The sequence below is a fragment of the Anabas testudineus genome, chromosome 22 (assembly GCF_900324465.2).
Source record: "Anabas testudineus chromosome 22, fAnaTes1.2, whole genome shotgun sequence".
Classification (NCBI taxonomy): domain Eukaryota; kingdom Metazoa; phylum Chordata; class Actinopteri; order Anabantiformes; family Anabantidae; genus Anabas; species Anabas testudineus.
Genome location: NC_046630.1, coordinates 18,593,971 through 18,882,328, shown reverse-complemented (window position 1 = coordinate 18,882,328; position 288,358 = coordinate 18,593,971). Strand labels below are relative to the sequence as shown.

The 288,358-nt window shown below is 40.8% G+C and overlaps 12 protein-coding genes across 19 annotated transcripts; 7 read left to right on the top strand and 5 right to left on the bottom strand.

Moving 5' to 3' along the window:
- Window positions 1–17,523: 17,523 nt before the first annotated feature.
- tdgf1 (teratocarcinoma-derived growth factor 1) lies at window positions 17,524–21,152 on the bottom strand. Its single transcript, XM_026340195.1, has 6 exons — window positions 21,130–21,152; window positions 20,713–20,768; window positions 20,080–20,274; window positions 19,010–19,124; window positions 18,525–18,634; window positions 17,524–17,896 (listed from the first exon to the last, which is right to left on the bottom strand). Exons 1-6 carry the CDS (start codon window positions 21,150–21,152, stop codon window positions 17,790–17,792), a joined length of 606 nt encoding a protein of 201 aa, XP_026195980.1. The 3' UTR covers window positions 17,524–17,789.
- A 26,131-nt stretch (window positions 21,153–47,283) lies between these two features.
- dnajc25 (DnaJ (Hsp40) homolog, subfamily C, member 25) lies at window positions 47,284–51,830 on the top strand. Its single transcript, XM_026340486.1, has 5 exons — window positions 47,284–47,699; window positions 48,550–48,702; window positions 48,912–49,282; window positions 49,418–49,517; window positions 51,001–51,830. The coding sequence occupies exons 1-5, from the start codon at window positions 47,352–47,354 to the stop codon at window positions 51,121–51,123; spliced, it is 1,095 nt and encodes a 364-aa protein (XP_026196271.1). The 5' UTR covers window positions 47,284–47,351; the 3' UTR covers window positions 51,124–51,830.
- A 1,369-nt stretch (window positions 51,831–53,199) lies between these two features.
- On the bottom strand, window positions 53,200–63,815 carry LOC113148590 (spindlin-1). Its single transcript, XM_026340332.1, has 8 exons — window positions 63,684–63,815; window positions 58,449–58,548; window positions 57,802–57,908; window positions 57,560–57,608; window positions 57,299–57,434; window positions 56,991–57,108; window positions 56,637–56,870; window positions 53,200–56,238 (listed from the first exon to the last, which is right to left on the bottom strand). Exons 3-8 carry the CDS (start codon window positions 57,839–57,841, stop codon window positions 56,039–56,041), a joined length of 777 nt encoding a protein of 258 aa, XP_026196117.1. The 5' UTR covers window positions 57,842–57,908; window positions 58,449–58,548; window positions 63,684–63,815; the 3' UTR covers window positions 53,200–56,038.
- A 3,232-nt stretch (window positions 63,816–67,047) lies between these two features.
- On the bottom strand, window positions 67,048–75,400 carry zmp:0000001301 (acyl-CoA-binding domain-containing protein 6). The gene is made up of 19 exons (XM_026340213.1): window positions 75,263–75,400; window positions 74,709–74,781; window positions 74,510–74,579; window positions 74,302–74,344; window positions 73,774–73,852; window positions 73,590–73,678; window positions 73,311–73,457; window positions 73,113–73,164; window positions 72,869–72,969; window positions 70,966–71,051; window positions 69,411–69,492; window positions 69,226–69,311; window positions 69,036–69,123; window positions 68,868–68,916; window positions 68,577–68,667; window positions 68,083–68,183; window positions 67,776–67,860; window positions 67,459–67,563; window positions 67,048–67,175 (listed from the first exon to the last, which is right to left on the bottom strand). The coding sequence occupies exons 2-19, from the start codon at window positions 74,768–74,770 to the stop codon at window positions 67,071–67,073; spliced, it is 1,521 nt and encodes a 506-aa protein (XP_026195998.1). The 5' UTR covers window positions 74,771–74,781; window positions 75,263–75,400; the 3' UTR covers window positions 67,048–67,070.
- Window positions 75,401–77,756: 2,356 nt separating this feature from the next.
- Window positions 77,757–91,655, top strand: LOC113148200 (hippocampus abundant transcript 1 protein). The gene is made up of 12 exons (XM_026339785.1): window positions 77,757–78,036; window positions 82,284–82,382; window positions 82,928–82,990; window positions 83,196–83,323; window positions 83,731–83,845; window positions 85,299–85,517; window positions 85,905–86,018; window positions 86,845–86,916; window positions 87,238–87,350; window positions 89,278–89,375; window positions 90,568–90,731; window positions 90,842–91,655. Exons 1-12 carry the CDS (start codon window positions 77,962–77,964, stop codon window positions 91,112–91,114), a joined length of 1,533 nt encoding a protein of 510 aa, XP_026195570.1. The 5' UTR covers window positions 77,757–77,961; the 3' UTR covers window positions 91,115–91,655.
- A 4,029-nt stretch (window positions 91,656–95,684) lies between these two features.
- On the top strand, window positions 95,685–101,894 carry LOC113148754. Its single transcript, XM_026340539.1, has 7 exons — window positions 95,685–95,781; window positions 96,534–96,653; window positions 96,742–97,110; window positions 97,274–97,387; window positions 98,162–98,725; window positions 98,963–99,079; window positions 99,330–101,894. The coding sequence occupies exons 1-7, from the start codon at window positions 95,685–95,687 to the stop codon at window positions 99,932–99,934; spliced, it is 1,986 nt and encodes a 661-aa protein (XP_026196324.1). The 3' UTR covers window positions 99,935–101,894.
- Window positions 101,895–102,896: 1,002 nt separating this feature from the next.
- shroom3 (shroom family member 3) lies at window positions 102,897–143,845 on the top strand. 3 transcript variants are annotated; one of them, XM_026339091.1, is made up of 26 exons: window positions 102,897–103,431; window positions 109,846–110,000; window positions 120,915–121,112; window positions 126,697–126,822; window positions 128,529–128,744; window positions 128,917–129,230; window positions 129,322–129,568; window positions 129,835–129,890; window positions 130,113–130,584; window positions 131,261–131,518; window positions 131,986–132,424; window positions 132,543–132,676; window positions 132,823–132,972; window positions 133,566–134,041; window positions 134,301–134,528; window positions 134,634–134,844; window positions 134,991–135,303; window positions 136,253–136,329; window positions 137,602–137,693; window positions 137,803–138,568; window positions 138,676–138,901; window positions 139,704–139,831; window positions 141,020–141,086; window positions 141,255–141,420; window positions 141,518–141,639; window positions 142,089–143,845. In XM_026339091.1, exons 1-26 carry the CDS (start codon window positions 103,309–103,311, stop codon window positions 142,491–142,493), a joined length of 6,165 nt encoding a protein of 2,054 aa, XP_026194876.1. In that variant the 5' UTR covers window positions 102,897–103,308; the 3' UTR covers window positions 142,494–143,845. The 3 variants fall into 3 exon arrangements, with proteins under 3 accessions (XP_026194876.1, XP_026194877.1, XP_026194878.1); XM_026339092.1 differs by lacking the exons at window positions 102,897–103,431; window positions 109,846–110,000 and adding an exon at window positions 112,874–113,013; XM_026339093.1 differs by lacking the exons at window positions 102,897–103,431; window positions 109,846–110,000; window positions 120,915–121,112 and adding an exon at window positions 124,242–124,770.
- Window positions 143,846–146,195: 2,350 nt separating this feature from the next.
- LOC113148563 lies at window positions 146,196–152,234 on the top strand. Its single transcript, XM_026340297.1, has 5 exons — window positions 146,196–148,520; window positions 148,846–149,010; window positions 149,398–149,804; window positions 149,911–150,098; window positions 150,462–152,234. The coding sequence occupies exons 1-5, from the start codon at window positions 147,299–147,301 to the stop codon at window positions 150,913–150,915; spliced, it is 2,436 nt and encodes an 811-aa protein (XP_026196082.1). The 5' UTR covers window positions 146,196–147,298; the 3' UTR covers window positions 150,916–152,234.
- Window positions 152,235–154,463: 2,229 nt separating this feature from the next.
- Window positions 154,464–166,654, bottom strand: ccni (cyclin I). Its single transcript, XM_026339647.1, has 10 exons — window positions 166,432–166,654; window positions 165,423–165,582; window positions 160,555–160,689; window positions 159,429–159,503; window positions 159,192–159,332; window positions 158,247–158,375; window positions 158,026–158,127; window positions 157,074–157,239; window positions 156,581–156,813; window positions 154,464–156,354 (listed from the first exon to the last, which is right to left on the bottom strand). The coding sequence occupies exons 2-10, from the start codon at window positions 165,534–165,536 to the stop codon at window positions 156,118–156,120; spliced, it is 1,332 nt and encodes a 443-aa protein (XP_026195432.1). The 5' UTR covers window positions 165,537–165,582; window positions 166,432–166,654; the 3' UTR covers window positions 154,464–156,117.
- A 1,401-nt stretch (window positions 166,655–168,055) lies between these two features.
- On the top strand, window positions 168,056–174,204 carry ccng2 (cyclin G2). Of its 2 annotated transcripts, none has more exons than XM_026340197.1 (8): window positions 168,056–168,162; window positions 169,419–169,576; window positions 169,704–169,841; window positions 169,971–170,221; window positions 170,714–170,792; window positions 170,930–171,028; window positions 171,899–172,098; window positions 173,097–174,204. In XM_026340197.1, the coding sequence occupies exons 2-8, from the start codon at window positions 169,472–169,474 to the stop codon at window positions 173,227–173,229; spliced, it is 1,005 nt and encodes a 334-aa protein (XP_026195982.1). In that variant the 5' UTR covers window positions 168,056–168,162; window positions 169,419–169,471; the 3' UTR covers window positions 173,230–174,204. The 2 variants fall into 2 exon arrangements, with proteins under 2 accessions (XP_026195982.1, XP_026195983.1); XM_026340198.1 differs by lacking the exon at window positions 168,056–168,162 and adding an exon at window positions 168,337–169,124.
- An 842-nt stretch (window positions 174,205–175,046) lies between these two features.
- taf1c (TATA-box binding protein associated factor, RNA polymerase I subunit C) lies at window positions 175,047–183,431 on the bottom strand. Of its 3 annotated transcripts, XR_003297429.1 has the most exons (16): window positions 182,993–183,431; window positions 182,730–182,841; window positions 182,530–182,579; window positions 182,278–182,373; window positions 181,848–181,915; window positions 181,488–181,735; window positions 180,685–180,816; window positions 180,470–180,587; window positions 180,267–180,338; window positions 180,029–180,164; window positions 179,195–179,323; window positions 178,818–179,016; window positions 178,542–178,679; window positions 176,677–178,073; window positions 175,617–176,164; window positions 175,047–175,497 (listed from the first exon to the last, which is right to left on the bottom strand). XR_003297429.1 is itself a non-coding variant. In XM_026339985.1 (15 exons), exons 1-15 carry the CDS (start codon window positions 183,107–183,109, stop codon window positions 175,898–175,900), a joined length of 3,279 nt encoding a protein of 1,092 aa, XP_026195770.1. In that variant the 5' UTR covers window positions 183,110–183,431; the 3' UTR covers window positions 175,047–175,897. The 3 variants fall into 3 exon arrangements, 2 of the variants coding, with proteins under 2 accessions (XP_026195770.1, XP_026195771.1); XM_026339985.1 differs by having other exon boundaries at window positions 175,047–176,164; XM_026339986.1 differs by lacking the exons at window positions 182,530–182,579; window positions 182,730–182,841; window positions 182,993–183,431 and having other exon boundaries at window positions 175,047–176,164; window positions 181,819–181,915; window positions 182,278–182,354.
- A 409-nt stretch (window positions 183,432–183,840) lies between these two features.
- Window positions 183,841–267,049, top strand: LOC113147849 (WD repeat-containing protein 7). 3 transcript variants are annotated; one of them, XM_026339115.1, is made up of 31 exons: window positions 183,841–184,007; window positions 184,817–184,988; window positions 185,104–185,210; window positions 185,610–185,688; window positions 185,966–186,140; window positions 186,366–186,427; window positions 186,669–186,788; window positions 186,888–187,033; window positions 187,180–187,282; window positions 189,565–189,684; window positions 193,531–193,678; window positions 194,493–194,608; window positions 194,938–195,070; window positions 196,688–196,908; window positions 197,898–198,093; window positions 201,077–201,291; window positions 207,204–207,437; window positions 207,561–207,854; window positions 208,075–208,271; window positions 212,620–212,717; window positions 220,891–221,009; window positions 221,271–221,394; window positions 227,647–227,760; window positions 242,085–242,312; window positions 248,583–248,769; window positions 255,649–255,766; window positions 256,152–256,301; window positions 256,415–256,497; window positions 256,703–256,802; window positions 262,467–262,571; window positions 263,900–267,049. In XM_026339115.1, the coding sequence occupies exons 2-31, from the start codon at window positions 184,830–184,832 to the stop codon at window positions 264,101–264,103; spliced, it is 4,455 nt and encodes a 1,484-aa protein (XP_026194900.1). In that variant the 5' UTR covers window positions 183,841–184,007; window positions 184,817–184,829; the 3' UTR covers window positions 264,104–267,049. The 3 variants fall into 3 exon arrangements, with proteins under 3 accessions (XP_026194900.1, XP_026194899.1, XP_026194901.1); XM_026339114.1 differs by having other exon boundaries at window positions 186,366–186,442; XM_026339116.1 differs by lacking the exon at window positions 189,565–189,684 and having other exon boundaries at window positions 186,366–186,442.
- Window positions 267,050–288,358: the final 21,309 nt, after the last annotated feature.

Genomic DNA, 288,358 nt, shown 5'->3' with positions numbered 1-288,358 from the left:
TGAGCTTTCATACTGGTCAGGTTCTGCCGTCATTATCTGCTCAAGCTGACAAACAGCTTATTGCTGTCCGTCATGTGGTCTTCAGTTAACATGTCTTACACCATGTCAACAGAACAGCCAGGTTTATGATCGACTGGAATACATTGAAAAATAAATTCGACTGTATGTGTAAAACCTTGGATTCTTCGAGGAGGCAGTGGTGGGAAAAGTGTGTGTTGACACAATAATCTGAATGATTCAACACAAGGCTACAGGCCTTAAATTCTGACCTCTGATCAAGCAGAAACACTTCAGATGTCACATGAGCTCCATTTGAAGCATAGAGCTTGACAATTTGTCACGTGAGCTGTAGCATGGGCAGAGCAGCAGCAGCAGCATGTATTAGCTCATAGAAGAAGCAGATACTTCATACTGCATATACTGATATCCAGCATTGATTAAAAAAATCGTTTTTCTTCAGTGCATGAGCCAAAGTTCATCTTTACGTGTCTAGGTTTGACGTCTTTAAGGGCTTTGACACACAAGGCTGACACTCCTGTGGCCTGTGGCCATCTGTGAGTGTTAGGCACCCTAGTTTGGTTTTGGAGTCACACAGTGTACCTTGTACCTTGTCTTTTTCTCTGTCATCGCCTGTGTTCTTTGTTTAATCCCGCATATTTCCTTCTCGCCTTCATTAATCTATTGATATTGTACATAGAAACGATCCCATAAACTGTCCAGCTGTGACTGCTCCGCAGCTCTGTTGTGGACGGCGTTGGGATTTTAAGCACTGACAGCGTGCTGGATGGGAAATTTGGGGGATTTAGGGTCACTGCTGAGCACTTCAACCAAATGAGCTTTACTGTGTGAGAGCTTTAGTGTGTGAACAGGCTCCATAATGAGCTGTTGAGAGCTTCAGTCCTGAAAATCACAGAGCAAACACAGTCATCATGGAGGGGAGTCTGTCTGTTACACTCGGTACGGAGACAGATTACAGCAGATAATGTGAAGTACCAGCGGCTCCAGTCACAGCAGCTCTCCAAGTCTGAATACCGGGCTGGGCTGGACGCATGGCTCTCTGCTGCCTCCTACTGAACAACACTAGCACTGTTACTGCCGCCACCTTCAGCCCTCAGATCACCAAGTCTTCACTGCTGTCTTAGTTTATTATCAGACACAGATCTGCAGGTAGACTGTAGGTTTCAGAAGACATCATCCATAAACCAATAGCACAAGGGAATCTATGACTGACTGACTGAGTAGCCAATCATTTCATAGCAAAATGGAGAATACTCCTTCGTCAGGCTACCATGAATGCAACTTATTGTGAGAGACTTTTAGTCATTCTTTTAAAAATTAGGTACTAAGTAGAAGGGAGGTGAATAGCAGTCGTTTGAATCCAGACACTAAGTCATTAATATATATAATATTATTTGTATAATGTTAGCCATTTACAGTTTCACATTGAGGCAGATTGTTGACTTTAAAATTTTGGTATTAAAATATTATTTGGAATTGAAAACCAAACGTGAGACAGTAAACTGAACAAAGAAACAGTGGCATCAAAACAATGAAACACATTTGATTGGCACTAGGGAAAGGTTCAGTACTACAAGGCTGAAGTCATTACCTCAGTCCCTTTCTATTTTTTTAAATTCAGATATTTTTGATTAACGATCTTAATGTCCGTCTTTATTCAACCGTTTCTTTTCAGAGTTTCTATTTCTCTCTCATCACTTTTGGCGTGGGAGGGGTTTTTCGTGGGAGGGGCTAAGGAGAAGGACGATTTGCATGACACACATGCTAAAAACAAGACTCAAGACTTATTTTGAGACAAACGTTTTCCATGGTTTTCAGCCTGTGCAGTGAAGCCAAAAGTTGCTGTAGTTGACTCCATGTTAGGAGTGACAGGCAAAAGGAGTAGTAGTTGTTGTCTGGAGATGCATTTTAAAATGTTACGGTATGTTCAGTCTGTCAGATGAATGTCACAAACCACACATGCATTCATAAGTGTTTCTATAGTACTACTGGATAAAATGGATGCACTGACCTTTGATATTTGTTGCTATAGAGAATCGTAGTACTGAAGCTCCATTTCTCCTACTTTTTGTTATTCGCCACACACACTTAGGTAACTCAGAATGAACACTCCGAGTTGATTGCTGTTCTGTAGCTGAAAGTTTCCCAGCTCGGTGATGGTGAAATCTGAGTTCACAGTGAGGTCCAAAGTGTCTGGAACAAGGCCCAGGGCTCTCTGCCAGCAGGACACATCAGCACCATCATCACTGCTGTCATCTACTTCTAATCAAGGAACATTTTGCTCTGTGTCACTTGCTTTGTTTTTTCACCATCAGCAGCTGTGACTCAGGTTGTTCTTCGTATCCACGGTGAGGTGTGAGCGTTCATATTCAGCAGGTCACGTCTCACCTCATCTGTTCAGCACCATGTCCTGCGAGTGACACCACTCAATGTAGGTTTCTTCTGTTCAGAATGTACCTTTCATTGATGAGGTCATAACTTTAAACTACTGATGTTGTCAAATACCACCTTAATTTCCTGAATTTCCACTATTTCTCCTATTTTATTGTGAGTTGCTGCTCTCTGCTGGTAGAAAGAACTCCAGCATCTTTTTTATGATAGCTTTTCTATGTTGTTCGAGCTGTTAACAATCATCCAGAAAACATATTGTACTTTTATCTTTAGGATGTTGTTTCAGCTGTCATGAATATGATTCCTTATGAAGTTTGTTGATCTATAGCCGATCTGGGGCTGATGTCTGTATGTTTCCAAAGAATATTTGTTATAGAAGAGGCTCCACTGTAATACCACAGCCTGTTCTCATTCCTATAAGATATTGACACTTTGGCATCTGGCGCTGATGCAAAAAAAATTGCATCAGTATGAAAGACACTGGAATGTCAATACACTACAAAAATTACCTAGGCATGTCAATATTTGACACCTAGACTGATAACGTACTATATTAAGCCAACATGTACAGAGAGGGGAAGAAGTACCTGGATGAGGACTTTGCCATTGGAGACAGAAGTCCTAGTCCACTGAGACGCATTGTGTGTTGTAAAAATGAGCACAACTCTAACAGGGGTTGTTTTACCTTTATTCCATGAACCTTCAAAAACTGAACTCCTCAGGTCGTGGGTTTCTGTCTGTACCAGCATCCCAGTTGAAAACTAAGGGGGTCAGAACCTTTTCTATGAGGGCAGGGATCATACCTAATTCTCATGATCAGAGCACTTCAATGTGAGGATGTGATAATTCATTAATTTTATTCATTTAAATCAGTTACATCTATCTGAAACACACTGAGTTAAAGTATTTACGTCCTTTACAAACATTTCCTGCACTCAGTTCCTTGTTTATCAGATGAATCCCGATCCCATCTCCTGACTCCACTTCATTCATCGTTTGCTGATATCTCATCCTAAGCTACAAAACTGGGTTATCACTGAAGTCTGGACTGTCAAGCTTCTGTACCAACATGTCATAGGTAGACATATTAATGTTGGGAATCACGTTTGAAAGTAAAAAAATCAGTACAGAGGTGTTACTGGTATAGCCAGGCACCTCAGAATAATCACTGTGCATGTTTCTTACCTTCATAAGAGCCAAGTTGGCCCGGACCTCTAAAGCTAGTTACCAGCTACAAGACACCGTAGAGCATGTTAGTCTGATTACCAGGTGTGTGTTTGACGCATGGCTGGCTGGTAAAATGTGTAAATGGCTTTGGGAGGGAGCCGCAGTAGCCAAGGTGGTAAATGGCAGTTTTGGAGTATTGCTGAGCAGATTTTTTGGTGTGTGGGTGGTTCCGTTACAAATAGATGATCACCAACCTGCGTACACCCTGTTTCTCCAAACACACACGCACACACACACACACACACACACACACTCACACACACACCTACACACTGCAAACAGACACTCTCTGCCAAAACAAATTGGCCTCTTTTAATGTTTTAATATTTTCGTTGAAATCATCGCAAATCAATATTTACAATTTTATTGTCAATTACATTCTATGGAGTAACTGAGTATTAGAATGATAACAAAGCAATGGGACTAAGTAGGAATGAAAGGCAATAAATAGTAAACATTTTACTTGTAATTGAACTTGTGTATATTTAGTCTTAGTGGATTTATTTCATATTGAATCTTTTCATTTTGTTATTTTCACTGGAAGACATATAACATTTTAAATTGGTGGAGGACTTAGTTTTTGTAACCTTCTCTAGGTTGATCTGCTGGTTTCAGAATCAAACTTCCCAAGACTCTGCTGAGCTTTCTGAGCTCGTCGGATCCTCTCCTCGAAGAAACTCTGCTGGTGCTGATTCCTTTGATTCAACCTGGACACCCACTGCTCCCTTAGCCTAGAGAGAGACGGAGAGAGGGTAAAGAAATTAGTAGGTGTTCACAACAGTAATGCACTACAAGTTGGGTTCCTTTAATATGTAATGTACCAGTAGTGACACTGACCATAGCCAAATAAAAAACTAGTCATAAAAACAGAAAAGATGAAAACATGTTAGTGGCCTTCACCTGTAAGACCATTCCTGTTTTGGGGGACGTCTCATTGTTGCCCCTCTAGTTCACCTGTTAAGTTCATTTACACCAAAGCAGCTGAAACTGATTAATGACCTCTGTTACTTAACTGACCAGATCAAAATCCCAGAAGTTTAACTGACCTGATGCTATACTCCTACTGATCAAAAACTGTTCCTTTAATTTTTTGACCAGTATATTTGAGTGTGTGTTTCAAAAGTATATTGAACCTGTAGGATTATCAGTTTATTTCACAACAAACATTTGTTTTAGTGGAATGCCAATCAGGTTTGATTCTCAGAGGTCCTGCCTTATTTAAAGAAGAGAAATCGGGGTGTTTATCATAACAGTAGTCCATAGTCTGGACAAATCATTGCAAATCATTGGCTGAGCAGAGTTTTACAAGTATATTCTACTGGGAAATATTAAGATATGAGAAACAGAAAGCAGCTCTTGGCAAGTCGATGTCCAAAGAATGGTAAAAGCATAAGTAATGCAATGTTTTGAATGCCCAAGTTAAAGTCCTGACCTTAATCCCATAGAAATGCGGTGGAAGAACCTGAAGCAGGGAGTTCGTGTGAGAAAGACAGAACCCTGATTTGAAGCTTTTCTGTAAAACGGAATGGACAAAAATTCTTGGGCTAAAGTTGATGTGCAGAGATGATAACCACACAACACACACAAGTCCAAGTCATGCCTGTAAAACGGGGCGTTATACAAGTTACTAAAGTCACAGGTTCACATATCATGGCTGCATACAAATATTTATTATCATAGTAAGTGGTAGGTCTGAAAATGACTTGACAGGCCCTCTCAAAATAAAGTGGCTCAACGTGAGTCTGTGGTAGCCAGGAAAAAACAATGTCAGACTGCCGGTTTTGCCCAGAATATGTAAAAAAAAAAAAAGGAGGGAGTACACCTCTAGCATACTTGGTGTGTGTCCACGTGCACTAAAAAGTCATATGTGCAAAAAAATGACCAAAAAGTGGATTTTACATAATGTGTACACTTTAATTGGATTCCCTTTATCTAGTGAACTTGCGATTCAGAACCACCGTGAATGTATAGCTCTATACTGAGGAGGTCCTTTCTGAAAAAAAAATATAAATATATAAAAGCTAAAAACAGCTCCTTCCAAAATACTCTCTGCACATCCCTTCCTCTAGCTTTTATAAGTAGGTAATCATTTTCACTTTAGACCAGTTCTTGCAGATAAATGATGCCTTTTTAATACAAAAATAAATAATGCTTCTTGGAATTAACAAAAGTCAAATCTCTTTTTAAGTATATAATAATTTAGTTCAGAAAACACCACATACATAGTTTGGAAGGCCGAGATGAGCCAAGGTTTTGTCAGAACCCTGACACTATAAGTCCTGGTCTTAAATGAATTGTGCAAACATCCAGTGAAATCTGATCTGCAGGCGTCCCTGTCAGGGGTAATTGTGTTATGGAAAAAAGAGAAACAGAGAGTGTGGTTGTGTGTGTGTGTGTGTGTGTGTGTATGAGGTTGTGTTAGCAGTGACGGGATTAATATTGTTGTGTCTGTGTTAGCAAACATGTGTCTGTCAGCACAGTCCATCATGAGTCTCTTAATCTGCAGCTTTAAACTTGTCCCTCCTCAAATATGAGGACTGATCTCCAGGATTCAAACGTATAGCTGAGCGGCCTCTAATCAACATTCTCAGGCTACTATGTGATGACAGACGGACGAGCTGCAAACATAAGCAGGGAATTTTCTAAACTAATCAACTTGGGGCGAAACTAAGGGCGGTAATAAAGTCTATTTTTAATGCTGGTTTCCTTTCTGAGCCTGCTGGACCCACAGTTCATTCATCTTAATAAACTCATGTTTGTCCAAACTTTGCTCAAAGACATTTTAATGGAAATCCCCAAAGATAAGACACCAAATACAAATGTCAGGCAGAGCTTAGGGGAAATGTGTCTATGTGAAAAATTTCCTTTTGATGGAATAGTGAAGCAGTAAAAAAATTTTATGGCTTTGAATATTTCATTTGGTGCAAACATCATTCAGCATGATACAGAATACATGCATGATATGAGACAGAGTGGAGACATTTTTCTTCTTTCTTTTCTAAAGGCATTAAAATCAACTATTATAATGCGACTTGCAAGGTGACAACCAACTCGAGACTTAAGGTATGGTGGTAATTTTCATGTTAGGCTGCTCACTATAGGGCATTTACTTACTATACAGCCTTCACCTTCACCTGCTTTACTTGCAAAACAGCAAAAAGTAATGTCAGAAAGCCAACAAGCGAGGCTAACTGCCTTACCTCAGAATATGCTTTTCACTATCCAGTGATTTCAAACACAAGACAGGGCAACAACACAGAGCAATAATGCAAAGATGGCCACGGAAATGACTCCAACATGAAACAGCACAAAGCATCAGACGCTAGATTATCTGTATTCCTGTGTGAACTGTGTTTATTGGTTGAACCACCTTTGGCAGCAATAACCGTCATTAAGCAAGTTCTTCCTGAAGCTGTAGATTAGACCTGCGCAACATCCAGGAGACATTTTGGACCATTCTTCCTCACAGAACTACTTCAGCTCAGACACATTCAGCTTGTGGAAAGCCACTCTTACATTATACTGTTGGATACCTCGATAAACTTGGGAATTCATTTTCTCCTCCACAATGGCACGTGGACATAGAGGCCCCAGACCATGGGGATGGGATGATGTTTTCATGTTGGTTCCTGGTTTATCTTTTCACAACATTTATTTAATAAGAAAAGCAGAAAATTGAGAAAAGTGCAAATTCTTGGGGGTGCCTAAACATACCTACAATAAAGTTAAATAATGCAACTCAGCAAACCCTCACTACAGTTCAAAGGGTGTGGTAAAGCAATGCAGGCCTTCCTGCCACCCTTTGGGCGGAAGAGTACCCATTTAGCCCCAAATGAATTCTTAAAGTTTACTCAAAACAATAACTGTTGCAGCAACTAACACTTATCCATAGAATAATACCAACATGAATGATTTGTATTTATGAGCTACAGCACAAGCAAGACGTCTTGGATAGGACTGTTGGATCGGATTGGATTACCTTATCGTGACTTTTGTTGTCAACTCAGATTGTTTTACATTAGGACTGAACAATGCTGATAAAGAAGATGACATGTCCTGCCTTCTCCACTGGAAACCACAGCTTTGAACAAGCAACACCTGCTGTAACTAAGTGTAAATGTGGTCCCAGATGTCTAAGATCTAATGAAAAAGACTTCAAGATGTCAACACCTGCTGCTCTGTGAGAAATTACAAACACACAGCAGCAGGTTTGAATATTTCAAATGACAGAGTTAATCGTTCAGCGGCTGACCGTGCCAGAGCACTGCTCCTCGTGCGGGTCTCCTCTTCGTCCATGTGCTTGCCGTGCTGAATGATCCACTGCTCCCAGAACGACTTCAGCTTCTGTTTATCGTGAATCCGAGCTGCGTTCATCACCTGGCGACAGGAAACAGACAGCAGTCAGAGTGGAGATCCCGTTAATAAATAATCTTTAATATTAATGTAATAATATCTGATGTGTCAGTGGCTAAACCTCTCTCGGCAACTTACTGCTCCTCTTCAGCTTGTTGGACTTTTTTCTTTTTCTTCTTCCTTTTTTATCTTGTTCTTTTTTGCTTCTCTGTCTCCTCTTATTCTACTGTTTTATGTCTCTTATCAGTGATTCTTCATTATTCCATCTTTTTGTTTTCATCTCGTTTAATGTCCTCTTCTCTGAATTTCACCTTTCTTTTATTTATCCTCTTCTAACTCCTCCCCTACTCTCCCCCTTTCTGTCTCATGCTTTCTCTATGGTCATTCTCCTGTCTCCTGTTTTCCTCTTTTCTCTTCTTTTCTTCTGTCGTTCTTTACTGTTCACTTCTTTTTCTCCTGCTCCTCATCGCTCTTGTCTCTTTCATTTTCCTCTACAACAAGTTTTCCTCTTCTCCTTTGTCTTACTATAATACTAATTTCAACGTTTTCCAGAGGGAACATTCACACTTATAGTATTAGATATTATAGAGTGGATTATTTATTATTTATTAGTTATTATCCCTGAGATAATTGGTGTCTCTCTACTAGGAAAGGTTGGCAGTTGAGCAGATTTGTTCTTTCAAAAAAATCTAGATCTATGAAATCTACATGATCTAATTCTAAATCTAATTTTAAAGAATGTCCCTTGAGGACACAAAGAGTGACGACATTTTGACACATACACACACACACACACACACACACACACACACCACAGCACATAAAGACACAGATGTCACTTGGCTTAACCAAATGGCACCAGGATCTTAACTACAGCTTTTGTCTTTACACTCCCAGTGCACCGCTGCCTGTGTGTGCATGTTTCAAGACAATGCTGCTATTATTATTATTATTATTATTATTATTATTATTATTATTATTATTATTATTATTATCATTGTTGTATTAGTAGTAGTAGTAGTAGTAGTAATACTAATATATACCTACATATGCAGTATAAAGCTACAGCTTCAGTGGTATTCAACCCTCCTCTCTGCATTTGTCACATGTTTTCAGTGACATCCCATCTGGGAAAGAATGTTTGTGTATGCCTGATCCTCCTTTGGCAATATTTAGCAGAGGGACATTTTGATCATGTGGTTGGTGGTGACCAAAAAAAAGAAAATGTGGCACCCTGGGATGGGCCATAAACCTCTTAAATCACTCTTGCTGGAAGAGAATGGTGAAATGTGATATCAGTGTAAGTGTAAGTCCCACAGTGCTCAGTGTTTTAAGGCTTAATTAATTTGTTTAGTCTAATTTTATTTCAGTCTCTCATCTCACAATAAGTATAGACATTATAAACAACATAACCATTAAAACATGTATTAACAAACAAAATCATGACAACAACTGAAGCATTTAATTGTGACTGGAAAAGTCATGGCCAGAAGCAGTGATTACAGCATGTAGGCCCAGTTTACACTCTTATCTTCTTAGACTAGTCTTTAAATGAGAACATAACATCTAAAAATGAAGCAAAAAAATTGTATCAAGGCACAGGTGTGGGGGAGGGTACAGAAACATTTCTGCAGCATTGGAGGTCCCAATGAGCACAGTGGCCTCCATCATTTGTAAATGGAAGAAGTCTGGAACCACCAGGACTTTCCCTAGAGCAGGCTGCCGGCCAAACTGAGCAATCGAGAGAGCAGCACCTTTATTCAATTCAATTCAATTAAATTTTATTTGTATAGCGTTTTTTACAATTGATGTTGTCGCAAAGCAGCTTTACACAACCAAAGAACAGTACATGAACAGTGTATGTGTGTGAATCATGAAAATCAGATTCTCCCTGATGAGCAAGCCGAGGGCGACGGTGGCAAGGAAAAACTCCCTGAGAAGGCAACAGGAAGAAACCTTGAGAGGAACCAGACTCAACAGGGAACCCATCCTCATATGGGTGATTACATGCTATGTAGGCAGCAGTCCAGTATAACAGTTAATGTCTTTAAGTTAATGTGGAGTCCAGTTAGTTAATTGCAGGCAGACTTGTTCCATTCCTGGACTATCGAGCATTGAGTCAAGACCTCCTAGAAACAGCTTCCAACGTCCGCCGAGGCCAAGACCGACTTAATGGTAGTGTGTGACCAACTCCAGTCACCACACGCATCCCAGAAGTTGGGCATCAGGACGAGTCAGACAGGTCCAGAGGGCAAAGGGTGGAACGATGTCCCTCAATCAGGGAGATGTCCAAGAATAGGATGGTCAGTTTCTCTGTGGAGAGAGGAGAACGTTCTAGAAGAACAACCATCTCTGCAGCACTCCACCATCAGGCCTGTGTGGTAGACTGACCAGACGAAAACCACTCCTCAGTAAAAGTTTGCCAAAAGGCACCTGAAGGACTCTCAGACCATGAGAAACAAAATGTGTTGGTCTGAGGAAACAAAGATTAAACTCTTTGCCCAGCGTCATGTCTAAATGAAACCAGGTACCGTTCAGCACCTGGCCAATACCACCCCTACAGTGAAGCAGGGTGGTAGCACCATCATCCCCCAGGCACTGCAAAGAAGAATGAGAGAAACTCCCCAAAAATAGTTGTTTTAAGCTTGTAGCATCATACTCAAAAAGACTTGAGGCTGTAATTGGTGCTAAAGGTGTTTCAACAAAGTAATGAGCAAATGCTGTGAATACTTATATACCCTCTTAAGACCCGAGCTCTAATTTGATATGAATCTTTTATTTCTCTTTGCTATTTAGGTTTATTGATAAGTATATAAACTAAGCATCACCTTTTCACAAACAGATTTAGAAAAGACATAATTTGCCTACAACAACAAATTCTAACACATTCAAAACATTTTGCATTAAAAACTAGTAATGCCCTTTTCTTTACACACCTATTTGTGAAAGGCTGTGTAACAGCTGCGATCAGCTAGAACACACAAGAACCCAAAATGTGATGTACATGCATGTGTACACCAGGTCTTAAGAGGATACATGTGATTGTTTTTGTTTTTTATTTTTAATAAATGTCATCAGTGGCATTTTCTTTGAGGAAAATAACTAAATGAATTCATTTTGGAATAAGGCTGTGACAGAACACAATGAGAACAAATTTAAGCAATGTGTGTGCTGTCTGGAATCACTGTATATGACTTATATTATTATATGAAATAACATAGTATGGTCTTAATGTTTATTGAGTGCTTAGTAAAGTTTATTGTCATTTTTAGGTTGACCATGACAATTCAACACAATAAGATAAATACGATAGCCAGAAAAAGCAGCGTTTTAAAAAACCTTTCATGGTTTTGCGTATTTTATGACAAATAATGCAGAAAAGCAGGAAATTCCAAAAGGTACACATACTTATTTTTGCCGCTGTACAGGTTTTCATAATGTGATGCATCTCTTGATTTATATAAAATTGCTAGTGTCTTGTAAATTGTTGTTTCTAAAACTCAGTCAATATCAACATTACAGATTTTATATTTTGTTTCCCTTTCCGTTACCATTCGACTTCAAAGAAGTACTAAGTTCGATTTTCATCTGCCTCCCTGTAGTACTAATGTGTGTCTTTCATTTTTTTCTAGACCAAAACTAATTTGTATCATTTGCAAAAAATAACAACTATTTGCTAATTAATAACATTAAAAATATCATTAATATGAAGAAATTACATGTTTTGGTCCAATCACTGATCCCTGAAGGACTCAACAGGTGTTCTAAAAGTAATCTTACCTCAACATTATCCAGCCACAATGGTCCTTGTTATTTGCAAGGATGCTGTTTGTAATTAGCAATTTATGTAACTGCAGACTCAGAGGATATAGGGCATCCACAATAGCTCTGTTTATTTCTGGTTGACTTCCTTCGAGATCAGAAGTGCACAAACATTTTACTTCTTTATTTGTGTTTTTGTCTTTGTTGTCTTCATCTACATCTTATAACTGAGCTCTGTGACTTACAAACAAGACCAGACTGACTGATGATCTGACCCAAGGACCCCTCCTCATTCGTTAGATCTCATTACTTTCTTATGTACAAATATTTCATAATCGAGGCTTGTAATAGTGAGCTTATTTTTGTTTCCCACATTTTGATTTGTAGGCTGCATGAACAGGTGTTTTGTGGAGAACTGATGCAGCTGGATAGTGTAGTGGTAAGACTGAGCTTTCCCTGCCTTTGCCTTGTACCTTGTATCTCACTTGTAAGTCGCTTTGGACAAAAGTGTCTGTCAAATGACTAAAGGTAAATGTAATGCTATAATCTTCATACAGTGACGTTTTTCATGAATCCACAACTAATCTCTACAGCATATGTAGAAACTTAGTTCCTTGTGTTTGTGGCCAAAACACTGGTCATCTCTGATGATTAAAAAATTGGATCAAATGTATCTTTCCAGATTGTGTCATACGTGTCCACATGTATTAGCCTCAATTACAAGTGCAGCACATTGCGGCTGTTAACAAAATCCCTCAACAGGTGAGTCAGATGGAAGGCATCACAAAACTTTGATATCACATCACACTTGCATACACACCAGTGACTTTTATTCAAATCCATCCAAACAGCTGATCAGCACGACAGAGAAAACTCCCCTGCTGGAATTAGAACAGCTGACAGTAGCTCATCGGGGTGTGTGTGTGTGTGTGTGTGTGTGTGTGTGTGTGTGTGTGTGTGTGTGTGTGTGTGTGTGTGTTCTGCTTTGGGCATGTGAAAGCTGAGAAGAGAAGTAACCTTAATGCAGGAGGTTTGAATTAATTGTTTTTACACTGACAACACCAGTATTACGCTTTATCTTAATTTCACTTCAACCTCTGGTTGTTTTAGATTTTTAAGAATAAATCATGTTCATGGTATATTTAGAGAACATGCCAAACTGAATTGACAAGACTTGGTTGTTTTTGCCTTGTAAACAACAAAGGCCAAGTGGCCAGTTATCACTGTCTGACCTCTGGGTTAGCATGTAGAGAATATTTTACATCAACTACTGTAAGCATTAATTTACACATGAAAAGATTTAACCACCACTTCCTCTGTGACAGTGCTCCGAGGCATAGTTTTCATCTAAATCATCTTAAACCTCCATACAGTTTATTTTATTTTGGTAATCCAGTTACATTTAGAGGAGAGGTCTCACTAGGTCCAGTTTATTTTTGTCCATTTACAAATGCCCAAGAGCAAACACACACACACACACAAGAAGCAGTGTTCATACACAGATACAAAGTTTACTTTAGAGAAAGATGTGTTAGTAAACTGGGCCTAGTGAGACCTGTGTGTGTGTGTGTGTGTGTGTGTGTGTGTGTGTGTGTGTGTGTGTGTGTGTGTGTGTGTGTGAGCATTTCACTGTTCACTGGTGCCGTTAATTTCTCAAGGTGATTCCTTGCAAAAAATCTGGGATCCAACACTAATAAGGACCCAAAAATGTTCCTGCTTCTTTAAGAGTGGGTGAAGATTCTGTCGTCCAGGTGAAGTTATGTGGACGTTGAGTGATGGCAACTGGACTTTCTTCTTCTCAAGTCGAACAATTTCACTACTGAAGTAGCTTATTCGGTCTGAAGATGTCTTGTGAAGATTTGAATATATAATTTTTCAATATATGAACATGTAACTGCAATCATGCTACACCTATCATAAGATTAATTTTACACTTTCATATATCAATGTTTGGAACAGGGTATCTGTAGTTTTTGTTGGATATTGTATGACCTCGACCTCTGCTGGTGACCTCTGGGCTGATCTTGAATACTAATAATACTGACCAAACAAAATATAAAGTTTTAATTGCATAATTTTTATAATTACCCTGCTTAAAATAAAACACTTTGAGAAGCTTCATTTGTACCTGCCCAGCTTTTTGGTGTTTCGGTATACAGCCTGTAGATGTCACTGCAGAGCTACTAACAGCTGCACTGCTGAAGAAGTTCAATATGAACAAAGATCACAGATATACAAGAAAACAGGCAATAACTAAGGCATTTATTTTATATAGCGAACTGGTTTGTTATTATATTTAAAAACAACATACCTGAAGGATTCCATGAATGAGTCTGTATTTTCAGCACTGCCTGGTTCAGTTCCTCTTTCTGATTCTCATTTATCATCTTCATCCATCACATTTTTTTCCTATTTGTTTAATTTTTTAGTCTTCTAATACCGAAATGGACAAAATTGGATGTTCAATATGATTTAGACCAGGACTTGTGTGTTTTGGTTCATTATCCTGTTAGAGGACCATGCTCTGCGACTGAGACCAAGATTTGACACTAGGCAGCACGTTTTGCTCCAGAATGCCTTGATAGTGTTGAGGTTTCATTGTACCTGCACAGATTCAAGACACACTGTGTCAGATGCAGCAAAGCAGCCCCAGAACATAACAAAACCTCCTTCATGGTTTATGGTAGGTACAGTGTTCTTTCTTTGTAAGCTTCATTTCTGCGTCTGCTGATGTGACTTGTCAAAAAGTTCTAGTTTTGTCTCATCTGTCCTTGACCTTGGATTTCACCTCTAATCTCTATGGAAGTTATTCTGGGTTCTTTTGTTAACATTTGTATTTTCTATCTCTTCAATTTTTTATCAATTTTCCTCTTATGGCCACATCATGGGAGGTTGGCTACAGTCCTGTGGATCATAAACTTCTGAATGTTGACATCGACTGTTTTACTGAACTGCCTGCTGCCTTACACACAGTTGGAACGCTCAATTCCTGCTTTCTGTTATCACCCATATGAGGATGGGTTCCCTGTTGAGTCTGGTTCCTCTCAGTGTTTCTACCTGTTGCCTTCTCAGGGAGTTTTTCTTTGCCACCGTCGCCCTCGGCTTGCTCATCAAGGACAATCTGATTATTATGATTCATACACATTCACTGTTCATGTACTGTTCTTTGGTTGTGTAAAGCTGCTTGTCATGTTTGTCTTTTTTATTTCTAATCTCCTGAGACAACTCTCTCTTTAGTTTTCTGTGGTCCATGTTCAGTGTGGTACACGCCATGATATCCAACAGCACAGTGACTTTTCACCCTTTAAATAAACAGACTGACTGATTACAGGTTTGAAGACACCTGTGAAGCTAATTACAGGACACATGTTAGTTTAACATGTCCCTGTGGTCAAAATAATCTTTTCTGGGGGTTCAGGCACCATTGTGAGTTTTTCTTTCTTTAACGAACACTTTGTCGATGTTTGTTTTAGCCCTAAACAGCAGAATTATTTGTAAAATAGTATATAATTCAACAAGACAGTAGCTCTTTGACACAGATTGTTTGTAGGACATGCAGAAATGGGTTTGCTCTTGTACTTTGTTGCTTTTGTAAGAACCAATGACAGGGAATATTTTTAACAATGTGGGCAAAGACTTAAAAGTACTGCTTGGTGTTACGTTATGCCCTTAATGAAATTGAAGTACGTAAGTAACAACACATAAACATATGTATGTGAGTTAGTGGGAGATATCTGCAGCGTGTTCTCTCTGATTGCCGCTATCAGCAAGTGAAGTTATTTGAGGGACCAAGAAAGATAAGGAACAAGTTTCCTCCTCATTATATTTGTCTGTCTGACATTTAGTTGTTTCCATTGATCTCTCTGTGTGTTTGTATGAACAGTTGTGTTGTGATGCATGTAAGAGGAAATCACTAAAATCACCAGAAGACATAGCAATGTGGGACAAAATAATTTAACATTCAACCGTTCATTCACATTTCGGTTAATCCCTTTAAATCTGCTCTGATCTCCTGCTGTTCAGACTCCTGAAGCCCGTCCGTCTCCACCTGCAGTCTTCTTGAATCCCTTTAACTTCTCCAGGAGACAGACAAACACTGTGTTCAGGGTGCAGTAGACATTATGACAGGGAGTTTTAAATCATTTCTTCGTGGGCTGCAAAAAAAAGAACAGCAGGAACCATTTCACGATCTCCAATCAGAACACCCAAATTAAACAAGTTGTTGGCCTATGCACGGTTGGCAGGATAACAAAGGAGAGATTACAGTCTGATTACTGAGGAGAGAAGCTAAGAACCCCCCTCTGCTTCTTGACTAAAGCCCTGATTTCCATTCATCGGCCCCTGCATCTCCTCTTCTTCCACTTCATTTCTTGTGCAGCACTCCTGTTTAGCTCTGTAGCTTTGATTAACCAAAAAACCGAGACTGACCTAATGCAGCCACAGTAGCTAGACATTTTACTAAGTACCATGCTTTAGTAAAGGTTTAAGAACTCTACATGAGCACTGAACAGAGCGCTAAAGGGAAAAGATCATTTAAAAACATAAGTAAATCAAATACAGCACATCATTAAAACTTAGTGGTTACCAGTTTGAATTCCATATAACAAAACAATGCGTAGTTGAGGCCTTTGTTGCAGTTCAGATGTCAGAGACGTTCCCTATCTTAACTTTTAACATGCTTTCATTCAAAGGAAAGGTCTGCTTTATTACTAGTTGGGCCTGTCTTTTATGAGTTCACCCATTAATTCAGCTTATCAGATTCCGTTTTTGTATTTTGTAATTTTGTAATGAGTCAGAAATGTCCTTTCAATAATAATTAACCATTTTAAGTGTCAGTTATTTCATTATTATTCTCTTCTGCTTGTTAAATGTAAACAGTGGGTTCCAGCAGGCAGCAGGCTGACACACTGCAGGACAACAGCTGATGTGTTTGTTCAAGATAAGAGAGAAGCTGATAATCAATTCAAGCCTCATCAATAAACTCTAGAGATAAGAGACATGGAGAGAACAGCTCCCACTGCAAATACCTACAGATAACAGAGAGAGAGAGAGAGAGAGTTTGAAAGCGAAGCCTATTTTCATATCCAGGACTTTACTTTCTGTCAGATTTGTCTTCACAATGACAACACGTTTCTCAAGAGAGAAAAATCACTTCATAAAACACAAAACTGGTGCAACAGTACAATAAATCTTTAATAAAACACATACTGCATACATGGTTATATTCAAAGACATCAGCTCACAGTTCGTGCAAACAGACAGAAGATGCAAAGTTTATAAAAACATGAAATCTGTATCTTCTTTTACAAAGAGAAAAACTGCTGACATATAGCTACAGATCCTCAAATTACAAAAAATATTTTTCATAAAAATCTTATGTACAGCTTCCTTCACACAAACACACACACACACACACATGTGACAACACTGACACACAGACTACCTTCCACTGGAAGAAAAATGTTTAAGAGATGAAAAACACAGTTTGGACGAGGACAATTTCAAAGCTGGGTTTGCTTTTAAAGTCACTGTTAATCCAATGATTCAGTTTTTTTAACGACACTCTCCCTGTCTTTATCTTAAACTTAGATATTGGTATTATGTTTGAATCTGTTATACGTTGTTTGTATTTTGTTAATTAAATTCAACACTCTCTAATTTCTTCTTTTAAAATATTGCTAAAATGTTCAAATTTGCTGAATAATGATAAAATAATTTACAGTATTTCATTTCTTCTAGTTGGAAAAATGTCTGGAATGGATTTAAATTTGGTTTAATGATCACAACAGTCAAGGTTTGGTTTGAATTTGCCTCTAAAACATTAATCAAAGCAGCATGACTTCACTCATAAGGAACAATTTCTGAATTTTTAGTTGCAACCATACTTCACTCGTCCTGTACTGTGATATTTGGACAAAATGCAATAAATAGTTAAAAGCTTTTTAAAGCTGAGATCTGGGGAAACCAGCTGGAGACATCTCGAGAGTCCACAGATCAGTGTTTCACATACATGGTGTTCCTGTCCAGTTCTTCAACCATCAGAGAAAGAAGAGCAGAGGAACCAGCAGCATCGTATAAAGGAAGCAGTCAGTCTGAACCTTCCTGACAGCTGATGAACGATACCAACGCACCTCCTCCGAGTCATCTGGAAAGCAAAGAAAGATGGACCAGTTACTGAATGACACTCATTATCGTGCACTCTCCATTGCAAGTTTTTTCCCTGTAGCTAATTGTGATACATATTGACTCACATCCATTGCTCATGGTTAGGTATCTTTACTATGCAAGCGATCTTTAACTTGCTTTGGCTGATGTGATTCATTTTATAGATGTTGTGGGGGAGTGAAGGGCTGTGAGAACGTTTAGCATTGTGGAATGAAGGCCTTGAACTGCAAATGAATATGCAGGGCTTGTGGGGGACCTTCACAAACAGTGGGAGTTTACTGTGAACACCCCGGTGAATGTTTTGAGGATAAAAGTGTGAACGACTGGGTTTTTGAATGTCTGGCTGCCGGGCGTCGACGGCTCATCCACACCTCAGTTGACAAAGGCTGCCTGCATCAGAACAACACCTTAGCTGGTGAATGGCCACCATGGAAAAGTACCAGCTCACACAGAAGCATCTAATTTACAAAATACCTCGCTCAAAACTACATTGCCACAGATCAAAGTCTATCCAACCCTAAACATAGACCTTTAGACAGCATCATGTCACTGCAAAATGTCTACAAACAGGACCCGACCACGTGTTTTATGTGCAAAACGTGTCTTACCGCAGTCTTTATGGAAGACATGAGGAAAGCAGTGCAGGATGCCATAACCACAGCGACAGTAGGAGCAGCCTTTCTGAACCCATTCACCGTGTGGGATCATACCACAGGTCCTGTAGAGAGACAGTAAAGATGCAGATTACAGACCAGGAAAAACCCACACGATACCAGTAGGAGTACAGTTTGACAGACTGATACTGTTTATAACAACATGGAAATGGACAAAGAACTTGTGTTTTGACCTTTACTCTTACATTTCTAGACACGGAACAGCATTATCTATTTAAATATTAATTTCTGGGAGAATGAAGTCGCTCTAATTGCATCACTATAGTTGGAATTTGCTCACAGGGCAATTTGAGTCTCAAGAAAATCAACAACCATCTAAACTGATATGAACTAAAAGAACGGTCAACAACCACTTTACTAGCTGGATGGATATCTGCAGACCACTGAGCAGCACTGGGTGCTGTTAACCAGTTGTTTACCTGATGCGCTGGTCGTATTCACAGCTCCGTCCTGTGAAGAACGGAGGACACGCACAGAAACTGCCTAGGATGCAGGTTCCCCCGTTTTTACAGCAGCTACGGCTCTGCTCAGCTCCTATGTGAAAAAACAAGAAGACTTGTTGAGAAACTGCCACAAATATATCTCTACTGATCCAATCCTTTTCTCTCACACAGTTACAGTCGCCCTGTGTTTGAGTGTGTATGCCTGCAAAGTAGATTAGAACTGGATCTGCAGTGGTTTTCATTTATTGATCACAGGTCCCTGTGAGAAAATACGAGGGCCCCAGTAGGGTCCTCAGCTTCTGTCTCCCTGTATCTGTATCTGTGCGATACAAGCCAGAGTCTCCATCTGGCAGCACATTCCTGTCATCCTCTGCTTCACATCAGCACACAAACACCGAGAGTCAGAACAAACATCTGAAAATAACAGAAAAACACTAAAGCTACTCTGACGGTGACCTGAAACATTCACAGGGTCTGAGATCTCTCACGGCTTGTCAAGGTCTTTGTTTTAGCCATTTGTTTCTCTAAGTGACAGAAAACTGGAGACAAAACTTTTAATGAGACCAACAATTTACAGTTTGCTTTTTTAACAATTCCCCCCACATCATATGCACATCAGTGTCACCCCTTCTCTGTTTTTTTATTTAATCTCAATTTTACAATCTCATTATCATATTATTTTAGAAACACTGGGATCTTGATTCCAAGCAGCCACACACACACTGATTTTCAACTTTTCTTCATGTTCTATTCTTTCCTCATCTGTTTTTTTTTTTTTTTTTTTGCCCAAAACTAGGTCACATCGAACAAATTTTGCATGTTTCACACGTATGTAGCTTATTTGCCAAATGTCTATAAACAGGTGGGTTATTGTATTGTATTGTCTGGTTTTCAGCACTTTGATGCTTTGGGATTGTGAGTGACAGGAAGAAAATTTTGATGTGAGATTGGTTTTTATTTGCAGTGTACAACCTATTTGTATTTGTTTGGTGGTAAATCTGGGCTCACAGCCTCCATCCGTACAGTAGTACAAAGTGCACACTTACTGCCTGTGAGGCCGATGAAGGGCAGGACGGCACTGGCGTCACGGTGTTTATGGTCTGCGCTGTTTGCTGAGCTCACCTGGGTAAACTGACCCAGGAAGTCCTTGGAGGGCTGCTGGGATTTCATCACAGAGGAAGAAGAAGAAGAAGAGGAGGAGGAGGAGGTTTGGTCTCTGTTGCATTCAGCTCCCTCACAACCTGAAAAATAAAAAAGCAGCAACGTCAGATGTGTGATGACGCATGTCACACAGAGTGTAAAAGAGAAGTTGAGTGGAGAAAGTTGGGAAGCTGGTGGACAAGTCGTGAATAAAGCAGCTTGTCAAAGGAGCAAACTGGTTTTATATGTTTCTCCTACATTTCTATGTCTACACAGTACAGAACACAAATAACTACTGCGATGAATCACATAATGAAACCAGCCACAGATAAATGTAAAGAACAGCAGGTTTTTATAATTCAAAGTGTTACAGAAATACTTTGATAATGTTGTAGCTGGAAACAGAACAATTCCTTAAATTCATTTGGTACAGATATTTTTAGTAAACAAACACCAAAGCTAAGTCGGACAACAGCAAATTATCAAGATATACAAATACAAATAAGATTTATAACATATATAAAATATCAAACACTGACCTGAAGCAGGCAGAGCAGCAGCGAGGTGAAGACAGATGACTGCACAGAGAGCGAGTCTGCAGACAAGAAACTCATGTTAACATGTTAATAACAACACTAAAAAACTAAATATCCTAAATATCCATACAAGAAACTCTGTTAACATGTGAAATAACAACACTAAAAAATAAATATCCTAAATATCCACACAAGAAACTCTGTTAACATGTGAAATAACAACAATAAAAAATAAATATCCTAAATATCCACACAAGAAACTCTGTTAACATGTGAAATAACAACACTAAAAAACTAAATATCCTAAATATCCACACAAGAACCTCTGTTAACATGTGAAATAACAACACTAAACCAGTATTCCTTCAATAAATCTCCTACATATCCACACACTCGGTCGGATTTCCTCTCCGGACTCACCTGAGCAGCTGAGTCCAACTCATTTTGCCGAAAGATTTAAAAAAAAAAAAACAAATAAAAAACACTTTCTTCAAAGTCTCAACTCACAAGTAAAAAATTAAATATAACAATAATAAAAATAAAAAAAAGCCCTTTAAAATCCCTCAAACGCAGTAAGAAGTAGATCCCGACTGATGTGGTTCCTGTTCAAGCTGCGCTCAGAGGACTTTGGGTCCGTGTCAGTGTTCAGCTGCTGCTGCTGCTGCTGCTGCTGCTGCTCCCCAGGTAAACTCTCCTCCACATGGGGGGGGGGTCCCGGAAACCCCGCTCCGTTTCCGTCTGTCTGCAGCGTTCAGGTGCAAGAAACCCAATTACGCAATGAGCGGCTGGAGGAGTGAGCTCATTAAAAAGACTTTAAAAAACCAGACACGACAAACTTTATTAAACTGATGTTATCATGAATTTATACTATAAGTAAACTCATTTATAGGTAAAGGATGAAGAAATGTAACATTCAACAACACGACTCTCTCTCTCTCTCTCTCTCTCTCTCTCAGTCCCCCCCCCACACACACATACTCATGTATATTCAAACTCACCCATCCTGTTCTGCCTTCACATGTTAATGAACCCGCTGCTCACAGAAATCCACATCCCACCAGCTCCTTCTCTTTCTCCTCACACACACACACACACATAAGAAACTTCTTCTGTTGCTCTTATTGCTGTTGTCGTCACACCTTGCAGATTGAGACAGTCATTGGTACGTGGTGCTTATACACAGTATGTGTATTTTCTGGACATTCTGGTCTGGGGATTGACTGGGCCAGTCTAAAACCCTCCACCTGGTCCTTCTGAAGTCTGGAGAGTGTTTGGATCATTGTCCTTCTGCATGATGAAGCTCCTTCCAGTTAGTTTTTACATCATCAATAAAGATGAGGGAGTCTGTGTCTTCACTGTGCTTCACAGCTCATTGCATGAGCAGATCCTTTCCTCCCTCACACCTTACATCACTTTGGTCTCAACATAACTTTTGCAGCACACAAAGACCTGTCGACCACAAGGTTTAATACTTTTGTTCACTTATCTGATATAAAAGGTGTCTGTTATTTGATGTATTGTCTTTTATGTGTCGCCTTCAGTGTACAGAAACTACAATTGAATTTGTCTTGTCATTCCCATAAAGGTGTGAATGGTAAATAAAAGAGCACTCATTACCTCTAACAAGATGTGCAATTAGATTATATAGAATTAGAATATATATAAAAACATAAGTCAGGTTGTCATGCTAAAAAAAAAACTGTCCTCAGTCTCATCAAAGTTTCTACTTTCCTCCATTTTACTACTTATTATTTGGTTTAATGTTGAGCCGCCTGTTTTATGCGAGTGAGAAACTAGTCCATAAGATGTAAAACAACAGCATTCTTCTTTTTTGAGGTTAATTTCTATCCTTGAGGTAAAAGCAGGACTCAAGCCCTCCCGGGCCCCACATAAAGATCTGTTAATCTCTCTGTGCTTTGACCACAGAGGGACAATCAGAGGTGGAAATGGCTATTTTGTAATGCTGTGCAGCATCACAATGCAGTCTGATCTCATGCTAATACACAGCAGGAGAGTGAGCAGCAGGAGGGGGAAAACCTGATCTGGACACAACAGGAAATCTGCAAGTGAAAGCTCTCGGGCTGCTGCAAGACTCAGAGGGGAAGAGGAAGACACACCTACTGCATATGAAGTGAAGTGCAACCTTATTATATGGTGATGGAAAGACACTCAGTGGTGGTCGAGGCCATGACTTCATATAAATGACCACATTTAGGGTCAATCTAAAACATTTAAAACAGAGCTAACTGAAATTTTAATTCCCACTGATGATAGTATACGAACAATACATCAAACTGTGGTTTTACAACATCTCTTAATCTAAAGATGTACCTTTACATTTAAGGTTTAAGAGTATTAAATGTTAGATTGTTTGGTGGTTTTGTGGTTTAAAATGTTAAGATGTGTGTTTGTGTTTAGGGAAATAGAGGCTTATCTAAAATGCTTCATGCAATTGTAAAGTAATTAATGTAAACACATGCAAGTGGTTGTGTTTTCACTCTTTATTAAGAAAAGAAAAGAAAAGAAAAGAAAAGAAAAGAAAAGAAAAGAAAAGAAAAGAAAAGGTGTTTTTGTGCATTGAGGCCTCACATACTGTAGCTGCAGGCTGCGGTGGGTTAATGACTGTGTGTCGCCCTCTGGTGGTTGATTTACAAGGTACGTTTAAAATAAAACAGCGTGGAAAGGTTGAAGGGCCAGTTGCTGGATTTTAACTGGGTTGTTAGAAGTGCACAAACCCCACACTCAAGTTGAAGTAAGTTTAGTTTCAAATGTATAAATCCTAGATCCTCACATCATGGCACTCATAAATAGAAATTCAGCACAGTGTGATGTCAACTTCACATTCTCTGTTGCAAATCAGAATTACTATCTGCACATCTCTGCCAACCAAACACCTGGCAGTTTACATGCATGCCTGATGTTCAAATGAGTTCATCCATGAGTCTATTTGGATTTTTATGTCTAATGTAAGTACTAAAAACTAAGAACATTTAAATAAAATGGACATGAAAGAAAATACAATACAACCAGTCATTTAGAGCCACATGAGTACAAGCCAATAGAAATGATTTTCATTCATCGTAAGAGCCTTTTATTATACACAGTGTGTTCTTGACTAGAAGGGCACTTAGCGAATCCTGCAGGACACTTCACCAGTGAAGGACACTCATTATGGTGTCTTGGTTTCTCACACATTTTTTTTTTTTTTTTTTTTTTTTTTTTTGCTGTTCTGGCCCTCTTGTTTGTGTCTCTGTTCCACTTTCTCTTATCATCTGAAGAAAGGTGAAGCGGGAAGGAAACGTCTGCCAGTTCCCGCTGCTTCTTTGCCAGTTTGTGAAGAGGTTTTCCACAAAGCATCACAGTCGGTCCTGCTAGTTTTTCCCTCTGTCTCTTGTTTGAGCCTGCTGCCTCTTGTCTCTTCTGTTGGTTGGCTCGTTGAAACTACAATGTTACTGCTCCCTGTGACTCCAGGGGTCACCTCTGCCTGGTATTTAACCAAATCTCTGACAATGTCTAGAGTCTATCTATAAGGATTTGAAGCGCTAAACACTCCTCATCATTTGGCTCTGTACATCACCACAGTTGATGTCAAACAAATGTGTAGTGTAGACTGTCAGCTTTGATTTAAGGATCAATTTCACTTGGTGTTGGCTTGAGGTGTACAAACCAAATGTACATAACTTGCTGACCCCCCCAGTCTACAGCTCCACTAACTGATACAACACATTAATTAACACAACTTTTTTTACCACATTTTTAAACTGAGAAACTATTCTTTACCATTTACAAAAGAAGATAAAGAGGTGAAATGCTACAGGAAGACTTGTTGGAACACAATGTTTTCATACTTTTTTATTGTGTTATGTGTTATGTTGGCATAATAGTCACCAAGGTGTCTGTGTAGAGCTTTAAAAACTGCTCTCACAAACTTGGACAGACAATCAAACAGGTTGGAAAATAGCAAATTAGTAAATCATTTGACCAACTACAACCTGAAGATTTCTTTCAATTCTGTCCAATCGTCCGACTGCTTATGTTACCTGAGCTGGTTGTTTTTAGCTTTGACTGTGACGCCACAATTTAAAATGTCAGCATCTTGAGCCAAGTGTAGACTGCAAGAGTCTCAAAATCGAAGAGTTCCTGTGCTGCTCAAACCACAAGCCACAATCAAAGACGTTCCCTGTCAAGTGTGTATGATGAAAAAAAATCATAACCACAATGTGTTGGTGTTAGAAAATATGTGTAATAAAATGATTTAGTCTGGAGCAGCTGGATAGCGTGTTGGTAAGATCGTTGCCTTGTACCTTGTAAGTGGCTTTGGATAAAAGCATCTGCTAAATGACTAAATGTAAATGTGTTCATCTTTAGTCTTTTCATAGTATTTCATAGTATTATACTGTATGTTTTAAGATGCTAAAACTTAATTGTAGTTAAACTTACTTGCGTACAGTAGGTTGTGACAAAATGACTCATGATTTTATTCTACAAGATTTTACTGTCTACAAAAACACAATGATTCAACGAACACGATTCAAAAATAGTTTTATTGATTAAAACTAAATGTTTTTTTTTTGACAGGAATCACACAGTGGCAAGAAAAAGTATGTGAACCTTTTGGAATTTTTATGGTTTTCCTTATCTAAGTCAAGCGTATTAACAAATAACATGTCCTCCACCATACTTCACAGTTGAGATGATATGCAGTGACCTTTTCATGCCAGACGTAGTGTTGTGTGTTCTTTCCAAATAGTTCAATATAGTTTCATCAGTCCACCACAACATTTTACCAATACTGCTGTGGAGTGTCTTTGGCAAACTTCAAGCATTCAGCAATGTTCTATTTAGTAAGCAGCAGCTGGCTAACAACCATTTTCAATGATGCCTTCAATTCTTTGGATAATGAGTTTGTGGTGCTCTTGGGGTCATACTGACTAGCCATTCTTTTTCACCTCGCTCTATGAGGCTTTTATGGTTGTTCTCTGTGAAGTCTAGAGATCAGAACTCTTTTGTGTAATTACTTTATGAACATTGTATTTCGTAATCCCAATACGTTTTCTTGCCACCATATGTGCAACATCAAAAGAAAAACATCACTAGCAAAGCTGAATAAGACAATTGGAGCAGTTGTGTAACAAAAACAAAGCAGCACCTGCAAAAGCGTTGCTGCAATATATTTTGAAAAATATAAATACATTTATTAATATAATAATTAATAACAAAACATTTAAGTAGCAATGTAGGCTACTTAGTTAGGCTGTCATGAGGAAAAAGACAGGTTAGAACCTGGATACTAACCAAGCCTAACCCTAACAAGGACCTGGTAGACAGTGTACCTCCGTCTCACTAATCAGAGAAGATTAAGTTGTACTGTGTATTGTTGCTTTGAAATCAGGGTTTAAATTTTAAATAGCAAGAGCACAGTGGCTGAATGCATTAAAGCTACAATGTGCAACTCAAGATAGTAGCATCATACTCATAATCAATCCACTCTGCTCTGGCCAGCCCTCCCTCTACCTGCTCTGCTACACTTACCATTCAGGCTTTAGTCAATATGAAATTATCCTAACTGAGAATATGCTTTAACGTTTTCTAATCAAACCGAAATAATTGAACTTCTCTAATGTTTTCAATGGGTGAGCTTCGCTTAAAAAACTTTTGGGAGTGAGTATCTCTTCACTTCTTGTAGTGCTACACAATCAGTCTGCTTTAACAGCAGCTCTTCACAATACAAAATAAATTGCATACGTTATCTTTTAGTTGCTGAAGCTAATGGAACACTAACAAGCATGTAACTTCACATCATATCATGACTTCTGCTCTCAGTAAAAAAGCCTAAAATCCAAAAGTTCAGTAGAAAACAAGAAGGAAACAGGAAGAACCTGACTAGTCACAGCTCACTTTGGTACTTTGACATAGTTTTTTAGGCTTTCTGCTGGGGACACATTCGTGACACTCCAAGCCAACACTAGAGAGCAAGCAACTGGGACAGACTGTTGCATTGCCTCATGTTGCCTTCATCCAACATCTAGGCCAAAAAAGTGGCCTAGAATTAACCCTCCATTCCAGCAGGTGGCGATAGTCTGTATTTATCATTTATCATCAAAGGAAAGCAGAAGAAGACCTAGGACTGCAGATATACAACCCATAATCAAAGCACTTTCATACTCTCACTAACCACAGATGGTTTATAGCTACTTCTATTCCAGAATTAGTCTAATCTGAAGTGTAATTTATGTCCTCATGCAGTGATGAACAACCAATCAGAGTGCTCGCTCTCTCTCTCTCTCTGGTGGATAACAATGTGGATGCTGCAAAGGTTTTCACCAGTGATGCCTACTGATGATTTGGTGTGCCCTGACCCTAAAGCATTCAGTAAGCTCTGTGTTGAGGTTTGATATCCAGCCTTTTTAACTTTCCAGCAGTCTTCTCTGCTGTTTATGCCTGAAAGGTTCAACTTTCTTCCTCATTCTCGTCATATTCCTCTTCTTCTCCCTCTTTCTCAGCATTTCCTTGCTTCACTGCAGTCTTCATCTCCCAGCTGAGAGCCCATTCACTCCTTGGCATACCGTCGTCTTCATGCATCAACTGCTTGTACCTCTGACAGCGGTGCTCAGTGGAGAAACACGTCACCTCGTCTACGTCTGGCTTCTTCCAGCGGCAAATTCTCCACGACTCTTTCCAAGGCCACCAGTCCTCCTCTCCTTCCTCATCCCCGTCATCGCCTTCATTCTCTTCTCTTCCTCTGTGAGCTACTGCCACCATCCATGATTTATTCCAGGAGGAGAAGGTGGCGTTTAGTTTATGGAACTGCAGATGGAGGGGGACGTTTGGTTTGCATTTGACTTGTTTCTGCAATTTCTTCCTCTTTTCTACCTTGTTGTCCTCTGCAGCCACTTTCTTATGGCTGTCCTCCACCTTCACGCCTTCTTCATCTTCATCTTCCTCTTTTTTCAGTATTTCGTGGTCTATGTCTATTTTGCTGGTGTCTTCATCGTCATCCTCATCCATTTTTTCTTCATTTCCATCCTGCTCACCATCTGTTTCCGAAACATCATCGTTCACTTCTATGTCTAATTCCTCTTCCTCCTCCTCTTCTGCTTCCTCCTCTTCTTTTTGTATTTGTTTGTTTCTTTCCTCTGAAGGTACATCCTCCTCTTCGTCTTCGTGCTCACTGTAATCCTCCTCATCTTTCACCTCCTCCTCTTCTACTTCATTGTCCTCATCATTCTCATTGACTTCATCTTCTTCCTCCTCCTTGTTGTCCTCCTCCTCCTCCTCCTCCTCCTCCTCTTCAAGTTTGTGTAATTTTTTATCCTTCTCCCCACTACTGACTTCTTCCACATCTTCTTCCTCCTCATCTACTCCTTCATCCTCCTCCTCCTTATCCTCTTCATCTTCTTCATCGATCTTGTTAATTTCTTTGCCATCTATTCTATGTACTTCCTCATGTCCCTCTCCCTTATCTGCCTCATTTTTCTCAACCTCCTCCCCCTCCTCCTCCTCTTCCTCCTCCTCCTCATCATCAACTCCTTCATCTTTCTCCTCCTCATTTACTTCCTCGTTCTCTACATTGTCAACTCTTTCATCCTCATGCTCCTCTGTGTCATTCATTATTTGCTCTTCTTCTTCTCCATCTTCTTCTTCTTCGTCGTGTTCTTTTTCTTTTGCTCCTTCTTCTTCTTCCTCTACCTCTTGTTCTTGTTCTTGTTGTTGTTGTTGTTGTTGTTGTTGTTCTTCTTCTTCTTCTTCTTCTTCTTCTTCTTCTTCTTCTTCTTCTTCTTCTTCTCCATCTTCTTCTTCTTCTTCGTGTTCTTTTTCTTTTGCTCCTTCTTCTTCTTCCTCTTGTTCTTGTTCTTGTTCTTGTTCTTGTTCTTGTTCTTGTTCTTCTTCTTCTTCTTCTTCTTCTTCTTCTTCTTCTTCTTCTTCCTGCAGTTCATCCTGCTCTGATTTGACACATACTTTAGGAGTACTCCATGCCTCAGTCCATTCGGTGACATCTATGATTTTGTCATCTAGATGGGATGTTAGCAGGAGGCTCAAAGTTTTACGTCTCCTCATTGCCATGTCACTGTGCTGATGATGAGACTTCAATGAAGCCTTGCACCACCTGTGGATACAGTTGTAGTTGTATAGTTTAGGATCGTGTTGATGAACAGTAAACAATTAAAGCAGAAAAGGAGTAGAAACTGGGCCTGAGCCAACAACTGCATTTACTAATGAGCCATTAGATGCAGGGAAACACAAAGAAAAAAGTAAAGTAAGTTTGTGATGGTTGGTCTCTATGGTATCATATCAAAAAATTGATCACTACAGCCTTAGTTTGCCAATTCTTCAACACTTTGCATAATGTAAGTTACCAGGAAAGGTAAAAACAGCAACTTACGCAAATCAAAAGTCATGTTAAGTCCTAGCAGTGTGAATAACAAGCAGAGTAGAACACAACCACAGAACTAGACATCCACATTTTTTCTGTTGTGTCTTTCTCTGGATCCTGCAATTCCACATACCTCAGCATTTAAAACATGTCATAACAGAAAATGCATTACGTCCATGGCAATAAGGATAGGAGGCACAGCAACGCCTCACCTGATCTGCTGCCTGTATCCCCAGCTGGAGGACCAGTTCTGCTGGCGTTCTTCATCCTCCTCTAAAGGGGCTGCAGCAAGCAGCCAGGAGTTGCTCCAACTGGGCAGGAACACGTCGTTTATTGCCACCATCACTGTGATGCTGCCACTGGAGAAGGCGGCATTTTTTTGTCCCAACAGTTTCCATGAATTATCCCAGCCTGAAGGCTCATCCTGTTTGACGATCACAACATTTATTAACTTTAATAGCAGTAATGGAATTTACTTTTGTAAACAAGCAAAGAGTATTTTTTTTTTATCATGTTGATCCACACCTGCTCCTCCAGCAGCTGTAATCTGTCAAACTTGTTGCTGAGGTTTTGTTGGTAATCAGGCCAAATACGATCCCACATTTGTTTCTGTTGCCTGTACGCAAAGTTCATAAACTTCCAGGTACGAGCCCAGACAGGAAGAGTATATTGCTCTATTTCAGCTCCTGAAATCACTTTTCTTTGAAACAAAACCTCCCACTGGAATGGTTTCCCTTCATACGGCTCCAGCTGGGCAGGACTCGTCACCTGGACAATAGTTTAAAAATTAAAAAATCATCAATGCATGCCAACATTATAGTAATCTCTATAATTTCTTTGTGGTTTGGTCATTAAAACAGTAAATGAAAAGTCAGATGTTGTGGTTTGTACAGGCTACAGCTTTTTTTCTTCACTCAGAAATCAACATAAAACCTTCCTACTCCTGACTGGATCAGTGCTGTACCTGTTTCTATTGAAGGACTGTGTCCTCTACTGTTCTGCACTGAGCTATTACTTTTCAGATGTACAGAATTTTGCAATTATTTAAATGTACATAGAAAATCACATTTTGAAAAAGCTAAATATCAAAGCTGAAAACACATGGCTTTGGAAGGACATACTCAATAATTATACTTACTGCCATGTTTGCGTGTCTCTTCTGTCTTGTCTAACCAACACATTTATCCTTGCTGACAGCTACAGATACTCAGGAGGTTCCAACGTTTTGCCCAAAACATGCTGAATCAAACTGATGTTTTGGTCTTTAGTATGTTTTACCATGAAGCTATGAGCGTGTATCTGTATTAGTACCTGTTTCCAAGAGTTACTCCATTTGTCATGACGAAATGTCAACTCAGCCTCTGATCCGTACACCTTTGCTTTGTACTTCCTGTTATCAGTCAACTTTATGGTTGTGAATCCTGAGATTTGGGTTTTCAACTCTTTCGCCTTCAGGTAAAGATACTTTGGAGGTTTTAGGCTCATCCAGGACTCTTTCCAGCATAATCGGATCACATCCACCTCTACTTTGCGTTTTGGCCTGTGAGGTTTGGAAGAAGCTGTCTTCCTGGCAGAGGGTGGAGGAGGGGGAGGCTCAGCTTTGGGTTTGGGAGGAGGAGGGACAATTTTGAATTTAATTTTTGGCTTGTTGTTTTCTTCAGCTGTTCTGCTGGTCAGTTTACTAAAGTCAGACATCTCATTTTTCATCTTGTCTCCATTGGAAACAAGCGACCAATGATAAGTCCACTTTGAGAAAAGGCTGCAAATATAAAAACAACAACACAATAAGCAGACATATAATCAATCCATGTGGTGCTGCATTGCTGAAATGAAAAGTAAACTTACACTTTGAGGGAACTCTTTTCTCTCCATTCAGCCTCCTGTTTGCACTGGTCTGCCATGCTCTGTGCTCTCTTCTCCCATTGGTCTCTCAGTGGCCCATTACTGAATGACCTCTGCTCCTGTTTTTTTGACAACATCTTGTTGCCTAAGAGATGCACACAAACAAATAATGAACTATGGAAACAGAATCAAATCAAAGTAATAACCAAAATCAAAGCATTTCTCTAGTATAACTTTAATTTCTCTGTCTTTGCCAATGAATGGTGTGATAACATCCAAAGCAGGTGTTTCTGACTACAGGTTAGTCAGACGTTGACTTAATTTTACTACAGTGTAAAAAGTCATCACACATAATTTTATTATTATGAATTATGAATCATTGGTGTATTCTGACAATTTTGTATTTTATTGTACTGTATTTGAATTGTCTCAGTCAGTACATACCTGGCAGATTTAAAAAAACATAACACATACAGAATTAAACATGCAGATTTTAATTCACCACCAGTGCCTTGTTAGACAGAATGACTCAAGAATGACTCAACCAGCTGAGACGTCCGTCTGGTGTCACACTATAATTAAACACCACTCAGCAGCATGCTTGAAGCATTAACAACAACAGGAACACCACTGCAAGAGTGAAGATGGAGTCATCAGTACAGAGTACAGTGTTTTCTTTGTAAGGTTTATTTTTTTAATCATCAATACCTGCCCACACTGTTGAGCTATTGATCAAAATGACAAATAAAATAATGACAATAATAATATGAGGAGTAGGAGGCTAGGAGCACTTCCTGAGATACCATATTATTGCAAACATATAGATATAGATATTGAACAGAGCATGTGCTAAATGCCATGTCCAAAATTCCCAAAAAATAAAAATCTAGGTTGTGCTGGGAGACTGAAGCCCAAAGTTATTTCCAAAACACTCTGAGCTGTCTCCACTGGCTTCCACAGTGAATCAAGCTGACAGAGGCATCAAACCATTGTTTCCATAAAGAACAAATACTGTGCATCTTTATTCTGAAAACATTATTATAAGGTTGTAAGTGTGGTCTGCTGTGGATTCAGCAGTGAAATTAATGGACTATATCCTGCATGAAGAAACTGAAAACATCCTTTGATATACCACTGATGAAGACCAGATTGGAAGAAAGTATTACACAGTATTAGTAATGTGGTGAACAAATTATTATTATTATGACAAAATAACATGCCTTTCTGTAGCTTCTAACTATGGAAAACTCTTGTAGATTCATAATTACAAATAATATTCAGTAACAACAAATATATTTTGTGTGGTTATTCCACATGTATAAAAGTGTGCTCTGTTGTCAGGATAAAAAGCAAACATGGGCGTTGTTGATATCATTAACCAGATGAAATATTACCAGGAGTGGGTAACAGGAGTCTGGCTCGCACACGCACGCATGCACACACACACACACACACACACACACACACAGTAAAACACTGACTGTGATGGGTTGTCTTTCTGCAATAGGTTTTAAAGTCAAATGGAAACAAATCCAACATTTATTAGTCTTCGCTTTTTTTTTATTTTATTTTTTTTTGTGAAGAGGTCACAGGTCACATACTTTACTCCCTGTCTGGTGGATGTGGTATGATGGACTCTGAGTCTTAGCACTGTCTGGGTTGATGAATGAGGCTGACTTAACCGAATGATGATGACTTAAAATTAGGAAATGAGCTCAGGCCTCTTCCACCTCCTCCCTGCAAAATTGGGTCTTAGAGAAATCCCCAATGAAAACCGCTGAGCCAGAAATAACAGTAACCTCTATATGTGAACTGTTTCTTATGACCATGGATATGCAACTCTGACTTGTCCTCCAGAAATATCAAATTTTGCAGTTCAATAGCCATGGTCTCGAAATCTGTGGAATGTCCCAACTGAGTCATATTTAATCATTGATATATAAATTGCAGTGCACTCAAATCAAAAGCCATTTTATAAGATAATAAACTTTATTTTATTAATAATAAAAATGTGCAATGTAAGTCATGCCAAATGTGTATTCAGATATGAAATACCAATAAAAACATCTATAACAGTTCGCAACACAGATAGTCATATTCAAAAGATAATGAGCAACCCGGTTGGTCCCGGTACAGAATTATAGTGTAGTAGTAGTAGGTACTGCAGTAGCATCCTCAATCAACTGAACTGAATCCAGTCAGCTGCATTTCACTTGCAAAAGGTGAAACACCCCCAAAACAGGAGTTCCAGATTTCAAGCAGCTGATCACCAACAAACCAGGTCAGTGAATGACTGAATGACTGCCTGATGGTGTATTGGTGTATTACTTCGCTCGCCTCTTTTGCCTCTCTGACCGAGGACGATGCACCCACCATCCTACCACCTGCTCTCTAAATCCCATCCCCTCTACTCTCCTTCAAACGACTGCACCCACACTTATCCCAGCCATTACAAAAATCATTGACACCTTTGCCATCTCATTTAAGCAGGCCCAGAACTGGGGTAAAGGTATGTATATAACATGGACATGGACAGATATGTATATAAACATAACTAGACACCTACAGAAACCAAAGCTATTCAGTTGTAGTTTAATTTTGCATGGCTAAAGGATTTAAATTAGTGTTATGTTATCATTCTGTGAATAAAACAATTATGATAAGTTATGATTTAAAAATGAATATGGATCAATCCAGGTTAGCACAGCCTGTAATGTGAGAGAGGGGCCTCCAGTCTTACAGTCTTTAACCCCCCCTCCCATCTCTCTTATGTAATCATTCATAATCACTTTTGCTTTTGGGCAAGTTTCAAATAACAGGTGTGGGTTTTGCTTTGTTCATAAACTGGAATAAACTTTAAAGAGCAGCCAGTTAATTAGCAAACATTATTTTGCTAATTATTTTCACCTTGCTGTTAGAGCAATATAAATTAAAACTGGGTAAATAAAATCTTGTTACTAGTTATTTATGCCTGTCTACAGCCCAAATGACCATCTTACATAGATAAAGAGCCACAAAAATGTAAACACACATCCGTCATAACATGCCATTTTATGTCAATAGGTGCAGATGTTTGGACTCAGACCACCTCTAAAAACATCTAAGGCTGCCATGCACCAGATGTCACGTGACCCTGGTCTCAAACTCAAAGCCAGTCTTCACTTCATTCAAAACTTCTTAAATCCGTTTTAAATATGACACAAACTATTTACAGTTACATTCGATTTAGGGCATCCATAAATCTGATCTGACTTACCTGATGTCTTTCTGTCTCACTCGTAAGCTGTTTACATCCCCCACTGCATCCAGTATAAGTAGACGTTGAACTGATTTACAGCACAACAGCACAATGTTTCTGTCTGTGGTCTGTTCGTCTTCAGCCTTTACAGTAGTTATGTTATTACCTGTCTGTCTCACAGTTTGTCTAAAGTCTTATGCTCAGTTCGCCCTGTATGTCTGCTCTGTGGTGAGAAGTTACTCTCTTTGCTATTTTTACATTACACGATAACAGATTCAGAGCTGCAGCACTATATTTAGTGTCTGAGTGAGGCAATGCCAAACACAAGGAAAGCAGCCAGCAGCATGCAAATCACTGTCTGAGTTATGGAGGAGACAGAAGGGGCTTAGTTTCCATAAAAAAGGACAAAGTAGTCGTCGTTCTCTCTCTGGGAAGTCAATCTTTACTGCAGCAACACAAACAAACAAGACAGCTATAAGTTTGTCTGAGGAAATCAGAAACCATGTGTACTAAGCAAGGTGGTTCTGAGTGCTAAAACACAGCAATGACATGCTGTGTTTCAGCTTTACACTCTTACTGCTTGGCAACCGACCAAGTGGAAAGTGGAAACACTTCTGGATATAGAATTGCATGCATCCAGGGTTCTTGCAGTAAAGGTCATGTCCTTATGTCATAAAACAGGTGACATAACACATGTTACACCAAAACAGTTAGTCTTTGTTTCCTGTAAGGTTGTGTGTATCCACCTGACACAGAATACATGTTTGTGCTATTGTGACTAAAGGGGTTTAAACCCACTAAGTGGAAGTGGCTTTTTCAGTCTGGTTGTCCAGACAGAGTGATCCAAACAAAACAAACCCAGGCAGACCTCCTAATAAGACAACACTATGCTATTAAACATAAATTACTGGCAAACTGCCATGATCCAAACCAGACTAAAATCTTTCCCTAACCTGAACCAAGTGCTGGGGGTGTCTAGACATAGCCTTAAAAATGTTGTAGTAACTACAGACATCTCATGGTCTGTGAAGAGATTCTGCCGCTGTCGGTCTCCTTCCCAACCTCCTGCTCCTCCTCCCGATGTTCGACACAACCCATGGCTGGCACCTCGGGCCTCACCTGGCCGTCTGCCGGGGCCTTTGCAGTCGCTCCCTTCAGCCCTCATTTCCCTGCCAGATTGTGATGTTTCAACTCCTTAGAAACCACTCTCCAGCAATAGTTCCTGACCTGGCTGCATTGCTGAACCTGACCTGACCTGACCTGACCTGACCTGACCTGACCTGACCTCTCCTCACCTGACCTCACCTCACCTCACCTCACCTCACCTCACCTGACCTCACCTGACCTCACCTGACCTCACCTGACCTCACCTGACCTTGCCTTTGCCGTATCCCTGGATTTCTAAGTCTGCTTATATCTCTGGCTCTGACCCTGATCTGACTCTGCTTTTTGGATTGTGGACTGTGGGTACCCTGGCCTTGCTGGTCCCCTCTGACTCTGATCTCTGATTTTGGACTCTATACTCTGGTTGCCTTCTTGGACTTTTGATATTGACCTGTTTTTGTACCTGACCTCTGTCTTTTGAACACAGTCTGTAGTTCCTTTGTTTCCGGTCGCCTATTTGGTTTAGTGTACGTCTGCCCTGGACCTTTTTATCCCCTCTCCCTTATTCTGTCTATATTTGATCATCCATCAGTGGTTGCTCCTGTTATTTGGTTTCTTTGGTTGGTCGCTTTTCTTTATTTAGTGTTCACCGCACTACATTTCCCAGAATTATCCAGTTCGTCCCTTTTGGCACAGATAAGCCCCCATCCTGAAGGGGAATATGCACTTTGATAAATCAGTCTCACTGACTTCCTTTCTAGGAACGACCTCTTCGATGTCAACCAGTCTGACTGTAAGAATGGTCACTCCACAGAACCAGCACTCCTGAAGGTTGCTGAATTCCTGTGGGCAGCAAAATTGTAGCTGGGCCTTCTGTCTGAATCTTCTTTGATCTATCTGCAGTTTTTGATACAGTTAACCACCAGATCCTCCTGTCTGCACTCTCTGATTTAGGCACCAATGGTACAGCTCTTGCTTGGCTGAATTCTTACTTGTCTGGGTGGATCTTCAAGGTATCTTGGCAGAGGCATCACTGCATGTCTTTCTATAATCTTTGCTCAGATGAGCGAAACGCACCTTCAACTCAACCTCACCAAGACAGAAGTTCTCATCTTCCCAGCCAGACCTTCAATACAACATAACAACAGCATCAACATAGGGGTTGTCCTCCCATTAAGTCTTCGTGAAACCTGCTCTGCCAGCGAATGACATTTTATACTCCCCTCACCTCTCCTCACCTTAAAAGATTCTAGGCTAAACCTTTCAGCTCAGTGGTCCCACAATGGTGGAACAAGCTAACCACCTCTGGATGCACAGCAGCCCAAAAATCAGCTGAAAACAAAACTATTCTGCAACTTTCTCTGCACTTAAATCTAAAAAATGTAATAAATAATCTTGCACTTTCACCTCATGAAACGGAGACAGTTCTTTTTATAGCACCTTAATATTTTCCGTACCATCCACTGATGGAATAACCTGGTCATTCAGTATATTCAGGTAATCAGCTGCCCTCATTGTTTGAGTACATAATGTTGCTGAACCTAGACCTGACCAACTGCAGCAACCCCAGATCTGAAATGCAGCACAACTCAGCAGAATTAACTTCTCAGTTAATGTGTTCCTAGTCAGTCCATGTGACTTCCATATTTACACCTTTGCTCGGCGATGAAACCTGACTGACACAACTACAGGTGTAAACAGGGTTAAATGTGACTGAACTTTCTAGATACATACTAAATCAGGAGGACTGTTGCTGCTGCTCTTTGAGAGTCATTTTTCTGTGAGGTCACCAAGCAGCAGGAGAACCCTCTACCTGTAACACGATACTCAGATCATCCTGCTGATGTTGACAGCACTCAGCAGCAGGTCGACTCAGGCTGTGGATCAGGCGGGTCTCAAACACACTTTACTGCTATTTTTACACCAAGAACTCAGAGTGAAATTGCAGGATTGTGCCCCGAGACCATGTTTACATCTTTAGGTTCTTTTTTGTAACAAAAATGTGTTATTTAGGATATTAGGAGTACATATCTCCAGAATATAAAAGATATTTGTTTGGTGGACTGCTGCCATCTCAGCAGGTGGAATCCTTGGGCTAAACCTGGTTCTAGAAGCACTGTTTTTTGCCCTTTTTACTGATGTCCTCAATTATAATTATTATAATAATGTAACCAAACTATAGGTTTATGTTTTAACCATAAATTCTACTGCTAGGAGAGAAGTCAGTTAGGGGTTTGAATCAAGGCTGTAGCAAAATAAAAATGTCATTGTTGTTAAAATGACGTGTTGCCATAGCTTGACTTCTTTCCAGTGTGATTGCACTGACAGCCTCTTTCTATATCCAGTATTTATCCTTGTGCATGTTTGCTGATGTACAGAAACATTGCTGACATTGCATGTTAAGTTGTGACATTTCTGACCTACAATGTGCTTTGAATGCATAATGGTTAGTCAGTCCTCCACCTGATAGATTGGCATGAAATTATTTATTCCTTCATTTAAACTAATTTGATACAATACAGTACATGTTGTAGCAGAATAATACATACATCTCAACAAATTCCCTTTAAGCATTAAGCAACAGTGGAGAGGAAAATCTTTGCTTTAATGGAAGAAGCCTCCTGTAGAACCAGACTCAGGATGGGCGGCCAACTGCCTCAGTCAACTGAAACACCTAACATCTAACTGATGGATAGGATTTAATACCTGTACTATAATGTACTATTAATTCTGACTGGACACATTCATGCAGGTTACACATGTACAAGTGGTCACATAATTGCTTTGAAATTACTTTTTCAAGGTTTTCGAAAATAAAAAGCAGTTTAGATATCAGTCCATAATGAAATGAGTCAGCTGAAATGTCTGGGTCAACGGTAGTTTTTTTATACATACCAGCCGTTGCTCTTCTTTTCTCTCTCTCCCTTTTCAGTCCACTTTTCTCCTGTTCTTGTTCCTCTATAACAACCTTACATCCATCAACATACTTATCCTCCTGTCCCAATTCCTTCTCATCATCTTTCCCCCATCCTTTTGTCTTACACTATTTGTTTCTTCTCTCTATCGCTCGCTATCCAGAGTCACATGTAGCTTCCAGTGTAATTAGATCTGAATCCAACTTGGATTTCTCTGTAATGACGAAGCAGAAATTGAGAGCAGAGTAACTCATTAATGCAGTGTGTCTGTCAGCACTGAACCAGCTGGTTCAACAGAAACCAGACTTAATCCTTCATATGAATTGTATTGCATATTTCAAATTAACTATTTATACTGTGCCTGATTAATGATTGTGTTGATATGTTGCCATTTAGCAGGTGTCTACACCTGACCACAACCTGTTTTTCTTACCCAGTATAGCTAAACAATGCTGCACATCATCACCCTCATCATCACCATAGAAAGCAAGTAGAGGTTTGTAATTGCAAGGATTTTTATTCTATTGGCATCATGATATTTGAGCTTTGCTTTCCTCCCACAGGCTCAAATATCATGTGGGAGGTACAAATATGTTTTGCTACATAAATCAAGCTGACACAGTCTGAATACATGGGTAAAAGTAAATAAAAAATACTTTATGACAGTGTTTGATAAACACACAGCTTGATTTTATTTTATTGAAATTGAGAGGACTCAATATACATGTACACCTGAAGCTCTACGTTGCTTTAGTGTGTTCACCCATACAGAGACTGATTAGGTGGTAGTAGCTGGGCTCTGGCAAAACTGTAGCTGTGTTTGTTGTGTTGAGGTAGGTAATGTACATGCTTTGACAGTACAAATACAGTTAGACCCCAAATTATAAGCCCCTTTGATGGAACCAAACAAAATTCTAAATCCTAAGTTGGAAATGACCGTAAACATTAATGTTAAAAGTTGAATTGCTCCTAAAAGAACAAAGACAAATTAAGTCCGGAGGCCAGTTGAGCAACATCTTGGCAGAGATCTGGAGATTCTTGTTGATGATGCTACATTCAGCTGTTCAGCTGTGTGAACTCCTTGGAATCAGCAGTATAACCTTCCCCCTTAAGGTGGGTAAAAATACTTCTTACCATGAATTTTAAAGTTGCCCTAATCTTTATGCTCTTGTCATTTGAGTTTTTTCTTATTTATTTATTTATTTTTTAGTTCGTTTGTTTTGGAGGGAGCAGCAATGTTAAGTTTAATGTGCACAACTTGTTTCTGCTTCCCCCAAGTGGCAAAAAGCACGTCACTCAGATGCAGCACATAGATTCAGGGAAGTAAAACTTGAGTACTGTGCCTGTACACTCTGTATGTTTCCTGGGTACTGTCTGTTTGTTGATACATTTAGGGTGTTTACCGTTGAAAAGGCTTTTTGTTAATTTGATGTTAAATATGTACATATAGCCCCAGTCAAATTTTTGGACACAGTCATCCATTTATATTCAGCCATGACTTGTCATTGACGTTGTATCTTCTCTCTCACATAATTGTGCTTCTTCCTCTTTGTCTCTCTCTTCGTACCTTTCTGCAGGTATCCCCTCTGAGCTCTGTATGTTACCAGTTTGCAGTTACTGGTCCTACCAACCTGCCAATGGTTTCTGTTTTCTTTTTTCTCACCCCAACCAGTCAAAGCAGGCTTATGACTAGCAACTGATATGTAATTGTATAAGGGACTCTGTGTGCTTTTCCACAGCAATATTAACAATTCATCAAATTATGAGGATATCATCAAGTACCCTTTTTAAATCTGGACATCCTTCATGATACCAACTAATACCAAAGACAGAGAATTTTGAAAATCTATGAAGAATGACCTTTGGTGCAAAAGATCACAATAAACAAAACTATCTTGCTTGTTGTTAAGACAGAAACAGGAAAGCCTACTATGGTTAATGCTCAACTATACCATAGGTGTGAAATGGGAGGACAAAGTCTAGTTTTAGTGTGTGGATGAGGACAAGGCAGATTAATCAGGCTTTCACACATCAGACGTGATAATGTAATCTGATGAAATCTTTGACTTCAAGGAAAAAAACTGTGCCCTACTCTCTGACCATCATAGATACTCCTCAATATAAAAACACCATGGGGATTGAAAGTGATCCATCTATCACTCGCAAATTATATAAATAGCTTATGTCAGAAAGAGGAGTTCAGGAAATCATTGTAGTGGGTCTGGTGTTGTCAACAGAGAACGAAAGACTGACTGACCAAAGTCATTTATATTGTTCATTGATTAATGGGAGAAATGTTTATGATTCAATGTCATACATATTCTGTTCCATGAAAAGAGGTATTAGTATCTCTGGGCAGAGAGGCTCAGGGTGGGTGGCCAGCTGCCTTGAGCAGTTGTGTAAGTACCCGGTCAAACATGGAACAAAAATAAACAACACACCGAGCAGGTTGGTGAAGAATTTTGTGAAGAAAACCAACCAATTTATTCAAATTGTATCTATAGTACGTTACTGGATCATAGATATTGAATACAACAAGAACAGAGATATGGAGGGAGACTGAACTGTACCTGTAATGTTCTCTACAACACATTTTTATTTTATTTTTTTCAACTATTTGTCATTAGTGATGGAAATCTTTAATTATGAGTTGAAACATTTCTGCTAAAATTACAGCATGTGTTTGTCATCGATTTTACAGTTTTTACTTTTTTTGTCATGTTTGCCAAAAAACTAAGCAAACAGAAGTCCACAACAAAAATTCTCCATCCTGTCCACTTCTTCTGTGATAGTTTTTCTTTTTTATTGTTGGAAAACAAATGCTTCCTTGTTTTGATCTTCTTTGGTATAATTAGCCCGGGGTCCATGGGTTCCCTGATTGGCTTGTGTCTTTCATCTGGGCACCATCCCCTTGCAGGAACTCATGAGAGTTTCTCCAAAGCCTTAAGGTTGTGGGGTTGTTGCTAAAGTTGGTGTTGATTTTGTTTTGTATGATCTTTTCTACTGACCACAAAACTGTATAGCAACATGGGTTAGGAGAGGACTCCAACCACGGTTTCTCTATGTTGGGCACAGGGTTGGCAAGTCTAAATGACTTTCCCCACTTAGGTTTATGCTCATTGTCAGAGGTATGTTTCTGCTGAGTAGTGCTCCTTATGTTATTCGCCAGCATTACTGAAGATACGTATTGATTCAGTTGATGGTTCAGAAGTGACTGACATTTCCATGAAGCACTCCACTTATTCTCAGGGTATCTTTCTCTGGTCATCTGTTTATCATGAAAATTACTAATTTTATCTTTGCTTTCAAGGGTTTGATCTCCATTAACTCATTCACCCAGTTCTCTGCAGACACCTGTTCAGTACAGTCCCAGATGGACCAATGCGAGCACTGCCAGGATTTCCTCCATTGGTTAAGGAGAGGTTTGTCATGGTGGAGCTGGGTTTCCCACTCTGAGGGAGTTGGCTTTATGTCTTTCTCTGACTTTCTAATCAGTGTCAGACCAGGCCTCACACTTCTCTCCGTCTTCATTCTATGTTTCAGAGTTTTCCAGGAATCCCCCCATTCTGAGAAGGAAGACATATTTACCACGTTTTTCAGATGAAGCAGCTCAGATTGGGTGAATTCTCTCTCTGAGTTATAAATTACATTATGTTTCACTTGCTTATCTGCTTTCTCAGATGTCAAATAATGCTCAATTATATTTTCCTTCACTTTCCATGTCTCTATCTCTTGCGGCAGGGCATTTAGGACTTTCTCTATTTCTTCAGATGGCCCAGAAATATTTTTAGCAACCAGCCATGACTTGCTCCAGTCAGCGAGATCCTTAAAGTTTTCGTGGAACTGTAAGTGTACATCTCTGTACCTCTTGTCATGACACTCAACCATGATTTTGTGGAGATGTGACTCTCTCTTCTGGCTGCTATGAACATGGGTATCATTGTCAATTTGCCTCAGAGAGGGTGCAGATTTCTCGTGGTTGCTTGAGACCACTACAGCTGTTTTCCATGAGTTGGCCCACTCTGAGCTGTGAGATTTCTGAACTGGAGGCAACTTAGATTTGTTGCGTCCATGGTGGTTTACAAGCCGCCAACATTCCTCCCACCTGGAGCTTACATCCATGTTTTTATCTTGCTTATTAGACTTATTCAGCAAACTATCACTTGGAACAGCAAAATGTTTCTGGTGACTTTCTGGTTTGGTAGATCGCCACGACTCACTCCACTCTGAAAAGCACGTTTCATTGTGGTGCTGTGTTTCCACCAACAAAGTAAAAAATCCGCATTGAGGGATTTTATCTCCATTAATGGAAGGCTCATCCTCTTTCTTAATGTTTTTGTCTGATTTTCTCCAGGACATCTGCCAGTCCTTAGTGTGAAGACTCAGTTCAGCCTCTTGAGATTTTATCACTCTGCAGTCAGGTTTTTTCCAGAGATGAAGGCTTTGAGGATCCCTCATATTAGGCCCATTGGGGTAAGACATGCCTTTTTCATTGCAGAGTTGCTGGGTAGCAAACATCCAGCTCTGGCCCCACCTTGATCTAACTGGGGTGCCCTCTGCTGGTGGCAAAGATTTGTTGTATTGCCAAGACTTCCCCCACACTATAGGAGAAAGTTGAGTCTCGCTGATGAACATGAGTAACTGTAGTCTCTTCTTCTCCTTCCCCTTTTTGTGTTTGTAGCTTGGGGTTTGAGTGGAGAAGCTATTGGTCTGCTCTCCTCGTCTGCTGAGCAGAGCAGAATCTGCACCGCGAGTAAGAGTAGGTGTAGGTAGAACCTGGGTATGTTTGCTCTTCCATATGTTGTTGTTTTCTGTCTGAGGTACAGCTGGTTGAATTTCCCCTTCTACCCCTTTGTAGTTTCCCAGTTTTCCAGCCAAACGATTTGCCCAGTCCTGATTTATACTGTAGAAACAAATATAAAAGAAAAAGTACATATGTAAGATATATGTAAAGTCTTTAATGGTTCCCTAAAGTTAGATCTTGGAACAGCTTTTCTCTCCTGAAGTGATTATCATGTCAAGTATTGAATTATTATTGATGTTGGTAATGTGGATTGGCTGAAAAGGCCATCTTAAGTTGACTGTTCACCTGGCAAAAAAAGATTATAAAGAAGTCCTTTTGTTTTTTTATGTTGTCAAAAGATAACAAATCCACCAAGTATCTATACTGAATTGGCATGAATTATAAAAGCACCAAATCAACTGTATATAACAAGATTTTAAATACATTTACTGTATGTTGACTGTGTGGTACTCCATCTGCTCTGCATGATTTTATGAGTTTTCACTGGCATGTTTTTCACTAGAACTCTTTTCACTTTTTCTACTTCTTTTCTGACTTACATTTACATGTTTAATGTTTGATTGTGTGTGCATGTGATTGTTCATATTTAGTTGTATGGCGACACTCTGTGGTGGGTGACTTGATGTTACAAAATGACACAGTGATACTCCAAAATGATCCTTGATAGTGTTTTTAAAAACTACTACAAACTATTTTGGTCTACTGCTATGTTGGTTATATTGGATAATATTACGGTAAAAGTATTTCTCTTACTTGGATGTAATTTTACTTTACTGTAAGTAAAGTATTTATCTCAGTATTTAATTGCTATTTGAGTAAATGTATAAACTGCTCATTGAAATATACAGTCACAGAATATATATAGAATATATGTATGTGACTGTAATTTATTTTGAAATTTGGTCGATCATAAATAAGGCTTTTAGTTTTAGTGAATTAAAAAAACAAATTACAGATTGAAATGAAATGAATGAAAAAATGTTGGTGTGCATGTACTAGAACATAAATTAATGTAAATAAAACACAAAAGAGTGAGTAGCTGATACTTTCCAGTATGTTTAAAATGTCCATCCTAAAGATTACAGCTTGACATGTGCACTGACCTCCATATGTGTATATATATGTATTTTCTTTCTTTCAAATTCTTTACAGTAACTCAACCCCGAGCTGGCTTCATGCTTCATTTCATGTTTAGTGTTGACTCTAAAAACTCTATTCATGTCACTTTGGTTAGGTATTCATTACTGTTAAATCTGTTAAGCTTTCAAAGTTGCTCCAAAGGTCATGACATAGAAGCCATCCTAGTGCATGTGTTACTGTCTCAGCTCTGGTTTCACAGTTAATTGCTAACCTCTCAGGGTGCTGACAAATTTCCAAACAGGATGCCTTCATTTGCACCTCCTTGAATATAAGAATCTTATTTGTTAGCAGTATGAAGTGATCCCAGAGATCTCACTGTTTATCTATGAAGGTTAATTAACTTATTCTAAATTAGTTTGAACCTGGTATTCCTTTTCTTTGCAGCAGCAATCCCAGTTCCTCCATCTTCTTCCCAGTATGCTGTTGTTAGTATACTTAATGTACCTACCATTTGCTGTAGCATCCACACTTTATTCTTCTTCTGTTCTCCAGTCATTTGTTTTATTCTAACCTGCCTTTTATGACCCATTTGGATCAGTAAACTTTGGTTTTACCTTACCTGTACTGACCATGAGTTCTGCTTTTGAGTACAAAATGTACACTTACATCTAGCTAAAACTAATCCACTTTATGGTAACAGTACTCAACAGATCCTACTTTCATAAAGGTGACATTATTCAGTTTGTTGAAACTGTTTTGAACAGGTGTTGATTCATCATTCATTCAGTCATTTTAGAAGTTTCTGTCAGCTTACAGACATAGAGTCGATGAAAATGTCAGTATAAATAAAAATACAATTTGACGGCTGATATGGCTGAGCAGTTCAAAAACAAAACATTACAAACTTCACGAAGTTGAGATTTGTAACTGAAATCAGAGTTGAATTGAGTGAATATTCGTTTCCCTCAAACAAACAGTAGGAGAAATTCTGAAATTCTGTGGTGTAACAAATGGCATTAGTTTGCACACACACAGTTAAATTAATGTACGATTAGTTTGAGCGACATGACAGTTGAAAGAGATCTGGGTTCATCTGGAACATACAAGGTGAAAGGTCAGTGTGAATATCGTTTCAATATCATGCTCATTAAGAAAATCTAAATATCAAGTATATGTAACATTCTAACAGTGCTTCTGAAGATCTGCAGTCAAAGAACTACTGAATAAAACTATGAATTAATTAGAAGATAATGATAAAAAGGGGTGATAAAAAGACAAAAACAGTCCTTACTCTGGCAGGGCGCTCTTCTCCATCTGCTCCTGCTCCAGCTGCATCTTCTGTCTTACTTATCACTCTGATCTCCCATATGTTCTTCATGATGGAGGCATCGCAGCCGATCACCTCAGGGTTCTTCTCACTAGACATCTTCAAATTGCGTCAAAGCTCCTATACACCAACAAAGATTTGTAAAACCTCACGAATTATAACTCCATTCGTATTTTATTTTTTTCTGACTTTAAATGCAAATAAGTTGTGACCTGTGCACTGAGAGAGAGGTGGCGAACCTTACAGTAGCGATGTTCTGAGACACGGCAGACAGATACTTTGACTGAGAGTCATGAAGCTGCTGGGAAATGTTTGAGGGGCTACCTTAACTAAAAATATAACTCTAACACAGACACGCACACACTTGATGATTTACTGTCTTCTTTACATTATACAGGCCTTCCTGAAAAATAGACACGCGGGCATCAACCAGTGACTGCCAGTCGGAAAGCTGAAAGGTTCCCTGCAGGGTTTTAAACTGTGGTAATGAGTGTACACACAAACTTACACACATAAAGACAAGCATGCACACGTGTATTCACACAAGTGACATGATGTACAGTCCCATGTGTGTGTAATCTACAGATGTCAGTAATGTGCCAGGATATGCTTGGTGTTTATATTACACTGCTGCCCCTGTACCCACCCCCTGGATTTTAGGTGTGACTCCTCCAACATCTGTAAAACAAAAAAAAAAACAATGGCAGTGGAGAAACTAGGAACTAACTATTTATTTAGTCAGAGATATACAGAAACACGGTGTCTGCTGTAATTTACAGAGAAATGCTCGAGCTTTATTGTGCAGCAAGACAGTCATTAGATGGGAAATTGGAAGATCTTAGACCAAGTTAATCACGAGCATTTCACCTGCTGAAGAGGAGATAAAAGGGAGATGCCCTTGCCACACACACACACACACACACACACTTGCCAAGTGAGGACTTCCAGACTAGCAGGTTACCCATGGGGACACCACTTTTCTAAATATAATAAGGGCATTATAAAGGCACTTTAACTAAATAACTATTTTTTAGATCCTAAAAATCTACTTTCTTACCAAAGTTTGTCAAATTTACAAAGCTCACTTATCAGTATCCAAATATCATTTGTGAAATGGTGATGTTTATTTTACCTTCTCTTTCAGTTTTTGGAGGAGTCTCCTGCATCATTTAATATAATAATGAATGATCGACTGATTTATTGAAGTACAGCTCCAAGAGACTTATCTGAATGTATGTTAATAGCACTTGAAAAAAGCAGTGAGTGAGATAAAAAACATTCTCTAAATAAAAAGTAGTGACAGTACAGGTCTTAATAAATTCAATAGCACAGATACACATAGCGTTTGATTATAAATCTATATTGAACAGACAGGCTAAAGGCAAAGATTTGTTTAAAAATAAATCATGCAACAAAAATAAATAAATTATAAAGTATGACAGATGACTTGGGACTGATCAGCTGTGTAATAACAGATGATTGAGTTGAACCATTTCTGTTTTCTAATATTCTTCATAATGTCCTGCTCTGTCTTATCTAGTTTAAAAACATGTCTAGAAAGTTCATCACTTGCTTTCTTCTCTTTTCTCTAAGTAAATAAGACTTATCATTATCATTATTATCATTGTTATTATTATTATTATTATTATTATTATTATTATTGTTATTATTATTATTATTACTCTTATCAATCACATGAAGGTAAATTGATGGGGAAACCAGGTTAAATCTGTGTGAGTAGTATTACAACAATTGTTTTTATTCATAAAAAGGACAAACTATATTTTTTCCAGCCGATCTAGAAATGAAATAAAACAAAACGTGTTTCCTCTTCACTGCTGTCACAGACGATCTTTGATGCCGCGTCATCCTTCCGTCCTGGCGCATCCTGATGATGTAGGCAGCGTGCGCCCGGACAGCCTGGGCTCCGGAGTTGGCAGCAGCAGGCGCACAGGGACATGGCTTCGTGCACGGAGCGGAGCTACGACGGGGGCGGAGGTTTCGCCGGGTGTCTGCGGACGGTGAAGCCTTGGTGGCGGATCGCAGTGCTCCTGTTCTCCCTCTCCTCGCTGCCGGCGGTCACGGCGCTTGTGGAGGGCCTGTACTGCGGCACGGACGTCTGCTATGATGTGCTCGGCGTCACCCGGGAGGCCTCCAAGGCGGAGATCGCCCGGGCTTACCGGCAGCTGGCCCGCCTGTATCACCCGGACCGGTTCAGGGCCGGAGAGCCCGGCTTGGAGGGAGAGACCCAGGAGTCCGCACAGAAGAAGTTCTTGCTCGTCGCCACCGCCTACGAGACGTTAAAGGTCGGTCTGAGTCTGTAGAGGTTCTCAGTCCTGCAGCCACATATGTCCACGTTCATTCACAGAGTACTTTAACAGCACCCAGGTCTAATGCACGTTATCCTGGACAAGTACGAGTTGACGTTTACCTCTAAGTTCATGTTATTTATGTAAACCACTTGTATTTGTACTGTCCTGCCCTGTGATGCTGTCTCTATGAATGTTAAAACTAATACAAAAGGTGTGTTTGCAGTACTGTTACCACAGTCTGCACAGCAAAGTACTTTATATCCCTGTAGCCACTGGAGTCCCAGGGGCCCTGCCTCACCTCTTAACACTGTAAATCCAGGAACAAGTTCATTCTGATATGATGCCGGACCAGTTTAAGAGTAAAACAGTAATTAAAATCTAATGACCAGTCACCGGGTGTTTGAAATTTAAGTGCAGCCTGATTATCTCCATAACGTGACACGATAGATCAGGAAACACTGTGGCAACAATACCTTCATCCCTTCATCGCTGCATATTTAATGACGTTACTGCTGAGTCAAGTTTAGTGTTGTAAACTGTTTTTAATAGAAAGTAGCTGAAACCTACATCACCACCACGCCACTTGTGTAAAAATGTACTGTTGAAATTATATTGAACACAAACCATGTCATGAAATCACACTATCACACTTTTCTTGCCGGTGATTAGTCAACTGAACATGCCGCTGCACTGCCCCATTTGTCACTACATGTGTTGCTAGTTGCTTTTCAAAAACATTCCAGTCCAGTCCACTGAAAACTGAGTCGACATGAGCGTGACCACAAGAGCTTAATAACAGACACTACAAATAAGAATTGAAGTAATGTATCCATGCCATGTGCAGGACGAGGACACTCGGCGGGACTACGACTATATGCTGGACCATCCTGAGGAGTACTACCAGCACTACTACGCCTACTACCGGCGACGGCTCACTCCCAAAGTGGACGTAAGGATCGTCATCCTGGTCACAATCTGTGCCATCTCCATTTTCCAGGTACAACTGCGACTGTCTCTCTGCGCTCTATGGATCAGTCTACCACAGCAGTCTAACTTGAATTTCATGTTTCTAATTACATTGTAAATTTATGGAAACATTATCAACATTGTTCAACGGCCACAAGAGCATTAGTCATATTTATCATCGTGCAACATGCAAATGTTGACTTAAAACTGTTAACTCAACTCTCCCTGTCTGCATCCCAGTATTACAGCTGGCACAGCAGCTACAACGAGGCCATCAACTACCTAGTCACAGTCCCCAAGTACCGAATCCAGGCCACGGAGATCGCCAAGCAGCAGGGCCTCCTCAACCGCACCAAGGAGAAGGGAAAGAACCGGCGCTCTAAAGAGGAGATCCGGGAGCAGGAGGAGGAAGTCATCCGTGACATCATCAAAAACAAGATAGATATCAAAGGAGGCTACCAGAAGCCCAACCTGTCAGACATTCTGCTGTGTCAGATCGTGCTCTTCCCATACTACCTGACCAACTACGTGGCGTGGTACGTCTCCTGGGTTTATCGCTTCACCATCTGCAGGGAGGAGTACGGCGACGAGGAGAAGCTCTACATGATCAGGTCAGTTCTTGTGCAGAGTTGAACCTGGATGCTGAGCTACCATGAACTACCTGAGTGAGATTAATGCAGGCTCCTCTATGTTTCTCACCTTAGTGTGTCACAGCACTTTTTATTTGATCTCTTTTCTCTCATCAGGAGGCACATGAAGATGTCCCAGTCTCAGTTTGACAGTGTGGATGAAAACACCAGACAGTCCTTCCTGGACAAAAAGCTCTGGATCAAAGAAAACTATGAGGTTTGTGACATAGAGTTTTCCATCTATGCCTGTTTATTTTCTTTTTTCCACATATGCCTTGGAGAATAGCACCTATTAACAAAAGGCTGGCAGATAAATTTTTGTTTCAGAATTTTATTTGAAACTACATAACTGCTCCATAAGGGTTTTTTTTCCATTGAAATGATCTGATGGGTCATTTCATACTTTCAGTAATTGTGTGTGTTTGCATGTCCTTTAAGATAAATTGCCCTTGGCTAAGGCTTAAACAATTCCACAAGAAAGTCAAATAGTTTAATTAGAAAAAAATCATCAATACTGATTCTGTGCCTGGTAGCCTTATTTAATCCACAGATTTATATGAAGTCCAACATGTTTCTCACCGATGGTTATTAGTGTTGTACAATGACAAAGAGAGAAAATAGTGAGGATCAAGAAATGGAAAGCTACAGAAAGTTTGAGGACCTCAGCAGAAAAGCTTCCACAGAGTAATCACACAAGAAACACGTAGCCTATGAAAATGTCATATCATGTATGGGCACAAGCTAAATTTGACTAAATGATGGCAGATAGGGGCCGAGATGAGGACGAGTGTGAAAAGAGAAAAGGGCAAATTCTGGTCAGTGTTGACTCTTGTTCCCACCTTCCTGTCCACTCGTTTTTGCCTCCTCCAAACGCCACGAAGGCTGTAGAGTCTGAAGTTATGTCTGAGCTGCGTTCTGAAAGTAAAGTTGCACACCTCAAAGGTATCCTTTATGTATAGTAGTAGTATTTTCGTTTTAGAAAATGTTTTCATATATATATATATATATATATATATATATATATATATATATATATATATATATATATATATATATATATATATATATATATATATATATATATATATATATATATATATATATATATATATATATATTACTGTCAATGGCTGCAGCACTAATCTCAAAATAGATTTAGAGTTTATCAGGTGTCACTTATTTTGTTATGCAGCACATCTGTTTCACTTGTACTTTTGGCATTTCCCTTCAATCACTGATGAATTCCCATCATTCAAACTTAATTCTTCATGCAGGTAGTAAAAGTCTCAAGCAGCTCAGTGGCGATAGTCCCTTTTTTTTCTTGCTGGACTGTAAAAGATGTGGAAAATTCAAATAACAGTAGCTTGACAACAATAAAATGGTCACAAATTCTCAGATGCAGCTCCTGGCTGCAAAACCTGCAGTTCCCTTGATGTCACAAGGTTACCGTGGATGCATGCATGACACAAGAGCAGGTTGGAAGGAAGTCATACATACACCTTACTAGCTGCACTGTGCTTCTATAACTTGTGATAAAGTCTGTGAAGAACTTGCTCATCTCGTACAAGCCTTTTTTTTTTTTCTTTAACAAGCCTTGAAGGTACTAATATGCTATAGGAAACCTTAGTCTGACTGTTTGCAGTGCAGGTCTAGGGATGCAGTTGTAAACTGTATAATGTCATCCCATGTTTGTTTTTCAGATGTACAGAAAAGAGCAAGAGGAAGAGATGAAGATAAAAATGGCAACTGACCCAAGAATGAAAAGATACCGGCGCTGGATGAAGAACGAGGGTCCGGGCAGGCTGACCTTCATTGATGACTGACTGCTGCTCGCTCGGTCTGTAACGTGTATACCTGCCTCAGTGCCAACACAAACGGACACCACACGCCGTGCTGTGTGGAGAGATACCAGGATAGAATAATAAACTATGCCAGTTTATATAGTGAGAGTTATTTTCATAGACAAAAAGCCTCGAACAGAGGATGACAAAGTGAAATAAACTATGAGCTGGGGCTTTTTTTTTTTTCTTTGTCTTTTTACCCAGATTAATTTTTAATGAACGCCAATGACTGATTTCAATTTTTGGTGAAATTAATGAGTTTTTGTGCCTGTGAAATATTCGATGGCTGGTAAGGCGGTTTCCAGTCTGATCCCTCAACAGCCAAACAGTATCGTCAAAGTGTCCTTGGATAAGGTGTCACAGCGCTACCTGCTCACTCTGTGTACTGCTCCACTAAAGCTGAAATGTACAATGATGAATGCAAAGTATTTATAAAGCAGTCATTTCTACTATATTTCAAAATAATGAACAGATCCTTTGTTTACTTTCTTTCTCAGAGCCAGACAATGAATGGCTAAAGTTCGACTATCTACGGTGTATTTTAGAATAGCTTAAAACAAAGACTTGAAGTAGGGAATCAGAGTAAGATAATAAACCTTCCAACAGTTTCAAAGCTGCAAAGGTATCCAACCTGTCGTCTGACTCTGGGAAAGATGACACAGTATGTTCTTTCTGATGGTAAAAAAAAAGGAAAAAAGCAATGGTGTGAAGCTTTCTTAAAAAAAAGCAGAAGCAAAAAGATGAACACAGATATCAAGATGTTTGTGTCTTATTGTGTAATTGGAAGCCAAAGTCACAGCTGCAGCTATCTGTAAATTGTGCAACAGCAGATGTTTGTCACCCAGGGATTGTGGTTTCTGCTCTTTCTCATCAGAAGGTGAGGTTCAGGTGACCGTTAACTGTTTACTGCATTTTAAAGACCCTGGTTTTACATAATTATTTATTATTTCACATTTCTTTTTGTTGTGTTCTTTTGTTGAGGTAGCATTAAAGACGTAGTGTAAATGTAATTAGGATGTCAGTTATTATCAATTATCAATTTGCGATTGCACATGCTGGATCTCAAAGTTATCGTTGCCTTAAAGGCCTCGGTACGAGTCAAAAAGATTTGATACACCGTGATTTAAACCGTGATGTCCGGAGTTGTAAAGTGTTTATACTGCAGCTGTTTGTTTCATCGTGCTGCTCTTTCATACAGCCCCAGCGAAATCAAGACCACTTTGCCCATTCACCAGGTAAACTGGGGCAGCAAGGGTTTCCTCAGACTGATGAGGCTTGATCAGAGTGAAACATTTCGATGTAACTGAGAAGTCTAGTTGCCGTGACTCAACTTCCAGATAAGCCGCATGACTGATAAGCTTCAGTGTCAGTTGGCCAATAGAAACGTGGCTGTACCTCGTTTATAACACAACATGAATTAATTCCTCTATATAAGGCCAACATTTTGTGACTGTACAATAATGACATGATAATAAAAACTGGAAGTAGTCTTGAAGGTCAGTTGAGTACAGTTGAAGTCATTTATCTAGCACAAATAAAATCTAGCTCTAGATTCTCTGATAAGAGGATCTGCTATTATTCAGTTGTTGGTGTAACGTTAAACATTTCATTCATTTTGGACTGTTAGTCAGATAAGACCAGCCTTTTGAGCTTTTCCACAGATACTGATGAATACTTTCTTGTTATAGTGCAGTTTGGTGGAAAGTTTTTAACCTATTTCAACAATGAGGTAAATGCTTTCTTAGTTTACACTGATTGAGGTAGTTGTACTCTATTTCCACATTACGGTACTTTTACTCCACTACATTTTCCATTTGAATTTTTGCAGATAATATCAGCTAATAAATGATGCTATAATAATATGGATTAGGCAGCAGTTGTTTTCATTTTATCCAGTTTCATCTTCTGTGTAATAGAAGACGTGCAGCTGTATGTTGCTCAAGGGCACTTGAGCAAATCAGCAAACGCCCTCTTCTGTCTGCTGACACCATCAGAACAGCCTCAGATGTCAAATGCCTTAAAGGAACCGTGGTGGGAAAGAAAACAAAGTACACAATGTCAAGTCTTCCAGTAACAATAAAAATTATTAACATACATTTTAAAACATACAAAAACAAACAATACAAGGCAGAAGGATGGTAGAAGGCCTGTGTCATTCCAACATTAACAATAATAATCTGTTTACAGTATAAGAGCAAAATGAACTGACTGGATTGGACATAACCTTTGCTGTGAGTAACATCTTCGTAACGATGCATTATCTTCATTAGCTAATTAAAATAGTGCTCACTGAGATGATCACAACCATATTTCTCTTTAATGAAAAACAAAACAGATACACAAAGTGCAGAAACCCACAGATTTCTGGCGATGCCTTTTCTTTTTTACATTTTTTTTTTTTTTTTTTTTAATAAGAGGTGCAATCTGCCTCGGCAACTAACTACGTCACAGGAAGCACACAGACTGAAGGTTTTAAATACACAAGTGTATTCTGCATCAATTCAGCTGCGCCATCTGATTGGTTGAAGACCAATTCCCCCTATAATTTCTGGCTCAACAGAAATTATGCATGTTCTTTTTCTTGTTTTGTTTTTTTTTTTTTTTTTTTAGTAAAGACGCACCAGTATCTGTTGTATTAAAATGTCCAACCACTAGAACATATCCCTTAATAAACCAGTCAACTGTCCAGGTGCTGTCATGTTTGATGCTCTTTCCCTTTTATAAAGGCCATTTAAGAATACTTTTCTAAAAAGGTAGCTGGCTGACAGAACACTGAAAGTAGCAACTGTCTTATGGAGGACAGTTACCGGCAAGTAAAAACAGCATGGTAACTAACTTTACAGTATATTCAAATTGCAAACTTGGATCAAATAATTACCCTCAAAACTACAAGTGCAATCAGTACAGGACACACGTTTATGAAAAGCCTTCAGTCTCGAGGAAATTTAAGCCTTCACTGATTGTTCATTTCTTCATGTATGAAACACGACCGACCCTGTCCTCTTACTACATCTGACAGAAACTTTTCCTGGATCAGTCAGTGAATCTTAAATCCACACGACAGCAAGTCCGTTATCTTTTCATCCGGATGTAATTGCAAACTGGGGCGCTTGTTTCCGTGATCATGGCGACCAAGACACAGAAGTGAATGGGAATCGCAGGCTTCCAAAAAAATGTCTCCACTGCCTTCCGAACTGAAAACTGTAGCGATACGGGTTTGTTTTTCTTATCACTTCTAGTGATATTAAAAGTCCAGCTCACTCATAAACTTTTTTCGGAAATAGAGAGTTCTTCTTACCTTCCTCCAAGGTTTAAGGTGCATTAAACCAGCTACTTAAATCCTTTTGTTTTCAAGACATTTAGAATCCATCACTGTGTTCAAAGTTTCAATGGAGGGAGAGGGAAACCAAGGAACCGCAGATCTGGGCTGTAATAAACTATTTAAGAGTAAAACAAACTGCCAAGGACAGAAAGGGTTTTGGCCAAGTTTCAGTTTTGTTCTCCATGATGTTTTCCTCTGTCCATGGTGACTCTTTAATGTCTTTAACATCAAACATCTTCACACCAGGAAGGGGTTTTGGCAAAGATGAAAAAAAAAAACGTTTAACTGTGTAGACGCTCTTCATTAATGCTCAGTTGAAGTTATTGAAATGGAGCCTGTGTAAGTGAAACTCTATGAACAACAAGCACAACAGAATCCTGCAGTTGAATCAAAGGGGAAACGTTTGTTTTGGATATATTTCCAACGGTTGGTTTTAGAGCTCACCCTCTGAGATGACGTGGTAGGAATAGCAGTGAGTGACTGAGCAATCTGTAAAATGCATGGATTCACTAAACTAGGGCGGGAGTCTCCTGAGCTTTTTAATTAGTCAAATTTCTTAAAACTAGGAGATAGTAAGTCAAAGCGCAGACTTGAGTATCTACTATACTATGTACTCTCTCAGATCTCATAAGGTGGACTTATAATTAGTATTTTTATTCTTTTCATTTCTGTCATCTGTTTGTTTTTCTTCAGAAATGGGCCTCCATACCTTTGTTACAGCTGCCTTTACTGGATGTGACAGCTGAGGACTGAAGGAGTCATCCATGACACTACTATTTGTTCCTGTCTTACAGAACCATTAAAACAGCCTTCACTACAATTGCTACTGTTTGTTTATCTCATGAATCCACTTCCCACAACCAGCTCCAGACTTTACTTCTCCGAAGGGACTCTGCTTTTTATCTATTTGTTTGCTGATTTGGGAAAGATGATAAGAAGTCCTCAGGGGCCCTGAGTCTGGCTTCCATGCTGCCAGCAACTCCAGGAATCTTCCAGGACTCCAGTGACCATCCTCATCTTGTTTCCTTGTTCTTTTAGCTCAGAAGCATCAGCTCACTGCAAAAATGTTCACTTACAGTTTTGCTAGGGGGTGATCTTGAATTAGTAGGCCCACATATTACTAAGACCAAGGTCTTCCTCTCTAACCAGCACATTAACTGAATCAGAATGATTCCTGAAGCGACCACAATAGGGTGTTTGAGAGACCTTTGTCTCACTTCAACAGAAAGTTTCACCCTTTCAAACTGTTTCTAGGTTAAAACTGAATTTTTGGACTTTTTTTTTTTTTTCAGAAATGTCTCACGGGTCTTCAGAAAGTTCAGAATCATCTAACAGTAATGGGAAATTTCATTTTAGATAAAGAGGGTCACAGATGATAGACTTGAACTTCCCCAGGTCCATTCTCCAGAAGTATCCGTCCTGTGTTCTTCCACTGCAAAAAATCTTTTGTAGTTTTTTTTAATTAAGCCTTCGATGGTCTGAGACACAAGCGCTGGATCAAATGCTTCAGATGTTTCAACACGTGTTGCATTTAGTTCCTGTTTCGGGGGATGGGTTCAGGACGTCCACAGAGTTTTACGAAGTTTTGACCAGATCATAGACGTAAATGAGGAAGTCGTCGTCAAACTTGATGAAGTAGACGGAGGGTTTGGCCTCCACCTGGTGGATGACCATGCCCGTTCGTTTGCCACCGTCCTCTTTGGCATACTCAACCTGTTTACCCACCAGGCTGTCCACCACCTCGCCAGGTTCCCTCTCTGCTGGCACACTGTCATCTATGGAGAGACAGGAGATGTTTGCACTAATTAATATTAACAAGTCCGCAAATCAACTGACAACTAAAATGGGAGTAACATTTTTGTTATTAATTGAAAATCAAGAACTGAAAGCTTTATTCAGAGACTTCACTGTGGCCAAGTGTGTCAGATTAAATCCTCATTGTATTTACTGTATGTAGTCCAGCTAACTAAACAACTTAAAGCAGCACTTACTGTAAACGACTAGAATGAAACTCTTTGGGAAAAACACCAAATACTGTGTCTGGCTGTGTCAGGTTAGTGAAGAAAATCTGTTCAAGAGTCCAAGTGACCCGAGATTTTCCTTTGATTGGCCTAGATGTTTTGTGAAAACACCTGAAGAGGTACATTCATGTAAAAATAATAACTTCACTCACTGGAGTCGGGCATGATGCGGAGGTCCCCTTCTTTATAGTCATCCAGCAGCTGGTACATATAGAGGACGGGGTCTTTCTCATAGGTGATATAGAACCATGTGGTCATGATGGGGGCCCGTGCCAGCACCATCCCCCTCCACTCTTCTTTCGGGCCGTCCTCCGTCTCAAACATATGCTCCACCGCTTTACCTATCATGGTGTCTGCCAGGTTGACATCTGTCAGGCGTGATTTCGCTACAGGGATGATAAATCAAGACAAAAGTCACTTTCCAGACAGAAGAATTAAACATTAGCATCTAACAAAAATGCCACGTGTTGACACGTTATTACTAATAAATATGTCTCCACTCTTACCCAGTCTGTCAGGGAGAACCTCCAGCCCCTGAACCCTCTCGTCTTTATGAAGCTCCAGACCATAAACACAGTCGAAACCATCATACTTTATTAGATAGAGAGACGGATTCACTGGAACCTAGATAAAGCAGAAACAATATGAAGAAAGGAATATGAAATATATGCGTCTATAACACAACTTCTGTGTCTGACTGAACTAATCCTGACGACTCACGGTGTTCCTTTTTATCTACAGTGCCTGTTTTGCTGTGTTGTTAAAAGTTTTTTTTTTTTTTTTTCTATCTTTGAATCCATCATTCAGTCATTACCTGGTCGAGCACTGTTCCTTTCCAGACCACGTGGCCTCCTCCTTCCTTCCACACATGCTGGATCCTGCAGCCGACGATGTTGCGTCGAGGCTGCGACAAAACTTTGGTGGCTGGACCCAGACTACTCTTGTGTTTCCTTCATGGAGAGATTAAAAACAACACAGTCAACATCTGCTCTGAGGGTTGCGTCAGTTCTTTGTACTTTTGTATATTTTAAAAAGCCGTAAAGAATTGAACAAGCTGTAAAGCATCTTCACTTACTTATGAGGATTCTTTTTCTTCATCATATTTGCAGAAACACCTGCATGCCCTGGGGTAGAAAAATGAATCACAGCACATTTATCAAATCCACTACAAATGACTTATTTCTACCAAAAATACTGAGGTGGTGTGTTCCAGCTGTGTGTGTGTGTGTGTGTGTGTGTGTGTGTGTGTGTGTGTGTGTGTGTGTGTGTGTGTGTGTGTGTGTGTGTGTGTGTGTGTGTGTTGGCTGTGCAGCTGACCTGTATCAGCTGTGTCTCTGTGTCCCGGAGTGCTCTTCATTCATCTGGAGGCAGGGAGGCAGCCAGGCTGCCTGGCCACACAGCTTCAACACAAAATCTGTCCAGAGCTGAAACAACGTCGGGAGAAAAAGAGAACAGAGAGAATAACAAGATAACTACCAACGCCAAACGCCAGCTGAAAATCTGTCCATGACTTCATACGCCATCATCTGATCTTCTATAGCCTTTGCTGACATCTACGTTTGACAAACAGGAATGACCTCGCCAAAAGACCTTATGGAGCATCATGTCGATCAAAGTGAGGGTTTTCTGCTCTAATAATGTCACATGTTAAGAACACTTTGTTCACTACAGACAAAAAGTATTCTCACTCTATACGAAGAAATATATTCCTAGACGTATATTTAGAAATTACTGTATCTCTCTTTCATCTCACTGCAAATCCATAGCACAGTGTATCATGTTTTGCCGAATTTAATAAGCTAAAGTTGCCAAAAAACTTAAATACAATGAAAAAAATGATTTTATATAACAATCACCTTAACTGTGTACTAAAGTATAAATTTTAATCTAAGGGCTGTGTTGTGGTAGCTTTTTACTCTCCACCGCTGATGAACATCAGTAACAAATTAGTTGACAGGTTTTACCCAGGCTCCAGTATTCAGGAGTGGTGACGGGAGGTTCAGCACTTCTCTGGGGTTTTCAGGAGTCAGGCTTCACGTCACCAAGACAAAACCAGGCTCTAACCTGCAACATGATAACACGAATAAAAGAGTCACAGTTAAGTTAGTTTGACTGTAGCTTTCAGTGTCTCGACTAAAATAAAAAGATGCAACATTGAAAGCTCTGGAAAATCCAGTATTTCCAGAAGGACTGGGGGTGAGTTTCTTAGTTGTAAACAGCAGGGGGCGACATGCCAACTATCAGACACATTGACTCTGCACTGACAGTGAAGGCGTCACTCAAAGGTGATGATTTTTTTTTTATTCTGCAGCTTCTCTAACGTTTTTTTTTTCCAATTTGCCCTGAACTCTGTCTGCAGGCTGCATTTCTGAACAGCAGAATTCAGACTCTGTGTGCTTTATTCATCCCAAACCTAGTTAATGGTTAATACCATGTTCATGTGCACTTCAGACATACTTCCTCACTGCATATGAAGCTCCACTGTGTTAAAAAAGATTCTGTGCTCTGTATGTATACACTATTCAATGTTAATTCATTACTATTTTTATAATAGTTAAATAGTGTTTTTTCATCAGATGCTCTAGGTGTTTATTACTTCTGTCACCTAACAACGATATCCCACATCATCACTGTGTGCCCACAGGCACTGCTTTCTTTGACTGAAGGTAAAATGTGAGCATCCTACAGCATCACCAAACTCTACCTTGTATATCATGGTAAAAAAAAAGTGAAACAAAATGTGGATTAATGGAGTAACAGAGCAGTGTCACGTCAGTCTGCAGCAGATCAGCCTTCAAAAGCTCATGTCCTGAACATGAGACTTCAATTATTGATCAGTGGAGCCTGTGAAAAGGCCTGCAGTGTATTATTTATCTGCAGGCAGGGTGTTGTGTGACGCCTCTGAAGGCCTAGCCCGCCGTGTCTCCTCGAGTTCTCCAACCCTAAAACCCTTTGAAGCAGTTGCTAATATAAAGGCAAAGCAAGAAAATGACAAGTTAAAAGTCCTAAACAAGTTTGTGGGAAAACTCTGCTATAAATCCAGTATTCTGTTGACACATCATACCAGACATAGTGTACCCAGTCCTTAGCGAGCCAAAACTTCTAAACCCAAATGGATGGTAGTTCAGCAGCCAAATTCCAAAAGTTGAGAGTTCACATGGCTAATGCACCAAAGCTGACTGGAAATGCATGGACGCAGATGACAGAGTCAGAATAATAAAAATAACTTTTTATAATAACCTTACAAAAATAACAATATTTTCTTGTCTGGTTCAGGACAAGTAGAAAAACTGTCTAAACCAAAACAATATCAGACCTAATATGTCCCTGCCTACAATGACCACAAAAAGCTCTAATCTCTTTTTGGATCTTTATAAAGCCTGAGTAGATTTTTGAGATGGAGGCTATGTAGCAGCCATTCCCTGGAAATTTCCAAGAAGGACATGTATTAACAGGTTAATGCAGACCAAAAAGAAGTCATTGCAACATCTGTAGTACTACGTTTACTTTCTAGTCCTGCTACATGCTCCAAATGCTCAGTGCAGGGTCTGCGACTCCGACACTCTCTTGCTCACCACTGGTTACCTGCAGAGGAAAATAACCTTCCAGAAACACTCGAGACATTTTCGCAGTGTTTGGCTGCAGCTGGAGGTGATTTCCTTCCCGTTGCCACGAGCAACACACTATTAGTCATCTGCTGTCAGGAGGGGCCGAGCAGTTGCTGGACAGGAACGACTCAGTGTTGTTCTGTCCAGCACCTCACGTCAGCGTATTCCGACCTGAGAGGTGGAGCCCAGCCTCAAACAGGCAGCGAAAGTTGATTGATTCTTTGCACACACACACACACACACACACACACACACACACCCTCTAATGTACACATGTGCTGTAATTGTCCTGCACTGAATAAATGGCTCCTACACCAAAACATCTGGATTTCATCAAGTTGCAGCACTGCCCCAACAGTAAAGGCCTCAGCTCTGTGAACCAGTACAACACAGCTAAAAGGTTTCGAAAGACTAACTCTAGTACTGTGATGCTGCATCTCCCAGAAGGTTTCTTCATTTAAAGAAGGTCAACTATTGACTAGATCATGACGGCCCATCTGAAAGTATCACTTCAGAGGTTTAATTCTGTCTGTCAATTATTTTTCAAAATGACAGGTTCGAGTGCTCAGCTCCATGAAAACCAGAAATGATTCAACATTAAGCAAAGTCAAACAATCTCTAGTCCCTAGCACCTAGTCAGGTGCTGTTAAATTACTACAAACATTGGGTTAAACTGAAGCTTCAACAATTTAAAAACACCCCAACCCCTTATAGTTGTATTAATGATGATAATATCATAATCCAATCTCCCACATGCCCTCTGGCAAACTAGCTGAGATTTATAATGAGCTTTCCACTGTCTGCTGTAGGCACATTTACATATGTGCCATATACCTTCTACTTCTTAATGATGGCTTTCACTGTGCTCCAAGGGATGTTCAGTGACTTGGAAATGTTCTGGTATCCATTTCCCAAACTGATGCTTTTCAATAACCTTTTCCCTGATGGCCTTGGAGAGTTCTTTTTCTTCATGCTGTAGTTTTTGAACACAATCCTGATTCACCAGTAATTGGATGTTCCGCATAATTGGAGCTTTAATTCCACATGCAGGAGTATTTATACTATAATCCTTGAAACACGTTCATTGCACTTGGGTGATGTCCATTTAACGAACTGTGGGACATCAGAAACCAGCTGACTGCACCAGTGATGAACTTCAAATGAGGATGAATATTTATGTAATCACTTTTTTTTTATAAATTTAGATGAGTTTGTAGAGATCAGATCTCACTTTACCATGAAATCATCTTTTGATGATCACGTTGACGTGGTCAAGATACTGTAGTGAAGAACTACTGCAACGTGAATTACCTCATCAGTATTTATATCAGTTATTTGTTGTCATTCCACCCTGGACTTTTTTTTTCATCCGTCTTACATATTCTGTGTATATATTGAGTTTTTCGGTATTGATGATATTCTGTACTTGTGTTGGTGCGGATCTTCTCTGGTTGTGGTTCCTTTTCTTTTTGTCTGAGTTGAGAGCAACTGTAACAAGACTAAACAATTTCCCTCTGGAATAGATAATAATAAAGAAATAAATAAAGTCTTTTGAATCTTGGATCTCATCATGCACCAGTATAGTGGCAACAAGGAAGAACTTATACCCAATCAGAGCTGACTATGTGAGTTACAGACCTCTTCTATAATGCACGTATCCAAACCGTTCTTGAACCAACCAATCTTTTGCAATAGTTACGTTCCAGAGCTGCACACAAAACACAAAACATGTATCCAATATCCATGTTACAAGTTAAGCTTTAAATAAGCTTCATTAGCTAGTAACCACGCGTCTTATAACTTAGAATGCAATTATGCTGAACTAAACAGGGGAGGGGACGACTCCTAGGGGACTGATGCAACTGGCAGAGCGACAGTCACGTGACTGCAAATGAGACTACCCATAGAAACAAGCCCGGAAACAAATTAGCATTTTAGCACTTCCAGTTCCCTCGTCCATAATTCAGCAGGGCTTTGAAATAAAGCCTATGATGAACATCAGATCCAGAGGTTTCCATTTTATTCTACTGAATCTTAGTGGTTGCGGAGTTGAAATCATGCAGTCATGGTTTGTATTTGGCCTAACATAAGATTTTTAATATATACTTCAATAATCTGCATTCATTCTTGTGGACAGAGCACCAAAGGTTGTTTCAGTGTCCAAGGACACCTCAACATGTGGGCAGGAGGAACCGCGAGTCCAACCACTCACCCTGTAGTTCCTGTGTGATGCTAACTTCCAGGTTCACTTACAAAGAAGTGATCCCTACAGCCCTCTGTACTTAATGATACTGCTACTGAAGAAATCCTATTGATGCCTTTGTTGGTCCTCCATAAAAGACCCTCACTTGACATATGTCAGAGGTCAATGAAGACTACAGGTAGGGATTGGTAACAACAGTGCCGACCTATGATCTATGAGAAAGCGATGACGTGATGGCAAATCAAGCACTCTCATGTCTGATCTGAGGAACGACTGAGCCAACGTCTGCCAAAGCTCTTAATTAAAAAACAAAACATCCGTTGTTTGTTGAGTTATCACAAATGTTTTTTTTTTCAATGCTGTGTTCACCAAAAAGAAAGTTCCCTTCATTTCCATTATACCATGACTGAAGGGGAAAAAAAAAAAAAAAAACATCTGCACTGAAAGATGTGGGATAGAATGATTTTATTGTGATTAGGTTGAACACAGCCTTTAAAGAAAAGGAATGTTCAACAGTGTGTGTTTGGGGAGGGGAAAGATGTGCTGCAGATTACAGAAAGAAAATGACAACACATACACACAGAAACACACTTTTACTATTCTAATTGATCAGGAGGAGGTTTGCTCTCAAATCAGCCTCCCACAACGCCGACATAAATCTTACAGCTACACTTCCTTTTTTATTATTACTTTTACACACACACACACACACATATATATATATATATATATATATATAGATGTAGTAATTAGAACATGCATCAGTGCCAGGCTGTGCCAAACCAGACTCTGTGTTAAAAACAAAGGTTTTTACTGCTTCCACTCTTTGACAGCCACGTTTCTTTTGTTTCCTTCCCTTTTCCTCTCTTGTCATTGAATTGGATTTCTAGTTTGATCACCTAGCGTCCTAGGTAGATTTAAAACAAAACAAAACAAACAATAATAAGTATACAGTCATCATCTGCACTGACAAACGACCAAGCAGGTTCTGCAGGGCCAGCGTCAGCCATGTTGCTCGCTTCTTTTTGTTTTTTCTTTTCTTTTTTTTTTTTAAACTCACTATTATTTACAGCCCCTGGTCAGGTAGAAAGGGGGCGGGTAGGAGCCTCCGACAAGCGGACAACAGAGGGACTGTCCGGCAGCATTTCTGCGGAAAAGGCAGCCACACGCCAGACAGAAAGGCAGCAGCAGCAGACTGGGTTAGAGCTCCGGCTGTCTGCCGCTGCTGCTGCTGCCGCTGCTTCCCCCGCCCCTCCCCCGCCAGACCAGCCGTCGGCGGGAGAACGCAACTGACAAAACGAGCGCTCAGTGTGTTGCTTTTGGCTGTTTACCTGCGGGCGGGCTAGCTAGCTAGCTAACGCACAGGTGCATGTTCGATTCTGTCTTACCGTTGTTATTTTTATAAAGTGCAGGTCGTAGGGGGCTGCGGCGGGTTTTCTCGCCTCCTGCTGTCTGTCCACAGAGCCCGTTTCGACTTCACAGGAACCAGCAGAGGCTCCACAGCCATCTCACCGCGGAGAGTCAAGCTAAACACAACGAAGCCTAGGATGTCCGGTCAAGCTTTTCACAGTAAAGGCGCGGCTCACGGACAACGCGTTAAGAAATGTCACAAATGAACTTGAACAGCTTATTGCAGCAACATAACAGAGGCAGCTGGGTTGGGCTCATGCGTCTGTCTGTCTGTCTTTAAAGTTGCATTTGAAATCAGAAAGGTTTTCTAAACATTAACACATGAGAAGATGAATCTTGAACTGATTTGTCCAGAGAGCTGCAGTGAAACACTACACTTTTACTTTTACATTCTATTCCATTCTGAATGTGCAAGTGTACATTTGATGCTTCCCAGTTTCATCTCCTGTTTTTCCAGCAAAACTGAATGAAATTATATTATAACATATTTGAGTAACAACAAAAAATGATAAATGAATTGTTGGCTTAGTCTCACTCTCTTTCCCGCCCTTTCCCCTTGTTTCATTTTTTGTTATGTACACACTTTTTTATATATACTTACCTTATTATGCTTTTTTTTCAGGTATTTTCATTTTAATAATGAAAATTGTATTTTAGGGTCTGTATCAGCACTCTTTCAAATGTATGATTTCATTCAATTTTCTAAAACGAGTATATACACGTCTGTACACGCTGAGCGCAAATGGGTTTTATAGCACAGAGAAAAAGAAATTCTGAGAAATAATAAATAGGTAAACAGTCAGAGAGAAGTGGACTTTTATTTTTCTTTCTCACCCTACTTCCGGTCTCATTGCGGTGAGCGTGACGCTCTTCACTTTCTCTCCCCGCCCCTGCCTCTCTCTGCCAAATAGTGCAACCGGGAGGAAATACAAGGACACGGACTGGCGCATTACGCTGTTTTTCTTTGCCTAATAGTGATCTGTCCTGCTGTTGAATGCGACAGCGCAGGAGACAGAGACAGACAGAGACAGAGACAGAGACAGACAGAGACAGAGACAGACAGAGACAGACAGAGACAGAGACAGACAGAGACAGAGACAGACAGAGACAGACAGAGACAGAGACAGAGACAGACAGACAGAGACAGAGACAGACAGGCTGATGAACGGTCAAACAGAGACACAGACATCAGGGACAATCAGACACATGTAGCAGTTATAATAATAAAGTGAGTTAAAATGTGTGCGTCTGGCAGCTGTTAAAGCATCATTGATGTTTCATTTGTCCTGTCAGATCCAGAGTTTATTGTGTCTTCATATCCTGGTGGCCTGATCTAAACAACATCATAACATTTGTTCTGTTCACTTTGATGCATTTTGGTGAACATGTCCGTCACTTGTGTGTGTGTGTGTGTTTGTTTCAATAAACTTGCAAGAACAGCAAAGCGAAGGTCAGACTACCTCTAGTCCAGCTCTGGAAATTATTACATGAATATTACAAGATGGTCTGGCCGCAGATGTCCTCTGCGATCGTCCCCTCTCAGATGTTAGGCTGGGCAGTGAAGGCTGAAGTCTGAAGCAGGAAAATGTGGCTGTTTCAATGTTTACGGAAACAATGATGGGTGGTGGGTCAATAAAGAAAAAAAAATATCTTGGCATATTCAGCCATATACTTTTAAAGAAGAAAGAATACAGTGGCAAGAAAAAGGATGTGGAATTTCATGGTTTTCTGCATTCATTTGTCATAAAATGTGATCTGATCTTCATGTAAATTAAGAGTATTAACACATATAAAGTGCATAAAATAATAATAACAAGAAGAAGAAGAACCATTAAAACATTGTAGTGCTAATGGAAAGATTATGTGAACACTTGGAATTAATAACATTAACTTTAATAACACACTTTTTGTTGCCATTGTATGTGATAGAGTCCACAGTTAACAGTTGTTGTAATAGGTAATAGGCCGAGCTGGATGTTGATTGTGCTTTTCTAGTGAATACAATAAATGGAAAAAGTGCTATTTCAAGGACAGAAAAGAAAACTTGAAGTGCCCTGTAGGGTGCACTGTATGAGAGAAAAACACTTAAAAGTCAGTGTATGAAATTATTATTATTATCCATTATTAAAGGATGTAGCTGTATTTTCAAAGCAAAGATGGATAACAGGCAAATTTTATCCCAAAGGAGCAGGATTAACAAAACACTGATTTGTGACCTTAAGGCAAAGTTTGATCATTGAGGTGTACTTTACCTTTTATCTATATTCTGAATCAGATTTCAAATGCTAAACTTAATCAGGCATGTAGCCTTCTTACCAAACATGTTGTTCTGCGAATTGACTCTTACTGAATGAATCAGGTGCCCGAAAAAGAAAGAAACCACTGGTGCAGTGAGCAACGTGCCTCCTGGAGGAGAGTGTTGAAAGGCCGTTTGCTGTACAGTGCGCTCACATACTGTATATGATGTACATTACAGAGGCGTCGTACTCTGCTTGCAGTACTGCTGCTCCAAATGAAAGCGGCAGCGTCGCCCGCAGCAGCTGTGCAGTTGTTCACGGTTCACTGGTTTGTTTTAGGACACCATCAAACTGATGTTGTGCTGTTGATGACCTTCAGCTGGAATCTGCTTTCACAAACAGACAAAGCCTGTTTTCTCTTTTTCCTCAAGAGAGTTCTGTGATCAGGAGACAACTTGTCATGTTCCAACTGTGTTTATCTCAGTTTACACAGGACTGAATGATATTTAACACAATATGATTCACATTATAATTTATTTAAAGTGATGTGGTCACACCACCTGGAGCAGAAAAAGCCAATTATCCATTATTTCTTATTTCAGCTTTCAAGTTCCCATATTACTTTTAGCTATTTTATATTCAACGGCATCCTGTATATTTTATGTAGGTTATTAAATATTATTAATAACTAATTAAGAAATCATTATCCATCCATTTTCTTAACTGCCTTTACTAGCAAAAGGCGGGGTACACCCTGGACATGTCGCTAGTCCATCACAGGGCAGACATCCAGAGAGAGACAACCTTTCACACTCACATTCACACCTATGGGCAATTTAGAGTCACCAGTTAACCTAACATGCATGTCTCTGGAGGTGAGAGGAAGCCAGAGTACCTGAAGAGAACCCATGCAGACACCTGGAGAACATGCAAACTCCACTCAGAAAGGCACCCTGGTGAGAAGCCACCGTGCCGCCCAAGAAATGATTATGTTCTGTTATATTATAACCAATTATTGCACGCTCAGCAACACATGATTAAGATTCATTTTTTAATGTCTGTACTGAAACCGAGTTTACATAAAGATACATAATTAAAGAGCCATCCATCATCCGTCTGTCTGTCTGCTCACATTCCTTTAAACTGCTGCATGATGGAGAGAAGATGTTCACTGCGTTTCTGGATGCTGCTCTGCTCGTCCTTGAGTCGCTCCTGCTCCTGCAACACCTCCTCCTGAGGGGACAGACAGATGGAGAGACAAACAGTGACGCACTGATGCCATGTGCCGTGACTTTCACTGTTCACTTTAACCAGACAGACAAAATAAACTTCATCACACTGAAGATGAAGACAGATGTCTTGTTAAGGAAATCCCAGACTGTCAGCTGTTAAACAAGTATGGTAGAACCATGTATGTGTGTGTGTGTGTGTGTGTGTGTGTGTGTGTGTGTGTGTGTGTGTGTGTGTGTGTGTGTGTGTGTGTGTGTGTGTGTGGGTGTGTGTGTGTGTTTCCTACTCTGAGTCTGCAGAGTTCCCTCCTCTCTCTGTCGTTCTCCTCAGCTCTGGCTCGGAGCCATGCTTCATTCTGAGAGCGATGTCGGTCCAGCATCTCCTGCAGCTCCTGACACACACGTGTCTCAAAGATTATTATGTGTTTTAGTTAACAAGGCCAACAGTTCACACTGTGTCATTTCAACTCATTACCATGATCATGTTTAAACATGAGTTTAGAGAATAAACTAGACTACAGAACAGTCGGTGAAGAGACTGTTTTACATGAACTCGATTCCAGTCAGTGATTTAAGGTTATATTGGATGGAAGCAGTGATGGACCTGTTGCTGCTGTTGTCTGTGGGCCTCGTGAGCTGCTTTCTCTCTTTGCAGAGCATCAGCTGCCTTAGACAAGTCAGACTTCTCTCTGGAGGAACAAGCCAGTATGAGTTCAGCTGTTACAGTACTGCCATGATGAGGCTAATGGAGGTTTTTACTGCAGCCTCCGTCAGTTAGTGTTTGTTTCAGTGGGGTTTGAATTGTATTTATTTATTCTTTTTTGATTATTGTCTTGCTGCCTCTTGTTGTGTGGCTTCTTCTTCCATGCCAGGATATAAAACCAACTAAATACCAGAAAACAAACATGTACCGATCCAGTTTGTGGAACTCCTGGTCCAGCAGGTCAAAGGCTGTCTGGATCATTTTCATGGCCTGGTCTCGAACTGTACTGAAGTCTCTGTGGGCAAACACCTGCAGGAGGAAGCAAGTACACATATTTTACTAAAGTTAAAATGACTCTTGGTGGACAGCAGCCATATTCAGCTCGTCACGTGTAAACACTAAGCACAGACAGTTTACTTGTTACCCACAACAGTGGTGCTGCTTTAAATAAAGCATTACTGTTAAAATGTGGTTCTTCCACCACATAATCACTCAGTACTACAGAAATTATTATTAAAAATAATAATTATTAATATTAAAACCTTTTTGTCTTGGCCTTAGTTGATTTGTCTTGTTATTAGTTTGCCTGGCAAGGATCTGTTTTTTGCCTTTACTAATGTCAGTGTCAGTACAATCATTAGTTTATTAGTCATACAATAGCCTCTCACTCTTTCCTTTTGTGTGTGTGTGTATTGTTGTCACCTTTCCATTAGCGGCTGGGTTCCTGGATTGAGAGGGTGGAGCAGACTCACTCAGCTCATAGCGGACGTTAGGAACCTTTGTGGGGGTGAAGCTGTTGACAGTCAAAACCAGAATGAAACCCGAGGGCTAAAACTGAGAGATGAGACTCAAACAGAGCATGACAAAAGAATGATACCACACACACACAAAAACACACACACACACACACACACACACACACACACACACACACACACACACACACAACATAAGGATGAGATAGAAATGCAGGTGTGCACAGCAGCTGCTGACCTGTGGCTGATTCCCTGGAGACCAAGCTCTGACAGTATCTCCTTCATGACTGTGGAGAACAGGCGACATGTTTGTTTTTTTATTTTTCTCACGGCGACTTCTGTTACTTTGAGATAGAGCTGCAGTAAATCAATGCAGCGTCTAGGCCTTGTTATATGGAGATAATACCTGGTTGTCTCTCTGAGGGATTGATGAGTTTCATCACCTTCAGGTCATTAAACTCCTGCTCCTCGTTCTTTCCTCCAAATACATACAGCTGTTGAGACAACAAACACACAAAAGGTATATCTGATAAGATATGACAATAATAAACATAATCATACACATGTAATGTCAAACTGATGTGTAGCACACTGACATGACTACGGAGGATGAAGGCAGCGTGTCCATGGCGACGAGCCGGAGGAATCCCGACGTACAGCGGAACCTTCCACTTCATCTTAGCTGGAGAAACACCGTGTGAAACATCTGAAGACTAGAACCCACGTCTTTGAGTTTATACAGGATAGTTCATCGGCAGTGAATTGACTGTGCCTCGCTCACCAATGCTGAGTTTGTGGATTTCGTTGGATGATGTCACTGTGCCGTCCTCACTGGTGCTTCTGCCACCAAACAAGTAGATATCCTCAATGGGATTTAATAACAGGGGAATTAGAAACAGTCAGTATAATGCTGGATTTTTACACTGCAGTGTAAATGAATAAAAAAAAAGTTATACACTCTAATATTACGTTGAAGGGCCTTTAGTTATGATTATAGCATTCATTCACCGTGACATCATTTCAATAAGCTTCTGCAATGTCACAACATTTATTTTTGTCCAGAGTTGCATTAATGTTTCACCAAGATCTTGTATTGATGATGGGAGAGTCGGACTGCTATACAAAGTCTTCTCCAGCACTCTGTGGTGGACAATCTATGTGTGAAAATGATGTGTCCTGCTCCCTGAACCACTCTTTCACAATTTGAGCCTGATGAATACTGGTATTGTCATCTTGGGATGTGCCCGTGACATCAGGGAGGAAAAAATCCACTGATGGAATAACCTGGTCATAGGTTAACTTATTATCTTTTCCACGACCACAGGATGTGTCTTCCGACATGGTTGTTTAAGAAATGAGAAGCTACTCACTGCATCAGTTAGAGTTAAATAACTTGTTGCCAGCTGTTATATAATATTGTTTAAATATTTTTTTAAATTCATCTATGAATCATTAATGAACTATTATTTAATGATAGTAATGACGTTTACTTAAAACAGCAAACTAAGGAATGTTCAGGATATTCAAAACATCTACACCAAAGAAATAATCCATACTACACATGTTATTTTACTAGAGTTAACATTAAACAAAACAACATTTAAAATGTAGAAGAGTACAAATATTTAATAATAACATTTATTAAATAATAAATGAATAATGTCCTCGTTATAGGTGTAAATATCGGCCTATATGTAGCTCCAAGAGCATAGAGTTTGCATATGAACAGTGGGAAGTTGTCCATACCCCAAAGTTGAAATACTAGCTATACTAAATATTGATAATAGCATCAATATGATCAATAAATCCCCCCCCCCCCTCCACCCCAATAAGTTTAGCTAGTATCGTTGTTTAAGTGCTAAAACTGAACTCTACCTCTTCAGAGAGCGCTTGTTTTTGAAACCCTGCAACCCTGCTTCAGGACCATTGGATCCTGTTACCATGGTAAATATCCATCAACCATCCACTGGACAAATGCACCCTTCGTGCTGACACTAACGCAGGAGCTGCAGGAGCTGCTGTTATGGGGGAGAGAGTCAGTAAGGGATCATGTGTCCTTATCTGTCCTTATTATCTGTGCTGACACGCGTTTCCAGTCTATCGCAGGGCTGACAAAATACCCCTTCACACCTGTGGGGAATTTAGAGGCTTCAATTAACCTAATCTACAAGTCTTTGACTGTAGGAAACCTGAGTACATGAAGGAAACCCAAGCAGGAACAGGGAGAACATGCAAACTCTACACAGAAAGGATGCAGCTAGCCGGAGTGAAACATGGGTTGAGAGGCAATATTACTGCACTACCGCGTGTGTGTGTGTGTGTGTGTGTGTGTATACTTTATCATGGTGGGCAGTCAAAGTTTGTCTGCTACAGGCTGCTGGTGATTCTCCTTTCACATCCCATTTATGCCACATCAGGTTTTCTAAAAAAAAAATGCAAACACAAAGATCAGGGATCTCTGAGCAGCGTCTTAAACACCTTTCTTTTCATTCTTGTTGATACCGTTCCATCTTGCTTACACACGCCTCTTCACGTCTTTTCCACACTCTCCGTTGCTCTGAACTGTTGACTCTAAGTACTTAAGGTCCTGCACCTTCTTTACCTCTGCTCCCTGTAATCTCACCGTTCCACTTAGTTCCCTTTCATTCACACACATCTATTCTGTCTTGCTGCAGCTGACCTTCATTCCTCTGCTTTCCACAGCACACCTCCACCTCTCAAGATTTTCCTCCACCTGCTCCCTGCTCTTACTACAGATTGCATTGTCATCTGCAAACACTACACTACTCCAACACACTTCTCTGCCACTCCAGACTTTCTCATACAATACCACAGCTCCATCCAGTCATACTCTTTCTCTGGCTCTGTGAAGACATAATGCAACTCCCTTTTTCCATCTCTGTACTTCTCCAACAGCATCCTCAGAGCAGATCCTGCATCTGTTGTACTTTTTCTAGACATGAAACCATATCTGTGCTCACAAATGCTCCCTTCTGCCCTCAGCCTAGCTTCCACACTCTTTCCAACCATTATTGGCTCTCACTTTTCCTAGTTGCTGTAAGCTCTCACTCTCGTTCTTAAGAGCACCACACGTCTCCTTTTAAACAAACCAGTCATAAATTGCTGCCAGCTCTAGACACTTCCAACTGCACAGGTACTGTTCGACAACGTTCTTAGCAAACCCTCTACGGTCCCCACACACAGCTGAGTTTCCATCACCCCCAGCCTGTCCCCCCCTCCCAGAACTACACTCGATTTGTCTTTTGAACTTCCACCACTTCGTCCTCTGCTCCGTCTTGGTCCTCTTCATCTTTCTCACCACCATAGTCATTTCCACACCACCATCCTGTGTGGCGGGCTACACTCTTCCATACCAATACTTCACAGTCCTGTGATCTCTTCCGATTACAACGTGTGAAGATGTGGTCCACCTGAGTGATTTTTTCTCTGCTCCTATGTCCCCTATGTTCCTGTGTTCACTAACAGCCGTTTCCATCCTTTTTGCGAAGTCTACCACCATCTGTCCTTCTGCGTTCCTGTCCTGAAGACCAAACCTACCTGTCACAATCTCATCACCTCTGTTCCCTTTACCAACATGTCCATCCTCACCTCTGAGGATGCTCTGCATTATATCATCTACCTCACTCCAGAATTTCTTCTTTTCTTCTAACTCACATCCTACCAGTGGGACATTACCACTAACAACATTAAACTTCACACTTTCAATTTCCAGTTTGACCCTATCAGATAATCTCTTCCCCTCTAAAGCATTCCCGATAGACTCCTCTTTCAGAATAACTCCTACTCTCATTTCTCTTCCCATCCACACCATGATAAAACAACTTGAACCCTGAGACCTACACTTTTGCCTTTCCTCTTCCCTCCTATCTTTCTTCGACCAACAAGCAGCCCAGTTTCCACTGGCACCTTGTAGGTCAACAGCACTGGTGGCAGTCGTTGGTAACCCGAACCGTGACCGATCCGGTATGGAAGTCGTGCTGATTTGCATGTTTGGTTTGGCAAATGCCCTTCCTGACACAACCCTCTGCATTTGTCCAGACTTTGGACTGGAACAAGATGACACTGGATTGTGCCACCTTGTGGTTGCATTGAAATCCAGCTATTAAAAATGATATATTGTGTACATGTACACCTAAGTTATGTTGTTACATTGTGTCTATACACTAAGGTTAGATGAATAAACATTTCCCTTCAGGGAAAGTTGGAATCAGTGTTCACCTGTGTGGAGGACATAGAGGTCTTTACAGAAGTCTCCACCTTCTCCATAACCTCCAAACATGAACACTTGATCACCAATGAGTGCAAAACTCTGGTCACACCTACACACTCATGCAGCGCACAAGAAACACACACAGTCACAATGAACACACAAACTAAGATTTACCAAGTCAGTACTAACAAGCTGCAGATGTAAGACATTTAATGTAAAACTTATAGTATTCAGTTGAATAAAGTGTCTCACAGGGCAGGAGGCAGAGATCCACTAGTCTTAACTGGTGTCCAGATCAGAGACACTGAAACACAGGAGAGAAGAAGTCAGAGCTTTAGGGGAAAATACAGAAATTATTCAAACCAACACAACTGTCTTTGAAAGCTGATGAGTGAAGAAAGGAAACACGCAAATCAATACTAGTGTTTGGGGCATTTTTATTTTTTGGACCTGTGTTGAAGACCATGAGGTCATCAGTTGGACTCCCTCCCAGTAGACCTCCATACACATAGATGTTGTCGCCTATAGCAACAGAGCTGTGTCTGATGGTTCTCAGGGCCACACCCCCGATTTCTAAGCAATCCCATTTCAAAGTCACTGTTCAAAATGAAAAGGCAATCAAAGCATCATCTGAACCCTGGTTGCCGTTAGCAGCACATAAAAAGCAAAAGCACAAAGAGAGGTGGAAGCTATTTCTCTTTTCCTCCAGCTTTTGGGTCACATCCTCACCTATATCAAAGCTATAGACTCCCGGGAGACACTCGGTGGTGTCCGGGCTGGAGACGCCCCCAAAGAGATACAACTTGCCTTTCACAACACTGAAGAAGAAACAAGGCAAAGACATCACAGTCAAAAATACATTATTATCTTAATTATTATCTAAGTGTTTAAATCAGTCTGTGCTGTATTTTACCAGAGAGTGTGTCCTTCTCTGGCCGAGGGAACTTCTCCACTCTGAGGAATCTCCTCCCACATCACATCATCAGGAGAAACTGGAAACAGTGTAAGCGCATCTGATCAAACTTTCAGTGAAGCTGCCGATGCTAGTAAATGTGACTTATATATAAAAATAAATTAATATACAGCAGCGAGTCAAGTCAAGAGTATTAACAAATATAATGTGCCTGAAATAATAACATAAAAGAAATTCTGATCTTTCATGTCTTTATTGAGAACAACCATAAAAACCTCATAGTGATACGTGTGCAAGCTCACGGCTAAAAGCAATTAAATTGACTGAATGTAGAGGATGTAGAAGAATATAGAAGATTATTGTTTCAAACTAATTTCCTTTTTTAATGTACCTTGTTTTTGTTGTTTATATTACAACTAGATTAGCAGTTGTTTACCATGTACTTTAAATATTTACAAGATAAAAAGCATCATGTTTCAGCACCTTTGGGACTCCATACCCCACAACATAGCCCTCTCTACTTAGTACCTGTTAGCATGTAGAAGTCGTCAAAGTAAACAGGTTTGTCCTCCTGAATAGAAAATAAAAAGTTATAATCTAGATTTCACATGTCAGTCGAGTTTTATTATGCAGCTTCACATTCATGTGTGTATGAGTGGAGTTAGATGCTATTTGATAGTAAAATGTCCATCAATAAAAAAGACTTTTAAAAGTAGAGGGCAGTTAAAATCACCACTTGGTTGATGCTGGAGGCTCCTCCAAACAGAAAGGCAACGTTTCCTGCCACAGCTAAAGAGTGGCCGAACCTGTGAACCAATAGGACACATTCAAATACACAAACTCACATCTCAACATTATAGTACTTACGGTAGAATGGGATTCTTTTAGTACACTGAAGTTTTTTTTTTTTAGCTCACAGTAATAATGTGACCCACCTGGGAGTCGGAGCTTGTCCTCTAATTTCCTTCTCCAGCCAGTGACCGCTCGCTAACGCCATCCTCACATCCGCTGTCACCCACACACATACCAGCGTTACTGTACCATCTGAATTGTTCCAGACTCTGAGTCATAGGAGTAGCCACCAACACCACAGGGGAGGTTTTATTTTTGGTCCCCTCTGTTGGTTTGTCTTGTAGTCATCAGAGTATTCACACAAGTATTATTTTAGATAAGAGGTAAATGTACTGATTTGAGGTGAGGATAAAGCCTTTGTGTCTACCACAGTCAAACAAGTAAAAAATGTGCCTTCCTAATTTCATCATCTTCATCATTTTCATCATTTACTGCCACTCAATGCTGGCACATATCAAATCCTGAGTGTGAGCCTGAAAGACACCCTTTCTCCTCTAGGTGGCAATAAAGCGTGATGAACCAAAGTGGTCCTGTTAATGCAGACAAATACTGTACATTTCTATAGATAACTGTGGTCCAGTATTCACTCTGCATCTTTTACCTTTATATAAACAAACATCAGCACAGTGGAACCTACCTGTTGCAGTTTGTGTGCGCCTGCGTGTCGACTTCTTGGTTTTGTTAAAGCTGCACTAATCCACTGATGACTCATCTCAAGCTTGCAGTTCAACAGCTGTGCTCTCAGCTGCATCTCAGCTTACAGGTAAGCCTTCCTCTGCAGGTATACTGTTGCCTAGCAACACCTCCAAACACACTGACCAAAGCAGGTCGCCACAGGACAGAGTGAGAACACTGTATGTGTGGAGTATTTGTTCTCTGCTGATCTAAATTACAGTACAGTAACATGTAGTGGTTTAAATAGGATTATAATAAGGCCCTGGTTTTCCCAGTAGTGCAAGGTTATTATACTTTGGTATAATATAGTGACTTTTCAACTTGAGTATTTCCATTTTCTTCTATGTACTCTCTTCTTATTAATCCTAAATTCCCAATCCAGCAGCATGTAAAATAATTCAAACCCTAACTTTCTAATTCTAAGATTTCAGAATGAAATAATGAAAAGTGACATCTAATGAATAAAACTTTGTTCTATTCATGATGGGTGTTCATCATTCAATATGGATTATTATTACTTGATAATTTGTCAACTGTAGATAATCATTGATGTATCTTGATGTAATCAGGTCATTTTTTTATTGCAATAATTAAGAGTCTTATTTATTAGATGTGATGTTTCATTCCTTCAGTCTGACATTAAAGAGGCTTCCATAAGCATGTATTCTGCGAGGGTACTTTTACTTTTGGTAAAGTAAAACTGATTGATCTGTAGCCTACAGAGATCCATGACAAGAGCAAATCAAATTAAAGGAGTATTTCACCTAACATTGTAAGACTCCTGATGGGCAGGTTTTGAGAAGGTTCAAAGACACAGGTCTGCTATGTTATTTGATGCGTTTTTCTTTAATGAGTGTTAAAAAACCAAATGAAAGAGCAGCATCCTTAGTGAAATAAATTAGGCCTCATGATGTATGAGCTCACTCATCTTCAGAAACAGCTCCCACTTCTACTGACTCTGTCTCACATCTTATCTTATGTGATTTGTTTCTTCAAATATGATCAGGGCTCATTTCTGCCTCATTGTAAAGTCTGCCAGTGTAGACTGTTGTTGGGTATTATCATCATGAGGAAGAAGCAGAAAAGAATTCATAATCACCATAAGAAATAAAAATGAAAGATGCTTCATACACTGTGTCCCGATTCGTCCTGTGATTCTCTGCTGATTGATGATATAAGGCGGGTGGTCACGTTTCCCACCGTCACCATCATGTTTTATTCACACACACACACACACACACACACACACACACACACACGATCACGACCACAGCCACCGACACGTGATTTTTCCGCCTGTTCACCGGCGCTCGCCACTGTCAAACTAACCGGAAATCAGCTTGGTTTTCAAAATAAAAACTATGTTAAGCGTAAGCACCATTTAAATAGTCGTGAATAAGAGATTATAAATCACGCGTTTATGGGGGAGGGCATGTGTAAGTGTGTGGGGTGTCGTAATTTCAAAAGTAAAGTAAAATATTGTTTGCAAATTCCTGAACACGATGTTCCCTTAACGAGTTTTATTAGCAATAGCTTCCGGTCTGGTTGTCATTGTTTCTTTAACTTGACATAGCCAGTCTCTTCTCTTGGCCAAGAGATATTGTCACAGACTCAGTCGTGTCACTTCATTACTTTATCAGTCCTGGGTTATTTTTATTTTAGTTTGCGAAACCAAACGTCTGCTTTCTGCACCGTTCAGACAAAGACCGAACCGGACCGTATTGTCTACGTCAAGTTCTGTCAGTGAGACAGGACATGGAGCACGTCAACTTTCAAAATAAATGTCCCATTAAATAAACCGTATAAACCATGCTCTTGTAATGCATATTAATTAACATCACGGTGCACCTAAATTGAAAAGTGAATAAACTTTTAAGGTACTAGGTCTGTGGTACCTTACCACTTTAATCTGTACAGTAATCATGTGAAAAGTCTACTATGATCTGTTCATGTGGGCCACAAGCACAGTATGCTTCATTTGTTTATTAGGCTAAGTAGTTTGGAATTTAAAGGTAAGTTATGTCTTTTTGCATCAAGCATTAAATCTCTTACTATCAAGTGGCCTAATTTAGAATGATAGTGTGCTTTCACAGGTCAATTAATAACTGATTAATTATAAAATGATTAAAGTAGGCCTATTCTAAGTGACTTTTCTCTCATAGCATAAAAGATTGGTGTTGTGGGACCCGTATCTGTTTTCTGCAAACCCCAAAGGTGTTGTAGCTGCAGCATATTCAGATAAAATGCACAGTTTCACTGTAGAAACCAACTCAAAAGGTTGATTTTTAAATAAGGATCATCAATAAAAAGAAAGCATGACAGTTCCAGTCATATTTAGCAGCATATATTCTCTATTAGATGAATCTATGTTATATTATTGAAAGTAGTGCTTGGTGAAAGTGCGCACTTGTTTTGAAAAGAAGCCAGACCGGAAGTGTTCTCCTGGTTCCGTCGGACTTGACCGTGTCTCCTCTCCTCAGCTGCGAACCTCCGAGCCGACCTGACCGGACGTGCTGGACTGAATCCCGCCGCTTAAATTTCGTTATTATCTTGTAGTTTAGCCTCTTCGGGGCTAAAGAAGGAGACATCCTGGAAGCACCCGGAGAACCGCGGATATCCACGCGGCATGGATGCTTCGTGACCCGCGGCAAGTGTGAGGAGATGGCGGCGGAGCCCCCGGCGAGCAGCGGCCGGGTGGTTCTGGTCAAGAAGATCATCATGAAGGACGGAGCAGCGGTGGGTGCACGTCCCGCCATTTTACTGGCCTTTTAATGTGTTGTGTTCAACCTGTTGTTTGTCCTGCATGAAGCCAGGAGATTTAACGACATTCAAATGTGGTACATTCAGCGTGAACGCAGTTAAACCACACACAGTTTAGTTAGTAGACTAAATATCTAAGGTTTAGCTTGATGTGAAACATGTGAGGAGCTGATGACATAACAGCTCCCTTAAAGACGTGACGTCAGCGGCGCCTTTAAAACGGACAGTTCTGTTATTCTCAGTAATATCAAGTAAAAGAAACACAGCAAGGACGACAAACTGCTCCTATTAGCACTAAATGTCCCCTGTTTATTATTTCGAGCAGGTTTGAATGCTTTTGAGCACGACACTGTAGTGAAGTACAAATGCAAAAATGTTCCAGATGGAGGATAAAAAAAAGAAAAAAAAGAAAAATGAAGGAACAAAAGCAGATCAGGTCCAAAATGGCTCGTTGTGTGGACAGAGGAGTGCAGAGCAGCTTTTAGAGAGGCTCACAGGCTGCTGCTGCTGCTGCTGCTGCTGATGATGATGATGATGCTGATGTGGTCTGGATGGATCCATTATCTGTTACATAACAGCTCTCTGCCAGACATCCACCGAGGGCAGGAGGAGACTGCAGATTGAACGCTCCACAGCCTCCATGGCTCTGTCAGCGTCCATTTTAACATCCTGCATGAAAACATTTTTCAGACATGTGCACCATTTTAAGACCACTAGAACAACAGCATATCTGGTTATTACTCTCTAACAGGAATATAATCCATTATTCAATATATCACACGTGAGCTGTCACATAGATTACAATGGTCTAGTAGGGTTATAGTGTGGTTTTTCTATTCTTTTATATCATTGCAAACTCTATAGTTTTGGGATTTGGACTGCACCAAGACATTTGAGCAAATAATGGTTTGGCTTTTTTTATATATATATATATATATATATAATTTCTGACATTTTATAGACAACAATGAATGTGTTAATTGAAAGAAAAAAATCATCACTGTCCCACAAACAGTATAAAACACCAAAGGAGGTGGATAAGATTTATTTTTTTACAAAGATGTAAGTACAAAAAAGCATAACTAAATTCAACAGTCTTCTCGGATTCTTAATATATTCAGGTAGAGTTGAAACAATCAGTTGCTCACTTGTTTAACTAAATATTAATCTGCCACAATTTTAATAATTTAGGGATCATTTATGTCAAATTATCAATGAAAAATGCCAGACATTTCCTGCCTCCAACCTTTGCTCTGTGAAATTGTGCTCTTAGATTTGGTTTCTGTGATAGTAAAATGGCTTTGTGTTGGTATTTTATATAATCATTTATATGAATGCAAGGCTTTCAGTTCATTTCCATTTTTGTTTAGAGTTATGAAATCTCAGATTGTTTTTCTCTGACTTAATTAGCTTTTTAGGCCTGAGGCATGTCAGCAGTTGTCTTCAGGAAATGTCAGCCAACGCCAGTTGCTGCAGCTTTAAAATACTATGACTCGTCATATCGAACAGGGCCCGTAGAGGCCAAGATGAGATCTGGAAGATCAAGAAAAATATTAGAAATACTGTCTAGGAAGGCATCAAAACACCAGCTCGGTGCACTTTTCCACCGTGAAATGATGAATTGAATAGTCTACAGAAGTAAACTCTGTTTCCTCACCACAAACCCCAATGTCTGACGTGTGCAACAAAACATCTACACAAGCCTGATGCATTTAAAAAGAAGTGCTGGGGACTGCTGAAGTTTAAAATTTTGGCCATATTTACCAAAGGGATGTTTGGAGAAAGAACAGAGCGTCACTTCATAAATAAAAAGGACACCTTAGCCAGCTGTTAAGAATGGGGGTTGATCTTTTCTGTGGCAAGTTGTGGCAAAAGAAATGTTAGAAGGGTGGAGGAAAAAATGGATTTCACAACATAAGATCAAATTCTGGAATTGTAGACATCACACCATCTGTGAAAAAAATGTGAAAAATAAAGCTGTCAAGAGGATGGACTCTACATCAAGGTAATAATGCTAAACATGCCTCAGAATCTACCACTGACTACAGGCACAATCTGAAGCCTTTGGAAAACCTAACTGGATATGAGTACATTTTTAGAAGAAAGTTCAGAAGATAACTATTGTCAGTAGAATACATTCTGTGGTTACTATCGATCTCTGGTCAAAATATCATGGATATCCATCCAATAGTTGTTGAGATACTTTAATCGAGATAAAGGTAGTCAGCCAACCAAGTTAAAATATCATCCATAATACTACACTTCTTCTGTGGTTTGGACTACTGTAGTGGTTCCATAGATAAAATGGTCTACATCTTGTGTCCAGAACCACAAGCATGCAGAACAGCAGAGATGAAAAGGAAATGAATTGTGACCTCTTTGGCTTTTGATATAAGGCATCCATTTTGTGAAGTGTCCAGTGACAGTAGAGTCTAGGCCATCCTTGTTTTAAAAAGCCCTCAACCCCAACAACAAAATAAAAATAGAGGATTGAACCAAACTGTAGCTAAAGAAAATAGAAGTCTGAACTAAACTGTGGATTTGGAGGACCATTACATCCCTAATTAAAACCAATCAACACAGTTTCCTAAAGAAGATGAGTCCAGATGCCCTGGTTAGTCCTACAAACAGTAGAAAACTGAATGATATTTAAGACAATAATATAAAAGAAAGAAAAGAAGAAACATTGGAGGTGCTGTAACCAAAGAGCTATGTTTGTTTTTTCTGCTGTTTAACCAGTTGACTTTTTTTTACCATTTTAGGTGAATAAAATTCTGCAGCAGTAGAGCAAAGAATAACAAATGTATCAGCGACTCAACAAAACTGATCAGCTCTCCCATAATATCACACAAACTCCCATCCATTGACATTAAAAATATTAGTCAAGAAGAGCAGCAGAGAATGGCTTTTTATCTAAGTTCTGTAAATCTGTGTTAGTAGAACATGTTATTATTCAAAGTAATACTAGAAATAATTCATTATTCTTGTAAAATCCTATTTATCCATGTCAGTAGGCTGAGAATCTTGTTGTGCTTTATTTCAATAGTCACTTTACTTTGGTCAGCCAAAATGCCCATCTGTGTTAGAAAAGAGTTCATTTCATAATCTGCTCTTTTATGGACAGTTAGCCTGCTTGTGCATAATGAAATGATGTAATCATGCAAAGGCAAAGACTAGAACCTGTATATTTTTATATTCATTTGTTTGGTTATGATGACTTAAATTAAAATCTTTTAGTTTGAAATGTGTTTAATGCAAATTGAGGATATTTATGTTACTTTTTTGCAACGTGGGTTCTCTGACATTGAAATCTGTTACATAGCAGGTCAAAATTGCAGTTCCTAGTAATTACTAGAAGAACTTTGTGATTATACTTTTTTTTTCTCATAAACAATACACACAAGGTTTGAGTCGTTTTCACATTGGTCAGCACTGATCGACCGTCTAGCAGTGTCAGGGTTCATACTTCATGACAAAAGAAAAAAGTTTTGAGTTGACACAGTCGGCTACTTAGGATAGAGTTACTTTGAGAAACTTCCAGTGTGTTTGAGCAAGCATCACAATGTTTTTATTTGTTTGCAGGAACGCAAAATCTGTGGTGTAAAAGAGTGTGAAGAAGACTCGTTACTGTTCCTGTCATTCGCCTTTATGTGACAGCTTTTATTGTAACTGTGTCCTCAACCTGTGGTGATGGCTCAAATATTTCGATAAATACAGTGTGTACCAGGTAGGTTGACAAGTGATGACCAACTCATGCTGTTGTCTCTCCCGCGATCTCGTGACATCATTACATAGACGTGGATTTCACTGGTTAAACCTTAACTTCTGACTACGAAATTTTGGAAGAGACAACTTTTTTTTTTTACATGGAATTACATTTCAGAAACACAAGGACTTTGCTTGGTTTTGTGCAAATATCTTGTAAGTAACTTTGTGTGGAAATACTTTTAGTAAAGACCCGCAAAATCTTACATGTCAGAGCCCACCATCAGGAACAGTTTTAAAGATACTTAGTGCTTTCAACTGCATCGCCACAAGTTAAAAACGTAACACTTGAAATTAAAGGAGCACTCCAGTGATTTTGTATTGTAGTAGTATTGAACCAGCAAGGAACAAATCTGCAGCAGAGACATGGACTCCTTGAGTGTCTAGAAGAGAACAATCTGCAAAATCAACCTTATTAAAATCTAATAGTAATGATCAAATGTGTGTATGTGTTTCAGCCCCAGCAGGGCATCGGCAGACCCAGTGTGTATCACGCAGTTGTGGTGATCTTCCTGGAGTTCTTCGCCTGGGGTTTACTCACCACACCAATGCTTACTGTGAGTAGCACTGTATGGTGGGGGTCTCATGTTTGTGTCACATACAGAGTAATGCAGACTAGGTATCCACCATGTCTTAGTCAACCCATGTGAAGAAGGCTGCACAATAAGATTCAATAGAAATTTAAGGTTGGTCATGTCATGCAAGCTGAGTCATTATAGAGAATTAGTGTAGCATGTCAGCTTTAGTTTTAGACTCAGAATCAACAAAAGGGTCAAGGGACCACAGAAAACAGCAGTTGAGGGCACAAGAATTATTTCCCTGGTAAAGAAAAACCAATGTTGTCTACATCAAGTATCTGCAGAAGGTAGGTGTCTGCATCAAAGTCAACAATCTGCAAAGCAGTCAAGTACTGAAAACAGGTGCTAAATATTTGGTCAGATTTTAGTTTAGGTGATTTAGGTGCTGTTCGTGGGGGGTGGTACCACGGTTGCTTTGGATCCATTTTGAATGTGTGAATGTTTTAGATAGTGATATACAAAAGTTTGCTTTGGTGAATGCAAAAGTCACTTTTATTAATGTTAGTGTTGTGACTTTTTTGTAGGTTTTAAATGAAACATTTCCACAGCACACCTTCCTGATGAACGGACTCATTCAGGGTGTGAAGGTAATAAACTTATTCTAGCATTATTAAATGAGTATTGCAAGCTGAGCCATATTAAGCCTGACTACAACACAGTGTTTTAAAGATGAATTAAAAAGTAATGGTAGTAGAAATACAACTTGTTGCTACACTTTTTGCTCACTGTTGCAGATACTTTCATTAGATTAGCAAGGATCGTTTGTCACTAACTCTGCCTCTTCCGATCAAGGGTCTGCTGTCATTCATGTCTGCTCCGCTGATTGGTGCATTGTCGGATGTGTGGGGCAGGCGCACCTTCCTGCTGGTCACCGTCTTCTTTACCTGTGCTCCAATCCCTCTGATGAGACTCAGCCCTTGGTATGACTCACTGTTACATGTTGCTACAACATCAGTTAATACAGGCACTGAGGAAATGAAACCTGAAAAAAACTGAATGATATGTTTGGAGTGATTCTAATATTCCTCATATTAGTTTATGAACTTAACATGAATACATAAAACAATTAGCTCAGGTTTTCCATTGTTCTGTTATACAGTAATTATTATGCACTAATGGGTCAATAATAAGCCAAATGATCAATATTTAGGAGAATATATATATATATATATAAGAAAAAATAATATATTATTTTAATATATTAAAATTATATATTCAGAAAAATTAATCCATAGTTGAAGCTGCGAGTTAGAGTAGTTTCTTTTTTTTTTCTTATCTGAAGGTGAGAAACCGTTGAAAGTTTTTCTTTCGTGTGCTCATTCTGCAGGTGGTACTTCGCCATGATCTCCATGTCTGGAGCTTTCTCTGTCACCTTCTCTGTCATCTTCGCCTATGTTGCCGATGTGACAGATGAAAGAGAGAGGAGTACAGCCTATGGTCTGGTAAGTACTCTTCTTGGACAATGTTGTCTCTAAATTTAAAGAAAACATTTCAATCTTAATATACTGAATACTGATTTAGTTTTGCTAGTGATCTCCGGTGTCATGTGTGTGCATGAGAAGAACTGGAAGGGTGAATACTCTCTTGAGGGCATCTGTAAAGCCTCTAAAAGGACTCACAGGCAATGACATAAAAGTCACAATGATCTCATATATCAGACAGATGAGTTGATGGTGGTGTTGAATGACTGACACTGACTCTGTGTCCTCAGAGAAACCAACACGTCAGCTTGATCAGAGAACAGACATAAACTCAGAACTGGAAAATATCTAAGAGACGAGCAGCTTCATGTTTAGTTCCTTCCAAAATGATAGCACTTAAGAAGCACTTAAAAACTGTAGTCCACGAGTCCACAAGAAATATTCCCTGAGATAAAAGTTTATACTTTATTTATTCTTTGTTGAGGTTTAACTTATCTATCCCAAGTTGACAGTACAGAGGAATATTCTATCAGCTGTCAAATACCAATCACCATTATATTTCTTTGTCCAAACACTGATTGGTGATTGGCAGATCCTTCCTGTAGCCAGTGTACTTTTCCCCTTTGAGAACAAACATCACCTTCTTTTTTCTGCTTAGAATTGTCAGTTATTCTTACATTTATTCTGTAATGTCACTTAAATGCATTTGTACATTCATTCATCTTAAGGTGCTCTGCAAAAACACCTAAGACTTTTTATGGTAAGGAAAACTGTGCTTGCTGCCATTTTTCTGTTTGTTTGAATCATTATAATAACATGCATTTAGTCTTTATACAGGACACTTTGGAAATATTGGTTATGTTTGACTCCTTTTCGAGTTTTCTACCTTGCCCAGCTCTTTCACCTCAGTAAGTCCGTCTGAGTTTGTTTCACAGTCTGAAACAAAGTCAGTAAAGACTTCTGAAGGAAGAAGTTATCACATAAAAGCTAAAAGATGAGCAATACAATGTTGACTGAATAGAAGTTTGGCTTTAGCTTGATGATTTATGTTTAGCACACAGCTCCTATATTTGAACAAGCTTTGGTTTGGCACCACCAGGCCTGGTCTTTTAACCCAGTAACAGCTAGCAAGCAAATGTTGGTATGCTAATGCATGAAACTAAGATGGTGGTTGTGGTTTTATTGGTGCATTACACCTGCTCATTAGCCTTGTCATACCCTGTTAGCATGCTAATGTTCGCTGTTCATAAGAACAGCCTTACAGGGCTGCTAGCATGGCTGTAGACTTGACTCTAAATTTAGCCTTTTTAGTGACAGCTACACCTGCACTGCTCTGGGTGATTTGATCAACTGGTTTACTGGTTTCATGATATTTAGTGGAACATATCAACTACAGAGAAAGAGCTGGCTCTTGAAGGAAGCTTTTCTTTCTCTCACTTTGTCTCTTGCTCCTCTCACTTTTGCTCCTCTCCAGGTGTCGGCTACTTTTGCAGCCAGCCTGGTGACGAGTCCTGCCATCGGGGCATTCTTGTCAGTCTGGTATGGGGACAACCTGGTGGTTCTGGTGGCCACACTGATTGCTCTGGCCGACATTTGCTTCATCCTGTTGGCTGTGCCTGAATCTCTGCCTGACAAGATGAGGCTCAACACCTGGGGGGCACCCATATCCTGGGAGCAGGCCGATCCCTTTTCTGTCAGTAACAAATGGCATATAGCATAATATCTAACTTATAGCAGACTGATTTGTTTTGTTTTGTAGTTGCATGATCTTTTTCTGAGATGATTTGATTCTCTTCTCAGTTTTTGGATACAGTATGTAGAGTGGAGACATGGGCGAAGGCACCTCAGTGTTCCTCAACACAGTAACATTATTTAAATAATTTAACAAAGCTGTAGGATTAAAATATGGAAGCTCTTCACTGTCATGCTAGCAATATAAAATTGTATAGTGGATATGTGTCAGATGCATTTCACAGCACACAGTCACTTTGACTCCCAAGTGTTCATTTAAGGCTAACTGATCATCTGACAACGCTGTTGTTGTATTTCCTGTCTCTCTGTCTGTCTCTCTTTCCTTCAGTCTCTGAGGAAGGTGGGTCAGGACTCCGCAGTCTTACTGATCTGTGTCACTGTGTTCCTGTCTTACCTGCCGGAGGCCGGACAGTACTCCAGCTTCTTCCTCTACCTGAGACAGTGTGTGTTGATCCGCCAGTGGTCCTACACTAGCGTATAGTATACTAACACATGTTGCTACTGTATCTTTCTAAGTATCAGATTTTGCCATCTCAAGCTGACTTCGCACATCAGTTCACTATATTCCGACTAACTGATTGGAGTCCACCTGTGGGAAATTCAGTTTTTCTGTATTCTTTGGAAAGTCACGTGCCTGTCTATAAAAGGTCCCACAGTCAACAGTGTATGTCAGAGCACTTTGTATGCTCTTTGTCCATGCATTGCCATGGTGGATTGTAGTATTGCCATGCGTGCACTTATTTCAGAGAGAAGAATTTCAGAATTGAATGAACTGACTCTAATGAGCTACTCGGGAACTGAAAAAAATTTCTCAGAATGCTGTGTTAAGTTCAGACTTTGTTTGTTGTTTTGATCTTTGTGCTACAGGCCCATGATCCTTAGCTCAACCACAAAACAGCTTTGCTTAGACATGTGATATCGCATAACAAGTACGATGTACTGATAACATAAAACAAAAAACATTTGACTACTGAGGACAAAGCTGACCTACAGATCATATGCCTCAAATCACTTGGACACCTGTATACTTCAGCATTGGAAAGCGCTCAGGTAGTTAGCTAAACACAAATCAGCAAACTGTTTCTAAGCTGTCCTTACTAAATCTTTTGTAGTAACTGGTCAAGTAATGTCTCACAATGCCCAACTGTTTTCCATTGGTTTTGCTCTAATTATTGCTCCAAACTAAAAGCTAATCTGACTGTCGGGCTAAGAACAAAATAACAATAACTAAATAGAATTAAAATAATTTCTGTCTTTCATTTTTCTAGATCATCCATTTCTCCTCCACAACCATTGCTGTTTTTATTGGCGCAGTGGGCATTCTGTCCATTGTAGCACAGGTAACACGAGCACAAATACAAAGTATTTTGTATTTATGTACGCATAAGCTCAGATACACTTGTAATTTCAAGTGCCATTAAATCTGTTTACATTTTGCCTGTTTGCCAGCCACATTACAGACATTACATGTCTTTAGACATCACTTACTACAAGCACTATTGTAGTCTTTCTGAAGCTGTTAGTTGTTTGAGATGCATACACATAGACATCAAAGTGTACAGTTAAACAGTTAAATTGGAACAACACAATTATACTCACACTAGTGCTACTGTAACTTTTACTTAATAATAAAAAAGTGTTTCCTCCATTTCTTTTCTCAGACTCTCTTCCTCACTCTCCTTATGAGGACTCTGGGTACTAAAAACACTGTTCTATTGGGTTTGGGCTTTCAAATCCTTCAGCTGGCCTGGTATGGCCTTGGATCAGAGCCATGGTGAGATCTATGTGTTTCCTATGTGATTCTTTATTATTATCATAACAAAAAAAATGGGTTACAGCCACATTTCCCATAATTACTGTTGCTACAACTTTACGTTTTTATTGACTCATGTTTATGAATGGTAGAGTAGTTCTGTGGTTAACAGATCAAGAGCCTTTTATTTAATTACTATGAGTGAATACCCCACTTCTGATATTTTAGGATTGTTGACTTTAAAGTTGTGGCTACTAAAGAGACTAAATGAGACTACAGAGGTTGTCAGGAATACTAAACATCATCACAGTGAACACTGAGATTGAGCTACTCACTAGTCCACCTTAACTGCTTTGTCGCCTACAAAAATATGTCATCCCTAGAGCACTCTATAACAGTCTTAATGAGTCCATTTAATGAGCTTATTTAGGTCAAGTGAGAAACAAAACCACCCCGGAGGATACATTTGTGATGCTTTAATCAACTTTCCTCAGACTGAAAAAGCTTCTGTATTATCCGCACTATAAGGCGCACCTAAAAGCCTTCAATTTTCTCAAAAGCCGACAGTGCGCCTTATAATCCTGTGCGCCTTATATATGGATCAATATTGAGCCGCAACAGGTCTCGCAACTACGGTAAGCAGCCGCCCACTCCATTTTCCCTCATAGAAGAAGTGTGTGGTGCATGCTGGGATATAGGACTGCGCGAAGCGTGCCGTTTCATTTCCATTTGTGTGTTTGTGCAAAGACCCCAAAATGGCTCCGATTAAAAGACACTCTTACGACGCAGAGTTTAAACTAGAGGCAATCAGTCACGCAGTAGAACACGGTAATAGACCAGCAGGGAGAGAATTTAAAATTACATTACTACACTTTTTTCTATCTTTTCTTTATGTAACTGAAAGAAACAGAAAGAAACTAAATTAACAAATAATACACATTGTTACACATTTGGTATGTTACGCTCGCACACACTAGCTTGACTTGAAGGAAGCTAATTACAATAACACGCACACGTAATTTCTCACATGTAACAGGTAACAACTAACATACTTCTAATACAATAAACACGTTAATACTTACAAAGACAAATGCTTTCCAAGGCACAAACATATAAATCACACTCAGTATAAACATGAACCAGTTCGTTTTACTGTGGAAACTAAACTAGCTTAATTTACAGACGGAGAAAATACGTCAAAGCTGTTCTATTGAACAGAGAGTGGAAAGAGCGCTCACTCTGCAACTAATTATACTAACAAAGATCAACTAATATACACAACTCTCACTCTGACAAATTTTAAGAACAATACTATAATACAAAAACTTATTGTTATTCATTTATCACTTGAACTGAAAGGCATGACACGGCCAGAGCACATCATCAACATCATTTTGGGAGTGAACGGAGTTGTCAGAACGCTGGTTTGTAATCTATTAATAAAGTTTGACCAACCTATCTGTTTTGTTTACATTCCCTTTAGCGCAGCTCCATCTAATGTTGCATAACGTAACCCCAGCCTCTACTGTAGTGTCTATTCTATGCGCCTTATAATGAGGTGCGCCTTATAGTGCGGAAAATACGGTACTTGGATGAGAAGTGAAATGTTGCCATGACTCAACTTCCAGATAACCAAAATCTTAAAACAAAGTTATTATCTGCTGTAGCTAATGAGCTACCTAGCAAATTTAGCTAAAACGTCTCTGGAACACTTCTAATTTTTCTAGCTCACTTGGATTAAAAAGTGAACCATAAATGGATCTCAAAGGGGTTCTTAATGACTATTGATATGACTGAATAATCCCTCAGAAGAGGGAGGTTTCAAACAGTCAGTTGCTGTTCAGCTTTTTCATCAATTTATGTGTTTATTTGATTGATCAGTACAATAAATACAAAATGAATACATGCTTAATTAAATGTGTGTGTGCGTGTGTGTGTGCGTTCACAGGATGATGTGGGCAGCTGGTGCTGTAGCTGCAATGTCCTCCATCACCTTCCCCGCTGTCTCTGCACTGGTTTCACAGTGTGCTGATTCTGATAAACAAGGTGATAAAGATATTCCCCCTTCTCATGTCCTCTCTTCTCTGTTTCAGGAAATCAATGCATCTTACGGTAGGGAGGGTTCACCTGCTTTGCTGAGCACTCATGTTTAAGATTAATGTTTAACAGTTTAATTAATCTTAACGATTTAGGTTTCAGACATATTGGGAAAATTTGAAAACTCCACACAGAAAGGCACCTGGCTTATTCTAGATTCAAACCAAGGTCCTTCTTACTGTGAGGTGACAGTGTTAACCACTACAGCACTGTCTGCCTCTTACTGACATACAGTATAATCTTATACAATGCAATTTATAGCATTAGCCTTACAGTGTAACATAGCAATACTATTAAAACTCACCTAAGTCAAATAGTTTGACAGAGCAGATCAAGTAAAAATAAAATCAGTGTTTAAATAGTGCCAGTGTTTAAATAGTGCCAGTTCCCAAACGTAGACACAGTTCTGTGCCCAAAATGTTTTTTTTTTTTTTTCTCCATCTCTGTGTGCAGCTGGTGCTACTGGTGCTATGGGCTACAGGCACTGTCCCTATTGTCTATATTGTTAAAGGAGACAGTAAAGTCTGATTTGAATGAATAACTTTGTATAGTATGGTTGTGAGATACACCATATATACCACATCTATGTATGCACTGTGTATGTCTAGAGGCTCAGCTGTGATCAGTTAACAGTCTGATCAGTCTCACCAGACAAACTGAAATTGGTGAAGCTGTCTTTGAGACCAGATCTGCTGTTCTGTTCTTACAAGTGTAGACAAGATGGGCAGGGATTGATTGACCTTCACTGTCATGTCACAGTGTTTTGCATCCAGGCTGTTCAAGGTTGCATTTTTAGGTGCACTGATGGATTGTGTTAAGTACTCCTTAGTACATGTAGCTATATTCATTAGGGCTTATGAAGAGAAATGAAGAAATGAAGTTCAGGAGTTACTCACTCTGGGTTTCTGACAAAAAGAAAACTAATTCATATTCAGGGAATAGATGTACAACATATGAAGACAAGTAGAAGCAATGAGCCTTGGTTGGTTTCTTCATTCTGCTTTGTGTTTTATGTTATTTTTAATTCAATTGTGAACATTAGACCAGTGAAGGACTGCTTAAAGCTCTCCTACGATACTGTATTAGCACAAGCAGTAGTCACTTCATCAGCAGTTACATGACATGTCACCTCCACTTGCAGGTGTGGTTCAGGGGATGATCACAGGGATCCGAGGTCTGTGTAATGGTCTTGGTCCAGCTCTCTATGGATTTATCTTCTTCCTCTTCAATGTCGAGCTCGACACCATGGAGCCCATCCAGAGTGATTACAACATTGACCCTCTGCCTCTGCACAGTCCCACTGAGGTACTGTTGTCTTCTTAAACATGTATTCATGTTAACATGATCTGTAAAGCATCAGTGCTGCTGTTTTTTCTACCTTTTCATCATAAAATCTCTTTTTCTGTCTTTGTTAGCGAGCACTCATCCCCGGCCCACCCTTCCTTTTGGGTGCATGTACCGTGGTCGTCGCCTTCCTCGTTGCTCTCTTCATTCCAGAGAAACCCTCGTGTTCGTCCTCTTCCTCCCAGCTATCCCTTAATGACAAGCCCCTCCCAGACAGCAAAGAGTCAATGTCTTCGCTGGCTGGCGTCCACATCAATACACCCCTCCCCGGCAGCGATGAGGAGAGCCCTCCCGCCCCCAACGATGAGGACTTTGAGCCTCTGTTGCATGACAGTATTGTTTGATGGACCACAGAGGGCAGGACTAACACCATGGTTTGATTGATTGATGTTTTGCAACAGAGACAAATAACCAGTAACACATTTTCTTTGCCACAGGGCGGGACTAAGTGTACTTTTTTTCTCAGAAGACTGTGATTGACAGTGAGACGCTCCAACAGCATTGTTTCTTTGCCATGAGGCGGGACAAACCTATTGCTTCACCGACCAGGAGCAGAGACAGTAACATCTTGTTTGTTTAATTAGGGGGCCCAGGAGCAAAGAGTTGCCAAATAAGAAGATGTCTTTGTTTGATTGGACAGAAGAGACACAGAGAAGTTCACATCAGACAGGGACACCACAGTTAAAATAGAAACCATCGTTGGATTGAAAAGTAGAAGGGAGCCACTGTTTTTTAACAGGTTGGGTGAGTCCAGTTTTGGAATAAGCCCACATAAAGAAAAGGATGATAGAGGATCTTGTGGAAGGACTATTGATCTGATTGTTTTTGTGGTTAACAACAAAAGGTCTTTTACCTTCAGCTGTATCATTAAAAGCTGTATTTCAATGTTGTGTTTTCTTTCTTATTCGTTATTGTACAGAGAAAACATGTCTGCAACATATTTACAGCAGCCAAAAGATCCCTTTTTTTTAAGGGGACACTTTCGTCACGTTTTTTCTTTTTGACAGGTAACAAGGTTTTTATGTTTTTTATGTGTACAGTATCTTACCTGCTACGAGCTATCGATGCTAACAGTATGAATGTGAAGAGCTGAGAGATGATTTAACCACCTGAAATTCAATGTTTAAAAGTTTCCTCTTGAATTTCAAATGTTATTCATAACAAGGAATTATGAAATCACTGGATTGTTTTTATTAAGAATTACACGTGTTTGTCACTACCTCAGATAAGCATGTTTTTCAATTACACTCGACATTTGTTTATTCATATTCTGTCACTTTTCTTTTATTTCTATATCAGAGTCACTTTATAAAAGTGCTGCTGGCTGCTGGCAGTGGGAAAACCTCAGAGCTTCAACTTTAACAGCAACTCTATGTGTGCTCAGATTACTTTCTTTTTTTTCATTTCAGTAAAAAGTGTTCCTTCAGCCCAAAGTGTTGAAGGTACAGATGTAAGCTTTGCAAGTTAAATACCTCCAGCAAAGCACCTCTCCAGCGGGTGCAAATCCACCAATAGCTGGTATTGTAGAACATTTATTTCCGATTTATCTCAGGATTACAGTTCACGTGTATCCAGTTGGTGGTGATTGGACAACAGGTGACACTATCACATATTTGAATATTTAATCGTAGTATTTAGTTTCAGGTCACCGTTGCAGTGGTGGATCTAGAAAATTCTAGGGTAGATGGGTTTAGCAGGTAATTTAGTTTTATTCTACTATTGACCATGATGGCAGCTCACATTCTGAAACACACATACAATACTAAAACCAGTCGCCCATGGGTGAAGGCCTTTATTTAGATGTTTAAAACATTTTAAAATTCTGTCAATCCATTTCCTCTTTATCTCCTGCGGTCTTGTTTGTTTCAGTGATTTGAACAGTTAATGGACACATTTGTCATTTTATTTTCAATCACAGCTTCAGTAACTGAACAAACAGAGTGGGGTTGGTTGGGATGCCTCCCTCTAGATCCACCCTTGCACCTTTGGATACTGAACATGACATCAAGTTTTCTACTGCACACCAGATTTTCCACAACAAATTAGTTCTTAGCTCAGTAGCACATTGTGTAAATATCTCATACTGTTATTATGCCAAAGCTGGAGAAGATCTGACTTTTTAAAAAAGATTTATATAATAAATGTTCTTTCTATAGTGTCATGCTGTGATCTAATGCCTCACCAAAATGGAAGGCACTAGTTGACAGTGTGACACTCTGCTCCGAAGCAACAATGCTTGTGGCTCTGTTTGCCCAGCGTCAGTGTGCCTTTGATTTCAAGTCACACCAGGTGTTTTAGAGCCTAGCACACTCTGTTACAAGTCTAACTGTTCCCTCAACTGTGAGCTCAGTTTGTAATTTGTGTGCTAAGGAGATCTTGTTACCTACAGTCATTCACTGTAGGATTTCCTAAACGGACTCTGAGGTTGCCTGGACAGTTACTTGTCTCCATTTCTGCAGATTTGAGCTTTTTCCCTAACAGCAGTGAATTAACTTATACTTGAAGCATCCAGCAAAAATTTTACGAGAGCTTTAGAGATGATTTAGAAACTAATGTTAAAGAATTAAGAAGTATATAACTGACACAGTGTATATAGGTATTTGCTCTATGACCTTAACATGTAAATGTATATGTGAATGACATTATGGTTTGTATATAATGTAAGTGGAGTGTGGGGGTGGTTTGTTTATCGTGGTTGATTGTGGTTTTCCTAACACAGCCTGGGTTGGGGGCCAGTTCCCCCTGTGCAGCTATTACATAAGAACAACAATCATCTTAGTTTTTCATGTTTATTCAGATTAGACTTCCTCATTTTCTCTTCTTTGCCCCTGACTATGTTTACATGCACAATGGTATCTTACTCTGTATTTGTTTTATTTGGCTTAAACAAAAAGAGCCCACTCATTGATTTAGTTTAATTTCATTTCATTTTATTTTTGACGTTACCAAGTATCAGTGTATTTGGAACTCATCCAAAACCCATTGAAAACCAAGATGAGTGATATTTCAGGCTTATGTTGCCAGGATGTGATGTTTAGATGAGCAAATAATATAGGATACTAGTGTGTATGTGAAAATCCAAATGTAACCTCACAGTTAGCTCAGAAGCTGGAAAACTGACTCAGCAGTGTAAATATTGTACATGGACTGGTTGTCTGTACATGGAGATTCACTGTAAATACTTTGTCTGTTGTCTTGTCTGGAAGTGTACCAGCCGGTTGTTGACTATTAGGAATTAAAGCAGAACAACACTTGGAAGCATCTGCAGCAGGTGCGCTCTTTTTTTCTTTTTCTGGTGGTTGTTTCATGCTTGTGTCTTACCAAGAGTAAGATGAAACATCTCTACTTCAACTCCACAATCTGAACTATGATATGTAACATTAGTTCTAAACTAAAGCTTCTGTGACACATACCCACTGAATAGTGAGACAAAGTGAGGCTCACTCTATTGACCAATCAAAGAATGGCAATTATTTATGCTGCCCTGATAACTTTGGTGAATTTTTACTTACCATAATTTTCTTGCGACGGACACCTGAAGGGATTGGTATGAAGGTATGAATACAGTCATATGTAAATTTAAGTTCATTTAAATGAACAGTTAGTTTTACAATTCAATACAACTCAGCGAGATGGAGACAGTTAACGGAGGATCTAACCAGCACTGCTGAGGCTGATTGAGACAAACTGTAGCTGGGATTACGACTGGGATGGAGCTGGTGATTGTGACTGTAGCAGTGTCTGTGCTCCAGTTGTTGTTATTGTCTTTGCTTAGTGTAAATAGACAATATATGAACCACTCAACAGAGTTAATCAGAGTGAAAGGTTAAAGCATATAGCTGGAGCTGATCCCGGTTGTGTCTGGATGAAAGAAGTGTACAGACTGCAGGTCACTGTAGCACTCAGATCTGAAATGGTCCTGTGGATTGTGACTACAGACGTGTCTGTGCTTCAGTTGTTTTGTTTCTGATTGTACCTGCTAGTTAATGATGGTTAAACATCTATATGCCGAGTGGCCGAGCACCCATGTATCCTATTGGAGCTCTTTTAAAAGGAGCGGTTAGCAATAAATGCATCTGGTGAAATGTCATGTTATGTATAATATGCATAATACATGTTCTCCCCTATTATATCCATTGTTGTGTAACGGTAGCGACAGTGTATTATCTTACACATAACCTGACTGGACTTACTGTTTGGATCATACGGATTCATAAGTCTGATCTGTAGACATAGTCCAGTCTAATTAGGGATCTACAAAATTGCAGCAACCTCTCCATACTGTACCAGGTTTTCACACTGTGACAGCTGGGATCAGCTCCAGCATCCCCCGTTACTGACAGTATACTTCTGCGTAACAGTGTATTCATTCATACATAACCAGACTGGACATACTACAGCTCTGTAATAAGATGGACACAGTTAATGGAGCCTATAAACAGCTGATGATGGTTAAACACTATTTAAATGGTGGAGTTATAGCCAGAGCTGCAGCTCACCTGCAGTTACAGTGAACTGTCCGATCCCAGCTGTTCAAGGATGGAAGGTGGTGTACTGAACAGTGTACTGTCATATTCTCCATCTCTCTGAGTTACAGTGGTACACAGCTGATGGTGAACCCAGCCAGCTGGGATCTACTGCAGGATACAGGCTCTACTATCAGAATAAATTGATACGGACCAGAGATAACGCAAAAGTAACTCCAGAAACAAAAATCCCTGCGCCGACCCTAAGGGAGCTCCGTAGCATTACACTGATTTACAATTAAAAGTGAAATTGTGTGTGGTTGTTGACATGTGGGCAACAACAGCCGACAGTGACCTCTACTGGGCAATGTGTCAATGTTCGATGATCGTCCAATCACAGGCTCGGTTCGGTGTCATGTGACCTGGCAGCCGCGTAACGAAGGACCGAATGGCAACAACAAATATGGAGGCGTCATCGCTCAGCCTCTCACCGGAGAGATACTGGACCGAAGACAAAGAGAGGACACTCATAGCGTTTTTCTCCAGTAGGTCAAAATACACAACAACAACTTTCATTCCACTAGTAAACTGACTTAAAAGTTGCTGTTTCCGTCAGTGTGTTCTCGGAAGGTGCAACATTTGCCGGCAACCGTTGCTCGACGAGAGCGACGACTGTTAGCATGAGTGCAATACAGACAAATAACAGCAATGGCGACTAGCAACTACAGTCAAGTTAGCTGCTGTTCTTCTACAATACGTCAGCGTTGATTTGACAGTAGGTTTTGACATTTTTTTATCGCTAAGTTACTCTGTAAGCTGCCTAATGTGAAACATTAGGATGCAAACTAACGTTATAGGTAATTTAACGCCATTTCGAAACAGTAAAAACTGACACAAGGTGGAGTTTGAGTGAGTTGTGGTCAGACCTCGTTAGCTTGTCAACGTCAACTTTATCTTGTAGCTTACTTTTTAACTTTAAAGATTAGTCAGCCCAGAAATGACTAGCACCGTGTACACCTGACCACAGCAGCTCAGTGAAGTCCAGAGCACCTGAGCTCAGTCACAAATGACTGTCATCAACCAAACCAGCACGACCAACATAACAGCAATATCACTGAGCCACTCAGTACACATGTACTGTACACCTTGTATTTAAAATATACATTACACAGTATTTCTAACTAGTTGTAGTCCGGTGCTCACAGGTAATATTTGGTATTAACATGTGGTTAGACCAGTTCATAGCTTAGCTTCCAGTCAGAAAAACAATCTTGAATGTTGCTGTTTTCTTCTTCAGAGCACACTTGTCTGTGGAACCACAAGTCAGAGAGTTACAAGAACCGACAACTGCGATGGAAAACTCTGGAACACCTGAGGATCCTTCTGTCAGCTCACCCCCCACCTGTGCCTTTCACTGGTAAGACTGCAGGCAATAATTCAAAGCTCTATTTCATGCTGGAGGGGGGGGTGGATCTAATCATACACTGTTCTGTTATTCTTTCTAGTGGAAGACATTAAGAATAAGTTCAAGAACCTTCGTACCACATTTCAACGTCAGTACAAAATGGTTAAGACGAGGAAAGTGTGCAGATCGGATGATGCGTTTGTGCCACAGTGGAAGCACTACGAGCAGCTGATGTTTCTGCGTGGCTGCTGGGATCACGATGTCTGTGTCGATGAGATGCCGCTGTCACCGCCTCCTGTTCCACAGGAAGAGCCACAGTCTGTCCATACCTTCCAAGAAATCACCTCTTTCCTCCCTAGCTTATCTACCTCTTCCACCTCTTCTCCGTCCTCTTGTGTCCCATCCAACACGATGGTTAAATGTTTCTGGACTGAAGACAGAGAGCGTGTCCTGATAGCTTTCTACTCTGGTAAACAACAACATTGACTGCAGTTTCTAAACTGATACTTATTATGATACTTATTATTGAAGAGGAATTGGTATAGAAAAACAAACCTGTGGATTATTTAGATTCTTACAGTGACAGTGTTGCATAGTTGATGGGAGTTGTTGTTTTTTGTTGCTGAGCACAGAGCACAGCTGTCTATGGAACAAGAAGTCTGAAAACCACAACAACCGCCAGCTCAGACTGAGGCTGCTGGAATCCCTGAGGAACCAGCTGTCCGACCACACAGTGTCTTTCTCAGGTAAATATCATGCAGGCATTACATCCAAGTATGACATCAAGAATTGATGTTTTCCTTTTCTATGTTGGACCACCATCATTTTTGCATGTAAACAACTCTTGCAAGGCGGCGTCTGTTTGCCTGTAGATCAAAACTTAAACCTGTGCTCACCATATGTGAACGTCCACAGAAGTACTACATACAGGCAGGTATTAAGACAGTGACACAGTTTATGCAACTGTGATGTATTGGAAATGTGTTTTAGGAGTAGAATGTTAACTTTCATTGGCTACTGTTGTGAAAAGGAAAGAATTCAATACTAAAAAAGTATTTTGTGAGTCTCTGTATTTCTGAGCTCGCCAGTCCAATTTATAACAATGTAGTAAATAGCTGATTTGACCATATGTCTCTCTGTGGAATTTGCTTTGTTTTCTTAGCCAAGTTGTTGTTTGCTTCACTGGTAATAACAGTTCTTTGGTGGTCAGCAACAACAAACTCCAGAAACAAATGCAACAAATCCTCTCTAAAGCTTACATCTGCTCATTTATAAATGACCTACCCGACAAACATACCCAGTCACGGATCAACTGAGCATTAAATTGTCTAAATATTTTTTGTGTCGGTATGTATAAAATGATTGTATTACCTGCATGGTTTATCTAATATTTCAGACAAAATCTTGTCTAAGCTCCTAAACTGCAGAGTTAGTGAGGTTTTGTCATTGACAGACATTATACATTGTCTGAGTTGTTGTGAAATGGTCATATGTAACACGACTCCTCTGTTTGTTTGTAGTTGAAGACATAAAGTGCAAGTTCAAGAACCTTCGGACAGTTTTTAATCGTGAATGTAAGGCGGTGCAGGCCAGCAGGGCCTCTGACAAACTATACGTATCCAAATGGAAACACTACCAGCAGCTGCTCTTCCTCTGCGAGTCCTGTGATGAAGACGATAGCACAGATGACCTACAGATACCAATGCCACAGGAAGACAAGGATCTACAACATGGAGACCAAACGTCTTCCTCCACACTCAGTAGCTTCTCCTCCAGCTCCACCCAAGCCAATAGCAACAAGTTCAGTGCATCTGCTCACACCAGGTCCAGTCAGAGTGATGTCAAAACCAGTTCCACATACTCCTCTGTGTCTGCAGATGATGCTAAACTAGCAGGCAAAGCAGCTCCCTCCACATTCCCAGCTTCTCCATCTCCTTCACCTCCAGACACCAAAACTCGTGTAAACCCCTCCTCTCTAAAGTTCCCTGCATCCGGTCCAGTTCAGGCAGACAGCAGAGCGACCACAGACTCCCGCTGCCACTGGAGTGATGGCAAAGTTCAGCAGCTCATATCATTTTACTCCAGTAGGTGGCCTAATTATTCAGATTCAAGTCTATTTGAGCAGACCAGGGTTTTTAGGAGTTTCTCCTAAATTGCAGCTACTTTCATGATGTTTATGAATAAGGCCTAAAATCAGCCAACGAGTGAGAATCTGGGAGCTGTTTGTTAAGTGTATGGTGTTATGTTAATAACGTAAAGTAACATCAGAGGAATATTAGAGGAGAAGGATTCTAATTGGATTTTATGTGATCTTTTTCCAGATCACAGCTGTCTGTGGAACCACAAGTCAGAGAGCTACAGAAACCGTCTGCTGAGACAGAGCCTGTTGGAGACACTGAGCAGCCTCCTGTCTGACCGTGAACCAGTCCCATTCACAGGTAATGAGGATGATGGTGCTGGTGTTTTTGTGTTGCTGTGACAAGAGAACATTGATGTATTTCACATTCATTTAGTGATGTATTACTAGAGCAATTAAACTAGGCAGTGTCTGACGAACTTATGGAGACATTTTATCATCAGAAAAATACATCTTTCAAATTGATTTCAAAAAAATATTTCTTTACACCATTTGTGCAAAGTAGTTTTCTCTGTCGATACTCACACGTTCTGTTATTGGTCATCTTTCAGTGGAAGACATTAAGACAAAATTCAGGAACTTGCGAACCATCTTCCAGCGTGAGCACAAGGCAGTCAGCTCAAACAAAACATGCGGTTCAGAGGATTTTTACCTCCCCAAGTGGAAACACTACCGTGAACTGATGTTCCTCTGCGAGTCATGCGATGAGGACGAGCAACCTGAAGACCTCCACTTCCACGAACCGCAGGAGTCTGGCCTCCTTCACCTGCATAGCCCCCCACCACTACAGTACCTCACCACTAATCACACTGCTACAAAACTGAACATCACATCAGAGAACCTCAAAGCTCCACCTTCTCCTACTCCCCCAGACTCCCAGCACTCCTCTCCCTGTTCCTCCCCGTCTCCCTCCACATCCTCCTCTCACACCGACAGCAGAGTGTCGAGACGCAAGCGACCAAGCCGTCGGGCACCACCCACCAACAGCGAAATGCTGGATTTTATGAGGACATTCGGTCAAAGGGAAACTGCGTCACCACATGCTGGGTTCCTGAAGTATGTGGAGGAGTGTCTGAATGAGACCCCACCGGACAAAGTGAAGAAACTGAAGAAGATGATAATTGAGACTATCCATAATATGTCAGAGGAAGCTTAGTTTGACACTGCTTTCTCATTCTCAGTCATAGGCCACTGACACTCCACTAGGGGTTGTCATCATTTGTTATTGTCAAGTCGCATGAAGAGTCTCAGCACTTACTAAATTCCCTGCCCTGTCTATAGCTGGGCTTCCATCCGTTTTTCTATGTGTGCATTTTCAACTTGCACATATAAAGGTAATGAATAGAATTTTTTTTAAAGTTGGTGTATAGATGAATGCAAAATGTATCAATACACGAGATTCAGCATATGTATCATGTGTACAGGACTCCCTCCATTTAATACGTGAAACAAATCCATTGAACAAATTGTACGTTGTTTTCCTGGTGGCTTCTACTCCTGTGACGCCAACTAACAGGACCACATATTACTTTTGAACCAGTTTCTCACATTCTCTAAGCAGTAGGGGATGGACGTAGTTTGTTCTACATTTGCAATGGTAATGTAACTTGTGGCTGAGACGGTGGCAACCTGGTTGATCATTTACGTCATGAACCAGTATTTAACACTTTTATCCTTTGATGGCACTGAAAAGTCAGGGAATCACCAAAGTCATATTTCATCCTGGACCATGATGGAGCTTACAGTAGTGTGGGTAAAACCACAATGCATTTTCACCTAAAGACAACATAAAAGAGTAAACAGTTGAACAAACATTTTTCACATGCACCTTTTTATTTATTGTAGTTTTTATATTTCTGAGAGAAGGATTTCATTAGCACCAAAACAGTTTAGGATGTGCTGAAAGACACTGGGACTAGGACCGAAGTGATCACACAGTGTGTGTGTGTGTGTGTGTAAAAACACAGTCAAACTTGCTATTTGAATGTGCTTCATTATTTAAGATGTCATGATGAAAATGACCAGTCCTGAAATTTGAAGTGCTTTAATTTAAATGCTGCGTTGTAAGGCTGAAATGTTGTTTTATTAGTGATTTGCTGAGGTGTTATTTTAGCTTTCATGTCTTTATCAGCTAAAAAAAGTATTTAAAAGTTTTTTTTATACCTATAATTCATAAAGGTAATCTTAAAGTAACAATCTATGCACGCAAAGAGTTTTGAAAATGTAAAAATTCTGTTCACATTTAGTGGTCAATATGTAGGTTTTTAAAGCAATAATGGTTCTTTTTTTTTTTTAGCGCTAGCTGTGATTGACAGGGTTTTAAACATGGTTTTTTGAATTGCACATTTCTGTACAAATTATTTATACCGTTTTGGTGTTTGCACATGTTTGTTAGCATTTGACTCAGTGCCTTATGAGAATGTCTTCACACTAAATGTGTGTCCTCTCAGCTTTGGAATATATGGATTAAATATATAACTGTACTGAAGAGCATTTTATTTCTGCAAAGCTTAAATTTGATTTTCATATTTTTGAAATCAACTTCACCCTGCTTTTCCTAAATATCCCCATTTTATTAAATTATTACAAACATTGGAATCTTAAGAGCAACTCTAGACCGACCCGTGATGAACTAAACACCTTCTAGCACATTTTGGTTGGCAAAACAAAAGGTCCCCTCTCCACCACAGTAAAATTCTGTACCGCTGATTGTAACTCACTGATCTTCCTGTAGGTGGCAGTCTTTGACTGTCTCCTCAGCACAGGCCTTCAAATGCAGCTCAGCATGACCAGCCTCCTACTCTCACATGATTCTTTGAACGACTTTACCTTTAAATCCTGAAGGCTCGACAGCCTCCATCTTCTGTTTGACCTTTGACCTTCACACTGAGCTTTACGTGTAAAATGCCCCAGTGTCTGAAGTTTCCTGGTGTTTGATGAAGTTCTTTGTGTGTCACCTGAACCCTTTTCACTGAGAAACCTTCTCTTTTCTTAATAATGGCCCTGTGACCCCTGTTAGCTGATACACTTGATGGTCCGTACGTTAAACCACATTCTTCAGGAGCAGCACACCCAGCTCGCTGCTGTCAGTGTGAGGTTCGATTCTGTTTTTCGTAGAAAACCTCGTGTCTCACTTTTGAACAGGTTGTGCTTAAATACGATCACCATCGAACAGATAAAACACTGAGGTGTCCAAAGCTTGTGAGCCTGATCACAGCTATGGCTCAGAATGGATCACTAACAGATTTGTAAAGCCTGTAGTATCAGAGTGATGTTCACCTGCATCAGTATCAGACTGTAATCGAACGTCTTGTGCTTGTTTCTGTAAAATATCCACTGTATTACAGATCTCACAGTGTGAGGCTGTGGAGGTGCTTATGGACACATGCAATTGAAGTGATGAATTGTAATATGTCCATGTGTGTTTTTCTGATTTGGCAGAAAAACTAAATAACTGTGCATGTTGACTGCTGACAGTGGTTCTGTGTTGTATGAACAAATATTTGTTCATCTTCGACTTGTCAGCTTGAACCTTTATAAAGAGGGGATGGAGAACTGAACGTTTCTTTTTTTAATATTGTAGTAATGCCGCTGTGGATAACTCCAGCGACACTGCGTGAGAAACCGTCACGCTTTCGTGATGAATAAAGCTACATGTTACAGCTGCCGGATGATTGGATTACAACTCATCAGAACACACACACACACACACACACACACACACACACACACAGGACACCCTCAGTTCTGTTTTAATTACTTTCACCAATGGAAAAAGTAATGGACTTAAAAATAAAATGTCTCTAATGGATCTTACCCTTCAAACACCATAAACTCATTATAATAAATAAAATTTACTCCACTTCAAGAACTGACCTTCCTCACTTCTAATGGGATCTAGTTCCATTCTGCTCTGTTATGTATCCTTCATTCCTTGTTTCCTACCTTCCTTTCCACTTGTGTCTAACTTTTCTCTGTTCCTTGTCTAGTCCTCTCCTGTCCTCTCCTGTCCTGTCCTGTCCTGTCCTCTCCCTGTCTCACCCCTCCACTGCTCTCCCCGTCTCCCCCTCTCTGTGTCTCACTCCACCTCACTCCACTTCTCTCTCTGTCTGTCTCTATTCTCCTCGGTCAGCGAGTCGCACTAAATCCTATTGTGATGCTAAACTGATTTTCGGAAGAGAGAGAGAGGGAGAGGGAGAGAGGGAGAGAGAGGGAGAGGGAGGGTTGGATTTCTGTTGGAGCACATCTGACCTTCGCTCATCTTAAATCTGCACTTTCTCCTCTCGGTAAACTTTGAAACCTTGTGTTTCCAGTGTGTCCGCCCGCCGAGGATCCGCCGCTCTCTCCGCGTCAGGAATGCACTTTGCGGGAAACGCGGCTGCTTCGTCCGGACGCCTCCTGCTTTCTTTTTCCCTTTAACGAGGAGAAATAAATGAATGAAGGACATGAGCTCAGGAAGGTGAGATCGTTTTCTTCGGTCCCGGTCATCCCTGCCTCGAGGAGCCCGGAGTGAGCGCTCCCCGGCCGGGCATGGAGAGCGGCGTTAGCGGCGGCGGCTGGGTGCTGCTGGAGGCCCGGCTGCAGGGAGGAGCGCCGTGGGGCTTCACCCTGCAGGGCGGCCTGGAGCACGGAGAGCCGCTCATCATCTCCAGGGTAAGAAACAGAAAGTTTCCCAGTTTTTCAGCACTGTGTCAACAGGTTGGAATGAGTCCTACCCAGGGTGTAGATACATGATCTGCTTTCTACAGAGACCTGCTTCATGTTTACCATGTTTTGATTGAATATAGAAAACAGATTAAGTGTCCTGTTCAAACTTGGCAGTAAATATAGTGTTAAAATACTCCCACACAGGATCTGACAGGAAGCCGCACCTTGATGTGTTTCATCCAGTACAAATATTATCAGGGAAATAGATTTTAACCATCTCTATTGATTTTTTAGATGAAGCTCCAAAAACCAGGATGCTGAGTTTCCCGTAGTGAGACTGACAGCATCATTCAGTCAGACTCCCCCTGCTTGGTAAATAGCAGCAGGTTAAGACACAGGACTTTCTTTAAAATATGAGTTATGCTGAGCGTCAGCACAAAAACGCTTCACTGCTCTGAAACCCCATCCAGGGATTTTATGGCGATGGGCTGAAAATGATGATAGGTTTTCAGGTAGCCCAGCTCACTATTCAGCATCTGTTGAACAGTCACACACGCATGAGTGTATCTTTTCAAACCCGAGGATGACACAGAGTGATGCTCCTCATTCACAAAGCCGCCTCTATCCTAAGTGTGAATAGTGAAGAAGACACCAGTGCTCCGTGTTCATGTGTTTTTCCTGATCACATTAACCCACCATAGACGTGTCATTTAGGGCAAAACAGATCCCAGTTTCTGTGGTTAGTCTGTGTCTGGTCCAGGAGACCCTTGACCCTTTGGGCACCTATAGACTCCTTTTGCAGTCCATCCATTGAACACACACCAAAGCTAATCTCCATGATAAAAACCAAATGATGGGCTGTGCTATTTGTGCATGATGATATAACTCCTAGCAGACTGTAGACTGTATCTGTAGTTTCACAAAAACAACTTTATATGTACACCTCACTGAGCCTACCCAAACCCCAACCAGTCACCTCTGTGACGCTGGATTTTAACCTAACATGGGCATCACCAGGAGAAACACAAGAAGGAACACTGTTCAACACAACAGCAGAGTTTCGAGTTTATTTTAGTAGCTGTCCATCCAGAATAAACTTGAACTAACTGACTCAATTTGACGGACACAGCTGTTACGTTAGTTGCCCACATCAACATTTACTGAATAATTATTATTGTTGGCAGTGAGCGTTTTAGCTGAATCAAAACTGTGGCACTTCTGTGTGCTGTTTAGACGGGAAAGCAATGAATCACTCAGATCTGGCCTTTGATCTGATTGTAGGAGTAAACAGTAGATTATAGCCAGTCACATTTTATTGATACTGAATTTGTCACATCATTGTAGTGACTGCAATAAGGAACATGACCACTACTGATTTCCCCCTCTGTCCCCACAGCCTCTGTGGCCTCATTTTTATCAAAATGCAAATCAGCAGACTGCTGTGTGTGTGTGTGTGTGTGTGTGTGTGTGTGTGTGCGCGCGCGCGCGCGGAGGTTATTCTGGGACAGAGGCCAAACGGCTGTAAAATAGGACAAGAATGTGTATTATGTGTTTTCCTGGGTGCTTTTGAACGCACTCATTCTTTTATTGTGTACTGTACTCAGACCAGTGTTTACACAGTTCTCCATGTTTGACCCAACAACTGCCTGATGTCCCACAGTTTAACCGTCTCTCTCTCCGTCTCTGTGTAGTTCATAATTAATCTCTGTCTATTCAGTCACACTCTGTCACTAAATATCCTGCGAACATCTTTCTTTTGTTGCCCATCTCTCGCTGTCAGTGGCTGCTCCCCACCATCACCGCTACTCCGTTTAAATACATACGAGTATGAAACAAAGGTTTGATTGAGAAGGGAAGGATCAAATTAAGAGGTTTGATTGGTGTCCACTGTCTGAGTATAACATTTGTTGAACTAGTTTAATACTGTATATGTGTTTTTTTTTCTTTTGGAGCAGAAAAACCCAAAGTTCCCTAACAGCATGTTTGTTATCAGTGCAGAACAGTTCTTCTGGTTCTGAGTCCGAGGTCAGGTTAAACCATTCTAATGAGTCTTAGCCTGAAGGTCTCATAAGTGGTGTAAAAAACCCAACTGAACCTATCTGACCGTCTACTGCTGTTGGTTGAACTGTTCTCCTTACTCCATAATAAGATGTAACAGACGGTGTGTTCACCTGCGAGGCTTCTAGGAAAGCTTTTCACTGGCTTTCAGCTGTTTGGGGCCAACATGGGCTGTCAGAGGAAGTCACATGGAAGCACAGGCCAAAGAAACTGGACTGACTCTTAGGACGCGTTTGATTATCAATGTAAAACGTGCTTTCATCCATGACTCTCTCTCAGTGTTAACTGTGTGTTTATTATTGTAATCATGGCAACATAGGTCGTGTAATGTTAAGGGAGTGCAAATCTCAGTCCAAACCACAATCCTTTTACTGCACCTAACTTGTTATGGAGCTATGATGGTTCCATAACTGGGTTACTGTGTTTTTATGATTGTCTCCACAACAATAAAAGTCTGCAACTCCAGCCACCAAAAAGGGTGCTGTTTCAACAGACGTACCCATGGGTCATATGAGAGGGGAAGGACAAGACATTTACGTTGGAGGCCTCGTTGCTAATTAAAATGCCATCATAGCTGGCACGAGTGATGCTTTAAACTATTTACAGTAAATACACCAGCACTCAAATGCATCATGCACAAGTCCATAGGCACATGTAACCCAATCTACAAGTGTGAGATGATTCATGTGCCCACATTGAGTCACCTGCAAACAAGGGCAAAGCCACTTGATAAATATTGTTATATATAGAAATGAACTAGAAGTTGGAAATATGTATTTATTTTCTAGATAATGAAACTCACATTGTCACAAATACTGAGACGTTGGTTGTTATGATGTATGATTCAATTCAATTCTATTCTATTTTATTTTATTTGTATAGCGCCAAATCATGACAGATGTCATCTTAAGGCACTTTACAGTGTTTAAGGTTTAAGACCTTACAAAATATTTATAAAACTGTATTAAAAAAAACAACCCCCACTAGCAGCATAACTAAGAGATGGTTCAGAGTCACCTGATCCATCTCTAACTATAAGCTTTATAAAAAAGGAAAGTTTTAAGTCTAGTCATAAATGTGGAGAGGATGTCTGCCTCCAGAACCTGAACTGAGAGCTGGTTTCACAGGAGAGGGGCTTGATAGCTAAAAGGCTCTGCCTCCCATTCTACTTTTGGAAACTCTAGGAACCACAAGTAAACCTGCAGTCTGAGAACGGAGAGTTCTCCTTGGAAAATATAGAACTATGAGTTCTTTAAGATAAGATGGAGCCTGATTATTAAGTGATTTATAAGTGAGGAGAAGAATTTTAAATTCTATTCTGGATTTTACAGGGAGCCAATGGAGAGAAGCTAACGTAGGAGAAATATGATCTCTCTTACTAATTCCAGTCTGAACTCTGGCTGCAGCATTTTGGATTAACTGGAAGCATTTTAATAAGTTATTGGGACAAACTATTAATAATGAATTACAATAGTCCAGTCTGGAAGTAACAAATGCATGGACTAGTTTTTCAGCATCACTTTGGGACAGAATGCTCCTAATTTTAACAATATTCCTCAGGTGGAAAAAGGCAGTTCTAGCAAAGGAAATTTATTGTGTGAGTGTTTCCTAATAATATAGCCCAAGGGGGACATGTATAGCGTGAAAAGAATCGGTCCAAGCACAGAACCCTGTGGAACTAGTTAACTTTTGTGTGCATAGTAGAGTCATTATGATCACAGTTGTCTCAGCTTAGACACTGACAATAGAAAATATAAAAGAAATAGAAAGCTTGTGTTACAAAGTGAAACACATGGGAGTTGAACAGGTTCATACCAGGGAACAAAACTTAGGATACAGATTTCTCTTTTGTGAGCTTCAGTACCAAATTGGTTGGAATAACCCTTTAAATGACAATCGCTTTGCTTTGATTAGAGAGTGACGGTGCCAAAACCAGTTTAAGGACACAAGGGGCTGTATTAAGGTGGATTTTTATTTCTTTTGGTAGACATGGACATCTACTATTACTGAACATACAGAATAAATCCAGAAACATAGATCAACGTCAGACCTGTGACGGTGCAAACGATGTATCTGCAAACTGGTATTGTAAGAATAAGTGGTTTCCACACAGACAGTGGATAAAGTGGCACATATCAAATCCAAGTGGGTAGTTTCTCCCCTTAAAAAAAGATAAGTAGTACTATAGCAGCAGTCCTAGAAAGAAAATTCTAACAGCTTTTACTGGGGCTTAAGCGCTAAGATTGGTTGGCTCATCTACAGCCTAACTACTGTGCTGCTGCAAAGACATCCAGCATCGTGCTGCTTTTTACTAGCAGAGCCCGTCGCTGCTGTCTGAGGATACCTTCCCAAATCACACAGTCTTTATTGATTAGACAAGGTATGTTGTTTCAGTCACGGTATGAAAAGGCTGAGCGGCTCTGTTTGGATATCTCCATCTGCAGGATAATGAATTTCAGCTGGAATACCACTGACACACACACACACACACAGTTACCCAGTGATCCTGCTGGCCTTATTTGGGTATATTTACTCCTGAAAAAGGAAAACAGTGCAGACATGTGGACCGTTGTACAGAGCTGAGGGCTCGTTTACAGTTTTTCTTTTGCAGCTCTGAGTGGCCGTTTCATTTCCTTCACATGAGCAAAGCCCGTTAAGACCCAACTCGGGTTTGTGTCACTTTGTTGTGTTATTATTACATCCAACACTAATGCAGACACATTGGAAAACCCATTGTTCAGCGACCTTGCCTTCACTCTAGGCTGCCATCTGACTTCAGTTTTGTTGTTTCACATTTCGTCATAGCGTCTCATGTTTGCCCCCCTCAGGGCCACCGTACACAGGTGATTTAAGTCAGCGCTTCCACCACGTGAGCGTGAGCACTTTTTCCCTGAGGAACGTTCCGAACTTGGAGCCGCAGCGTGTGTGGACCAAAGCGCACCATGCTTTTGTTGAAAAGTAACACATGTTGTAATTCAGAAGAGGGTCGGACACACCCTGCACTAAATTCTTGGCAGTTTTAACATTCGAAGAGTCCCAGATGGGTGGGGTAATATTTCAGAGCAGAGCTACATACCTTTGTCGATTACGGGGAAATATGTGAAAACAACTATGGAATAAAGGCACATTCTGATCTTTGTTATTGTATTTCACCACTCATAGTGAATCTGACCTTTCCCAGATTAATTAACTTCTGTGTACTTATCTACAGCGAATATAGAAGGAAGCGACTATTCAGATCTTTGACTTTGGCTTTTTTTTTGACAGAAACTCTTCCAGTTCACCCTAATGCACACACCAAAGGTGCACCTTACACTAAGCACAGTGTCTGATAAGAATCAAAGCCCCAGCAGAAACATTTTCCACTTCAAAGTCAGTTCATTTACCAAACGCAGCTGATGTGCAGGAATCCAGTCGGAGCTGGTGACATGTGTGCAGAGACATTCTGACAACCGACCCAGGCTTTAATTGAGCTTATCACACAGAGAACAAGACGGCATCACAGTGTGACGTTAAAGTGAACAAACATGCACACTAACACACACACACAGTGATAAAAAAACACAGACGCAGACAGGCTGACAGGCTGCTAAGAGGCATCACCGGCAGCACTGATAAATTGTGTAGACTCATGCTGCAATGCTGTATACAGCGTGTGTGTGTGTGTGTGTGTGTGTGTGTCAGAGTAGGAGTTTTATTTGAATCTCCCTTTCGTCATCAACATGTCAACATGGTGGAGTGATGAGGGACTTACAGGAATTTTGTCCTGTTGTAATCATAACTCTCTCTCTTACTTTTTATGATCTCCATTCACACTGTGAGCATGTGCACATATCATCTTCAAAATAACCCTAAATACCTTATTTCTGCAAGACTATATAAACTAAAACTAACACGGTTCTACCAGTTATTGATCCAGCAGAAGTCATGATCCTGACACCACTGATGTTGTTTTTTAATGTGGGGAGAGGTGGGACTTACCAAATGATGGCCCTCTTTATAGCCCACAAAGGACTACACCTGCTCCCTCACCCCCGTTGCACACTTTGTTCCCACAATGTGATATGCCATTGGGATGAATGGGCACAAAAATACTTTTCCTTATGGCGACTCTCAACAGTACACTCACCATTAAGAGTTTACCACCCAGGACAATAGGAACAATGACAGCTACCACAACAAGTGTGACTCAGCAGGTCTCATCACTTTGTGTCAGCACAGACATGCAGCACACTGAGCCCAGCTCACAGTGGCAGGAGCTCGCTGCATGATGAGCTGCAGCCTCACTACACCAGAAGCTCACTACACGCTTGCTGCAGTAAATCCGGCCTCAAATGTCTGTGTTCATGTGTGTGTTTTCAGGTAGAGGAGGGTGGTAAGGCAGACTGTTTGGAGCAACCTCTGCTGGTGGGGGATGAGATCGTCATCATTAACGACGTGGAGCTGACCGGGTACCGGCAGGAAGCCATCGCTCTGGTCAAAGGGTCGTACAAGATGCTGCAGCTCGTTGTCCGCAGGTACTGACAGAGTGTGCTCACGAGTGTCTGCATGAGCCTAATGAGCATAATGAGCTCCCCCAGTTAACTGAGTCTTCCTATTTTTGGTAATAGCTGGAAACGTGAGCCATAAGGTTGAGGTCAGGTGGCAGAGCTCTAGCATGACTGTGAATGTGTGACAGAAAGATTATTGACATTATTGATAGTGTAGGTGATTTCCCATCGAGTCTAAGACAAGTGCTCAGTCTGATAACTGTCGTCATCAGCCTTTTTACACCAGTGAAAGATATTTGTACTAGACAACTCACTTTAAACTCTGTTTTTTTAGCTTCAAGGTGATTTTTGCTTACTCTGATTTGGGAGTGTACTACGCTGTGTCTTATAGTTCACACAGTTTTTCCTCATTCCTTGTGTGCGACCTCGCTACAGTATCTTTCTGTCAGCCAGTACATCCTGGTTCATAGTCCAAATCCCAGCTGATAGTCTGGGATAAGGAAACACTCACATGCAAACTGGCAAATGGCAAATCATTAGTTGTTAGGTGTAATCATTTATTAGTTCATAAAAAATGGAACAAAAACTGGTGAAATCCCTTAAAACCACAGATGTAGGTAACAATCATAGTTCTTTGAACTGGTGCTCAGTGTGTTTTTGCTCATGTTCCTGGTCATGTACTGTAATCAGCTGAACAGATAATGTGCCTAATCTCTCTGTGGGTAATCTGTAATAACATATATGATGTCTTACATTTTTATCATATGATAAGACCTGAGTTGGAGAGATACAGGGGATGGAGGGGCAGGGGGAGAAAAAACTGGAGAAGGAAATGTAGCTAGTATACTGGACCTGTTTTCTGATGAAGAAAGAAAGAGAGCTGATGTGTCTACTCTCTTACTCTCTTTGTCAGTAACATGTAACATGAATGCAATGCTTTTGTATAGAGGATGACTGAGAAGGTTAAAGAAGAAGGTTAAAGGTCGATGTAAACGAAATGACATGTGCAGTAAACTGAGCATTTGTATACCGAGGGAACAAAGTTGCAAAGGTTTGTATTTAAAGATACAGTGAGCATGTTTTTTTCGTGTTTTGTTTTTGTAGAAATGTACTCCAGTGGCATTGCAGCAGATGGTAGAAGGGCATAGCAGAGCAGGGAAAGCAGGTTATAGACATTCAGCCTTGATATACACACAGTGACCTGTCTTCTATGTAGCATTCTGCTCCTTCATCCATCCCCAGAAGATTGTGGGTAAATATACACATACACCAGGTTGACCCCACCTAACCACCTTCTTCAGGGGGTAGGAGCTGTTGTCAGAGGTGTGACTGTTACATCTACTGACACCCTCCCCTTCCATTGTTTTACCTAAGGAGCCTATTCAGGGTGACATCAGTAAAACTCACCTGTGACCTCCAACCCACTGTCCTCAGACCAATGAAGCTACTTTGATGAGCAGTGAATTGTTTTGACCTAACAAGAAGAAGCTCCTGTTGCCATGACTCAGCTTCCAGATAGCTTCACCTGAATGACTGAGAATCTACATCATCACAGTGACTAGCAGCACCCTCATGCTGGCTTCTCTGAGACACTATAAAAGCTGTTACATGAGTCAGATGGATCTGAATGGTGTCTTATCAGACAGAAACAGGCAAAATCAAACATCCCTCAACAATGTAAGACGGAGTGGCAGAGCTGGAGGCTGCCAGAGGGTGTGTTGTGTCACCTACCATCTCCCTAAGTGTTGAGGTTGGTGCCTGCCAGGTACAAAGCCTGGTACAAAGCCTGGTACATATTTGGGTTTGGGGTGTGTCTGCTAGCAGGGTTGCTGTCGCTACTGCAGCTCTTATTTACTGGAAGACAAGTGAGTGGCATGACACAATACAGGACTTTAGACACACACACACACACACACACACACACACACACACACACTGTAGAACATGTGTAGAAGCATAAAGGGAAATTGTGGAAAGGTGTGGCCAGAAGGGGGGGGCGTGAGAATTTATGGTCCAGACAAGCGGAGAGCAGTGTGTTTTTGTGACTTCCTGTAGGGATCCGATGGGGAACCGTGAAAGACTGTTCTCAGGTTCGTGTTGATAAATAGATACAGCAGCACAGCAGTTTTCTTTCCACTGTATGAATATGTTAACGTGCATTGTTTGATCTGAGAGGGTAGTACGGTGAAAACTCGCTTTGCTCGTCATGGTCATTTGGTGTAATGAACTGTGCAGGAGGTCAAACTCTCCACTTGCATACCTAAGCCACATTCACCTTTGGACTGCAGGCTTGTGGCCATAATGGAGGACTGATCTTATTCTTATTCTTCTCTCTGCTGTTTCATAGTTGTTGCACCGGACATGTCGCACGGGCAGAAACAGTCAATGCACTGTGAAGTGAGTGTAATCAAATGAGAGCTGACACTGGTTTCAGATTCCTCAGGTTCAGGATATGTAGGAATAAAACACCACTTTGTTTTATAGAATTCGTCAGTAACTGTGTTATTAGCTTTTCATGGAGTGTCATTTTTTGTTAATCACTTTTTCTTCATCCTATCCTTCCTTCTCACTCAACTGTCGTCTAGGCAGCCACAAAAAAACAGCCTCTAAAGGACAAGACCAAAGCCTGTGTATGTGTGAGAGAGAATACTTTATTCAGCAGGTGTTTAAATGCAGTTTGTGTGCTAGGCTGATTGCCTCTGGTGGGTGTCAGCTGGTTTTATAGTTGGCGTGTGCATGTTTGCTGCCTCCTTTGTGTCACTTTGACAAAAGGCGTGTGACGTTGAGGCCGTCACACACCTGCCAGGCGCGACTGCGCTCATCGCACCTGTCTGCTCATCCCCATTACGCTCTCCCCCTGCACCTGTTGCACTCTTCCTGATGCATTCAGGTGATCGGCTGACAACTGAGAAGCAATGCGACACAGAGAGACAGACACATGCAGCAAGAGAGAGAGAGAGAGAGGGGGCCGTGCTATTTGTGGATTCACAACCGAAACAAAGCAGAGAGAGAGCTGGTTGAGGAGGTGCCCATCAGTGCTGTAAGTGTGTTTTGGTTTTTGTTTCTGATATTAATCAAAACCTAAGACAGGCTGTGTGACATGCTATCAGTATCATTATAAAACATTGCATATATTTACATTTCACTTTATTTTACTTTCTTTATCTGATTCACATGTTTCCTGAGGAACCACACTTCTAAATCATCCTTCAATAATTCCTCAAAATGGTCTAGTGGTGTGCAAAAAGCAACGAAAATGCATCTCAATAACCAGTAATCATTTCAAATCTAGATTTGTGTGTTCTGAATCTGAATTTGTGGTGCTAGAGACAGGCTTCAACAGGTTCTGCCCATTTCAGGCTGTTGGGCTTGGCTGAATGAAAATCTCCAAAGGCCTGCAGGCTGTTTAAACGGAGAAGACAGCAACCAGCAAGAATGCAGTTAGCTACTTGTAACATTTTTCTTGTTCCGCGAATTTCACAAATGCTTTTTCCTTTCTTACCTAAAGCATTAAGTATAGCACGAATAACTGACCTTTGAACTGAAATAACTGAAGAAGTGATGTAGTGGTGGTAGCACAATGTCAATTAAATGTTTGCTTGGAGACAGAAAGGCTAGTGAACATGCTCTATGAGCTCCAAACGTGGCATGTAAGCTGCCAGTGTCCAGTTCTCCTTCATACATCTGTGGTTCTGAGTCTAATAATTTCATATATAACTGATACACTGAAAGAGATGCTGACACCTCCTCCTGTGAATAATGCAGGACAAACAGTAGGTTTTGAGATAATGTGAAAGAAATACAGTGTCTAGTAGGAATAAAGCTAGATTTATGCTTCTGTGTCGAATCTACAAAGTCTACACCATTGTCAGCATTTATACTTTTAATGGTGTCCAGTCTGGCATTGTAGTGTGCAGCATAGTAGAGTAGCGGATGCCTCGTTCTGCTGTGTCCAGCACAAGTGGAGTATGTGTTTTTATCCAGTTGTAATTAAGGTGTAGTTTACTCTTGATTGTTGACCTTTAGTCATTTTAATATGGTCCAGTATTCATTCATCATTCATAGTTATTAGCAACCACAGGATCAGACAAGTGCGAGAGAGGAGGGAGGCAAAGGGGGGCAAAGAGAAAGAGACAAGCACATAGCTAAACAGTAGTAGTACAATCAGCAGCAAAAATAGAAATAAACAACAATCATAACAAAGACAACCAATAATAACATTAATAATAATTTATGTTAATTAATAATGATTTAAATAGTAGCAACAACGATCATGATAACAGTAATAATAGTAATAATAAGCAAAGCACAGTGCAAACATACAACACATACCAACCAGTCCAAGCATGACCAGATACAGCTCATCCCACGATAGTGATGCATCCCAGGGAGGGCAGGAGCAAACACTCCCCCCAATGCGAGGTCTAAACCCAAGGATCCAAGCCTGTGCGGCCGTGGTCCGCGAGGAGCCCCACGAGGGGACAGGGGGTGCTCCACCACCACTAGTTAGTCTACCTGAAACTAGCTGACTTTAGCTGTCACCAGCTGTGAGCACAGCACAGTGAGTCCTCCATATGTTTGATGCTGTAAAAAGACAGATGACTTAAATGACTGCATGTTACAAACACTACAGGGACGTGTTGGGGAAATAAACAGTAGCAATGACAGCGCTCAAACATTAACCAGAGAAAGCCAAAGGAAACGCCAGCTTAAGGCCTAAACCTTGGATGCTGTGTATGTAGTAGTGTTTTCACTGCTGTATTTATTAAGGATCTTCTGTAATATCTCTTCCTACTGCCTCCCTGATGTACTGTGGATCAGAACAAACGCGAGCCAGCTCTGGACAGTTGTGGTTTAAGGGGGGAGTCGGCTGTAATTATTTCTCAGCAAACAACAGATGGGTGCAGCAACTTCCCAGAGTCTTGTCATTACTGTGAGGTTGCTAGGAAACGAGATGAGACTCTGCACTGAAGTACAGAGCGGGAGGAAATGCTGTTTGTCAAGTAATAGTTCTAGCATGGAGCCTCTAATGGCGTACGCATTAAAAATGACGTCCAACATGCTTATGTGATTTGATGTAGAGGTGTTTTTAGGCATATGTCTCAACCGTACACAGAGCCGCGCTCCCTGCTTCCTCCTGCTTCCAGGCTTTATGCTGAGCCGACGTAGCCACATCCTGACACACGTACATGAACAACAGAGAACACACAAAGTTAGCTGATGTGTGTGTGTGTGTGTGTGTGTGTGTGTGTGTGTGTGTGTGTGTGTGTGTGTGTGTGTGTGTGTGTGTGTGTGTGTGCGTTTCCAGTGCAGCATGTGTGTTGAACCTTTTATCCTGCTTTCTATTAATTGATATCTGACACTTGCGGCTTACCTCATGAGCAAGGTAAGATTATCACCACTCACCTGTTCTCCGAGTCTGTGTGTGTGTGTGTGTGTGTGTGTGTGTGTGTACATACTGTAAATGGCTACCTTTATGGGGCCAGGGAATGAATTATGTCAGTGAGTATAATAAGTATAATGTAATTAGTTTTGTGGTTTATGGGAAGGTGTGTGTCATGATTTCAGAAGAACTTCAGCCTATTAGTTTACACAGAAGTTGTGTGTGTGTGTGTGTGTGTGTTGATTACCTGCATCCTGCAACTGGTTCTCCAGTGTTTTGATGTACTGTATAGTCTCCAGTAAACAGCAGTCGGCATTGTACTGGTGTTGTGTTACACAGGACAAGGTTTTGTTTTTCTTAAAAGAAAAACTCCACCGGGAACCTCCTGGTCACAACAGAGTATAACTTACAGCCACAAACAACACAACACAACACAACAAACAACATGGTGACCATTGAGTTATTCTTTGTGTGTGTGATTTTGTTAGCATTCGGGTGCTGATGTCCTATTTTCTAAAAAGTCCCTTTATATATTAAGTGTTTTATATTTGCTTTGTTAAACTGTATGCTGAACCCTGTGCAGGTTTTTTATAGACCCTAACTTGTCAGCAGGGCCTCTCCACAATAAGATACATTTTGAACAAATAGTAAAGAGTAGTAAAACAGCACTATACTTTTGAGGGTGACACCTTTGTCCTGTTAGCATCTTCTGTGTGAACACACTCTGCAGTCAGCCATCAGGTATTTTGTCGAGCAGGTTAGGCAGCCATGTCCTTCTGCTATTCACTGGTCTCAGTGTTTGCATGTGCTTTGTTTTCTGTATGTCACAGACAGAATGCAAAAACTGACCACAGAAAAACAACACAGGCCTCTCCTCATTCATGCCTTGTATTCTGTCATCAATCATAGGCCATGTTTTATTAATAGTTGATGTGATTATTATTATTTAACTTCAGTGATTTAACCTGGGGTTTAATCTGCTGATGCCCCTCCACTGTCCTGTAAAATAAGTCCTAGAAGAGTGGAGGCTGGCTGCAGGAATTTCTTCCCATTTGGTCACGAGAGCATGAGTAACACTGATGTCGGGTGACAAGCCCTGGCTCACATTCAGCATTCCAGTTGATCCCAAAGGTGTTGGATGGGGTTAAGGTCAGGGCTTTGTACATGCCAGTCAAGTTTTTTCAGACCAGAATGAGAAAATGTGTTTTTTTTTTTTTCACGGAGCTGACTCTGATGTATGTTGAAACAGGAAAGAGTGCTCCCCTAACTGTTGCTACACGGTAACTTAGTATGAAAGGAAAGAACCGTCTGCTGTTGCTATTGTAACAATGAGGAGTTTAATTACGTAATGTCACATGATGTGTGTCTCATCACGTAACGTTAAAGAACAGTTATTATAAGAAGAACCACATTCATATGGTTTTTAGTGCCTAAAATCCAAACTGTATTGAACATAAAACTGTGTCGCAACATCCACCAGTTATCTTATAGTAAGAGATGTAGTCATCATTTCGGGCCCTGGACCCATAGGAGTGTAATCGCAACAGATACCTTTGGCAAATTTCAACAAATGCTGCCAGGCGTCGTATGAGAGGGTAGGCACGAATGATGTATGTGGGGTACGATGGACAACTTGTTGATTTTTTAAGTAGTACAATCAATAAGTGCGTGAAATTGATTAGAAGTCTTCTAGTTGTAAACTTTTTTATATCTCTACCTTTAGTCAATTGGCAGAAAGCAACCTAGAAGTGAGGAACACACCGAGGACTTTAAGAATAAAACCAAAATACCAACCATGTGATACCAACCCACTCTACCTCCAGAGCCGTGGCACACCCAGAGTTTTTTCATCCCTAATATTGTCTGCTGTTTTAAACTGTATTGTGCACTGGTGGTTTTGAGGCTCTATACAAATATTATTTAAAGCCTATTTTCGAGGCTGAAAAAAGACCAGAGCAGGCGATGAGTCATGATGTCACAATGCTGTCAGGAGTGTGTGTGTGTGTGTGCGTGTGTGCGTGTGTGCGTGTGTGCAAGTAGGTTATGCAGCACACCAGCACATTTATTAGTATGTATGAGAGGATAATTATTTGTTATAATAGCAGTGAGATATGTGAAAGTATATATATATATATATATATATATATATATATATATATATATATATATATATATATATATATTTGTTGTGACTGTTGCAGAAATGCTATGACCTTTGACCTTTGTACTTCCATGTTTTAAGAAACAAATTGAAAATAAATACAACTAACTTTTGGATTAAAACCGCAACTGTACCGAGGGACAAATAAGCAGTAAGAGGAATTTGAATACTTTGTCTTCTTGCAAGTTTTAATCACAGTTGTGTCATTCTCTGTAGGTGCCCCCCCCCACCCCTCCACCTCTCTCTGTCTTCTTTCATTCATCTCAGCGACTCTCTGTCTTTGTGCTCTTTTGTTGTTGGTTGACGTAATTGAGCTGAATGAATGTTTGAGTTTCTCTCCTCACAAAAAAGGAGGAGGAAGAAGTCATTACAGGGACAGACCAGACCACCACATTACTGGTTCCCAGGCAACTGTGTGTGTGTGTGTGTGTGTGTGTTTTCATTTACAACATTGTGAGAACTGAGACTTCATAACTCATCTGGCAATCACCAGAAGACAATACTGGATAATTCTGCACAACATTCAATGCCAACAGGTCGAGAATTAGTGCCTTCTGTTTAGGACACATAAGACATATACAATAATATATTAAAGTGAGGGTAGGCCTCCAGGGAATACTGTCCTTTGAAAGACCAAGGTCCTCTTAAATCTGAATTAAAACCAACACAAACTTATGCACACACACACACAAAATCAGACCTGTGGTCAAGCATGGTGGTGGCAGTGTGATGTTGTGGGGATGCTGATGCTTTGCTGCTTCAGGACCATGGTAACTTACCATAATTGAGTGAAACATGAAGAAGAAGAGACTTAGGAAATACAGCCTTCATGCCAATAATTACCTTCTTAATATGCTTCTACTTTTGTGCAGCATCACCTCTCATCTCATAATACACCTTTTTTTAAAAAGCTGAGAAATACTTCAGCATTCATGATGCTTTGAATCATAAATCTTCTTACATTACTAGCTGCATGATTTGAGTTGATCAGCTAATATTCACTGTTATCCAGGTTTAATACAGATGATGGCAGAGCTGTATTTAGCCTGGGTGAGGCTGAAGGCATGAGAATCCCCTGTTCAACTGGTGTCACCTGTAAAACAACTGGTCCTGATATTTAAATCCTCAGATGTTGCCATACACACCAGGAGAGTATATGAGTCGTGAGTGCAATACTGACACATGATTGAACAAAAATCAAAGACAGTCACTCAGCATCCAGTCAGTGGGGGTCAAAGATCATTGACTTGGAGTATACAGAGAAGTTTCAAGAAGACGGTTTACATCTGGCATCACTGAACGTTGGGTACCGCTACACCCATCTCAATGATAACTGAGCAACTCTATCCACCAAAGAAGGTCACAGGTCAGGCAGTACTAATCCCTGATAAATGATGGTCTGTCACTCGAGGCTTGTTCTTGATGACTTGTGGGAGTTCTGTAGAATTACCTCAGATTTCCTTTCTGGCTAAATGTTTCTGCTACTGTGAATGTCAGAGTACCTGAAAACTATTATTCAGATGAGCTCAGTGCCACAAGTTGCAAAGAGAGCATTGTGTGTGTGTGTGTGTGTGTGTGTGTGTGTGTGTGTGTGTGTGTGTGTGTGTGTTATTAGATGGAAAGTGGAATGTGTGACAGCATAGTTCCACCTGTTCTGGTGATTTCAGGGTGTTGTGGCGGCCTCACATTCCTCTGACCTGCTCAACAGGTTTCACTTAAATGGGCCATTATCTGTGCACCTGCAATGTGTGTGTGTGTGTGTGTGTGTGTGTGTGTGTGTGTGTGTGTGTGTATGCACTACAGCGTTCAGATGTGTGCTGTATAAAGTTCTGAATACACATCAATGGAATGCTCTTAGTTAATAATATAAGTCTGGGTGTGTATTTGTGAGTGTGTGTTATTGTGTTCTTTATCCATTGCTTTGTTCAACAGGATTGTAGATTTAAAAGGTTCTGTTGTGTCGACAAAAACAGTCCCTACTTTATGTACAGACTGAGGGCTGCTTTAAATTCAGATGTTAAACCTAATAATAGAAGTATGATCAGTGAAAAATTTTAATATGTTGAGCAGGGTTGTTTGGCAATGACCTCATCACACCCCACAAGGAAACACCAGGATCAGCAGGAAGTAAAGTAAGCTGGCATTAAGACCAAAAACACCTGCTCAAGGGGCTGTACTGGTGTGTGTGTGTGTGTGTGTGTGTGTGTGTGTGTGTGTGTGTGTGTGTGTGTGTGTGTGTGCATATTGCCTCAGTCACTAACAAGGTAATGGCGTGAACTCCAGAAAGTTCATTTTAAGTAACAGGATCCATGTTCATCCATATGTGATGCAGATTTTCTCCTCTCTTTATTTAAACAACCAAAGATCACACGTCCATGTCCAGGATTCTCTTACCTCTCAGTTTTGACCTCTTCAATGTTGATATTATTACGTTTGACCTTAATTGACGTTACGGTTTCGGTCACTGTGGTAAACAACATTTGATAGATGACTATAATGTGAATGTGATGTTGGATGGACTGAAAACAGACATGGGGATGGTCCTGTTTGAACCAGTCTGACCTGAACGCAGCACGCACAGTTTATTTTGGCAGCCATGTGGTGACTTTGTCCGTGTAAGAGTAGATTAGTCCTGTCCCAGTCTTCCCTGGGACAGAAAATCAGGTCTAGCCGATCTGTTTTAAGTGAGAGAAACATACAGTGCCCCGTCCAAAATAAATTCACCTGCATTTAACTAAGCAAATAGGTAAGAGCCTCCCATTACTGCATGAATGATTATGTTTCAGCTGGCAGCAAGTTATTTAACAATAACTGATGCAGTGAGTAGCTTCTCATTTCTTAAACAACCATGTCAGAGGACACATCCTGTGGTTGTGGAAAAAATGTTAATCTGTTTCAGAAGGGTTAAATTACTGGAATCAAGCAAAGAAAACATCTAAGGAGATTGATGAAACTACTGAAACTGGTTAAGAACTGTCTAATGCATTATTAAAAACTGTAAGGATAGTGGGGAACCATCGTCTTCAAGGAAGAAAAGTGGTCAGAAAAAAATCTTAATTAAACATTTGGTGTAATCAAATTGTAGAAAAACAATATGTGCTCATATTGCACCCTGTTCCACTCAAATCACACCCATTCACTCCAAAGGAAAAGCAATCTGCAGGTATTACACTTTTAGCTTAAACAGCAGTAAACAGTAGTAAACTTACATCCCAAAAAACGTGTGTTATGGGTCAGGCTTGAGTACTGTATGCTTCAGGTCTGTGGTGTGATGACATAGGGCGATGATCCCTCTATTTTAAGGCAAAGTTGCTCTGTCCAAAATCGGCCTGCCCGCTCTCTGCTTACAATTAATATCAACCACAGTAACGCTTCAATTCTGTGTGTCTCTCCTCAGGGTGTTTGATCCAGGTTACGTTGAGGAATTCGATACTTCACCTCCCTCGCTCCCAGCTCTCTCTCCTCCTTCTCCAGCTCCTCTTTCTCCTTCAACATCACCGCTGCCAAAACAACAACAACAACAACAAACACCATCGTCATCCCACCACAGCAGAGCAAGTCCAGCAGGAGGAGTGCAACTACGCATTAAGAACAGGTAGGAGAGCGCTGAGACCATCAATCAATACCAAATGCTGCAGCAATCGTTAGCGCGTAGAGATGGCGAGCATGTGAAGGACGTCTGGCACAACACTTCCTGACACTTGATACATTTCAGAGTCTAAAACACCGGTCCCCAACCTCTTTTGTACCAGGGACTAGTTTCAATCATGAACCAGGTAGAGGTGAAGTGGTTTCAATAACCAGAACCTTTGTCAGTTTAATTCTGCTTTGACTTTAATCCAGAATGAAAAGATGTTTGATGTTGTCTTAAACATGGATGAAAGGCCACCATCATTTGCAATCTCAACCAATTTGACATGGCTTGTTCAGCAATGGTTTGCAGATCCATTCCTTTCCCGTCCTGGGGTCTTACTGATTGGGAAGTAATGCTCAAACTCTTTTGAAAGCTGTGAAATGAAGGTCAGACCTCCCTGTGTTCAATGTCCGTCTCCAAAACTCCAGTTTTGTTTTGAATGCTGGACTTAACGTTACTTACTTACCATAAGTTGAGAGCTCCTCTTCCAACAAGAAATATCTGAATTCGATTTGAGGATACTCTATCAAATTTGCAGGGAGCCACTGTTCATATGTGGGAGACTCCACCAGGTGGTGGAGTGTTTGCAGTAGGCTAGCAACAGGTTGGATGGAGAGGGGGGAGTCAGAACCATTGCACTCTATTGCCCTGCACCACTATTACATGTTGTGTTAAGCATTTCTGTGATTTGAGTCTACGTCTACTATACTGGGACTCTACTGGTCAGTTCTATGTGAATCACGTGTTTTTGTGTGTCAGTGTACGGGGACTCGCTATCAGTCTGAATATGGGTTAGTAGGCCGCTATTGCACCACCTAATCAACTCCCTAAGCCATTATCATCAGATGTCATGTTTAGGCCCAAAACTACTTCACAGGCACACACAGTACTTGGTTAGGTTTAGGGGAAGATTACTGGGTAAGTACTTACTAAAGCATCTATTATGAAAAGAGCTTCAGAATAGAAAACTACACCAGCTGAAGGTCTTGTGATTTTTAGCCATTTGACACGTTGATTATATTTGATTGGACATTGTAGTTTTGAGGTTCAGAACTACGGTCTCTCTCACGCTCACACATACACACATCTATCCGTGCAGAAACGCTCTAGAAAGACTGACGCCGCTACAGCCAGTTTCATCCTAATATGGAGGTCAGCTCACTCTGTGTGTGTGTGTGTCTGTGTGTGTGTGTGTGTGTGTGTGTGTGTGTGTGTGTGTGTGTGTGTGTGTGTGTGTGTTATGACCAGCGCAGCCTCAGGAGGGAGCTATTGTGACAGCAGACTTTTTCAACAGACTTTTGTTGGTCTGTCTTGGGTATCTTTGTGCTGTTATCATCAAAGAATCAAAGTAAAAGCCGGGACTCGACTCTTTGCTTTGTCCCACAGAGCTCACAACCTCAGGTTGTGTGCACTGACTGAACAGGTGAAAATCTTGGTCGGCCAACAGTTGAGACTGGATTCAACTGTTGGTCTCACAGAGTATTATAAACAGGCAGAATGACTGTATTCTCCCACAGTCCCCTGGGCTCTGTGGCTATCAGATGCCACTGAGGAGAGAGGACGGGGTGAGGGTTGGGAGAGAGGGCATCCGAGCCCCATGAGGCTGGGTGTTAATCCAGACAGAGTAATTTATTAATGCCTCCTCTCCGCCCCCTTTCCATCTCCTCGGCCCTCTTTCTTCTTGATTCTTTCCTTTCCCTTCTGCCCTTACCACCTCCTCTCCACACATCCTGTGCCTTCTTATCATTTCCTTGCTTTTTCCCTCTTCCCTCTTCCTCCTTCACTCCTTCTCATCCCTTTATCCCTCCCTTTCCCATCCTCTCTTCTTTCCCCATCACATGTTTCTTTAGTTGAATCACCACATTTTTCTATAATGATATCATTTTGGGTTTGCACAAACACACACACACACACACACACACACACTGTGCAGTTTACTGTTAGTCCAATTTAGAAATCATTGCAGCACCCAGTGAACAGAATGGAACCCTTGCATTCTGTCAAACTTGATTAGACTGAGGTATCATCTGACAAGGAAATTATGTGGGTTAATCGACCTGCTTGTGGTGAGGATAGTTTTTGGCACACCGTAAAAGACGGCAGCCAAAAATGTAGCAGACACCTGCTTCCCTACTTTGCATTATATGGGTCATACAACATATATGAGCGTTGAGAATGCAGTACTCAGTCAAATGGATGTTCAAGGGACCTTGAATATCTGTAGCCAGTTTTATAATAATCCAGGCAGAATTTGTTCAGATTTTTCATTGTGGGCCAAATGGTTTCACTCACTCTCTTCACAATTAAGTAATTTAAGTAATTTGTCAGTAATAAAGTAGCCTGCCCAGTAATAATCCGTCATTTCTAACCTTTGTTGATATGTTTGTTCTTGTCTTTGGACTCCAGTCCTTCTAACAGTGATAATCTGAGAGTTCATTGTTCATCGCAGAGCCACATGCTGCATCATGAGATGTCTTTCTCCCCATGGCTTTAAAATCCATTCCTGCTGCAGTCAGCTCAATAATCCACTGTTTTCAACCACTTTCTGTTTATCTCTGCGCTCCTCACTGTTCTGTTATTCCTCCCTTCCTCGCTCGCCTTTGCAATTGTTAATGCGTCTTCATTACCTCCCACCCCCTCCTCAGGTTATTCTCTGTTTTATTTAGATTTCTGTTAAACTGGAAAGACAGTATTGTAGACTGCTCTTGCTCGCAAGCTGTGGCCTGTTTTCGTCCTCCCTCGTCTTTATCTCTCGCGATTTCGCCTTTCTTTTTTACCATCTCTCAATCAGTCTTTTGGTTGCTTCATGCCTTTGTATCTTCATCCCAACAACCGTTATCTCCCTCCACCCTCCCTCCCTTTCTTGCTACTCGTTCCCTCTTGCTATCTCTCACCCTGCCTCACTGTTTTCCTCCCTCCTTGCTCTCTCTCTTCTTGGACATTCAGTGTCTCTCGCCCAAACACCACATCAGCAGCAACCATACAGACCGAGTCGAGCCAAGGATGTTTACTTCATGCTTTTATCATACGACTGGATAATGACACTTAATTGCTTCATTTGCTTAACGAGTTTAGGGCCGGGGGCCAACGCAGTCCGGCTCAATCCGATGTGTCAGCCCCAGACTGGAACTGGAGCAAAGAGACAGATCAGAGGCTGGTAGATACGGAATCAGTAGAGTATTTTTGATGGAAAACAGGAGTAGACGAACGTACACTGATAGAGCAGTTGCCTCAGTCTGGGTTGCATTGTCTTCAAAGACGACGCAGCAGACAGTGGACCGCAACTTTGGACGCATTTGACTTAGAAATTGGGTGTATGCAAGGACACCGTAGAGTAGAGTGAAGTTTAGTAGAAGTTTAAAACTAGTTGGAAAGAGTGAAGAGTAAAGGTTGTGGAGTGGAAATACAAGAGAACAGAGTGGAAGAGCAGTTGAGCAGAAACTAGAACAAATCCAGTCATGGAGCTGCTGGAAGCGTTCTACCGCAGAAAGCTCCGCAAGAAGCAGAAGAAAGCGGAGCTGGGCCGGTCGGATGGGGCGTTGTGTCGGTCGCCATCAGAGGCCAGCGTCAATAGCCTGGCAACCGGACTCATCTCCAAAGTCCTCAGGTTCACCCACAGGTAAAACAGGTCACATGTGTGATTCAGTCATACAGCAAAAGTGGTCCCATTAGAGCTGGTTCAGGTCAGGGGAGCACAGCTGTGCAAAATGAGATCTTTGACTGTTTCTTTAAAAGTGTTGTCGTATTGTTTAGGCAATAAACAAACGTATTGCATTTACCATTGATGAATGGTAATTGTTTTAATATTTGACTTTATATGCTTTGCTATCTCAGGAACATTGGAGATTCTTACATGAATTCCAATGCAAGTACTTGTTGTTGGACTATTAGAGGCTCACTTCAATACTCATTTTTTATTGTAACTTGACATCAGTTTGCATACTGAACATTCACTACATGAGCTGCACAACCATTATATCAGATTATGTTATGTCAGATTTGTGTATTCGATATAGAAAACTGTATTTGTACAATGTAGAACTTTGTTGTTGCAACTCAGATAATGTGTGACTGTGATTTTATTAATTATGTGAATGTGGTTTTGGTGACTTGATGATGCCTTATTTTGAATGCAGGACCAAAATAATAAAGAATAGTTTTTTGTTTTTGTTTTATATCCAAGTTAATGCGATCAAAGTTTAATATTGGACTTGGATTAGAAGCACAAACTAAGTCAAGGAAAACCCCGCCCAAGCCAGTCTCCTGGAGCGAACGGAGAGGGTGAATATTAGTTTAAGTGTAACAGTGGTGATAACATGCTGAGGTATTCCAGTCATGTCCTGTCATTACCCAGGATTCTGTGGTACTGAGACATGTAAGCTTTAATGTCTCTGTCTCCTACTTACTTAGATAGAATCTTTTCCTGTTTATCTTAGAAGATAAATACAGAGCAGCAGAACATGTCAAATATCACGAGGATGAGGGGAGATTAATGTAACTGCCATGCTAGTCTCCATTATCACGGTTAGATAACACATTCACAAATAATGATGGTGATGTCATGACAATAATCACTGCAAACAAAAACACTTTGTTTAATCCCTGAAATGTCACTAAGTAGATGTCATTGACTCGCCCTGGTTTTTAATGTACAGCATCGTATGTAAACAACACAATGAAGACATATACTGTCATTAAAAGAAGCTGTGTTTGCAAAATGAAGACAATAATTAAGAGGTAAGCAGGAAAACAGGAAATGGCTTGTTCAATGCCTGTGAAGTCCCAAGGGTGGGAGGGACTGTACCGTTTGAGGCTCTGTGAGACTTTTAATGTAAAACATTTTTATTATATTGTAATTACTGATAAGATCATATGGTTTATTGACTTAGTAGAATTGTGGTCTGAAACTAAAAAATCTTATTGTGGAAGGTGTTGTCAAAGGTAAAAGCTTCTGTGTGGCTCTCCCTTCCAGCCAATCAGAGAAGGCCTCTGCTTCATTAGCACATTTTGCAGCTTCCTAATTAAAAGAATGATTTTGAGTCAGAAGTGTATTTCTCATTAAAAGTATTTCATTTTCTTACTTTTTGGACTGGAAGGAAAGGGAGTGGCAGTTACAGGCAGAGTCGGATCTCTGTGCAATGAGACCCTGCAGCTGTGTGTGTGTGTGTGTGTGTGTGTTGTGTTACTGTGGGAGGACACTGTGAGGTAATATTTAATGTTGAAATGAACACGCTTCCTGCTTCTAGCTCTGATAAAAGACTCAGTTCACTGGTTGCTGCCTTGCAGCAGTTTAAAACATCTAATGTTTCTGTGAATGAAGATCTGTGCCTGTGCAGAATAAAAGCAGACGAGCATGATGTGAAATATAAAAACCATGAACCATGCGTACTGTGCCTCTTTCTCAAGTATCAGCATGTGTACACAGTAAATGCACATAGAAGTTTACTTTACTTCCTTAAAGATGATCGAATTCTGTTACTTGATTTAAAACTCAAGTCCATTACTGTCCAAGGACTAAATCTGTCTTTTAATCATGACCCCACAGACGCAGTGAGCCAGCGTCTCGCCCTCACTCATGGCACTCAACAAAGCTCGGTGAAGGTCAGCAGGAGTTGGAAAAGGACAAGATGGACACAATGACCAGCATGTGGCATCACAGCTATCCCGTCAGGTCAGTGTTTGACTGATAAAACATATCACTGGAGCTTCTCTGCTGAGGCCTTGTGGTGGCCAGCATCACTCAGGGGCACAACAGCTGATTAGCTGTCCCATTATTATAGTGTGGTATATGGAATCTGTTGTCAATATGAAGAAGTGTGGTCAAATCAACTATTTGATGCCTTACTAATAAAGAAGCACAGACAATCTCAGGAAAACAACCGTGGTAGACAACAGAAGCATTCTTTCACTGGTAGCGAAGATATCCCCTTATAACAGTGGTCCAGATCATGACCCTAAGAGATAGGTGTGTCTGTTTACCACAAGTAAATAAGCATGTAAATCAGGAAGAATAAAAAAATATGCTAAACATTTATAGAGTTCTGGAAAAACAATCTGTTGACATAGAACATTAGCACCAGACAAAAGGGAAGTTGCTCATGGTCCTTTCTGTGAAGGTAGAGTTATGACGTGGGCATGTTTGGCTACCAAAGAAACTGGATATTGATGATGTCACTGCTCACAGTAGCAGAGCAGATGGACAATGACCTGAAAAGAAAACTGTGAACACGACCCAATACGTTTTCTAAGACAAAGAAATGGAATGTTTAGCAATAGCCAAGTCGATCACCTGACCCGAATCCAACTGAAAAGCTGGCAGAGCATCACCAGGGTGCACAACCAGTTTCTGGTGACGGCTGCAGGTTCCAGACTTATGTCGGTCACTGATTGTTACAAATCCATTGTTGTGGTGTACAGCACACATGAAATGAAACTGAGTCGCTATTCAAATAAAAGAAAATCAGAAAACATTTCTGGAAAAACTGGAACATTTTGGGAAGTGAGGATATTTTAGAGAGTAATGACCTTGTTGGGAAATAGTGACATATTTAGATAAAGTTGTTCTTAGGGCTGTTTACATGGTTTAAAGTCTGAGATCAGAGTTATGACAGGGTTATGAAATGAAATGAAACACATCACGCACAAAGCAAAATAAGACAAAAACAAACACAGACACACCAACATTATGGGAAAATTGCAAATTTAGAGTATAAATGTGTGTCTGTGTTTGCGTTGAGTGGACGGGGCACTGACGTCGCTGGCTGCATAGAAGGGCATTCCTGGTGCCCCTCCCCCTCACCTCTGGGTCTCCTATGGCAACAAGCCCACTCTCAGTGAATAAAAAGTTTGTCAGCGGCATTTTCTTCAGCTCTGCTTTAGTAGAACTGGAGATAACACACACGGTGGGCAGAAACAAAAGGTCACCCCGAGACAGACAGCACGGCTGACAGAGACAGACGGACGCTGACACAAAAGTTAGAGTCAGAGAAAGTTACTGACACAGAAAGAGAGAAATACAGACAGACACAGACAGATTGTCCTCTTTTCCAAGGCTGGAATTGTGTTCGGCTGAAAGACTTGGTGGGTCAAACTGTGACGTAGACGCATGCACAGACACACACATTTACATTCCAGTCAGTAATCGAGAGTGAGGTAACAACAGATTGAGCAGCAAATCACCAACTTTACAACCAGCAGTCAGAACATGTAAAGCTCCTTTCAGATACACACGTCGTTACATCAATGTTCGGAGAGTAGTAGAGGATTCACTTTATTATCATCTCTCATGCACAAAAATCATCATCATCAACAACCTTCAGACAAAGTGAGTCTCCTTGATCAAATAAATCAAAGTAAATTTCACTTTGTCTCCGTCAGTGCCTCAACTACTGACCTGTCCGGCGGGTTTGACACCGGCGTTAGCTACCTGAGGAAGAGTCCAGACCAGTACAGCTCTAGAGGCAGCATGGAGAGCCTGGACCCTCCACAATCGTCCCAGCTTCACTCGGGAGTCCAGCACCACCACCAACTTGGTCACGCCCACAGTGGACCCCACGCCGCCTACTCCTCCTGCCACCAGCTGTCCTCTGCCAGGTTCAAGCAAACTGTCACATCCAGTTGTTACTGAGTTTATTAAGTAGTTTCAGAACATTCAGGGGATTTTAAAACATACATGATGCTACAGTCAGTCTTTTAAAAGTACTATATTCAAAACCAGCATGATTCTTAATGAACCTCTCAAATTAAAGCTCTCGTTGTGTTTCAGGTCCTCCAACAGCATCGACCACCTCCACAGCAAACGGGACTCAGCCTACTCCTCCTTCTCCACCAGTTCCAGCATTCCAGAGTACCTTGCCTCCACTCCCTCCTTCAGCTCAGAGCGCTCCTATTCACTCGAGACTGTCCCTCAAAGAGGAGGAGGAAGTGGCGAGGTGCACCAGGCTGACATGCGTTACGTGCGGACAGTTTATGATGCCCAGCAGGGCTTATCACAAGAGCACGAGCTAAGCTCCGCCGCACTGCTACGCAACAGTGAATCCAGAGGTGAAGGAGGGGCGAGGCCAAGTCGAGATCTGCAAGGTTAGTAAGGGGCCTGTTAGAGAAGTGGTTATTGGGTATACTAAGTGTGATATGATGACATCATTGTTTGTCTTTGTACTATTGGTTCCAGTCTCAGTGGGTGGGGTTTGCTACCGTGGCAGCAGCAGCGGCAGCAGTAGTGGCAGCAGCAGTGGTAGCGTGCCATCTTCTAACAGACATAGTGTGGGTCCGATATGGGGCCCTGCAGCCAGCTGCAGCTCTTATGAGAATCTGAAGGGGGCTCCGGCTCCACCGAGGCGTAGTGACAGCTACGCAGCCATCAGGAACCATGAGAGACCAAACTCCTGGTCCAGTCTGGAGCATGCCCGATCACTACGGTGAGTTTCAAATCAGGGGGTAGAGTTATTATTATGGTGAAGAGGACACAAACACCACACAATACAGTTTGGCACTAGAGCACAAGGTATAGTATGGATAAGACACAGTACGATCTATATTCCTAAATGAAATAGTATGGTATAGTGTGGGAGCATGTGATGCAGTGTAAGTTACAATATGCTGCTAATGTTTCTGTGGAATCTGATGTGTAAAATGTCACTTAAGCTCATCTACTTTAATATCTACTTTAATGTATTTTACCCAGGTCTCTGCAGAAGGGTTCCTGGCATCACTCCAGTGGTCATTTGGCTTCAGCTGCAGGTATGTTTTAATTCTATCTCTATGATTTTACAGATCATATGAACTGTATAGGGTGCAAATATACTAAAATTAAAATTTTGGTCTACAGCTAAAACTACATGTGTGTTCCTTAATATGTAAAACACAAAATGTCTTGGAACACAGCTCATCTTCAGGGCTAAATAGTTCTGTTATAATGAATTCTCTGCTTTCCTCTTGTAAACATCACCTTTGCTGGTCCAGGTAAAGGCTCGTATAGCACTGAGGGTCAGCTCCACACAGTGATAGAGAAGAGTCCAGAGAGCAGCCCTACCACAAAGCCTCGGCAGGGCGGAGGCTTTGCCCAACCGCCTTCACCTCCTGAACCATCTTCTGGACCTACAGGACCCAACCCCCAGTCTAGTCGGTTTATTCTTCCCACTAGCATGTACCCCGTTCCTCAGCCTGAGCCCCACTTTGCTCAGCTGCCCAGCTCCAACCACGGGCCCATCTCTTCCATGGTCTACCCTGCCCTCACTAAGCAGAACGGTCGACAGCAACACCATGAGCTGCAGGGAATCAGGGATGACGGCATGACAGATGGGCATAAGGATGGAAGGACATCAAGTGCACAAAATGGATACCACAATAACACTTCTTCATCGCCACACCTGCTGTCTTCTCATTCAGCATCTGCCTCTTCACAGTTTAGAACTCAAGGACACGGGATTGACAGGTGATGGATTTATTTGTTATTTGTTACACAGATGTACACACAACCAAGATAGTGGTTTTAATGTGGGCTGTAGTCTCAAAACAATTGGGTTTGACATCAAATATGAATTGGACCATGTGACTGACAGGTGTCCAGGTGTGTCCCATTACACTGAATATTCAAACAATAAATAGCACTGAACGCTCTAAAGAAAGACCCTGAAACAGGAGTGAAGGTATCACAATCTACTGTTCACAGATGACTTCATGAACTAAAGTACAGACGACACCAGAAGATGCAGACCACTCATTAGCAAGAAAAATAGAAAGGTCAGGCTGGAATTTACCAAAAGGTACAGAAATGACGCCTCAGAAATTCTGAGCATGGAAAAGCATCACAAAAGAAGAATGTAAAAGTTTGGTGATGTCAGTCGGTCACAGGCTTGATGCAGTTATTGCAAGCAAAGGATTTGTAACTGAATATTAAGTCTTACTTAAATCTATTTTAAGTAAGTTCCAATACTTTTGCTCACATGAAAAATGGGTAGGTTCAAACCAAAGGTGCTATCTTCTATCTTCTTATGACGTCTTCTCATTAGGCATCCCCTATGTTTGTCCATTGTCCTACACTATAGCATTCTACACAAGACAAAACAAGCAGGTCCATATTGCTAACTCAGTTCATTGATTTTTATCAGGCCTCCAAAGGAAGAGTCTAATCTTGGACAATACAAACCCTATCTGAGATCTCCTGGAGGGCGACCAGAGGGTCAGACGGGGACCCAAAGTCCTCAAAACCACAAAGGATCCCACAGCCAGAGCTCCAGTTTACATACAAGCCATGAACAGAATCAAGACTTCCATATCCCTCACATTCAGTCACCCACTGGAAACAGGCACCCGTCCTCACAAGAGAGGCACGACTCTTTCCCACTCCAGTCCATAGCCCAGTCTAGGTATGGAGAGATGACTGTTGAACTTGTGTCAACAGTACATGAAATGCTTAATAGCTACAGTGTTTTTAAAGTTCTTTATCTGTCACTTTGCAAAGCTCATTTGAGATGAAGTCAACAGCTTGACAAAAACAAATTGTGAAAAAGATGCTTGTTCATCTTCCATCAAGAGATCTGCTAAAGTTTTGCGATGTGTTCAGTAGGCTTTGAGATGCCCCACAAAACAAGCATCTTTCCCTTTACTGTGAAAACAAATAACAACAAGTAAACTTGACTTAATGGCATAATAAAGCAACCTGGCAGTCCTTCAGTAGGTCAGAGTCATTCAACCAGTATCTTATAGTAGGTCAGCATGTTTGAACTGGTCAGAGTCCAGGAGAAGTCAGATGATGTTGGTGATAGTGTGTGTCTTCCCCCTGCGTAACTACTTCTTATGCTCTTTCTCCTCCTCCCTCCGTCCTTCGCCTTAGATCAATGGACCGAGTCACCATTCACTCAGACCAAGTGGAGTTCTCCAGGCTCACCCAAGAACACCCTAAGCACTTGCCCGCCGATCCTCAATCTCAGGCTACACCGTCTTCCAGTTCCCAGAGTTCTCTCCGTCACCTCAGTGACTCTGCAGCTCTCTCGTACCAGCAGTGGGACCGCAAAGAGCAGGACAAAGACAGAGAACATCCGCTGACTAGTCTGGAGATTGCCCTTGCCGAGGTCCAGCGATGCGCCAGCACAGATGACGGTGTCCTCTCATCCACTACCCATGGCAGCAATAGCTTTGCTGATGACAGCCAGGGACCTGCCCGCAGCCTTTCAGTCTTGGAGAAAGTGAGTCGTTTCGAGCGCAGGGAACGAGCTGGGAAGCAGCGAAGTCACAGCACAAGCCATGTGCACAACAAAGCCACCCATCTACACGTGAGTTTAATCAAACTTAACAGCTGCTTACACCCACTAGTTTTCTTCTTGATTTATCTTTTTGGGCTTCTTGTGATGAAGGTGCATTGATTTGCTGCTATTTTCTGCTATTGAATAGATAAAAGAAAAAGGCCGCAGCACTCCCTGTGGAGCAGATGACTTGAGAAACATGCTGGAGAGAAGCACCAATGGGACCAAAGCCCACAGAACTATGAGCTATAGAGGAGTTAGCAGTGAGCACTGGAAATACAGGTATAAATACAGATAGCTGTTACAAATACAGCTTAAAGCATGAATGATCTGTGGACACATTAAATTAGGGTCCATTGTGGATCCATTTTGTGTAGCATTCAAATTGACTCAACTTTACTCAAGAAGAATTTCTGTCCATTGTCCAGAACCCCAGCAGATCCCAGTTCAGCCCTCCAGCGGAGCCGCAGCAGCTTTCAACTGGATGGATCCAAGGACGGTGACAACAGTAAAGACTTCCCTTGGAGACAGGACGTCCAGGAGATGCTGGGCTCCATGCAGGACATTTCCAACAACAGGTCAGAGTCTGTTCCTTCAACTGATCTTTATTTACTATCCTTATTTCACAACCTTGTTTGTCTTGTTATTTATGTCATTTAGCCTTTGTACTTTATTCAGGTGGTAGTGTAGCTTCTAACCTAGCATTTACCCTGAGCTAACACTACCTTGCTACTATGTTAAGGTGGTTTTTGTTAGTTCCTCTGCTTTTGCAGACAGTGTCTTTGCAGGAGAGATGTGTACATTAGTTAGAACTACAGATGTTGATGTGTCAAGAGTAAGAAAACAGATGAAACGCAACTGGTGCTGTGCAAATTTCTGCTGATGAGAGGCGTGTCAGCCAGCCTGTTTGCACTGGCAAAAGCATAGCCTTCTTGGCAGACGTGTGCACCACTATTGAGAGGTTTGCAAGAACAAGCAAGTCAGCCCCAACACTTACAACAATAGATTAGCATCTCCAGCCATTGTTTACCCGGGGCCAGATCTTGAGATATTGAGGATAATCTTAGGGAGCTGGTATCATGTAGAGAAAAACAACAAACCAAGACACTAGACACTAATGCAAACATGACTGATTGACTGGTTATCAACGCTGACACCTGCCTCTAATTAGATCCTACAGGGACTCATTGAAAGACGCCCAGTCCAAGGTCCTGCGGTCCACCTCCTTCAGACGGAGAGATGTTAGTTCATCAATCAGCCCTCCCCCTTCAGCAGTTTCTCCTCCATTGTCCTCTTCCAGCAACCATCAGCCTTCATCCGTCCCCATCAAGCAGCACTCCATAGAGAAAAAAGGCCCCAAAACTATGCCCAAACCACAGGGCGTTATCATCACACCTCAGGTGTCACAGCCGGTCACTTCTCCTCACACCCCGAAGGAGCGCCATGTGGTCAGCCCAGAAAATCGAGGCCCAAGCCCACCAGCTCTCCCCAGCGTCCCTCCAGTTGGACCTCCCGCTGTGATGCGGATCTGCGGCCGCAAGCGTCTGACAGCAGACCAGAAGAAGCGTTCGTACTCAGAGCCAGAGAACATGAACGAGGTCGGGGTTTCGGATGCAGAGACTGCTGGGCTCTTCAGACGCGGAGGAGGTAAATTAGAAGACGCTAGGAAAAGCTGGTTAAAAAGGGCTGTTTCTTAAAACCCCTGCCCTCAACTATAATGATGAACAAACTCACATTACTTAATTACTTAAGTAACATGAAGACATGTTGACAGTTGTCACAACTGAACCTCTGTATTAGTTTGATACATATGTCAGTGCTGGTATTGCTGAGTTTATAGTGTGGCACTGAAACTATCTGTATGTGGCTAACTATTGGGTATGACCCTGATCCCCCTCTTTGTCAGAGACTAGTGTGGCCGACCGGCGGAGGATGTTTGAACTTGCGGCAAGTCGCGTTGGGAGTTTAGCCCCTCAGAACACCACATCAAGGCCCGACCTACGGCAGCTTCAACACGATGCTCTCGCTGAGTATGTGGAGAGGAAGAGAGGTGTGAAGAGAGACGATGGAGGACACAGGAATGGAGCAAGACCTCAAAGTGCTTATCTGCAACCTGAAAACAGCAACCACACAGGTGGGTGGGAGGGATGGTAGTGACATATGGAATATTGAGAGAGCAATGGGTAAATTAACCTTCTACTTTTTTGTCCTTTATTGCCTCTTTTTTGCTTCTCTCCAGTCTCTTCCTGTTACTCAGACACCTATAGCCTATCCTCTGCCTCCAGCATGCTCTCTCTCCAGGACTCTAGCGCAGATCAAAGCTTCTCCTCTGGGGAGAGGCGTCTCTGCACCACCCTCCCTCCAGGAGCCGACCTGCGGAGCCTGCAGTCCAACCTCTTCTACCCAGGCAGGGTGACTACGCCAAGGCCTCCAGCACACCCACCACCTAGGTAGCCAAAACTAGAGTAATGCTGCATTTAACTCAGATGAGTAGCCACACTACTGGTGTAGCTTTAGTGATAGCTGTGACGTTTTATTACCTTGTCATTACAGTTAAATAACAAACATCTTTTTTGTCCATCATTTATGTCCCCAGTGCTTGTCCTTTCCCTCTTCCTGAGCCCCAGACACCGAACCACCTGAGCATGACCACTGAAACACATCTCAGCAGGCAAAGGCAGTCTTTAAGCAAAGAATTAGACCTGGGCCACCAGGAACAGGTCACAGAGCCTCAACCCATCCTGGGTCTGTACAAGCAGCTCAGTGGGGCTCTGCAGAGGGCTGGGTCAGGTCGAAGCTCTGGGAAGTCAGCTTCTGCTGAGGATCTCCTGGAGCGATTCGAGGAGAGACAGATGTCTCCTCAACACTACCGCTCCCGCTCGTCCCCCACCATGGAGACACATAACCAGGTAACGTTGCAAGGGTCCCACAAGTCCTCACCTCAATGAGCCTTAATCAACATTCTGCAGAGTTTCTGGAAAGATTCCCTCAGGAAACATAAAGGTTATTATTAGTGTTGTTTGGAAAAACATGGCTTAGAAAATAACCTTCTTTGTCATGTGGCAGTAAAATGAGAATATAATCAAAATCAATTACATGCCTGCAAGCTTCAAGCTAGTCAGAGTGAGGAGCTCAGTTAATCTACAATTTAGTCTAGAATGAAATATGTAAACAACTTGAATGGATTGGCCCGAAGTCTCAAACAGACATTCGTGGTCACGACTATTTATTTGATGACATTAAGTGATGTTGAGGGACGTTTGGCCTTGAGTCACACAGGAAATACCCAGAGTCCACAACAATTTCCTGTGAGGTGCCAGAGAGCCAGAGACGTTTGTTGGGCGCTGTCCGATGTGGATGATGGCAAAGATAACACACACACACACCACACACACATACATATGGCATACATCCATCTACTGAGTTCATAAAGGAACTCAGTAAAGGAAGAATTGGTCTTTTATCTTCTTCAGTGATCGGAACAATCTGTGTCCCATAAACATTACAGTTCAGTCAAACAAACAGAGACGGTCTTCATACTTCATACCCAACATAGACATGAAACATAGACCATACTTCATTTTTTGTTGATGACTATGAAACTGTTTATGCTGTCTTCAAACACAAATGCAATAACTACTGTACTAGATCGCCTGTGTGGCCTTTGTTTCTTTTTAATGTACATTTTAAAACTCTGTTTGATTTGTCAGTGTTGAGTGGAGAATGAGCAGTATCTACAGGCCTGTGTGTGTGTGTGTGTGTGTTTTTACTGTGCGATTTCATCTGCAGTCAGACATATGATCACTTGACGTATATGATGTCTCCTAGTATTAACGGTTTGGTGTCTGTGTGTTTCAGGACTTTTCTCCAGGTGATGTCAGGATGTTTGGTGCATTGATCTCTGAAACAGGACGCTTCTCTCTCAATGAGAACAGGTACGTCACCAAAAAGATGATGGTTCAGACCTCATGGCTTCTTCATCTGTCCTTATTTCATTTTAACCCGATTGAACAAAACTGTTGTTTGGTTTGGCTGCAGAGAACAGCCAACAGGTTTTTGAATAACATAAAGGAAGAGGAGACCTGGTGGGTATAGATAGGGGAGAGGTGATGGCAGGATTGGGAAGGGGCAAAGAGGAAGGTAAGAAAAGAGACACAGGAGTTGGTTGTTTAACTGGAAGTAAAGAAACCGTGAGATAAGGAGTTAAGAGTTCAGAAGAGGTTAAAGGGAGGAGGAGAGAAGGGAGGATTTAAAGAGAGGAGGAGTGAAAATCTGAGGAATTTAAGGAAGCAGAGAAGTCACCCTGGTACCGACACAGAAAAATAAACTGAATACCAACTCCAGCCCACAGGGATTTATTAACTTCAAACTCTCAAATATGTTCTCAAAATGTGAGGGTCAGAGGTAATTTCTGTGGAATTCTGTGTGTGTTTACACAGACCTGTCAATATGAAAACATCAGTGCTGGTTACTGAACACTGACCTTTAAAATCAGCTCCTAACATAATCACTGTGAGGAAACTGGGCAGTGGGAACGAGTAAATCACCAATCTAATGGGTAACATGTTAACCTGCTAATTCATCTGTCGGGTTCAGATGAGACTTTCTTCCATCGTGGCATTCTGCAGAATCCGCACAGCTGATTACATACGTAGCTGCAAAATGACAGTGATGGATGGATCAAATAGCATAGTGACGTTGCGTGATGACGAATCCCAGCAGTAGTGGAGATGAAGGGGGGGCACTTGAAAAAAAGGCAGTGGGGTCATTCAAATCTCAAGGGATCATCCCAAGTACGTATTAAGATAACTGGATGCAGATATGAATCAGTCTTGCTACTGGTTTTTCCTGCAAGTATAAATACCATTCTTCTATTTGTGGGCTCCTTCTTCTTCTTTTTATTCTTATTGTTGATTATTTTAGTAATCAAGTATTCAAGTAATCCATTTTTTTTTATTAATTAAGCAAGTGATGGGGCAGCTGTGGATCAGTTGGTACAGTAGGTACAGTAGTGCGCTAATGACTCTATGGGCGGCTGGTCCCAAAACCAGTGGGGAGGGCTGCTTCAGGATGGGCTGTGTTGCCCCCATCCTCAGGCTAACATTAGTTACACATCTGCTGTATAGCCACAGACTTATCTGTGGACCAGGACTTTAAAATAAGAAACTTATTTACTTGAATTCTTTCTTCATCTGTCTTTCTGACAGACCTGCAGACGTCCAGGTGTCCCAGGGTGCCATATCTCCTCAGCCATCTCAGAACAGTCTGAACGCCGTCCAGCCTTTAGGACCTTCTCAAGGTGAGTCCGGTTTTTACAGACTGTTATATAGTGGGTTGATGATAACAGTTTCCTCCCAGCACTGTTACTCTTCCTTGAATTCTCTGTCTGTTACATGTTTTGCTGCTAGACCCAGGTTCGTCCCACACTCCCGTCACTCGTCGGGAGAGACAGAGGAACTGCGAACGCCAGCGAGCCCACAGCACCTCCACCTTGGCGGCCTCAGTTGGCCTGCCCTGCCCCTTCTCCCCACCTGGGACTCAGGATGGAGGAGGAGCCGAGTGGCAAGCGAGTGACAGGCTGAGCCTGGATGCCATCGCCTTCCCAGACATCCAGCAAACCAGCTCAGGCGACGATGATGGCAGTAAGGGCGTCAGCACTGCTGGCTACAGTGAGACCCTGGTGATGGACGGACGGATGAGACACAGTTTGAGCGACCGCAGCATATTAGAGGACGCCGAGAAAGAGATGAACAGAGGGAGAGCCCACAGTTTGGACACGAGACGAGGGCCTTCTGCTGAACACACCAAACATGTTTCACTGGTGACACCAGCACCCGTGACCCATTCCCAGTTGACAGACCCCCCACACAGGAAGGACTCCAGGAGCAGTGCACCTTCTCCTCTCTCATCCTCCTATTCGTCCGTTCGCCACCTGTCCTCCTTGCGAATTTCTGAGTCCAGTCTCTTCAGCTCCTTCGATCAACAGAAAGCATTAGAAACCTCCACAGGCCTGTCACACGAGGACTATGACGAGGTCTTCCTCCAAAACCCACCCCCTCCATCTCCTCCTTTGCCGATCAAAGAGACAAGCATCATGGAGGACTTCCCTCCTCCTCCTCCTCCTCCTCCTCCACTCAAACTGGAGCAAGAAAGTGGAGCTGAGACTGTGGAAAGGTTTAGTGTCAACACTTTTTCTATTTCAGTTCTAATGCACACATTGCTATGATGGAACTTTTTTATTTATCTGCTGCCTGTTCTCTTTCTATTTCTCTTGTATTCAGTCCTAGTTCAGAATTTGTAAACAACTCCAGCACCCCCACCAGGACGTCATCCCTCCCCTCCCCTCCAGTGTCCCCTTCCTCCTTTCCTCCACCTGTGCCCAGCCTCCTTCCTTCACTCTCCACATCTACAACGACTGACGACAGTCTCTGCCTTGAGTACCAGCCCCTGCCCATGAGGGAGAAGACGTCTGAGGAGCTGCGAGTGGAGCTGCTGGCCCGGCAGCTGGTGGGTACCTATATACATATATATATATATATATATATATATATATATATATATATATATATATATATATATATATATATATATATATATATATATATATATATATATATATATGTATGTATGTATATATATATATGTATGTATGTATATATGTATATTGACAAACATTCTCTTGGCATTGCACTAATATGCATAACCACATGTGGTAATTCACTAAGTACATTTACTCACACACTGTAATTAGGTACAGTAATGAGGTACTTGTACATACATCACAGTATTGCCTTTTCATTTTACTTTTACTCCACTACATTTACTTTATAGCATTAGTTACTAGTTACTTTTTGCAGGATTAAACTACAATAAAATGCAGATGTGTTGTTTTTTTCCTTATTCTTTACCTTTGACAATTAGTCAAACAAGTCTAGACTAGTTCATGTCATCAAATATCTTGCATATTACCAACATATTGTAGTGGAGTATTTCTCTAGGCAAATACTTGATTATCTAGTTAGCTACTTAGCTTAGTTACTTTAAACACCTGTGTGCATAAGAACAGTGGATGGAAATGTGTATTAATGTCAGTATTTTGCCAGTTTCCTTAAACTAACATGGATTTTTTAATTTAAAAAGTAGTTTTATGTCTAATTTAGATTCTATCTTGATCGGTGTATCTTCTTGATCGGTGTGTCTTGTATGTGTATCGGTGAATTCTACACCCTTCCTTTACTGGACCTTTCTATTGGCCCTACCTGTAGTACTGGCTGCATTGTTTTGATTCTTCCTTCATCATTGTACCCAGGTGCTGCAGGACCCCTCTCTGGCGCCCCTCCTGGAGACATGGGGGAGTAAGACCACTGTTGATCACATGGAGGAGATCTTTCCAAACACGAGATCGCAGCGCAGGGGAAGCAGCCAATTAGATGACAGGTAATTCTAGCATCACGTGTTTTATCTTTGAATGTTTTTAAACCACTTTCTTTTTGGGAATATTTATGTTTCCCTTTCATCTCTTTAAATAGGAAGTGAAAACGTATTTTTGCTCAAGGTTTACCTGCTGTTTGGACGTGTTTATAGTAGGTGAAGGGCAGATGAATATGTCAGCCTCATTAAAGTCTATACACACATTAATCCACCTATTAAGGAAGAACAAAAGGAAAACACTGTGTATTGTGTTTCTAACAGAAGGTAAATTGTTATACTGGAATGCTCTGAATATCAGACTGGTGTAGTTCAACACAGGAGGACGATCAAAGTGCATATACTTAACAGGAGTACAAAGATATGTGGAGTGTATTTATCGCAGAAAGGGAGTTTCATGTAACACAGTAGAAAATGAAAATGAGTGAGAAAGGATTTTCTGTAAACCAACGTTTGTCTTTCCTGTTACACTGGTCGACAGCCTCCTTCTCTTATCTGCTGCTGTCTCCGCATGTCGTGACCGTTAAAGTCAGCGACATCTTAAGTGTGTTTTGGTTTGTTGGTGAACACGATGTTCAGGAAAGGAATGTTTCCTCAGACAAGAAGACAAATGATGTAGGGTAATAATTTATCTGTAAACCATGGACAGCCAAGAGCTGCAGGAAGTTCATCTTTTTGTTTTGACAACAGCTCTGGTCTCTGTAGTGTTGTGTTCATGTGGTTATGGTTAAATGTAGCTGGGGGTGGTGGTTGAGGCTAGAATGATAATATAATATGAAGGTGAAAACGTGATTTCCTGTTGTCGATCATTATCAGTGAGGACAGGAGAGACCAGACAAACCTGACTGACGTCTACATGTAAGCGGCGCAGGACAAAGGTTTCATTGTCTGTGTGGCTGGGGTTGGCCGGGCTGCAGCCTCAGCCCAAAAAAACTTTTCTCCAAATGTCCTTCGGCTTGAAGTGACATATATGTAGAGAGAGAGAGACACAAAAAAGACAGACAGGGGGCTCCCTGCATTGTCAACAGCTGCACAACACTGACACCTTGTGGCCAGTGGTTGGTACAACATGAAGCACTGACTGAGCATCAGAACAGTGATTTCTGGCCACTTTGTATGATAGAAACTCTTATTATCAGGCTGCAAAATGAAAAGAAAATACAAGGACAGTCTTTAAATTTAGTGTTCTGCTTCTAGGGTGGTGATGGACAGAGGGCCAGAGGGCAAGTTCGATGATGACAAAAAAGATCTCAACACAAGAAAGGTAAAAAAAACAATTATTATTAGTAGTTATTCTTACTAATAACATTCTAATAACTCCCTGTATTAACAACTTGACCCTATTATTATTTTTCCTGGTCTTCAACCCTCTAGACACAAATACAAAACGAATAGCAAAGAGTATGTGTGTGTTTCCCTTCCTGTCTACCAGGTGGAGATGTGTGAGGCCCTGAGGAGCAGTGTGGCGGCTCTGCAGCAGGAGAAGGACGCGCTGAGCGAGGAGCAGAGGGAGCACCAGGCGCTGGGGGCCGGGATCGAAATCTTGGTACAGGAACAGCTGAAAACCAATGAGAGGGACAAGTACAGCATGTTCATCGGTACAACTTTTCATTGTCAACCACAGCTTTCATCAGGCTCGTGTGATTTTCCTGCAGCTCGTCAGAGCCCGGTGTGTTGACCTGCTTGTGTTTGCAGGAGACCTGGAGAAAATAGTGAACCTGCTGCTGTCTCTGTGCAGCCGGCTCTCGAGGATCGACAGGTCTCTGCTCGCTCTGGAGAGATCGGGGCTGGCACAGGAGGACATATCAGAGGAGAGGGTGAGACAAGATGCTATTCATCCATCTGTAGCTGTCTGCTGCCCTACCTGCACACCTGCTTAGCCTTCCATCTATCTACTGATCCAACTGTAGCTGTACTTGAAAAGGACTCATCATCCAGCTCTCAGACCTGATGTGACTGTTTTAACTGCAGTCTGTTTGAGTCTGTGCAGATTTGGCATGTCTGTGATACATAACCATTAGATCTTAATCACTGATCAGAGAAATCACTCATTAACACTGTAGATCTACATGTTTCTCATCAAGTCGCACCTGCGTTGCAGTGCAGCAGTTTAGCCACTAGGTGGGCTGACACGTACATATCCAGTATCCCCACTGCAGGGGACACTGACACCAGGACTCTAAAACTGAAACAGCTTAATGGAATGCAGCCATCATAGATTCTATATGAACTGACTGATTGATGAACGTGTCTCTTGTCTCCTCAGGCCTCCCTCCAACACAAACGCTCTCTGCTCCTCCGTCAAACTGAAGACGCCCGGGAGCTGAAGGAGAACTTGGACCGGAGGCAGCGGGTGGTCCAGGCCATCCTGTCAGGCTACCTCACCGAATCGCAGCTCCAGGACTACCGGCACTTTGTCAGCACCAAACCCTCCCTTCTGATTCGCCGACGCCACCTGGATGACCTCATTCGGCAGAGGGAGGAGCAGCTGGCCCGGTTGGCCGAAAGCCTGCCAGTAGAGCTGGTGGAGGCTCACGGCTGGTCGAGGGCGTCTGCGTTCACATCTCCAAGCCCTATGCCCTGTTCTTCTCCATTACCACCATTGCTCCCACCCTCTGTGCTTCCAGGCCCCGCCCACTCAGTCAGGTCAACCGCTGTGACATCACTGTGATGTCATGGACACGTTGGTGCTACAGGCAGTGAAGGAACTAAAAAGAAGAGACGATTGGCTCCCTAAAAACTTCCTCTGAGCTTGAGTGAAGCTCAAAACTGAAGGAGCTTTACATGAAGGACGAGCAGGCCTGGAGCAGGCTCTGTTCACAGCCAAACAACTATGCAGGCTTCACACATGAAGTAGAAGTACCCTTAATGTGCATTAACCAGTTCACACGCTGCACCTCTGCTCACCTCACCATCAGCTGTCAGCGCCGTGCGGACTCAAAACAACTGCTGCCAATGTTTGTGACGCTCCTGTGAGGCGTTCAGGAAGGTTCAGCGTCTAAGGCTTTACAGGACAGCTCCAGTGTTACGTTTTCCTGCTCGCTGTTACCATCTTCGAAGTACTTTTAATGTTCTAAATGTTCCTCTCAGTTAAGAAAAGAGCAGCAGTTTGAAACTGTAAATGTAAAAGTCAGGTAGACGTTTCGACATTGTACCTACATGTAGATTTGAAAGCCTTACTTTTCCAGAAACATTAACTTTAATGGACAACGGTGCTTTCAGGAACTTGATGATCCCCCAGGAGCTCTGTGTTTCTGTGTGCCATCTCCCAAAGACAGTTTAAAACATACATTTTTTCAGAGCTCTCCGTTCTCACATGACTTTCAAAATGAATGAACACCAAAAGTGGACAGACAGCGTTTTTCATGCAATGAAAACCTGCGCGAAGATGTGGAAGAAGAGCTGTCACACTACTACTGTCACTGCTGTCTGGACGTCTGGAGCTTGTAGCACTTTCAGCAGTTTGACTACTGTTTGTAGCAGAATTTACACTGAACGACAACAAAAAAGAAAAATGCTCCACTCTGTGCCTCTTTTAAAGTTTCTGGTGATAAAACATTTGATGTGGAAAAAAATGAATAGCTCAGTTCCCGAAGGTTTTGAGAGTTGAATTATTTTGAATTTGAGTTTAATGTACATTTAATCGGGGCACATCTTAAACAAAATGTGAACAATAACAACAGTTATTAAACCCAAAGAGCTGTAACAGAAGAGATTCTCCAACTTGAGAGGCTGGAACTACAGTAGCAAAGCATTTGAATTGATAAATAATGGATACGATGAAATAATCTTTATTTAAATTGTTGTTGATCACATAACTGATTAATTCAGTGCTTTGCAGTTTTGAGTACACATCAGGTTTTTTGGAGGAAACTGACTCCATTGAGTCTAATTCTGATAAAACTGCCCATCAGCTGTCAGATAGAGTGAATGCTGTGCATTGTAACACTGAGAAGAACAAAACTATGCATGTCATATCTGCTTCCCAATAATAATAATAACTACTTCTCTGTGTAAACGCTCTGCCTGAAGTTTTTATTCCGTTAAACCTAAGCGCTGCCTGTTGATCAAGCCCCACTCTACATCTGGGAACATGATTGAGAAGCTTCCTAATTAAATATCTGAGTCTATGTGAGTCAAACCCCAGCACTCTGGATACTACATTTCCCATAATGCAGCTTGTGCATATAACATCTTTCAAACACCACACCTGCAGTTAGTGCTCGCTGTTATAAAATAACATCATTTGTCTGCTTTGAAATTCAAATGTCAAGCAGGTGACATCACTATGACATCATTACAGTTCCGTTCAGTCAGACGTCCAGTACCACTGAAGACATATATATACTTTAGTTTTCAGCAGGCTGAGTTGTACTATCCATGACAAGACTGAAATGTTGTTTAAACTGTTTTTCTTGAAATTAGAAGATTTCTTTTTCTTTGATAGTGAAAAGATATTTTTAACATCACAAACAGTATGTTTATATTTAAATTACACTGCCTGTTCAAAAATATTTCATTGGATCGCCTTCAGGCACGCCTGTGATTAGGGCACACAGCATTTATTCCTGTCCAGAGTGGCATTCATTTTTTGCCCAGATCTTTTTTTGGTGATGGGAGCACATCCCAAAGACTCTCAATGGGGTTAAGGTCTGAGACTCTGGTGGACAATCCATGTGTGAATCAATTAATCCAGATCATAGCACTGCCGCCACAGGTTTGTACAGTAGGCACTAAACATGATGGGTGCATCACTTCACCCGCCTCTCTTCTTACCCTGATCCGTCCATCACTCTGGAACAGGGGAAATCTGGACTCATCAGACCACATGTAGACAGTTCTTAACCCAGTTTTAGTAGTTTCATCAATCTTCTTAGATGTTTTCTTTGTTTGATTCATGCAAATAATTTAACTCTTCTGAAACAGATTAATATATTTTCTACAACCACAGGATGTGTCTTCTGACATGGTTGTTTAAGAAATGAGAAGCTACTCACTGCATCAGTTAGGGTTAAATAACTTGTTGCCAGCTGAAACATAATCATTCATTCAAAAATTATCTGTTGGGAGCCTCTTACATATTTGCTTAGTTAAATCAAGGTGGTGACTGTTTTTTTTGGACGGGCAGTGTATGTTGCAATGTTGTGGTCAGACACCATGGTGCAAAAGAAAAGGGAAAAAACATGCAATAGCAAACCGTTCAATTTCCAATGCTAAAATAATTAGACGTTAATACAGTAAAGCAAGCATTTTGCACCAGATCCACATTACTCTGTTATAATCATGAAATACAACTTGACATTATTGACATTATATAATATAATTCGCCATATTACATTTTGTTGAATTTCTTAATTTTAATAATTTTATTATGTTGTTGTCCTCTCTGGGCTTCCGTAGTTTTCTCATTGGGCCAAACTCTGACATCTACCAGGGAGGGATGAGGGTAATAAATGTTTTCTAAATCTTGAACTTTTATTAGAAAGTGTCTTTTTGCTTCGTATCCGTTTATTTGTATTGCACAAAGTGTGTGAGGGTCAATATTTATTGTCTGATTAACAGTGCAGGTGGGAGGCTTTCAGTGGAACTGATCCATATAGATGTTTACCTGTTTTCACTCTTTGACAGCACCTCCTGAACATTACAGCTGCCAGATTTTACTGCTGATTAGAGTTTGTTTTATTCTTGTTATCTCACACATTTCTTGGTTTATCTTGAAACTCGGTGTTTGAAAGATGGACAAAAACAGCCCCAGGTTTTTGCAAAATAAATTTGTTTTGGAAAATACTTTTTCAAGTTGTGTGTGCAATTTAGCATTTAACTAAAGAGACTGATTCCATCAGGAGTTGGTAGAGACCAAAAACAGAGCTAAAAGGGGAATAGATAGATGCTAAGACTATCGATGAGAATATTTTTGGAAGTGCTTGTTTAATATAAACCTTGTTAGCTCAGAACCCACACAAGTGGCCTTTCAGCCTCTTTTAATGCTTTTGGTTTCACGATCGTGTTTGTTTCAGTATCAGCGATACCATCAAGCCTTTTGAATTTAGTCTTTATAAAAAGCCCAAAAACTAGGTGGCTCAATTTTTCCATAGTTTCTTGTGTCATATTCTTTTCTCAGGTGACTGACGTACCTAGATTAACACCTCCACCACACATTTGTGTTGTCTCTGGTCTTACAAAGTGCCCATTACAAAGAATTTGTTGTCATCAAAACTGGATATCTTTAAATTAGATATACAGTGGCAATAAAACGTATGTGAACCCTTTGGAATTTTATTGTTTTCTGCATTAATTTGTGAAAAAATATGATCTGATCTTCAAGAGTCAAGTCAAGAGTATTAACAAATATAATGTGCCACACACACACAAAAACAATCTGATCTTTCATGTCTTCAATGAGAACAACCATAAAAACCTCATGGTATGTAAACAAAGTATGTGAACCTCGATTGGATTGGAGTCACGTGTTAACATAAGTTAAGAAAATTAGTTTGGAGGTGTGGACTATACACCTGAACTGACAAAAAACCCTTTTTGAGTTTGTTCTGCACGGGAAGAATACGCTGATATGAGCCTTGCCTTGCCAAAAAGCTTGGATAGAGTTACAAAGTGATGTCGAAGACTTTAGAAATTCACCAGTCTACAGTGAGACAAACAATCTACAAATGGAGAAACTTTGGGACTCTGACTATCAAGAAGTGGGTGACAAGTTAAAATGACGACTCAAACCTTTTCAACTATCACTATGATGTTTTTATGTTTTTTCTTAATAAAGATGAAACATCAGATTTTCATTGTGTTAATATTTTAGGCAGAAAACCATGAAATACCAGAAGGTTCACATACTTTTTCACATTCGGATGTCTATTACATCACATTTTACTGTAATCTGTACATTGGTGAAGTATAAGGGTTAAAGGTCACATTCATCACATTAAGATAGACTCTGAGTTAGACCAGAAAAGTAAAAGAAGATAAACGAACACTGTTAAGGAAACAAAATAGACTGATATCACAATTGAGACTGACTTTTAATTTGGAACAGACTAATTGCTGGCTTCTGTTGTTGTCTGTCTGAGTGAATACAGATTTAGATTTCACAGGTGAGACATCTGAACCTTTGGATTTAATTTTCCCATTAGAATAAACAAGTTACGTGCTGTATGTTAAGATTTAGAGTTTTCAAACTTCAAGGTACCTGAACTTCATATATCCTCTGTTGGACACACTAAATAGCAGATTCATTTCCATAAGCTCCACCGTGGAGATCTGAAGCCTCTTAACAACAACTCAGGACTGTGGGGATCGTCCAGAGACCTCCGGGCTTCCTGCAGGAATGCGACAGGTGAGGGTTAAACACCTGCAGCTGGGGGCGGAGCTTCATTCCTGTCTGACAGAAACGACCGAGCGACCTTTAGCCCGTCAGGGAGGTGGAGAGGAACAGAAAGCAGGTAGAGCTCAGCTCGGATCATCATGGCCACAGAGTTAAGTCAGGACGCGGTGCTGAGTTTCCTCCGGGTCCACGGAGGCTCGGTGAGAAACTCCGACATGCTGCTGCACTTCAGAGGCTTCATCCGAGAGCATGCGGACCGGGACCGAAACCGGGAGCTCTTCAAGAAGTTCGTCAACTCCGTGGCCACCGTCAGAAATGACGACGGCGTGTCTCACATCGTCCTCAGGAAGCAGTTCAGAGGGACAGTCCCCGGTCCGGGCTCCTCCGGGCCGCCCCGGGCTCCCGACGGGAAAATCAGCGAGCTGATCCCGGCCGAGAGCGCAGGGAAGTCTCGAGTGAAACCGCAACTGAGGGAGGCTGGAGGACCCGCCCCGCCGGGAGAAACCGCCAGGACAGCAATCCTACCTGCTGCTGGGATAATGGTAAACAACAACAACAACAAGGTGGAAAGCAACATGAACCTGAAACAGAAACAACATCCGGTCAACAGATCAGCTGGACCGTCCGGAACAAGAGCCGCAGCTCAGGGTGTCAGTCCCATCACACAGAAAACTGAAGCACCAGTGAAGACCACCAGTCTGTCTCCTGTCTCCGAGGGTCCTGCCCAAGACCAGAGATCTAAAGAGCAGCGGCAGAGGGTGGGCTTAGGTCTGAAGTCTGAAGGAGGTCTTCATCAAGAGCCCCCTCTTCATCATGTCAGTCTTCATTCTGAGGTCGCCCCACGGCGCGTCCGCTACAGACCAAGCTACAAGTCTGCCATCTCCTGTGATGATGAGGAGGAGGAGGAGGAAGAGCTCCCACTGAGGCGGAGTTCAGGAGGAGCAGTGTGGCCTGTGAGTGGCCCTCTCAAAGGGAGGACCACATCCACCTCCTCTTCCCCTGATAAGAAGACCCCGAAGATTGTCATCCAGGATGCAGAAGAGGAATCACAGGCCTCTCGAGGCCCCGGCTGGAGCTCTGAGTCGGGGTTGGAGCTCAGAGGACAACAGGCCGGGCCAGGGCTTGACCACGTGTCTTTATCTGGGGAGTCGGCGTCCACCAGACGCAGCCTGCCTTTAGAGGCGGTCCACCAGGACAGGCCCGCACAGGGGCTGCATCCTAACCAAAGGGTGCAGCTGTCGTCCAGCTACAGCAGCAACTTCTCCCCTGCATCAGATGCTGGTTCATCCAGCAGTGACTTGCCACCGTCTGGCTCATCCAGAGGATCGAACAGCCGCTTTGATGATCTGCAGGTCAAAACAGGTACGACTCCAGTCCGGATGTCAAGATTAAAGTCTTCTGATTTAAAAAAGAATCTTGTAACTGTTAACAAATCTCAAGAAAAGACAACAGCGAGTGTGTCCTACTAAATATTGAGTGTGTATCCTAAACCTGATCTCTCATATTGCTCTGTCGTTGTCCAGAGTATTCAAAACATGTAATCCAGTGCACATGTTCCTTATACATGTACACTTGAGCTTTCAATCCCACAAAGACGAGCACAAAAAGTGTTTTAATTCACTGCTGAAAAAGTCACATGCAAACGAACATACCTCAAAATGAAGTGGATCATGTGTTCTGTCAACAGGCGCGGTTGAAATCCAAGAGGTACTACAGCGAGTGCAAGGGACCAGGCCTGAGTTTGTGACTCATCTTTCCAACAGTAAGACTACAGCATCACCTTGGTATCACTCGTCAGACAGTCTCCACGACGACCAGGAGTCTGCAGCCCGTGTGGTGTACCTCTCCACAGGTCAGAGCTGACGTTTGTGGGAGTCTGTTGACCACAGTGTGCACTGTTCAACAGTGATCACCTGTAGGAAAATAACATCTGGCCTCTGTGCACGTAATAAAGCTGCAGTATGGATGCTTGATTAGGACGTTTGGCAGCCTGTTAGTTATCATAATTTAATAATGATCAGTCCCTGAAGTGCTGTGCAGAGCGTGCTGGAGTGTGACAGAGAGAGGAGCCTAGAGGAGCAGGGAGAGGGAGGGCAGAGACTGAATTTGAGCCTGATGCTAGCTCTCATAGCTAGAACAGATGAGACTTCCGTGTTGTCTGCAGAGAGCAGCCTATGAAATGTAAATAACTTTTCATTTTATTGTGATAGCATGCTGAACCTTTGACTCCATCCCGCAGGTGATCTCCTTGACAACCGTGAGGAGGTGGAGTCGAGCGATGGCTCCTCCTCTACACCGATGATGCGGCACCAGCCCGGGAGGCTCAGCCGCGACCTGAGAACCAGGATGTGCCGCAGCCTAGGGACTGACCTCGACCAGATCCTCCAGGGGGAGGAAGGTGGCGGAGGAGCGGGGGGAGGAAACGAGACAGCCAGACTCAACCGCCTTCACCTGATTTCCTCCTCGCTCAGCCTCCGTGCCAACCTGTCTTCCTCCTCACTGTCGTCCTGTTCCACGCCACCTCGCTGCCAAAGCCTGGCTGATCTGCAGGAGGGGATGGAGCATAAAGGAGGGAGGAGGAGCCTCCCTGCTGCTGCTGTCCCCTCCACCACTCCCCATGAAGGCCATGGTGGCCATGGTAGACAGGTAAGACCTTTTGCCATTTGTTGTTTTAAGTTCTTCATATGACGCAATACACATCATATATCATCAACACATCAATATCAACAACACTGATATTTGTTCTTGTCAGTCATTGGTTCCTCTGGAGCCCAGGGAGCATACTTGGTTCGTAAAGGGGGCTGCGGGGGCCTGGCCTGACATCTACTGCCTGTTCAGAGATGACTCGTCCCTGCTCAACAAACAAGACTTCATCTCCGGCTTCACTGTGCTGCACTGGATCGCTAAACACGGGGACCACAGAGTCCTCAACACCTTATGGTAAGCTGCAAATAGCCAGTTGAGTCAGGTTTTACAGACATACACGAGGGAGTCCACACCTGAAATGTCTCACTTGGCATTTAGCATGTTGCATTAACTTTGAAGTAGAGCTAGGGTTCAGAGGAATTCAGTTATTACTTTTAGAGATATCCCGTCATGAACTGATGTGTTGGGGAAATTTAGATCTGCTGGTGGCAAACGATAATGTAAAACGATAAGAAGTAAAACGATAATGAAATCCATCCTCTGGAGAGGATTTGGCAGGAATCTCAATTATTCTACTAATAAAATATTAGAAAAAAAAAAGTTTCATACTGTACCTCTAACGAGTTTCATGCATCAAAACGCGGTCTGTGGTTTCAGGTATGGAGTTGAAAAGGCTGGTCTGACCTTGAACGTGAACGCCAGGGCAAAATGTGGCCACACACCCCTCCACATTGCCGCCATGCATGGCAAGAACAACATGATGCGGCTGCTGGTTAAGAAGTTCAACGCTGACGTGAGGCAGAGGGACATAGCAGGAAAGAAGCCCTGGCAGTACCTGAGCTACACCACGCCGCCAGATATCTTCCAGCTGCTGGGAGCACCAGCGCGGGCTGCTCTGGGAGGAGTCGGGAGATTAGATCAGCTACAGCAGCCGCCGCCGCAGCAGCGGCAACACCGCAGTCGACGGCATCACCTGTCCTCAGCCTTTGGAGAGAGGCCGTTAACCATTACAGGAGCAGCTAAGGTCAAAAGGTCAACATCGCTTGCTGCATTCCTCAAACACAAATCTCTGCTTCCATTTCATGGACAACAGCCGGACACTTCCATTTAGAAACCTTTTCAATTTTTGATGAACTGGTCTCACAGCTGCAGGTTTCTCTAAACCAGTGGAGGACCAGTAAACCTATAATACATTTTAGGAAACACATGTAGAGCTACTTATGGTTCACTTTGACTTTTTACAGTTAGTATTTGCACTTCTGCTTTTCGTACCCTGTGAGGTTCAGGTTGAATCTGTTGCTTGTTCCTGCTGTGGATTATTAGAGCCTACACACTGTTCAAGCTCTGGCTAAATGACCATGAGGTAATTTGAAGACTAGTTTCTGCAAATGAACTTTCAGTTTCACTGGATGCCAGTGCTAAACGCAGGAACATATCACAAAGAGAACGACAGCTTGCAGCGAGAGGTGACCTGCAAGCACTTGGCAGAGCGGATGGGTTTCCCGCGTGACTGCCTGATGTCATTGTTGTGAGAGAGAGAAGCTGATGAGCCGCAGGGGAACGCGAGCAGAGACTAAACCACAGCTGATCTTTGTTAATGTGGACTTTATATATTCCTCCTATTGTTTCCTAATCATCCATCCGGACCTTGCTTCCAGGCAGCCTTTTCATTTTAGTTCATTTTTATGAAAATGAACTCAGCTCGTCGATGCAGTTCAATGAAGGCAGGTCGGACAAAATATCATTTACACCTGCACAATTAAATCACTCTGCAGCAGGTGCTTCCCCCCCTTTTTTTTTGGTATTATATACAGGTTATGCAAAAACTGGAGCTTTACTGTAGGCTGTGAGCTATTAGCTATTAACAGCTAAGATATCCACTTAGTGAGAATTTTATTCTAAAACATATTTTATTGTTGCAGCATTTTTCACGAGCTGAGGGCAAAAGAGCACTTGAACACATCACACTGTAAGTTAGTAACCAACAAGAATGACCTTACGTGACACCAAGAAGCACGTTGATCAATGTAAAATACATAATGGGGGTTTTGAAAAATGATCAAAAGGAATGAATGAATCATTTGGAGTTAATTCCATGTTTTGTAAAGTACTGTGATTTGACATTTACAGTAATTTGATGTTCGACGTCTAAGTGAGACGTCAACATCCACTGGTAAAAGCTCCGAGTATTAAATGTTGCACAATTGGGGATGATGGGGGTCCAGTCCCACTATTTTTTATTTCCTGTGGAATTATTATAGAGCCCTGAAAATAGGAACAGTCAAAAATAAAAGCTGTAAAATAAGTTGAAGGGTTTTTGTTTTTGTTTTTGTTTTTTTTTTTTTGACGTGTGAAAAGTTGTAAAGTCGATTTATTACAAATGCCACATTTTCATGTTTCATTCATAAACAATAAAACAGATGTAACACATGTGGCAGCTTGTTGATTACAAAAAGCTGAAGTCTACAGCACAGGTGAGCTACTCCAAGAAGCAGAAAGTCCCAGAACATCCAAGCTTCATTGTATGACTTAAATAATTGTAAATGCATCATGGATGCTGCACACCAACACCAGCTAAAGTGGCTCCTGCATTTTCAAATCTGCAAGACTTTTATTATTTGCTCCAAAATAAAACAGAACCAGCAGCAGGAGGTCATTCAGCAGACCTGCCCACTTGGTACACTTGAAATAAGTCTCTTTCACTGTGTGCATTTAAACTGGTAGCAACATGTTCCAGCTGCCTGGAGAAGTTGCCCGACATGTTTTCATTCTTTATGTGTGTCGACTTTTTGTTTGAACAAGCTCAGTGGGCCTGTTGTGTGCATTCTGAAACAGCCAGCTCGACCTGTAGTGTGTTACATAACACTGTACGGTCTGGCTCTACTACCAATCAGTGGTTTGAATGTTGATACTACTGTGTTCCCACTGTTAAATCACAAATACTACTACATTTCTATTAGAAATTAAATAAGATGCATAACCACAACACCACCAATGTCCTAAACTGTAGCAGAAGAGACACCTACAGGAAAAACTGAAAGGACAGTGGAGAACGTGTGGGCTTTAGTGCATCCAACTGGCAAGTGAAGAGACGAGCGTTAATAACTTCCAAGAACACTGGCCGGGTGTTCCAGTTTACAGAGTGGCGGACCTCACCTCTGCTCCACCCAGACAGTCTCACACACACAACAAGCGTCAGGGCTCTGTGACACACAACACATCCTCAGCAGCTGGCTCCTGGAGCCTGATTTAAGAAGAAAGGGCAGGAACAAGGATCCTGGGAACAAAGCAAAGTGCAAATAAGTGTCCACAGGAGACATCACTGGCACAGAGACACAATGTGTTCTCAACTCCATTGTCCTACTATTTGATCTGATGAACATCCTGGTTATAAGAGTGAGAGCAACAGAGCCTAGAGAATAAGCCCTGTGGTTTGGACGCTGCCGAGAACTGAAAACTGGTTTGTGAAGGCCACCACAGTCACAGAGCCCACGTTCAGCTTATGCTCGTTCAATGTCTTTGAAAAGACACGTGGACCGTCTGTGACGAGATTCTTCCTAAAGAGATTTCAGCGTGCGTGACAAAAAGCAAAATCCACACCTACCTTTGAGTTAAAAAGGCTTTTTGTGTCAGCTGAAGACACTAACTTCCCTGTTTTCCAAAGCAGCTGCAACGCTGTGAAACAGAATGCAGTAATTTGCACCTGAACACCTCCTCCTACTGAGCCACGCTGTTAGTAACACATGTACAATGTGGTTTAGCGTTGTCTTGCTGGAATAAGCAGGACCCTCTCTGAAAAAGACACCTGAATGGCAGCACATGTTGATCCAGGACTTTCATACTCTAACCCATCCAGGACAGTTTTTAATCTCTGCTCAGACCTTTCTGAATAAGCCTGGGCTCAGATAAGGCAGCAGTGTTTCTAGATGGTGTTTGTATAGTTTGTATATGTCGGCCTTTATCTAATGGTTGAGTTTTAATTGCGTTTGTGAACCATGTTTATTTTCTTTTAATGATATAATAATTCAAATGACCTTTTCTCACTCCTGTACCAGCTTTTGTGAAATGTGTTGGATCCAATTCAAAATGAGCAGATATTTTATGGTGTACAACGACGTTTGGAGATGGGGTTGTGCATTGGAAAAGTTTTAGGAATAAATCTCTCTATGGCTGCTGGTGACAGGACAACTACAGTCACACATCATTCCTACATCGCACAGCTTTACGCTTTGTAGATTTAGTCTGATAAAAATCTGTTGAACTCATGAACTGAATGCTGATGTACTGTACTATTATGAGTGAAGCAGCCATCATTGCATTCAGTGATTAAAATCGGCTTCATATTTACCAGCTGCTGTTTTCGTTCCACGCCAAGTCTGTCTGTAATAACTTATTTTTGTCTGTATTGTGGTGCAACATTTATAGTCAACCACTTTTGAGTTTGTACACATGTGCATGGGAATATACCACTTTTCTTTTAACCTACTATCATCTTTAACTCTGATACAGGTTTGTAAAGCTGTGTCTAACATCATTATCCCACTGGTTTCGTGTTTGTCTGCTGAACTCAAGTCAGCAAGACTGGATAAGAATCAGCTATGTGACTAGAATGACAAACGTGAATGTTTGTGCATGTGAAAATAAAGACAAAGAGCTGGCTTTCAGTTATCTTACTCTTATTTCTTTATTTATTGGTGCCGCAGTGAGTTCAGGGACCTGGAGCAGCCACCAGCAGCTCCCACAGCAGGAACAAAAGAGCTTTTTGCAAGAGTACAAATATTTTAAAGAGAATTTCAAGAGATAAAATCAGAGCGTGCTGTTTCAGCCTTTTCTTTTAATCAAAGCCAAGATTGTCACTCTTCTTTTTCTACATTTTGCCTCTTAGCTAAATATTATAATGTTTAACTCAGGGTTGTTTTATTACACAGGAATTTCTAAACTAAAACTTTAATTTTCTCTGGTTGCTTAAACACAGAAAGCACATGCAGTGTGGTTTTACCTGGGCCATGTTCTTCTTATGAGGACAATAACATTATATTGACTGCACAGTCACATTTTTTAATTTGGGGATTTAATTTGGCTATTGTACTGTCATAGCAATACATCCTCATGACCAAGACTTCATTTTAGGTGAGAACATGTAGGTAGGGAATGGAGAAATCAGCAAGATTTACTGGTGTCAATATACCAAGTTAGCTAGTTTAGAATCAACAGGATTATTTTATTCTGGATTAGTCAAACTAGGGTTAAAAACAAACAGGACCCTGATTGGACAACAAGCTCTGTGGGTGGGGTTTACTCCACCTTCACAGTTTCAGTAGTAACTACTTATTTGTCCAATAACTCATTATAACTTTTTGTAAGTGAGTAAAACAACCAGAGGTGTTCATTCGCGATCTCACAGGTAGCTGAGAGAAGGGAAACTAACAGGGATTCATTTTTATATTAGCATTTTATCAAGGATCAAATTGCACTTCACAAAACAAAAAAACAACTTTCTTCTTCATTCTGGGCAAGTACTACAGATAATCATCAGTAGAGAAACATTCATACATTAAATTAGGAGTTTATAATAAGTTATAAATAGAGAGGAAAACATGCAGATCGAGGAGGAAAAGTAAGAAGACTAAAACAAATATGTTCAGTAAAAGAAAAGAGTTTAGAGTGTAAGTAACAAATATAAGGTGACAAACGTTTGCAAAAACCTTTCACAACAGGACAGAGCGAGACACTTAGAAAGAATGAATTCTAGGTTTTTTTGAAGGCAGCTTTTTCTATTTATTATTTTTTTTAAACCTTTTCTTGTTTGATTTCAACAAGTATCATTAATAACATAGTAGCAGCAGCAGGTTTTTAGATTTTGAATGTTTGAATTTTTTTTTGGGCTCTGTGTTCCAGCTGCAGGGGATGATGGGAACTGACCTCAGGACGGCTGAACAGCTCGGGGTCATGCTGGGGTCGTTTGAACTGGAACCAAAACCATCTTAACCACTGACATCGCCTGTTTCACTGAGCTGTTTGTGTGGTATCAGTATTTTCTTCTTTACTGAATGTCTGATTAAAACCAGCGACACATTTCTGAAGCAACGGTGATGGACAATGTTTCTGAGGAGCTGCCTATATTTTGCTCTTTTATGTAACTAGGAATAGTGACCAAAGTCTTTCTCTGACTTCGCTGTCTATGTATGAGGGATCCCATCACAGTTGCCACAAGAAGTGTCACGGTTTGACTGGAGAGTTATAATCTGAAAGAGGAACAGGAAGTCGATGTCTGTGTTGCAGTGGTTTTGGTAAGCAGCTTCCTGTTTGGTCTCTAGGAGGTGCTGACTGGCTGCAGAGGAGGGCAGGGGGAGGTCCTGCCTTCCTGTTGGGACAACAGGACGCTGCACACACTTAGACCTCCTCCTGCTGCTGCTCCTCCTTCTCCCGCTTTTGTTATCGTCCCCATCGCAGGTGTGGCCCCCTCCTGAACGGTGACGGTGGTGGTGACATCTTCGTTGTAGAGGCGTTTAATGCCATCAAAGAAGTCGTCCACCTCCATCTCCTCCACCTGAACGAACACAGACACACACACACACACAGTTATACTGTGGCTGCATGTATCGATTATTTTCATAATCAACTACATTCTTAATTAATCACTTGGTCTATAAGGTGGCAGCAAATGGTCCATTAAAACTAAGAAAAGTAGGAAACATTTACATTTGAAAGGCTGAAACGCGACAGATGTGTCGATTACTTTCCTACCTGAAGCAAACTGAACCTGAAGCAATTACCTTGCGCTTGGTGGAAGCCTTGCAGCGCAGTGTGACCCTCTGCAAGTGGTTCAGATGGTGGATGCGTTTAGTTGGGGAGAGCAGAGCAGGGATGCTGCTGTCAGTGAATGAGTAGACAGCGCTCACAGGCTGGCTCCCCTCCTCCACCTCCCCAGCAGGTGTCTGTGGCTGGGCAGGTGAGGTGATGAGGGGGTCATGGTCCCTGGAAGACTCCGTGGTGGAAGTAATGGTCCCTGGAGAGAAATACTTTAATAACTTGGTGTAGTGACAAGTGAAATTTCTCCAATAAAAGTTAGTATTTGTCTCTCTCTCTTTGTCTTGGGTTCTTCTGCCTCTAAAAACGTGACACACATCACCCACAATGCAACTTGATTCCCAAAAGTTCTATCTGAAATTGCGACATGTTTGGCTTTATGTGTTTTTTTTCCCCCACATATGCATTGCAACTCCCCCAAGTCATAAATATAAATTTGGTGTTCTTCTTTAAACGTACTCGATGTGCAGCAGGGGAGTGTGGGGTCCTGGGCTGGAGGCTGCAGCGTGGTTTGGCTTTGCAGGGGTTGGTAGATGTAGACAGTGTTAGGAGGCAGGGAAGCTCTCGGTGTGGACAGACTACGAGCCACTAGCTCTCGACTCCTGATCAGCTCGGAGCTGTCGATCTGAGAGTCAGAGAAGAGGAGGAAAAGATTAAGGAGACAATCATGGAATGAATGACAACAGTAGGCATATAGTGGAGAAAATACATTTCTATTTCTAGGTCTGCCCCCTAGAGGCTTCATTGTTTACTACAGCCACAATATGAATGGTCTAGATTTCAACAGGAACCAGCAGAGAGAAGGTTTCTGGTCAGAGGTGAGTCACCACAAAGAGACTTCATGATGTTTTTGTTCTGTTTGTTATGTTCAAAACAGACAAATTAGTTCCTCTGCTTGGGTTTTCTATCTCTACCTCCGTGGTGGAAGTAATGGTCCCTGGAGAGAAATACTTTAATAACTTGGTGTAGTGACAAGTGATGTTGCACTTAGGCTACATGTGTAGCGCTCTCTGCTGGCTGTCCCTCACCCTTGGTTTCCTCTGTTCTGAATTTATTGTTTTTTTCTTCTGCAGAACTACTCCTACAAAAGTCAGTCACGTGTAAACTGAGTATGTCTGTAGGTAAAAAATGAGAGAATGTAATTACTATTTGTTTCGGCTTCCACAGAGAGTTTTAGTTGGAGTTGGGTCAGTTTCAACTTTATTCTAAAGGAAATCCCCAGCAGATGAGGGTGTTGTTAATGATGTATTGTTCTGTATTTTTAAATGTCCACAAATAACAGACCATAGATTTTGAGGAAGTAAATTAAACTTGTCAGGAGTTTCCCTTTTCTTTCCTTTTTACTGGTATTCTGCAGAAGCTCAGTAAGAGCCTTCTGCAGAATAACGAGGACAGAGGCTCAGTCTAGTACCTGCGCCTTCCTAAGCAGCTCGATGGTAAGAGCTAGCCAGTCAGGGCAGCAGGTCTCCAGCTCCAGGGTGATGAGGGCCAAAGCCAGCATGGATCCTCTCAGCTACAGGAACAAACAAGAGACAAACCAATAATTAATTAAAATGAATGAACTAAAAACAAATACAACCACAGAGCTGAGCTTTCTACTGTGTAAGTTAAAGTGAGAGTTTGTGTGTATACCTGTATGAGCGTGTGGTCAGCCAGACAGTGGTAGAGTCGCTGTGTGAGCAGGGCAAGGTGCTGAGAGCGGTTCAGTCCCAACATGGAGTCCAAAAGCCCTGAACGACATGACATCACCATTGCATGGAACTACGGGAGATGGAAGGGGAAGAAACAGAAGATGCTGATGGGGAAAAAAATCAACAACAGATGGTTTCTTCTAAATATTTGACCATTTTTGGGAGTCAAAAATAGCCGTGGTTAACACTGAAAAATGATCAGGATTGAGAAAACACAATCCATAAAACAAACTGCTGACAGAACACAGGTGACACTGCTGAATCTGATGTCCTGATAAAACATGGAGGGAGAATTTCTGTAATAACTAGACTTAAGAACAAAGCTGGCTGATGTGTCAAGCACATTGTTTTTAAACAGAAAAAGTCTTAAATCACAAAGTTTTCTGGAGTTACTGAAGGTGATGAAATAGTACCATGTCCACACAAAAGCTGTAGCCTCAGCAGCCCGCCAGCAGCAGCTAGTGTAGGTCACTTGTGTTTTGAAAGCATTCAGAGCCCAATCTGCAATTATTTTGAGTGGGCTGTACTACAGCTGCTCCTACTGTTAGTCCACTATGTTTCAAATAAGTAAAATGAGAACAGCCTTGCTACTAAAGCTTTTTATTTGCTGATACCGCATACGTAGACGTGGTTACTAGGAAATGTATAGTTTCACAATCATGTTTTGAGTTTATATTTTGATTTCACAAATTGATATGACAGCTGTGACTCATTCTGATCTGACTAGTTGAAATCTACAAACACAAACAGCTCTCTGGACTGACGTGTGATCTAATCATCTGCTGATAATCATTTAACAAAAACATTGTCTAACGCACTTTTAAAGAGTTAAGTTTTAGCCCAGATCATGTCAGACACAGCGAGGGTGTGCATGTGTGTTAAGTACAATGTGCAGGAAGTCCAGCGCTGTGGCAGTGTGCAGATCCCAGTCGAGTTTGTCCAGGATGATCCTCTCCATCCTCCGGATCTCTGAGGGAGAACAACCACAGCTGCTGGAGGCAGCCAGCTCCTTCAGAGAGGGCACACACTGACATACACACACACGCGCACACTTGTTACATCTTAACATCTCTTCTCTGACTGTGTGTTCATACTGTGTGTGTATTGTGTTATTCGTGTTCACCTCATCCTCCTCACACGTCTTGGCTGCCAGGAAGAAGCAGGCAATGGCAATGCAGCGCAGGTACTTTGGACGGGCCTGAAGAGTAAGAAGCAACATGTTTATGTCAGTTTTACAAAAGTGTGTTACTATTCTACATGTTATACTATTACATGTAGAACTTGTATCATAGTTGGCAGATGAAAACTACTGTGTTACTGTCACTCTTTAATCTTTCTGTACAATCATATCCATCCACATGCTTTCACTTATGTTGAATGACCTCTGCTCATGAACAAGACTTGGATTAATGAGTGGGTCCCTGTTTCTTTGTATTGATGCTTCACATAACATTGATCTCCAGGTGGCAGTAATTCCCCAGCAGTGCAGAAACAGAGTGCTACCACATGTCCCCAAATGTTTTCTAAACATCTGAAAAAGGGTTTGTTAGACCTCAAGGATGTGAGGCCAAAATGTCCTTATCAAAATGAAACTGAACAACACACACACACACACACACAAGAAGTACTAAATGAAACTGACACACACACACACCTTCAGAGGATGTGAGGCCAAAATGTCCTTATCAAAATGAAACTGAACAACACACACACACACACACACACACACACACACACACACACACACACACACACACACACACACACACACACACACACACACACACACACACACACACACACAGTGTTTCTTAACAGAAATACACAGAGTCTAGCATCTGTAGTCCTAGAACATTTTATTCCTCAGCTAGAGACTTCCTGTCTGTGGTGTGAGACGTCCTGCTGAAACAGAACGTCCAGATCTGACACTTCCTGATCCTGTGTAAACACCACCATCAGCTGTGAGGCAACTGGAAGAAAAGCCTTGTCATCATAGCTGTGCAGCAACGAGAATCAAAGACAAATGTATCAAGGACATAACAGTGATCTCTGTGAATATTTGACCAATCACCCTGCAACAATGAACTAGTGTCTGATGGATCTGAGGGTCGGTTTGTTGTTTCTCTTCAAATGTAAACTTTGAAGAGCAAATGATAGCCTGAGTAATGATCAACCGAAGCAGCTCCACTTGGCAGAGCAGTGCTCACTGTAACAGCTGTACTACTGTAGCACTGCTAGGATTCTTTTACCTTGATGGGTGCAAGGAAGCGGTCCAGGATGCTAACAGCTAACACCAGGGTCTCTGGGTACAGGTGTAGTTTGCTGTGGAGCTCTGTCAACCAGCGCACGGCCTCATCCCGCTGGGCTGGGGAGATGTCTGTATCCTACAGACAACAAAAAAAAACAAAACAAACAACAACAACAGTGTCAGCATCATCGTCTTACCTTGGTGATATTTGTACTGACCACTGAAATATTTCCACGTTTAGTGGACATAAAAAAAACATCATACTTACTAATCCCTCTGCTGACTCATAAAACAGAAACAAAAACCTTAATGGAAAAGTCTCACCAGTGTTAAAATGATTATACTGGACACACAGAGACCATGTTATAAAGACAGTACAGTAAGCCCTGACACACAGGTTTAGGTAGGGTTTACTGTACCAAATGAATCACCAGATTTTTGACTGACATGTTTTTAAGACATGAACAGAACCTGAAACCATCTCAGGCCAAGCCTGCCACCAAATCAGCTTCAAAAACATTCCTGGAATTCCATTCATTCTTCTCACAACTCAAACAATTCACCAGCTGATGTTTCCTTCCCACACGTTTCTACCTAATGACATCAATAACAACATACTGCATTCAAAGGTTTTAATCACATGTACTATGTTCTGGTTTTCAGACTCAACATGTTGAGTTTGGTTTTTAACCTCAACCAAAATCCACCTTAAAACATAATGTTGGTCAACACTGTTATCTGAGCTCAACAGGACACTGATACGATTCAGCTGTGTTCTGAAATCTTTAACACGCTTCTATAACTCGTATAGACTTACTATACACCGACTAAAGAATTGTTAAAAGGTTACAAAATCCCTGTAGTGAATACTAAAGCCCTCTCAGCCATTAGCTGTTGTACCCTGAACTCTACCCTAAACCTAACAGAGATACCTGACCATGGTTGTACACTGCTAGTTGTTGCTAAACCCCTGCAGAGGCACAACACATACACAAAAAGTCTATAAAGTTACACCACTTTTTACTTTTATATGTTTTATAAAGTAATAATAACAAAATAATAATGGCAAAATAAAACATTTTCAATAAAGTTACCACAATAATTATTTGAAAGCAGCTTTCAAAAGTAGTAAGAGATACATTACATTACTACAACCTACCTAAAAGATGATGTCAGTAAATTTTGATTTTAATACCCATCTTGAGAGTACACACTCTTGATGATGGCTACTTTTAAAAACGTGTGTTTACTTGTATCACAGAAAACATACTTTCCCACCAGCTGCTCCAATTTAATGAGTGAACAGGAGATTTAAGATTTGACATTTGAAAAACTCAACAGCAGCATTTCCCTGTTAATCCACAGACGTCATCTCAGCGCCCATTCAAGTGGGCTGGTATCAATCAGGTGAATATGGCTTGGATACGTGTTTATCTGTGTACCAGTACTTGTCTGGTTGTGATGGTGTCCATTTTCTGGCCACACAGTAAGACCATGCTGAACCATGACTAAAGCTTAAACATACAACTTTAATTTATACTAATAAATGACTGATACTAGATATCACACAGACCTCTGAGGTGGCACTTAGCTGGCTTAGTTTGCTGAAGCCGTCATAATAAATGTCAACACGTGATCTTTCATGTGTTTACTGAGCAGAGCCAGTAAACATATAAAGTGATGATGGAAAAAGTAAGTGAAACTATTTTTTAATAACTGGTTGAACGACCTTTGGCAGCAACAACATCAAGCAAGTTCTTCCTTTAGCTTTTGATTAGACCTACACATATCCAGGAGGAACTTTGGACCATTCTTTCTCACAGAACTTCTTCAGCTCTGACATATCTTTAGGATGTCTGGTGTAAACGTCTTTCTTCATGTCATTCCACAGCCTCTCTACTGGGTTGAGGGGCTCTGGGCTCTGACTGGACCACTCCAATAGGTAGTTTTTGTGTCTCTGAACCCATTCTATAGCAGATTTACTCTAATGTTGTTGACCTGCTGCATCACCAGCTTCTATCCTGTAGGTTATCTTTATAAACCTAGGAATTAATCTTCCTCTCCAGAGGCAACAAAGGAGTTTCAAACCACAAGGTTCCCTCCACTGGGCTGTTGGGATGATGTTTTGTGCTTCCCTTTTTATGCCAACCAGTTGTTAAAACCAGGAAATTTCACACAATACTATTATTTTTTCTGCAACTATATTAATTGATCATTATTTATATTATAGCACCTTTCATACAGGTTCATCAGATTCATAGCAACATAAAGACAGTATACCAGGATCTCTGTCCTAAAAAAAAGGGGGTCACTGGTTGTGAAATGTGTAGCACTGGAGCAGCAGCAGGGGTCAAAAGTCAGAGTACAACTGACCATGTCAGCCAGCTAATCTGCAACTAGACACTGCTTAGACTCTGCGCACTTAGCGGGACACAGTAACATCAACAGGCCTGGTTCCAGCCTGTGATCACTGCTGAGGGACAAAGACAAAATCTGTCTAAGAATCTAACCCCTGCCTTGTCATGACAGAGCTCAGTAGCGTCATCTAGAGAGATGCCAAAAGGCTTTCTGAGTCTGCCACCTTTACAGGGGGAGTGTTGATCAAGTTGGTTATTTCCGCTGCCTAGCGCCAATATGGAGCTCAGCAATTCTCCAGCTGAGTCGACTTTTAAGTTCAACTACGACACACATTAAACCTGCAGAAGGGTATTTTACACAGCAACACTACTGTTGTCCATATGACTCTTACACCAGTTTATGTGCCTACTAAACCCGGCCAAAGGCACTGATAAGCGCTGTAACTGTCATTTACTGCCATTTAATGGCCTCCTCACTATCAACACAAAAACTACAAACAGGCAGACTCGTTGACAAGACAAAGAAGAGTCTGACAGAGTCTGAGTATCATGCAATATCTCATGAGCCTTTATTGGCTCACATCAGGCTTGTGAGTCAGTTTGAATCTAAGGTCATGGTCTTTTCTGAGGTTATTTTTATCTTATTGCTCTGTGATAGGTTTGAAGTGAAGAATGTGAGGATATGTTTTTCTCTGAGATTAGCATGTTGCTAATTCTGGTAGATTTTTGTTAAGTTGCAACATTTCTGATGATTATTTTGGCTCTTTTTACATTTTTAAGCCAATGAGTGTACTGAAGAGGGAATAAACTGCAGTTCATGAATAGAGAACAGTTGTTTCCCTTTTTAGCTAACCTGGTTACAGACGAAAAGCAAGGCATCAACCGATCAACAACAGGAGGTTTACTGTGTTTTGGGCTGGTCAGATTAACCTGGAGAGTCATTAGCATGCAGCAATGACTCAACAGCAACAGATCTGGATTAACCCTCTGCTAATTCCATTAAATGCTGTTAGACTGGCTTTGAGTATTAAAACAAACCAAACACAGGAGAAGATTGTGAACACACAATAAACACAGAGATCTAAGGAGATTTAAAGAATGTTGAAGTGCTTAACACCAACAACAACAACACATTTTTTGTTCTTACATCTGTGCTGTGACAAACAAAATAAAGTTTGATTTTCTTGATATTCTACATACACTACCTTCAAAAGCAGCCCTTCTCATTCTTCTGAATGAGTGAGTGGGTTTATGCACAGCAGAAACAGTGCCATAGTGCGGCTCTGGGAAAACTGCACAGTGTTTGTGTGTGTGTGTGTGCAGAAAAAAAAAAAAACTAGATTTGATTCCTGGACTTGATCAACAATGTAATGTGACCTCATCTAGAAGATTCTATTAATATTATTACACACTAGAAATGTTAGCAGGGGCAAACATGACAAAACCTATTTGCTTGCTCATGAAACTGGTCATGAAATGTGATCTGATCTTCATCAATGCCACAAATATTACCCAACACATTATTTCAGAGCTCATAAGACACTGTTACAATATTTCATGTCTTTAGTGAACAAACCCAATATAGAATGTGAAGGTGGGTTACTGATGCTATTAGGAGTTAGCGAACCTGGAGTTCAATCAATGAAATGAGACTGGAGGTGTGGTTTGAAACCACCTTCGCTTAAAAACTCCCACACAATATCAGTGTGCTCTTCATAAGCAGTATCCGCTGATGTGAGCTTTTTGAGAAACCTTTTCTTGCCACTGTAGGTGTCTTCAGCTACAACTTGATGTACCATTTAGATATCCATATCCATACAGTCAAAGAAAAGATGTTAGTGCAGACAAAAGCACATTCATGTATGTCCTTAATCAGTGAAATTAAAAGAGCTGAAGTGACAAACAGTCTGATGTAATTTCACAGGTATCTGACATCATGTGAGGAAGTGGGTGTCAACCGGGTGAGACAAGCCGAGGATGTGATGAAACCTGAACACATGAACACTTGAGACGTGTAAACTGGGTGAGACCAGCTGAATTTTTTTGAAATACGTGATGATATAAAATGTCTGTATCATGGAATCTTACACAGTGAGTCAACAGACTAGTTCTTAAGTGGCATGTACAAGTGATTTATGAGAATCTATGGCATTCATCCATTTTTCATATTTAGAGCTTTCTGCTATGTTAAAATTCTCCCCTCCTCTCACATTTTTTTTTACACCTCTGTCCTGTATCATCCTATTTTATTTCTGTTAAATTTGTTCGGATTTAGTTTGCCCATTTCAAGAAGAAACTTGCACATGCAAGCTAACAAATGTAACCAGCTATGGGATTAATCTTTAGAAAAACATATGGGACTAATGAGTCAAACAGTATGGATGTAGCTGTGGTACAAATATTGTCCCTTACTGGAGCTCTAAAATGAATTAAGTCAGTGTTGAGATGTCTTTTCAACCAGTGAATCTGCTTATTTTCTAGTGAATGGAGGCACTTAGAAGATAATGCTCACCTGTGAGGAGGGCTTCTTTTGCACGTAGACCTTCCACATCTTGGCTTCCCTAGAGGCGGCCTTTTCCAGAAGAAAAGACAGCCTCTGGCGTCCCCAGGGTTCGGTGAACTTCATCCTTACCTCCCCTGGTTGAGCCTACCTCCCCACTGGATACAGCTACCTGCACAGTGACACGGCACATCAGAGCATGACATACTCCACCCAATCTGATCTATCAGAACATGTGACCTTAATTTACATTTATAGGTTCATGACACTACAGATGATGTACCATATGTGTTCATTTCAATCTCCCAGTTAATATATAGTTACTATCCCTTTAATGTCACTGGGTATATTGGATGGAGAATAGTGCAAAACAATCCTTATTTTAGCTAATACCAGTTTTCAATAGATTTCCCAGGAAACGTATTACAGTATGATTAATGTTGATACTGGAATATAACATTACATGTACTAGAATCCAGGAGAATCCTAGAGCAAATCATAAAGATTTGTATGTTAAGCCAAAACTTAACATGTAACATCGTTGAGTATAAAATTGTATAATAGTTACGATACTGACATAATAGATTACTTCTAGCTGGCTATGATCAAATCGATCCAGTGAAACGTTAAAGCTTAATTTTATGGTGAATTAACGTTGGTGTGAACCTACTCCGGAGGGCCCCGCTTATTTGGGAAACACCTGGTTTAGGAAAAGCAGGTGTCTTACCTAACATTTCCTTCCTTTATGACCGGGGATAAGACTATTCCCTGGAACGGAGCTAGCATTAGTCAGACAGTCTGTTGTCCCTACAGCGTAGCTAGCAACTCGCTAACGTTAACTGTGAGACGAACTTTATACGTGTTTTAACCAATATTTGTTTATAACGTTGATCTACACCCTCGGGTTTTATCACAAAAAAGGAGTTTCACTGCCTTTACAGCGACGACAGGGCTAGCTACACAGTAGGGTATTTAAATGGCTGACTCAGACCCAGCAAGTAGACGGCGCACCAAGTCTTACCTCCCCTGCAAAGCGGAGAAAACCACAGTTGGATTTCATCCGGTCCTCTCAATTCAAGGATAAATGGAAGGGGTGAAATCGGTTACCCGTTTTTCTCTTTAGTCGTCCATCTGGGCTAAGTGTTGGGGGAAAGGGACTGTAAAAAATATATAAAAATAAAAGAACGGAATATAGACAGACGTCTACTTCCGAGGAGGGGACTCGGGGAAGAGAGAAGAGCAGAGGCTCCGCCCACCTCCGGGCATCACAGGAGGACAAAACAAATCCATGTCAATACTTCTACTTAATACTGAAACAGGAATATTGAAGATATTTTCTCCGTACTGTCAGTGTAACTCGATCGTTAATGTATAGTGATGCATATCATATTTGGTGATGTCTTTATTACCCGACAAGTTTATTTTGTGGGCTATCCTCATAATATGTAAGCAATAACACAGTATTTAGCACATAAAAGAGATCAAGAGCTGGGCAAAATGACAAAAGAAGGAAAATGTATTTATGTAGATCATTTAATTTCAAGTGCATTCACTCAAATTCACTCACCCAAAGGATAATACTAATAATACACTTGCACTTGGGTTATCAGGAGGTTTTTTTACAACAGTTTTTCTACAACAGGATCCTTCCTTTTGGATTTCTGGGAAATACCTACCATCACTTTCTGCGAATATCTAGCTCCCTAGCTGTGGGAGCTTGTAAGCATTTGTCTAAGGAATGACCCGTATGTGGTAAAATGGGCTTTTCTGTGAACCAGACAGACTGATTGATGATTGGATGGTCATGATTAGTTTGCAAAATCATGTTATTTTCTGAAACATGACTACGAAGTATGACAAGGAAATGTGATTCATGAGTACGTTTGGGGATGTGGTTCCACACCGAAGCAGAACTAAAGAAAATCCTGACGTATTTGCTGACTTTTTTGGCCACTACACCAGCAGTTAAAGCTTGGAAGGAATTATTTTCCTTTCATTTCCTTAAGTGAAAATAACAGGCTTTGTTTATCATAAATCTATTGAGTTCCTGAGCCTTTTTAGTGGACATTGCCTTATTCTGAACACTGATCGTTGTCTAACCACTTTTAAACTTTCGATTTATTTGACTATATTTATGTCTCTATGTTGTTAGTGCTATAACAATCCCATTGTCAAACTGAGAACTATTTTACAGACATTTACAGTTATTTGACTTGTAAGAAATATTTTGTTGTGGACAATCAATAAGACGCTGTCAAAGAGCACTACGTAATGCTAAGATTGCGTCAGGACATTGTACAGCCATCAACCAATCAAAGGATCTCATTTTGGGCGGACTATTTGAACGTATCAAAGTGCTACATGCTGATTGGATAACGGACACATCAATCCAAAGCCCTCGTCTCACGTAACATATGGGCTGTATTTCGATTCCTGTGACATTTCTCGGTGGATTAAAGATTGATTGTCGATATTAAGTACAAACACCTTGACGAGATTGTTATAAATCGAGTTAAGGCGACAAATAAACAGCTGATTAGACTTGATTTTGTGCAGTTACGCCTGAAAGGAGATGATCGCTATTCTTGAATTAAAGCATTTGATTGGTTGCTGGCTTGTGACGTCGGTTTGTGGGCGTGAGCGTAATGAACATCAACAAAAGAGAAAAAGAGAAAGAAGACGGGACGGAGAAAAGCTAGCGTTACAGCGACAGCAGCAAGACGAGATATGTGGATTTAACTCACAATAACAGGTAGAGTGGACTTTAAAATGCTTTTAGAATGATAACTTCACGTACACTACACAAACTAGCCGTCTTCTAGCTTTATGTTAGGTTAATATTAACTCGAAAGAGAAAGAAATAAGCGACTGAAAGTGAATGTCCCACAGTTGGACGTTGATTCAGCTAGCTATAATATTAATTAACAAAAGCTAAAGGTTCTGGAAAGTGTGTTTCTTCTTATTTTGCGACATATTTCCATCACAAAATGTCCACAGAATTCGTACAAGAACGACTGAAATGATATTCAAGTGTATTTCTAGTTTGTAAGGAAATAGTGGTAGTTAGCGTTAACCAACAGTTAACATACAGAGGGTTGCCTTTTCCCGGCGTTGTTTAAAATCAGTAAGAATCTGTTTTTCTCATTTTATATTTACACTTTACTTCAGATTTCTTCCTGACGGTGTAGGCAAAGATGTTTTTGTCCTGCTGTGTTGTTGTTGGTATCCCCTGGCTCCTATCCACTCGTATCCAAAGCAGACCTTTTGATAAACGTTAAATTCACGAGAGATCATCATAAGCATGTTTTGTTCGGTCATTTGCAAATATACTGTGACATAATCTGTAAAACATGAATTTTGTATCGATAACAGTGTTGTTTGGGACAAATTCATAGTTTTTTAACGTTCGATGACAGAAAAGACCAGCCCCTCCCCCGCTCCGAACAGGATTTAAACCTTAGCTAGCTTAGCTGCGGTTAACGTTAGCTCCTTGGTTACCATCAACTAAAACGATAAAAATGTAAATTTCCAGTCGATCGATTTGTGTTTCTATGTACTGTAGGTTGTCTATTAACAGACAGAACCTTGGAAAAGCAGTTGTTTTTCGGTCAGAGGACAGAAGGCGTTAACCAGAGGAAATCTGACACTGGAGCTCAGCTGAGGGAAGTGGGCTGGACTCTGAGCTGTGGCCCCTTTTAGGACCGAGAGCAAAATGTAGGCCGAGGATTTATTTACAGTACAATAGTATACAGGAAAATATAAAATAGGAAAGAAAAATCAAACATGGACACATATAGGCAGGTAAAACATAGACAAAAATGATATTTTCTGTCTCTGAAATATCTAGAAATTAATACTCACATAAAATGAAGACTAGAGTTAAAAATAAAAGCCCCTTAAAAATACATTACAATCTCAAATCTTTTAGAACAGTAAGATCAGAGAACATTCTTATATGAGCACTCATTTACATTTGAAGATTAATCTTGGCGTGTTCCTGTTTTGCAGTGAAAATACTGTAGTAAAAACAAGCCATCACTTCTACCAGTGCCAGCTGAGACATGGACGCCTTCAAGCTGATGAAGGAGCTGCGGATGAATTACGAGCAGGAAGTTTATTATCTCCCTAAAGAGACCGGACTCAGCCTCATCGAATCCACGGCACAGGTAGGCAGTACTGATCCACAATGGATTCTGTGAATGGGTCAATTTCACTTCTTTAAAAATCAAAATGTAACTTATCAGGGTTGTGACAGATAAACTAGGTTAATAAACAACACATCATTTTTTCCAGGATGACAGTCGAATCTCGGCTAAGTGCAGAGATGCCAAAGCGGAGGACCTGTGGAGTTTAACCAGCTTCTTTGGTTACAGCACGCAGACATTCGTCCTGGCTGTTAACCTCCTGGACAGATTCCTGGCCATGATGAGGGTATGAGATGCTTACATCTGACAGGAACAGACACAGGACACTTTAGTTTTAGCAGTGTGTGTGGTTATACATTTTGGCTGCTAATGCAAGCTGTAAAAGCTCACCTCATGCCCCCACCTGCCCTTTCAGATCCAGCAGAAGCACCTGTCCTGTGTCAGCCTCAGCTGCCTTCACATGGCGGCCAAAGTGACAGAGGAGGAGTGCAACCTAACGCCCACCGATGAGCTCATCCGTATAGGACAGTGCAGGTTCACCGTGTCTGACCTTGGCCGCATGGAGAAGATCATCACAGAGAAACTCAATTTCAAGTCTAAAGCCATCACTGCCTTAACATTTCTGCATTTGTACCACCAGATCACACTTTCACACTCCACAGCCAGGTGAGACACACTGAGATTCTTGAAACCTGTTGCATAATTCAGTTTATTTTTTTATACATTTTTGAACTTGAACGGAACGGAATTAAATACCGGAGTTCACATTTGATGATTTGAGTGACCTAGCCTCTCCACACCACAGCCTGTTTAAAACAGCATCTCTATCTAATGTAGGGCAGCAGTAAAATATTAGCTGACTCCAGTGTCTGACTGAAGTGCACTGATAAGATTTGTAGTCAGCTGCTGGCACCGACACCTTACACTTACATAACCCCGGCATATGTTTTTAATCAGCTGGGTTGAACTGTACTTCAAGATTCTACAACACACACACAGTTCACATCAGTTTTATTTTTTTTATTTTACAGTTGATTTAACATGTCTTCTTTTTCTTTAGTCTTTGGTCTTTATTCTCATAAAGTTTTAAAAGTAGATTTTTGTCTGGGAACTATCAATAACCTGAACCCCCTAACAATGATTTATGTGTGTTAACAGGAAGGAAACTCTCAGCCTGGAGAAGCTGGAGGCTCAGCTCAAAGCCTGTCTATGCCGAATCTCCTTCTCTAAAGCAAAGGTAGGAATTCACTACTGTGGTGGAAGGTCAGACTGGATTACACTGGCTCTGCAGTTGACTCACTCAGAAATTAGTATTGTTACATAACTGTCAATTTGACATAAACACTGTTTCTGTGTCTTTGTTTGCCCACCCAGCCGTCCGTCCTAGCCTTTTCTCTCCTGAGGCAGGAGATTGAAGCCATTCAGTCAGAGGACATGTTGGAAATAGCCTATCACATTCAGAGACACCTGAAGGTAAGCAGCACACTCTGTTTTTATTACACAAGAGCTCATGCAGGAAGGCAAAGTAGAAACCAAATGTAAAACAGAGGCAGCAACAACACAGATGAGCTGCTTACAGCACTAGAGTGGCTTCTGAAAGTAAAACGAAAGTGTTGGTCTGAGCTAACAATTCTCTGGATCAGCTGCAAACAAGAAAACGCTAACTCCACAAACATTAACATGACAAACTATTTTATTAGCCTGCAGGCTGTATGCAGGCTCAAACTCTAGATGAGATTCTGTTTGGCTGAGTGGAGGGAGCACAGTGCTGAATGGATGTGTAATCATATCCTCAGTAGCAGCAGCAGTGGGAGGGAGTTTATTTATTCTTAGCCAGTCTCAAAACATCATTTCTGTCGACGCCTGTGGTTATGTAATATGGTGTTTTCTGGTTTGTTGTGGCTGGACTACAATTGAATTCATGTGTTTTGTTTATTTTACTCAAAGTCTTCTGCTTGTTTACACATTTCTGTTGTGCCTTCCTGTCAGTTGGGAGCAGTAGTGACATATTTTTAAAAACTGCACTGTGACTGTAGACGTTGGTATGTTGCTGCTAAAGAGATACTTTCGGTCTTCTGGATATTTGTCTTTCCACTTACAAACACTTGAAGGTGTTTAATGACCAGCTGATTGGGATTCAGCACAAACCTGCAGAAGCTGTTTAACCTGGTTTCTGTTGACCCCTTGACCTGGAAAAAGAATCCATGTTTCTACCTCTAGTCTGACTTTTGGAGGCCATCTTACTCTTAAGTAACTGGATTATTTTAAATAGACTGGTGTCAGTTAAGGTGCGGGCAAAAGGCCAGAACAGCTAAACTACACCGCTGTGTTGTTTGGTTTCAGATTGCGGACAGCGAGCTGCTGCTGTGGAGCGGGCGTGTGGCTCAGTGTCTGTCAGACTACGCCTCCCCTGAATGCAGCAAACCGAACCACAGGAAGCTGCAGTGGATCGTGTCGCGGCGAACTGCCCAGAACCTGCACAGCTACCGCAGCATCCCTGAGCTGCCCACCATTCCTGAGGGCTGCTGGGACGAGAGCGAAAGGTCAGAGCTCCAAAACACACCAGAGCAACATGCTAGCTATGTCAGATTCTGAGTTGTTGACCTCAATAGTAAAGTTTCACATTCAGTTGACTTGTGATGCAGACACCATGCGACAGCTCACAGCAGGAAAACACCTGGAACATACCAAACACTCCTAATATCAGCATAGGTATCTGAATTAAAAAGGAACCAGACACACCTTGTGTGTCATCACACACACTAAATGTTCCCTGTGTATGGCAACACAACACTGCATAACACAGTAACAGTATGTCTTAACACACCTGTGTAATACAGTTAGTTTCACAGAAGGGAACAAAAAAATTACCAACAGAACCAGCGTGTGTGTATTTCTAAGTCTAGAGATGAAAGGTTTTTTTAATGCTGTACTGTGTGTTGTAACACTCCTCTAAGGCAACCAGCTGTGCGTCAACACACAAGTGTCTGTTGTGTTGTAACAACACGACACACAGTGTTCAGAGAGTTCAGCCTATCTATTATCTTCAGCTGCTTGCAAGCCACTCGTCACGTCCCACCCTACTGACAGACGTTTCCATGACGCCATGAGGCCTCGCCTTTATGAAACATGGAACTCATGTAGAGGTTTTTTTTTTTCCCTCAGTCAGCATGTAAACAGAGAAAGAAGGAACCAAACATACATTTACCCACAGAGCAGCTAATAAGTCCAAGACCAACGAAAACCACAAACCTGATGACCAGCCTTCAGTTTAAACACTTGCAGTCCACAGCCAAAACCTTCAGCTGACAATCAGCAGATGTTCAGTCAGCTGACTCACACACAAGTCAGAACGTGACATCAGCTGACACGTTTTCTTTCATTTTTCATGAGCTTAAGAATAAAATCCTCAGTGGGCAAAGTAAAGCTCCTTTTCCTTGTCAGTAAATCCACTTTTTTTTTTTAAATAGCTATTTTAACCTACGTGTTTATTGAACGAGCTGTATGACTGTTCTCACAGTGTTTCTCCTTGTGTTTACAGTGAGGATTCATGTGAGGACGTGATGAGTTCAGGTGAAGAGTCCCTCAGCAGTTCCCTGGGCAGTGACGCTGAAGGGCCCTTCTTCCCTCTGCACCTCCGCCGCCAAAAACACGGCCAACACCTCCTTGCCTGAAGCCCCTCCCTCCCTCCTTTACCCTGACGTATTTAATTTATTGTTGAATAAGCTCCGGTGCTGCTGGAGAACCGCACAACAACTGGCAGCTGAGCAGTTCAAGACTCTTCCTGATAGTTTTTGTTTGTAGACGTATATGTTAAGATGTCACATTCCAGGTCGTGATTTTAGGGTTACACAGGTTGACATTTGGCAGATCAACTCCGGTCCACTCAGTGCTGCTGTGCCAGCAAAAGCTGCAGTCGGACAGAAATCTTCTCAGTGCCGGGTTGTCAGATCACACCGGAAACAGTTCTCACTTACTAGAAGATTGTTTGCCAAAAACATGTTTATTTCATGTTGTTTTTTGACTGTTATTAATCTAAGACTGTTTTTATTAAAAATAGTGAGTTTTCCTGATGTGCAGAGGCTCAGAGTGGCCACAGTGGTCAACATGTCGTATTTTTAGGATTTCAATTGAAGCATCACTTGTCATTTCTTGAGATTACCACTGTGGTCTCCAGATAAAAACTGTTCAGCTGCGGCTGCTCTGATTCTCTGTAGTCAAGAACTTTAATTTGCACATTTAGTTTTTCTTAAGATATTTTAAGTGAATCACCGGGTTTACAGCAATTTTTCAGTGAGATTCAAAAAAACTCGACGCCACAGGGTGTTCAGATAAAAACATGTTAACGTGTGGATGTGTGTATGTATGGCTCGGCTTTCAATTTAAAGTTGCCAATTTTAGATGTAGCTTCAAATATTGTTGGTGTTTCGAAACTGTTTGGAAGAGAATGTTATATGGAACTAAATAATGTTGACCGAGTGTCACAAAAAAAAGTCTAAAAATGTAAAAAAATGTTGATACAAAAACATGTAAAACTGTAAATGATGTACAAAAAAATCTGTTAATAGTTCTTTGTAGATATTAAGTTATTTATTCTTTTTTTGTCACCTGTGGAAAAATGAAAATCTTATAAAAACCTTATTTTTAAACCTTTTGTCTGCCATTTTTATTCCGTCATGTCTAGAAAAACCTGGATTCATTTTAAAAACCAAACTGCAGATTAAGTAAAGCGATGTTTGGAGAGGGATTTCCCTCTTTCACTGGAGTTAAACAGAAATGAAACTACCACAGACATTTGTTGTAGAGCCACTGATCTGGGAAAAACCCTGAGATTCTCACAGTAAAGCCACATTTAAAACATAACTGAAAGTAAAAATGAAGTAAAATCCCTGCGATTCCCTTCCTCGACACTGATTTCATTTAGTTTCTCTAACTGATCAAATGTCAGCTGGTGAACCAGAGAAACGTCAGCTCCTCAACTTCCCCAGTTTGATGTGATCATTATTGACATCATGATAATTAGAACAGATCATTTAAGGGCAACTTCCCTACTATTGTTCTATTTTTAAGTTACATTAAAGTGTCTGGGATGCAAGTTGTTATGGAGCAGGACGTCCCAGAATGGATTTAGATAAAGAGTGATGACACCTCCTTGACTCTGTGCTTGGCACTCTATGGAGTCAAAGCAGATGTCCTCCATAGTCGCACACTGGCGAATCACGGAGGCTTCATCCCAGCAATGACGGCACCGCTGAGTCACACTGTTTTCAAGACATTTAATGAGTAAATAATAAAGTTAATTCATCACCACAGAGTCTCATGTCTGTCAGTGTGTAGACACACTGGATGGATTAGTATTGACGGGGCCCCATTTGCTTGTCTGAACCCAAAAAGTGTAGCTTTTCATGCAATTAATGTCTGAACCTGACACAAACCCCACGCTGGTGAATTTGTGCAGTGTGTGTCTTCTGGAAACAACATATCCACCTCATCACTTGTTTGAGTTGTGGTTTTATTGAGAAAACTGGTTCAGTCTTGTTTAAAAAGGCACATGTATAAACATTTTTTACAAAAATAATTTATCACAGTGAGTGAGATGTACTCTCATTTGACATGAAGTAAAAAAAATGACCTGAACAGAAAGACACAAGGTCTAACAGTAACCAGATTTCCTGTAAAACTAGATCTTAAAAAAATAATAAGACATTCACTCACATGGATTCAAACTTCCTACCAGGTACCAGATGGTAGGAGTAAGAATAGAGTATGCTCAAACCAATACAGAGCAGTTTTCTAATCCTTTTCCATTCCCATCATTTTTTATTTTTATTTACCTTCAGATTAATTTCACATCTACTTTAAAGCTCTGTTTCCAGTGTTTTTCCTGTTCAATATCAACCATAACAAGTCATGTCAGCTCCGTTGTGTTGTGTGGATGCTTTCTAAAAAAAAAAACAAATATTAATCTGCCAGTCACAGCGGATGCTCACACACCCCCAGCATCACCACAGCAAACAAAAACACTGATCACTGAATAAAGACAAGAAAATTCCACTCCTACCAAAACAGCCTTCAATCTCCAGACGTCTTCATGGATCACTGATGCTGTGAGGGATCCGTCTCCACTGTTCAGTCACTTTATCCTTCTTCATTAGATTCAGTCTGTATGCTCATTTTTTTCATTATAATCCCAGTGGATGATTACAATTATAGATCCACTTTCCAAATCCAACTGCAGAAGACACCCAAGAGCTGGTTGATTCAGCCCCTTGGATTTTTCAATTATACAAAAGGAATTCCATAGAATACTCCTCCTGTGTGATGGAAAGACAAGCCAAGCAATCAAAATCCCATTCTGGACTTCTTCCTCTTGGGTTGAGATAAATGTGATGCTTGGGACAGCCCCGGACGACTCTGTGAACTCTGAGAGGGGGACTGGGAGAAACCTGACCAGACAAAGGAATCCTGGGACAGATCCACCCTAAGGCTCCTGAGAGAGACAGGCTGTGGGCTGCAGAGCTGTGAGGTGGTGGAGAAGGCTGCAGGTCGAGGGCGGGGGTCCTTGGTGCTCTCCTCTTCTGGAAGGTAAATGTTCTGCGAGGGCTCCTCCTGGAAACAGAGACAGGAAAAAGTAGTGAGACTAGATGTGAAGTGAAATTAATTGAGGACAGAATCCACCTTCCCCTCTGCTGTCAAAATTAGCACAAAAATAGAAAAAGGGCTGTTTTAAAAGGTCAATTCTCATCCTTTATCTGTATTTCAGGACAACTCAGTCAAGCAGGACCAGTTTTAGATTTCACACACTCATCTACTCTTATTACCCCAGAATGATAAAGTTGAAACGTCTGCTGATCTTAAGCAGACACAGAAACTGTAGTAGCAGTTGCTGTTAACTTGATGTCTGCTGCATCAATCCAGAAATGGATGCACTGTTTAAGTTCACTGTTTTATTCCTTTTTTATTTTAAATGGGGTATTTATTGTAGAATTTGGAGGAAAATAATGAGTTTAATCAACTTTCGAATACGGCTGTAACGTGACAAAATGTGGAAAACATTAAGCACTGTGAATACTTTCTGCATGCACTGCACACCTAGACATTTGACACTGCCTTCCTCTTACCTGTGTTGCAAACAGAGAGCTGAGGTAGTCGTCTGCTGGATGTCTGCTCCGTCTCTGACTGGCTGGCGTGGAGTCAAGTTTTATCGTCTGGGACAGGGAGAGGGTGTGGGAGCTGCTGGGAGTCCTCTGGCCACCTTGTTGAACTTTAACACTTTGAGGTGTGGCGGTCGGCGTGGGATCTGGGGTGTCATTTTGCACAGTGGAGGGTGTTGTGGCTCTTGTTGTGCGCTGCAAAAAGCCCTCCAGTTGGGACAGTGGTCCCATCCCTTTGGTGTCTGAAATAAAGTCCTGGCTCACTGTGGAGGACCATCCCGATGAGTCAGAAAAATCGTCAAGCTCTGATTGGTAGCTGATGGATGAGGTAAAGCTTCCAGACAGCTCCAGACGTTGGCCAGTGGCCCTCTTCTCTGCCTTTTCCCTCCTCCTCTTTCTCCTCAGAGCCATCACCTTCTCCTTCTTGTTCAGCCCCAGCTGGTCCTCCCACCACGCCCGCCACACTTCCTCCCCCTGCCAGGACAGGGTTAGGCGCTGGCTAAGCTGATCTCCCCACACCTCTGTTTCCACCTGGTTTGGCACCGGTGTCACATCTGGAGCAACGAGGGAGCCTGAGACCGCTGCGTGAACCAGAAGCGATCGTTTGTTCATGCATGCCGTCAGATCTTGCCTCAGACTCTGCACACGCTGCGCTTCTGTTGAGTCTTTTGCTTCACCATCAGGCAGGCGGAGGAGGCCTTCAGTGCTGACTGTGAAGTGCTGCAAGCAGTGTGGGTGGGGCTTCTTTTCACGACTCTTTTGCATCAGTTTCTGGAGCCAGTGTCTCCACGTGACCAGAGCACGTTTGCTGATTTTAACTGGCGTGTGCTGCTCAGAGGCAAATACCTGACCCAAGCACGTGGATCCACTGGCTGTTTCCTCCACCACACCAGGTTGCTTAACGTCACCAGTTTTATCTCTGCCAACTTCTACATCACTATGTCCATCAGTGTCTTGATCCACCATGGAATCATCATTGACAACAACCTGCAGCCACTTCTTCAGGTTTCGATGTCTCCTCTCCGAGTCTGAATCCTCAGAGGAAGAGCTGGAGAACATGGTCACTGCTTGCTGCTCCCTCTCGGGTGTTTCAGCCACAAACCGCTGCATGGCCACATCCTGAGTTGGCAGAATAATGCCATCGTCACTCGATGTATCCGTTACAATCAGCTGTGAATCTGGTGGTTGTGGTGGTTTTTTGGTTGCTTGTTGAGGCAGAGGTTTGTCATCTGCTGCTGGAGGTCGAGAGCTGGAGTCTGGCTGTTCAGGTTCAAGGATCTGGTAGAAAATATCTCCTGCCTCTGTCAGCTGCACAACACATAAACACTCGCTGCCACCTCTTTTCTTCTGAATACAGGTCATACCTGGTAACAGACAAAAACATCAGCCACATGTGTACACAAGTGTTATAAGCATTATGAAATGTCAAATATCAAAAGACGTGATTGAGGTAATTTAGAAACAGTGTCACTGTGCTGACAAGTCTGTACTATAAAGATCAAGGCATAGGCGCACTTTAACAAATTTAGTTACCTTTCTGGGCATGTGCCAGAAAGGTAAAGCAGATAATTGTTTCATACATGTTAGGTATGTAACATGTATTACAAACGTCTTTACACTGTTCTGGTAAAGACACAAACTAGAACATTTAACATCTTTAGTTAACACCCAGAACTCATAACCACAACAACAGATTTATGTCATTGATTTCATTTATACATCTGATTGTTTTAATTAGTTGTGTGTGTCTCTGTGTGCAATGTTAGTCAAAATTAATTAATAAATTGTATTACTCAGAACATCTAAACCTAATAACACCCATTTATACATACCTGCAGCTGGCGAGGAGAGCCGGGATGTTGTGGTGGCCATGCGGTGAGGAATCTGCACTGGAAGGTGTTGCAGACTCTTGTTGGGTGTGAGCAGAGCCTGAGGAGGACCTAGACTACAACAGGCCTCTGCTCTGCCTCCTGCACACACGGTCACACACAGTTTGAGTTTATCACAGATGTTTGTTTGGCACCTTAACGTTCCACACTAGAACTTCTAATTAAATCACAACAAGCTACACAATCACAAACTCGTCACACTGCCTCCTGTTGACTGACCTGAGTACTGCAACAGAGTAATTTCCTGAGAACTGTGGGAGCCCAGCAGCACCTTAGCGGTGCTGGAGTGGCCCAGTGCTGATCCAGAGGAGGAGGGGCCAGGAATGACATGGCAAAACATGGGTGGGGACTGCATCATGTGATCCCACTTGAGCATGGGCATGCAGGGGAAACGCTCATCCACAATGTATGCCGAGTACTGAGTAGAGACAGAGGATGAAAAAAATAAAACTTGCACAAAACATTACACCAAGGACAGAAATGTCACTTCACAAATATCAGATGATGGCTGTGACGTGCTTAGTGACACTACTTGTGCATCTGTGTGGTTGAATGAACTATTTGTAGATTCTACCTCAGGTCTCAGGTCTATGTACCTGAGTGGTGATGAGGTGATGGAAGGGGTGGACGTCTCCCAGATATTTGGACAGGATGAGTCTCTCCCCACTGCGACACTCTGAGGTTTTGCTGATGCAAAACAGTGTGTGACCACTGACTGGGCTCACCTGTAGTGGGCAGATAGGACAGAGAGGGAAAAGAAAAACAGGTAGAAGATGAAGAGCGAACATATGCTAAAAGCTGCCTCAGTAATGATTCCCCTTAAGTTGTGCAGCCTTTTGGTCTTGCTAAGCTGTTTTTCATGTATAGGCCTGAAATACAACTGTTATTATCATAATTGTTTAGGATCAAAGCGCTTTTGATGCGCTGTCCATGAACACCTCACCAAAGCTGCATGCCAACAAAGTCTCACTTTCTTAACAGATCCCTCTTAAATCAGATTTGCAGAATATTATATGGAAGTTGTCTGTGTCAGAGAGACGTAATTAGTATGTGAAAGGTTGGATTTGGCTGGCAGTGGGTTGATTGGGGTAGGTCTATCACAGTTGAAACTGCAGTTTCAGAAGTGTTAAGTCCCTGGTTATTCTCAAAGCACAATAAATTAGAAGCTCCACAACTCAGTGGATAAATCAGCTTGTATGAACTATTCAAAAAGACATAAAACTCAGTTCTAATAAAGAACTTATGCATACTATGTTTGTTTATAAAACTGAAAAATAAGGTGGCTGTGAATATAAAAATCTAATTACCTTTAAAAATACATTTTCTATCTTTAGTTCCACTTAAAAGCTGATTTTTAACTAAATGCACATAAATGGCCTGAATTTCATTAAGTTACAATAAGTAATATTCCCCAAAACTTCTTGTCTCACCCTAATGTCTGTAAGCTCTGCCCCTGTTCTGTCTGCATATACCATCACCCTTGGGTGGGCGGAGAACTCGCACCACCGCCATGGTGACTTGGCGTTGAAGTAGAGGTTGCTATCCTCCTCCCGGACCTTCTGCATCCTGAAAGAAGGAAGAGCGTGATTGTACATTCAGTGTGATTTGTACTTTATAATCTGACTTTAAACAGATCAAACTAACGGATGTAGGAACAATCATCCTCACCCTTTGCCGACAGTCCAAAGATTTGCTGCTCCACTCTCACTTGCCACCAGAATTTCACCTAAAACATGAGGACTGACACCAAGCACAGGAGAAGACTTAAGCACCTTTTCCTTGGTAGGAATATTGTTCACTACCCTGTAGAGGGAGTTGACCTCCCACCAGCAGCAGTGTTGTTGCCTTGCTCCTCCTGATGATTCACTAACCTGGTGCTGATGCATGTTGCGACCTCCCTGGTGTTGACGACCTGCAGCAGACGAGGTTCATTTCTTTCATTGAACCGCCAAACTCCACACAGGCGATCTGATCGCACAGCAACGCAACCTGGCAACAAGCAAGCAAACAAATGTCTGCTGGCCTGAAGGAAAATATAAAACCCATTAAATGCATGTATTGTTTAAACTCTTCTCAGGGCTCTTACATTCGTTGAACCGGGAGATGGAGCTGATCTGTCTGATGGGGCCTCTCAGCTGGTGGCTGAATGGGTCCCTGCTGGCAACATCCAGAAAGGAGGAATTTCCTTCATGGTGTTCCAGCACCACTTTGTGGAAGTCTGAGGTACTGTGTTAAGAAGCAGAACTTACAGGAAATAACACCATATCACTCATTAGAAACAACAATTCATCCAATAATGACGAATGGTGTATGTCTTTGTCATGTTATTTTGGGACTATAACTAATAAATTAACTTTTTGTACTAACAGGACAAAAGAACATTGAGTAGTGGTCGACTAATATGGATTTTTTATTTGGCCAATGCTGACCTTTAGAGAAAAATGAGGCTGATTGCTGATTTGTAGGCTGACATGTTGTAATTTTTTCCATTTTTGTTCTATTAAATTAGTTTTTTCGTTTCAGGTTAACAGTTGGAAAGAAAAAATCCATCAAAATGCATTGAAAACCTACATTCTATACTGCCTCCTGACACCTCACTGGTGCTACTGCTGTGACTGTATATTTTCAGATACGCTAATCTTACTTTATACTTTGCGAGTCACTCTTGGAGGTGCATCCAAATAATGTTGTGCATTCATTCACTGTAATTTGCAATTCCAGGAAATGTTTTTTTTTTTTTTAATCTGCTGGCATAAGCGCAGACATCAGCCAATGCAGATGAATAAAAATGCCAAATACCAGTCTGACTAATCTTGAATAATATAAAAATGTCACGTGCTGCAGCTTTAAACTGCAGAACTTCAGTATTTCAGGTGATTTATAGGATACTGAGGCGGTCCATGCCCTGGTTTCCAGGGTAGAGGAGGCAACCGTGCTCGGAGCTGCAGCTCTGTGAAAAAGGGATAAATGCCAGAGCGCCGCCTGTGGCTGCTTCAGAGAAAAGCAGGCGGTCTCTCTGCTCCTTCAGCTCCTCGTACAACAGAGTGCCCAGCAGCTCAGAAGGAATGGAAGGGACCACGTCTGACAGCAGAGTGCTGTACATGTCAAGTGAGTGGGAGGAGTACGACTGCTGGCATCTGGGGATAGAATTTAAGATGACACCAACAAGATGAGATATATTTAGCGATTGGATTTTGAATCTATAAACTTGGATACTCACTTTCACACTAATCAACCAGGTCCACTCACATTTTCAACTTCAGCATGTCAAGGTAGTTTTTCAGTTTCCACATGTGGACAGAATCCTTCCGATATCTCTAAAAACACACATATACATTAGTTTATTTATTGCAGTGAGTCTTAACCACAACCACTGTCTAACCCTAAGAATAACATTAATCTTAAACCACATTGCTAATTTAAAAGTCAGTGATTTACATGGTGGAAATTGGGGCCCGACAAAGAAAGTGACTCATAGGACTCAAGTGCTTGGAATATAAATCCTTACTTGACATGTTCATTCATAGTCTGGTTACATAAACATGAGGCAACAGACCAACTAATGTCTATAAATAGTTAAGGCTTTATATTCCTATATATATATTCCTATATATATATATATATATAAAGAACAGATGAATTAATAAACTGTAAATAAACAGTCTGTTGTGAAACTCACCTCTGTCTTTCCTTGTTTAAAGTTGAAGTTTGCACCCAGAATTTCACCCATGCACCCGAAGGCATCATGGCAGTGATCAATGAAGAAGTTCTGCATCTAAATACAATTCATGGTTAGAAAGTGAGGACGTTACATTTACACTGCAGTTCCAAATATAATATATAACATCACTCCAAACAAAACAGGACATGAAATGGTGCAAGTTTATGGTACGCCTATCTCTTAAATGTGAGACTTTCATGTTGAACTTACATGTTCAGTGAAGTCCAGTGGATCTGGAGGGGTCGAATGCCAAAGGAAAGCTGGAAAATATATATATATATATATATAACACATAAAAACTATGATATGTAATAGAAATACATAAACAAGGAAAAACTGAGATCAAAGAAAGGGTACAAATGTGATTCAGAAATTTCCATAGGCTGATTTTTCATTCTCCTCCTACTCACAGCTTTTAGGAGACAGAAGAGGAACCGGGACCGGCTCAGTGTGACGCCACGTTTCCCCTCTGACATGGCGACTGGACGTAAACGTCCAGCTGGAGAGGGGACCAGGACCACCCTGAAACCAGAAGTAACTCTTGGAGTGAGGAAAATAAATATTCCAATTAAATCTCACGAATAATTTATGTACGACACACACACACACACACACACACACACTAGCGTAACTAACGTTATTGAGTACCGAGGTGGCCTAACCTTAACCTTACCTGAGGTCTGACTCGGTCGTAGCAGCCCCAGTTACCAGCGCAGTGTTTCAGGGCAGAGTCCGGCGGTCCGCAGTTGTAAAAGGAAGGAAAAAGCTGCTGTGGAAACTGATAATCCATTATTTGTCTTCTTGACAAAATGTGCTAACTGTCACGTTTTGTGCTGGAGGTCCCTCACTCCCTCCGTGTGCCTGGGAACACGTCTGGACATGTTACCTCGGCGTAGCTAGCGTCAGCTAGCTCTCCAACACACTATTATTAGCTGTATAAACAACGTTCTCCCGCTATAATCACCGTGACACGCGTTCAGGGAATCACACTACAGTCTACGCACGTCAGGGCAAAAACATCAGTCTTAAAAGCACAAAAATGCGTCAAAATGATCAAATAAATCCTCAAAGTCTGACAGAGCACGTGCGGACCACACCAGCTTGACAGTGCGCACAGCGGCAACAACACGAAGACTTCCAGCCCGACTTCCTGTAGTTTATTTTTCAAAATAAAAGGGCTCGATTTTAACTAAAAATTAAAGGCGTTTTTGGGAAACGCCTTACTTCAAAAAATAATATATTGAAGGGACAATATATACGATCACATGAGATATAAAATAATATTTGTTGCAATAAAGAAGTAAGAGAAATTTAATCCACCCTTCAAAGTAGACCTACTGTTATTATTAATTCCTTTATAGTTCTATTTTTTTATTTATTTACAGTATAGGTTATTTATAAATTGTTTATCAATGACATGTTGAAAAGGGTTCTTTACTCGTACGAATAACGTGAAATTCCTGGTGTATTGGGGAAAGCTGGGTTCATTATTTTGTAAAACTGTTAGACCGGATGCGGCTCTCAGATGTCGCGTGATCAGGGGTCCGAAGAGATCAGTTTTATCTGTGGACAGCAGCTAAAAACAAGCCATAAATAAGGATAATTTACGTTTCTGTTTGACGCGGAAGGACCGTTTATGCGACAATTCTTTCTTTAGAAGGAAATGTTTCAGTAGGACTCATTTTCTGGTACGTATGCGCAAATGTAAAGATTGTATTTAGGCTCCGTTAGCCGTGTTGCTAACTCCGGAAGTTGCGCTAATGCAGGTGTAGTGTAGTGTAGCGTTAGCACTTCACAGATCACTGCACAGCTAATCTGTCCTATAACCTCTGATTACAATTTAAATTTTGGTCAAAATATGTGCATAAATCTTCTCCGATGGTTTTCCTTTAGGTGCCTGTGACTGTCCTCATCTAAATTAACCATTATCTCGGTTTATTTTAAAAGCTGCTGCGCAGGCTTTAAACCAGCATAATTGCCAAGGTTAATTTTTAACATGAAACTGTTGTTGTTATTATGTGTGCACAGTATGTTGTTCATCTATTGATAGAGCTGATTCATGAGCTATTCTAGATAGAGAGATAGCTTTAATGATATTATTTTATTTAATGTTATGCTGCAGAAAACTGTTAATGTCTGGAATCTATCCAGCATCTGTCAGCACACTCAGGGACAATGACAGGGACAAAACATGATTACTTCTCTGATGTAAAGGTACTCATGTGATGGAAGGCTTTCTTAACTAGCAACAAATTATTCGAATGTCCTCAAACTTTACATCTGTAGCAGAGGTTGTCTGATGCAGTATGGTGGTTGCATGCACTGTACCAGGTTGTTTGGGAAATGTGTGAAGGTAAAAGTGCTAGTACATTTTGTTGTACTTAGTCCAACAGGAGTAAAGGAATCAGTTTATTCACCGTGGGGTTTATCCTGTTCTTATTGTCCTCAGATCAGTGCCTCAGTCATTTTTGATCTTCTTCTTCCTTTCTATTTTCAGACACACAACCATAATGTCGGGGAATAATCTGGTTCTACCCATCGTGCTCTGGGGCCGCATGGCTCCTACACACTGCATCAGCAGCCTACTGGTGATGGACGACTTCAGCACCATCATCACTGGATGTCACGATGGACAGATCTGCCTCTGGGACATGACACCTGAGCTGGAGGTATGGGGATAGTGAACGCGTGTGTGCGTGTGCCATCTGCCTTTGATGTTTTCTCAGTTTGTTGTTGTTTGCTTTGCATCATCTTTTTTAACTTTGTCCTATCTTGCCTCCTCAGATTTGTCCCAGAGCCATGTTGTTTGGACATACAGCCTCCATCACCTGTCTGTCTAAGGCCAGTGCGGGCAGTGACAAACAATACATTGTCAGTGCCTCAGAGAGTGGGTGAGTACACTTGTATGAAAATCACAATCTGTATGTATCTGAAGAGCCATACAGGTGGAGCACAAACAAACATTCTTATTTCTTATTTTGTTATAGTTCTGACTAACTATTTATCTTTTTATCTGTCTTGCTATTTTAATTTTGTTCTGGTTACATAACATATTACTATGTTTCACATTAAAGTTAGAATACCAAAAGAACTTATCGTTAGTGGCTTGTTATCATCAAATATTTCAGTACTTAAGGCCAGGTGTGATGTAGTCCTCATTTTTCAATATTGATATATATATATTTTTTGCTAATGTGTTAAGTTACTATTTATACAAAAACCTTTAAACACAATGAATTGTATTGGATGACACGCAGCTTTACATGTTTTACTCTTTGTCCTGGTAACAGAGAGATGTGTTTGTGGGATGTGAATGATGGACGCTGCATTGAGTTCACCAAGCTGGCCTGTGCTCACACTGGCATACAGGCAAGATACACACTTACAAACTCTGAATTCTCAAGTAAAAGCTGGGATATAAAAGTGGAACAAGTCTCATAAAAGCGCAAACAAATGGTCTGTTGAGTTTTCACATTATAACACATAAGGAGAGGGGATGGTTTTGCCAGTAAAAAGCAGATGGAACTAAAAATGGTTGTTTTTTTATCAGACTTTAGACATTTGACTCTCATCTCATTGATTACCTCAGCCCATTGATTACCTCTCTGTTTCTGATCCCCCTCTGCATTTTTCTGTGGTTCTCCAGTTTTATCAATTCACCATCGGCACTCAGAAGGAGGGGCGCTTACTTTGCAATGGCCATTACCCAGAAATCCTTGTGGTTGATGCCACCAGCTTGGAGGTTCTATATTCACTTGTGTCCAAGATCTCTCCTGACTGGATCAGCTCCATGAGCATCATTCGATCACATCGAACACAAGGTACAAGAAACAGTTGGAATTGGAAGAGGCTGAGCTAACTACCTCTAGGGACCAGTTAGGAGAATCCCAGTTACCCAATAAGCATAATTATTAGGTAACTGGGAACAAAGTGGGATTGAATTTTACTTCTGTAGCTATGCTACATTGTACATAGATAAATATGCTGTCAATAGAAAAATGATTATTTGTGACACACCGCCTATAATCTGCTGTCTCTGTATGTAGAGGACACAGTGGTGGCAGTGTCTGTGACTGGGATTTTGAAGGTCTGGATCATCACAGCTGAGGTCAGCAGAATGCAGGTACACCACCTTACAGGCACTGTTTCATTTAAAACAAACCACCAGTCCTGTGTCAAGTCTCTGTATACTACTAAAAAAACATGTGAACACATGTTCTTCCAGATTTGTTTATGACTCTTATGAGAGAATTTTATATTAGTGAACATGTGAGCAAACAAGCCCATGTCCACTTTTTTCGGATCCCCACAGAAATCTGAACCTAGCTTGTGTGTTTGTGTGTGATCAGGACTTGGACCCAGTGTTTGAAGAAGAGTCCAAACCCATCTATTGCCAGGGCTGCCAGAGTATTTCCTTTTGTACCTTCACTCAGAGCAGCCTGCTGGTTGTTTGCTCCAAGTACTGGAGGGTAAGTGTATGCGGTACTTCTGAGTACTCATAATACTGAAGTGTTATCTGACCTGAGCTAACATTTTGTTGATGTGTATCAATTTTCATCGCGTGTTAGGTGTTTGATGCAGGTGACTACTCGTTGCTCTGCTCGGTGCCCAGTGAAAACTACCAGGCCTGGACTGGAGGAGAGTTCATCGCTGCAGACAAAGTCATCATCTGGACTGAAGACGGCTGCAGTTACATCTACAAGCTGCCCGCCAGGTAAACCTACTCATGGTCTCATCTGATGAAATAAACGCCACAGACGTAGAACACAATTTCACTATAATGTCAAGGGAGCTGTGCGAGCACAGATGTCTGGACCTTGTCTTGAACTTCCACTTACTGTGTGTATGTGTGTTCCCCAGTTGTCAGCGTGCTAGTGAACACTTCCGTAGTGATGTCGGGAAAACGAAAGAAGGCTCAATTCCCCCACTGATCTACAGCATTACTGATCGCTCAGACAAACAGGTCAGTCATTCTTTGTTCAGTAATCAGTTCTCGAAATTACACTTTCAGGCTTCAAGATGTGTAATGCAGTAGGCCGTAACTAAAAATGGGAAGCAGTAGCCACTTCTGTATTTGCAACATTAGTTGTCATTTGTACCACATTGTACAGTATTTAGCTAAATTGTTGCAAAGCAGCTCTTTCTAGGTGTTTGATTTGGCCTAGTCTTGCATGTGTTCTTGAACATAAAAACGTGATACTGCCTCACATTTTAGTGCTTCTAATTTTATTTTACATACACATATAAAGTAGACTGTAATTAGTTCATTCATAGTTAGATAGTTTAGACTTAAAACAAGTCATGTACCCAGTAAAACCACCTCTACTGATGTTCAAAGATGGCTCAACTAATCCAGGCATGATCCTAGTTGTCAATTACTGCACTTTAATAAGCAGCACATATAGGTCTAAGCATACAGGAAGCTACAGTGACAAGAAAAAGTATGTTAATCTTTTGAAATGTCATGGTTTTCTGCATTAATATGTTCTGATCTTCATCTAAGTCAAAGGTATTAACAAATATAATGTGCCTAAAAAAAATAACACAAAAAATCCTGCTCTTTCATGCTCATTTACCTGTAGCTGTGTAGCAGGTGAATTTTGTTTTTCGGAAGCCATTCTGTTTTGGACTTGCTCTTGTGTTTTGGGTGATTGTCCCGTAGCATCACCCAACTTCTACAGAGTTTTTGCTGATGTACAGACATTCTCACTTTATCCTAAATTATTTTTTGATAAACTTGGGAATTCATCTTCCTTTCAATCACTGCAAGTTTGCCAGGCTCTGATGCAGCAAAGCAGATCCAAATCATGATGTTCTCTCCACCATACTTTACGACTGGGATGATGGTTTCATGATGACATGCAGTGACCTTTTTATGCCAGATGTAGTGCTGTGTGTTCTTTCCAAATAGTTCAGTCTTAGTTTTGTCAGTCTACAAAATATTTTGCCAATACTGCTGTGGAGTGTCAATCTGCTCTTATGCAAACTTCATTCTGTAAGCTGCAGCTTTCTTAGTGTTGTCCTTCCGTAGACATCCTGCTTGTTAAATGCTTTACCTACTGTCGACTCATGAACACATGTTAGCCAGTTCTAATGTTTGGCTGTCACTCCGGGTTGTTTCTTTACCTCATTGATGAGTGTTTGTGCTTATGGGGGCATTTTGACTGGTTGCCCAGTTCTTGGAGTAGCCACAGTCCCAAAGATTGTTTGCCTAACTGTAGACTGGTGAAAGTCTTTGACATCACTTTGTAACCCTTTCAAGCTTTATGTAAAACAACAATTCTTGAATCATAGATCCTCCAAAAGCTTATTTTAGCAAGGCGTGGCTCACATAAGCATATTCTTCTTGTGCAGAGCAACCTCAAAAAGTTACAGTGGTTTTAGTCAGTCAAAGAAACTCTAGTCCACACCCTCAAAATAATTATCTTCCAGGTATGCTAATGCCTGACTCCAATTAGCTTTTTGGAGGTCATTATTCTAAGGGTTCACACACTTTTTACACTAGCACTTTGAGGGTTTTTGTGGTTGTTCTTAATAAAGACATAAAAAAAATAACAATTTGTTGTGTTATTTGATGCACATTATATTTATTAATACTCTTGACCTAGATAAAGATCAGATCACATTTTATGACAAATTAATGCAGAAAAACATTTCAATTCCAAAAGGTTCACGTGTTTTCTTGCCACTGTACGTGTAGTAGTGTAGCACTGTGTTGGCAGTGTGTCTGTGCTTTGTCTGTATTGATGATGTTTGAATTAATATAATCAGGGTTTACTTCATGCACATGGATTACTGTACACCTGAAGTATGTTCTGAAGCTTACAGTGTTGGATATGTTTTCAGTTTGCACCAAAATTAATGAACAGAGCTCCCCTTTAAGATGATGATGGGGATATCATGCAGCTGACCTTCTTATAGCTTCTGGAGATGTTGTGAAGTGGAACATAGTGAAGTTGAAACACAGAAGTGTCAACTAAAATAGTTAAAAACAAACCTTGTGTCCAATTTAGATTTTTGAAAATAAATTGTTGGGTTTAATCCATGTGTGTCAACCTGACCCCTGATACGTTGTGTGTATTTGTGGTTTCATTTTGGACCCTCTGTGTGTGTTTATCATTTATTGTGTTGTAGGTAATAATTTGTCATCTGTGCCTTTTGTGGTTTTGGTTGTCCCATTTGTTCTGTCCTCTGATTCTGTTACATCCCCACCCTTTCCTTTGACCTCCTTGCTCCTCTCAGAAGGAAGGGGAAGGAGGTGAGGAGGAGGTGGTTGTGGAGGTGATGTGCCTCCCTCCCAGTGGGTACGACTTGGAGCTCTACACCCCAGAGCTGCTGTACCACCACCGGCCTCTAGAGGCGCCAGTAAGCCCCAGAAAAAGCATTCTGAAAAAAAAAAAGGCAGGAAGAAGAAGGTTTTCACTTTCTTGACTGAGCTGCGAAAGCTAAAAAAGCCAATTTAGTAACTGATGCTTTATATAAAATCTTTAAAAATCAATTGTTAATTCTAAACTCATTTTGCATGCAAACAAAGTATGGTCAGATGTTTACATGTGGTGCATGCAAAACTGTTACAGTCTTTATGCCACCATCAAATGAATGCACTGGTTGAGCATATTCAATTCAAATACAGATGCATGGTTTTGAAAATGACCAGCAGCAATATACATTATAAATGTGTGCAAATCAGTGGTATGTTCTTTACAGCAAGGTTGGAGTCAAGTCTAAGGGCTGTAGTCAGGTGAAGAAAAAAAGCTGTCAAATGGGGATGTTAAATGTGTCAGGATGCAGAGGGGGATTTTAAATAGTTGAAAGATTAGTGTTAAGGAAGGTTTACAGCCAGCTAATCAGGGTGGCTGTAAACCAGTTTTTTCTCAACTATGATTTTGCAGCTCAGTCAGAAAGCGACAATTAGACGAGAGGAGCAACTGTGAGAACAGCAGTGAAAACGCAGACATCCTCTCAGTGGCTCACATTAAGCCTTCACTGCGGTAATAAATAGAAAAGTGATGTCATCTCAAAAACAAAACAAATGGTTCAATTCTGGATTAAATATGACTTACATGTAGAAGAACACTTTTCATCTAAGTCTAAATTCAGTTAGGTCTTAGGTGTCATTAATGCTGACATCCAATGCTAATCTATCTAATATAAGACTTTTGTTTATTTATATCATAATTGTGACCCAATAATTAGACAGCAATGCTATGCTTTTCAGATGAGGCTGGCTACACGCTGGATAGTAAAAGAAAGCGGTTTCTGTCTTTAAGACTAGTGAAGAGACAATATGCGTGATTACAGGTATTACATGTGTAAACTATAGCCTTCAAACTAATTTTCAGAGTGTGAGCCACTGAGTTGATGACAGTGAACAGGAATTGCCTGTTTTGTTTGCTCCTCTCTTTCTTCTTCTTCTCATTCTGGTTTCACCTGGTTTCATCTCCTCTTCCCACTAAAACAAACCTCCTCCTTCAAAAGCACCATCACCCTCCTTATCTGTCTTCATACTTATGAAGATGCATGTCAAGTCCCCAAGCTACTAATCAATTAAAATAGTGACTGGCTGAATCCCTGACATGATGACAAACCAAAGATATAAAGAAGTAATAGGAATAGTGGGATTGACACATTTGGTTGGTTTATCCTCACCTCTTTACATTCAAAAGATTATTGCAAATTCTAAAGATCAGTGCTTTTGGTTCATATTAGACATTTCAGAAAAGCTAAACTGCACAAACATTGCTGATGTGACAAGATCCACATAAAGGAAAGTCATCAACTGCAAAAATACATTAGTTTTCATTCATATCTAATCGATTTTAGAGCTTAAAAACGTCTTCTTTTGATGTTTATATATATATATATATGGTATAATATACTTTTAGATACAGAGAGGATAAGAGGATAAGGTGGTTCTATGTGTGGTCTATCAATCTTGTTTACCAACTTTATTACATTCTTGTTTGCATACCAGGTGGGTGGGGTTTACCAATCGGAACTATGCACAGTTTCAAGGGTTGGGAGCCAAAACAAACCCAAAGGTAACCGTCGGTACTTCAGGGTTTAGTTAGGTTTATGCAGAAAGTTATGTTCAGGTTTGTTCAAGTAGGTAGAACGTTATATATTAACGTACAATATGGCTATACCAAACAAATAAGTAGACAGTAGACTAGAGCGCTCAAATGCTCCTGCTTTGAGTAATGATGAGGAGTGACTGATGTGTTGACCCCTATGTCTTTAGTAGTTCCCTCGTACTAGAATTTAGTACGAGGGACACATGAAGACTAAACTTGAAAAGCATCACACAGACTTAACAGCACTAGGCTCAGGACGGGTTCCGACATGAAGTACAACACAGTACGCTTCCTATACGCAACATAGTTATTTTAGTTTTTTGTATTATACACCCATCTAAAGAAAAGAATGTTTGCCCAAAATATGTAGAGGAGTGGAAGGTAAACCCCACCCATCTGCTGCATCAAACAAAACAAAACACAAAAAGTCACCATAAGTTTTTCCCTCTGTCTCTCTGGTGCTGTCTATTCTAAAAGTAACACTCGCATCCTTTATCAGTATGCGGTCTGGTTTGTGTGTGTTGGTGTGTGATTGTGTCTTTAAATTCATTTGCCTACCCCCTCTGATTGTCCACAGCATTCAGATGAGCTAAGCTGACCAGTCGTGCTAGTGGATATGTCAGCCACTACTGTACTCACCATGGTTACAGTCAGGCTATTGGGTATAAACAAGCAGGCAGGTTATCAACACCTACTGCAGATGATGATGATTCGTCACTGCAAACCAACTTACTGTCCCTACTGAGATCCAGCTTCAAACTGTTTATCACAAAACAGGAAAATCCACCTTCAAGCAGAACTACTGACTTGATAAATTTACATTCTTTTTTCTTACTGCAGCCTTGGAACTTCAAGTTTTACAACCTTACCTACCACTACAACTTTTTTGCAACTTTTACAACTCATCTATTTGTCATCTAGTATTAATGACTAACTAGAGTATGACCTAATTTCTTAGAATGGCATTTTAAGCAGTGCTCTATAACTCATCCAGTGGTCATTCAAATAGGTGGAGAACAGTGAAAAAGCAGAATTTTTAAAGATGCCTACTCATTCTTCTTTGTTAAGTTCCTCAAGTGAAAAACACCCAGCAGCTGTGCTGGTTCATTTGAGGAGTTGAATGTTTTCTTTTCATTTTGGGTCTTCTAGCATATTTCTAGTTTTGTAGTGCCTGGTTCTGTTTTTGGGTGGATTTTCCCTTTCAATAGTGGAAAAAAGAGAGAGGGAGAAATCTCTCTGCTCTTCCCATGTCCTCCATTATTTCTTAACAACCTATGGTTATCTTGTTGATTACTTTGCCTTAGAAAATGGTACAGACCTAGCAGTACTTCTTTTCTCCAGGGGAGGTCAGTTTTATTAAGATGTGGGACATATCCGGCGTCTGACTGATTCTGACTCTGCTGACATAGAAAGGTTAAGGAGACATGTGATTTTGTCTATGCATGTTGTCATGGCTAGTACCATAGCAACTAGCCAGAAATTAGCCTGAGTTTTGGTGTGTCTTGACAAAACTGAACTCATCTTCCACTTCCTCCTAGTTTCCGAGCCTTGGTGCATTTTCCAGCTCATCATGTATCCAGAGTGATAGATTTGACATTACGTCCATGTCTATGGCTCTTGATTTTGTCCATGATGTGCTTCAGTGGACAAATGTTCCACCATAGCAGTGCTGCTGACAACAAAGGGAAATGCATCTGTTCATAGACAGAAATAGCCACTGAAAAAGAAACCCGATCCTGGAAACGCTGTGACGACAAATACTGTATGAGGAAAAGTCATGTGACTGGTGAGGGCTGTGTGGTGTATGGTTAGAGAAGCTGTTTGTGTTGAAGATGGTTATCCCCACTCACATGACTCTCATCCCTTTGGTACCTGTAGTTTTAAGTCCAGCTGTCCTTTCACTGTGCTACATTAGCCCATGTTTTTCTGGCACAATAAACATTTCGTCTTTACCGGCTTTTACATATAGAACCAATATCACATGAAAATTTATATAATAAATAATAGTAAAGATTGGGAACATCCAGTTGTGCTTACTTCTCATCTGTTTTCCAACGGGCCAAAACTAGTCTTTTTTGTTCTGATGGATTTTAGGCTTCTCTTGCTAACTTGACTTTTTTCCCCCGCCATCCTCCAGCTCCTTATCTGTCCGCCTGTGACTCGGTTCTTTTTTGGCCGACGGGAGCCCTTCTATAAGCTGCTGATCCAGGGAGACTCAGCAGGCAGACTGTCCCTGTGGAACATCCCAGACACCTTGCCTCTGCAGCAACTGTCAGCCCCCACTGGTACGGACAGTTTGAGTGGTTTGAGATTGAATTGAGATTGTTGAGATTGGTTCTTGTGTACCGTAAAAATGAAATCAAATTTTGTCTTTACAAATGAAGTAAAGGAAATAATTAAGTCCTTCCAAAGCTCTGTCCTGCCAACATATCCACCAATCTACTCAGGAGCAAGTTTGTTTTCTCGTTTAGTTAGTGTAAACAAAATAACATCCAGCATTACTCATTTGATCTTGGATCTGCAAAAGGTGAAGAACAGGATCCAGTTTCTAGGTCAATGTTCCTATCCTAACCTCCTAAAATCTTAAATAAACTGTCTTAACTTTAGTTAATTTTTCCTTGTACTTTTCTACCTCAGTTTGAGCTTGTTTAATCTGTAACCTATTGCTGCTCTTTTGTTACTTTTACATTGCAACAACAATGACACGTTAGCAGGTGGAACATTGAGATGCTTCTGGGATACCCTAACGTTTTGTTGTGGTTTAATAACAAAGTTTGATGCTTGTTAGCTAGTAGATACAGACTACCACCAGCTATGGAGAGGCCCACCCGGCAACACTGGTGTAGACGACTTATTACGATTTACTGTGAGGTTTTCAAAGTCAAGTAACCAACATAAAAAAAAATTCTAAGCACGCTTAAAGTTTCTGTAATTCAGCTCCTGGACAATAGTCATACCCATTTATATTTGGAAGAAGTAGTGCCTCTCCTCTTCTCCTTTAGTTTAATATAATGTTTTCTTTAGTACCTTATTTAGGCTGATCTGTTAACACACCACTTGCCATTTTCAGGCTTTCACTGTGTCTTTTTCTCTCTCCAGAGCTGCAGGTGTCATCCACCATCAGCCTCCAGGATGCCTTTGATAAGCTGACTCCTGTGTCTTCAGGCATCATTGACCAGCTCAGTGTCTTGCCTGGCAAAGAGCAGCCCGTTAAGGTTTGAATCTGTTCAACTTAATGCTTCATTTTTGTTTTTTGCCAAAAGGAGATGTTTGAAGAATGCGGTTATTTATGCAGATACAAAGCTAAAAACAGACCCAGGCCCTAGAATCAAGTTAAGCTAAAACATCAGGTCACATTTGATTACAAGTCTCTTCTTATTACAGCCTTCTCAAGTTCAGCCAGCATCCAAATGTTACGTCCTCACCTGAGGTTGAATTCATGTTCTCATCCCATCAGAGCACAATTCGATAACGACTGCAGTCTGTATGACTGCAATTGCAGTGCTATTATATTTTTCTTTTTGTATGTATTTTTATTCCTCAGGTGACTGCCAGCGTGTACATTCCCTCTCAAGGTCGACTGGTGTGTGGGAGAGAAGATGGCAGCATCATCCTCGTTCCTGCCACGCAGACTGCCATCGTCCAGCTTCTGCAGGGGGAGCACATGCTCCGCAGAGGTGAGGCAGAGACGGGGACAAAGAGGGGGGGAGAAAGTCCGGGGTAGAAACAAACGGAACTAAAAACCATTTTATCAGCTGGAAAGACACAAGCTACACAAAGCGATAAAGAGTAACAATATGAGAGGTTACAAACGTTGAAACTACAACTGCAAACATAACTGTGATGAAAATCCATGAGTTCCAATGGTTCTCAACCGGAAAAAGGTGGCTTGCACCCTCCAGGTTGGGGGGGAGATCCTCCCTCAAGTGGAGGAGTTTAAGTATCTTGGGGTCTTTTTCACGAGTGAGGGAAATAGGGAGCGTGAGATTGACAGACGGATTGGTGCATCGGCAGCAGTAATGCGGTCGGTGTACCGGTCCGTCGTGGTGAAAAAGGAGCTGAGCCGAAAGGCAAAGCTCTCGATTTACCGGTCAGTCTACGTTCCTACCCTCACCTATGGTCATGAGCTTTGGGTCATGACCGAAAGGACAAGGTCGCGGATACAAGCGGCCGAAATGAGTTTCCTCCGCAGAGTGGCTGGGCGCACCCTTAGAGATAGGGTGAGGAGCTCAGTCACCCGGGAGGAGCTCGGAGTAGAGCCGCTGCTCCTCTGCATCGAGAGGGGCCAGTTGAGGTGGCTTGGGCATCTGTTTCGGATGCCCCCGGGACGCCTCGTAGGGGAGGTTTTTCGTTGGAGGGACTATGTCTCTCAGCTGGCCTGGGAACGCCTCGGTGTCCCCCCGGAAGAGCTGGAGGAGGTGTCTAGGGAGAGGGAAGTCTGGGCATCTCTGCTTAAGCTGCTCCCCCCGCGACCCGGCCCCAGATAAGCGGAAGAAAATGGATGGATGGATGGATGGATGGAAAATCCATGAGGTTGATCTAAAAGGAGGACATATTTGCACTTCTACTCTCTGCTCTGGTACTGAGTATTTGTTAAGTCAACTAAACCTTTCCTCAAGAACTGGTGCTGGTTGAGGCTACTTTCGTCTCCCATAGCGTACAAGCATCGTGAATCAAGACAAAGTGCTCGACAATTATAAAACCATCACAAACATTCCAGACAAAATCCATAGGAGCTCTGCAATGTGATAAGATTGATATTATCACTGGGTAAAACTAGAGTTGACATTGACAGTGTAGTGAAATCTTTTAATACCGACAAACATTATTGTTTCTTTAGCTTTCCACTGTTACTTTCAGTCCCATTTTACCCCCAAACTGTAATGTTAGTTAGTAGCTCCAAGTCAGTTTTATGAAGATGCTAGTGCCTCAAGTGGTCTTTTTAAAATAAGAAGTCACAACAAAAATAATTACAATTTAATCTACATAGTAAGGCTAGGACCCTACAGCATTATAGAGAAAAACCCATCAAATCGTATTAGAGCAGCAATAGGAGACACTGGAGAGGAAGAACTTCCTTTAACAGAAGAAACCTCCAGCAGAAACCAGGCGTGGGGTGGGTGGCCATCTGCCTCGACTGGTTTGGTGTGAGTGGAAGAAACAGGGAGGAAGCACAACAATAACTCTGGTTGTTTCGTCCTATCATCCATTTCCAGCGTCTGTTCTGTGTTTTGTTTCAAATTCATTCAGAGCTCGTTCTTTTGTACTGATCGTTATGTCCTTCTGTCGTGCAGGCTGGCCGCCCCATCGTACCCTGCGGGGTCACCGGAACAAGGTTACGTGTGTCCTGTATCCGTACCAGATCTCCCCCCGCTACGACCAGCGCTCGCTCGTGTCTGGAGGCGTCGACTTCTCCGTCATCGTCTGGGACATTTTCACCGGTGAGATGAAGCACATCTTCTGTGTCCACGGAGGAGAGATCACCCAGCTCATCGTTCCTCCAGAAAACTGCAGTGTAAGACCTCTGACACTTCTTTGTCTTTTCTGTTTCACTTTTATTTCCTTTTCTTTGTTGTATCACTAACACCTGCTGTGGGGAAGGGTGTGACACCTTTTGGAGTTTCTCTTCTCTGTTTTTGTATTTTTTCCTCATACATTCAGTTCGTTGTGTGTTGAATGTGCACAACAGGAGTGGCATGTTTTGTTGCTGACATTAGGTTTAAATGTTACAGGTCTGATGTCACTGCTGTCACTATGGAAATAACTATAATGACACTGTGAAAGCACACAAACCCCTCATCAGACCACATGAAGACACAGGGAGGACCTAAAGTCTGTCTGTGTTGTTTTAATGACATTAAGATCAAATTGTCAGTACTGTGTTGTTGCCATGGAAATCAGACTGATGCTCTTGTTGGTCAATGACTGACCTATCACACACATGCTTTAATTGAGGCATCAGATGATGAGATGATTTTTAAAAAAATCTATGAAACCTTAAAGGAAGTGTGTAACTTTTGATACATCGGTATCTTAATGCAGCAAACGTGCAATAAGTCGGTCTCACTAGTAAGTGGATGTTTCTAGAAGCTGAAATATCTACTGCGTCTTAAATGAGTCAGTTAACACTGGAAGAATAAAAGAAACTTCTGCAACAGGGACACTCCAGGAGATACCTCTGAGACTTTTCATAAACCATCACATCTGTGGAAACCAGTTCATAGTTAAATCACATTTACCTCAGGTCAACATAGCAAACAAATCTCTGCTTTCAGTCTTTTAATTTAGAACATGTGTTATTCTGGGGCAGAGCCAAAAGGGGTGGCCCAATCCAATGTGGCCGACCCAAAAGTGATTTCAAAAAACAACAAAAAAAAACTGTTTATTAGTGTGTGTTACAGTTTTAATTCTTCTATTAGGGTTATACATGCTCACACATTTTAATAGATAGATAGAGACAGTAGTTTGGATTATAAATGTTACTCACTGTGTGTTTCTCTGCAGACTCGGGTGCAGCACTGCGTCTGCTCGGTGGCCAGTGACCACTCTGTTGGCCTGCTCAGTCTCAGAGAGAGGAAGTGCATCATGCTTGCGTCGCGACATCTTTTCCCCATCCAGGTCATCAAGTGGCGCCCGGCAGACGACTACTTGGTGGTGGGCTGCTCTGATGGTTCTGTCTATGTCTGGCAGATGGATACAGGTGAGAACTGGGTGTTTAGTTTGGGGGGGTTAAATGTGAATAACTGATTTATCTTACAGAAATTCAAATACTATCCTCACCTTTTGATGAATAAATATCAAGGTGGGCTGGTCATGGACATCTCCAGCTTAAGTGAGCAAGAGTACTGTAGGCCTGCATACACATGAAGTCTAGATAGGAGTTTCACACACTAGGCAGTTCACACATGAAGACTGTTTCCACCAGAAATAACAGATTTTCAGTTTGTAACAGTCTGGAAGCAGCACACACCTGAAGAATGAGTAGAGTGAGGGCCACACACTAAACTGGTCAGTAACAACTGGATGTTCAGATAGCGGACAATACTGTAAGAATGGAAAATCTTGTGTCTTTGGGTTCTTGTGTCAAAATAAACATGCTAATCAACAGCTTGTACTGTATGAAGGTCTTATTTGGTTGTGCCGTCATTGGTGGTCGATCAAATGTGTCTTTATAAGAACAAAATCTTATTCTTTTTACACACCTTACAATTTTCTCTGCCGACTGGCAGCACTGAAGGATTTAGGTCCAACCAATCGTCATTACCTAATCACATTAATAATTGCTGTACGGTGGTTAAGTATGTGCCACCCTTAAGTAAATAGGTCACTGTGGAACCTCTGTAAACGTCGACTGTCATTGCCTCTCATTCTTCAATGCTTCTATACTTCAAATTCCACTATAACTACCTTCATAGATTGAGTTGCAGTACCACAGGAGGTTGCCAGTTTTGATCCTATTGTGCCTCTGCAATCCAAAATATAAATCTGTACTTGTCATCTGTGTCCAACAATCTACTCTCTGGAATGATCCAGGTCATTGGGACTCATTAAGCAGCTATGTATACGTAACAGCTCATTTATAAAACAAAATCCAACATCTTAATTGGGCTGCACAATTAGCTGAAAAAGTCACATTTCCTGTTACTTTAGATTATATTGCTATTTCTGATTTCAGTATCTTTAGAAATAGTATGTTTATTTCTCAAACTTGAACATCCATCCCAGCATAAATCATACAAAAAACATTCAGTTTTTTTAAGCTGGGTCTGACGGTCCTTTCATCAGCTGCTTTAACAAATTTGAATTGGCTTTAAAAGCATGGAAAGGGAAAAGCCATAAGCATCTTCTTCACAAAATCAGTTTGACTTCAATACATCTCCATAATGTCTCCATCATACACTTTTACAATTGATGTGTTTCTGATTGATATCTTTAACATTTTGAAGCCTAGCAGTGTTTGTTGTTTGTCTATCAGCCAGGAAAGTAATTTTGCTTGGGATTTCTTTTTTCCACAGCACTGTGTTATTTTTAGTTATTTTTCTTGCTAGCGACATAGCTCTGTGAATGGAATTATCTGAATTATCAGTAGACAGGATGATCAGCTCATCCACCAGACTGAAAAATCTCAACAAATGTTAGATGAACTGTTGTGAAATCCTGTACAGATATTTATGGTCCACAGAGGATTAGTGATGATTACTTAGTCAGTAAATAGATTGAGCACATAAGAACCCCAGTACCAGAAACTTGGGTTCATGGTATCAAAGCTAGTCTAACCATGTCCTGACACCAGCTTGGTACTTGGCACAGAAACACGATTTACATCAAACATTACATCTCACGCCCAGGAACAAAAAAGACTTTTGTGTTGAAGGACTTTTTAAGCCATTTTAAACCTCATATCTGTCTCTTTGCTCCTCTGTATCCTCTATACCTTTGGTTTAGTTTGAACCATAACAAAAGAAAATGCAGTAAACGTGTGTCTGGTACATCATAGAAGTAACATTAGCTTGAATGATGACTATCCACTGGAACAGACCAGGGGTGTGTGTGTTAGTGACCTGAGTGAGCTGTAGTACTGGGAGATTGCAGGGTAGCTAAGTGTGAAATTAAGGAAGGTGTGTGTGTACTCAGGCGTTGGACATATAATAAGGCCATAGCTCACAGGTCCTTCATCACACACACACACACACACACACACACACACACACACACACACACACACACACACACGGACAGGTATAATGGTGCCACTTCTCCTCTCACTCAATACCAGAGCTAATACTGATGTCAGCTCGTTCAGCAGCTAATGATGTCTCTAAACCTCACTGTCTTTCTGTAAAAGCAGAGGATTGTTGCAGTCAGACAGGGAGAAGGCTCTATCTGTGGCCTGAATCATATTCAAGAGACAGCAGATGATGATACAGAGCATCGAGGCACACTGAGTGGGAAATGGTGTGAGAGACGGAGAGATTGGAATATTGATATAAATAGAAGGAGAGTGCAAGGACAAGAAGTGAAAGAAACTGAGAGCAAGTGAGGCATAGAAATGAAGAGAGAAAGACGAAGCACAGACAGGAGGCTGAGCTGAAACTAATCTGCTTACACTCTGCCCACCCTTGTAATATACAATATATAGACACTAGAACCTTATAGCCATACTTGACGTCCAAAACTATTAACCATAATGTTAAAGGCATTAAAGAAATTGTTTGGGATTCTTCAAGGTGGTCTTAATACAAAATTGACATCAGTAAATCTGTTCCTTCAGAATGTGACTAGTGGCCCTTTTGTAGGACACAAGGGCCGCTATGCACTATACTACAGCAAATAAGAGGAAAATTCCCCATTTCAGATAATGGCTGTATTTGGCAAAGCAGTATCTAAGCAAAAAGTGATACAGTCGCTACAGAAAGTATCTATACTTGTTCACTTTTTGCACAAAGATATGTGGTAGATTAGATTTTCTGGGGATAAAACTCTGTGGCCATTGCTAAACACTCACTAAACCGTTATGAAAAAGTGTGCTTTCAGAAATCTATGCAAATGTATTAAAAACATGAGAGTGTAAGCTTGTTGCACCTGTACAGTGCAGTGCTGCTCCGGCTTCTTGGCAGAAGAAGCCACCTATAGAGATGGCAACTAATCTGCATGGCTGTTTAAAATTACATTTGGGTTCTCAGGAGCTCTGGACCGGTGTGTGATGGGTATAACTGCAGTGGAGATCCTGAATGCCTGTGACGAGATGGCTCCAGCCACTGTGGATGCTCTCAGCCACTCAGCCGTGAACCTGAAGCAAGCGATGACTCGCCGCAGTCTGGCTGCACTGAAGAACATGGCACAGCACAAACTACAAACGCTCGCCACCAACCTACTGGCTGCGGACAACGCTGACAAGGTATCAAGCTATTGTAGGCCAATTTATGATAAGTTTTTGAATTTGGAGTGAAGGCTACAGAGGGTGAAAATGATAACATTACATTTACAGCACTGTACCTGTTTGTTTACAGCAAAACTGGCCTACGACAGATAGTTGTATAACTAGAAAAAAAAAACCTGGGTACTCTCTCAACTCTGTTCATGGTGTGAAGTGGGTGTGTATGTGAAATCTTTAGTTTCGGAAAGTTAGTGAGAGGGTTGGATTCCTTCTAATTTCTTATAGGAGTGAGGGGTTTCTAAGGCTGTCCAACAAGCAGTTCAGACTAGGGTGTTATTGTGGACCAAACCTGAAACACACCTACCCAAACCCATAAACAAATTTTAATAAAGATCCTGTTTATAACAAAGCACCAGTGAGCTGTGAGTCATAGTCCTCATCCTTCCCTTCCAATAGTTTTGGAAAAGTAGGACCAGTTCCTTTATTTTTGCTTTAGACTCACACCATTTGTGTTTCACATCAAAAGGTGAAATAAGACAAGAGATCAACTTTTCAGCTTTTATTTTCAGGTGTTTTTATCTGGATCCGATATACAACTTAGAAGATAGCTCCTTTTGTTTGAACCCACCCGTTTTTGTGAGCAGCAGTATTGGAACAGCAGTATGGTTGTGTCTTTCTTTAAATTCGCAGACAACATGTTTCAATACACTTCTGAGTTAATTTGCTGCTGCATGTGTTACATCATCAATAGAGATAATTAAACCAGTCCTAGAAGACACCATGCAGCCCCAGCCATGACATTACCTCCACTGTGTTTCACACATGAGCTTGAATGTTTGGGATCTTGAGCAGATCCTCTTTTTCTCCAAACATTAGCCCTCCCATTACTTTGGTAAAGATTCACCTTTGTTCCATCAGTCTAGATAAACTCCCAGAATTACTGAGGCTCATTTCTGTACTGTGTGGTTTGCATCTTCTGGTGTAGCCTCTTTACTTTTGTTCATGAAGTCATCTGTGAACAGTAGATTGTGATACCTTCACTCCTGCCCTCTGGAAGTTGTTGGTGTGATGTCACTTGTTTTAGGGTCTTTCTTTGCAGCTCTCACAATGTTTCCTTCATCAGCAGCTGTTGTTTGGTTTCTTTCTTCTTCAAGACATTCCAAATAGTTCTACTGATTATGGCTGGTTATCTTCTCTCAGCTTCACAATTGCTTGTTTTACGCCAATAGACAGTTCTCTGGTTTTCATGTTGGTTACACCTCTGGTTAACTATAAATGCGTTCTGAACAGGCAAAACCCGAATCTGAAATTGAGCGTAGATGTTCAGTGCTATTTATTGTTTGAATAATTAATGCTGGGCAACCTGTCAGTCACATTTTTGAATATCAAATGTTTTCAGTCTACAGCAGAAGTAAAGGAACTGGTCTCACTGTTCCAATAGTTTTGGTGGGGAGTTTACTGTCTGTGTGTGTGAATGCTTCAATAAGAATGAGCAAGTAGTCAAAAAGATGTTGGAATACAGCTATTAATGCTCATAATCAAATAGTTTGTAATCTCATTCTTGTGAACATGATATCCCAGGAATAGCAAGAGGAAATCTTTCTAAATGCGGCATAATCGTCCATTTGGACTGACCCATCACCACTTGAACTCTTGCCTAAACCTATTTAAATACGAGTCTGGAAAAAGTCTGCACCAAGTAAACCAAATAAAAAAAAAAAGGTACAGTCTAAAATGGTGCTAGAGCTTGTTCTCTGAGTTGGCCTGTTGTACACAGTGTAATCTTGTGCAAAAAGATCAAACGTTGGTTTTACATTGAGTGTGGCTGATGGCTTGGTGAATATCAAAGTTGTCAAAGGGAAACGGTTAGTAAGACTAAAGGTTGAAGAAGAGTTTACATGTTTTAGCTGTCGTCAGGTTTAAATAATAATGTTAAAATTCACAACTGATTTCTTTGAAGCTCAGATGTCTCCTCCTTTTCCTTCATACGTTTTCTCTTATGAGGGAGAAATACCCTTTCTATCCGCTCATACACACACACACACACACACACACACACACACACACACACACACACACACACACACACACACACTGGTCATCTCAGTCACATAGCTGGCTATAGTCACAGACCAATTAAAACACTGCTGGAGATGAACCAAAGGTCAACACTACAGCCTGTGTGTGTGTGTGTGTGTGTGTATGTGTATGTGTGTAACAGAGAGAACACTGGTGTCTCACAGGAAAGGAGAAGTTCCTAAATGTCAAAATGGTAAAAAAAAAAAAAAAACTATAGTGTTTCTTTTCCCTGAGCTCAATTTATCAGAGAGCAACTTTGGAGCTTTAAAGAGCAGTCAGCTGAGATTTGAAGAGGCGTGAGTTACTGCTGCACAGTGGATTTACGCAGAATACATTTCTAACTCTGTTTTGTTAAGCACGTTTTCAAAACCTGCACTCAAATTGTAATTAATCTTAACTAACATTGCATAGATAAAATGCTTTAAATGTTTCGTTCTTGATAGCTTTTAATTTGAATGGAACAAACCTAGACTAATGTTATATTATAAATAAGTTGCAAATAGCCAGATGGCTTGAAACAGAATATAAAATACATTACTGAAGTTATCGAAAAAGACTTTTCTACGTTTCTAGGATATACTATGATTGATCATGACTATCATTATGATTATGACATCTGCCTGTCAGTAGCACTCCACAGAGGTTGCCAGTGTCGGCTCTTAGGTGTCAGCCAAACACTGTCATCAGAAATGATCGCCCAGAGGCCTGACACTTAGACACTGTTTTCTCAAACAATAACGGTTTTCTCCTCATATGAAAGTGGAAAATAGCTCTAATGTTGTCATAGCTACTGATCATATATGCTGTATTTTACTGTATTGCTGTGAATAATTTAATGATACAGTTTGACTTCACTGCAAATTCATTTAGCTCAGCATCCCTTCCCTTTGTTCAAAGTATCATTTTTCCTTCTCTTACCTTACACCTTATAACCTTGTTGTTTCCTTTTGCCCTGTGTGTGTGTGTGTGTGTGTTAGATTTATTGTAGGTGTCTCCTGGGTTTTTCCTGCCATAACTGCCCATAATCACAGCTCTTTTCTGAAAAGGCTGGCGCACAACAGCTGCAATCTTTTCTTGCTTTGCCATCAAAAATACATCACGGTTGTTCTGTTCTCTTTCTCCCACCTCTGTGTCATTTCTATCTCATATCTACTCAAATTATGGGTCAAAACCACCCATTATTCCTGCTGTGTGTGTGTGTGTGTGTGTGTGTGTGTGTGTGTGTGTGTGTGTGTGTGTGTGTGTGTGTGTGTGTGTGTGTGTGTGTGTGTGTGTGTGTGTGTGTGTGTGTACTACCCCCACTGTGTAACAGATAATGACCACTAAATGTCAAACTAGCAACCCAAACATTACACCCAGCTAGCTGCAAGGCATCATGTTTGCTCTTCAGATCTCTGTTTGTGTGCAAAGAAGTCAATGTCTGACTTTGAGTTTGTCCTCTGGTTGCGTTGCTGAACCTGCTGATCTGTGCGTGTGGCAAGAAAGGAAAAAAAAATCAAGCTGGAAAGTGTTGAGCATTGCAATAAGCCACGTTTTCGATAGAGTTGTTTTTATAATACTGTACTAATTATCAGCCTATCACCTGTCATTAGCAGACAACTATCCTTTACCACTATGAGCCAGTTACAGTATCAGTGTAATAAAACATACATTTTCTGTCTGGTTCTAAACTGCCATCATCAACTACTTGACCAGTTTTCCTGGTAGAAGTACAACAATTCAACCTAAATATGCATCAGATTTTATTGTAATGTGGAGAAGTACTGTCAAAGCCTTTTGTGATCCAGACTCATGCAGCAGTCTGGCAGCAGTGCTTACTTGCATGCTTTTGAGTTTGTCCTTCTAACCAGTTGGAGACAGCCAGTTATTATGAAGTTTTGAAGCGTTCTCAGTTGTTGTAATTTCATAACAATCGGCCTCAAGAAAACTACTTCACATTTGTCTTTTCTCTGCTGTCTCACGAGACGTCTCCTCACCAACCAAGATTTTGTCTCTAAATCCATTTTTTGTTGATGTTTAAAGTTCAGGTTGCTTTTCTTCACTGAAAATACAGCGTTAGGCAGCTTCTGTAGCCATACTACTGTGTGTATGTGTGTGTGTGTGTGTGTGTGTGTGTGTGTGTGTGTGTCTGTCTGTTTGTGTCTGTGTGTGACGTACTGCTGTGTGTGCGTTGGACTGTAGATTTGTTTGCCAGAAGGGCCCTGCAGGACATTGGCCTTTAAGACCTACTGCCCAGAAGCTATAGGACACTGTGTGTGTATAGATGAGAAACGGAATTGACATCCTCGTTTTTCTAAAACACAGCTGACATAAAACAAACCTGAGACTGTGTGTGAAAATGCTCCCGAAGGAGATCTCACAAATTCTTTGAAATTTCCTTTTTGTCACAAGGTGCAAAATTCATATTAAAATCAAAATAAAACATATGTCCATAGTTTTTGTGTATGTGTGTTCATCCTGACTATCAAGTTTGATAATTACAGATGAATAAATACTGTTTGTGTTTTTATAATATAATGTGTGTGGGAATCTGTGTGTGAATGTGTTTGACTGTGTGTGTGTGTGTGTGTAATGTTGCTGCTTGCCTTTAGATGGCAGTGTTCATCCACCAAAACAAATCACACATACACACAAATACGAATAAACATTAGTCAGTTAAGAATCCTTCTCTAAGACTCTAAGATATGTTTCCAGTGTTTACTGAGGAGACGCCGTGTCATAGGTGACATATTTATCATTCTACTGGTGCAGAGAGTTACTATTGGAAAAAGATTTGACGTGGACTCAAGCAGCTGTTTAATAAACCCCCTGTGCAGGAAGCAAGCCAACGGTGTGGTAGCAGTGCTTCGTGAATCATTAAGACATGCATTTATGTACACACATGCTTTTGGTACCCACTGGCCTTCATTAACACACACATACAGCAAAATGGGAACAGTGTCACAGCTTTCAAAAAGAAAGTCTTCCCTGAGGGCTTGTGTGTGTCAGTGTGTGTGTGTGTGCGCATGTGTGCCCCAGCTGCAGGTGTATTGTGTGTCTTGGGCAGTCAGAAGTCTCCAGGAGCTAATTATTGTCCACCCTCTGTCTGTCTCACACAGTTGCATCCAGTTCAGTTCAGTGTGCTTTAGAGGCATGAAAGGTTAAAACCTGTTTATGAGACCAGGAAGTGCATTAATGATTTAAATCACAACACTAAAGACGTGTGAGGTTAAACACCTGAATGATGTTCGTTCATGTATCATTTCAGAACGGATCAACTGTCAACAAGGGACTTATTACAAATTTGACATTTGCTCAGATTGCACATTTTAATCAGGCTTTCTGCACCAGAACCTGCTGTTTGTAATGATTCTATCAAACAGCCACTAAAAGGCTGCTGAATCTGCCCGGGTTACAGGCAGTGCTCTTTGTTATGTGGCGCAAGAATTCAGAACAGCAAATGTAAAACTAGCTTGAAATCCACCTTTGCCCTTTTTCTCCCCAGTTCTTATTCTTCCTCTAATCGCTCTCTCCTTTTCTCATTCCCTCCTGTTTTCTCTCCTCCACCACTGTCCGACTCTAACAGGATCACAGTCGTCTAGTCGCAGTCATCAAATCATTAACATGTAAACGAAGAGCTCTGTTCTACATACAGCTCCTCACAGGTGTCTCTGCTAATACCATTAAGATTGAGTGGTTTGTTAGTATCGGGGCCAGTTACAGCTGATGGGGTGTGTGTGCGCGTGTGTGCGTCTCTTTGTTTAAATGCATTTAGTTATTATTTTCTGAAGCAGTCACTGAAGAAACATGTTTGGATTTTTGGATGTCTGTTTTTATTACATCTCATTGGTATAAATCCATTCTTTCTCCTCCAGGACAACCTCCCAAAATACTCCCATAATGCCCTGGTGGTCCAGGCGATGAAGACGAACCTGACGGACCCCGACATGCACGTGCTGTTCTTCGACGTGGAAGCCATGATTATCCAGCTGCTGACAGAGGAAGCTCAGAGACCGAACCCGATGCTGGTGTCTCCAGAGACGCTGCAGAAGAGCCAGGCTGGGGCTGACAAAGGGGGGTCCTTCCTGGCCAATAAGATCTTCAAACAGGTCAGCAAAAAAAAAAAAGGAAAAGAAAGGAAACGCAAATCTACTTGGTGTACATGTTGTAAAATTGATCATTAGTTGTTGTTTTTTTGTTTTTTTTTTACCTCTCATTATATCTTTTTTCAGGTGAAGGAGACAATGAAGGAGACCATCAAAGAGCACCTGCTGGATGAAGACGAGGAGGAGGAAGAAGAGATGAGGAGGCGAGAGGAGAAGTCCAAGTCTTTGAGTCTGCTGGAGTACAACCTGACCATGGACACAGCCAAACTCTTCATGTCCTGCTTGCATGCTTGGGGCCTCAACGAACAGCTGGACACCATATGTCTTGATCGACTGGGCATGCTCAGACCGCACTGCCCCATCTCTTTTGGTCTGATCTCTAGAGGAGGTCACATGTCCCTCATGCTGCCCACCTTCAAGGTACCTATCCACTGTTACCTATGTTCTGAATAAACCAGGCAGGGACAGACCTCTGAATAATCTGATCTTAAAAAATGGCACATCAGAACTGCAAAAAATGCTAATTATACATTTTTATATTTAGTTTTTTTTTTTTTTAAAGGTAACACAGTCAACTAAACCATGTCAGTGCTCAGTGTGACTGAGGTACAATTTTACTCTGTTTGCTTCTGTTTCCCAGGAGTCCTTGCTGCATCAGTTGTCCCTGGCGACGGGTCGGAAGCTGGCCCTGTCAGACATCGTAGGGAAGGGGACGTATGGCGTGTCGAGGGCTGTCACCACTCAGCACCTCCTGTCCGTCATCTCGCTGGCCAACACACTAATGGGCATGACCAACGCCACATTTGTCGGGGAGCACATGAAGAAAGCACCAGCCAGGTAACTCAACTTCTGAACGTGTTTTTCTGCCCCTTTACAGTTTGAATGGAGTTCTGCTAGTTGTGGTTAACACAGTTCTCTGACGCGTTAACCACAAACACAAAACCTGATAGTATATTAAAAGGTGTGCATTATTTGAAATGTGTCATGACCCTCCTCTGCTCCAAAGCTGCTAAAAAATGTCAAAATTTAAATGATCTGTATTTTATGGAAATCTCTACTAAGAGTTACATAAAAGTCCAATTAACTTGATTAAATTCGTCTTGTTAAGCTCGGACGTTGGAGGACTGTATTTGTGCCCAATGTGGATTATGTTGCAGTCAGAACTGAGCTGACACAAAGATGTGGAAAATATCTATTTAATCAATTGATAAAATCAGTCCAAAAGCATCTGCTTCAAACACAGACTTCCTTCTGAGCATTACAACGTTTAATCAAAAATATTATTAGATGTGTATCTGAGCTCACACATCCCTGATCTGTCATCAGTGATTCTAACTGAAAAGCAACCCAAATAATTTGGAACAGAAGCTGAATTCAAATCACAGAAAGACAGCTACAGACAAAGGCAGCTACTGTCAACTACTTGCAGGTCTGTCTGTCTGTGTGTGTCTGTCTGTGTGTGTGTGTGAGTGAAGCTGATTGTTTAGTCTGTGTGAGCTCTTATTGTGCTGTGAAAGATTTAACATGGAGGTCGAGATCCTGCTGCTGTAACACCTACTAATCATTTCATCATTTCGGCAACCCTGCATTGAGTAAGCCTTCAGGGAGGGCAAGTCGAGAAGAAAAACACACACAGAGGGGAAAGAGAGAGAGAGAAATATACTGTGTGTGTGTGTGTGTGTGTGTGTGTGTGTGTGTTTTATGTATACACATACACACATCAAGAATTGTTGTCATTTAGTTCTCTATTGTCTTTATTAAATATGTTTGTTAAGTATATAATACAGTTATTTGTGTAATAACTATCTGCATGGTGTCAGCTTGTCAGTGCTCTTAATTAGTTAGTCAAAGGGTCTCAGTCTCGAGTCCTTAAGGGCAAATCGAAATCAAATATTTCTAATTTAAAGTCAGTTGTGGTGGATCTGGGTCAAGTGTTCTCAAAGCGACTCTCAAGTCAAGTCTGAAGTCTGTGAAGACAGGACTACATCAAGTCTGAGAACAATTCAGTTCAAATCAAGTCTCAAATCGTTTAAAGTCAGTGGTTAAAGTCAAAAACACTCCAAGTTCTGGGGGCATGTATCCGGCAACATCAGATCAGAAGTGTTTACGATTTGTTGTGATTCTTTTTTCTGTCCCAGTAAGATAGGTGTTAAAGACACATAGTTACACATACACACATAGTTAAGACCGTGACCATGTGTTTTGTAGAAATGGAGGAAAAGTAGTTGGTGGACTGACCCTGTGCCTCAGTTTAAACTGCAATCAAGGTGCACCCTTTGGTTGTAGCCTGACTAAAGCAATTCATTAGTGCAGTTAATGGTAGCAGAGCTGAACTTTTAATTAAAAATGAGTGGGCGGCCGTCACTGGCCCAGTTTCAGTCAGGTGAGAGAAGTCTTAGGCAAGTCTGTTACAATTCTCAAGTCAGCTAGGATAAGCCCCTAGTCAAGACTTAAGCTGTTTTATAACTACAATCAAGTCAAGTCTGAAGTCACATGACATGACTAAAATAAAAGAAGCCATGCACCACAGCAGGAGAAGAGAGGACATCATGCTGCCTGACAAAGTTTTCAAAGCAGTTTATTACTTTGTCAGAAACGAGGAACTCTTCTGTGCTGTGTCCAGATCAGAGCAGGTGATTGTGCAGCTACAGATGGAAGCTGGAAGCAAGGATCTTGTCTCTCACCATCTCCATCTCTGCACTCCAAACTAGCAGTTGTGAATATTTGAAGGTGTTTCGGTTTTTGGCTTTTTCATGTTGCCCATTTCACTTTTATGACAGAGGAAAAGCTTCCTCTCTCTCGCTCTTTCTTTGCTGGAGTTTGACAAGAAGCTCTCCTGAACTTTTAGTGTTTTAGTATTTCATCAGAGCAACAACAGCAGCAGCTCCTCCACAGATCTGGTCTCGACCTTACAGGATGTCATTAAAAGTTGGGCTTGTTGAAGTATTTCTTTCCCTCATCTGTTGTCTTTACACTAGCTGAACTGTAGGTGGGTTTTAAATTGGGTGTGGTCCATATGGGTTGATTTTTACTTTTCAATAACTACACATACTCCACATGTCAGTGTCTAATAGTTCAGTTTAATTGAATAAGTTTCTGCACCTGCCGACCTTCTGAACTCCAATCACAGGTGAAGCATGGTTAAGTGCCGAGTTCCGAAGGGAGATTTTTATTTTTTTGCTTTTGGTGCGTCGGTTCTTGCTAAAATAGATGGATTTAGATGTTATTTAGATAACAGCCTTAAGCCTTGTTCAGCAGCCATGGTAGTACACGCATTACACATGCAGATATAAATAAGTAGCAGTCTGATAACATCATGAGCTGCACCAACAGCACACATACTGAATTCATTTAGTCTGATCAAGGCAGATACAGTAGTAAACTTAAGTCTGGTGACTTGCACACACACAATTTCAAGCTCAGCAAGTAAACACAAATATGGAACTTTGATAAGACAGAACTATTGAAGCCACTTATTAGATTTAATTCAGCTTTACACTCAACAAACCTCTGTGGATTTTTGATCTCTTGATCAAATTCCTTTTTAAGGAATGAGTGTCCCTGGAAGTTGGTCAGCATGATTTCTACACTTGTTGTTGTTGTTGTGTGTGTTTCCTTGAGTCTCTGTGAACCACACTGACACAAAGATGACTGTTTATGTACAATACATGTGAGGGGTTGTCCGTGTGTGTCTTTGTGTGTGTTATAGTGAAAGGCAGTAAGAGCAGGTGTTTGGTGGTGGGGGTAGGCTACATGCAGGTGCACATTTTCTTGTGCTCTATTGTTCTGAATTGGTCTCACTGCATCTTCTCTGTACAATAAGGCTGGATACACACACACACACATTTGGCTGCATGGAAAAAAAAGTCAAGCCTTCTCATTTGAATAGGGTGGGCACAGCAGAGGGCTCTGGAGAAACGACGAAACAGCATGTGGGAGCAGGGGACAAAAATTTTGGATCTGGTTCAACTTTTTCTCCAATGCAATGTTACATCACCTGGTGCTAGGCACATTCCTAGTGAATACCATTGTAACACGAACACCATTAATTGTTAGTAATAAATCATCCTTATTAGACATGCCACAGTTTAGAAATGCATTAGTTGGTACAAAAAACACTGAAATTTGAAGAACTTTAATACCAGTACCAGTATTTGAGGTGCTTCCTCCTTTGCATTGAGGTGATAGACCAGAGATCACCAAGTGTCGGCTCATGACAGATCGCCCTACCCCACCCCCAGTTCTGACAGCATGTCGGGATATACAGTTGGCCCTGTGACTTAGTGATGGTACAGATTATGGTTGTAGTAAAATTATTAATGCAATAATAAGTTATTTCAGTGTCACACAGTGTCAATACACAAACTAGCATAATAATAATAATAATCCCCCTACATGACAGAGGGTCTGAAAAGCTGCAGCACCGCCTTCACCAGTACTTCCCATGGTTATGTCAGTTCGACTGTTTTGCCATTTACATGTCCCTATGTGCTGATAAAGTACATTCTACACTTGGCCTACATTGCTCTGCCAATTATGTTAAATTACATACATATTTGCACAGAACTAATTCCATCAGTTCGAGTTGGATTGATGGTTTCATTGGAAAAAATGGAAAAGTGGAATAAACGGAAAACAATGAGTAAATGATGAAGGGATTTGTGTTAAATCTATACAGCACTGGAGACTCTGGTCTTGTACTCAAACAAAGACCACGTTCCTGTTGCTTTTCAGAACTTCCCCGCAGTAGGACTTTGGTGTTTTTAACTAAGTGTAGAGCTTCCTAGCAGTAATTTGTTGCTTGGCAACTGTTATTGATCTTTTCATTGATTGTTTTATTGGAAGTGTTTGTGTGTGTGTCTCCAAAAGTGAGACACCTTCAGTCTGTTCAGACTCGGTGTCCTCCACCTAAAATTCAATAGGCTGGAGCCTAAGGAGACACACACACACACACTCAGAAAGAGGCTGTTTCAGCAAACCAAAATGAAAATCATTTGATTTGTGTGAACACATTTTATGTATGTACATTCAAATACGCTCATATGTCTTTCTGTGAGTGTTATTTCTTTGTATTTTGGTTTCTCCGATTGTGTTCGGGTGTGTGTAGGTGTGTGTTTGTGTGCTGGCCCTCCTCTCTCCTCCTTCCTTTAATATTTCATGCCCCCTCTTTGTGATCCTTCTCCAGGCCTCCCAGGCCAGGAGGAACCCCGGAGACTCCTCGCAGGACGTCGGCTGCCCCCCCTCAGCCCTCCAACCCTGCACTACAGGCCCAGATCAAACAAGGTAACTACAAAAGGAAGGGCGCTCGCTTCACACACCCCCAGGGTCTTTTGGGGAGGGTTGGAGGGAGGAGGGGCGGGAGCATGATAATGCAGCCCACCGGCAATAAAACCCACAGAGAGTTAGAGTAAAAAAAGAAAAAATGGCAGGAAGAAGCTGCTGCTGTGTCCTCGGTCAGCAGGTCTTTAAAGGGTTCTTCTGCTGTTTTTGACACAGATGAACTACCCAATTTAACCCCAGTCTGTACTCACACGGTGGTTATAGGATTCTGTGTCCTGTGTCTCAGTGCTACTTGGACGGGTTTCACACTTTCGACGGATTCACATTCACTTTGACAGAAAAGTGTCTGATTTCGCCATAGGTTCCAAAATTCACACTGGAAATATTACCACAGTCCCCACAAGAAAAAAAGCACTCCAAAGAGACAACAGTCATTTGTTTAAATGCCTAAAACTACATATGTTTGTTTATCTGAACCAGGCCTTTTTTAGCCATGTGACTTGACAACTGTCAACAAAGGCAGTCGTCAGTCAACAGTCAGACTTCATCAACGTTTCAGATATAATGGCATTTTTGTGGAAATTTTCTTTAGGCTGCCTCTGCTGCAGTTCATCATCAGATATAAAGTAAATACAAAATACTTAAAGTATTAGACAACCTAAGACAATTTCCAGAAGATGGAAAGAAACCGAAAAATGGAAAGAAAAATGATTTAATATGAGATGTGAAAAAATAAGTTTCTTACAGGTAGAAACCAGCCCTGTTTCACTGTAGGGGACATTTTAGCTAGCCATCACCATCTGCGTACCACACATACACATTCTACCTACCACACATACAACAAGCTCACTACCTACGAACACACACCGAAAATCAAGCCCATTTGGATACGCACACACACGCACACGTGCCATGGGTGGTACTCCTGTTGGGGTGTGGGGGGTGTTTCAGTGCTATTGTCACGCCTAAATGGAGGCCAAGCGCGACAAGCGTGTGGACTTATTCATGCCACACGCCTATTCATCACCATTCAGAGGGAACGCTCTGCCGTGACCTCTGCTCAGCAGCCAGCTCCTCCAACCTGGTGTGTGCGTGCGTGTGTGTCAGTCAGAGGCTCTGTAAACGAGAGCACTGTTAACCCTGCTCACCATCTCTTTTCACATGGAAATAAACGAGGAGGCCCCACTAATGTCCTGCAGCATTTAGAGAGATGGGAACAGAGTTCAGCATGTCTCACACTTTTAAATCCATTGAAGGTTAAAAGAAAATATTTCTTTTTCCTTCAGTCTTTTGTCACATAGCTAAACTATTTGGTCAGGTAATGGGCTGACTAAGCTGAGAGACAGTTATCTAGCAAAAATGACAATTCACCCTTGTTACAGCTTCTCACTTGTAGGGATTCACAATTTTTCTTTGTGTTATGTGTGTTAGAGAGCATCATGAATATAATGGTCTCACATTTTCCTAACATTTTATAGACCAGATGATTAATCGAGAGAATAGTCAGGACATTTGTTACTGTTATTGCACCCCATTTTCCAACACTTTGTGATTTCTTCTGTTTCCTGTTTTATGGCCCCTAAATGTCTATTAACTGGTTATAGTAAAAAATAAAAAATACACATCCTGACAACACAATTTGATGTTGTTACCACGCTTGGATGGTGTTATGGTCAACATCCAGGAATCTGTTTTCTGTAGTAGCTTATGCAGATAAACTAATCCAAAGCCAAATTTTGTAAGATGGAACATAGTGAAGTTCAAAACTTACACATAATGCTTTGGTAAAGCCAGTTTGCTCTCCTTCACTGATTGATAGTTGATGAAGCTTAGAAAGTCACAGACCCCTAAAAACACTCAGCATTCCTTCTTTGAGAATGATTAGTATGTCTCATTATAATTGTTTATTTATAAAAGAAATGTCTTTACATTTTCACAAATGGATTGTTTATGGAATACTGCTGTTTATTTCCAGGTTAAAAAGCTTCGAGTGTGATCCTGTATCTGGGACTAAACAATACTGGGTCAACAACTTCATGCTTTGATTCAGGCACAGACCAAAAAAAACTATTAAGAAATAATTAAGACAGTAATAGGATATTGACGAGTGCGGTCTATATACACACCTTGGTGTTTTTGGGTCATTTTGACTTTTACATTTAGAATAGTTCTTAATGACTACTACTAATAAAGTTTTTTTTGGCATTCAGTATTAAAGCGCATTAATTTATTCAGAGTTAATAAGGATCATGTATTTGTTTAGCTACTTTATTTACTCTGGCATATGTACATTATATTTACTTTCTTTAGTTTTACCACTGGGCACTGAACCTTTAGATGTGAATACTAAAGTATCATCTACATATTTGCTTATCCAACCCTTTCATAGAGGGATTCATTGTGCAATGCACTAACTAAACTAGATGATATAAACAGTATTATAAGATGACGATATTATATCTAACCTCCTCATGCAACAAATTTCTTGCACACCAATCCTAGTTAACTGCCTTCGACTTCCCTCAGCCATCTTCTCTGGCTTTCTGATTTCTTTCTCACTCCTCTGATTCTCTCCATTATATTTCTGTCTCTCTTTTCATCGTCAAACTGTCATTCAGTGCATGGCTTCAGCCTGCTGCCTGTTCCCTGATGGGGGGCGGGACCCTACTCCACAAACACCGCTCTCTTCAGTATTTCTTTCACTGTAGTTTCATTCAATCTCTCTTTTGTATTGATGTACATCTTTCTTTTGATATTTCTCTCTTTTTTTCCCCACCAACTAATACAATATGGTTGTAGTTGTTTTCTCTGTTGTCTCTGTGCTACGTGTTTTCTCGGTGGTAGCTGAACAGTGTTAATGAGTGTATGTGTGAGAACCATTACATGGTTATATGGAACTTAAAAATATAAAAAATGTGATTATATGTCTCCTGTTTTTTAATACATGATGAAAGAAAGATGGGTTTTTGTTCTGTTAACGTCAGAAACCCTTAATGAGAATTTTAAAACAAATATCACTGAATCATTTGATCTCTATAGTGTAAAGGTTTCAGGTTTCTGGTTCTAACATTAAAAAACATTCAGTATATCTTACTGCAATTTGAACCAGCACATATGATTTTTGCCTTAAAATGGAAACTTTTACAGACGTGTTATTTATCCTGGTTAGCTATTTCAGAATTTATGTTTTCTATTTAAAAAAATCCCCAACCCCAATAGAGTTTGAGTGCTAGTGCCACAGTCTGAAACCTTTATGTCCTGGTGTAGGTGTTGGTGGTCTTCATCTCCAAACTAACAACTGATTTTTCATTTTCTTAACAAGTGCATCCTGGGAAATAGTGTCAATTTGACATTTTATTGGTTCCTGTGTTTTTTCCTCTCTAATTTTTACATTTAGTTTTTTTGTTTTCTGTATTTTTCCTTAGTACAGTTTTGTTTTACTTGCTAATACAAACTTTTTTTTTTTTTTTTTTTTGCTTATTGTCCTCTCTGGTCTTTACTTTTTAGGGTTTGGTTTTATTTAATGAGACAGCAGCTACTTTTGAGTTATTGTCCAGAACACTGTGTAGAGGATGTTTACCTTGTTAAAAACCAGTTGATAAACCAACTTGTTTATATTTTTCCATAGATCAGGTCTTGAGCTGTGTAGAGCTGAAGAAAGACCAAATCATCTGTTGTATCACTTTAGTAGACTTCAGCATACTGCTATAAGCTGCAGTTATCATATACATGATCTTTCCCTGATTTACCCCTTTCTGATGCTCATTATATTTGTCGTAACCACTTTTTCACTTTCCATCTTTAGCAGTACTATATTTGCAGTGTGCAGATATTGAAAGAGTTTTGACATATAGTACATTGTTGCAGTTTGGTGGACATCTAACATCCCTGGCACACTTTTAAAGCAGATTGTATATGTATACTTTTTTGTTTTTGGCTTTTTTCTCTCAGTTGAACGTGTTTTCATTTGCTGTTCTCATGTGTTGTAAATACATGTTCTTCTTTTCCTGCTGCCTGACTGCTTGTCTCCCCTGTCCGTTTGTGTAGATATTAATAATCTTCTAATCTGTTCTTTCCTTCTTGACTATTTTTCTCCTTCTCTTCCTTTACAAGCTGCTGTAGCTGCTGCAGCCAACACCAGCACTGCTACTACTGCTACCACTGCTGGGGCTCCAGGGGGGGCCTCTGGCTCCCCCAGCCCTGGCCCTGCTCATAACATCCCCTCAGTCAACGAAGGTACAGACTGAACTGATGGACACCACTTAGGGAAAGTCTCACAGCCATACTTTTTTTCACCCCTCCAGTCACTTATCTATATAGAAATCTTTTTCTTTCTATAACTTGCTTGTTTCTTCTTTCCTTCCCACATGCATTTTTAAATCTTCATTGTCCCCTCCTCCATATATATTTTTAATATTGTTTGTTTCTCCAGACATCACTCTCTTTGTGTCATCACAGTTCTTATTCTCTCCTCTCTTTCGCATCAGTTATTCATCTTCCCACTTTTTTCCTACTCCTCTCCTTGGATCTCGTCATCTCATTTCTCTTCTCTTGCATCAGTCTTGTTTTTCCCTGAAGCCAGTGTTGGGTTTCATCTCAGGTGTCTAGCTCCAGTTTTGTTTTTTTTTCTTTCTTCAGTGTCTTTGTCCTTGTTTTGGTCTACAGTACTGTCTCTCTTTATATTTGTGTGCTATAGCTGAGTTCAGTCCACTTTCTAGTCAATCGGTTTTAGGCATCTAAATGTGAGTCACTTGACATAGGTACTGGGTGAGTGTTTGTAGTGTAAAGACGAGTCAAAGGCAAATTAGTAAAATACTGGGAAAAAAAACAAAACAAAACAAAGAATTCTGTACTTTCAGAACGTCATAATCATAAAAAAAGGCAGCCATTAGTTTTAGATTTTAGCAACGGTTTGAGAGACAAGAAGCAGTTTCATCTGCAAACAAGTTGACTTTACTGATGTTTAGAACTGATGCATTAGAAAGTGCATATACCACTTTGTCTCTTTTTAGTTGTTTGCAGTATTGTGTAATCCTGCCCAGTACTTCTCCCTCTCTCTCTCTCTCTCTCTCTCTCTCTCTCTCTCTCTCTCTGTCTGTCTGAATGTCCATGTCTTCTAGTGTTTTTAGTGTCTCTGCGCTCATTGTTTGCATGCTTGCTATTTCCACCTGATGGAATGAGGAGTGTCTCACCAGAAAAAAAATTCAATGGGCCAAATCCCCAAAATTGAATTTGTGCTAAAAAAGAAAACTGTACCTTTTTTGACATGTAGCTGTCCTGTTTTCACCTGCAACTCATCCCACTGATACTGTATACCCTTAACTTTTCAAGAGGGTTACACACTACACTACTACAACTTCGAGTGAATGTAGATTTTATTGTAAATCAGTGCAATCATCATCTCGCATCCCTCACAAAGCCTAATGTAGTTTTTTTCTCTGTAAACAGCTATTATAAATGTTTAACAGGATGCTGCCTTTATCATGGAGGCTTGCTGCCTCATCTGCTCCTACATTGAATGTGTTTGTAGTTTGTAAAGGAAAATCAAGTGCCTTTTAAAGCTGATGAGATTTAGTTTTCAGAAATTAAACCAAAGTGCATCAGGATGATTTTTATTTATTCTTACAACAGAAACAGCAAGCATGCACACAGAGGCCCTTCCTTTTTCTTGAGGTAACCTCAGTAGCTGTAGCAAATATGACAGCAAATTTAATGTATTATTTATTTATTTCCAAAACACTATCCTGCAGAAACTTTGTGATTATTATTATTATCTCTTTTAGTAGTAGTAATAATAGTAGTAGCAGTAGCAGCTACTGCCATACTGTTGTCTTCCTTGTAAAAAAGGTTTTCCAGCCGAACTTTGTTATCATCCGCTACAGACATAGGCACTTAATAAGAATAATCAGTAGTAGCAGCAGCTTTAAAACTTGTTATCAACAATGTTGGGTCCAAAATTACCACAACAGGTTTCATACTCTAAGAGATGGAGACAATAAAGCACAACAAGGACACTCGGCCTTTTTACTTGCAAGGGGAGCCGGCCTGAGGTCTTAGCATCATAAATGCTTCACCCAGGATTTCCTATCTCCAACTCCGTCCGTTCCCCCTTTGTGCAAGCTTTTTATTACAGATGAGACACACCCTGAAGTCACAGATGGGGGCTGGTATGGTTAAAGGATGATCATTTTACAAGGAAAAAGAACTCCATATAAGGATAAAACACTGCTCATAGGTGTATAGCAACAAGAACTGGTCAACTCTGAGAATGCTGACCTTTTCTGACCTGTCCTTTTTATGTCTGTGTGCAGAGTGCAGCATCAGCAGAGTATAACATGTTCCTGTTGCTGACAGGATTAAACATCAAAAACAAGTATCCTTCATAATGACAAGAAGTAAGAAACAATAATCAAACAAAAATGTAATAAGAGAATTAGATAATTATCACTGAGTAAATCATTTTTACTCTAACAAACAACAGTAGAACTTGTAAAGTAGTAGTAAAAGCATTCTACCTCCATAAAGCAACAGTCTAAAAAAACAATTTAAAGTCCAATATTACCTTTAGTCTAGTTCATGATGAGTTTATATATATTTTTGTTTGCAAGTCAACCCCCCCCCCCCCCCCCCCCCCCCCCCACACACACACACACACACACAATATGAATTGGGGTCTAAATAATTCTTAATTATGCTGGAAGCTAACAGTTTTGCATTTAGTTTAAGGAGCAAATTTAAATTATTTAACAGTTCAGGTTTCTGCAAGACAGTGTACAGACATAATAACTTGATGTTGACTGATTACAGTGTGCTTGACCAACTGTCAGAGTACTGAGAAAATGTGGTTAGTAAGACAGAAATCAGATATTTGACAGATTATTTTTGTGAGATTCACAGTAAGTCAGTCAGTCTCTACATTTATTTCTGAATGCAGTGTGTTTGTAATACACCTAACAATTTGAGTTTTCCCTGTATATTTCAATGGCAGAGGTAAGTTTAAACGGTACCCCTGGCAAAGAAATTTGTACAGAATTTCTTTCCTTCTTAAAAACCATTCAGTGTCCATCATACAAGTGCATTTCACATACATGCATTTTCTCTGGAAACCATATATTGAAATGATATATGTGATAAAGGTGCTTGGTCTGTGTTAAGTATAAGAAAATAAACATTTCAGTTCAGTTCTTTTGTCATAGATATGTAGAAGCTGGTGTATACTTCTCAGGTGTTTGGTGAAAAAGTATAAATATATTGTGGCTCAGACTGATTCAGACAGATTTGAGCCCTACTGAAGCGATACCATCACATTTTGAATGTTAGTTTTCTTAATCAGTGACTCACAGACTTTTTTATCTAGAAACCTCCATAGAGTGCAGGGGTCGCTGAATGAAATGAAACAGAATTCAATTCATTATGCCAAGGTATCGTTATGTGCTATGTTAGTCCATCTGGCACTTTTGTATATCTGTTGTATACCTGTTAAACATCATCGATCATACTCAGGCTCTGGTTAGCAGAAGTGATACCTTTGCTTTAACCAAGACTGCAGATAATACTGTCATGATGACATGTATTTCCATTTTGTGTTTAACTGTTGTTAGTGTGATATATTTTTATTCATTTGAGGACTGAATACAGTAAGTACAATGCCACTGTATTTATTTAACGATGTAAGAAACTCACTGCTGTCTTACAGAAACATGTTTTTCAGTTTCAAGGGGCAGCTTATTTAAAAAAGAGACAAACCGATAAACACTATGTTTTAAAGAAAGTATTTTCTTTTGTAATGAATTGTAAAAAAAAAAATGTAATAATTTGTTAATGAGTATTAATCTAATTTCTGCAGTCTGTGAGCATCATTTCTTATATTTTTTTTCATTTTCAACTGTTGTGGATATTCTTGGTTCCCAGAGGATTAGACTGTGACTCAGCCAAACACCAACACCAAAACTACCACATGAACACAAAAAATAGTACTGCTTAGGCTAAGGAAAGCTAAATCCTCACCATGTTGGGTGTAGCACAAAAGGAAAAAAATGTTTTTATTTGATAGCAGTAAGGTTCATATATGAGCGTGGGAGAAGCTTTTACATAGATTTATCCACCGGCCCGCTTTGTATGCTTTTCTTACTGTGTGTGTGTGTCTGTGTGTGTGTGTGTGTGTGTGTGTGTGTAGGTTGGAGTCAGCTGGCAGCAATGCACTGTGTGATGCTCCCTGACCTTCTTGGGCTGGACAAGTTCAGACCTCCACTGCTGGAGATGTTGGCACGAAGATGGCAGGACCGTTGTCTAGAGGTAACACACACACACACACAGTACACAGAACTAAAATTATGTTTGTATAATAATGATAATTTGCAACAACAAACAATATAAAGCATTGTAAAGTTGCAACTGGTTGTGAGTGAATCTGTGAAATACTGACTTTTTACATGGTATTTTATTATATGCGTTTTGTAGAAATAATAATCTAAAAAACGTATTGACCATTAAAAGCATGGCTTATAGAACGTAGTAGTTATTGAAACACCTCATGACAACTGTGTTTGATTTTAGGTGCGAGAAGCAGCACAAGCTCTTCTGCTGGCTGAGTTGAGAAGGATTGGCCAATCAGGACGTAAGGACACCATCGACATGTGGGCTCCCTACCTGCCTCAGTATGTGGACTCAGTCAGCTCCCGTAAGTACACCACAGTTTTTTTATATTACATTTAGATTACATTTGGAAGATGCTCTTATCTAAAGCAATATACTGGTGAGTACAAAGCTAGAAAGATAGTCATGGGATCACTCAATTGAAATCCTTTGCAGAGGATTGAACAGGTCACTTTAGAGAGGATTTTTCAGCATGAATAGTGTACAGACACATTTGAGGGACTTCAAGGATCTATTTTTTTAAGCCTGAAAAGGCATAATACCTTTAATGCTTTTCTGTACATGAAGACTTCTGTGTCTCCAGACAAAGCCTATGAGAAATCTGATAAATGTCCTCAAGTGAGGCAGCATCCACAGTTGTGACATTTTTCTGTCACAGCTTTTAAGTGTGGAAGGTAGCTTGATACGTAGGTAGATGGTGTCTCCATTTTTAATCCTAACAATGCAAAGCTCTGACTGGTCGGTTGTTTTTTTTCTTTAACTGGGGGAGACAAAAACTGCTTGACCAAGTCTGCTCCCCTCTCTCTGTCCATGTATCTACACCCAGGTCTGGAAATATTTTAACCATGACAGTTCTTGTAATTTTGCATCTATTCACTATCACAATAGATTTAAAATGAAGAAATTGTGATGTTATTGAAGTGTAGTAATTCAGCTTTCAATTCAGTTGGTTTGACGAAAGCATTTAGAAATGTTTCTACTCTCCTATCTTCAGAGGCTCAGAGGTCATTAGGCATAGATGATGGTCTATTGTTCAATTGGAACTGGCAATGCCTGGCCATGAAACTGGCTAGATGTGGCCTAGCACATGAAATGTCTGTTGAATCTTGGTTGCAAGTGTTGAATTTGCATTTTCTAGTTGTTCACTGGAGTACTCGATAGGAGATCCAAGAATCCAGAGTTGTCTATGCAAGTTAGGGAGGCCATCTTAGGCTGAAAAGCTAAATAAAGAAGCACAGCAAAAACTTGATACTCAACCCACAAGAGAAGGCTTTACATTTACTGAAGACAAGAATGAAGGCAAAAGGACCCACAAACAAGCTGCAGATGAAGGCAGCTGCAATAAATGCTTGGCAAAGCATCTCAACTGGAGGAACCATGGATATTTAGTAATGCTCATGATTTTCATTTAAAGGAACAATATATAAGACTGACACAGAGTGTTTAAAACTGTTACTGCAATCTAAATTCAAAATACTGGGCAGCGTTGTTTCCCCCGACCCCTCTCGTAGCATTGTTGTCTGACAAGCTATTTGTTCAACTTAGCATGTTTCTTTAATGTCTGATGATTTATCGTGATCATTTTATTAGTAGTATCGTATTACATATTGTTACGTTAGGTATTGAAAAACAACTTATATTTGGAATTATGTTCATTTGTCCAGTTACCTTTGAGCCTCTGAAAATAGTCAAGTGTGCAAATCTGTAATTCCTTAATGTATAAGCAGATATTTTTGTTAAACCTTTTGAATTAAGGTTTAATAGGTGAAAGTCTGCACTCTTCTGATATTTTGAATGTCTCACTTTAGGTCTGTTGTGTACAGATGCAAAATGACAAAAATTGTGTCACTGTTCAAATACATATGGACCTGATAGCATCGCTTTCTTTTCCTCAGTTTTCTTTTGTCATTGTCTGTCTCTCTCCATCTGTCTCCCTCAGTCTATCTCCAGCTCTTTATATTCCCTGGTTTCTCTCTCTCTGTCTATAGTTAGACATGCTGATGGGAAGAAAGGTGAATCTCCACCTTCTTTTACTAGAAACAGCCTTCTAAAGTGCTGTGTGTGTGTGTGTGTGTGTGTGTGTGTGTGTGTGTGTGTGTGTGTGTGTGTGTGTGTGTCTGTGTGTGTGTGTCTGTGTGTGTGTGTGTGTGTGTGTGTGTCTGTGTGTGTGTGTGTGTGTGTGTGTGTGTGTGTGTGTGTTCAGGAGTCGCCCTGTGGTTGCTGAGGATGCTGGGGTTTTCTCAGGGGAACGGTTGTCATAGTAACGGGCACCGGTCAGTGTTGTGTTACCACAGCAGTACTGCAGGCAGGGGAAGCTGGGGGGGGGGAGTGATGGACTGGTGACCTCAGGGGACGATGGGGGACAGAGGAGGGAGGGAACAGAGGGAGAGAGAAAGATAGAGTGAGGTTAAAAGGTCATTGAATTTGATCTGTGTGCTGCACAGCAGGACTGGAACAGTAAGATGATTCTTGCTGGTCCTGGAAATCCTGGAATATCATGGGAGAGTCAGGGAATTCGTTGCATCCCCTAGAGGAGTGCTTTGAACCTGAACCTCTGCTTGGAACTGTGTGTTGTTAAATACACAAAATATCCTTTTGACAAGTTTTTAACTCCAAATTCAACCTCTTTCCTTCTATGGAAGAATCAACCTGCCAGTCTTTTCTAGTCTGTGCCACCATGTCCCAAAACACAGGGGCACTCATAGCAAGGCAGCATTAGGTATGCAGTTCATCACTTTTGTGCTGATAGTGTTAGAAGCATTTTTCTATCAGAGTACTGCTTATCCTTAGCACTGCAACTACAGCAGTGATCTCCACCATCTGGACTCTCCCAGCTTGCATGAACTTAATCTGAGACAACGCTGCTAGCTAAACCAGTCAGCCTCTAGACCACAACTCTCTGGCATTTTCACAACTTTATGCAGCAGTGTTCACAACATGACAGCCACAGTGAGAGAGTCATTCTACTACTTACTTCTGTCTGAATAGACAAGGATCTTTGTTTGTTTTATGATTTGCACGGCCCATTTACCAAATACATGTGTAACATGTCAATAAACAGTAAGAGGCACCACTTAGTAACCACTGGAAACTACAGTACATCTTTTGCAAGTTACTCTGCACATCCTCATCTTCTGAATTTTCAGTTACTGCAATTAGTCAGCTAAGCAAATAACTGGTAGATCTCGTCATCAATAACATCCTTACTGTGCACTTTCATTGCATTGCATTTTGTTGCTTTTTGCTTTTATCCATACTTTTCAACCTTAGCCAAGCATAAAAACGTACAGTATCTTAAGAATGTTTGAAATTCCCCACAGTCCCACACAGTTTTAAAATGTTGTGCCCAATTCTGTGGAAACCCAAACCTATGTCTCTCTCAGCTCCTCCAATCCAGCAGCACAGTGGTTGGTGTTTGAAGGGAGACACATGTATTTATCCATTAGCTTTTAGTGCCAAGGAAATGTCACTGAGTCAGTGGCAGAGTCCCACTGTAACAGCACGGGGCTGACCACAAGATAACACACAAACGTTCACACAGCAGTGGCCGTGGCTGACCTTTTGGCTCTACTGGAAGTGTTTAAAATGCTTTAACACAAAGGAAAGAGGAGTTGTTGACCTGCACTCATACCCAGAGAGAGAGAGAGAGGAATGAACTGTCTACACTATCTACATCATCACTGCTGTCAAATAGTTTTCTTTGCTTTTTTTCTGACAGTGAGATGATAATATTGAAGTTAGGATTTAAATGTCAAGCCTGAAAGCAAGGGGAAACAACGTGCTATCAACATTTCTAAAGTTTACTTCAACACGGAGTAATTTCATGGCACACACAGCCAAGATGCAGTGACCATATGTGGTCAGCCTTGATAGCTAAAAATGCTGCACAGCAATCGTAACGAATAATGAAACACAAGCATGAAGCTTTAATCTTTGGGGTGGAAGACTTCCAGAGCAGCAGGGAGGAGGCAAAGCCCACGAGAGAGAGCCTACAAGGCCGGACTTGGAAAAAGGGTCAGCCTGCGGGGTGTGTTTATGAATGAAGAGGGGGTTCCATACACACACACACACTTCACACTTATTCACACACACTTAATTAAACAAAGTCCTAAGCGTTCTTCACCTTCACACAGACATGCATGAACACACACAGTTTTAAGAGTGACACAGTGTGTGAAGCAGCTGTTTCTTTGATCGCTGAACAGTGGTCTACTCTCTCTCTCTCTCCCCTCTTCTCTAGTTTGCTTCCTACTTTGATCAACCAATGCCCTGCTGCAGTTAACAAGCCGCCTCATCCTCCTCTTCTTTGCTTTTCTTGTCATCCTCTTATGACCTCCTTCATTCCCCCTCTGTCAACAAGAATGGAAAATTGAAACACAAAATAGCAGACGCTTAACAGGTGGGAGTTTTCCTGCTGCCCCCAAACGACTGGAAAAAACAACCAAAAAAAATATACAAATACTTTTAAAAAATGTCCAAATATAGAAGAAAAAGAAGAGCGGGAGCAACAGAGAAGCGGGAAGGGGGTCCTGGAGGTTAACAAGGCATGCTGGGAGCTATGTGTCATGGCTGACATGACAAGCTTGACCTTGGAGCAGGGCAGAACGCCTCCTCTGTCTTCTCCCCTCCTCCATCCAGTTAACCATTCCTCCTCCACCTCCCTCTCTTCTTTTTCTTCCACAGCTTCTTCATCTCTCTCTTTCTCCTTCCCTCTCACAGGACAGATAAGTTGTAAGCCTGAGTGTGTGTGCAAAAGATATATCACCTTAAAGAACACATGTAGACTGCACTGTGGTTTCTAGTGAGACATAATACTATAAGTCAGCAACCATAATTTTCCCTATTCCCCATCTTAAAGCTACACTATGCAACCTTTTTCCAAATAATTTTTAATAGAAGTCATTTTCAGTGTGGTGCGAAGCACTCAAACCTCAGTGTAGGGATTCATCATGCACATACATCAGCTGTACTGCAATACTGAAGCTGTAAAGCGCATACAGAAAGAGTAGTGAATCAAATGGTAAATTAATACTATAAAGAAATTATTAGCTTAATGCAATAATTACAAAGAAAATCACAATTTTAGTATTCTCCCATCTCATCATCATCTGTCCTCTTAATAAATATCTTGGGAGAATATGTGGAAGAATATAGATTACAGTCTGTAAGTAAACCCTGTAATAATTAAATATGAAAAAAAATTAATAAATAAAATAATATACTGTATATACATATTAGTATTTCAAGTTGACCCAATAAAATTTACAAAGCCTACAAATACTGTACAATGCTGCATGTAATAGTTACTCATTGCACAGCATTATTGTGTGTTCAGCAGCAAAATCAATACCTAATATTTTACATATTAATGTATCTCTAGTAGGGTTTGTGACCTTGTTATGCTTCGCTAAATGTGGACTGAAATTCACCATTTAAAGTCTAAAATCTGAGATGAATCCTTCACTATTTATTGTGCCTCACTAGCACAGACATTCATACACTGTAAAGTGGAGACTGGACAAGAATGAGCCTAAAGTTTAATTGTACTGATGGTAACCATACCGTGCTTCAATACTGAATCATATTTATTCTGATCTTTTGCTTTGGAACTGAACGCTGTTGTGTTTCATGACAGTAAAGCTTGTGTGGACTGAAATTGAATTTAGCGAGGAGTGTGCTCCGTTTATACAGAAACATCAGTCGGCCTTTTTTGTCCAATTACAGCAAAGCACCAGGTATATTTCAATTAGGTCCAATTAAGTTTTTATCACTTCGACACGGATAATGAGCAACCTGGCTGTGTATTGGCCTTCTGGCACTGTCTTTTGTGTATGTTTATGTGATTGCGTGTGTGACCAAGCTGCACAATGTCATTATGTGTGTGTGTGAACAGGTTAATTGGAACATGAAGCACAATGTTAACCAGGATGAATCAATGCAATTACACACAGAGTAATTACAGGGGTGTCTTTAATTGCACTCTGGCTAACCTCAGGAACTCGTGTATGTTGCTTACATATATTAGATTTTTTTAAAGCAAAAAAATTCCTCAAATGAGTAATTTTGTTTTTGTTTTAGTTGGTTGTTATTGCACCAAGTGTGCAGGGGTTGTGTGTGTGTGTGTGTATATTCATTAATTAGGCTGTTTTCCTACAGATTAGCCCGGCATCTGGTCTGTTACATTTAGTCGCTCTATTCATTAGCGTAGCATCATTCATTAGCTCCTACCGCTAATGAAAAGCCCCTCTTAATTGGCAATGGAGAGATAAGGTCTAAATAAATACGCTAAATATAGATGCAGCAGCTGTGTGTGTGTTTGTGTGAGCACATGTGTGTGTCCATTAATGCTTGAGATAACAAGGACGCCCAATCAACCTTTATTAGGTACTTAACCAGGACAATGAGGACCAACACAGAAACCTGTTGGGATGAGCTAATACAAACACACACACACAAGATTATTACCCTGCTGATCAGTTTGTTTCCTGTGACAATACAGGCCAAAATGAAATAGTAATTAAAATGTTTGTCTCTGTCTCGCTCTCTCTCTTTTAAGCTGGGGCGACCACCGAGCCCTCCCCTCCAGCCGCACCCCTTCCTGAGGCTCAGCCAACAGAAACCAAGGCTCCTGAGGAGGAAATGGACGTAACTGATGATGACATCACAGCAGGTAGGGACCCACACATACGTCAAACGCAATGTAAAAAAAAGAGCTTCATCAAGTTATAGAATTTTGGTTTCTCAGAATTTTAAATACAATTCCCCTAAATCTGATACTTGATGTAAGGACAGTTAGTTAAACATGGACAGTCAGGAGTCCATGTTTATGTCTGAATTGGTATAACCGCGTTCCGTCTTTATGAGTAACTGTCACTATAGGAATCTCTGACAGTGATAAGTTGGCACGTGTAAGGAAAATGTTTGTATTAAAACTCCTTTTAGACACAGGTGGCAGGATTTGGTCGTGACATTGACCCCTTCTTTTAGGCGTATTGTGTTATTTATGCTAAACTCTCAAGATTGGCAAAATGCTGCTTGATATATATTAGAAGTGTATAGATTCTGAAGCCCAGTCTCACACACTTCTCATGCAGGAAAATGGTTGTGTTGTGTTAAATTTGTATGTGTATAGTGCAAGAAAAATCATAAATTTACAGATCCAATTTGCTTTGTGTTGAGATACAGAATGAATGAATGCAACTAGTAATGCATCTAGTTGTTGACTATGAGAAAAGTCTGACATCTTTAAAAACTGTTTTAGTGTCTGGGACACACGTCGGGCATGGAGTTTTATCCAGCTGAAGAAATAGTGACTCTGCACTAGACTGCACTATTTGGCTTTAAGACTGGCACCAGGCCTTAACATTGGCAGTGACAGAGAAGCCTAGACGTTGGTAACAGGAACCCGTGTGGCTTTCTGTTATTGTTCACAACAAACACCAAGTTTGAGCCAAATGTTTGGGTGTGTGGAGCAGGATTGGCAGCTCAGAGGAGAACTGCTGTTCCTCATCTTTCAGTGGAACAAGTTAAGAAGGTTCAACATCTCCTCAAAGATGAAAAGTGACTAAAACATGTTTTAAAGAGGTTTTCTGTTAACATTCCACTTTAAAGGTGCTGTCAAATGTTGAAGGCTTTGCCAAGTGTAAAATGAAGGCATTCTTCTCCCCAGCACCCCCCGTCTGGCTTAATAGAAGAAACATTAGAAACTCATTTATCATTTATATGCTGCTGAATTCAGGTGGTTTGCTCTGGTGATTCTGAATGCAGGTTAATCTTGCAGTGTGTGTGTGTGTGTTCTAATCAGTGCCCTACAGCCCATGTGTAATGCCAGTGTACTGTGACCTGCATGGTGTTAAAAGCACTTTGGTGTTTAGTGTGCACACATACTCTCTTTCTCTCTCTTACTGTATGCACACACCAACACTCACACACCCACACACGTTGAGGTGAGGACGAGTTCTCCCCAGGAAACGACTGACACCTACAGTACAGGTAGAAAACACACACTTTTCCAGGCTATTTGTCTTTTGTCACATTTGCCTAACAGTGACAGACTCACAGACAGGTATTAGTCTCTTAGATCTTGTCTAGAGGACAGAAAATACACTCGCATTAAGAAACTAGGCAGCACTTTTTTCTTTATTCCTGATTATAGTATTTTACATTTGAAGCTAAATTCATTTGGCGTAATATCAGCATCAAACCAAGTTGATCCATATTGGATAAATCAAATTAACTCAAATTAAAATTATAAAATATGTAGGATAACTTTGCCTCAATAGACTTCACTGTTTGCTGCTCCATGAAGACACCCTCTGTCCTTAGACCCTCGAATCAGACACCCACACCCCTAAATAAAAAACATAAAAAATATAAAATTAAATTAAATTAAAAAATAAATAAATAAAATAAAATATAGCAGAGCTTGTTACATCAGGCCCTCATCATCTCATTAGGCACAATAGATTCAAAAATCAAAGACGACTAAATAGAATTAACTCATTTGTCGAAAGGCAAATTTCTTCTTCTTTTGCCACCACCACATTATATTCTAAAAAATACACAAAAGCATTCCTCCTCCCTCCATCCTTTTCTCAGGCCAGTCAATATCACAGACGTGTCTGACAATTTATCATTTCTCACAGCTCATTTTTTCCTATTGACAGCAGGGTTTTTTTCGTTCAGTCTCCACAGTATTAAATCTGTTAGGAGACATCTCAAACGTAGATCAGAGTCGGACTCTCCCCTGCTGTGGAGGAAAGAACACTTCAGCTTTGTATACTTTACTTTTAATACTTCTTCTTTATGTGTATCTTTAATGTGGTGCAACATTAATGTAAATTAATGTCAATAATCTGCAAAAGAGTTTGTTAATTATTCAAAAATCTGAAGGCCTTTTTAAATTCAGTACTTTGAAGAGGAAGTATTCCTATTCATTTTAGACTTTCTTAGGTTTCTACAAGCCTAGATTTTTGGCCAGATACTCTGAAGCTCCGTCAGATTAGATAGAAGTCAACTGTTATCTTCATGTATATCCGCATATGTTCTGTGGGGCTAAGCCTAGATGGGGGCACTGACATCACTGCAGTGTCTTTGCCATAGATATTGGATCATGTTCATGCTGGTGTCGCCCCAGTCTCTGTCACTGAGATGCTACCACAGCATGATGTTGCCACCACTATGCTTCGCTGTAGGTATGAAATGATGATGAGTAGTGACTGGTGTTTACCAGACATGGTGCTTGAAGTTCTTCCCCAAGAGTTGAATTTTGTCTCATCATTCCTCAGAATCTTTGTTCTCATGCTCTCAGAGTCCTTAAACAGCTGTTTGGAAACCTCCAGACAGGCTGTGGCTTCCATCTTCCATCTAACATAAAGACCTGATTGATGAAGGCCTACCTTCTGTCAGGCTCTGTCATCTCTCTGGAAGACTCTTGAAGGTCTTCCACAAGGTTTATGGTCACATCCCTGACCAAGGCCCTTTTTTGAGGTTGCTCAGTTTGGTTGGTTGGCAAACTACGGGAAGGCTAGTGGTTCCAGACTTTTTTCATTTCACAATTATTGAGGTCTCTGTTCTCCTAGGAACACTCAAACCTTTAGAAATGCTTTTATAACCTTGTCCTGATTTGTGTCTCATCATAAAATATTATTGTTGAGGTCTGCGGGGAGTTTCTTGGACTTCATGGCTTGGTTTTTGCCCTGACATGCAGTGTGAATGTGCAGTCACAGCAAATAGTCTCAATGCTTTTGTAAAAGACAGATTTAATTTTTTTGATTTTTATTAATTTGAATTATTAAAAAAAACATGCTGCTATTAAGGTATTCTATGTAAATTGATTAAACTTGTTTGAAACGTAAATAGATTTTTTTTAAAATAAATTAGTGCAGTTAAATATGCAGTGAGTAAAGTGAAGGCATCAGAATTCTTTCAGATAAGTCTGTATTACATTAGTAAAGTCCAAGACAAAATACCTTCAGTGCTGCAAACAACGATTAGCTTCACTGTTGATGTTCTTCTTCTTTTCTTCTTCTTAATTAATCAAATAGTTGAAATAGTGTGTCCCTGTCAGTTTCTTGCGTTTCAGACTTCTTTGTCTGATGAACAGTCCAGAAATCTACAGATGATAAACTAAACAAATAATAATAACTCACAAATGTATTGATTATTGACTTATTATCAGGATTTATTAATAATCAATCAAAATGATGAGAGCACTCAAGCAGGATCTTTAGAAATTCACACAAACACTGAATGCTGACACTGTAATTTTGGGTGGTTTACTGAAATAAGTGTTGATAAGTCAGTTTGTGCGTAGATTGACATAGATTAGCTCCATTTACATTTCATATGTTTAAGCTGTACTTACACAACGCTTGCGTATGTTAGAGACTAAAAGAGCTACGACAGCAGTGGCCAGTTCTCAGTGGAGAGAAAGTGGTAAAAAGAGAGATATGTCGACAGCTACAGAATCACTTGGCAGCAGGCTGTTACCACGGCGATAGACTCATCACCTCAATCTACTGTCTCCCTTGTCTCTCTTTCACAGACACAATCACACACACACACACACACACACACACACACACACACACACACACACACACACACACACACACACACAGAGTTCAGGATGTGCAGGTGACAACAGTTGTTGCTCAGTGCCACGGCTGCAAAACCTTTTAAACACACACATACACGTGTGCACAAACATGAACCTGTCTGTCTGTGTGTGTGCCGTAATTATGTCCCTAGCAATGTCAGGGGATGTCATTAGGATCCACAGCACCCTCCTTCTTTCTCTCTTACACTCGCGCAGACACACACACATGCACACACATTAGTTGAGATCAGATCTTTGAATCTCTGTTGGCATGACATTTTGATGGAGAACTTGGTGCCAGATCATCTTAACAAATGAAAGTACATAATACATAGAATGAATATACATGAAAATCACTGGTGGTATATACTGGTGTTAAACAGCTACTAAAGTGACTAAATATTTAGACTCAGAAAAACAAAGTGATAATTCTGTTATTGCATTTGGTAGCTGCTTGGTTTATGATTAGAATGAGTGCGAGTACAGAAGAACAAACTCTGGTTTAGAGAACCTGATTAGCATTGTTAGCACTCATACCTTTTGATTTTAATTGACACTTCAGAATTTATATTCTTCACATTTCAATGAAATACTAGAAATTATTTGGTTCAAAGAATAAACTCAAATTAATGTCCTACACGAAACAATTGAGAATGAACACAGATTAGAGGTGCCAATAGGTCTAGTACCTGCCTGGATCCAAATATACCCAAGCACACACTGTATCAGATGTGATTCTAAATCCAGCATATTTTAATAAAACAAGTCGCGATATTGACTATTGTGTATTGTGTTTTTTTTTTTGTTTTTTTAATCACACATAGGCTACAGAATGATTTTATTGTGCACTAGACGGGAACAGGACTTACTTACTTACTTACAGATATACATTTGTTTTTGAAACATAAAACATCTGTTCTGAGGACACTACAACAATTTTGTTGCAGATTTTCTGCTGAAGCTTCTTGTCAATTCATCTAATAAACTGATAGATCAGGGAGCTGCTCTCTTTCTGTTTGGTTTGGCTGCATTCTGTGTCGGGTATAATTTTTCTTATGTCTGCTTGGGTTGGATCTGGTTTTAGAGTCTTTATTTGAAAGTCAATGTGTGCACCTCTTTTCATTGTCATCTCCACTTCGACAAGGTTTTTGTTTGTTGTTTGTTTGCATGTTTGGATTTTTAGCATCAGTAACTGCAGGTTTCTTCAGCTCAGCTCATATCATATCTGATCATATCAGTGGGGAACAGTAATGTAGTTCTACACTAGAGGGAAGACTGCCCCCACTAACAGAGCAATTTTTCTCATCTCTGCCTCTGATGGGAGGGGGTGACCCCAGGGAGGTCAAAGGTCCCTGCTGGACACAGTCCCATCACCCCCTCCCTCACACACCTAGACACACGTACACACTGTGTGCTGGCAGGGAGGCGAGTCTTTTCTGTCATTTCTGCCAACAAGATGTAAAATTAAACTATAGATGTATAGATGTAGTGGTGTTAGTTCACAAAATGTTAACACTGTAAAATATGTTTGTTTACAGATGACTGGGTTTTTATCATATCTACATTATTACCCTGAAATTAAACTGATTTATCTAAGTAAAAAGGCCAGTAATTATAAATAATAGAGTAAATACACAGCAATATTATGTGTAAATTTTAAAGCAGTTTCTCTTTCACTTTGTTGGCAACATTGAGGAATACTAGCACTAAAGAAAATGATAACAATATAGAAAGGAGAAGGGGATTTTTTTTCTCTCTCTCTAGCCCATTGTGAGGGGTCCCCAACAGCACAGAAAGAAGTCAGAGGTCAAAGGTCAGGCTGACCCTCACCTCTCTGTGTCATTAGCCCAGTTTTGATTTGGTTAGCTGAAACACTAGGCTCCCCTGCTAATCTAATATCAGCTTGGAGGTTGTTTGGGTCAGATCACATTTCTCCTCACAACAGATTGAACTTATGGAGAGATAAATGTTCAGAGCTGCGACTCTGAATGCTCTGATTGTCTCTGATGTTTGTGTCTCTGCTGTTTTACACAGTGAGGGACCCAGCTGGTGTATGGGAATATTATTATATTACAGACAGAAGAGTGAAGGTATTGTCCAAATGTTATTAATGTACAGGAATGCATTTCTTTTTGTACTCTTTTTGTACCAAAACGGTACGTTCACTCTCAAAAAAAGAAATCATAAATCAGACATACCTAGATAAGTCATAGCTTGTTAAATTACTAATTGAAATAAATGGAGAACCTGGTAACAAGATGTCAAATTAAACTACAGATGGAAGTCAGTAAAATATGCTCTGGCATCACTAAAATAACTTCTCTTATGTGTTTACAGTATTATACATCCAGCCTGTCGTTGGATATTAGACACCACACGTAAAAGCTGTACAGTAAATTATGGCATATTCATGTACTGTACATCTTTCTCTTCATTTTAGGTATGTTTCTGAAACACAGATAACCTACATTTTGTACAGTCCCTGAATGTTTCAGTCTTTCAACATGTTTCTAGTAGGCGTTGGTTGATTGGCAGGACATTTTTCCAGCTTACTGTCTGTTTGTTTGTGTCACCTCCCACAGACATAAGACAGGAGCAGAGTGCAGTAGAAACTCTCAGAATACAGTTTTACTACATAGCTCCTGGCGCGTGGTCATTTCAGACCCTATATTTAATGTTTTATAGTTTCCTATAGTATCGTCCATATATACTGCGGTACAGATACTTCATGAGGTGAACAGGACAGGTGCATGCTGGTGTTCTAAAAATATTTCAAGTACCTTAACCACACTGCTCCAGTTATTCCAACTGACCCAGTTACAGAGTCACATTCCCTCCATCATAACTCTGTCAGATCTGTATACACAGATACAATGCACATATTTTTAGGTTCTCAGAAATGAAAATGCTTTAAAACTATAGAAAAAGTAGCAGGCTCGCACTGAGTCTGAAATTGTAACCCCACAGCTTAACTAACTGACTCCATATTTCCACATTACTACATGTTTCCTGTTTACATCTTTACATTCCCCAAAGCATTATGGGAGCCTGCTATCCTCTCCTCTTCTCTCCTCTATCATGATTAAAGATTGACGCTCACATTCTCTCTCTCTCTCTTGCACACATACACATGAATCTTATGGCTGAATGGACGGTGTGATAATTTATGAATGTGTCACAAAGATAAAGCACTGGCCTTGGGGGTGTGTGTGTGTGTGTGTGTGTGTGTGTGTGTTACAGACTGGCAGCCTTCCCATGTATTGACTACAGATATAGATGGAGAGTTGTGAAGACAGAAGGAAATGACTCAGTGGTTTACTGGGTGATTGTCTGAATGGCCGTTGGTTTGTTTACTAACTGACTTACGTGCAGTCTGTCTGACTGAGTGACTGACTGTTGACTGACTGAAGACTGACTGTTGCATTCCAATAAAATGTAATTTTAAAATCATGAATTAATCTAGACAGTGAGCTGCAGACACACAGAGACAGTGAGTCCTTGTTGTGTTTTGATGTGTGGAGTTTTCAGGCCTGTGGGCAGATTTCAAAGTTAATACTGGTCACATTGATCAGAATGAAACTCAGCTTTCCCCTCAGAGATTTAGATTATCCTCTCGTCACACTAGCAGCATAAAACAGAAAACACATTCTTATCGGTTTAAATGGAAATTAGGTGACTTTTTCCTGATAGGAGGGAATTTTTACTGCAGACACATCAACTGGCCACAACCAACATGTAATGTAAATGTTTCTGTACCAACTAGCTGTTTTCACATATGTAGTCTTGTCAGGCTTAACCAAAAAACTAAAATACCTCAATAAATATTCGTCAGAGCGACCTAAATGCCCTCACCGTCTAGTTTTTTTTTTTTTTGAGTGTGTGCATTACTTTAGGTCGAGGGAGGGCTGGCCAATATGGAAAACATTTCTATCATGATATCTGTCAATACTGTACACCCCTATTCTCCTAATCATTGGCTTTTCGTGTCAAAACATGGATGGAATGTTAGTTATATTTACCTAGTTTTATTGATCATGTCTAAAAGTTCTATGGAAGAAAAGTTATTTTGCAATAGATATTTTTATAATTTTATCACCTAGCCTTAGGTCTGGGTAGAACACAGTTATAGTAGCTGCGTGCACCATTTTAAATAAAAAATAAATGTATGCCCTTATGTAGCAGAACATTCATTCATGCTGGGTGTGCCACATGGCAGGCCACTTTCTAATGACATAATATATTTAATTAAAATAAAATTAAGACATTTTTTTAAATAAAAGAAAAGATTAAAAAGAAATTTCATTGGGAGGATCCTGTATTTTACTGCATTTTGTAGGAAGTGCTATGACATAATAGGTACGTTATTGGTTTCTCTTGCTCTGTATGATAAGATGATCATCTTCTTTTCCCTCTCAGTCTAAGTTGTGATGCTTTTCATTTGGTGGAGTTGAAATCTAATTCTGTCAAATGGCTTTGATTTATCCACAAGCGAGAGGAAAGTGGAGTGTGACTAAGCCGTGGTGGCTTTAATAAAAATAATTCCATCTTTATGAAGAAGTGCTGTGATGGTGGCTGTCCACTGTCTCTGCATTAGGGAAATTAACATCCAAACCCATTTTTCAGGCTGCTCCATTAACAGCATGAATGTGACAGCCACAGCGTGCCAAATAGTGGCTGTATTAAAAACCTGTCAGATTGTAAATTAAACTGCAAAACAAACACATCATTGATAATAGATGATTAAAAAATAAGACCTTAGGCTTTCATTATTGTCAATCTGTGCCTTCATGGACTATTACTGAATTATGAAGTGGAAAAAGGGTAATCTGATTGAGGTTAGAAGTTGCAGCAGTTGATACTCTGTCTGTCTGTCTTTCGTTACTAAAATGAAACTAGAACTAAAAAAAGTTTGTAGATACGACCAATAAAAAAGATTAAAGTGTGTTTAAAAAAAAAAAAAAAACCTTTTTTATATTCTACACAGATTCTTAGCTTCATAGACACATCTGAAAAGCATGAGCCACATAGCTATTTTCTGTACACAGATACGATGAGTCAGCCACTGCCTTGCATCTTGCCACACGCAATACATTGCTCATCCAGCAGCGAGCAGATAAAACTCTCTCCACCATGGTTCCAGTAAGGTCCTGTGGCTACAGAAAACTGCTATTGGTAAATTGCAGCTGAAGAAAATTCAGAAGAGGCTACATTCATCATGAATAAAACTTTATGAATAAGTCTAGAGCAAACAGTTTGCATATTAGAAAAATGCTCAAGTACAAATCAAACCCTCAAAAGCGGTGTAGCTTGAGTATGTAGTAAGTAGCTTCAGTATGAAAAAGCCATAAAAGATTTCATGAGTTGTTGTTGATTGGATCATGAGGTGGGCTTACTGTGTCCTGGAAATAAGGCAGCGTGTGCCTGTCAGTAGGGAATAATGCATGCTGACCGAAAACAGAAAGTTGAAGGATGATCAGCAAAGATGTCCGATCAGCAGGGCATATACTAAAAGCAGTAGGTTTGTTCTGTCTCCTTCTAGAAACTTCATTCAGTTTTCTTTGTCGTATCTCATGCGGATGCCCCCTTTACCCCCACTCCCACCCCGCTTCCATGTGCTCTAATTGAAGCGTTTCCACTGAACGCAGATAGCTTCTCCGTCTGTGTTTTAAGACAGTAAAATACACTTAACCTTCAGATGGACTCGGACCGGTTGGAAGGGCAGCGACCGTTTCAGGACTCGAATCTTTTTTCTCTATCAACTTAATTGTGTTTTCAATTATTTCCCCAGATTTTCTGTCTCCTGACATTTGCTGTAAGGGCAGTGTTTACCCATGACTCCCCCCACCTCCCCTCTCCACAACACCTGCTCTCTTTTGTTATATTGAACTTTGTTTTAATCCAGAGTAAGTTACAGTTAAATTCCTCTTTGTCTGCTTGTTTTTGAGTTTGTGTACATACAAACTCACAAACTTTTTTACCTTTTAGCCTAAATCTTTTCTCTCACAGCCCTTTTGCTGTCTGTCGTTCACTTTCTCCACCTCCCTCCATCATTCTCACATCAGTTTCCTGCTGGTATTGATCTCCTCCCACAGTCCCCAGTGATCAGGTTTTACCAGTCTCACATTGATTACCAATAGAGGCAGAGCTGAAGTGCATGATGGGAAGATGTTTGGGCTGCAGCAATGGAGGAGAGGGATGGGAAGGTTGTTTTTTTCCTCCCAAAGGTTGCAAAAAAAAAAAAAGGAGGTATTTACTGTAATTTATAGTCCATTCGTGTATGTGAACTTTTAATTATATAGCCATATTTCTACTAGGATTCAGTAGAAATTATTACATGACATCAAACAAAAATTAAGGTTGCTGTCCATATTTACTATTTCAGTAAGAGTGCAGTGACGGTTCATGTCAGTAAAGGTATGTGCTCCAACCGTCTGGTCACTGGATGCCCCATGTGCAGTTTATTTTACAAATGTGTATATCTTACGAATGATGAGGAAGGATATCTAATTTCTCAGAAAACACATTTCCACATTTCCTCTCTGATCACTTCATTCCCATACATGAATGTAGTTGAAGGAATCGGGAAGCACCCTTTTACCCTGTTTAGCATTCTCTTTCCCTTTATTTTGATTGCGTTGTCTACTTGTCCACCTTCTCTCTTATTCTAGTGTCTTTCTGTCTTCCTTTCCTCTTTCACCTTTTCCTTTCCCTCCTCTTTCCTTTACTTTCTTCTCCTTCCCTCCTCCTCTCTAACCTTTCTCTTAGCCATCCTCCCTTTTCTAACATTTGTTTTTTTCCCTTCTACCTGTGCTGTCTCTCACCATCAGTAATAATTCTCTTCACCCTCATAAGTCATCTATGACTTTTCTCTCATTTAGTTATTTTAAAAACTGAAAAAAGATTTTAGAACATAGAGTATACAAATTTTAAAACATTTTGGGGAAGCTTTTTAAAAAGTGAAAAGAGTTTGATCCTTTTTTTTTTCTACTCAGCAATATTTTAGTTCCCCATGCTACTTGTTATTTTTTATTGTCATGTCCATATTTTTACAGTAATTGCATGGACTCCACAGGTTGTTGCATTACACCATCCTGCCCTTTTTTAATAGATTCCTTCCTTTATGGATAATGTCATTTCATCCAGAAAGCCTTTTTATCCCAATCCATTTCTTGTTGTTTTGAAGATTTAGCTGAGCGACGAGGGGGGCTTGTCCATTCCCCTCTTTAGTTTATTGGGTTATGTTTCGGAGCAGGTTGGCCAACAAATAGGATTTAGATGCAATGTCATTATAATAGATCTGCTGGTTGTGAAGGAAGCGGATCGATAGGCTTCAAAAATCAATCGGTGCATCCACGCAGGCAGAGGGGCTGCAGGTACACAGACAGGAAGTGATGCTACCTGTTGACTGTGAAAAACCACATTTCCCAAATGATGAAAGGTCAGGACATCTTTAAGTATTTAACAGGTCTTAGTCCTTTATGGCTCTGCTATTGGGTCAAATAAAAAGTGTTACAGTAATTATTTCTGCCATGAGGATCTTTTTTTTCTTCTTTTTCATTTCAAGTATAATCTTTAATCAGTGTTGTCTCTTTGGCCCGTTGTCAAACTAATATCTTATGCCAAGAAAATAACTTTTCAGGGTCTTTATTCCTTACCTGTCCCCAGTAGAAATCAGACTAGATAACACTATTTCATTTGAACAGTGATATATTTATGATAATAATGATATACATTGCCGATCACATGTGGAAATTGGCACTGAAAAGCTGGGAGAGTGGCCCCAGTAAGTTACTTTGTTTGGAATATGCTGCATTTTTGAGTATATGTGTAGGTACTTGTGCCAGTGTTTCTAGACCAGCAGCCCTGTTTGAATTTTGGAAGCATAGACCAATGATAGTTCAGTGACCAGTGAACCAGGCTTTAGAAGATGTGGCAAAACAGTGCTGTCATTGTTGATTGATTATGGGCAGTGAACACACTAGCACATATACACAATCAGAGCAAACGGTGTACGGTACATCCCCCTCTGTAAGTAGTTAGAAATAAATTCCCATCCACCAACAGCGAAGAGGAAACTACCAATGGTGCCAACCTCTCACCTAAAAATGATGTTTACACTATATGTTACTAAATGCCTGGATTTTGTCTCCTGCACATACCCTGTCTGTCTGAATCTGTCTCTCTCTCTCTCTCTCTCTCTCTATACTTCCTCTTTTTCTTGCTGTAAATCTCAACTTTTTAGAGATTATGGTTAGGAGTCTATCTCTAATTCTGTTATCTGCTGGCCCAGTCTGGCCCTGGGGATGGATGCCATCTGTAATCCATTTATCAGAGCCAGCCGCTAGGCCTTCTTCCAAATGACAGCTGCCCTTTAGCAATCTCATTATAAAGAGCACCACGATATAGTATGGAAATATGGGGGGAGGGGGCTCCGAGGACTGAAGAGCAAACACACAGGACAAAAATTTTCCTGAATTTGTATGTTTGGTTTTTTTTTTCTTTTTTGTTCTTAAAGGTCCTCCATCACTGATGGAGTGCCTTAAAATGTATTTTCAACGCGTTATTCTTCAAGATTCACCTTTTCGTTGTCATTGTTATTCTCTTTCATTTGCTTAAGGAAATGCTCACATGCTCACAATAACATACTTAAGATAATCTGAGTTTTGATAGCTACCATAGTCTTGTTTTTTTATACTTTTTTATACAGCATTCATTGAGTTGAAAATACTACATACTAGGCACACTGCTTTTGTCTTGTCATCATTTAGTTTAATGCAGCTCCATGCAGCTGACATCTTAAGCATTTTGCTTTACCTCCATTAGCAAGATTAATTAGCGATGTGACATTTACTGCTGTGAGTGACAGGGAACTGACATGGTATATTTTTACATTTTAATAGTGCAGTTTACAACGCGTACATACCTGCCCAAAGATTGAATATTTGGGTCCAGGCCACTACTACAGTATATGCTGTTAAGAATCTTTTGACAGTACTGCCTGTTTGCTAAGTGCAAACATTACCCACTTTCTCTAATGGGGTGTGTATAGACGTGTCCTCCGATGGAAATTTCCTTGTTTTACATAAATACATTTTCAGCCAAATTATTATAAGTGCAAGGGTTAGAGGGTAAACACTGTATTAATGTTTGCTGATGATGGACTGCTGTTTACCTTTGTAGGCCTTCCAGTAAAAAACAGCTGTTTTACCCGCTACGATCAATTGATTTATTAATTTGGTGTTAAGTGACCCAGACTTGTGTATGTGCAGAGTTTGTGGCTATTCCCCTTGCAGTGCAAATCCACAACAATGTTGTGTTTACTTATCCAGACAAAATATCAAAAAAAAGGAGTAAGAAACAAAAATCAGTCAGTATTTGCATTGGAAAAGTGTGTGTGTGTGTGTGTGTTAGGTCATTACACACACATACGTGCAGTTTTTATGTAGTCCTTATTGGGCCTTGATCTAAGGTAAGTAAGTAGCTCTTATCACCTACTGCAATACACACACACACACACACACACACACACACACACACACACACACACACACACACACACACACAGACACACTTCTGTCCCCCCCACACACACTCATGTTCCATCTCAGAGCTACAGCAGTTCCCCACTGCGTAGGCCCTTTACACACACGCACACAAAAGAGGATATTTTGGGGTCGCCTTGGTGAACACAATGGAAGGATACACACACACACACACACACACACACACACACACACTCTTGTACCACAGAAGGGTTTCCAGTTGCATGTGTCCAGAATCCTCCCAGAGGTCTATGAGCACGTGTGTGTGTTAGCACTGTGACTAAAGGCTTTCAGTGGAACAATAAGACGTGTGCCTGCACGTGTGTGTGTGTGTGTGTGTGTGTGTGTGTGTGTGTGTGTGTGTGGGTGTGTGTGTGTGTGTGTGTGTCAGTAATGGTTAATACTAGGACAATAGAAGTGTGCCTGTTCAGTTGTTATCTGCTCACTGGAGACTCACAGGCCTGCTGCTTTTTATCCACCTTTCAACACGAAAAGGAATGAAAAAGAATTAACCCCACCACCACCACCCCCGCCTTTCCATTTGAAATGTGTCTGTAGATGTCAGAAGAAGGAAAAAAACAGGCACACTGTCTTCAGATCTGTAAAAAGTTTATTTAGATGTGTGTCAGCTTACCAGCTCTTTCCAGATCTTCTCAGGGTTCTCATCACTAAATAGTTTTCTCAGTCATGGACTTGTTAATGGGTGCCTTAAGTATAGATCTGGGTAATAAAATAAATTGTAGCAATCTGACCAAATATGGAACTTTCTGATTTAATAATATCAGGCACACTGCTAAATCAACATGGTCAGAATGAGCTGCTGTTAATTTCTCTCTTTAATCTCTCTGCCAGGATGTCTGTCCAATCTGCCTCCAAACGCCAAGAAGATTTCCAACTCATACGAGGAGCGTCGTAAACAGGCCACCGCCATCGTGCTGCTGGGAGTCATTGGAGCCGAGTTTGGCGCTGAAATTGAGCCGCCAAAGGGTTTAGCACGGGCTCGAGCCGGCGGACAGGCTCCTGAGGGCTTCGGACTAACAAGCGGAGGATCATCAAACTACTCACTGGCCAGACACACATGTAAGTACAGACAAACATTTACTGGGGGAGGGTGGAGCTTAAGTTCTCACTTAGTTGTGGGGAGTGATGGGCAGAAACTGCAGTTTTATTCATTACAGATTAAATCTACGGAACAATAAAGTGTGCAAAAGGTGAGGAGTCTGAACACTTTGTGAAGCCACTGTATGTCATTAAAAGCTAACAGTGCTGTTTCGAAAGCAAGTGAAGTCAGTGGTCATGGGACAGTCAACAATAGCAGAAGCGCCGCTGATATTGTTATTGATTTTCTCTGTGATCCTTTATTTTTTTTTTATTCTTTTTCCAGTAGTGTTTGGCTGTGTGTCATTTCTAATTTTCACCAGATCATGAGAAACCTTCAGGTTCAGGTTTTTGCTTCTAACTGCAGAATCCACATCCCTTTGAACAGTCCCCTCATCCCAAACAGATAAAAGGCTCCGGACATCTTAATCTGTCCAACACACATTTTCTGTTTCTTGTTTTGACAGACAGTGAAACAAACTATTTTAGTTTTTTTAGTCTTTTTGTGTTAATTCAGAGTTTTTTTGCCAAACTCCGAATTATTCAAGAGACAAAGTAGAAACTTCAGTGTTGGATTAGATGTGAAGACAGAGATTGAATTGATTTTTACCCACCAAGCTTGACACCTTAAGGAGCTTGCCACTGAGTCTCACATACACTAGACACTCAGACTCACAGTCAGTCTAGCCTGTGCCATGCTGTGCCTGTAGCATTGGCCTTGGTAGGCATCAAACCTGCACTAAGCAGAGCTGCTCTTCCATCCCACTGCTCCTGCCTTTGGAGCCATTCACCCAGTGACAGGAGCCTGTGCCGTCACTGATAGGCTGTGGAGCGTGGCACTGCTTAGTTAGACGCTGCACACAGTAGTCAGCTCACCTGTACATACACAGGGAGAAACTTCAGAAAACCCCAAACCTACCGGATACCAAGTCAGGACTGAAATTAGTGATTTGAATTTTTATTGACTAATAAGAGTATAAATATGTACCCACATTTATGGAAAGATTCAGAAATTTCTCACGTTTGTGGCCTTTCTAACTAAGGGTATCAGTCTGGTTAAAGCAGAAAATCCTATTTAAAAAGGTTTTAATAAAAATACTTAGCTACTATGCTACTGCAGCAACACCCCACTGCCCCATGCTCCACCCCCCTCTGCTTTGATTCTGCCATATAACACACTGCAAAAACGTCTTGCCAGCGAGGTAGTAAGTGGAGAATAAGCAGCGTCTAATGTCAAAGATACCCACTTTGTTCACCTATGTGTGTGAAAACATTTTCCTTGTTATTTATCTTGACATCATGCTTCCTCTGCCTTTACTCCTGATTGACAAGTCTTAATTCATACAGCCACTAGGGGTCACCTATAGATAAACATACTGTATGTTGTATTTTGGGGTTTTAAAAAATGACTGATGCTGTTGCTTTAACCTCGCAGACTGGTTGACTGGTTGACTGAAAATGTGTTATTAGTTCATAAAATGCTCAAATAGACGATTACTGATTACTGTAAACTATGTGGTGGAGGACATTTTTATGGTTCCTCCTCTGTTTGACTGTTGATTTCACTCTCTTCCTCAGTTTTATTCTTTTACTGATCCTTTTCCTTGCTTTTGTTTTCTCACCTTCGACTCTTATTCTGCCCCACTCTTCTCTCTCTGATATGAAATTGAAAGATGTATCGGTGTTGTTGGCGTACTGCACAGTGTGTATGATGAATGAGAGCTGTCCACCCAGAGAAAGGCAGGGTGCAGTAGTCTATACAGCAGAGTATAGATTGATGTTTTCATATGGCGAAAGGGGGAAATGTAGGAAAGATAGAAGATTAAGCCTAAGGATGGAAGGAAGAAATGAAGGAAGGACAGCCGATGACAGAGGGAACAGAGGAGTCAAACTGCTCAGTCTGTACAATAATGCTCACTGTAAATGTCACAATACCTAAAGTACCTTCTGAAAGCCATTCAGTGTTAACGGTGGCATTTTAAAACATTAATGAGCACTGATTGGAGTTTCATTCTGTGCTGAGTAACATTGGACAGGGAAAAGCAGTTGAGTGGAAATACCTTTATATAACATTTTTACACTTAATGCAGAAGAAAAAGTAAGGGGACAAACATGAGGGGATAGGAAACTGGTAGATGAAAACATTAGCTCAGTGTAGAATTAGAATTAGCACTGTGAAGTGTTTATCTCAGTATTCATGGCTGGTTGAGATTTTTCTGAAGATACAGAACTAAGCAAGAGACAAAAAAGTAAATTGAGGATGGTTTCGTTTATTCTGTCTCCTCGTAAACTGAAACAAACCTAAGTAGCAAGCTGCCAGTTGTTAGTGGATTCTTATGGGGGTATACTTTACTTCTGTTTTATTCTATTTCATTTTTGTGTTTTCATCATATATACTGTGTACTTCTCTGTTTTGTAGTCAAGCTGGTTCTTATTCTACTTTTTTTTTTGTATTGTTTCTTTTTTTTTGCAGCCACCCTTAGCCAGCTTCTCCTCCTTACCTCCTACCCAAGTCCCCAACATTGATTTACCTTCACCTCTCATTTAGGCCCATGCATAGAGAAGGAAAGAGAGGGCAGAGCAGAACGGGGAAACAAAGTAGAAAACCTGTTAGTGTTCGACTCGGCCTGGTAAACTTTAGACGTCACCAATCAGTCACTATTTCACACTCTGTGCTTCCCTTTCTTCTTCCATCCTCCTTTTTTTCTTCCTCCCTCCTCCTCCAGCTCTAATCACCCTGTGTTAATGTGACATGTTTACTGCTCTAACTAACAGCTCATTATGGCCGACTGATGCTTTGTCAATAGCTATTGGTTCATTTGGGCCCAAGGTTGCCCTTAAACAAAGATGTCCACAGTGAGAAATGGACCCAAGTGCGGACCTCTCTTACTTCCTGCTCACTGACTAAGACGGGAGAGGCTGTAAATTTGAATCCCGATCTGGACAATTACAGCACTGAATGTTAACAGTCATCTTTAATTGTCCAGGAAAAACAATAATGAGGTTTCTAAGTGAGAGTCTGGCTGTCAGATTAAGCTTACATCAGGATCAACAAACACATAGACATCACACACACACGTGCCCACGCACAGTAACTGTCACTGCTTGCATCATTGACCTTATGACCCCTGAAGCCTACTGTCCTGTGTTGGGAGTGGCCGCTGTATCAGGAGCACGTACACATGTATTCACATGTCAGGTTTGAATGTCACTAGTGACCTTCTGTCATGACCCCTAAATCTCCTCCCACACACTTGCCTATCCAGTTTATTTAATGAATGTTCTTTAGGAACTAACCATTGCAGATAGATGCAGATGGAAGATATGAAAGTTGGCAAAAATCTCTCTTATCAAATCTTATAAAATTTTACGTAATAGCACATAAAATTTTTACATTATTTACACAACTGTTACAAACGTACATTACATTGTACCAGTTTTATTTTCCTAATTTCTGTACCTGTGCTGTGTTTTGCTACCACCTTACATAGTGGATTTAGAAACAATTTTAGCACATTAAACCGCTTTTTAGAATTCTTTGCAAACTTAACTAATTTAATATCAAATTATCTCATCTCCTGATTAAAGTATACCTGATGTTAGTTGTTAAAACCAATAAACAAACTAAGTGAAACACCAATAGATTAGAATTCGGGTAATGGTATAGTAATAATGACATACTTTATTGATCCCCTTGAAGAAGTTGTTGTTTGGACAGCTGCAGTAGATGACGGCAGTACTGTGGGGTTTCTTTTCTAAGGACACCTCAACATATCATAGCCAGGAGGAACCGGGAGTCCAGCCACTGACCCTATTACATGTTGCCCCAGATAAAACCATTTCTAAAACTCTCAGTGTTCCAAGTAGCACAGTGGCTTCAATAATTGTGAAATGGGGAAAAAATCTGGACTTTTCTTAAAATCTGAGTAACCCCACGAAAAGGGGCTTGATCAGAAGGAGAACCAAAAACCGAGAACCCAATGGTCACTCTAACAGAGTGTTAGAAGTCCTCTGAAGTGATAAGAAACATCTCAGTAACACACATCAATCAAACATTTATGGCAGAGTGCTTAGATGGCTATACTGATTTGGGTTGGCAAACAGCATTTAAAGGACTCTAAGAAGAGCTGTACAGCTCCAGAATCCAGTTCATCTGCCCAATGTTTCTTGATGCTTGTTGTTGTCTTTATTGCCTGCTGTTCTTTTCTCTCTTCTCTTTCCACTCACCCCAACCGGTCGAGGCAGATGGCCGCCCACTATGAGCCTGGTTCTGCTGGAGGTTTCTTCTTCTAAAGGGAGTTTTTCCTCTCCACTTTTGCCTAAAACTTGCTCAAATGGGATTGTTGGGTTTTCTCTATAATTTTTTGTATAAATATTTTCTGTAAGGTCTTAAACCTTACACTGTAAAGTGCCTTGAGATAACTTCTGTTGTAAATTGGCGCTATACAAATAAAATTGAATTGAATTGAATTGAATTGAACATTAAAGAAGAGTAAAGGAATGGTGCAAAAGTATAAGTGAGTTTCTGTGTGGCCATGATGATTTGTAATAATGACTTACCGGAGGTCAAAGTTCATTCAACCCAACATGACAGATGATATTTATAGTCCACTGTTTGAATATAACAGAAGTTGATTGATTTTTTTCTCTCACTAGTAATCTCTTACTGCATGTTGATCACCAGTTGAGGGTCAAAGTTCACCATCCTTTTGACTTATTAGCAGCATCCTAACTGCACACCTGATCTGCAACAAAAAATGTTAGCACAGCTGTCCATCGGTTAGAGTCTGTGTCACCCATAAAGACATAGCACAGCGATGCTAGCACAGTAAGTGCTCTGTCACTGCCGTTATATTTTATAATGGTCATACCCAGTGATGCTAACATGGTTAGCCTCTAGTTAAATCTTTCATAGCCCCATCTATAGGCTGTGTGTAGCTGTAAACCAATAAGGAAGGGGATTTGCCATTTAAGGCGGGCTGATGATGAAATGCCAGAAGATCCAGATGATGAGATTAGCTGTGTGTGTCTGGAGACTGGAGGACCTTTAGAGCCACCGCAGAATGATAAATACTTAAAGTAAATGATCTGTATTATATTATGTGTTTCTTCTTATTACAACTGTTTAGCATTTACATTTTAAGTGAAAATATAATGAACAATATTGATCTGGGAGTGGACTCAGATAGCAGAAGAACAAAAGAGTCTTTGTTATGCTAATGAAGTGTCGAGAGAGATAAACCTTTACATGTACACTTTTAAGACTAAATAAATGTATAATAGTTTAATTTGACGGCCCAGTGAAAGAGCCACAGAACCCACTGAGAGATGGATATAGTTTTCTGTTAACATTTCTAATGGTTTATGAACCAGGACGACTTTATCTTCTCTGTGTAGAATTTTGTGAAGAACCTGCTAAAAGCTCTGGACCTCAAGCTACTGTTGCTGAGACTGGCAGGGAGAAAGAGACAGGCAGGCACCTGGGAGGGGATTTGCACGTGCGTGTACATGTTGGGGCGAGGGGCTGTTAGTGAGGGATGGGAGGATATCTTCTGGAGTCTTAATGGTCAGTCCATCCCCACAGAGACTGGCTCAAATGTCAGGTCAGCTATGAAGTGACCTCAATCCCACTTGCTGTCTTCATCTTCTGTGTGTACCTGTGTGTGTGTGTGTGAGGTGTGTGTGTGTGTGTGTGTGTGTGTGTGTGTGTGTGTGTGGCACAAAATAATATTTTTTATCCAAACCCCCTTGTACACATTAGGAGTTGTATACTTTTTGTAAGTACATATGATTTCTCCATAGAAAGTCCCTTTGAAGAAAATTGTTCTGTCAGTGTTGCCACAGTGGGAGGGACTCTCCACTATGTACAGTGACACTGAAGTCATGCTGAGCTTATATGCTCATAGGAGTTCAATCATTATTTTATTTGCTTCATAGAGTACATAATATGGTCATGTTTTAAAATACTGCTTGTGCCCTGTCCCACAAAAAAAAACTTTAACAAGCAAATTTCCTACAGAAAAAATCCTGAAAATGTGAAATAACTGTGGTCACAGTGGCAGATACAGCAATATGTTGAGTCTGAATTCATTGGAACACCTTCATGACATCTCTGTGTCCTTTTTGTCCTGATATTATATTATAACATTGTTGGACATTCGACCTCTAGAGCGCCACATGTTCCTGTCATTTTGAGATTAAACCCGGCCTTACACTACACTATGGTGATGCTACTTTTTCTACCATTTGCAGGTAAGGCACTGACCTTCCTGCTGCTGAAGCCCCCCAGCCCTAAGCTGCCCGCCCACAGCACCATCCGCCGCACTGCTATCGATCTGATTGGCCGAGGCTTTACCGTCTGGGAGCCGTATATGGATGTGTCAGCGGTACTCATGGGACTGCTGGAGCTCTGTGCTGATGCTGAGAAGCAGCTGGCCAAGTAAGTCCACAGGAACACACACTCAAATGCTGCTCTTAGTGATAGAATTATAAAAAAAAATTTTTTATTTCATATCCCACCATAAAAATAAACTGTATCTGGATATATAAAGAAACCAGCGAGAGGACCTGGGGAAATAGACTGTATGTTAGAAACCATAATTTTGTGGGTGGAAGTAAACAAGCTGCCATTACTGCCATTCCCATTTCTCAATAGCACACCTTCCCCTTCCTCTACCCTATCCATGGGGTGACAGTTAGAGTTAGGGTAATAGTTATAATGGAAAATAAACGCTTATCATAAACCTAGTGATTTTTTAAAAAGTTTTCAATGAAGAAATGTATATGATGTAAATGTATGGGCACAGGACTGTGTGTGTGAATGTAACATAAGACAATGGTTTTCGTAATTTTGAAATCTGTATTAATTCCAAAAATACTGTTCGCTCGCGTGTACAGCCATACTGTCCATGTATCTGGCCTACGCTGGAAAATCCATCACATCATCATTCGGATAGAGTCAGTTAATTGTTTGCAAAGACTAATAAAGTCTTGAGGTGAGACCTAATTAAATTCCAGAACAGATAATAGCAGTGTAAAAATTGAAGTGTCAGACTTATACAATGATAGGACATGGAGTGAAAACATGCTTAACAGGTTGGAAAGGTAAATGTGCTACTCAGCTTACAGATACCTTAAAGATTCTGACTTGCCCCAAAGCGCTTACCTATAGATTTCTGTGTTTAATGCACACTGAATATAAAGACACAGTGGTTTACATCAGTCCTGTGTCCTCGCTTTCTGCTTAAGAGCTGATTTATTGTACTGTTAAGTCGTCCCTTAGTACAGGGACAGCACAGGCAGCACTCATAGATACAAATACATATGAACCCTAACAGAAACACTGAGACATTATAGAGCCGACACACTGAGTTATGGAAGCCAGGCTGTAATCTGATTGTAGGACATTATGATGATGCAACGCTGTCTGTGTTGCTCTGACATGTGAGTCCTCCGTCTGTGTGCATGTGTGTTTGTCTTTCCTCATGTGGCATCATTGTCTTTTTCTGTTTTTGTCTTTGCCCCACCAGCAGCAATGCTTTAAATTGTCCATATGGAAAACTCACAGTCATATGCAAGGTCCTGCTCCTCAGGCAAAAAACCTTTTATATTTTCATGACCATCTTAGTTTTCTTCAACTCAGTAGTTCAGCACAGTTCAGTGCTTGTCAATGCTGTTGTGTCATAACCCCTTCAGATGAAAGCGTTGTTCTCGTGTGACCCCTCATCAGACAATTGTTTCCTTGGCAAATTGTTGTGTTTGGAGCATTCTGAGCAAATCCATGTTTTTTTCCTGCCATCAGGAGACCTGAGGAGGCCAAATTATCCAGTGTTTCACTTGAATACTGTCACAATAAAATAGTACATGTATCTATGAAGGAAGTTTTAATTTATATAAGAAACTGACTATATATCAGTTACTGCCGCTGTGACTGCTAATCCAGCTTGATGCTCTGAGAATGATGATGATAGACTCATTCATTATTAGAATGTTGTCTACAGCAGCTTCACTTCCTAAACAATCACAAGTAGGAGCACAGATGACAAAAGTCATGGCTGCCTTTATATTACCATACAATGATTCAAATGAAGATCACAGGTCACATGGAGAGGGCAATTCAGTGGCTTTTTCTCACCATCGAGTGTATTCTACAGACAACTGTGTGTGTGTGTATCCTCCCTCTCTGCTCAGATCTAAATGGTCAACATGAGTTGATCCTATTATGGTTGAAACTCAAGCTGTGCCAGTCTGGTTAAATGAGTATAGATATGTCTGCTGCCGCTGTGTGCATGTACGTGCATGTAGAAGAAACAACAACCTGATTGCTTTACATCTAAACATTTTAAGGAAAATGAAAAGTGAAGAGAATTTGAACACAAATGCAGATTTTCACACAAAAAAAACAGGAACAGTCTCCAGACTACAGTTAAAGTTAAATGCGTCTTCAAAGATGTTGTTTGCGGTGAGTAAACATTGACCGCATGAACTGGGCGGAATGAATTACCACTACAAAAACCATTAGGTTCACAGTGTGAGCATGTCTGAACATTTCACCCGATTTGTTTTTTTGTGCTTAATTAATAAAAATCCCTGTGATAAATGAAAGGATAAACAATATTTCAGAATATTTTTAAATAAATAGAAAATATTGTCATAGGTCCAGAGAAGTTAAGTCATAAAAGTCACTTGACCTAACAAGAAGGAAGTCCAGTTGCCAAGATTCAGCTTTCAGATAACTTCACGTGGACGACTGAGAATCTTAACCGACAAGTTAAAGGGATGTGAGCACAGGGAGGTAAAATGAACACGACATATCAGAGTCTTCGAGTTGACCACACTTTGGTTTGTGTCTAATTATAATCGGGTGTATTCTATTGAAGACCTCTATGTTAAAATACTGTAATATCATTAGCTATTTGTTCTGAAAGGTATTGTTCACAAGTATTTTATTCCTGAATTTTTAGTGCAGCTGCTTATTGTTATGCTTGAGTAAACAATAACACCTTTAGGACACACACACACTCATACAGAAACACACACAAAGTTTATGATAATGTATAATTAATAATGTGTTACGGTGTCTGTGGCGTTGTTTGTGTGTTGTTGCCTCCTGGTGTTGTTGAAGTAAACAGCACAAGGGCTGATCAATGAAACACACAATGAGATCATAACAATAGAGAGAGGATAAATTATTGCGCCCACATGCGCACATACAACGAGTTTCATTTTTATTATGTTAGTTTACTGTAGAAAGAAAGAGGGAGGGAGAGAGTTTGCAAAGTTGAATGTATGACTGGTTTAAAGGGAGTCCGCACACACGCACACACACTCAGAGGGTGTATTTCTATGCAGCTGACTTGCAGTGTGGCTCTTTTGTCCCTGATGCACCCAACCAGTTGTCAATACACTCCTTGCAGAGCTCTGTGTGTGTATATGAGCGTGTGTGGTAATCCCTTTACAATAGGCAGAGATTTGAAAAAGCTTCTGGTGTAGACTTGCGCACACATTTTATACTTTCAGACACACAAGGTGGAAGAAAAAAAAGTGTGTCTTACACCTGCAACAGAGACCCTTTCAGATCTTTTTTAGAATAATATCACACTTCTACCTGTCTATCTCATGTCTGAATAAACACCTGAGTTACTTAATGTAACATTGTGGTGAGTTGAGTGTGGATTAAATGCCACTCATTAGTGTAAAGACTGGATCACTGTACTGTGGTGAGGAAATATAAACATAAATAAACCATTTTAGACATGCACTCATTTCCATTTATCTGCTAAAAGTTGTCAGTGTAATCTTACGACCTCGGACCTAGTAACATTTACGTATTACTTTCAGCACAGTACAAGTCTAAACTAAGGGCAGTTTGAAATTGTTAGTTGGACAGCTCCAGAAGATGACGTTGTACTGTGGGATTTTGGTGTCTTATCCAAGAACACCTCAACATATAACCAGTTGCAGTTTTTAGTGAATATACCGTTGGCTAAAATGTAATTGTACATGTAACATACATCAAAGTTGCCCATACTTAGGGACTAAGACTACTGCAAACAAAAGTGCAAGTGATGTCAGCATTAACATTATTCCTCAGAATAATCAGGCAGGTACAATAACATTACAAAAATGAAGCAGCAGTCCAAAGACAAGTTTCATGCTAACTGGCTCAAATTTTAAAATGTAGCCTAGGGTGCTGCACCGTTTATGAGCTGAGCCTAGTAAAAGTACAGAACCTAAGTCACCAATGATACTGCAACACAGCATCAACACAATCTGTAACTCAGCAATGAAAAAGCATAAGGCAGAAGAACGTGATGATGACTACTGCGAGAGAAAAGATAAAAAATAACAGCAGTGTATTTAGTTCAGAGAAGTCCAAATGGCAGAAAAAATTTATGCGATTGATGTCACTGTGGATGCTGCTCAAACAGCACTGGAACATAATTCATATATTCACTGAGTAATGGTGTGAAACACAGGGTAATAGAAGGGCATGGTGATGAGAAGGGGGACACCAAAAGAAAAATTAAGAACATTCATTTAGCCCACTAAAATTCAGGTCCTAACTTTTAGACACCATGCATGTATAAAGAGAGCTGGATCCTCTCAGCCCTTCAGCCAAATTTTCCTAGTGGCCACTGGTGTACTGTAATGAAAAATCACACTTCCAGCTACAAAAGCAAGGTCGAGGTTTACTCTTTTCGGTATTGAATTTTTAATCCATGGTGGTCTTACAGCTATAAAAAATTTATCTTTGTTACATATCCACAGTGTAAGGTCTGTGGTCTATACGGGAATGCACAGAAATCGGCAGGCAGTGAGGATCAATTAAGCAAAATAAGTTTAAAAATTTCAAGACAGTACTTTTCTACTTACTTCAGAAGTACTGGGCTGATAAGCCACTTCTCAAACTTTTCAAATGTCTAAACTCCATCTCTAAATGTATAAATCTTTTTGCCTTATCGCATGTCCTACTGGGGGCTTTAAATGGCTCTTGCTGACCTGTCGATGTTTGCCTCCCTCCCCTCATCCATTCACAGCGTGATGTGTTTGTAGATGCCACTGCAGAGATAAGTGCATGTTTTATTGTGTGTGTGTTTGAGACTGTATGTGTGTGTGTGTGTGATACATAATATAGTATGTATTTCACATGCAGGGAAAAATATGCCCTTGTGTTTTTGTCCATATGTGTTTTTGAAAAATTGCATTTGTCTGGTAAATGAATGTTTTGCTGTAGTCCTGCCTGTGTGTGTGCTGTGGAGATAAATACATGTTGTTGGAAACTGTGGTCAGAAAAATAACAGTCGCCTGTTGGTAACCAAAACGCTAGTGTTGATCTGTTTTGAACCATGTGTGACTGGGCTTGAAATGCCTTTTTTGTGTTCATGACACCGTAACATCAGTCAGTCAGCCAATCATTCAACAGCTACCAGATATCATGTCAGTAACTCAAAGAAAATTCTAGTTAGCAGATGAGCTCTCCATCTTTCCTACCTATTTGATCAGTTAATTGATTGTTGACTCAGTGATTTAATAGAAAAAAAAAAGAAACAACTTTCAGTGTCAGCCAAAGATTTGAAGGCACCATTAGAACTGGTTTATTCATGACTCTACAGTACGTAAAACATTGAACAAGCAGGGTGTCTATGGTAGGACACCACGAAGGAAGCTGCTGCTTATTAAAAAGAACATTGCTGCACTCCTGAAGTTTGCCAAACAGCACATTGACACTCTACAGCAGTATTGGCAAATTACTGTATTTTGTGGATTGATAAAACTATATTGAACTATTTAGAAAAAACACCCAGCACTACATTTGGTTGAAAAAGGGCACTGCATATCATCATGAAAACATCACCTCAATCGTATGGTGGAGGAAACATCAAGATGTGGGCCTGCTTGAAGCATCAGGGCCTGGCCAGCTTGCAGTGATTCGGGGGAAGATGAATTCCGAGGTGAAAAATTCTTAAGAATGATGTCAGAATGTCTTTAACTACGATCTCATATAAATATATACATTAACGAAGTTTGTTCATATAAATGAATGTGTACATTTCTGAAGGACGGAACCATCTAAAGTTAACAGAATCCATGGCTGAGCTGTTATATTTGATTGCATTAGGTTGTCCAGGTGTAATAAAATGGCCACTTATCATTTGAGCTCTTTTTTTTTATTAATGACTATGACACTGTGTGTGTGGCTGTAATAATAATCCAGATTATTTCATTACATGTCCTAAGTGTTGGTCATTAACCTCTGCGTTACTCGGTACAATTAGCTCCCTGCTCTCCTGCCGCCTTATATCAACAGCGTGACTGTTTCCAATTACCTCCACCTCTCTAAATGAAATTAAACATTTCAGCATTGCTGATATATTGCCAATATATTATCAGTATTAATTACAGGATCTATAGCTGGAATCTAGAATCAGAAGAGATTAATTGTGTGGCTCAGCCATCCGTCCACCCATCGCTTCCTCCCTCCCTCTCCCCCTCCCTCTCTCCCTCTTCTCCCAGAGTCATTTGTTAACAAGGTGGCCTTGCTGGGCCTCTCGCTCTCTCTCTTTCTCTCACTCTCTCCCTCATAGACACACTTAGAGGGGTGTGTGGCCAGCTGTTAGGGTGTGTGTGTGTCTAATTCCTGTTGCATTGTGGGAGTCCATTATGCTGTCGTCTAGTGAATGGCTCCCATTGACTCGGTCTTGGCATTATAAGCTGCCCACTAATCTCTTCACTCCATATATTAGTGAAGCTCGATCTCTCTCACTGCCGCTTGTCTCAGTTTTATCAAATTTTTGTCCTGCTTCTCTAAAGTTGTCTATTTAAATGCCTGTCTTTTCCCCACTCATGTTTTTTTTCTTCTCAGTGTTCATGTGTTGACTTTCTGTATGTTTCTTTGTCATAGAAAAGAACAATGGATTTATCCTGCTTGCTCGTTTTCTATGTGCATTGAAAGGCTGACATTCCTCTGTGCCACAAAATCCATAGTTATGACAATAAATAATTTGATTCATGAACCTTCAAGATTGAGGTTTAGGAGTTGACTAGTTAGTCAATGGCTTTGAAAATAAAACAGTATATTTCCGAGATATATTTAAAGATTCATATCTTAAGTAGGAACAGCAGTCTTACTGTAGGTCCTTTGGGTTTTAGTATAAATAATTTGCATTAGATCAGGAAGCTCAAACCTTGTTATGTCACCATCTTTTGTTCATTGTCAATTTGTCCAAAAAAAAATACTTACTTGCTATATTTTTGAATTTTAAAACATTTATTTGGGGAATTTAAAATTTTCTGCTCTCTTTCTCTCTATATATAGTGTTACTGTGGGTTTGCCTCTCAACCCGCCAGCAGATTCAGCTCGCTCAGCCCGTCATGCCCTCTCTCTTATTGCGACGGCCAGGCCGCCTGCCTTCATCACCACCATTGCAAGAGAGGTGAGACTGAACTGTTCCCACATCTACACAAACACAGAGACAACAGCTTCAGTCTTCAGTCAGCACTAGTGATATATTATTAGTGGTTCTACAGAATGGGCTGAGAATCAAACTCAGACCCAAATAGTATAAAATAAACTGAAATGTATTAGTGAATGTCTGTTATTGTTGTTTAGACACAGAGTTCCTGATGGATGTCCTAATTTTAGACAATATTTGATGCACTTAAAATTCTTGCATCTCTGTATTTAGGCAACATTTAACATACTGTATGAGAACTTGAGTGATGATGATGTGAAAGTATCTCTTTTTGTCATGTCTTTCCTATACCTATGTCTCTCCAGTAATAATAGATACATTTTGTATGTGTGTATTTTTTTGCCAGGTTCATCGGCACAATGCAGCCCAGGCCAACTCTCAGTCACAGCAGAACGTTCACACCACCACTCTGGCTAGAGCCAAGACTGAGATATTGCGAGTGATTGACATCCTGATAGAGAAGATGCCTGGAGATGTTGTGGATCTGCTGGTGGAGGTCAACAACATTATATTACTACTGTTGAACTAGATAACATTCTCCCAGTAAACATGCATATTTGTATATCCTATAATTACAATCCAACTTTTTCCCTCTCTCCTCTTCTTCAGGTGATGGATATCATCATGTACTGCATTGAAGGTTCTCTGGTGAAGAAGAAAGGACTGCAGGAGTGTTTCCCAGCTATCTGCAGGTACAGTAAGTGGGTGCATGGCTGTGTTAACCCGCTTATGTTTACTCATAAGGTCAGTGGAGGATGAACTGAGGAGGAGTTAAGTAGTGCAGTAGATGAACCAGCTGTGTGTGAGTGTTTGTTGATGTGAGATATTGTGATTTTGTTTAATATCAAGAGAGTTATCGATGACACTCTGTTCATGTGTGTTTGTTGTCTACTTCAGGTTCTACATGGTTGGTTACTGTGACCGCAGTCACCGCATTGCTGTTGGAGCTCGCCAGGGTTCAGTGGCTCTCTACGACGTTCGTACTGGAAAATGCCAGGTACACTCAGAACTCTGACACCAATAGCTCGCATAGTTTATCTTTTCATCCCCTCCATCCATTTTTTCATCACTTCACTATGTCCAGCCATCATTATTCAACCATGCATATGCTGCCTCACAAACATTTCCATCTATCCTTCCTCGCATCTGCTCACCATCCATGTCATATCTATCCATGTAGTCCATGATCCATCTATTAATCCACCCTCTTCCCTTCCATCTATTCTTCCTTCATTTGTCTCATTCATTCTCATCCATATTCTGTAAACATTCAATCCATTTATCCACCTATTTTTACCTTCAGTCTTTCATACATTCATTTCTTTCCATCATTTGCTTTATTATCCATCAATCATCTAATAATCAATAGGTTTTTTCCATCTTTTCATTGTTTTGTTTTTTTACAGTTTTAACATGAATGATCTTTCATCTATATTTGATCTATTCCTCTGTCCATGTAAGTCTGTCCACTTTAAGGACATATTACTTGTGATGAGAACAGAGTGGATGAAGAGAGGAGCAATAATGAGTGGTGTAAATGAGGAGAAATGAGAGAGGAGGAGAAGGAAACATTTATCTGTTTTGTTGTTGGAGTTTTCTTTTTTCACTCAGTAATTGATTAATGAGGAAGCAACGCCCCTGTTAATAAAGTTTTTGTCTTAATGTTTGATTGTGTGGGAGATTTGTGCTATGTATGTGTTTGTGTGTGTGTTATTTGCCCTTTTTTTTGTTGTTGTTGTTGTTGTTTGTGTGCATTTCTGTGTGAGCGTGCGTGTTGGTAATTTGCTGTGTATTGATTTGCAGTAACCTGAGCAGTCTAGTCTGGTGAAGGGGGTCATTTATATCTGATAACAGCATTGGCCCCTGTTCACCCAACATCTGGTTTGATTGTGAGTGTGTGTAGGTGTTTGTTTGTGTGCAGAGACAGAAAGTGGGTTTTCTTTGTGTGTTTCAGTAATTAACACACAATACATAATGGCTGTGTTTGAACAGTGTATGTGTTTGTGTGTTAGGGAGAGTCAGTGTGAAGGATTTTAAGTGTTTTATTTCCAATATGTGGTAAAGTTATAATGTTGATTAATAAGGCTTTATATCCTTTAGATTTGCAAACAATTATACAAAATTAAACAATTTTGTCACCATGGTGACCGAGCATCTTGTCAAGCAACTTCACGACGAGTCAGGTCATTAAGTATAGCAATGTGCTCTTCTCGTATTTTCTGCTCAGAGCTCTGCCCATGAGAATTTAACAGCTGTTGATGCAACAAGGTTGATCAGTCCAGACTATAATATTTCTAAAGGGGTTTTCAGACCTATAGTTTAGTAGTTTGGTTTTAAGAGGTAGTCACTGTGCTGTTTGGAATAATGATGTGTACTACACTGAAAATGGACCGAAGAAAGCTAAAGAGAGAGTTGTGTTAGGAGATTAAAGAATAGAATTATAGATAAACATGTTAAAGGCTATAAGAGCAAGTCCAAGCAGCTTGATGTTGCTGTGACTATAGTTGTATATATTATTCAGAAGTTTACAGTCCACGAGACTGTAGCCAACCGCCCTGGATGTGGACAAAAGAGGAAAATTGATAACAACTTGATAACAACTTGATGAGCCTGCTGCATTTGGCACAGGGTGTCTTGAATCTGTGCAGGTACAATGAAATCTCAAGACTATCGAGACATTCTGGAGCAAGTGCTGCCCAGTGTTTTAGCACAGCTAAAAACAGAACAAATCACTGGACTATTCTGAAGTTGCCTTCTATGTGTCCTAAAACAAGAGCTGAAACATGCAGTCTGAGAGAGCTGGAGCTGCATCATTTTCATAATTTAACACACTGAAAAAAACACACTCTGAGACAGCAGGATCTGTATACCACCTATAAACCCGAGACAGCAGAAGCTGTTTGCTTCTGATGAGTAGGCCAAAATACCTGTCAACAAGTGCAGAATTCTCATTGAGAGTTACTGAAATTGCTTGATTGCATTTATTTTATTTATTGCAGTTATTTTTAGTGATCTTTTTGGGCTTTTCCTTTTTTTAATGGAAGGGTACCAACACATTTCTCATGTCTGTATGAAATAAATTCCTCTAGTAAAATGAATACATCTGTTGAGAAATTAGGAACTTTTGGTTAAACAGCAACATAAATAAGCCTAAAGCTATTTATTCATTTTTAAAATTGGCAACAATAAGTTCTCTATCATGAGTCCTGTGTGGACAGTAGGTACATTTATTGCACAATAAAACATTATTTTTCAAATTCAGCAAGCTGGTTTCAGTCTTTTATAATTCTATATAAGATCACATGACTGAAAAAAGTGGTGTTTTCACTTACATACATAGTTTACTTCATTTTAGTTCATTAGTGGGAAGAAATGGAGAAAAGGAAAGAGATATGGCCCGGAGGAGGGATGATGGGTAAAAATAAGGAAATGATAAATAAAGAGATAAGGAAGGAAGGAAGCAAAGAAGGATTTGTATGAGTAGGAGAGGAAGAAGGAGATGAGTTCCTTCGCGTAATCCATCTTTGAGTGTGTGTATGTGTGTGAGTGTATGCGTGTGTCCAACCGTAGCTAGCTAGTCCCTGCATGACCATCTGCCACAGCTTTGATCAGCCTCCGTGAACAGCCCTTTGTCAGCTGCAATACTGTGTGTGTGTGTGTGTGTGTGTGTGTGTGTGTGTGTGTGTGTGTGTGTGTGTGTGTGTGTGTGTGTGTGTGTGTGTGTGTGTGTGTGTGTGTGTCCAGCTGCTTGCTCTGCTTCTTTAACAGACTCTACTGAGTCTACTAATTGAACACAAAGAAACAATCTGACTGATCTTTCTCTCTGTCTGCATCTGCTTCTTTCAGTAACTACCAGAGAGAAAACATTGTGTAACTGAAGGTGTAGCTCTGCCTCAGTTTTAGCACCTCCCCCAGGAAGCCAAGCAGTGTAGGTAGCCATAACCTGGATCCTGTTGAAGCTAACAAACTGTCTAACTGTAGCACTAATTAACTGTTAGCAATCCTTATTTAAATAAGCATACAAACATTTAGAGTCAGGGCTAAATAGATTCTTGAATAATAAAATTAACAAAAATCCCCTGTGCAGGTTTTTTTTGTCTCAAAGCTTAGTTTAATCCATATGTAGTTTCATGGATCATTATTCCTTCTGTTCTACATGCTACTCTGGTGTGCATTAAAAATCGGGAAAAGAGAAAATAGTGAGGGTCAAAGAAGAGAGAAAACAACATAAAGCGATATAATATGTGAACAGATTATTAGTGCAAAATGTGTTTCTTTGCGTCTCTTTGTGTTCCACCAACAACAACTGGAGCTGAGATAGTGTGTTGAACATCTCAATGGGACAGTATCTTCAGACAGCTTGAGGACACACATTGCATTCCCTAGTCCCTCATCCTAACCTACTCTGATTGGCTACGTTACAGGCTACAGTTGCTGCGTTTAGGCAAAAGCCAGGCACTTGTTTTTGTGTTAACTAAATGTTTTGTAGCAAAAAAAGGTTCCACTTGTAGATCAGTTGTAGCTCAGGTGGTACTGCAAGTCCCGTCATCCCCAGCACTTTGAAAAGTAAGACTTAAAGACTAAAAAATGGATGTTCTCACTGGGTCACATATTCTTGGCTCTGAGGTGGTGAATATTTGCAGACAGACCATGCCCATTTCGTTTGACCTTTTGATCATGTTTCCGTTAACATCAGTGGCGATGAGAAATGTAATTTGGGATCTCAGCAAACAGAAAGTAATGGAGGGGAAGTAGTGACAGATGTGCGAGATTGAAAGAAAAGATTTATTATGAGGTGAGAGACAGATGAAAGAAATAGATGGAAACGGGACTGAAGGCTGCAAAGACATGAAAATAATTTTTTCTCAGCCAGGCCAGCTGAGATCTAATAGGATTTCCCCCAAAAGGAGGAGGGAGAGAACAAATTAAAAAGATGAGATTTTCATTTCATTGCATTATTATTTTTTTTCAGTTTTAATCGCCATCAACGTGTTATTATTTCAGGGCCTGGGCGCCTGAGGCGATGTGTCTTAATCTCATCTGGAGGTGAGAGTTTGTAATCCCAGTCATAGGCAGAGGCGGCACGGGGGTTTCTAGGAGGCCGTTTATTGCGTTACACACCCTGCATCTGGTGGGACAGTTTATTGCGTTACACACGCCGCAGCGTTGCTTGATTTTGTCCCCTGAGTTCTGGAGGCAAGTGGCAGCATCTGTTGGACCAGAAGCTGCCCCTCATCTGATGGAATTATCTCGTCCAAGCCAAACACTTACTGTCAAGAAAAATCTGGGCGGCGCGGCGGCAAAACAAGTTTTTTCTGATGCGTCTTGATGAAATTTTAACAAGGACAGAGAATTTCTACTTGATCCTGTCTTTCTCACAGAAGAGATGATATTGAACTCTGGGTCTGAACCTGATGCTGCTGCTGCTGCTGCTGCAGTTTGGATCCATCAGCAGGAGGAATTGTTTGGAAAATCTCCTCCCACTGTAGCTACTGTGATTGCTGAGGTGCCATCTGGAGTTGCTTGACATACCACAAATTGTTGCAGCACCTTATAGAGCAGCACACAGTAATATTCACATTCTGTTTTATATTACCTGTCAGTAACAAGGTAATGGCAAGGTTTTTTTTTTTTTTTTTTTTTTTTTTTTGTCATTACATATGATCTTCACTTCACAAATATTAAGAAATGCAACTGATAAAACATACACGGCCATTAAACATACAAGTGATAGTGGAACAAGTCAGTGAAGCAGTGTTTTAATAACTATGGCAGCAGTAACCTCAAGCTAGTTCTTAAGGTAACTGTGGATTACACCTTCACAGCGTCCAGGGGGAATTTCACTTAATGTACTTTTTCTTTTAAGTCTAGTTGTAATTCATCATATTTGATTTGATTAGTCAGTCAGTAAATTTATCTGGCTACTTTACTGTAGTGCAACCAGAGTCCAGTGGAGGTTTACATCAGGCTGGTAATGAGAATCATACGTATTTTGACTGTGGTTTTTGTGCAGTGTAGTGAGCTAATGCAATGTAACAAAAAAACAAACAAATCCAAACTGTATTTCCCATCAGGCCCGTCAGTCACCTTAGAAAACCACACATCATTTGCATTGTGGCAAAAAAAACTATCATCATCTTCTTTACTTTCTATCAGTCTTAAAACAGTCTAAAATCACCTGTTTACATTTTTAGTATCATGCTTCAAATACCACAAATCAATTCATAATCCAAACTTATATAATAAAAAAAAAATTACTAAATGTACTGTGTGCTGGTTATAATACAGATGTTGCTGAATCCATATTTAGTTAATGTCCATGTTTTCCACTGCACCTCAAGATAAACTATTTTCACATCTGTTCACTTACGTATGTGTGTGTGTGTGTGTGTGTGTGTGTGTGTGTGTGTGTGTGTGTGTGTGTGTGTGTGTGTGTGTGTGTGTGTCATTTCAATCTTTATTCTTTTCAGATTTTTTTTTTCTTCAACCAAACACACAGCAACATGACAGAAAACTCTTGACCAAATGATTCAATGTTTAGTATATTATTAAGTGTGTGTGTGTGTGTGTGTGTGTGTGTGTGTGTGTGTGTGTGTGTGTGTTTATTTGTTTGGTCATAAAATGACCTTTCACATTTGTTCCATCATCTCTTTCACTCTAGAACATCCACGGTCACAAGGGTCCGATCACAGCGGTGTCATTCGCCCCTGATGGCCGTTACTTAGCAACCTACTCCAACGCTGACAGTCACATCTCCTTCTGGCAGGTAAATGGCACACACACACACACACAAATACAGATGCATACTGACTTATTTTATGTATTTATTTATTTTTGTTGCCTGGTATTTGTTTTGTCAAACAGCCATAGAGTATTAATTTGGCTTGAAGTGCTCTGAATAATGTCCATATTAAATGCAACATATACTAGTTTCACATTTTGATGTTTTCCTCAGACAGTTTTTAAAATGTAATGTTTTTGAATAACACTAATTAATAATGGCAATATTTTATAATAATGTATAATAAATTTCAAAGAAAAAGTTCAAATATCCAAATGAAATACAACATCTAAAGAAGCAATAACGTGAAATCAGGTGACCGATCTCACATAAATAATAAACAAACATGCCCAGACAGACACGCATTTCTTCTTCTTCCCAGAACTGTTATTTTGAATGAAAGGTCTTTACGACCTCTGACACTACTGTCTGCAGACACACACACACACACACACACACTAATGGCATTACTGTAAGCATAAACCACTGATGGTGCGCCGGCAAGACGGCTACTGTGGTAATGAGCTGGCAGACGCTCTGTCGGTGTGTGGTGTATATGTGTGCAAGGGAGAAGCAGTGTCGTGTCAGGATATGATAGAGTTTCATCTCCTTGTGTTTTTCCTAAACACACACACACACAGATACATTTTTGTATAGCTGTTAGTGTGAGCACACTCATTGACATAATGCATTCCCTAGCCCTCTACTGTTGCGTAGACCATGCTAATCTACTCTGTTTAAAATTTTTATCACGTGTACTTCCTTACCCAACCCTCACAATTAACTGCCTCACCCTAAACTTTACCCTAATCCTAACCAAAACCTAACTCTAACCCTAACCCTAAAACTTAGTCTTAACCCTGAAATTGCTCTTTAAACACCCTTCTTGTCATGAGGACCAGCTTATTCAGCTTCTTACCATGAGTATGAACATGCAATTTACTGCCAAGAAGCTACCAAGCTCTAACTAAAGATGCTATTACAGACTAACAAAGTTAGTCAGGAATAGTTCTGGAATTATTTCACATGACTCTGAATCAAATCAAAGTTTTTCTTTATGATCTTATGTATGTTCCCTAATATGAAAATGTATGTTTCATATGTTTAAAATAGTTTTAACACCATGTTAAAATATATGCTGGTTCCAGTTTGACCAGTGTCACAATTTGCTGTTTCTTATCATTTTGGACTCGGTACTTTTAACCTTTTACAGGTGTTATACAAAACTGTTCCCCCAGAATAACTGTTTGTGACAGATGAATGGATATATGCTAGTCATACGTGCAGCTTCATATGTTGCTTGTTCTCTTTAGACGAACACTAGTCTTCTGGGGAGCATCGGGGTTCTGAACTCAGCCCCTCAGCTCCGCTGCATTAAGACGTACCAGGTTCCTCCAGTGCAGCCAGCATCCCCGGGCTCCCAGAACCACCTGAAGCTTGCTCGTCTAATCTGGACTTCCAACCGCAACGTCATTTTGATGGCTCATGATGGCAAGGAGCACCGCTTCATGGTCTAAACCAGATCTGTATCTCCAAATTCAGACCTGGACCTGTTTTAGCTTTTACTCTGAAAAGCTGCACGCTTGTTTCACTCGTTGGTTATTTTTATTTTAGCTACCAAAATGTTGACTGAGGGAGTCTAAAAGGTATGAAGGTATCGAACTGCAGCGCAGCAAAGAAAGTGAAAACCCAGCTCAGGTTCAGGTTTGGACTGGATGGGTTTTTTGTTTTATCTCCTATAGTTATAATAGTGATGCAATTCACTCGGCACATTTAAAGCCTGTGATAGAAGGCTTGTTTACATCAGAGTTCATATTGATGCTTTTTGTAGTCATGTACGCCTTCTCATCATTCCTATATTCAGACGCTATCTAGTTGCAGCCATTGTTGGATTTGTAGCAAGTTTTTAGTTTGTTTCATTACTGATTGCATTTTACTTTGCAGAAACAGTGCAACATGGATTTAACCACTCAAAAATGAATCATTTTATGTCAGTGTCATCCATTTTCTGCCCTTTAAATGTTTGAGTCATAGAGAAAGAACCTGACAGAAATGTAGTTTTCATTACAGAAATCAGTCATTTTTAGTATAATGTTGAAAATGTTAAGAAATACTCCACTGCCCTCTTGAAGCTTTGATAGGCTTCGACTTCTGTAAGACAAATACACGCTTTTCACATCTGTGCTTTTTTTTTATGCCACTTTGGAAGCTTCTTCTTTCTCTCCAAGCTTCACACGGAAATGTGTGTGTGTGCAAGTGTTTACACCAAAGTGTATTTTCACTGTTAAACACACATTCTCACTTCACACTGCAGTAAACCTTTAGATGCTGATGTAAAAATCTGCCCACAATCTATCTACTGTAAAAGGACAAAATCTAAATCGTACAATTTTTTTGGTCCAAACTCTCCCTTTTTCTTCGATGATGCCAGATCGTTGTGCCAGTAGCTTTCTGGCTTCTCTGTAGTTTCTACAACTCTCAGGATGTAAAAGCTCTCCTGATGGTTTGTTTTTTGGAGGGAATCAGTGGCTTGTTTTTTCTTAGTTTTAGCCCTCACTTCTGCTTTTTGGGGGATCATGGTGTGTTTCTTTGCAGATGACAATGCTTTATATGAGACTGATTACTATTTCTTATTTGTCCAGCTACCATTTGACTTTTAGTAGGGCATCCCTAGATATAAATGTGCACATATACAGTATCAATCATCAGACCTGCTGTGTAATGTAGCCTGGTGTTAATCTTGTACAGTGAGCATCAATCCTGTTTGGTGTATTTATTGTGGCTAATGTGACTGTCTGCCTGGCACTGACTAGCAAATTTCATATTTTCTAATATCATTTTTTAAACACTTTTGGTTCCAGTATGAAACTTATTTTAATTAAAAAACTTCTAACAACCCTTCTAACCAATCAGAGAAGGACAAACTGTTTGATCGTTAGCTGCCTGAACACATAGAAAAGCAAGAGAAAATATAAAATAATCCAATATTCATTTACATCCATAGATTTTTGATAAAAACAAACAAAAGGTTATTAACGGAATGCTTATACAGTTTAACACTTCTTCCAAACTACAGCTCTTCTCATAAATGTTGATACATTCCTTACTGTAACAGCAGGTACAAAAAGGCATGGTATAATGTAGCTTGTTAGCCTGGAGCTAACCGTACCTAATGCTTGAAATAAAAAGTCCGATTTAACAGCGTTTGAGGAGTAACTTAACCCTAAGCTAAAAATCCTGTTTTTGTGGATCTCCAGTTTTTGTTTTTGTTAAGTTCCTTCTTTTAGCTTTAGGCTTTATCACAGGATGTATCAGCACAGTTAGGTGTTTTTATTCAGGTGCACTAGCACACCTAGCACACGTTTTCCAGCATGAATCTTGATGGGTGACACGTGTCTTTGCACATAATGTTGTTTTAGTGCTCAAAGCTTTATGCAGAGAGAGAAATAAATACAGATCTCCATATATTTATATATATATATATAAGGACAGTTTTCTGTCTGTATCATACTGAGTTTAGATGTTTTTACTTTGATTTGTGTGACTCTTGACATGTGTTTGAAGCTGGTTGATTTTAAGTACACCTCACTAGCTTTGCTGCCATCTTTTCCACTCTTCCACCTCCTCTGTCCTTCCTCGCTCTCCATCCTCTGTCTCCTGTCAGTTTCATTAGTGGTGTCAGAAAGCTTCTAACGCCGTTACACACCTGTAAACCCGAGCGTGTCAAAGCTTTTCACAAGTTCTTCCTCCATTCAAAAAAAAAAAAAAGTCGCACACGTCAGGTCCAGCAGGTCCAGACAGTTTTGAGATCTTAATCTTAGGTTTTCTCCTCCGCTCTTAACAGTTTGAGAAAATATGTTTTTGGCAGCCTCTCGTGGGAGGACTAGGTGAGAAAAATAAAGAAGAAGGCAGAGAGGAAGAGCTGAAGAGTAAGTAACAAGTGAGGAAGAGCAGGTCATCCACCCAGAAAAAGCAGGTTCTTAGGTGGAGGTAGTGGTTTGTCTTTAGATACAGCGCCCTCGGTTCTCCAGACTTCTTCATCCTTTTTTGTTTCCTGAGAAATTGAACATGTGAAACGACTTCTTCAGTTTCAAACTGCTCAAAGCAAGTGATTTTCTTTCCATGTGATTTAAAAAATAATAATAAAAGCGTCTGTATATTTGGTTTTCAAAAGCAAATTCATTTCTGAATCTCACACTAAATGTAGTCAACACTTTTAAATGAACACTTATTCATTTTGTTTTGATTATTTATTGTTTGTACGTACAGTAAACTCAGTCTGGATATTTAAGAGTGTGAGTGTGCGCGCGTGTGCGTGATGTAGTGCATGTAAACAGGCTTCTCTTGATGTAACGGAGCAGGTGGATCTATGGTGCATCATATAAACAACATGTGTTGTGTTACTGTAAGATGTGATGTTGTTGTTGTTGTTGACTTTATGTCCAATAAAGATGAAGATTATACAGCCATATTGGTTGTTCTCATATTTCTTTCTTTACACATACATTTGTATGTTAAATGTATATCTTATTATTTATCACAGTATAAAAGTAAGCTGCCTCCACACTGAAGGTTGTTTAAACACAATTAAATATACAGTATTAACAGGAAGCAAGGGAGATACCATTTATATTTGAATGAACAGGCTTGCACTTTGTTGATAATTAAATCCAAATTTGACCACTATTTTGTTAGAAATAGATGCACAGCAGGTGTTGTGTCTGTTTAAAACACAACCAAACAAACTGAGCTGAGGAAGTGAGTAATTGTTATCGAGAACAAACCCGTTTCTGTCTCAGCACTGCTGTTAGAAGTGAAACAGTTTTTTAAAATGCTGCAATAGTTGCTGGTTAGACCTATAACTTATATATATAAATCTAAATTTAGACTCAGTTCCTATATAGTGGAAACAGAAAAAACAAGTTCTTTGTTCACTGAGAAAAGTTCCTGCTGTGGAAACGGGCCAATAGACCTTCTTCACCTGTATGACATGCTGTAGGAGCCTGGGGTGCACTCCACTGTGTTTGCACCCTGCAATATTCAAAACTTGAAATCTTGATTTGTGGACAGCAGCCAAGATAGTTCACAATTACCTCGCTGACAATTTGTTGCATTTTCTGAGGCTGCTTCACAATAACAGCATCCTTGCGGTTAATGAGTTTAGTGTAGCTGATGTCAGCAATGTTGGTTTGCATTTGCAGAGACTGAATTCAGCTCTGATACAGTAAAGCTGCTAATTCATATCCATGAGATCTAATTCTAAATTAATATATATGACACATGTAAACACTCCTGTGAATTCTCGTGAACATTACCACATTGAATTCAGTGTAGAACTGGCTTTAACACTGCAAATAAACCACCAGAGAGATAATTAGTGAATGGAAAAACATTGAAGGAATACTGCAGACACTATAAAAACAAGAAAGTTGATTCAACCATCAGTTAATTTAAACCATGTGATCATAAATTTAAGCTAAAGCAATGAAAAATTCAAACATAATATGCTCCATACTTCAGTCCACCCGACATATTCACCTAAAACCAGCCGTACTGTACCTCGGCTTTCTGTCTTTCTAATTAAACGTCTCTCTTAACTGACGTCATTATAAGTTCAGAGTCGACCTGTTTTTCAATGAGTCCCTGCACACAGGGAGAAATGGATCAATCTCTACTTTGAAACTCTTCAACAGTTTTTGTTTTAACTGAACTTCATGTTTTTTATCTAGTTCAATTTAACATAAAACACGAAGTCACTTTCATAATTTAAAGGTGTATAATGATCCAACTTGTTCATGTAGCAGTAACTGAGTGTTCAATAATTCACTTTTAACTTAGGAATTAAAAAAGAGGAGTCGAGCAGTAAAAGCTGAAAAATACAGACGAAACAATTCAAACTTCTCCTGCAGTCACGTTTTCTCTTCTCTTTTCTCAGGCCACAGATCAAACCCTCAGGTTAATTTGACCTTTGACATTTTAACTGCTCCATTAGACACATATTTATTTCTCTTGTGCTCTGTCACCTGTTCTTTTTTTCTTAGATACGTTGGATCTCTTATCCTCCCCTTCCATAACCACTCATCTGTTGGAAAACTGTCAGGTATAGATAGTATTGATCAGGAGCACAGCCTCCTCATATTCCCTCCTCGCTTCTTTAAACTCCTTCACACAGAACCAGGAAACAATCTGCAGACCTTTGAAAAGTTTGAACTCTAACTTGAGGAAGAATGTGTGCTTTCACTTCTGATGCTTTTCAGCCGGAAGATGAGCAGTGGTGCACGCGGCGTGTTCACCTCATTAAACCAAGAAAAAACCCAGGAATAAAAAAAATCAAGGCTGGACCGGTCCGTCAAAACTCACCAGCCCTACAGGTCGTGTCACTGAACTAAGTAGTAGCAGCACTGTAGTGAAGGCTCAAACTTTATGATGGTAGAGGAAATTAGAAAGCATCAGTGGTTGGGTTAACTGGAGAGGGTTTAGCTGCGGGGAGCTCTATAAGGCTTTGCTTTATGATCTGTGGTGTAGTGGTCAGAGCTGTGGTGTAGTGGTCAGAGCTGTGGTGTAGTGGTCAGAGCTGTGGTGTAGTGGTCAGAGCTGTGGTGTAGTGGTCAGAGCTGTGGTGTAGTGGTCAGAGCTGTGGTGTAGTGGTCAGAGCTGTGGTGTAGTGGTCAGTGCTGTGGTGTAGTGGTCAGAGCTGTGGTGTAGTGGTCAGTGCTGTGGTGTACAGAGCTGTGGTGTAGTGGTCAGTGCTGTAGTGTAGTGGTCAGAGCTGTGGTGTAGTGGTCAGAGCTGTGGTGTAGTGGTCAGAGCTGTGGTGTAGTGGTCAGAGCTGTGGTGTAGTGGTCAGTGCTGTGGTGTAGTGGTCAGAGCTGTGGTGTAGTGGTCAGAGCTGTGGTGTAGTGGTCAGAGCTGTGGTGTAGTGGTCAGAGCTGTGGTGTAGTGGTCAGAGCTGTGGTGTAGTGGTCAGAGCTGTGGTGTAGTGGTCAGAGCTGTGGTGTAGTGGTCAGAGCTGTGGTGTAGTGGTCAGAGCTGTAGTGTAGTGGTCAGTGCTGTTGTGTAGTGGTCAGAGCTGTGGTGTAGTGGTCAGTGCTGTTGTGTAGTGGTCAGAGCTGTAGTGTAGTGGTCAGTGCTGTGGTGTAGTGGTCAGAGCTGTGGTGTAGTGGTCAGTGCTGTGGTGTAGTGGTCAGTGCTGTGGTGTAGTGGTCAGGGCTGTAGTGTAGTGGTCAGAGCTGTGGTGTAGTGGTCAGAGCTGTGGTGTACAGAGCTGTGGTGTAGTGGTCAGAGCTGTGGTGTAGTGGTCAGAGCTGTGGCCTGATGTGGCCCATGTTCCCTGTGTCTGCGTGGGTTTTCTCCAGGTACTCCGTCTTCCTCGCACCATCCAAAGACATGCATGTTAGATTAACTGGTGACTCTAAAGTGTGACTGTGTGGAAATGTTTGTCTGCCCTGTGATAGACCTTTGACCTGTTCAGGGTGTAGCCTGCCTCAGCCGGGGATCCACAACAGAAAAAGTTGGGAAATGGACAAAGATTATTGATTTCCTAACTGGATCTTGGCTAAGGGGGAGATTCAACCTGAAGTTTAATAAGCGGCTGTGTGACAGGTCGACGTGTATATTGTGTGTGTGGGTGTAAATGATCCTGGCATGTTTAGAGGAGATGAGCATCATTAGGAGTTTGTTCTGTTTTAGATTCTATTTTTAGATTTTCTCTTTTGTCTATTGAATATGGCTCCTACTGGGTAACAGGTTCCACTGTCTGCTCGCCAGTTGTTTCCTTGTTGTTGTTGTCTTCATTGAGAGGTCATTGTGGAATAAGGAAAAGTCTAAAAAGCAGCAGGAGGTTGAGTCTCAGATTTTCTTATTGATCAACCGAGCGAGGCAGCTTTCTCCATCCCTGTCTACTGTACACTGTTCTCTCTTTATCATTCACTTTCCCTTTTTCCTTCTATCGTACTCTTCCCTCTACTTCACCCCTCTCTTTATCTTCTCCTGTCCGTCCTCCTAAAACTAATTAATCCTTTAAATCAGCACATATTCAGTTTGGAAATCAGCCCCCTGAACTGGTTCACTTCAACTTTTCTTATTTAGTCAAGCAAGGATTTTCCTGCTTTCATCAGAATGTCCTCCATTGTTCCCATCATTCATTTCTCCAAACCAGGGAGTTTCTTTGTTTCTCAAACAGCATTGAACTCTTTTAGGAATCCCTCTGCTGTGCGTTTAACTTGATCTGGATGTGAAAGTTTTGTTGAGATCAGAAAGTCATGTTGTTCCAGTTTGTGTATTTATCCATTATTGATGTTCCCAAAAGTTCCTGCGTTTCAGCTTTTCTCAAGATAAAAAGATTATCAAAAGATCTGTGGTTGTTTATAATCGATACAATCTCACAGCTGAATGGGAGTTAAGGGGGAAAACAGAAGAAAAATATTTCATTTGCAAATGGTTTGTGGGGCCTGAACTGTCTGATACGAACCAGATAGAGCTACAGCAGCACCACTGTCTCCATAGTTCCAAAGATTGACTTTAGAAGAAACTTTAAATGTTTAAAAGGGTATTACATGTGTTGGGTAGCACTCTACACATATGCGTGTTTAACTAACTTAAAACAAATATTCTGCCACTCATAAGTAGTTTGGTTTAGTTACATTTACGGCACTGAGTTATTTACTGAACTAAATGCTTGAAGGTTTTGGAAACCAAACAAATGATCAGATTTTATTGTATGTGAATATCATGCGTGAGTCTTGAAGAGAAATCTGGATCTTCACTATCAAAATCGGACCTTTACAGAACAGATTTCACTCAAACTAAGCAGAGTTCTGAAGATCTTAGAAGAAGAGTTGTAGATGGTCACCAGGCTGGACAGGCTTATTGAAAAATTTCGAATGCGTTTGGACTCCACCAGTCGACCGATTGTGTACAACAGGGAATATTCAGCACCACTGTTAAACACCAGTGACTAACAGAGCATGAACCAATCGCACCAGAGTAGTTGTGTAATCGTCCAAAAGGACTTCCCGTCCTTTTAGACTAATGTAGAAGTCTGAAGGCAGCTGACAGAATGTTTTGAATGTTTTTTGTGTTTGGTAATGGATCAAACTTTGCAAAAGAACCTAATCCCCTCTATGAAACACAGTGGTGGCAGTGTCATACTCTGGGCCTGCATTGCTGCCTTTGGACCAGAAAGCTTGTCACAGTATCCATTCGTCAAATAAAGTGAAACATGCAGCAAGACAACAACCCTAAACATACAAGTCGTTGACTTTAATCCTATAGATCAGGTGTAGAAGGAGCTGAAGCAGACAGTTCGTGCAGGAAGTAAACAAAGATCCCTGAGTTGAAGAAAAAGCAGGTTAAAATGCCTCTAAGCTCATATACAGAGCTGATAAACCAATTACTGAAAACCAGTCACTGAAGGCCACACGTAGTTAATATTGCATCATACTGCATCAAAAAATGAAATTAGATTAATGCAGTCACAGTTTAGATTATCTTAAAACGAATAAAACTGTCATTTAGCGGTTTTTGTTTTAAAGTCAAGATTTGTGTTTTGAATTCCGATTTCAGACTAAAACTTTTCACTGCACTCTGCTTCCAGGTCTTTGTCAGTACAAACAGTTTTAAGTCGTCCACTTATCCTCCCGTATCTTTTCTCTGAGCCTCCTGACAGCGGCAGCGCATTTCAACATCAGAGCCTTCAACCTGCTAAGTTCTCTTTAATCCTGTGAAAGTATCTCTGCATATTTAAACGTGAGACAAAGTCCTCCAGTGTGGACGTTTAAAGAAGATGCGAAGGAAAGTCGATGTTAAGTGCCGAGTGAAGAGCAGATCAAAAACGGGACAATATGTGTGTTTAGCTCAGACAAGCTCGGAGTTTGTTGTTAAAGTTAGTGAGGATGGAGAAAGAGAGAGGAGGGAGCAGAGAGGGGTGTAGGTTTCGATTAGTTAAGAGCAGAGAGGCTGTGATTCTGCTCAGCTGGAGAGAGAAAGTATTGATGTGGAGTCAGAGAACCTCAGCTTCCCCTCACCTCCCTCCCCTTCAGTCCCTTAGGTAGGCATTAAAATCCAGCCCAGCGATGGAGGGATGTAGAGATGGAGGGATAGAAACCCCCGAGAGCCCAGGCTAAGCTTTGATTCACCGGGGTTTCTCACATCAACCACGGGAGTCTGGGGCCCCGGCGCTCAAGGAGGGGGCCCCCACCCCTTCTTAAAAAAACCACAACACTGGCAAAAATGAATCGCCGTCGCTTTACTTTTCAATTATCAATTCAGTGTTGAGCAGTGGTGCAGCTTAGAGCAGGCTTAAGGTTACTAACGGCTGTTAAGATGCAGGGGGTTCTGGGATCGGATGGGGAGCGAGTGTGTTTGGCGTTTTAACGAGGTGAGGACATCGGGGATGAGCGGCGCAGAAACGCTTAGATCGTTTGAATATACTCAGAGAAGTGATGAGCGCGGGACATGTTTTAGGTTATAATTGCACTGGTTGAGTGGCCAAACAGATGACATCATCTGGAGGAGATTTCAGCTATTATCAGATACAGTATATATGTTAGTATAAAGCAAGAGATCAAGTCTTCTCCTGATGAAAGGTACCAGAGCATCAAAGAACAAACTTTCTACATCATGGAGTACTGGAGTCTCTTTCTGATGTTGTGTTATTGATTAAATATTACATATGCAGTGAATCGAGGCTGCTTCTTTTCCTCTGCTTCTCTTTTCATCAGAGTGTTTGGAGGCTTTTCTTCGTTAAGCACATCACAAACCTCCTGTCAGTCGAACAGTGTTCAAATTTCAAACTTCACAAATAAATGTACGAACGCAGACCTGAGAAAAGTCCGAACGCGTGCACCTGTTGTGTGTAACCTCCCAAACACACACACAGACAAACAGACAAACACACACACAACGTGCACCCCGCTGTCTATTTAGATCCACGTGTGTACTCTAACACTCTGGGTTTGTGACCAATGACCTCTGCTCTTTTCATCACAACGTTCGTGTGTGTGTGTGTGTGTGTGTGTGTGTGTGTGTGTGTGTGTGTGTGTGTGTGAGGAAGAGAGGAAGAAGTTCCCAGTCCCATCTGTCTCTTTGGGACGCACATTTTACACTTTCAATTCAATTCAATTCAATTCAATTTTATTTGTAGAGCGCTTTTTACAATTGACATTGTCACAAAGCAGCTTTACACAACCAAAGAACAGTACATGAACAGTGTATGTGTATGAATCATAATAATGTGATTGTCCCTGATGAGCAAGCCGAGGGCGACAGTGGCAAGGAAAAACTCCCTGAGAAGGAAACAGGAAGAAACCTTGAGAGGAACCAGACTCAACAGGGAACCCATCCTCATATGGGTGATTACATGCTATGTAGGCAGCGGTCCAGTATAACAGTTAAAGTCTTTTAAGTTAATATGGAGTCCAGTTAGTTATTGCAGGCAGACTTGTTCCATTCCTTGACTATCGAGCGTTGAGTGGAGACCTCCAAGAAACAGCTTCCGACGTCCGCCGAGGCCGGGACCGACATCATAGTAGCTTGTGACCAATCCAGTCTCCAAACGCATCCCAAAGGGCAAACGGTGGATCCAGGCGATGAGATCTCCAGCCAGAAGTTGGGCATCAGGACGAGTCAGACAGGTCCAGAGGGCAAAGGGTGGAATGACGTGTAGCTCGACAGAGAGACAGGAAGAGGGAAAAGAGAGAGGGAGAGGGAAAGAGAGAGAAGAGGAGAGATTGCAGTTAGTTGTATTCACAGTCAGATAAAGTTTGAGGTGAATGTATATTTAGAATAGTGCAGCAGGGACTCCGGCAGGACTAATTATGACAGCCTAACTAAAAGGGTGGGTTCAGAAGGAAACACAGACATGAGGGCGCACTGGGATGTAGAGCAACCAAACACTTCACCATCAACAAACCCGAGTGATCAGTGAGAGTTGGGAAGACAGCATCTAAACATACCAGTTCACCATAATGCTCTACGTCCATGAGTCCTTCCCAGATCTATTTACTCAAATGCTTGACTAAATAGGTAGGTTTTCAGCCTAGACTTAAACACTGAGACTGTGTCTGAGTCCCGAACGCTATTTGGAAGGCTATTCCATAACTTTGGGGCTTTGTAAGAAAAAGCTCTGCCCCCAGCTGTAGTTTTTAGGATACGAGGTACTGACAGGCAGCCAGCATCCTTTGAGCGAAGTAGGCGTGGTGGATCATGAGACACTAGCAGTTCACTTAGATAATGCGGCGCAAGACCATTTAATGCTTTAAATGTCAAAAGTAGTATTTTAAAATCAATGCGAAATTTCACGGGGAGCCAATGAAGTGTAGATAAGATAGGCGTGATGTGATCGTATCTTCTGGTTCGAGTGAGGACTCTCGCTGCTGCATTCTGAACTAACTGAAGCTTGTTTATGCACCTGGTTGAACAGCCAGACAGTAAGGCATTACAGTAGTCCAACCTAGAGGTGATGAAAGCATGGACTCATTTTTCTGCATCATTTAGTGACAAAATATTCCTTATCTTGGCAATATTTCTGAGGTGAAAGAAAGCTGTCCTGGTGACATTATCTACATGAGCTTCAAATGAAAGACTGGAATCTAGAATCACACCAAGGTCTTTGACTGTTGCACTAGATGTAACGGAAAGGCCATCTAGAGTTACGGTGTGGTCTAATATCTTGCTTCTAGCTGCACTGCTACACTTCTGTCTTTGGCTCTTATATCACTGTCAATCAGAACTAACAGTGATTTATTATCCACTTATCTAAACCTGAGCCTAACTTCATTCAAACTGTGTCTCTAAAACCAAGTCCCTTGGAAGAAGTGAAATAATAGAAAAATATCAAAATTATGTTTTCATGCTTAATTTAGATTCACGACTATGACATAAACAGATGGAAATTAATCTAAAAACTAATTGAAGTTTTGTAAAATGACTCACGATGAATCAGACATGAAAAAGAAATGTGGGACTAGTCCTTTAAGTTAACTTCTAAATTGAGCCTCAGGGGCTTTTTGCCCATTTGTGTTTTGAATCCCGATTTCTTATTATTCAGACTAAAACTTTTCACTGCACTCTGCTTCCAGGTCTTTGTCAGTACAAACAGTTTTAAGTCGTCCACTTATCCTCCCGTATCTTTTCTCTGAGCCTCCTGACAGCGGCAGCGCATTTCAACATCAGAGCCTTCAACCTGCTAAGTTCTCTTTAATCCTGTGAAAGTATCTGCGCATTAAACGTGAGACAAAGTCCTCCAGTGTGGACGTTTAAAGAAGATACGAAGGAAAGTCGATGTTAAGTGCCGAGTGAAGAGCAGATCAAAAACGGGACAATATGTGTGTTTAGCTCAGACTTAGTGAGGATGAAGAAAGAGAGAGGAGGTTCAGCTGCTGAGCTGACTTGTAGGCCTACATCTGAAATGTGTCGCTTTAAAGAGTTGATCCTGCAAACTGTCCGTCCTGATATGAGGTTAAAACCCCACAACAACAAATACCCAGCAGCAGCAGCTCTGTGGACGAGTTGCACACATTGTGAAGCCTCCTCCTGCTGTTCTGTAAATGTTCACACACACATTGATGTCTGGCAGAAAAACTGCTGTAAAATCCAAACTTATTGCTTCAAGACAAACAACCACAGGCTGCTTTAAGAGTCTTGTTGGAGATGAGAGACTTTTGGTTCATTATACAATATTTAAGGGTTACAGCTACAGTATAGACTCTGCAGAGACTCAGAGACGGATCGCTACAGCTTCAAGGAAATGAATGGTCAGCTGACTAAAAGAGGTCATAGCTGTGTCACCAGCTCAGCTATTCACTATAATGATATTATCTAAAAATGTTAAGTTAGGAATGACTTTAAAATACAAGATGAAAACATAATAAAGGCCTAATAGTTGTTCATGTTGCTCCCACTCTCTCTCCCCATGTTTCCTGTCTGCCTCTCTATTGTCAGTTTATCTAATAAATAATAACTATTTCACAGTAATAATGTACAACTACTGAAAAAAAATCATGTTCAACAATTGTTGCAACAATATTCCCATACTGGTGCTGGTAAGTTCATGTGGACACTGCCCTCAAATGCACGTCACACAATAAATACTGGTGCTAACTGTGAGTGAAGGAATTTTAAAAGCTGCTGTCAGCCCTCCACCACATCCACCGTCGTCTCTCTGACCTCTAAACTGCTCCTGAATGATGGAGAAAGGCAACAAGCGGAAACCAAACGCAGTATTTTTCTCTATCTCTGTGATCACGTCAGTTTCATGCTCTGTTTGAAAATCGAGATCAATACCGTGTTGTGTTTGATGTCTTGAACAAGTCGGTACAATTCCGCTCCTAACCGCCGTGATTTGTACACCAGAGGGTGTAACGATTGATCAGGTTTACAAACCAGGAGCTGCTTGATGATAAATATTTGATATCTGCGTGCGTCGATAAATGACTCCCTAACAACGCGCGAGTCGCCGTGCACTCATTCTGGACACAGATGATATCAGTGAGGATATTGATGGACTGTTTATGAGAAGCTGATGGGAGATGAAGTGGTTTTGTGGCGTAGCATCCGCTCTGTGTGTCAGAGATGCTGCTCATAATCACCGCTCAGATGATTGACAGCTGGCTGTCTTTAGCCTGTGATGTGCGGATGGGAAAGTGCAGGAGGAGGGAAACCTTGTAACTTCAGTTTACAGCTGTCAGTGTGTTTGTATTGAACAGGGTCAGGACGCGTGTGCGAGTGATCCAACCCTGAAATAAACACTTCCCACATAGTGAAATGCTCAGTAATTCTGCAGAGACAAACCCATCAGCTTTATGAGGGCACTAACTACAAAGTACCATCGTCACCAAGACAACACACGTCTGATAAAACCTGGCAAACTCTGATGAAACATTTTGTCATGCTCCAAACTAAAGAAAAATTATTAGAAACTCTTCCTCCCGTCTCTGAAAATCCACTAGAAGCAAGAGAAGGGAAGATTTATTTTCACCCTGCTAAATGGCAAATGTCAATTCTGTGAAGCCACCAAGTCTAAAACACACTCGCTCTGTAATTTCACCTCAGAGCGAGAGGCAGCAACAAACAACAAAACTAACAACAAACAATAACAAATAAACCCCCATCCGCTGGAGACACATGGAGGAGAGGCGAGGTTGTCACCTGACGGCAGTAAATCGCCTCCAGACCAGATTCCTCAGGTCTATTAAAGCCGGAAGGCGAGCAGGAGAGACGGCGGCGAGCAGGATGTGACCAGCAGGAGCATCGACTGGTTAAGGCTGAAGATTGGTGAGAGCGGACGGATCGATGCGCTCGGAGCCCGGACACAGAGGTGGACGCTCAGAGATGGAGAGAGGGAAGAGCAGAGAGGAGAAATATCTCTCCTGTCACTTTGATCCTCTTTGTTTTCTCTGTGCTCTGATTGAACTTATACAGGGATGGAAACGATGAAGAGCCAATCAGACGGGTTTCATGTTTTTAAATGACACCCTCACACCTTTTAGGAGTGCACTGCAATGATTGATTCCTTCATTATGTGTCAAACGCTCTTCAGATTCTATATCAGGCGTTTCAACCCTAAAAACTGAATTCGGGCTAAATGAAATGTTTTGATTCGTTTTTTCTTTTAGGAGCAGGGTGTCGAGACAAAACATCAAGACAACAACAGGAACTTATGTGTAAACCAGAGTTAGCTTTTTGGATTTCATGTCCCAACCTGATCTGGAGCTGATGCAGTTAAGTTGCACCGGGTTTGGGTGTGTGGTTTTTGTTCTGAAGCATCACAGCCACCTCAGCACTTCCTTAGAGTCGTGACAAAGCATGGATTCACGTCGTCTGTCGTCTTAGTTGATAATATTTCCAACGTGTATACAGTATAGTGAAAAGTGTCACCTGCATTTTGTGAGCTGATGAGAACCGTTGATGGAGGAAAACAACTCCCGATCTAATGTAAAGAAACAGATAGATGAGAAAAGAGGAGCAGAACTGATCCCTCTGAACATCGTCCCACTGTCCGACTCCTACTCTATTATATATACTATACTTCTATATATGTGTCAGGGACACATAAAGTGTGGTTTAACATTAATCACATTCTATATTGTGTAGTACATTATAGCACGCAGGCCTGTTACTGTGCTGTGTGTCCTCTACATCCTACCTTTATTAAGGTTTCTATACGTTTTATGAACTGTTATCATCCTTATTTGTCCAACACTGGTCAGACAGTGGTGTTAGAGTTTCTGAGCAGCTTGCTCACAAAGAGATAAGGGCTCAAAAACAGATGAAAAGTGTGTGTACGTGTGTGTGTGTGTCTGACCTTGACACTGACAGATCTTTAGCCTTAGGCCTGTCCTTTAGCTGGGAGGGAACACACACACACACACACACACACACACACACACACACACACAGAAATGGGCCTACATGCTCAACAGAAATACAAACACATTAGCACCCACACACATTGACACATGTACGCTCACACAAATACTAATTCATGTAGCACACACTCATGCAAATGTTATACTGTAGATGAAAATGTGCAATACGCACACAGTCTTGCTGGTCACACACACACATACACACACACACACACACACACACACACACACACACACACACACACACACACACACACACACACACACACACACAGTGTGCCCAGCATAGCCAGCAGGGCTGTGGCTCATTAATATTGCATTGATTGGACAGAGAGGAGCAGTGGACTGGAAGAACTGTGTAAGAGTGTGTATCTGTAGTGTATGTGTGTGTGTGTGTGTGTGTGTGTGTGTGTGTGTGTGTGTGTGTGTGTGTAGGGTTAGAGGAGACAGGAAGGATAGAGGAGAAGAACTGTTAGACAGACAGATGGAGGACTGACAAACACAGATCACAGTCTTCCAGGAGACGACTACACTTGCACACCAACAGGGTTATTTGCAGGTTTTGGTTTTGCAGGCGTGGTGCAGATCACAGTCAAGCGGGCCCTGCCTAGTACGTCGAGCGGGTGCCAAACACACTTTATTGTTGTCTGGCGCCTGATGCGCCTGAGTCTTTTGCTGCAGATGAAGCAATTACCTGCTGCTTTCGGATGGCTGTAAAGAGTCACTGTGCACTGAGATGTTGAGCTGCTCTGAGTAGGCAAGTGGTGGAGCACACAAAACACACATGAGGCACAGTGAGGAATTGTGTGGGTGAAGAAATACCCACAGTTAGCTGGTGTGACACACGGCTCCATACCCTGCATCAACACGAACAGTCTCTCCCACTCTGTCGTCACAGAACAGTGATGCACTGCCTACTGCTGCCTCCCCATCAGCAGGTCTTACAGTTTCTCCACCATCACCACCATCAGCTCAGGCTGCATGTTATGTGGCCGTGATGCTCCTGCTGCTAACAAGTTCAGCACAATTTGCAACCTCCAGTTCCAAAGGTTTAAAGGTTGTTTCCAGCCACTTTTCTCCTCTTTATTCTTTCATTCGCTCCATCCCTGCTGTTTGTGACTAGATCAGACAGATGGGTGCTCAGTCTCTCTTTGCATGTCCTCAGCTAGAGAACGAGGAGGAGATGGGGATGAACCAAAGCAGGATGTGATTGAGATGAACTAGTAGACCAGTTACAAGATCCATTACAGACCAAGCTCCACACTGTGATACAACTAAAAGGCCAGGACGCCCCAAAGCCTCTGTCGGCCTTATTTTGCAGTGTGTCCCCCACACGTTGGGCCCTGATTCAGCATGTTGATGCAACAACAAACACATCAGTAGTTAAAAAGACTGGCATGGAAACTGTAAGAAAACATTGCTTTGTTTAATGATAGCCATAGTCAGGGCTAAAAGTGAAAGTCAGGTTGTTGAAAGATGAATACAGACTACCACCACCTGCTGGAGTAGACAATTATTTCCTTGTACCACTCTTTAGACTAGACTTATGCAACGTGGCATCCCTAACCTCATCCCAGTGTGTCGGTGTAGTAAATGAAAGAGGGAGGAGAGAAGGAGAAAAGCAGGTGTTGAAAGATAGAAATAGGAAAGTTTCAGAAAGAGTGAAAGAGGGAGGAAGGAAAGGAAAGATGAGAGGGGACAGTAAAAAAAAAAACAGAGAGAGGAGTGACACAAGGGATGGATGGAGTGAAAGGAGGTGAGAAGACAATTAAAACAGTCAACGGGCACTTTGGATTCCCCCGACTGCATGTCATCATTACATCACACACACACACACACACACACACACACACACACACACACACACACACACACACACACACACACACAGAGTTTACAGGCGGAGAGGAGAGAAACACAGGCCAGACCCAAAGCTCTTTTGGCTGCCGAGGCAAACACTTCCTTGTTTGCCCTAACGCCCTCACTTCCTGTCCGCTGAGACATTTAGAGAGCTCTACGTGTGTGCCTGAGTGTGTGTGTGTGTGTGTGTGTGTGTGTGTGTGTGTGTGTGTGTGTGTGTGTGTGTGTGCAGTTTTTATGTTGCATGGCTAATTTTGACAGCATGGGAATGAGAGAGTAAGTAATGGTCCCAGCAGACAGTGTGCGTGTGTGTCCATCCAGAGAGTTCCATCCATTAGTGATAATGGGGAAACAGAGCTGCTATTAGCTGTTAATGGACAAACACGCAGCCACACTGCAGGCACTCTCTCTCTGTCTTACACACACGCGTAGAGCAGACAGTGAGAGCTCATTCAAATGAGTAGAAAGTCGGTTTTAGTGAGAGAAACATGTCGTCCGCCTTCATGGAAAACACTTCTTCCTGCTACACTACAATTCAAATAGTGACACTAGACCCACAGAGACATGGAGCCTGTGAACGCTGGTCCAATGTCTAATTGTTCCCAACTTTTACTGGACCCAACATTTCCTAACGACCGCCTCCATATGACAAACTACTGACATCCCCAGCTGCATGTTTGTGACTCCACATATAAACAAAAAATATCTAAAAGCCACTGACAACACATGGCATAGGGGACATATTAAGACACTGAGGGAGCAAAAAGCCACCGTCGCTGCACAAGAGGCAAAGGCTGTTTGGATGCTGTTGCCACTACCATTCAATGTACTATGAGGATGTAGCTATAGGTGCCTGTCATGACACTCTGCAACTGGAGCTGAGATTCGGAGTATGGCTTCTACACGGCCACCTGTCAGAGCTCAGTTCTGTCTGCATAAAGGCCAGGTCATAGTACACGTCCAGGTCCAGCATGGCAGGTGCGTCTAGCCTTCGTTGGGATGGAAACATGCACTTACGATTATGATGCGGTCAGACTTTGGTTCTAAAATAACATTTTCTTTTTAAGCACAGAAACAACTTGGTGAAGTTCAGGAAAAAGGTTGTGGTTGTGACTTCAAATGAGCGCTTCCTTCACTGCCATGGTTAACGGTAGAACTGTCATGGTGATGTTTCAGTCTGCTGGAGGAAAGTCCTGTGTTTATGACCCGTCCATTCACACTTTGCTGCTCTGTGACTACTTTGTGAGAGATTTCTATGACTGCTATGAGCAAGGCTGGTCAAAAGGCTGAGAGCTAGGCCACAAGACGTACCTCCCCGCAAGCTTGTGGGGAGCCGGGCCCAGCAGCTCTGCAGACTCACCAGCTGTAAAGTGGGCTGGTGTCTGGATCTGGCACCAAGACAGGAGAGGTCCTTACAGGGGAGATCGACTCCGGACCAGAGAAGACGGCCGACCCAGAAGTACAGGACTCATTCATTTTGCCCTCCTGATTTTCATTTGTCACCTCTTCCGTTGTCATTTTGTGTTTCCACTCTTTCCTTCCCATCTTTCTTTATTTTCCTTTACAGTTGTGTCCCTCCTTCTCCTTCTCCTTCTCCTTCTCCTTCTCCTTCTCCTTCTCTTTAACTCCTTTGCTCTCACTTCTTTTGTCCTCTCCTTCTTTTTCCTCCACTTTTTCTTCTCTTCATCCTCTCGCCTTCCTCTCCTTCCTCTCCTTTCTCTCTCTCTCATCTCTGCTTATTTCCCCTGTTGTCTTCTTCCTCTCCACATTTTCTCTTCCCTTCTCTCCTCCATCCCTCCCTCACCCCCCCCTCCCTCCTGCCACCTCTCCCTCCCTGCCTCCTATTAAGGTCAGGATGGTGCTAAGTGTCTATCAGTGCTGATGAGGCTCAGGAGACTCCTTTGTTCTCAATGAGGGTGAAAATTCAAAACAGCCACAAGAGCGAATAGCATAAGCCCTCCCCCACCTCTATCCATTCCCCCATCCCTCCATCCTTCATCCCGTCGTCCGATCAATCGCTCCTTCTCTCTAACAACTCTATTGATCAGATGCACTAACAACATCTTTCATTTATTAATTATGAGAGAAAGTCTTCCTGGGATTTCTCGCTCTCAGTTCTCATGAGCCCACACCCCCCACCCCTCCTTTCCCCTCACATCCCTCCTCCTTCTTTCCCTATACTTTCCCTCTATTTTTACTCCCTGGCTTCTCTAATGTGCAATATCTAAAATAATATGTTCCAATAACTGTTGATAATTGATTAATAGTTTTATTATGTCATCTACAGTAAGCTGTGTGACAGACATTTACATTGAGTCATTTGGCCTGTTGGCATGCTTTACTTACATTCGGAGCATTTCAACATTTGTCATGTAGAGCCTTTAAAGCTGCATGATTATGATTATTTTCATCTTTTGGTAACTGCAGCATGAACAAATGGTTTGAGTTCATGTGTAGGTACATATTTGGTAAAGATCAGTGTAACGTGGTGATTGGGCTTCATACAGAATTTGTCTGTAGTGATTTAAAGACAGGCCTTAGAAATGTTCATATAATTTTAATTAAGGTGAAATCAAATGCTCTTCCCCCTAAACTAAGACCCAGACCACCTCGCTCTCACTTTGGAGTAGCACATTAATGGAGCACATAGTAATTTCATTGCATACCACAATTTTATAGGGAAAATAGTATTGTAGTATAGAAACCGTATATAGGCTCTATGATATAGTATGAACGTGTGAATGTGCTGATTATATTGTCCAGTTTCTTCTGTGATACTGTAGCTCACTAGGGAAACCTTAACGACCTCCTTCAGAGTAGATAGGACCATCATGCAGGCACGTGATGGGAGAACCTTAATACTGTATTTGTTTGTTAGCCACCTCCAGTGGAAAACTGTAGAGTGATGATTTTCAGATGACGTATAGGCATCATCTTGCTGCGGGCTGGCCTTACCGTTTGTGTGTTTTCTGTTGTCTCTCCTCCTTGACCCTGTTGTTCTTTTGGTCCTCCTCCTGACCCTTTCTTTGTTGTCCCCTCCTCTTTGTGCCCTCCTACAGTTGCATTTGCAGACTCGATGAGTCTTCAGTGATTGGAGGAGTGAGTGCTGACAGACTGATAAATAGCCTTTTTATTAACGGCCTGTCTGCGCCTGGTAGCCAGAGATCACAGAGAAGAACAATTCAATTCAGTTCAATAGACTTTATGTCTCCCGGTAGGGCCATTTCCATTACAGGCTGAAAAACACTGATTAAAGGCAAAAAATAGACATTACTCTCATAAAACCAGTCTTTACCACAAAGCAGCCTCTTCATGGGACTTATCTGCCTCATGTTATCATGTTGCTTACATAATGTTATGGGTTTAAAATGACAGCAAGTTAGATTTTTAACACGATAAGCCAATTAGCAGTGCAAAACTCTTCAGTTTGATGGCTGGGAATGATGTGTTACTTCTCCAGACATCTTAAATAAACTGGTGATATGCTGTTCTACCACCTGCCACAGCCTGCACAGCCTGCACTGGTATTACACATTACCATATTACAATAAATAAGAAGCTGCTAAGCAAATCAAACAAATAGAATTGAAATGTTATTACTGGTCAGGAGGGTGAGACTCACGCAGAAAGTTTTAAGAATAAATATCTCTGCTGTTCTTTATGTCTGATTTAACAAGAGGCATTGATGCATCTGCACAATAAGATATTTATAAGAAAAAAGTTACATACTGTAGCTTTAAGTACTGAGAAAGTCCTGGTTTGATTTTTTATGCATATCAAATCAAATAGTTAGTGATAATTAATTTAATCGTTCTGAATCAGAAACTCCATTATTTAGTAGTTTGTGGCAATAATCATATGTCACTATATCCTGAAAACTAAACTTAATCAGATAAGGGGATCAAAAGATTTTGGATCTTTCAAGTGAATTTCATACTAGATTTGGATTCAACTCCGACCCTTATTAGAGCTAATAGGACACTAATTAATCTATAACATATTAATGAAATGACTCAAACAATACCTAAATATACTTCTTTAGTAACTCAACAAACTGGATTTAATGTTAAGACACAATTAAATGAAACATCTGTTCTTATTTCTGTATAAAACTACTTCTTTTGATAGTTGATGGATGGTTTATGCTGCATGTTGTAATTATTTATTAAATGCATAATAAAAAATGTGATTATGTTGTTGCTTTTAATCAATATATACTGTGGCAAGAAAAGGTGTGTGAACCTTTTGGAATTTCATGGTTTTCTGCATTACTTTGTCATAAAATGTGTTCTGATCTTCATCTAAGTCAAGAGTATTAAGAGATATAATGTGACTAAAAGAATAACACCAAATTAATTCTGATCTTTCATATCTTTATTGAGAACAACCTCATTTAGTAGAAAAAAAATGAACCCTTTCAATTAATACCAGTTTCAGCTGACATACACACATTCTCAAATTATGCTGAACATATTTTGATACACTTTATCGTCCCCTCAATCAGGCAAAGCAGGCCCAAATCATGATGTTCCTCCACCATACATTGGGATAATGTTTCCATGATGACGTGCAGTGACCTTTTTATGCCAAATGTAGTGCTGTGTGTTCTTTCTAAATAGTTCAAAATTATTTTGTCAGTGCACCAAACATTCTACCAATACTCATGTGGAGTGTCAACGTGCTCTTCGTCAAACTGAATTTCTAAAGTCTTTGACATCACTTTTCACCTTTTCCAGCTTTTTGTAAATCAGCAATTCTTGAATCATAGGATCTATGATCAAGAATTGTTGAAAGCTCATTTTGGCTTGGCTTTAGGCATGGCTCACTTAAACGTATTCTTCTTGTTTGAAGAAAGTTCAAAAAGTTAAAGTGGTTTCATTTGAAGTCAGTTGAAGTAACTCTAGTCAACAGCTCTAAACTAATTTTCAGTTATTGACTTATGCCAATACCTGACTCCAATTTGCTTTTTGGCGGTTATTATTCACATACTTTTCCACTTGCACTTTGAGGGTTTTATGCTTGTTCTCAATAAAGACATGAAGTTCAGAATTTTTTTTTTGTTTTTACTTAAGGCACATTGTATTTGCTAATATCTATTCTATTTGCTAATGAAGGAAACTATGAAATTCCACTGTACTGGAATTATTTAGTACTATGTGTTGCTGATCATCCTTTAGGACACACAGTCACTCTTTCTCTCTTTCTCTCCTTCTCTCCTTCTCTCCAGTGTCCTCTGTCTCACCCAGCCCCCAGGGGTGCTGTCACACGATTGGTCAGTGACATGACAACCAATTAAGGACTAATTAATCAAGCTCCAGTTGATAGGTAATATCCTGAGCCACTCAGGGTGAAACAGCGTGTTAGAGTGTGTGCGCGAGAGAATGAGCTGAGAGAGCGAATACTACAATATGGATCACTGTGTTTCCATCACTCTGTGTGAACACTCTTAACACAGGATTCAAAAAGCTCCAGTATACAGCAACAATAATACAGTAAAGCTGGATTTAAAAAAAATTGAAATAACAAATTCAATTAGGAGGTGCTGTAGTAGATACAAATGCTCTGTGAGAGGCTGTATTCAAATGTCCAGGTTTCAAAGCAAAACAGCCACTGATTCCAAAACCAAAACTCAAAAACCAATGGACTGGATTTACAGTATGTCATGTCCCCTCTGCTGTTACACTGATATTAAAGCTCATGTATTTTTACTAGGAACCGTGAGAGCTGTACATTTACTGTATACATGCGCTGTAGTACAAACACATGGAGCCCTGCAGTGAATCTCTGTCAGCCCTCTAAAAATAAATGCGCTCACTGTGGGGGGGCCCGGGGCCCTCGAGCTGACCAAATGGAAGTATTGATGAGAGAATAGGAGGGAGAAACTCACACATACACAGAAGCAGAGTGTTAGAGCCGCTGGCTAGAGGCCACAGTAAACCTATTGATCCATTGTTGTTTTCAGCCCATCTCTACACGCACTAACACACACACACACACACACACACACACACACACACACACACACACACACACACACATAGAGACAGACGCTGCTATTGCAGGCTCGTTTTAGTTTGTTTTTCGCTCTGGCCATGCCTCTATTTTAGCCTTTCTAACGTGCTTGGACAGAACACACTTTCAGACTTGTAAAACACACAATGAAACAAATAAGATCCTCTAAAACCTGTGGTAAGCTGCTGGACTACATGAATAAAATCCTCATATTATTTTCTCATGAATATCTCATTCACATGTCAGAACAACTCTCAAAAACATGATGCTATGTGGTGTAAGCAGTTTAAAGACAGAGTAAAGTAAAAATCACTGATTTGGCGATAAAAACATCAAACACGTTAAAATGATTGCTGAACATGTGTGAAAAGTCTGTGAACTAAGTTAGATGGTTTTTCGTTTTTTGTTTGTGTGGTTTTGTTGGTCCGGTCAGGTTCTGAGGAAGCTCAGTGACACACTGGAGCCACTGAACTGATGTGAACCTCATTCTGCTAAAACACTATTCTAATATTGTTGTTACTACAATAATTAGTTTGATGGCAGCTGTTAAAGGACAACATTTCCCATGAGCACTGGCATTTGCCAGTACAGTTTATTCAGTGATTTTCCAATCTAATTTTACACATCATTCAAATTTGACTAAGTCGTTAGCAAATTGTCTTGTGGCATAACAAAATCATAACACATTTATTACTGCATTACTCGGACGTTATTAAACATACTGGACTTTTTATTGACTTGATTTTCCCTTCAGTGGAAACTGGAGGTCCAGAGGTACTTAATGAATTAAACATGACTATGGAGTTCAAAAGGCAGTGACATTTTATCAGGTTGTGTTTGTGTGTAAATCAGTGTTGAGTCAGTGTAAGTCTACATTGTACAGACCTGTTATCCAACATCCTCTCTTTTCTGCATTGCAGTAATTTTAGTAAAACTAACAAATACTCAATATCTATTAATTCCAATTCCAACATCTGCTCAGTTTGTTGCCATTGTTTGAAGAAGATACAGGAGCAGCAAGAAGAAGAGTGTGTTTTACCAGTGAACTGAATGGTCAAGTTTTGATCCTGTGAAGTTGAGGGTGAGTTTTAGTTTGAGTCTCCCTCACAGTCCTCTAAGCTTTGTTTTACACTGCAACACTGACCACCAGTTTTTCCCTCTTCAATTCAGCCTCTGTGTAGGTAGGACTGAAATGAATTTCTCTTTATGAAAACATACATGCACACACACAGTAAAGCTATCACACTGGCTTATAACAGTTGTCTGATTATCATACAAAACATCGTCATTCAAACTTCTAAATGCTTTGACTTTGAATTCAACTCAGCCTGCTAAATGTTAAACAGAAGTGCTGTCTCTAACGACAGGAATGAATGCAGGCTTGGCAGTAAGTGTGTGAAGGAGCCACTCAGAGAGTCACTGATCTGATTTGACATTTTATTTGTTTCTATTTTTGTCTTTTTCCTTTTGTTACATCTTTTCCCTGTTCCTTTTCGTTCTTCATCTCCGTGTCTCTCTGGCTCGTTTGCTTTA

Coding starts and splice junctions, on each gene's coding strand:
- tdgf1 (XM_026340195.1), bottom strand. CDS start 21,152: ATGAGTTGGACTCAGCTGCTCAG. Junction 19,125..20,079: donor CTTCATCGGCCTCACAGGCA/GTAAGTGTGCAC, acceptor TTTTTCACATAG/GAGCTGAGCAGAGCCGTAGC. Junction 18,635..19,009: donor GAATACGACCAGCGCATCAG/GTAAACAACTGG, acceptor GTCTCTCTACAG/GACCTGTGGTATGATCCCAC.
- dnajc25 (XM_026340486.1), top strand. CDS start 47,352: ATGGCTTCGTGCACGGAGCGGAGCTACGACGGGGGCGGAGGTTTCGCC. Junction 49,283..49,417: donor GAGAAGCTCTACATGATCAG/GTCAGTTCTTGT, acceptor TTCTCTCATCAG/GAGGCACATGAAGATGTCCC. Junction 49,518..51,000: donor GGATCAAAGAAAACTATGAG/GTTTGTGACATA, acceptor TTTGTTTTTCAG/ATGTACAGAAAAGAGCAAGA.
- LOC113148590 (XM_026340332.1), bottom strand. CDS start 57,841: ATGAAGAGCACTCCGGGACACAGAGACACAGCTGATACAG. Junction 57,435..57,559: donor AAGAAAAAGAATCCTCATAA/GTAAGTGAAGAT, acceptor CTCTCCATGAAG/GAAACACAAGAGTAGTCTGG. Junction 56,239..56,636: donor CCGCATCATGCCCGACTCCA/GTGAGTGAAGTT, acceptor GTCTCTCCATAG/ATGACAGTGTGCCAGCAGAG.
- zmp:0000001301 (XM_026340213.1), bottom strand. CDS start 74,770: ATGGCGTTAGCGAGCGGTCACTGGCTGGAGAAGGAAATTAGAGGACAA. Junction 73,165..73,310: donor CCTCATGGTCTTCAACACAG/GTCCAAAAAATA, acceptor CCTGTGTTTCAG/TGTCTCTGATCTGGACACCA. Junction 69,124..69,225: donor CCTTCATCCTCCGTAGTCAT/GTCAGTGTGCTA, acceptor TTGTCTCAACAG/CTGTATGTATTTGGAGGAAA.
- LOC113148200 (XM_026339785.1), top strand. CDS start 77,962: ATGGCGGCGGAGCCCCCGGCGAGCAGCGGCCGGGTGGTTCTGGTCAAG. Junction 78,037..82,283: donor TCATGAAGGACGGAGCAGCG/GTGGGTGCACGT, acceptor TATGTGTTTCAG/CCCCAGCAGGGCATCGGCAG. Junction 89,376..90,567: donor TGCTGATTCTGATAAACAAG/GTGATAAAGATA, acceptor CTCCACTTGCAG/GTGTGGTTCAGGGGATGATC.
- LOC113148754 (XM_026340539.1), top strand. CDS start 95,685: ATGGCAACAACAAATATGGAGGCGTCATCGCTCAGCCTCTCACCGGAG. Junction 95,782..96,533: donor ACTCATAGCGTTTTTCTCCA/GTAGGTCAAAAT, acceptor TTTCTTCTTCAG/AGCACACTTGTCTGTGGAAC. Junction 97,111..97,273: donor CCTGATAGCTTTCTACTCTG/GTAAACAACAAC, acceptor TGCTGAGCACAG/AGCACAGCTGTCTATGGAAC.
- shroom3 (XM_026339091.1), top strand. CDS start 103,309: ATGGAGAGCGGCGTTAGCGGCGGCGGCTGGGTGCTGCTGGAGGCCCGG. Junction 134,529..134,633: donor TGAAAACAGCAACCACACAG/GTGGGTGGGAGG, acceptor GCTTCTCTCCAG/TCTCTTCCTGTTACTCAGAC. Junction 141,087..141,254: donor AAGATCTCAACACAAGAAAG/GTAAAAAAAACA, acceptor CCTGTCTACCAG/GTGGAGATGTGTGAGGCCCT.
- LOC113148563 (XM_026340297.1), top strand. CDS start 147,299: ATGGCCACAGAGTTAAGTCAGGACGCGGTGCTGAGTTTCCTCCGGGTC. Junction 148,521..148,845: donor TGATCTGCAGGTCAAAACAG/GTACGACTCCAG, acceptor TTCTGTCAACAG/GCGCGGTTGAAATCCAAGAG. Junction 149,011..149,397: donor TGTGGTGTACCTCTCCACAG/GTCAGAGCTGAC, acceptor TCCATCCCGCAG/GTGATCTCCTTGACAACCGT.
- ccni (XM_026339647.1), bottom strand. CDS start 165,536: ATGAAGTTCACCGAACCCTGGGGACGCCAGAGGCTGTCTTTTCTTCTG. Junction 157,240..158,025: donor AGCTGCTTAGGAAGGCGCAG/GTACTAGACTGA, acceptor TCTGACTCTCAG/ATCGACAGCTCCGAGCTGAT. Junction 156,814..157,073: donor ACTCCCCTGCTGCACATCGA/GTACGTTTAAAG, acceptor ATTTCTCTCCAG/GGACCATTACTTCCACCACG.
- ccng2 (XM_026340197.1), top strand. CDS start 169,472: ATGGACGCCTTCAAGCTGATGAAGGAGCTGCGGATGAATTACGAGCAG. Junction 169,577..169,703: donor TCATCGAATCCACGGCACAG/GTAGGCAGTACT, acceptor CATTTTTTCCAG/GATGACAGTCGAATCTCGGC. Junction 170,222..170,713: donor CTTTCACACTCCACAGCCAG/GTGAGACACACT, acceptor GTGTGTTAACAG/GAAGGAAACTCTCAGCCTGG.
- taf1c (XM_026339985.1), bottom strand. CDS start 183,109: ATGGATTATCAGTTTCCACAGCAGCTTTTTCCTTCCTTTTACAACTGC. Junction 182,842..182,992: donor ACGACCGAGTCAGACCTCAG/GTAAGGTTAAGG, acceptor TTCTGGTTTCAG/GGTGGTCCTGGTCCCCTCTC. Junction 180,588..180,684: donor CATCTCCCGGTTCAACGAAT/GTAAGAGCCCTG, acceptor GCTTGTTGCCAG/GTTGCGTTGCTGTGCGATCA.
- LOC113147849 (XM_026339114.1), top strand. CDS start 184,830: ATGTCGGGGAATAATCTGGTTCTACCCATCGTGCTCTGGGGCCGCATG. Junction 196,909..197,897: donor TTCCTCCAGAAAACTGCAGT/GTAAGACCTCTG, acceptor GTTTCTCTGCAG/ACTCGGGTGCAGCACTGCGT. Junction 221,010..221,270: donor GGCAGGACCGTTGTCTAGAG/GTAACACACACA, acceptor GTTTGATTTTAG/GTGCGAGAAGCAGCACAAGC.